Genomic DNA, 288358 nt, shown 5'->3' with positions numbered 1-288358 from the left:
TATGAAGAACTTAGGGAAAGGCCACTAAGGAACCCATACAGTTTAGAAACAGGCCCAGCTTTAGTAACTTAAAGCATTCAAATCTTACACTTAATATAAATCTTACAGTTCTTCTGTGGGTCAGAAATCCTACGAGTCTCAATGGGCTAAAGTCAAGATGTCAAATAACTTCTATGCAAAACAGTATGGGTGTTCCTCAAAAAATTCAAAATAGATCTACCATAGGATCTGGCAACTTCACGTCTGGGAATATATCCGAATGAAATGAAATCACTGTCCCACAGAAATATCTGCACCCCCATGTTCAATGCAGTATTATTTATATTAGTCAAGACATGGAAGCAGCCTACATATCTATGTATCCATTGACAGATGAACGGATCAAGAAAATATGATCAATGTCTGTATGTATTTGATATGTATACACACACACACACACAGGAATATTATTCAGTCACAAAAAGGAAGGAAATCTTGCCATTTGTGACAACACGGATGGACCTTAATGACATAAATGATGCTAAGGCAAATAAGTCAGGCAGCGAAAGATACTGTATGATCTCACTTGTATGTGGGGTCTAAGAAAACCGAGTTCATAGGTACAGAGATGGTGGTTGCCAAAAGTGGAGCTTAAAGAGTTGGAGAAATAGGTGAAGGTGGTCAGTAGTTACAAGCTTTCAGTTATAAAGTTAATCGGTTCTGGGATGCTAAGTACAATATGATGACTGTAATTGACAGTACTGTATATTTTGTAGTTGAATTTTCTAAGAGAACAGATCTTAAACATTCTCATCACAAGAAAAAAAATTGAAGGGATAAATGTCAACTACATTTATTGTGGCAATCATTTTGGAATATATACTTCTATCAAATTATCATGTTGTACACTGTAAATGCAGGCAGTGTTATATGTCAATTATATCTCACTAAAATGAAGAAAAATAAAATAAAATCAAGGTGTCAGCAGGGTTGTATTCCTTTCTGGAAAATCTAGGGAAGAATCTTTTCCTGCTCTTTTCTAAACGCTAGAGGCCCTCCACCATCGTCAATGCCAGCAATGGCAGCTTGAATCCTTCTCATTCTGGCATCTCTCTGATTTCTGACTGCCAGGAAAACTTCTCAAATTTTAAGTACTCAGGTGATTAGATTGGGCTCACCTGGATAACAGGTTAATCTCAGCATATCAAGGCCCTTCACTTCAATCACTTCTGCAAAGCCCTTTAGTCATGGAAGGTACCATATTCATAGGCAGTGAGGATTAGACACGGACATATTTGGGGGCCATTATTCTATGACCACAGTGGTGAGAGCCTTCTTGGACTAGGAGGTGACCCTGAGTACTAGCCATGAATGAGAAAAAAAATGCAAGAAAAAGTAAAAAGGAGTCTTGGGAATCTTGTAACTCTATGGATTTTCATACTACCCTGAGCTGCCTATGACCAGAATTCTTTTATAGTAGAAAATGTGTGTTTGGGGGCTTGATAGGTACAGCCAAAAACAATGTCTAACTAATCATATATAATTCTATAGATAATTTTACTTTGTATTTACTCAATTGGAAGCACTGTGCCAGGCACTGGAACTATATTCATTTCTTACCCTCATAAAACATCTGTATCCTAGGAACAACACACATTAAATGAACAATAACAAGAAAATAACAATAACAGCGTTATAATAATGAAGGGAGAAGAGCACGGAATCACAGAGCAGGAAATAAATAAATAAATAAAGTCTTCACCAGGATCCAAAGAGGTGTCCTAAGGAAGAAGGGATGGGGATTGGACACACTCAGTGAAAAACAGCATTACAAGTACTACTGAGCTGACCTTTCACAAACACAGACGCTGTTACTGACATACCATAGGTGAAAAACATGCTTTGAGTCTTAAAAATCTCCTGAAATGAATTTGCATCTATCCACCCACCCCCATCCTACACTCTTTTCTCAGACTCTCTTCTGGCCAGCAGATACTGGTGACACAATTCCATGGAATTATATGGATCAGAGTCAAGGTCACTCCCTGGGATCGAGCCCTGCATCATCGGGCTCTCTGCTCTCTGCTCTCTGCTCTCTGCTCAGCAGGGAGCCTGCTTCCCCCTCTCTCTCTGCCTGCCTCTCTGCCTACTTGTGATCTCTGTCTATCCAATCAATAAATAAAATCTAAAAAAAAAAAAAAAAAGTATTTCAAGGAAGGGTAAATATGCTTTTTGAAAAATCCCATGTATGCTCCTAAAAGAAAAATGGTATTAGGACACCCTTTCAGAACAAGCATTCTCCCCCCACATTTATTTTAGCAACAAAAATTCAATTTGGTTGAGCTGTCTGGGGAGTTGATTTGACCCTGTTTCCGGAACAAGGAACAATGGTTTGATGGCATCATTTCTAAACCGTCCATCTGATGTTTTAGTTTGTACATATAACTCATCATTTTTTCCCTGCCCTGTAATTATGGAATTAATAGAGAAAACACTTCCTCAGTATACTGGAAGTATAAAGGGGTATTAAGGCTATTTTAAGTATTAATGTGAGAAAATATTCTGTCCTGCTTCAGGACAGCATAGGAAGCAGAAATGCCAGTTGTGCAGAGAGTTGTGCTCACCATTAACTGAGATACTGAGACAAAGAGCGTTATCACTTCCTGTGTACAATTAATCTTAGATGTTGGGAGTGTGAATTTCTCTGCAGTATAAAAGGCAGGCAGGCTACGGTCCCTAATCAATGACAGTCAGAAGAGCCTAGACATTGGGTGATCTGATGAATAATTTAAGCCTGATTTGTTAACTGTGCAAAAGTGAAGTTAGCCGTGCAGGGGAGACACATTGTCAATTGCCAGCAATTTACTATGTTTTTGAAAACCACAGGCAGCAATTTACAGAAAAGATTAGGCCAGTTACTGTACACGTGTGACATTTTCTTGATTTAAGATGTCATCCTGAAAGCTGTTAACTGACAACTGGAGTTTGGAATGAGGTTATAAAGTTTAGTAAAGAACTGCTTTTATCTAAGAATCTCTAGGTTTCTGCTCTGGGAGACCCCTGAATCCACACCTCCTGCTGGGATTAACGGGTGTATGCAAATGAGCCCTGTCAGCGAGGTGTGATGCACCTTCTCTCAGAGCCATTAAGCACCTTTGCATGACTCAGTGCGCTAATGCACTGGCTCGTCCAGAAGAAAGCATGGTAATGGGCCGTTATTTCTTGGAGAAGAAATCGTTGTCCCTATATTTCTCTGGTCCTGTGCCGTCGAGGAGGTGTGATCACCTTCATCCTGTACCGGGAGCTTGCTTTACAGTTCTTCATAAGAAGCTGATTAAAGGAAAATCTTCTTTTTATTACTGTAATTTCTTTCCCCATTCTTTTCCCTTTGGGGATTAAGTCAGTAACAATAATTTCTTCATATTTGAACTTGTAAAAAAGTGAAATGAAGTAGTCTTTGCTTCCAGGGGAATTTGAAACTCTCAAGTGTACTGAGGGATGACTTCTATAGGAAGAATGCCATGAAGTAGTGTCTCATGGTTTAAACGTGATTAAGCATAACCCGTGACTGGTCATTTGGGGAGCTGAACAACAACAACAACAACATGGACTTTGGATGTATTTTGAAATTTATTCCCAGTGTTTACATTAATTTGTTAAATTCTCTAAGGGTTTCTAGCAAGCTTAAGCCTTGCAAATCAGAATTGTAATTGGAATTCCTATTCTAGAATCACATAGGTCACCAGTAACTTCCTTTTTTTTTTTTTTTTTAAGAATTTAGCTTTCCATATGAGAAGTAAGTCAAGACTTCCTATGTGTGTGATTATCAGCAATAACATCAATCTGAAAACTGAGATAAATTCCTTTTTTCTTCTTTCCGTGTTCTCTATTTGCCCATCTTGCTGGGTCTATAAACTCCTTTACAATCTGATTGCAGCTCCTGTGTGTTGCTTTAATAATTTTTTTTCCACATTATCTTTTTCCCAAAAGGAGTGAAAAAGTGATAAATTTATTTCTCTTTTCCATGTCCAATAGCAAAGGCAAAATATGAAATGCCAGAACATTACCATAACAGCCAAACATTCAACTACTTTATAGAGATTCATATTAAACTATAACTCTGACTTTCCCCGGAAGTTTTTTTTTTTAATATTAAAAAAAAATCAGTACAATGAAAGTCCACATGAATGGATTACTTTTAAAACATGACCTCAAGGACTGACAACTCCAAAGTGGCTCAGGAAATTTATTGTTTTGCCATCAAAGGCAGTAGGAAAGCACGTTAGGCAAACACGTGTTCTCTCTGTGATAGTTTTAGAAACATAGATTTGGAACAGCATGAGACAGTCACATTCAACTTTTCCAAAATATTCTCCTTTATGTATTATGAGCATCTATAATTAAGTCATATAAACTTGGACTCTAATTTCCTTAAACTTATCATAAAAGTAAAATCATATTCAAAAATATTATGGAAAGAAAGTTTTAAATGACTTCTATAATCTTGGCTTTGGGTGGGTCTAACCAATTAAATCATAGGTTTTATTATTCATTCTTTGTCTGTCGTGTTTTTAATGTAAGAAAAGGATGTGTTCCAGAAGGGAAAAAATGTTGACTTATTTAGAGGTAGCTGTGTTGTAGACAACAAAATCAGAATTGTGTCTGTTTGACTGAAAGATTAGTGGCATTCTAACAGAATGCCTTGAAGGTGGGAAGCTTTCACCTTTGTTCAAATCATCAGGAAGTGAGCTTCCTAGGTCTAATTCGTGATGAGTTTACATGCTAAGGTCCCTTGCTGCTTGGATGGGCCTATGATGATTTTGACTTGACCTATTTCTTTACATTTAGAAACTCTCTACTTTATTTTTCAGTAAATCATCAAAAGCCTTCTGTACTTTATTATGAGTACCCAACAGAGAGGTGGTTTATTATTAGTTTGCATTCTTATTATATTTGCCTTCCAGTAGCTCAAGGGGCTTTACAAAACACGACAACAGTCATCAAAACTGTCACATATGTAAAGCAAGAAGTAATGCCGGGGTACATGTGCCAAAGGCATAGAGCTCACTGGCAGCTGCTCATTTTCCACATATTTTTCAGAAATAATCTTTTTAGAGATTTTCTTTAAAATGAGGTCCAACTCTCTTAAACATTTTCTTTTCTCAGCCTTGGAATCTGACATTTTTGGTCAACAAATTCATTGAGCATCTGCTCTGTGCCAGATATTATTGTAGTTGCTGAGGATGTGTCCGGAAGATGAGAGAAACTTGCTCTCGCATAGTTTACATCCTAGTTTCAGAGCCAGGCTATATAAGCAAACAAATACATGACATAATAGCTTGTTGTGCTAAGTGCTATTAAGGGGGTGGGGGGGATGGGTAGGATAAGAGGATAGAGAGTACCTTCCTGGAAATGGATGGTGGGAGAAGCTGTAGAAACATATGGGGCAATGCCAGGTCCCCAAGATAGAAGTATGCTTGGCATGTACGAGAAGGAGCAGGATTCTGTGTTGTGTGACCAGCGTGCCATGAACAAGGTGAGGAGGTCAGGTCTTGTGTCTGAAGAGCAGGGCAGTGACAAGATCCCGTGGGAATCTCATCTGCCATGATAAGGATTTATATTTAGTCCAAAGGTAATGGGAACCCAGTAGAAGGATGAGCACCATAGAATCACAGAGTCAAAAATCACTGCGACTACTGTGCGGGAACAAGAGGGGAAGCAAGAGGACCCATGGAGAGATAATTGTGGTGGGCCAGGTCAGACATGAAGGGGCTTGGCCTAGGGTCATAACAGTGGCCACGGGGAGAGTAATCAGATGTGAAGTGCAATGAGAAAGCAGAGCTCACAGAATTTGCTAATGGGTCAGAAGTCAGGGTTATACAAGACCCTTAAATTCTGTCTCTGCTCCATGTGAAGTCTGGGAGTTGTAGTTTCTCAGCTGTAAGTTGGCAACACTGAGTAAATCAGAGTGTAGCTGAGGACTCTTATAAAACAGATCTCACCTTCCAAGCAAAGACTCCAACTCTCAGTGCAAAGGGCTTGAAGCCGGTCAGAAGAAACAGAGGCTAGTGTGAGAAGGTCTACTGCATACTAGGCAAGTTCACAGAGGTGGCTCTTTTTCCCCTGACATCAGTCTTCCAAACAAAGTGGCCTTTGCCCTGACATAGATAAGAAAGTGAAAGGATTATAGGCAATAAATAATTTACCCCTGGTCAGACAACTGAAATCTGGAAACTGTGTATTTTAATACTGGGATGCTGTCTCCAAGACTAAGATCATATCCATTATTGACAGTGACCTCTGTTAAGTAAGAGAAACTCAACATGGAAGGGGAAAACAAACAAACAAAAACAGAGCAAATTTATTACTCTTCTCATACTTTCTTTTCCTTCTCCACCACTAAGGAGTGGTCCGTCTTCTCGAAGCAGCCTGAAAGGCAGAGACAAGTGAGGTTTGTGAATAAACAAAACCCTGTCCCCATGGCTGTCAGCAAGGCTACCCAACACAAAATGATGAAAAGCCTTAGTGTTGTCATCTTGTGAATTCAGGCATCAAAGACTATAAATCAACATTCGTGTTTTCAGATTTCAGAAAGGCTTTGACTCTGAATTATCTGAAATTTCTATTTTCACAACCCTGTAATCAGCATTCGAAACGTCCACTGCCCCACTTGCTGTCTTCCTTGGTTATCCTCCTTGTAACATCTGCATGGAACTTCGTGATCTATGGCAGCTCCCCCCATGTGGCCCCAAGAGTCCTGCCCCGTGTCTCGCATCCCACTGGGCAAATGAGGAAATCGTATCTCTGAGAAGTTAAAATCGCTAGTGAGCACTACAAAACGAGTGGCTAGAGAGAGAGTCAAACTCAATGTATCAGCCACCAGTTCATGGATGCTTTCAGGGAAGTGACATAGACTTGGGGTTGGTGCCATCTAATTGACTTATCAGAATCTAGGAGCAGCCTTGGCCGTCAGCCCAACCAAAGCAAGGACAGGAGGGGTATTTTAATGAGGAGCCAGTTCAAAACTACTGTCCCATCCACATCCATCTAGCTGTGTCTGAGAGCAGGTGTAGTCTTAACGATTACCTCCCTTGCAATGAACAATTCGTTGTGGTGGCTTTTCGTTTTTCTTTTTCCCGTTATTTATTTAATTCACATTGCTTTCCCCTTCATTAAAAAAAAAGGGGGGGTAAGAAATAAAATAAATATCCTTACACCTTTTTCTACCATGTAGCTGTTGAGCTAATAAGCATTCTGATATAGTGCTAATGTTTTTGTTAGACCTCAGGTCCAAAATGGAGAAATCCTATATTGATTTAAGCCATAAAATGTAAGACATAAGATGTGAAGAGGATGCTGTCATGGACAGATAATTCAGACTCAGCCTTACCTCTTCGTTGTAGTGTAGTCATGGGACGCAAGTACTTCTTGACCTTAGCTGAATTCAACTTGGCAGTTCCCATCCTGGGCCACTTACATTATCCAGGGAATGGAAGCATTCAAGCCTGAAACAACCAATGGGTATTATAAGATTAAAGAAAGAACATGCCAGTGTTTTTAAGGGTCTCCCTAACTATTGGCAAGCTAGCAAAATTCTTGTTAAGATATGCGTAAGAACACAGTCAACAACATTCTTGAGAAAGAGGAGTGAATTAATTGAAGGCTAACTATGAAAAGAAAAGTGGCTAGCTTCCTAGCTAGAATGCTAGCTATGAAGTATGAAAAGTAACATGGCTGTGTTATACATTAAGTGTGTATTAGAAAGTTCCATTCTGGAGAATTTAGGGATGCCAGGAATAATATGCTAGACATTAGACTTGATTTTCACCTCTATGCTGCCTCTATAACCAGATCTCTCCAAAAGAGGCAACTGTATTCGCTTATAAGTGTCCATTTTAGAACCTGCTAGGAAAGAACTCCTCTTTCCTCCTAGGGGAAAAAAAAAAGTTTTATTCATCCCCTTCCACCTACAACCTCCTACCATTTTCTTTATGTATCAGGTCCTTTTCTCAGCAAAAGATGTAAATGATCTTATTAACATATTAAACAATGGCATAGAAAAGGCTGACATTTCCCAAAGCTTTTGGTCCATGATTAAAGTCATGAAAGTTGCCAGTTATTCAGGCCAAGCCTATAAAGGCCTTAAATTCACTCACTGCCTGAAAGGTCAGGTAAATTAAAGGGAAATATAGGGTTGGCCTTGAACAGTCCGCATGTGGTGATCCTGAGTGCTCTTAAAAGTGGCTGAAACGAGGAAGCCATGCATTAATTCCAGCCAGCTTCCTGGTATTGATTAAGAAGTAATGGCAAGTGCTCATTTGTGGGCAAATTAAGAGATAAGTCCTTTTCAGAAGGTCATTTACATGTCTCCTTTTTAATTAATATTACTAACTGAAAGATTTGCAGTTAAATTAGCCCATTAATTATAAAAGTCATCAGTTTGGAGAGTAGGAAAGGATAATTTATTTAATATCAGATCCAGGTTTGCAATAATTTACCATTTCTTCTGGCACCCTACTAGGAAAGGTCTGAAGTTGTGAAGTATGCGTGGGCTGGGTGGCCGTGACCTAAACTGTTTTGTTGTGTTGTTGTTGATTATAAAGGTAACGTAGGAATGTTTCTTAAAAACTCGGGACGCCTGGGTGGCTCAGTTGGTTAAGCAGCTGCCTTCGGCTCAGGTCATGATCCCAGCGTCCTGGGATCGAGTCCCACATCGGGCTCCTTGCTCTGCAGGGAGCCTGCTTCTCCCTCTGACTCTGCCTGCCACTCTGTCTGCTTGTGCTCGCACTCGCTCTACCTCTCTATCTCTGACAAATAAATAAATAAAAATAAAATCTTAAAAAAAAAAAAACTGAAAAGTACGTGGAAGGGAAAAATCTATCTTCTATTCTTCCCCCATCACTCATTGTATTTTAGTATTCCCATTTGTTGAGCTCAGCAATGTATATAGATTATGTGTGCGGGGTATGTGTCTGTATATATAGTATACACATGGGTCAGCATATAGGTAAATATATATACCCTTTAAATTTGTCTTTACTTAAAATACAGGTTCATATTTTGCTTTTTCACAGGTTATAAATGAGAGCATTTCCCTACATAATCAATCTCCTTTGAAAACCAAGTCTGAACTCAACTTTTTATTTGCCCATTTTTATCTGCAGATTCCCACAGGGTTGCAAGAAACAATGCAGAGTGTCAGTACACCTTTGGCCCAACTGCCACAATGGGCAATTTTGGCAAATTTGCATATGCAAAACCATATAGTACAATATCACAACCAGAATATTTACGTCGATACACTTCTACATTTCATCACGACAGGATCCCTTGTGTTACCTTTCTATAGACACATACTCGCCTCTAGTCCTTAACCTCTGAAAACCACTAATCTGTTCTCTATTTCTATAATTTTGTCACTTCAGAATGTTATATAAATGGAATCATACCATCCATAACCTGTAGGGATGAGCTTTTTTCACTCAGGATAACTCTCTAGAGATTCATCAGAGTTACTACGTGTATCAGTAGTTCATTCCTTTTTATTGCGGAGTATTTATTCTGCAGTATGGACATAGCACAGTTTGTTTAACTGGCCACCCTTTGAAGAAAATCTGGGTTTTTTCCAACTCTTGGCTATTATGAAGCTGCTGTGAACATTTGTGTACAGATTTTTTATAAATAGAAGTTTTCATTTTTCTGAGATAAATGACCAAGTATGTAATTGCTGGATCATTCGGTTATTGTGTGCTCAGTTTCACAGAAAAGTGCCAAACTGATTTCTACAGAGACTGTACCACCACCAACGTATGAATGATCCAGTTTCTCTGCATCCTTGTCAGCATTTGGTATTATCAGTTATTGACTTTAGCCATTCTGATAAGTACATAGTGATATCTCATTGTGATTTTAATTTGTATTTCCTTAATGGCTGAATGATGTTGAATATCTTTTCCTGTGATTATTTGACATTGGTAAAATATTTCTTCACACCTTTTGCCCGTGTTCTAATGAGATTTATTGATTTTTTTTAATGTTGAGTTTTTTTATGTAAGTTTTTTATGTAAGTTTTATATATACTTCTTTGTATAGTCTTGATACGAGTCCTTTGTCAGATGTGGTTTGGGGCATTTTCTCCCCATCTGCAGCTTGTCTTTCCTTCCCTCTTAGCAGACTCTGTAGCAGAGCAAACATTTTTAATTTGGTAATATCCAAATTGTCAGTAAATACTTTTGGAGTCAAAGCATTTTTAATTTGGTAATATCCAATTTGTCAGTAAATACTTTTGGAGTCAAGTCTAAGAACTCTTTGCCTAGCCCTAGATTCTGAAATTTTTCTTACTTTTTTAATCAGTTTTAGGTTTTATATTTAAGTCTGCAATCCATTTTGAATTAATTAATTTAGCTGTAATTTTATTCCTTATGTAGGATTGAATTAGTATATTCATAGTAGAACTTTTTTCTTTTTCTTTTTCTTTTTTAATGTTAAACCAAGAAATTCATGGGTGATGGGTAAAATAGATATATAATATAAAAATAATATTTTATATAAAATATGAAGACAAATATTATTATCTAATAATTAGATATTAACTAAGGGTAAACAATGTCCATTGTAACCGGCTTGAGACAAGGGAACTCAAACTGACCTCCCTTCCTGGCAGGTCCTTTCCTGCTTTTTCCTGTTCTCCAAAGGTCTAGTCCAGAGTGACATGCATCTCTTCACTCCTCACCCCGTAAATTCTTTGATCCACTAAACCCTCTCATCCTCTTCTTTCTTTACACTAATTATTCTTTCTTGTTGCAAAGGGTATCAACCTATTGCTACTGTTGGCGAGTGCATTCAACTACTATCAAACAACCCAAAATTAGGAAACTCTTTCCTGGAAATGAAATTTGTAAATATAACCACTACGACATTTTCCTCCTTAATTAAATATATAATAGCCTTGAATAAAACAGTATTCATATAACTGTTTATAATCCAGATACATCTAATGTAGATGTCTAGTTTAGGAGGCAGATCATAATCCCTAAAAATGCCATTTAGATTAGCAAACTATGAGGCATAATTAAAAGACTCAAGAGAGGACAGAAGGCTATCAAACAGAGACAGCCTGGTGAAGAAAAAGGGGGAAAATTCATGGATCTGGGAATTTATAAATACACTTTCTTTTTTTTAACCTGTCTCCCCTTATTGACCTCATAATTGTAATGATCAATATGTTTGGGAGCCAATGGAAATGTCTCAGGGTCAATATTTATTTTTTAAGTAGAGCATATATGACAGAGTGATGACGTCGAGGGAACATATTCTTGGCTACAAGCTCTTCAAGGGGCCTGAAGGCCCCAGAGGAGAGGGAAGAAAATCTCTAAAAAGATGTCTCTCTGAAGACACAGATATAGATAGGAAAAGAAAGTCTATTACAAAGCCTATTACATACAAAGTCTATTACATAGCTTTAGGGAAAGAAAAATCGCCATATTTCTGTTTGGGTAATAGCAATAGAATGTTTCTCAAAACCGCCAGCAATGAGGGAAACTTCTGGACAGGAGCCAGGTCATAAAGTGCTCCTTTTATCACAGGCCTGGAAGATGATTTCAGATGTTCTTTTCCCCTCTAAGATGAGTAATACCAGAAAAAAATTTCTCACCACTTTAAATTTATATGAACCAATCAACATATGCCAAGTAACAAGTAACAGAATACTTATTTAAGAAACAGTAGCCATAATAAAAATGTTATGGAGTATCAATGGTTGATGGTGAGATTTTTTAGTAACATAATAAATAGGTGTTTCTAGGCAATGTAATATGAGTACAAATGGGATATTCTTTTTTTTTTAATAAGTTTTTATTTTGGGGATATTCTGATTAGAAAAAAAAATCATGCATTTGTTCACTGTTTAAGTATCTAGAAATGTTAATCGATATAGCCATTTATAAAAATTATGACTATGTCTAACTTTTAAATTTGTATGATTTCTCCTACTTTCATTACTTTATGCATAAAATGTCCAGTAAGGAATATATTTGCATTAAATAACATTATTTGTATTAAAATAACTGATGTATAATATTGCTTTGATGTAGTATTTCAGAGCATAATTTTCTCAGTTCAACTTAATCCTTCATGTTTCATCCATCCATCCATCCATCCATCCATCCACCCATACATCCATCCATGCATCTATCCATACCTGTGACATGTTGAACACTGTGCTGGCAATACAAAGCTGGGAATAAGGTCTGGTCGTGGTAGATAATTCTAGTAAAAGCTTCAGCAAATTAAGTCCCTTCTCATTCTCCATAAATGCCATCTCACTTAATCCTCACTTGTCCCAAGAGGTAAACACCAATGTTCACATTGAACAGGTCAAGAAACTAGAGTTACCCAAGGTCATATAGATAATAAATGCTGAAACCTGGACTCCCGCTCAGATTTTTCTGACTCAAAAGCCAATTAAGCACTGGGCTACCCTGAGGTATCTAAATCCAATGATTATATTTTGACTCCATTTGAGTCTTGTCTCCATGGCTTAGCAGCTCTGTGAGAGAAACAGATTGCTGACATCAGACCTCAGGTTCCTCATCTGAAAATGGGGACAGTATTAGTTCCTGCCTTATCAGAGTGTGATGAATGTGAGAATTAATCTGATAGAGCAATAAATAAAGCCTTGGGACCTACAGGTGGAGGACCGTTTTGCCTGAGGAATTGAGAGGGGCTCCAAAGAAGAGGTAGCATGCAAAAAAGGAGTTGAAGAGCAAGAAGGAACTGGAAATTGTCATATCCTCCCTCATTCTCCTTTTATGGGTCTCTTTTGAGATAAAAATCACTGTTATCTCCCTTTTCCTATTATCTACTCAGGAGAGTCAGCAGCAAAGAGAAGTCACAGTTAAGGAACACTCACTAAACAAACGTCCAACACCGTTACAAACATTTTACACAAGTTAACACAGCATCACCCAAACAGCAACCCTATGATGAGGAGTTATAGGTGCTGAGAGCTTAAATAATTTGTAGAAGGACAACAGTTCATGAGTCCTATACTTTGTGTTGCTTAATTTTTGAGAAGGCCAACTTTCCAGCTCACTAAGCCCTTGAGATATCTCTGTGTTTATTAGCCCTCAGCCCTACCCTGTCTACTGGGATGTAGGCACCACCTGAAGGCTCATTCCTTCCACAATAAGTAGGAGGGGGCCACAGTGATTCTGCTATTAGCACATCTCAGGAAAGCTCTTTAGAGCCGCTCAACTTCCATTGATTTCCATGGAGAAAAGCCTCATTCAGATGGGAATGCAGAGATGGATCTATTTGCTCCTGACACGAACTCATGTTTTATGCTGGGTTCAATAATTCCCAAGAGTAGGGAGGTTGGGTTCAGATCAATGAAGATTCCAGAGATTGTTCTTACTGAGCAAACACATCAAGTGGCCTTTTGGGCACAGATGTTGGGAAAGCATCAGAAATACAAGATCATGGCTGTCTTGAGGCTATCTGAACATAGCTGTCCATGCCCTCACCAACACCAACCTCTGCAGCATTCCTCAGGAGAAAAGAGGAAGATCCGTGGGAGGCAGTGGGGCATCAGGGCTAAGGCAGGGACTCTGGGAACACACTCTTGGTTTTTGCACCCCAGCTTCATCTGCTAGCTCACACCTAGCTGTGCTGGCCTCAGTCTTCCCATCTATAACATGCCCATAGTAATAGCACTGTTTGTCCTGGGATGCCCATACATATCAAATGAGACAATGTATGCAAGGTGCCAAAATAGTACTCACCAAGCATGAAACGAAACAAGGAAAAAATAATGCACTTTTGTTGAAAACACAAGTTTCAGACAGTACGTCATCCTCTCTTGCCTCTCTGTTGCCAAATTTGGCAATGAATTCTGTTCAACAGGTCAGTGAAGGACAAGAGGATATTTAGCAAGTTTTTGAATGCATTTGCCAAATCACTAACTGCATGACTTGGACATGCCATGGCTCAAAGGAAGGGTGTGGTTGGTGGGCTGGTGGCCAGGACGAGGAAAGGGGCAAGGAAAAAGTTAATCCTCTGCCTCCTCCAGGAAAAAAAAAATTTAAAAAGCCAGTAGATGATGGGCAGAAGGTGAAATCATGAGTGAGAAATTCTGCATCTAAACTATGGCTCCGCTGCTTAACAGCGGAATGACTCTTGAGCTAATGATTCTCTCTCAAACTTAGGTTCCTTATTTGAAAAACATGGATAACAACACCTCACCAAATTAAATATGCTTATATAGCTTTGTGAGCAATAGCGCTCCATGCAATGCGAGTTATTAATTTTCCATTGTATATGTCCTAGGAGAGTTGGATTGCTCTAAGAGTCATTGTGGGCTACTGTGAATTCCTTCAAGAGGCAGTGAGGCTGCTTTCCTCTTAGACATGGCTGGGACCAGGGAGGCTGGACGGTGGAAGCACATCCTGGGTTGTGGATAGGATGATGGGGCAAGAAGTATTTCTTAGGGGCGCCTAGGTGACTCAGTTGGTTAAGCGTCTGCCTTTGGCTCAGGTCCTGATCCAAAGGTCCTGGGATGGAGCCCTGCCTCGGGCTCCCTGCTCAGCAGGGAGCGTGCTTCTCCCTCTCCCACTTCTGCTTATGTTCCCTCTCTTGCTATCTCTATCTCTATCAAATAGATGAATTTAAAAAAAAAAAATCTTTGAAAAAAAAAAAAAAGAAGAAGAAGAAGGATTTCTTAGAGCATAGAATACTCAGGAGTGGATGGGAAGGAGTCCGGAGAGAGAGATGGTAGGATCGGCTTGCCTCACATGCTGTTGATGCCAGCCCTGGTGTAACTGCTCATCAATAGCAAGACATGGTACTGATTGCAGCAATTCTAGAAACTTCCTTTTTCACAACTTTTCTGAAGTTTAAAAAACCCTTTTCATGTGAAATATGAACAATTTCTGAGGTAAAATAGAGCACTGGGGAGGGTGCCTCTTTGGTGGTCTTCAGATTGCTCGTTTTGTGGAGGTTTGAAGTTAGATCTTGTAGGCGGGAACAGGGCTCAGAGGACAGAAGGTGGCTGCTGGAGTCAGAAAGGTCATTCCCGGTTGTGCCCCTGACTAACAACACACATATACACGGGCTCCTGGATCCCATAAAGATGGAGTCTACTATTACCAGAGCAGCCTGTATCTGTAAGAGCATCTTGCTCTCAGAAACACTGCGGGATCTCTATAAATGCTAGTTACTGTTTTCTTCACTGTCAGTTAAATCCTTACCCTGCTTCATGGCTGAGGTCACTGAAGCCCACAGAGGACAAAGGGCATGATCAAGACTATCAAGCTATCTTACGCATCAGCTTTGGGAAATGTCTCACGAATCCCGGGGCCTGGAGATGTGACTGGGCCTCTATCCAGGCTTATGTCAGTGAGATGCTGAAGTGTCATTATCTCAATACAGAATTAAGTGCTTGTATATGTTGCTGCACAACAAAATACATTATTGATGTGCTAATGTTTCCCCCGCTGGGTTTATACGTGGTTTGCAAATTTTATACGTTTTATCATCACCTGTATTTGAAAATAGGATGTTTCTTGACAAATTATCCCATTATCTAACCAATTTTATCATTACCAGTTTTTTTTTCCCATTTCCAATCTAAATGTTTCATTTTGAGATTGTATAATGTTGTTTCTTATTATGCAACGCTCAATCACTTTAATTCTTCTAGCCGGTTCTGTTTTTTTTTTTTTTTTTTTTTGTTCCAGATATTACTAAATAGTTACCCTTTTCCTCTCAGTATTATGTATCTCCAATCTATACATTTGCTCTGTTCTTAATGTTTTTGCATAGGTCATGCCTTTAATCACTGTTACCACTTTAGTTTATGTTCTAGTTTATCAGAAGTTTTTATAGATTTCACATGCATAAGTCATGGTTTGGAGCATTTCCTATTCAAGACTATAAAAAAAGAAAGCATATATTGGTATCTCTCCCCCTCCCAAGACTGCAACTTCCATGAGGGCCGGGTCTGTCTTTTCTGTTTTTTGTCAACATTTTATTCCTTTTTTTTCTTTTTCTTTAAGATTTTATTCATTCATTTGAGAGAGAGAGAGAGAGCATGAGCAGGGGGGAGGGGTAGAGGAAAAAGGAGAAGCAGACTCCCTGCTGAACAGGAAGGCCTATGTGAGACTCAATCCCAGGACCCTGGGATCATGACCTGAGCCAAAGGCAGATGCTTAACCAACTGAATCACACAGGTACCCCTAACATTTTATTCCTAACACCCAGCAGAATACCTGGAATATGGTAATCCCTCATACATATTTGTTGAATGAATATTGAATAGATGACTTAAATTCATTTTACTTTTATTAAAACAATTGATTAAGCTCTCAGAAATATCTATTTGAAAACATTTTTTCACATATTTGTGAACTACCTAACGTATATAACACACTGGCCCCAGGGGTAGAAAAATAAATAAGGCTTTTCCCCCGATCATGAGAGAAAGACGCAGAAGTAAATAGATACGTCTGGTATTGCTGGCAGATTCCCCGGCCAGTGTTTAGTATGCTCCAGGCCCTATTCTGTCAACACAAATATGAATGTATTTCATCCTCACCACTCTCCTATTTGAAGTACTTATCTTATAGTTGCTCATTTAATTTGCACTATAAAACCTTAGGGGGAAAAATAAACCTTAGGGAGTAAGACCAGTTATTTAGTATCTCTGTGGCTCAGTTTTCTCATCTGTCAAATGGAGTTTTATTTATTGATTAAGTATGTTTTACATGCTTATTCTTCACCAGATTCTGTTGTAGATAGCAAACACAGTGGAAAATCATCCTCATCCTCATGATCTTACATTAATAATAATACCTACTTTGTAAAATTGCTAGGAACATTAAAATAGTAAAGTCACCTAAAACAATGCTGGCACATAGCACAATAAATGTTAGGCATTATTATTACACAACAATGTATTTAGACTCAGTAGCTTAATGCATGTTTCTCATTGATTAAAAAGGAATTGACAGAATAAATTGTTCAATAGTGATAAATTCATTATCACTCAGTAAAAAAAAAAAAAATCTAAAAGTTGGACTGTGATGGATCCAGGAATTTGGGGCAACATATGCTCCTTTCGACTAGAAAAAACTAATCAAAGCATTTTAAATTCACTCCTATTCATTAGATACATGAGTTTGAGTTTATGAAAATTATGTATGGATCTATATCCAGGAATTTGATTAATTTTGGAGTCCTTTTTTTTTTAAGGTTTTTTATTTATTTATTTGAAAGAGAGAGCTAGAGAGAAAACATGAGCAGGGGGAGGGGCAGAGGGAGAAGCAAACTCCCGATTGAGTAGGGAGCTCGATCCCCTCATTTTGGAATCTTAGGAAGGTACACACTAGGGACACCTGGGTGGCTCCCATTGGTTAAGTGTCTGTCATGGGCTTAGGACCCTGGGAGCATAGGGCTTCTTGCTTAGAGGGAAGCCTGCTTCTCCCTCTGCCTGCTGCTCCCCATGCTTGTGCTCTCTCTCTCTCTGACAAATAAATTAAAAAAATCTTAAAAAAAAAAAAGGTACGCATACTAGTAATCTAATGTAATTATATCAAGTAATTGTTTAAGCAAGAGGTAGAGTCTCACAGTAAAAACATACTATCGGTTGGAACCTTTCTTCCAGTTGAATATAAATGATGTTCTGCAGTGAAATGAGTTGTAACTGTACAGCAGACAGTTATAATGGGATTTAACCTAATTAGTGTTGGAGAGCTGAAACTCTTCATTAAAAGTAGCACTTCATAATCATGTAATAATGAAGCTTCAGTTCTTAAAGGCTGATGGATGATCTGACCCCAAAATAAAATAAAATAAAAATAAAAGGATGTCTCAGTTTTCCAAGTCACCAAAACTGTGACAAGGTGTATCTAGAACACCGTACATACGCCCCACCACAGCTCCATCTCCCTTACTCCGTTCCAGTCGCTGACCTGACCCTCCCGGTTCCCCAGCTGACACGGCTTATTATTTTGGAATTGTTTCCTGTTTGGAAATAGGAGCAAGCCGTCGTGACTTGCCTCAGCTTGCCTTCCCTCTGACTCAGAGGAAGAGATGCACAGCCGCCTAACACCTTCTATTGCCTCTAGAGATTGCTTCTTGCTTTCCTGTGTTTTTATTCTCCGCCCGCACCCCCCATGACACACTGCTGGGTGTTTCTTTTTATCACATAACAGGCCTCAAATCTCCTCTCCAATATTAAGAGCAAGGCACCTTGCCTCTAGAGCCTACTCTGTATCTCTCTTTGGTCAGCCAAGTTTCTAGAAGGACAAATCTATTGTTAGTCTCCACTTCCAACCCCCTTCAGTCCCCAGAAGGCGGGGTCCTTACCATTCTGAAGGAACGACTCTCTGAAGAGCCACAAATGACCTCTCTCTGCCAGTTCAAACCGGTACCTGTCCATCTCTACTAGATTTTTCTGTAGCATTGAAACTTCTGACCATACTCTTTTCCACTTCCTTTAGAACCCATGACCATCATTCCCAACCTCTACACAGATGTCTCAGCTGTGACTGGACATTTCCCCCTCCATGGCTGCTTCATGATGCCTCCCATGTCAGATGCTGACCAGCACCCTGCTCCTTCTCTGATATTCTGTACCTTAGTGGGGGATGCCATCCTTCATCCAAGACTTCACGCAGAAATATGGAAAATTGCTTGATACCCTCCCCTTAATCAATTGAGAACTTAATCAATTGTTTTAATAAAAGTAAAATGAATTTAAGTCAACTATTCAATATTCATTCAACAAACATGTATGAGGGAGTACCATATTCCAGATATTCTGCTGGGTGTTAGGAATAAAATGTTGAGGGTGACTGGGTGGCTCAGTTGGTTAAGCATCTGCATTTGGCTCAGGTCATGATCCCAGGGTCCTGGGATTGAGTCTCACATAGGCCTTCCTGCTCAGCAGGGAGTCTGCTTCTCCCTCTTCCTCTACCCCTCCCCCCTGCTCATGCTCTCTCTCTCTCTCTCTCTCAAATGAATGAATAAAATCTTAAAGAAAAAGAAAAAAGGTATAAAATGTTGACAAAAAAACAGAAAAGATGCCTACATCATCCATGCCTACAACATCCTGATGCTAGAATAATTTTCCAGAAGTAAAAATCTAATTATGTCACTCCTGTGTTTGTAACCTTTCAGTGGGTTTTTCACAGCTTTTAGAAGAAAGCCAAAACAATAAACAAGATACTCCAAATCCCTCACAAACTGATCTTGGCTGTATTTTCTACTTTCTTCTCTTGACCTTCCCTCACAGGTATTTTTCACTCCATCTGTTCCAAACTAATTTTAGTTTCCAGAGATTTCTCTGTACTCTCACCTGTCTGGAATACTCCTCCTCCCTCTGATGCCTAGCAAACCCCTTAGCTTCACAATCTGGGTCCAGCACCAGCTCCTCTGCCATCCTTTTTGCTGAAGATTAGTCTCTCGTGAGCTCCCTGGGCCCCTCTCCTTTCTGCTATCTTCACATCAGTGCAGCAAGTGTGCACACACTGTTGGTTTGAGAGTCTGTCTGCCTGGGTTTTAAGCCACAGAAAGGTGGGTACAATGTCTTATTGACATGTTAACCATGGCGCCTATCTCAATGTCTGGCACAGATTCAACATCAGAAACTATCGGATGTTATTACATTGTGTTGACATAACACAACATCAGTGGCTGAGTGAACCTGAAAAGATAAACCCAGTGCCACTTGTAGATGCTGAAATGTTGCTGATGTCACACCCATGGGGACTCTTATGCTTGCCTTCATGGTACGGTCTCTCAGTGGCTACCTTCTTTTTTCAGCTATGACATTCCTTTTCTTTCTTTTTTTCTTTCTTTCTCTTTAAAGATTTACTTATTTATTTTGAGAGAGAGAGAGTGAGCAAGCACAAGCAGGAAGGGCAGAGAGAGAAGGAGAGAGACTCTCATCTCATAACCAACTTCTCACTGAGTGCGGAGCCTGATGTGGGGCTCAGTCTTGCAACCCCGAGATCAGGCCCTGAGCCAAAACCAAAAGTTGTACACTTAACCGACTGTGCCACCCAGGCGCCCCTGACATTCCTTTACTTACACGTGCCTTATCGCTGAAGTAAGAGCCATGATTTGTACCAGTTTAGTAGTTTCATACATCTCTCTATTTTTCAATATAACATTTCTATATTTCTTTTTTTAAGATTTTCAAAGGTATTATTTATTTATTTGTGAGAGAGTGAGAGTGCCCAAAGGGAGAGAGGGAGAGAGAGAAGCAGGCTTCGCCTGAGCCAGATGCCCAATGCGGGGCTTAATACCAGGATCCCAAGATTGTGACCTGAGCCTGAAGGCAGATGCTTAACTGACTGAGCCACCCAGGCACCCCATAACATTTCTATATTTCTTTTTTTTTTTTTTTAAGATTTTATTTATTTATTTGACAGACAGAGATCACAAGTAAGCAGAGAGGCAAGTAGAGAGAGAGGGGGAAGCAGGCCTCCCATCAAGTAGAGAACCCGATGCGGGGCTCAATTCCAGGACCCTGGGATCATGACCTGAGCTGAAGGCAGAGGCTTTAACCCACTGAGCCTCCCAGGTGCCCCAACATTTCTATGTTTCTAATATATTCTTTTAACATGTTGTTTTTAAGGACCAAAAACTCAAGGACCATAGCCGAAAACTGCTGGGCCAGGGTATAAAATGAAAAAACCAAGGAAACTTTTACAAATGTTAACATAAACTTTATATTGTTTTCTCCTCTCGGTTCTGGGCAGGAAACTGAAGGGCTCTGTGGGGTTGAAGTAGAAAAGGGTTCTGTGGAGTTGAGTAAGCCTTTAAGATAGTTGATTTATAAATATGTTTAATGAGAAATTAGGTTTTAATGGTCCTGAAGGATTGTGCATTTCACAAAATGAGAGACTAAATTCATACCCAGATTCCAAGGAAAATTAATAAAAATGTGCCAGATTTTCCTACCATGGGGAAAATGTTTCACCCATACCCGATTCTGCAGTGTGTGCTCTAGGAACCGAGCCAGAATGGTCCTTGGCTGCAGGAGCAAGCGAGGCGACTCTGTGGTTCTTTGGGATGTGTGGGAGCTTCCAAAGGTAGGGTAAGAGCAAAGACCTGCAAACCTAATACTCCAGACTCCAAATCGTTTCTCAGCCTAATACCTGCATGACTGAGCTAGCTCCCTAACCTCTCCTGAGCCTCAGTTTCTGCATCTTATAAAATGGGAAAAGGGCAGTTCAAACCTCACAGGTTCTTAAGGGCATTATAATTTCAGAATATCTTGAAAGCATGAAAGTAAAAGTATTTCTCTTCCTCTGATTTTTCGTATGACCGTTTCCTCTGTGTGGCCTACTGCCCACCCCATCTCCTACCACAGCAGAGGCCTCAACTTCCAAATCCATGCAACCACTTACTGTGTCCATAGTCCTGTGAGCACGGATGAGGGTTTCATGTGTGCATCTACCACCTGTCTCGTGTCTTACGTCCCATGTTTCTTGCAGTGGGAAAGACCCATTGGGTGATAAGACAATAATAAGAAGAACAGTGGCCACTAACCAAATGTCAGGTCTTTGCATATGTTCTCTCTAATCTGCACAATAGCCTGACGAATGGGGTCGGTGACCCATAGTAGAGAGACGCATATGACTGAAGTCAGATGTGTCTGGCCCAGAATGGCAGGGGTGCCGGCAGGAACCCCATCTGGTAGAGCCCAGTCAGACCTGTGCTTGCTTGTTCTGAATGAGAGCGGATACACAGAGGGCGTGAGTCTCCTTACAGGGGGTGACTGTCATTCGTGGTTACTTTTCCACTTCTTTCTCACAACATCTTTAAGAGGGCAACTAATGCAGGCAATAAGGGGCAGGGGTACTGAGAATTTACTTATAGAGACGAGACTCTCCCACTTCCCTACTAAAAAGAAGAAGAAGGAGAAGGAGAAGAAGGTGGTGGATTGATGAAAGTATGTTCAACTTAACTGAAATGAAGGAATTAGAAATGTAATTACACAGCGAAGTGCTCTTCTTCTCTACAAATAATGTCCAAAGAAAGTAGGGACTGTACCTCTGAGAAATGAGAAGGGAAGAAGCGGTCCCTGGTGGGAATACGCCAGTTATGGTTGGGAGGGAAGGAATGAGTATTGTGAAAGAACAAGGATGTGTCAGCATAGACTCATGGTAAAAAAGTCTCTACAAGTGTCTTTAAAGAAAGAGCTTCCAGGGCGCCTGGGTGGCTCAGTGGGTTAAGCCGCTGCCTTCGGCTCAGGTCATGATCTCAGGATCCTGGGGTCGAGTCCCGCATCGGGCTCTCTGCTCAGTGGGGAGCCTGCTTCCTCCTCTCTCTCTCTCTGCCTGCCTCTTTGCCTACTTGTGATCTCTCTCTGTCAAATAAATAAATAAAATCTTAAATAAAAAAAAAAGAGCTTCTAAAAATTATAGAGACGGTTTAGCCTGTGAAGACACACACACACACACACACACACACCTGCACATGAATACATGCACACGTGTCATTTATAGCAAGAGCTCCTATTAGAATTTTCCTAGGATTCTTTGTTAACAATTGTTTGAAATGGACACTAATGTAAGTCTCTTTTTATACCCTTATACTCTCATAAGGTAAAATTTACCATGGTAAATAGCATATTTTTTAATAGTTTATTTTTTTAATTTTTTAAAGATTTTATTTATTTGTCAGAGAGAAAGACAGAGGGCACAAGAGAAGCAGGGTCCCCACTGAGCAAGGAGCCCAATATGGTTTTCAGTCATGGGACCCTGGGATCACGACTTGAGCCAAAGGCAGACGCTTAACCAACCAAGACACCTAGGCGTCCCTAAATAACACATTTTAAAATACAAATTTCCAGGGCACCAGGGTGGCTCAGGTGGTTAATTATCTGACTCTTGATTTCATGTCAGGTTATGATCTCAGGGTTGTGGGATCGAGCCTTGTGTCAGGCTCCTTTCTGAGCATGAAGCCTCTTTAAGATTCTCTCCCTTCCTCTCCCTATGGCCCTCAACCCACAATTTTTTTTTCTTTTTTTTACATTTTAAATACAAATTCCCAAACACTGTGGAACTTGAAAATTCATGTCCATTGCAAGTCACAACAACAACAAAAAGATCTCAATTTGAAGTTGAAGCTCTCTACTTTGAGACTAATCATTAGTTTGTGAAATGCAGGGGGCATACTTTCATTGGTGAAACTTTTATCTCTATTTAGGACTTTCCTCATAATTAGGGAGCCAAACTAATTATACTGATATCCTAAACAAAAGGAAATCATGTCACTGGTATAAATTTTGCTACAAAGGACCTCATTAGAGAACTCAGAAATCCCCATTAATCTTATGTTCATACTCTATAATGATAGTAATTAGTGATGATAAATTGATAGTTGAAAATACACAATAGTTAGCAATTCTCATTTCATCATGATAAACTCTATTCTCCCCAGCTTATAATTGTTTAAAAATTGAATTTTTTGTTCTTTATATTAAATGAAGTTCTCCATTTTACATAAAAATATAGATTTTTAAATTTTGTATGCATATCAACAGCTATCAGTATTCCCTAAGACATATGAAGTTAGTATATTGGGGGAAAGTATGGTTTTAAGTTTATGACTACAGTACAAAAACATTTTAAATAACAAGTTATTGACATAAGACATAACCAGGCATGAAACAAATGCTTTCCTCTAATTAATGAAGTTCAGTAGTTAACCAAAAGACCCTTTCTTCCTTTCCGTTGCCTGGAGTTTTTGAAGAGCACCCCTGAGGCTGCTCAGAATTCATAGCTATATTCCTTTGTTATATGGACCAAGCAATCTGTGGAAGAAACACAGCACCTGTGTGCATGCAAATGAGCTTCCCATCTTGGCAAATCCTGACGGACCAGGTGATTTCTGCTCTTTTCCTGCCCCACAGGAAAACTTCAGGAGGAAGACACTAATCACATTACTGCTGAGAAATGAGACGCTCTCTCAGCTTCGAGTTTCCTGTGCAGAAACAAAATTATGAAACCAAGCAATTAGCGGGCTTCTTAAGGGAATGTTCTTATCTGCATTTAGGGTTTCATCACAATGAATGTTCAGTCTTTTAGAGCCAATATTAGAAGACCCTAAATGAACTTCTAAGCTAACTTTGTCCTGCAAGGGGCAAATACTATAATTCCTGGGCATTTAGCATTAATTCATTGGGTAGAATCAAGATGCATAATGATGGTGTAAATAGTACAGCAGAAAGAGGCCTCTCACCTGTTGTCTTAACACCTCCAGTGCCAGGGATCTGAGGGCAGGGCCCTCTGTCTTGCATAAGATAGTGAGGCCAACAAGGGAAGAACACACAATAAGATGTAAGGGCCAGTTTTCCATGAAATATGCCATCCGTTTTAGGTTGATCCCTTCTGTCTATCACACGTTATAAACACCATCCTGGCAAAGCATAGAAAAATAATGATGGCAGTTCTTTACCCAGTCCAAAAGGAATAGCTAGTAGATTCACTAATTTGGGGAGGGGGAGGGCTTTAATTAGTATCCTCAATCCAGGAGTATTCTAATAATGCATTCTACTTTATGGAACTCCGTTAAAATCTTGGAAATAGGGCTTTGTCAAAATATGTATGCTTTTAGAGTGTTTGATTCCTAGTCAAAAACCTTACCAAAAAAAAAAAAAAAAAAAAATATATATATATATATATATATATAGAGAGAGAGAGAGAGAGAGAGAGAGAGAGATATCCCCATCCTAATAAGGCTGTAACCTCCTAATAAAATTTTTATAAAACCATAACAGTAGAAGGAAGATTGATTTTGAGTAAAAACCCAGCTCTAGTATTTTTCTCACCATTATTATTAAAGAAAACAAAAACAAAACAAAACCTGCTTTTCTCCATTCTTCCTACTAATCCTTGATCATAGACCAGGTTTTCCAAATATGAAAGTGATATACTATCAATCAGGGTCTGGTGGTAGGAAGCAGTAATGGGAAATGAGAGACACAGAGAGTTAAAGCTAGAGATAAAATAGGACATATGTCATCAACTTACATCCACTTTTCAAAATCTTCTATAGCCATATTGCCCATCGTCCACGTTGTCAAGATGGCCTTTTCACCTGTAGGTCTATGTGCTCCTTGGAGGAGATTTAATGAGCAAACTAACTATTACACAGGTACAGAACTATATAGTTCATTTGGGTTCTCCTACCCAAATACACCCAAATGCCAAAAATGGCAGCATATTAATATTGCCGATCTTGTTTCTTTTTCTCAAGGCTTAATTGATAGTCTTGCCCCAGTTTAGTGCTCAGAACAAAAGCCCATCAATTCCTAATGCTATTGATTCAAACCTGATCTCACAGCCATATGTCATCTTTTCCTTCCCTGAAACTTGATGTAGCTTCCCTGAAGAACTACCAGCATGGATAGTTCATGGAGTTCCGAAAGAGTGTGAAGGAGGTTGTGTGGTCCACAAACTTTGAGCTGCTCCCAAAGGAAACTTTTGCCTCATTCTTTGCTCTTACCAGTTAGCTCTTAATACTAAAGGCTAAGAAACCAGCTGAGGCTACCTTACCTCTGGGCTTCCCTGGAAAATGGCCCCAGAGAAGTGTGAAAGTTTGTTCTCTATATTGTATTATTTTGTCACATCTCAGAGTTACAGAAAAACATGTCAAAGCCTGACACTATGCCCTTTAAGTTGGCTTAAAATCATAGAACTCAGTGAGACTTAGTGCAGATAGAGAAAAGGAAAGAAGGTTTGGGCCTGAGAAATCTCTAAAATCTGAAGATTGCATCAGAAAGAAGCTTCCAGTAAGACACAGGGGAAACCAAGAAAATGTTGATATGGAGGTCAAGAGAAGAAGATGCTTCTAGAAGAAGAGAGATGATCAACCATGTCAGATGCTACCAGGAAGTCCAATGAGATAAGGACAGAAATTCAGCTACCAGATCTGGCAAAAACCCAAGTGGATGGGCTGAGAAGAAACGAAACTCACTTAGAAGGCTTGAAAGAAGGAATCCCAATCATAGGATAAAGTGTAAAGGTGAGGAGAAAGTGAAGAAGGAAAAACTCTCTTTGAAAAATAGTACTGAAAATGAGCTGAAAAATAAGGCAGTGACCAGAAGAAGATATAGAATCAATGGACCTTTTTTTTTTTCTCTTAAGTCTAGGCAATATTAAGGCATATTTGCAAGTGAATGGTAATGTTTCTAGCTGAAAATTCACTTGCAAAAGAAAGAGGGGAAATTGCAAAAGCCAGATTGTTGAGTGGACTAGAGGCAATAAAAGTAGACAGACTGGGCATAGGCAGGAGCATTGCAAAAAGAGGAAAGAAGAACATGGGCAGAGAGTGTAAGTTTCCACTAATTTGGTGGGAATGTAAATTGGTTCCTTTCAAATTAATTATCTTTTTTATCAATAAAGAATGGGGAAGGTCATAGCTGAGAATAAGGAAAGGGACTTTGGACATGGAGAGAAAACAAAGTCAATGATCATCTTAGAAAACAAGAACATGGATGTACTAGGAAACCATGGTAGGCATCACCTACTTTTCATTTGAAATTTGTAGTCCATAACTTTAGTCTTTATCTCTAATTTGGCATTTAGGCTATAAAGCATCGAGTTATTGATAACCAAGAAACTGTTTTGTATGTGCAAATCATATTTTCCCAAATCATTTGCAAGTTTCTCAGAAGTAGAATCCCAATGTTATATTACTTTTATCTCCTCCAGGGAATATGTTAGAGTCCTGGCAAATAGGTATCTCATAAGCATTTGTAGAATTTAAGACTGACTAATCAGAATGAAACACTTCAGTAAATATTTCTAATACTTCTTTCCTTTGCCCTGTGCCTAATTAACATAGATGTTTATATAAATGATTGTGCACACTCATCCTGGCAAACACGGGGTCTGGCTTAGCCCACATATCTCTAAGGGGTTCTGGTGGCACTCCGGTGAGCACCCCAGGATGAGTCTTAAGTTTCAAAGCCCATTAAATATGCCTTCTGTTCTTCCGTCTGGTCTGGAGCCAGAAAGAGCACCAGCGTGAGATGTCTGTTTTTAGTTTCTTTCTTTGCAGCTGGAAACAAGGGTCATTCCTTCTCAATCACATTTTGGTGCTCAAATTCTTTAATCTCAGTAATTTCTGGTGCTCACCATTATGGTAGTAAAAGTCACAGACTGTGCCCTAGAAATAGAAAAGAGATACTTCATTCACTTTATTTTTTTTCTTAGACCTTTGCTTTTCAATGAGTGGTCCTTGTGCCAGCTCGCAGCATTACCAGAGAGCCTATTAGAAATGCAGATCTTGGGCGCCTAGGTGGCTCAGTGGGTTAAGCCGCTGCCTTCGGCTCAGGTCATGATCTCAGGATCCTGGGATCAAGTTCCGCATTGGGCTCTCTGCTCAGCAGGGAGCCTGCTTCCTCCTCTCTCTCTCTCTGCCTGCCTCTCTGCCTACTTGTGATCTCTCTCTGTCAAATAAATAAAAAATATTTAAAAAAAAAAAAAAAAAGAAAGAAATGCAGATCTTGGGCCCACCTATGGAAGACCTGTTGAAACAGAATCTGCACTTTCAAGGTGCTCAGATGATTCCTAATTGCAAAAGCAAGATTGTTGAGTGGACTAGAGGCAATAAAGTTTGCCAAGTGCTGGTCTATGTGTTAAGAGATGCTTTCAAAGGGGCGCCTGGGTGGCTCAGTCAGTTAAGAATTGCCTTCAGCTCAGGTCATGATCTCAGGGTCCTGGGATCGAGCCCCACATCAGGCTCTCTGCTCGGCGGGGAGTCTGCTTCCCCCTCTCTCTCTGCCTGCCTCTCTGCCTAGTTGTGATCTCTCTCTCTGACAAATAAATAAATTTAAAAAAAAAATGCTTTCAAATAACGTTATGTAGTTGTGATGGAAAACTTTGCAAAACATAAAAATTTCAATTAATTGCTTTGATATTAATAAAAGCACTCTCTACTACTGTATTTCTGGGGAGGTAAATACAGACCTACATAGCAGAAAGGTTTTGTAATAATCGTCAGCAAACCTGAACTCTGTTTTTTATAGGCTGACTTCCACGTAAATTGCACTTAAGAAATTAAACAGGAAATCCCTACTCACAATAACAAAAATGCTCTCAGTAATGCAGTAATACTTTGTAGCACATTCAGTCTTTGTAGATTTTGGTAAGTTGGTGTGCAGGCCCCCTGGCTTTCAGGAAAACTGCAACAGTGTTATGCAAAAGCCTTGCAATTTTATTTCAAGTTGGATCAATGTGGGTAATGAACTCAGAGTTCCAGGTTCTCTAAGGACAAACTCATCTTCATGATTTGATTTCCTCTTTCTTGGTCTATTGCTACAATGCTAAACAATATAATGCACGATGTAAACAAAGTAAATAGTGAATTTACACACACACACACAGACACACACTCTCTCTCTCTCTCCCCCTCCCCCAAGCAAATATATCTTACTGAATTCACACCTAGTAATTATCTTAAAAAAAAAAAAAAGTTAATCGCTTTCCTTTAGTGCCTTTACACTTAATCCCTTTTCCTGCAGAGAAAGTAGGCAGTTTACTTTATTGAAAGTCATGTTAAATGTAAATCAAATAGTGATGAGCTTCTTATAAGCCCATCCCTCCCTCCTTTTTTATATTATCCCAACCTAGAGCTGACTTAGAATGTCTCCAACACCCGTTTTCCTCAATTAATGCATAAGCTCATATAGTGTAAGCACAAAGATCTGTTAGTGAATACAAAAAGAGGCTGATGGTCTATAATAAAAAGAATAAAATAAAAATACCCTGGTAGTATCTGAAATGTATACATTAGTAAGCACAGAATGGTCACCTTCAGGTTTTAAGAGTATACTTCTAGGTTCCAGAGGTCAATGGAGATGACAGAAGAATGCTAGTCTTTCTTTTATTATTTGAATTATTTTTTATTTGAATTATTTATATATTTATATATAAATTATTTTTATATTTATATATATATAATTTATACATAAATTATTCTATTATTTGAATTATCTGAAATCATCTTATTCAGCCCTTCTTCTTGATTTAAGGCAACCTAACACCAGGAAAATGAAATAACCAAGTTCATCCAATTAAAGTCAATAATGTGATTTAAATGCACCTTAAGATTTTTAAATCCTGGTATATCCAATATAGTTCTAAAAAGCTAAAATACTACTTTAAAACTTTGATATGGGGTTGCCTGGTTGGCTCAGTCGTTAAGTGTCTGCCTTCATTCCTTAGGCTTAGGTCATGATCCCAGGGTTCTGGGATCAAGCCCCTCATCAGGCTCCCTGCTCAGCAGGAGGCCTGCTTCTCCCTCTCCCACTCCCCCTACTTGTGTTCCCTCTTTCTGCTGTCTCTCTCTCTCTCTCTCTCTCTGTCAAATAAATAAAATCTTAGGGAAAAAAAGGATTAAAAGATCTAACAATGTATGTATAAAGGATACCTAAAGGATGAGCTCTTTCTTTCTCAGCAGACTGGAAGGCATGCTTAGCAATATTTGGAATGGTGACCAAAAAATCCCGTGGGTGGATGTTGAGTAACAAGTCAAATAATAACCCAACAGCACATGCAAGGGGCTTTCAGAAGCAGCATTTGGGGCCGGGGTGGGGGTAGGGGGCGTGGCAAGGGGGCATTGTGCAAATCTTGTTTGTTCACTGGATATGCCATCAGATTTGTGGAGGAGACCCTAGCCTTTGGTTTGGGTTTGGTTGTGAAAAAGCACAACTGAGAAGTGTTTTGTGCCAGTTTCAGGCTATCCATAGCAATGCTGTTGACTAGATATGCCTGGTTGGGGGGCACATGTACCTCCTCGAGCTTCCCACAAATATAGCCCTTTCCAAACCAGTGTTTGGACTGGACAGACCCTTGTGGTCTTACTGTGGTTGCAGGACACCCTTCAGCAACAGCCATCAGGACACTTTGAAAAAAATAAAGGTTTACTACTTACAGGACCTGGAAATTACACAGCATGCATGCCTGGGGTCTCTAGAAGACACCATGCCTAGGCTTGGGCTTCTCTTTTTATTGGGGCCCAGACTGGGGGCCTAGGGCTTCATGGGCCACTCTTTTTGGTGAATTTAAAAACACAGGAGAGAGAACTGAGAGTACAGGAGGAGAAATGACTCATTGTCCAAAGGGTCTGGAGATCACTGAGATCTCCAAAACAATGGTACCCCAGTGAGGGAGGTGGCTGGGCTCTTTACCTAGTTTGTGGCTGGCAGTGAGTTCCTCTTTGAACTGGATGCCTCACAATCAAAGCTTAAGGCAGGCACTCACGTTACAAAAAAAGGAAAAGAAAACCCAACTCTTTGGGCTTTATGCTACAGAAGTCAACTGCTGCTTTCCTAGCCTGATCAGGCAAGACTCTTGCAGCTCACGTGATAAGGGGGTCCTCGGTCCAATTCCCCAAGTCACCATCCCACCAGGATTGCAGACACTTAACGACTGAGCCACCCAGGTGCCCCCTCTTATTCCTTTAATGAATGAGTCACGGAGGTACAGGATTTCCTCCCATGTCATGCCTGATACCTTCCCAGTTCCACGTTTTACTCTTCCCCTTCATGTAATTGCCAAGACTACATTTCATACGGACTCTGAGGGTTCTGATTGTTTTTGGCAAATGAGGTCCTGTAGACAATGGGAGGGAGGGATTTTCATCTCTTGGGCTCCTCCCTGGGAGGCCATCTCAGGCTGGGGGCATCACTTTGCTTCCCACAGGCCCCTTTCCCTCTGGCTGACGTCTGGGTCCCATAGCATCTTCTGGGTTTGAGGGGGCAACACCTAGTCTTTTCTGGGCAGGGGCCCTGCTGCAGGTTCTTGCACTACTGCCTTTTGCAGTTCTCCTAGACCTCGTCATTGTCTCTGCAATTATTCCCTTGCAAATAGAGACCTTCTCAAAATACCCCGATGTAAGTGTGCCAACTCCTTCCTTTTGGGACCCTCATTGATACAAATGTCAGATGTTTCTATGCTTATCTCTAATAAGGAATCTTACTGCACATGAGGCACAATTTTCTGCTTAAGGAGCTTAGCTACTTTATTTTTTTTATTTTTTTTATTTTTTTTAGTATAGCCACATTACATTTTTCCTTTTCTAGCAAACTAAAAAATCCTTCAAAGTGACATTTTTAGAACATCAGAAGAATAAATCCCCAGCGAATATGTCTGTTTATCCTTTTATCTTTATTATACCTAGATCCCAAATTTCCTAGAAATTCAGAATTAGGACTTTTAGGAAGCTTTTTAAATTCAGTGAATCAGATGTCCATATCATGAAGTCTATGGAAAGGACAACTACACCTCAGTTATTTTGGTTTATGCCTGAAAGCTAAGTAGTGGTTGCGTATTGATCATCAGTATTGATTTTGGCATTTTATTTCTGAATGTTTTGGCTTTTTAAATGGTTCCTCAGCAATTAATGTGCATTTGGAAGGTCTTCCTTCTTTGTTGTCCACAGCATCAAACACAAAATGGATGAGTAATAACTGATCGCTGATTAATTTGTTTGCATAAGTAATTGTTCACGAAGTTACCCACAGCCAACCCCAGAGTTTTGTATAGAGACAGATCATCATGGCTCTATGGATTATAAAAATGTGGATTTTGTTGCATTTTCTCCTTAGGTAGGTTAAAGGAACACCCAGAAGGCAAACATAACAAATGTAACTTGCAGGAAAAAGGTCTTCAACTTTGGTTGATTAAGTTATCATTCCCCTAAGCCAAATCACAGTAGACTCTTTATGGCTGATTTCAATGCTAATTAGGAGCCTTGGGAAAGAGAAGACAAGGGGTGTGAGAATAAAGGTTGGGTGACAGCTGAACAGTGAGACACTCCTCAGTGGTTTCAGGTCACAGAAAATCTTCAGAGTATAAAAATAGGGACAATTCTGGGGTGAAGGGGAATCTGTGATTTTTTTAAGATACTGCATGTTCCCACTTTTGACAGATTTCAACCCAAATTTTCTACTTACCACCAATTTTTGCTCAAAAATTTTTGTTTGTTCGTTTGTTTTTAAGGAAAATCCTGCCAGCAAATATATGAATGAATGACAGTGTTTATTCATCCTCTTGTGATAAATGTAATAAAGTCGTGCTGCTTTGGGAAAGGGGTAAGAGTAGGGAGATACTTGGTTTTTCTGAGATTTTATTTAAATATGAATGAGGCTAAGTATCCTTAAAATAATCATGAAGTAAAGTGATTGCACAAGGGCAGAGGCCGGGTACTTTTAAAACCCACCCTCCTTAAATGAAACAAGATGGGATTGGGAGGGAGACAAACCATAAGTGACTCTTAGTCTCACAAAACAAACTGAGGGTTGATGGGGGGAGGGGGGTTGGGAGAAGGGGGGTGGGGTTATGGACATTGGGGAGGGTATGTGCTATGGTGAGTGCTGTGAAGTGTGTAAACCTGGCGATTCACAGACCTGTACCCCTGGGGATAAAAATATATTATATGTTTATAAAAAATAATTAATTAATTAATTAAAAAATAAAATAAAATAAATAAAACCCACCCTCCTTGGGGTGCCTGGGTGGCTCAGTGGGTTAAGCCTCTGCCTTTGGCTCAGGTCCTGATCCCAGGGTCCTGGGACTGAGCCCGGCATCAGGCTCTCTGCTCGGCAGGGAGCCTGCTTCCCTCTCTCTCTCCGCCTGCCTCTCTGCCTACTTGTGATCTCTCTCTGTCAAATAAATAAATAAAATCTTAAAAAAAAAAAAAAGAAAAGAAAAACCCACCCCCACTTTTCAATAAAAAGATTACATTGGATTGAAGATAAAAGAATTAACTGAATTTATACGAAGGGATGGCTTTCTGACAGCCCAAAGCCTGGCCTTCCTAAAGTAGAATTTTTCTGGGGTATTAGATGCAAAGGGCATCATTACTGCTGAGCACTAGCTTTGGTTTAGACAATTAAGGGCTTTCTGGGGTTTACAGTCTCAACCTTGGCTATGGTCATTAGGGCTTTTTTGTGATGCAAATCACCTGAGGCTCTGTTTCTCAATTGTTTAGCCCCAAAACAAATTTCAAAAACGACTTCCATAAGTAATTCCTGGTTAATCTGAAGACTCATTTACATGAAATTAATATTCTACTTTCCAAAAATAGTTCTTGTCCTTAATAGCTGTTCTCCATCTTACAATTAAATCTTGAAACTTACTGCTTTGAAATACATACCAAATACATCTGGGCTGGAGCATCTGAGGCGAAACACATAAATGGCAGTTGCAGAGGCGGAAATTTCAAAGGTATGTTTCCCTCATCTCATTAGGAAAGTGACACAGAGGTATTGACTGACGGACTAGACCTTGTTAGTCACACACCTACCAAACAGCTTTATCCTCACTAACCCCGTACTGCACTCAGTTCATGGTTTAAATAAAATAAGGCTTAGAAGGTGATTTTTTAGAGACCTAATCCACTCCTAGTAATAACGTTCGATTATTGTAAACACTTCTGCGTGCAAAACCGCGTAGCTGTGCACAGGGTTAGATTTTGAATCTGGACTTGTGGAACGTTTTATTCATCCACCCAACTCAAAACAAGTCATTTAAGACACTAAAAAAACTAGTGCACAAGATAGTATGCTTAGACATAAATGTCTTTATTGAACCAGTAATAGCTTGTTCCGAACATAAAGCCGAAATGTGGAGGTTAATTTATATGTTCCTAATGTTTATAATAAGCCATTGTATTTATCCATTTTCAACAGGCATAGCTTTTACATAAAGTTGATTTCTTTGGAAATCTATTCCATTTTAAAAGTCCCATTTATGATATGAGCCCATATTACATTTTATAACCTTAAAAATTGTCATCAGCAACTTCTATTCAACAGACAATAAGCCGTAAACAGAGCAAAAATATATAATGGAAATAGTGCACGTGATCATGTAAAGTAGCAGAGAAGAAAATAAAAATACACACGAGCAAAAATTATGATAATCAAAAAAATATTTCCAAGGGTACAATAGGTTAGGACTATCACTAAAGAAAAACTCCCACATAGCCACTTGGGAAAAACAGCAAAGCAAAAGCACAAATGAATAAAAAGAGGCTGAGCTCAAAAAGACAGAGATGAAGAAAAAGGTGACTCGGAGCCCCAGCTCCCTGTACTTGGTCCCTGGCAAGTGATGCTGGTGCGTGTGTAATTTACTCATTTGCCATGAAATCAGTTCTTAAAGACTGGGTTGTGTTTGTTGTTGTTGTTTTAACTCTGGAAGCCAGAGAGGAGACAAACTTGGAAAAACATAGTAACAATTGCATTCACATCTATGTGAAGTTTTACTCTTAGAACTAGTCAGTGGTAAGTTCTACCTTAGAACGTATGTGCAGGAATCTAGTCTTTCTGTCCCATCACTTGCGATTCTGCAAGGAAGGCTGTTCAAAGAGTCTGCCAAGGCAGGACTGCACACAACAGTGGTCTAAAACTTTGAGGGGAAAACTCTGGGTGTGCTGGCCCTTGACACAAAACAAAAAGCTAGGTGGCAAAACTACTTACAAAGGTGTTTAGACATTAGGAGAATTTTTAAACCAGTCACTGTGCCAGCTTCCGAGGAGAGCAGTTATGAGTAGAGCAGACAGAAGACCTGACCCCGTACAGAAAGCAGAACTAAGTGGTAAGTGCCATGAGAGCGAATGGGCAGGTGCAGGGGGAGCTTAGGCAGTAAGCGCCGAACTGGACTATGGCAAAGGGTGGCAACAAAGAAGGGCTTCCTGGAAAAAGTGCTAGGTAGGCTGAGATCTGAAGAATGAGGAGAGGTTAGCCGGATGAACAGGGGAAGGAAGGCAGTTTTGAAGCAGTCTTTCCGTGAAGACTCAGAGGTGAGATAGAACCTGGAGCCATGAGAAAATAAAAATTCAAAAGGGCTAAAGCCTAGGTCCCCTAGATGGCTGAGAGGCAAGAAATGGGCCTGGAGGAAAAGCTAGAGCATAGGGCATCAAGGTCGCAGGAAACCTCATTAAAGAAGTTTTGCCCGAAATAACAGAAAGCCTTTGAGATCGTTTTGTTCTTTTCTTTTTAAGATTTTATTTATTTATTTGACAGAGACACCACGAGAGAGGGAACACAAGCAGTGGGAGTGGGAGAGGGAGAAGCAGGCTTCCCGCTGAGCAGGGAGCCCGATGTAGGTCTTGATGCTGGGCTCAAAGCAGGGCTCGATCTCAGGACCCTGGGATCATGACCTGAGCCAAAGGCAGAGGCTTAACAACTGAGCCACCCAGGCATCCCTGAGATTGATGTTTTAAAGGATCTCAAAGACTGCTCTTACTCATAACTGGATTGTTTGTACTCTTGGATAATACCTCCCCATTCTCCCACACCACCCCCCAACTCCTGGTAACCATTTTGCAATACATAAATATATAGGATCAACATATTGTACACCTTAAACTCACACAGTGTGACATGCCAATTATATCTCAAGAAGCCTGGAAAAGATAAAAACAAATATAATGCTCCATATCACTCAGCATCAGGGAAATACAAATCAAAACCACCATGAGATATCACCTCACACCAGTCAGAATGGCTAAAATCAACAAGTCAGGAAATGACAGATGCTGGCAAGGATGCGGAGAAAGGGGAACCCTCCTACACTGTTGGTGGGAATGCAAGCTGGTGCAACCACTCTGGAAAACAGCATGGAGGTTCTTCAAAATGTTGAAAATAGAACTGCCCTATGACCCAGCAATTGCACTACTGGGTATTTACCGTAAAGATACAAACGTAGTGATCCAAAGGGGCACGTGCACCCAAATGTTTATAGCAGCAATGTCCACAATAGCCAAACTATGGAAAGAACCTAGATGTCCATCAACAGATGAATGGATAAAGAAGAGGTGGTATATATACACAATGGAATACTATGCAGCCATCAAAAGAAACGACATCTTGCCATTTGCGACAACATGGATGGAACTAGAGCGTATCATGCTTAGCGAAATAAGTCAAGCAGAGAAAGACAAATATCATATGATCTCCCTGATATGAGGAAGTGGTGATGCAACATGGCGGCTTAAGTGGGTAGGAGAAGAATCCATGAAACAAGATGGGACTGGGAGGGAGACAAACCATAAGTGACTCTTAATCTCACAAAACAAACTGAGGGTTGCTGGGGGGAGGGGGGTTGGGAGAAGGGGGGTGGGGTTATGGACATTGGGGAGGGTATGTGCTTTGGTGAGTGCTGTGAAGTGTGTAAACCTGGCGATTCACAGACCTGTACCCCTGGGGATAAAAATATATGTTTATAAAAAATGAAAAATTAAAAAAAACAAATATAAAGGGACTGCTTTATAGACGATGGACTGGAGGAATATAGGCAAGTAGGAAGATGACTTGGAGAAGTTGTGGAGAGAAGATGGAATGAAGCTGATGTGACTGAAATGATTTAGAAGATAGAATCGTCAGAGTGCTTGGGGAGCTCAGTCGGTTGTGTCTGAATCTTGATATCAACTCAGGTCTTAATCTCAGGGTCGTGAGTTTGGACCCCACATTGGGCTCTACGCTGGGCATGGAGCCCACTTCTAAAAAGTATTAGAAAAAGAAGAAGAAGATAGAATTGTCAAAGCCTGGTGAGAGACGATGTGACTCCTGAGGCAGAAAGGAGAGTGTGAGATCCAGGATGCCAGGTGTCTGATTTAGACAACTGGGTGCCTGAAGGTGCCATTCACTGAGTGAGGGAGCATCAAGGGAAGAGCTGGTTGGGTTTGGCACATACATGAGTTTAGGGCGTGTTGAGCTGGGATTCCTGTGAGCCTTCCACGGAGAGATATCCAGGAAAAAACTGTTTGTGGCGCTGGAGCTCAGAAGAGAAGCCCTGGATATAGTTGGAGGTCTGGGAGTCAGATGGCAATTGGTGATTGAAATCATGGGAGTGGGTGATGTCCCCCCAGAAAAATGTGTCCTTTGAGAAGTGACCTAGGAAGAAACCTAAGGAGGACCATAAATATGTGTTGATCTTAGAAGGATAGCCCTGTGTCTTAGGCAGGTTTTTTCCTAAGAACCAAAGCCCAAAGTAAGGCCACAGGGTACCATTTATTGGGTGAGAGTGTGCCATAGTGGGGCAGTTAGACCAAGAGAAGAAAGCGAGGTAGGAAAGGCAGGAAAGCAAACAGGTGGTGGCACATTACCTACTTGGCTTCACATGAAAACAGTCTGATGCTTAGTCAGGGGAGACAGCCCCAGGGAGACCCTATAGACTAGTCCCCTTGCTACCAGTCTGTAAGACTGCAAAACAACATGCAATTTATTTTCCAGTTCCTTCCATTTCTTGCTTCTCATTGATCAAAATGTGCCTTTTAAGATGTTAACTCCCTCAACCCTTCTAGACAGTCCCTGGGGAAGTTACAGCCTCCACAGTTTCAGTCCATTCAAGCCATAGTGCTGGAGCTTCTGGTAGCCTTAGTAACGGGCAGGATGGAGGTTTGGAGACAGCTGAGTCAGTACCTCTTCGAAACACTGAGACAGGAAGTGGTACCAAGAGACGAAGCCGTGTCATTAGTAGGTGGAATTTTGTAAATGATAGAATGGTGTGCATCTCAGTGGATTTTCTTCAGCGAGGAATCAGAGAAAGCAACTGATGGTCTGAAATAATTTGGGATACCACATAAACTGTGCCAGGGGTATCCTGTGGAGAAACCTGAGAAGGAGTTATAGGGGAAATGAGAGAAAAACAAATAATCCCGAAGATGGCAAGAAAATGCCATATTTAAAGAATGAGTCATCAGTGTCAAGCTCCTGTCAAGTCGAATAAAATAAATGCGGAAGTGGAAATACATGGATTCCCTGGGCTTCTGATAACATACTTCAGTGTTCCTGTGGGAACCATGTCTTTGCTACCTCTGATTTACTTGGTGTGGCTGAGTGAACCCCACGCCACGGTTCTCAGATGTAAACAATCAGTGTATGAACTCCCTGAACACAGGGATGACTTGGAGGAAAAAAGCCAGTGGGACTCCATGTCAGGAATTTCACTGGAATTACTGAGAAAGAGCTGGAAGCCTGGACTTTGAAATGTTGTAAAAAAGGAAATCTTTTTTCCCCCCTTAATTCGGTTTGAGTTACTTTTCTGCCATTCATAACCAAAATATATCCAATTACTACAGAAACGGGAAAATATTCATTAGATTTAATGACTAAGGTCGTGGATACCTTCAGTGAATACGGCTTCAGTGGGTAGAGGCCTGGGTAGAATTCAGGGACATTTTTATTGCATCTTCATTCATTCTCTTTATGCTTAAGACACAGTTTCAGGGACGCTTGGGCGGCAAGCAATTAAGAGTTTGACTCCTGATTTCAGCTCAGGTCATGATCTCATGGTCATGAGATCAAGCCCCACCTGGGGCTTCGTACTCAGCGTGGGGTCTGCTTGAGATTTTCTCTCCCTCTCCCTCTGCCCCTCCACCTGTGCTAGCTCACTCTCGCTCTAAAATAAATAAATAAAATCTTAAAAAAAAAAAAAGTTTCATTTCCTTGTGAAAGGATGGAGAATGTCAAACTGAATGTTCATAGACCCCATGGCAGAAAGCAGAAATGACGTCTACAATGAATCTTGGCATCTCGGCACTATGTTTTTCTGGATATCATCTAGGAAGCAGGTGCGCTGCATCATCCAGGGGTGGGGGTGGGGGACTCCTCAGTGTGGCTACAGGCCCATCTGTTTTAAACAATTATAAAGTCTCCATGATAATACATAGATTTGACTTGAGTTTTTTTTTATTTTCCCCAAGTACTTAAGATTGTTGCCAAGTACATAGTGGGTTTTTATTAAACACGGTGCCTTCAAGATGCCTGATCTACCTGAGCAAGGAGCAGCCCACAGGAGTCGCTCAGTCTAGAGTCTGACAGAAAACAGTGTCCCTCTCACCTTCTCATGGCCCAGTAAAATTACATTTTGATTCCAACTTCTGGTCATCCTAGTGACTGTGGAAGTAGAAATGTTTATATAAATTCTGTGTAGTTCTTCACTACATCACAACTCTTATATTTCTGTGGACTCATAACAGATCTATCTCTGCAGCCTCAATTTTCCTTCACAGCATTTCTCCCATGCACTCTTTTTTCCTGTTCAAAATAAATTACAAAATTTAGATGCTCACTACCTCTGGCTTGGAATAGAGTAACACCCCTGTAATTGATCACTGGGCCTCCAGACACGGTTTACTCCATCCATCATCTTATATCCTACTACCAGGTGAATAATCCCCAAATTACTTAAATACCCCAGCATCAGTTAAATCCTGCAATGTTAGATCAGATTCCTAAATATCTGTCAGAGAGTTTCACTATATGTCTGTTTGGTTTTGTTGTTGTTGTTGGTGGTGGTGGTGGTTTGTTTTTTGTTTTTGGGGGGGGGTTTTTTGCCTTTTTTACTGTTAGTTGAATATATTTGTCTCTTTATTTCTTATCTTTGTGATGTGGTTATGATCCATTTGAGGTTGGGATATGTTTCAGTGGGTCTCATCTCATGGGTAAGGCAAATTAAATGAAGAGATATTTTCCATAACTAATTTCACATCAATGTATGCATGTTGGTATTGAATTTCGTGCTTCTAATTATCACTAATAAAGGGCCAGAGTATGGTGTGGGCATTGATCATAGACTACGCTCAGATGACTGCCACTGCTTTGTTTATTCTCCTCCTTATTCCATGAAAGCCAGGGTCGGTCCCATTGCAACGTGTTTTTAATACATTTTTAGACATATAGTAAATATTAGATTGGTATAAGCACCACTGAGGATGTTATAGGAACATAATGCATCGTGATTTTATACTGGCCGAAGCAACATTTTTTTGTATGAAAAACCTTCATTGCCTTTCAAATGCAACAAGATTTTCCAGGAGGAATGCTTTTTTTTTTTTTTATTCCTTTTAACATCTTTGATATAGGTTCTCTTTTTTAGTTGAGGTTTAACTGGCATATAACGTTATGTTAGTTTCAGATGTACAGCATAATGTTTTAATATTTGTATACACTGCAAACTGATTACTACAATGTAAGTCTAGTTACCGTCTGTCACCATACATAGTGACAATTTTTTCTTAGAATAAGAACTTTTAGGATTTATTCTGTTAGCAACTTTAAAATATGCAATACAGTATTATCAACTATAGTCACCGTGCTGTACATGACACGCCCATGACTTATTTTATAGCTGGAAGTTTGTAGTTTCTGGTCACCTTCACCCATTCACCCACCCATCACCCCTTTCCTCTGGTAACCGCTAATCCATCCTCTATATCTACAGGCTTGGATTTTTATTCGATTTTGTTTTAGTGTTAGGGGTTTTAGTTCTTGGTGTGTGGTTTTTTGTTTTGTTTTTTTTTAGATTTCGCATACAAGTGAAATCATACGGTATTTATATTTCACTTATAATGCTCTCAGGGTCCATCCACGTTGTCAAAAATGGCAAGATTCCACTCTTTTTTTTTTTTATGGTTGAGTGATTATTCCGTTATACATCTGCTTTATCCATTCATACATCAATGGGCACTTCAGTTGTTTCCATATCTTGGCCATTGTAAATAATGCTGCAGTGAACATGGAAGCCCACGTATCTGTTTGAATTACTGTTTTCGTTTTCTTCAGATAGATGCCCTGAAATGGAATTGCTGGATCATATGGTTGTTCTGTTTTAATTTTTTGTGAATCTCTGTACTGTTTTCCACAGAAAACATGCCAATTCATGTTCTTATCAGCAATATACAAAGTTTCCCTTTTTTCCACATTCTCACCAACACTTGTCATTTCTTATGATTTTGATGATACCCATTCTAATAGATGTGAGGCGATATCTCATGGGGGTTTTGATTTGCATTTCCTTGATTATTATCAGTGATGTTGAGCATCTTTTCATGTATTTGTTGGCCATCTGTATGTCTCCTTTGGAAAAATGTTTATTTAGGTCCTCTGTTCATTTTTTAAATTCGCTTGGGTGTTTTGTTTTGTTTTTGTTTTTTAGGGTCTCATTTTGTTTTGTTTTCATTTTTGGTTTTGTTTGTTTTGCTCTTGACTTGTATAAGTTCTTTATATATTTTGGATATTAACCCCTTATTGGATATGTGATTTACAAATATTTTTTTCCCTCTGAGTAGTTTGCCATTTCATTTTTGTTGCTGGTTTCCCTTGTTGTGTGTTTGAAGTTATTCCATTGTTGATTTTTGCTTTTGTTGCCTTTGTTTTCGGAGTCAGATCTAACAAAAATTATTAATGATGTCAAGGAGCTAACACTTTACATTATCTTCTAGGAGTTTTATGGGTTCTTATCTTATATTCAAAGCTTTAATCTACTTTGAGTTAATTTTTGTCTATGGTATAAAAATAACAATCTAGATGCATTCTTTTGCATGTGGCTGTCTAGTTTTACCAGTACTATTTATTAATAAGCCTGGTCTTTCCCCAATATAAATTCTTGCTTCTTTTGTCAGATTAATTACCCATATATGTGTGGGTTTATCTCTGGGCTCTCTGTTATGTTCCAATGATCTGTGGGTCTGTTTTTATCCCAACACCATATTGTTTTGATTACTGTAGCTTTCTGTCATAATTTGAAATCAGGGAGAATGATGCCTCAGCTTTGTTCTTCTTTCTCAAGATTGCTTTGGCTATCTGGAGTCTTTTGTGATTTCATACAAGTTTTAGAATTGTTTGTTCTATTTCTGTGAAAAATGCCATTGGAATTTTGGTAGAGATCACATTGAATCTGTAGATTGCTTTGAGTAGTATATACATTCTAACAATATTAATTATTTCAACCCATTAGCATGAAATATCTTCATTTATTTTTGTCTTCTTCAATTTCTTTCAACAATGTCTTATAGTTTTCAGTGTACAAGTTTTTCACTTCCTTTGTTAAATGTATTCCTGGGTATTTCATACATTTTGATGCAATTGTAAATGGGATTGTTTTGTTAATTTCTCTTTCTGATAGCTTGTTTTGTTAATTTCTTTTTCTGATAGCTTGTTGTATGTAGAAACACAATAGGTTTTGTATTGATTTTGTATTTTGCAACTTTACTGAATTCCTTTATTACCTCTGACAATTTTTTTGGTGAAGTGTTTAGGGTTTTCTATATATAAAATCATGTTGCCCTCAAAGTAATGAGAGTTTCACTTCTTCCTTTTCAATTTGAATGACTTACTTCTTTTTCTTGCTTTAATGCTCTGGCTAGGTCTTCCAATACGATAAAGAAAAGTAGTGAAAATAGGTATCCTTGTCCTGTTCCTGACCTTAAAGGAAAAGTTTATAGCTTTTCATTATTGAGTATGATAATAGCTGTGAGCTTGTCATATATGGCCTCTATCACACTGAGTTACATTCCAACTATACCAACTTTCTTGAGGGTTTTTATTATAAACGGATGTTAAATTTTATCAAATACTTTCTGCATCTACTGAGATGACCGTATGGTTTTGACCCTTCATTTTGTTAATGTGATGTAGCACATTGATTGATTTGCAGATGTTGAACCCTCTCTGGGCTAGATCCCACATGTTCCAGTGTATGATCCTTTTAAGGTGTTGAATTTGGTTTGCTAAGATTTTTAAAGGATTTTTGCATCCATATTGATTAGGAATATTGACCTGTAATTTTCTTTTCCTGTGTCTCTCTCTGGTTTTGGCATTGGGTAATGCTGGCTTTGTAAAATGAGTTTGGGAGCATTCCCTCCTCTTAATGTTTTTTGGAAGAGTTTCAGAAGGATAGGTATTAATTATTTTTTGAATGTTTGTAGAATTTACCAGTGAAGCCATCTGGTCCTAACAGGAATGCTTTGTTTTACTCTTTCACGGGCTCTTAATTAAACCTTTCAAACTGTTTTAAGGATTCAGAGAATGCCTAAAAGATGTGTATTTTTAAATGAACTTTCATTTGAATATAATTCTCATTTCCTACCAGTACCTGCAAAAAGCAAAACATCTTTTTTGAAAGGGGAAGAGAATGCATTGCAAGATTCTTCCCTATTGGGAAAAGAGGATTTTTTTTTTTAAAGAATTACACTGATATATCTTTTTGTCTCCAACCTAAAATTTATAATTTAATTTTTACACATTTTGTATTCATATTTGCATGATAAAAAAGGTGCCACATCTTTTTCAAAATCACCTCTTTATGGTTGAATTGCTAGAGAGAGATACCCAAGGAATCAAAGAGGAATAACAATTTTCAAGTCTCATATTGGAGCAATTTGCATAACTCTCTAATATTCACCTCATTAAGTCTCATTAGCAAACGATTGTCTCCCTTGTGGAAGCTTTAGGAGAAATCTTAGTTGGCAATTTTCATGGAAGCTCAGTAATGTCACTCAATACTTTACATGGAATTATCTCCATCTAGAACTTTGGCCTTCAATATTAAATAAATGATCCAAACTATCTTTTAAGTGAACTTAGAATTTAGACCAGTTAATTTAGTACCCAAAGGCTGTCCTTATCCTAGTGAGCCATCCTGCAGCTTGGCGGAAGCAGCACCAGACCCGTGGAACCAATCATTTGTTCTCAGAAGAAACATACCATGTTCTAGAAGGGCGAGAAAAGTTTCACATTCTCAAAACATTAGAACAAAAACAAAGCATGAGAAATACCTATTGTCTTTTTCACAGAAACACTTAACAAAAATGTTTCTGAGGAGGTCTTAAGGAGGCAGATTATTTGGAGTCAATCTGAGATATGCCAATTCACTGATTTCACTACCTAGAAACCCTGTAGCATAATGGCGTTCATGGTTGAGCATCACAACTAGCGTTTTTTTTAGAAAATAGTTTCTGCCAGAACCCTTCTAAGCACTGTATGTTTAATCATTGAAACAACTCTTTTAAGTAGACAAGCTTATTTTTTTTTCCCTTTCACAGAGAAGGAAACAGTCATAAATAACTAATGAGTCTGCTCATTGTCCTACACTAGTAAGTTTCAGAGGCAGGTCAAAACTTGGGGCTGATACTGAAACCATGCTCTGAACGCCTATGCATTTATAAAGAGATGCTAAAAGGAACAGAACCCATGAAAGCGGGAATGTGATATTCTTTTTGGCACATTAAACTACATTCCCTGTTGCCATTATGAATTTGTATCCAGGGCAATAGTCCCATTTTGGCCTATTCGGGATTGTTATGGGATTCTTTTATATGTTAGGGGCTGTATTAGTTAGCTCAGGCTGCCATAACTAAATCCCATATACTGGGTATGTTAAAGAACAGAAATTGATTTTCTCACAGTTCTGGAGGCTAGAAGTCCAAGATCAGGGTGCCAGCATGGTTGGGTTCTGAAGGGAGCCCTCTTCATGGCTCCCTCATGGACAGCATCCGTGCTGTGTCCTCACATGACAAAGAGACAGCCTATTCTTGTAAGAACACTAATCCCATCATGAGACCTCAATCTCATGACCTCTTCTAATTCTCTAATTCTCTCCCAAATTCCTAAATTCTCTCCCAAATGCCCCATCTCAGAACACTCTCACATCGAGAGTTAGGGCTTTAGCATTTGAATTTCGGGAAGGGCAACAGTTCACTTCATAGTAAGTATTAATCCAGGTTTGGGGGATTAAAACTTGAAAAAGACCTGATTATTTACTGCAAGGAAATAAAAATTAAGGGGATATCTAAGCAAGTTATGGCAACATAATACGTTCTAAAATAAAGAAATAGGCAAGGTATCCTGAAAGCACCATGGAGTATGCAATTAATTTTGTCTGGGATTTAGGGACAGGATAGCTGGAAGCAGGTTTTACCAAAGAAGAAGCTGAACTAAATCTGGAAGTGTGCATGGTTGGCTAGCAACTACAGAGGGCTCCACCAGTCCTACTCTTCCAGTAGAGTAGGGTAGAGATTGATCTGTTGCCTATATGATCAAGATACAAAGTTCAGTCTTCTTTTATGAGAATTGTTACAATGCCCAGGTTGGGAACACATACAAACCAAATCACCCTTCAGAGAAGCTTGAAACTGACAAGCCTTCCCTATGGCTTCAACAGTTTTAATCACTGTTTTGATCTCTCACTCTTAATCATGATCAGACATCCAAGGGATTACAGATACCTAAAGAAAGTCTTTAAAATGAAAGATAGTGACCAAAGCAAAGCAGAAATAAAATAAACTTAGCAAACCGTAGACTGTGCCCCCCTCAAAAATAAAAACAAAAAAATAAACAAAAGGGAGAAAGCCCTATTTTTTAAAAAAAGATTTTATTTTTCTATTTGAGAAAGAGAGTGAGTAAGAGCACAGGGAGAAAGAGAAGCAGGCTCCCGGCTGAGCAGGGAGCAGGATGCAGAACTCCACCCCAGGACCCCTGGGATCCTGACCTGAGCCGAAGACAGACACTAAACTGACTAAGTCACCCAGGCACCCTGAGAAAAACCCTACTGTTAAAATTCTAAGAGAAATAAGAAAAGATTTTGCAACACCAAAATAAAAACAGAATGTTTAAAATATTGCAAAAAGCAAAACTGAGCTCTTAGAAATTAAAAAGTTCATAGTAGAAATAGAGAACCCAATAAGAATGGACAAAATTTCTTCCCTAGAAGGAAGAAGGGAGAGCAAAGAAAAGAATATAGAAAAGATACAATTAGAAGAAAAGTTAAAGCCCAACTCCAACGTCCAAATAATGGGGGCTTGGGAAAAGGGAAGGAGGGAAATGAATGAAACAATTCAAGAAAAAATCCTAGGGCAGTAGCACATTAGTCATCAGAATAGAAATCTACATGGCCAAAATGAATCCACAGGAAGGCGCACCACTGAAATTTCAGAGCAGCTGGGTACAATTTGTAGATGCCATAAGCTTCGAAAGAGGGGAAAAAAGGACACACCAAATATAAAAGATCAAAAATCTGGATGACTTTATATTTTTGTAGGCACAGTGAAAGCTAGAGCACAAGGGAGAAAAAGCTCCTGAAATGGTAGATTAGAGGGAAAATTCTTTCCTATTTAAAATACAGATCAAGCCAAATTACCAATCAAGCAAGAGTATAATGAAGACACTTTCAGACAAAAACTGATATCACACACACACACACATACACACACACACACACACACACACACACACACTTTTCCTCATAAAATACTGGAGGCTTTGTTCCACCCAACAAGAAAACAACAAAGGACAACCCAAACCAAAAATGCGAAAGAGTAACTTATAAGAAATAAGAAAATAGGATCTTTCCAACTAGAGAGAGGTAATGGGATGCCCTGAGTTATTAAGAGAAATGCCAGGATGATTGCTGCCTTCAGGCTTAGCTCACACCAAAGACAGGATGAGAGCACATGGCCACGGACAGCTACGTTCTATCCTATATTCACAGTCACTCTTTTCTTCGAAGTTCAGATGTGGCACAAATAAACTTGGAGATGCCGGTGCTGGTGGTAGGGAGAGATGGAAAGAATCAGTATGAGGAGGTAAAAAGAGGGACGGAAGGCTATGATGACAAGTCAGCGGTGATTGGAGAGGGAGGGGTAGGCGTCCAAGCCATAAAGGGCCTGGGGACTCACATCCTTTGTTTTGACCAGAATAAGTCCACTTCCACCTCTTGGATATGCTTTAAATATGGAAGAAGGAACTTTTTTTTTCCTGTCAAAAATATTGATAACCACTACTCCACGTCGTAGGTTGTCCTTGAAGTATTTTAGGCAGGAGGGTGAGTTTGAATTTTAGAAATAAAGTTTTGGCTTCAGGGTACAGAATACATTAGAGGGAAGAAACCCCATAAGGAGACCATTTAGGAGGTGGCAGTGTACAAGCAAGATATTTAAAAGAGTTACAATAGCGGCTCGTGTGGCTCAGTCGTTAAGCATCTGCCTTCGGCTCAGGTCATGATCCCAGGGTCCTGGGATCAAGCCCCACATTGGACCTGCTTCTCCTTCTTCTTCTCCCACTCTCCCTGCCTGTGCATTCTCTGCCTCTGTCAAATAAATGAATAAAATAAAATAAAATAGAATAGTTACAATAAGGATGTACAAAGAGGAAAGGACAAAATATATCCTCATTAAAAACAACAACAACAACGGGCAGAATCAATATAGAACTTGGGGAGACACGTTGTGAGAAAATGATACTCAGATTCCTAGTTTGGATGACTGTGTTGATGGTAATGTGTCTGCCAAAATATAGAAACAAAACAAAACATACAGGAGCAAAAGTAGCTCATAGAGGAAGAGACGATGTCCATTTTGGATGGGAAATATCCAGAGATACCTAGTAGGCAACAAGATTTAGCGTTTAAGACAGAAATAGGCATGTAGTGGCACCTGGGTGGCTCAGTGGGTTAATCCTCTGCCTTTGGCTCATAATCTCAGGGTCCTGGGATGGAGCCCCGCCATCAGGCTGTCTGCTCAGTGGGGAGCCTGCTTCCCTCCCACCCCCATCTGCCTCTCTGCCTACTTGTGATCTCTCTCTCTCTGTCAAATAAATAAAAATTTTTAAAAAAATCGGCGTGTATATCTTGGCATCCTAAATAATGGGATTATAACATGGGTATGAAAGTGCTCCCCTGTGAAGAGTATATAGAGTGAGAAAAATGGAGAGACATAAACTCATGGCAGATCATGAGTAAATACTGGGCACAGGAAATTAGGAACACTGAAATTGTTGCTCTCTTGGAAAAAATTGTGTCGGACGTAAAATCAGCCCCGTTTCCGTCAAACTTGCAAATAAAATGAAACAAGAATCATCAGCTCCGGTCAGCTCTCATGGACCATCTCCCAGAGAGCCCAGAGGGATGGCTCCAGGAGGCAGCCCTCAGAGAGCACGCGGCAGCTGGGAGAAGAGGGGACAGGCTGCCTTCCCAGCACAGTGGCCTCGCTGTCTGGAAAAGCAGCAGCTTCTGTCTGGAGCTGAGTTTGCTACCATTCTGAACCACGGCTACCATTGATTCCCCACTAGGCTCCCCATTTTCCAATTTAGAAAATCTGATTCAGCAACTTGTTTAGATCTCAGACTTCTTTTTTTTTTTTTTTTTTTTTTTTTTTGACAGAGAGAGTGAGAGAGCACAAGCAGGGGAACAATAGAAGGAGAGGGAGAAGCAGGCTCCCTGCTGAGCCAGGAGCCTGATGCGGGGTTCCATCCCAGAACCCTGGGATCATAACCTGAGCGGAAGGCAGCCGCTTAACCATCTGAGCCACCAGGCGCCCTTACATTGCAGACTTTCCAAACTGGCACAGATTTTTAAGCTTGAGAATATTTTTGTGGCTTGCAGATTTTCAGCAGCTATTATTTTATGCATCAGGAAACATTTAGCAAGCTAATAAAACGAAGTAAGTGAGGTGAGTAGAATTAGAGCATCCTAGGTTGGGGGTTCTTGTGTGGCTTAGGGCAACCAGCCTCATAACTCAGAACTCATAAATTAGATTACAAAACACTTTGTAAACTGTATTCATATTTAAAAATCATGCTTCCCCAGGACACAAGTTATTTTAGGCTTTGAATTTGTGAATTGGGATAACTGATCTTTAATTTTCATGGCTACCCTAAAATGTCTAATTCCAACCACGCCCCTTGATTCTCCAGCTAAATAAAGTTCTCATTATTCCTATCAGCTCTTTTGTAACCCTGGCCTTTACCAATGTTTTCCTTATTTTAAGGAGAAGCTTGTAACAGTGTCTGTTTTTCTGAGGTTGCTTCTGGTTGAGAGTCTTAAGGGCAGATAAAGAAACGTACAAGTAAGGAAAGACAAGGAAAGTGATTAGTAAATGAACATGTGACCATTACCAAAAACTGAAGGTTTTGTTAAAAATCCATTTGTGTAAATGAATCCTTTTTAAATAAGAGGGTTTTTGTTTTTTCTAAACTCAAGCATTAGAAAAGTCCATTTTCAGTATATGAAGCTATGGCTTTCATTGTTTTGGCTATTTTGTTCAGGCTAGAAACTGTATCTATGACATTTTAGCTTTCATACTGCTTAAAAGCACTGCTTATATATGGAATGCTATCTTTCGAAATAGCCATCTAAGCATGTCTGAAGTTGCCGTTATTTATCAGCTGCTCAGAACAGTTTTGTAAATATTTCATAGGTGTACAATGAAACCTCTTAAGATGTCAGAATCCATTTTAGAAACTGAAATAATATAGTATTACATGTACTGAATGACACTCACTTTAACAGACTGGTTGGTCAATATCCTACATTTAATTATATTCATTTGGGTCCATTTTACATATGCATTATACAAGAAGCAAAGCATATCCCACGGTGTGCCCACAGCCAATTCTCAATAACGGGAAAACAGGACTCTTCCACCTAAGCAAGTAATCCTTTCTTTCTCGTCGTTTGTGTTCCAAGCCCATCCCCTAATTGTTCATTGCTCCTCTTAGAAAGCTGAGAGACGAAAAAGAACAAGCCTTCGTGGTTTCCATGTTGCAGGGATCTTTCTGTTGCTGATCACTCTATCCGCAGTGCCTAAAATAGTACCCGCCACCCCCGCACAATGAGCTCCCAGCGTGTCCTTGCGGAATAAATGAACGGTGCCTGCGGCAGGTGTCTGATATACCATAGTCCAGGGAGATGCTACAGTAGGAAGAGGTCTGCATGAACTTACACAAGCACCAAAATCAATTCTGTTTTCTGCCCATTCTAGGGTGACCTTGGCCAAGTCTGTATCTCAGAGTTTGGGATTCCTCATATTAGGAATGGGGATAAAGCAATCTTACCCTCTCCCTCAGCGGGCATTCAGTGAAACAAATGGAGAAGGCTCTGTAAACATCCGAAAATCCAAAAGGACAAAAGAGATCAAAATGACTGACACTAAGGCAGATCTCTTGGTTTATCTCACCAGCCCATGTGCCTCTGTGTTTACAGTCCTCTTTTAATTATTTGCATTAATGAAGGGCAGCCAAAGCGTGAATAATCCCAAGCACTTCTGTTTGGCTTTGGAATATATTTGAATGTGCTCTGTGTACCTTTCCAGTGTGTCTTCTTATGAAATCATGAAATCACACTGTAAAGATCTTGTTCTGTGGCATTGGCTTGGGGGTCAACTTGTGACAATCTCTCTGTGTCCTGGTGTGAAAGGATGCTTTGCAGATCCCCAGCCCTGTGACAGTCATGAGATGAGCATCATAAATATATCGCACCATGCTTTGGGAAAACTGAACTTGGTCGTGGGGACGTTGTGCAAGCTTCTTCAGTAAACTTTGGAAACAGTTGTTTTGTTTATTTGTTTGTTTACCTGGGAAGAAATTAGTTGAGTTTCTCATTGGGGACTGAGGCAATAGATGTTCAGAGTTCTATCACTGCTTGGCACATTATATGTAAACGAGGCTTACCCATTCAGATAATTTGATGGTGCACTTTTGAATAAATGAATATATCACACCATAAAGATACTGAGTCTTTAAAATAAGTACAGTATTCATAACTTCCCTTCCACTCGATGATTTATCATCAATAAAACATGGGTTTTTGAAAGAGCGTTGAAATAATTTATTTGTTTTCTGGTCTATGCATTTGTTGATCTGGATAGTAATTTTATCCTCCCTTTGCAGCAATTGGCCGGTAAACTATTCCTTCCAACTTCAGGAAGTGAAGTATTACCTACTCATTTCTCTCCCTTATGCCTACAGGCCACACTGTAATTCTAACCTGTCCTACTTTGCGATGGACATATTTTTAAGTGTCAGAATGTTCGCATATTTATACTGGAGTATATATCTGGAATGCAAGGGTTATTCAAGGCTCTTAAAATGGAGCAGTGATAAGAAGAAAACAGTGATTAAAAACTGAGGTGCCCAACCCACTTGGAAGCCCCTTCTCCACATGGAATTCTTCATTTACCCTCCAAGTGTCCATCCAGACAGAAATCATGTATATCTCCATGGAATCATTTTGACACTGGGCTTGACTATGCCAAGGTCACAAAGTTAAATTAGCACCACAGCCAAGAGGTAACATGAGGGACACACATTCCGCTCCCTCTCCTGGTCCCTAGTGAGCCGGCTTCTGAGAGATCTAGCCCGGTTTGTCTCTCCTGTCCCCAGGAGCAGCACCGACCCACTCCGTAAGGACCGGCCTTCATGCTGTGTCTGCTCTGACAGTGGAAGATGCCCTGAGACTTGGGTTCAGATCCTGAACAGAGGACACGGGCTGGGTGTGAGGATAATTACATGTATCTTGTGAAGCTTTGGAAGGATTAAATGGGCTGCAACATGAGAAATACCTCAGAGTCCTGCATGTATTAAACTCTCAATTTTTCAGTAGATTAATGTGTCTGTCTGGAACACTGCACCTCTGTTTTTGCTGTCACCGTGACGATGAAGGGTTTATGAGACTGATGTGGCCCAGCACAGTCTGTCGCACTGAATGGAGATGGCAGACTGCTTCTTTGTCATTCCGTAATCCCTCTAGTCTGCGCTGCTTTCTGATGTAAGTGTTGGAAGTGATACAGCCTGGCACCCTCTCTGGCCAACCAGGCACCTCAGGGGAACATCTTAGCTGAACTGGAGCCAAGCCTGAGTCAGTGTCGTGGTTTGGGGGCAACAAGGTTTCCTGGATGGAACACGAGGGCAGGAATCATGGGACCTGGGCTGGGTCCCAGCACTGATTTGGCAAGTGACCTTGGGCAAACCACTTCCCTTGTCTTCTTTCTATTAAAGGAAGATAATTGATCTATGGCCACACCTCACAAAGATGTAGTGAAGATTAATGTAGGATATTGGGATCCGATTCGGAAGAAAACACCACAGAACACATAATTAGTTTTATAATCTATAATTAAGTATATGGATAGTGAGGAAGTAGCCACATGTGAATTATACATTTTAAAATTAAACCTGGTTAGTTTTTTTTTTTTTTTTCCCTTTCTATGAAAACTGAAGACCCCAGTTAGCTTGGTCTGACATTAGTAGAGACACTGACCTGAAGACTCCACTGGATGACATAATAGCTGTTTTAATGCATCAGGCAAATATGATACAAAACCTGCTAGTGAAATGATCAAAAGTAGACCAGATAGTCCAGAACAAAGGGAAAAATGATGATCGGCTGTCTTTGATTCACAAAGAAAAGAAATGTGTCACAGATAGTTAGAAACTAAAGGGTCAGTGTCTTAAAACAATGCTGGGTAGGGGCGTACCAAGGACAGTAGTAAATAGTCATTCCAACACTATGCAGAACCATCTCCTGAAGTCCTTCTCCATATCCTCTGTGTCCATGTGGCTTCCCAAAAGAAGAAGAAGGATGACTGACAGAGTGAGGCTCAGCCAGCTTGAGTGGACAGCTATCCACTGGGTGCCTGTGGGCATCAGGACACTGTCCTCTCCCTGGTGTCTGATGTCCGCCAAAGGGATATCCTCACTGAGCACGTCAGAACAGCATAGTTGGGGGCGCCTGGGTGGCTCAGTGGGTTAAAGCCTCTGCCTTCGGCTCAGGTCATGATCCCAGGGTCCTGGGATCGAGCCCCGCGTCGGGCTCTCTGCTCAGTGGGGAGCCTGCTTCCTCCTCTCTCTGCCTGCCTCTCTGCCTACCTGTGATCTCTGTCTGTTAAATAAATAAATGAAATCTTAAAAAAAAAAAAAAGAACAGCATAGTTGCCATGCATGAAGTATTTCCAACACCCTCCTAGCCCATCTCCAGTTACTCAGCCTAGGCAGTTTGGGACAGTTGGTGCTCCACAATGTAGAATCCTAACACAAACACACTTGCATTATTCAGTGCGTTGAAAGCAGATTCAAAGCACAGATACCCTCCTCCAGGCCCATCAGGTATATTCCCTGGGTCAACAAGCTCATGCTAATGGTCTGGACCTTTGGATGTTTTCTGCTGTTTTCTGTCTCCCCAGCCCTTCCCAGTCGGGCTCCACTCTCCTTGGGCAACCACGAATGCTGAGGACCGGGATGCCCTTTTCTGTCTGAGCCACAGGGCACCCCTTGGTTTCTGGATGAAGTTGCTCTTCTCACAGCCCCTGGAGCTCCAAGTTGACAGGTCACTGTTTAACACACTAGATTCATAAAAACAAACAAAAGAGCACCTTTTTATTTTTTCTGGCTGACCTACTCCTGCTTACCAACCTCTGCTTCCCAGGGCCGCGCCAAGAAGGTCGGGGAGATATAGATGATCAGTCCCCAGTTAATTTTGGTCTAGATCTAATTTTGGTCTAGATCACATCTGTTGGGTAAACCACTGTGGATGTGGTTCACTACAAACAAACCTGCTCTTCCCCACTCTCCCCTGTGCCTTCCCCACATGGTGGCTGACATACCGGAAGTGACAGTTTCCTGTCCTCCTGATGTCAGGATGAGGAGAGAGGTCCTGGCCCCTCATGAGGTCTTGGGCTGGTCCCCCTGCACCGGCTCTTTATTTCTGGCTATCTTCTGGCTGATCTCTGTGGAGACGAAATAGATTCAGTCTTAACTGTAGAGTCTGCCTGTGTCTCTCCTCAGCCTACTTGATGTATCTCAGTGCATTCATTCAGTTAGTCAGGGCATGCTCCTAGGGAGCCCAGCATCCTGCTGGGGAACTCTAGCCAAGTTCATTTCTGCATCCTGTATCCTGAGAGGCCTCTCCATCAGCACTGGGATTCAGGGTCACTTAGCAGTGCTAAAATGAATCCCTCTAAGTCTCCCAGTTCTCATGGTCATCCCTTACCCCACAGGAAACAGTCATTTCTGGTCTCTTGTCTTCTACACAAGAGCCCAGGCTGGCTGAGGAGAACTAACCCAGCCCCCTTCCTGCCCAGGTGCACTGAGCTATCACACTTACTTCCTGTGGTTACTACAAATCATAGCCTTGCCCAGAAGTCTCTCCAGACAGTCTGAAACTAGGAACAAAAACATCGCAACTCAGATTTGCTGTCAACATTCTCATCTTGCCTGTAACCCCCTCCTGGCCAGGAATGAAGGCCACAGGATCTTCCTCAGCTTTTTATGAAAGCGTATTTCTCTTGAACATCCCAATCATTGCTGATCCAGCTGTGACTGACTCCACAGTTCTACTGTTTTCCCCCTTTTGTTTAGAAGTTATTCTTGTTTTAATATGTCCCCCATAGGAGTCATCCTTTATCCTTGACCATCAGATGGGCCTGCTATACAGTGATCCTTAGAACCTTTTGAATTATCCATATGACCAATTTTCATTGAGTTGAGTTTTGTTCTTTGTGCTGGGAATAAAAAAGATAATAAAAGTCTCTGCCCTTGTAGCACTTACAATATGGTGAATGACCCAAAGTTTTGTTTTTGTTTTTGTTTTGTTTTTAATTTCACTTTTTATGAGATACTTAATAGATTAATTGGTTGATATATTCATGCACAATTCTTCGAACACCTACTATGTGCATAGCATTTTGAGAGATGTGTGAATGTGGTTGGGAGACGGTTCAGTGATGAGTGAATCCCGTCCCTCTCTGCAAGGAACTGATCATCGAGTATGGGAAAGGTGAGAAAGAAACATGAAAAAGCATGTATCTCCCACACAAGACATGAGTAAGTACTGCAGTGGCCGTACAAGCCAGCTTACAGGGAGATGTAGAATAAAGAGGAATGCATTAGAACTTGAAATATTTCAGAAGGCTTTGCCATGAATGTAGAATTAGTGATGAGTCCTTGCAATAATTTGAAGACCAAGATAAGTGTTCTATTTTAGATTCAGAAACCAGAATAAAAGATGTGAAGAGGGCATGAGAAAGGACATAAAGGCCAAGCAGCCTGTGTGGTTCAAGCAGAGAGTGATTTGATAAATGGAAGAAGGAATGAAGTTGAAAATGGCAGATCCAGAGGCTCCAAATGTCCCATTCCGTTTAGGCTTTCTTTTAAATGGCAGTTTCTGAGAAGGGTAGGTGGGCCTATGATTTAGAAGACGGAGTGAGGAGTTGTTTGAAGCAGCAGGGAGAGGACCAATTAGCTGGCTATCACAGGAGTTCAGGCAGTAAATTCTCAAGGGTCCAGATGCAGAAGTCGGCATAGACATGAAAATGAGGGGTCCAATATGAGAGACATTGGTAAACCTCAGCTGACAGCACGGAATGGGAGGAGATCATTTAGTAAGCAGCTGAAGGAGGAGTCAAGAGGTCCATGACTCCCCCCACCCTTTTTTTTAAACATTTTATTTAATTATGAGAGAGAGAGAGAGAAAGCAGAGGGAGGGGCTGAAGGAGAGGAAGAAGCAAGCTCCCCACCGAGCAGAGAGCAAGATGTGGGGCTCAGTCCCAAGATCCTGGGATCATGACCTGAGTAAAAGGCAGACGCTCAACCTACTAAGCCAACCCCAGGTGCCTCGTCCAAGACTTTCCCAACCAAAGTGTCCAGAAGTTAGAAGGTGCTGGCGCAGGGGGAGATTATGACCTATATAATTACTTCCAAATACCCCAATTACGAAGTGTCATACACTCCTCACAATTCTAGGCTGATCCTCGTACGCAGGGAAGGGTTCACCACATAATACCAGAACATGGGCTCCTGCATCTTAAGCATCTTGTGTTTTCTAATTTATTTTTTTAATTAACATATAATGTATTATTAACCCTACGGGTACGGGCGCATCTTGTGTTTTCTAGGTAATATTATGTACCTATTCTTTTCCAACCAGCTCACAAAATGGGCTCAGTGAGTGTGGTGAGACATTAATAGAGGAGAAGGGAAACAAGACTCTGCAGAAAAATCCTACCAACCGTAGGAAACAACAGTGACATGCAGATAGTCCTCCATGGGCATTTGCTGAATGAATCAATTGGAACAGTGCCGTCTTTGTGGTCGTCTGGAGCTGTGTACGTGACCCTACTCAGTGCCAAGTGGAACATTTAGGTCTTGGCCAAGATATCCACCCTCTGCTGATAATTTTCCTTACATCTCTTCAGATATTTGGGCCCTTAACTTGAGCCCGTATGTTCTACCTCCCATCCTGTTCCATGTTCTGTGCTCTTCTGTAAGGCCAATTCCTCCTTCTCCTGGTAGATTCTATTTCCTTTATCCTAGTAGAAGCTTTTACCACTAACATGGCCACTTTTCATTCAGAATCCTCTTTTTTTTTTCCTGTGCAGAGAACATTTTGATAGCGTACCAAGTGCCCCCCCAAGCGCCCATAAATGTGCTCAAGAGATTCTTGAACAAATTCCCCTTCTATAAATCTGAAACTCCTCTCCAGATTACCCCTTACTTAGTTATAATTTTTTCTCTCATCAAATTACCATGAAGGATATACCAAATTGTAACTCTGGACCAAAAGAGGATTTGCCAGAGACAAAATGAAGCTCAAGTTCCAGGGCCCCTCATTGCACAAACCCCTTCCAAGGTGCTGCAAGGGATCCTGGTATTGTGCTCACATAAAATTTTAACAAAAGTTGTCAAAGTAATTTGTTCAAACTGTTTAAGACAACTCTCTCTTGAGGCGCCTGGGTGCTCAGGTGGGTTAAAGCCTCTGCCTTCGGCTCAGGTCATGATCCCAGTGTCCTGGAATCGAGCCCCACATCGGGCTCTCTGTTTAGCAGGGAGCCTGCTTCCTCTTCTCTCTCTGTCTCCCTCTCTGCCTACTTGTGATTTCAAATAAATAAATTCTTTTAAACTAACTAACTAAATAAATAAATAAATTTAAAAATAAATAAATAAATTCTTTAAAAAAAAAAAAAGACAACTCTCTCATGGGATGCCTAGGTGGCTCAGTTGATTAAGCATCTGCCTTCAGCTCTGGTTTTGATCTCAGGGTCCTGGGATCAAGCCCCACTTCCTGCTGCTCCCTGCTCTGCGGGGAACCTGCTTTTCCCTCTTCCTCTGCCCCTCCCCCTGCTCCAGAGCTCTCTCTTTCTCTCTGTTAAATAAATAAATAAATAAATCTCTTTTTTAAGAAAGGCAATTCTCTCTTTTCCAATTTTGTCACGTTGCTGGTGATAGGATGGCATTGGAGTGGACATGGGCATTTTGGTCATTTGGTTACACAGAAGTTTAATTGAGAATATATTCAGTTTTAATTTAATAGAGTACATTTATAAGTTTCATAGATAATTCTCAGTGTAGTGTGGGAATGGCTTCCAGGAAAACTGACAGCCCACTGAGCCTTGTTCCCCAGCATCCTAACGCAAAGAGGGCAGGGATAGGTCTGTGCCGTGATGCAGAGTTATCTATGCCTGACATCGAATGTCCATGGGGAGAAGAGAAGAATCACGTTTGAACTACACAGAGTCCAAAGCTGGTCTTTCAAAATGGTTTCAATCATGAAAACGTAGGATATATTAAATAAAAATGATACACAATAGAATTAATCAGAATTCTGTCTTTGTAAGAAGTACTTCTCCAATCAGTGAATACATCTGTGTGAGAAGACATATTTTTATGGCATTTCCAACCATAAAATTTTTTTTTAAGTTTCATCAACCGTGCCAGAGTGAAACAGAATTTCTTTTCTCTGTCTTTAAAAATGATATAATTTTTGTTTTGTGCTAATGCAGTTTAAATATATGCAACCAAAAGTAGGGAAAATTATCAGAGTGGTGTCAGGCAATAATTTATTTAAAATATTGTGTTATTTGTGTATATAATGTGATGTCTATGATTTTATCAGCTTTAAATAGTTCTCTTTTTGAGATCCTTTCCTCGTATATATAATTTCTTATTCTGAGCTTCATATCTATAATTATTTGTTTCTTACCTTAAAGATCTAAGTTCTTCAAGCTTCAGGCCAGAAAAAAACTGATTGTGTCCCTGTCTAGTTTATGGTTCTGAAGGAAGTCCTGCTACCATTTCTGTCTGTCTTTACATTATATCAAATAGATGTAATAATGCTCCCAAATTCCCTACGAGAAAACCCTTATCTAAAAATTGTGTCAGCTTTTGCTTTCTTATTATACCAAAAAGCAGAAAAAGGATTTACTTCATTAAACCCACACAATGAAGTGTTGGATTTGATTCGGTATCATCACTGCCAATCATTTCTAATGTAAACAGGGTTGCAGGGAGGATTAGAAAGCCCCTCCTCTGATACAGATGCCCAATAATGGTCTAAATTCCCCCCTCCTTTTCACCTCCCCAAAAGAGGACCAATCAAGATATACAAAAATATCAATTCATGTAAGAGTCAACTCTTGTGTTGGTAGTGAATAGAGAATAAAGTAGGGAGTGAAAAATGAAGGACAGCATGACCTTTTCCACGACCTGAAATCCCCACTCACCACTTCTGTTAACAGAAACAACAATTAGGCTGGGCCCATAGAAGGCAATCCCTCCTGATTTTTACCAAGTGGTTAATAACAGATTTGGCTCCAATTTAGGCAGTGGAAGTCATTCTTGATCCCTCTCTTACCCTCATACCGTACATTCAATCCATCCGCAATTCCAGACAATGCTACCTTCAAAACACACTGGGAAGCAGACCAATGGCCACCTTTACTGTCTAAATCACCTCCATTGCTCACCCAGATTAATACCTAGCTTCTGGCTTTCCTTCCTGCCACCCTGCCGGTGTTTTCCCCACAGCAATCAGTCATCTTTCTAAAAGATAGCTCCTATCAGATCATCCTGACTAAAAACCTCAGGGACTTCCCTCCAGACCTCGAATGAACCTCAGACTCTTGGCCTGGACTTGACTTCCTGCAAGATCTGCCCTTTCTTACCCACCTCACTTCTGCAACCAGCCTCTTTTACAGTAATCCATCCACACATACCTTTATAGGGTTCCTCCAAAAAGCTCAGCTCTTCCTTACCCTAGAGTATTACCTTGCTGTTCTGTCTGGCTTTCCCTTACATATAATCTAGATTTCTGCCCCTGTGTACACCATCATATGGGCATTCTCTTTCTATTGGTGTGCCTTATCTCTCTTCATAGCACTTACATCTATGACAAATTGTAGTCATTTTTCTTTTTTCTCCCTCTAGAGCACAAAATCCAAGAGAACATGGATTTCACTTTGCATCTCGGATGCCTGGGACTGTGCCTTGCCTGGGTTCTGCACTCAGTGAATACTTACTGAATGAATGGAAGGATATCTCTAAAGACTTTTGAAAGCTTTTGGTGTTGTCTTCTATAATACTGATAAGATAAAATCCACAGTGGAATCATCAGTAGGAAAAAGTGATTTTTTTGAAATATAGAGCATAGATATCAAATGTCAGAAGAGAATTCAAGACCAGAACTGGTCTTCTCACTTCCTCCGAGTGTTATTTCCATTGCACTATGCATGGTGTCTTTCTAGATGATATGTTAGGTAATAATATGTTTATCCAAGATTCCCCCCCACTAGTCTACTAACTTTTAATAACACATCTGGAACAGAAATGACTAAGTCCATACTAGACAATGCTGACTGTAGATATACTTAAGCAATTTACTTAAAAATAGACCAGTGAAAGGAGCGGGGAGGAAAGGAGAGATTGTGAGTTGACAGCTTTAAATTTTTCTGTTTATCTGTAATTTCTTGATTTTCAAGATATTTTTGTTGTGGGCTAAATGTGTTGTCCCCACAATTCATAGGTTGAAGCCTAAATCCCCAGTGTGATGGTATTTCGAGATGAGGCCTTTGGGAGGTGAGTAGGTCATGATGAGTGGAGCAATCTTGATGGGAATAGTGTCCTTATAAGAAGAGACTGGAGATAGAGAGATGATCCCTTTCTGCCCTTGCCCATGGGAGGATATAACAAGAAATCGACCAACTACAAACCAGGGAGAATGCCCTCACCACACATAGGATCTCCTGGCATCTTGATCTTGTATTTCCCAGTGCCTAAAATCTTGAGAAATAGATGTTTGTTGCTTAAAGCTCCCAGTCTCTAATATTCTATAGTATAGAAGCCTGAACAAAGACAATGTTTTTGTAATTTTTAATTGGTTTATAGTAAATTATAAATGCTTTCCTTTAGTACAATGGTTGTTATAATTAATGGCTTACATTTTCACTCCCTCTGCCTACAAAGTTCGGACTGTGCTCCTCAATAGCGATCATGAAGATAACAAAGTCAGCATGTGACACTTACTCTGGAACTAAACTAGTATCTAATTCTAAAGGAAACATTTCCTGTTCTATGACAATTCGGAAGGCCCGCCATTCCAAATTCCCTTCAAGAAAGCACTTGTTATTTATTTGTAATGAATGCTCTAAGTTGGCAGTGTTCTGAAGGTTGGCTTATCTGTAGAGTGAAGGTGTCACTCACCCAGCAACCCCCTTAATGACTGAGAATGATTGGGATACAACTTTGGTCATTTCTGCACAACATGGAACTGTGGGCAATTCTTGCTTTAGATCTCCCTTGTTCAATTGGCTCAAATTTTATGAGGTCTGCATTTCAGTCTGAAGACTTACCCTGCTCAGTCCTGCTTCCTCCCTCTCTTCTATTCAGACATTAACCTTCAACAAACTTCTTCCATTTTGCACTTTGTTTGAGGATCTGGTTCCAAGAGGACCAAAATGATCCATTTTCCAAATTCCTTTTTTCTTCCATTTTAGGGAAGTGCAACTCATCAGATGAAGTTGTACATAGTAGATAATCATGCTACCAAGTACAATCATGACTACACAACAAAAGAAAATAGAGAGCAAAAGGCATACATTGCAAAGTTATGGACCAACAACACAAGTAGCTTAACGATCTATTCACCTTTCCTTTCCTTTGGCTCATGAGAATGGCGGTACTTTGGTGACCTGGTGCAAGTTGTATTGTGATGGATGGGACTGTCAGAAACTCACTTGAGTATTTAGATATTACATTAGTACATTACATTTACAAGTAGGTGCACTCAAGGAAAATGTGATTGCCTCTCCTTCTGTGATGTTTTCCTGCATGTTAAAGAAATCAGCTACTGGGGAGTCACTTGCTAAAAAACAATGATATTCTTTCCTCTTCTCTTCTTACCGCTAGTCTTGTGCTACTCAACTCTAATGGAAGCAAACTCTTAGTGCTTTTTGTCCAGTCTATGAATGAAATCTCTGGGGGTTTTGGCTAGCCTTAAATAATGTAAGCCAGCAAAACAACACACTATATACTAAAAAGTAAGCTATCTTTGCTGAAGGGAAACACAGAGAGTGAAAACTTGCAAAATTAATTCTACCCTATTTCTTGCTCAAGGATTAAAGAAGTCAACCCTTTCCTTTCAGAAGAGCCATTCTGTATTACATATGTGTGATTTTAGGGGTTCAATCTCTTTAAATGGCAGAACAACAGGTATTTTCCTCCATCTGCAGTAGAAAGAACATCTAACCAATAGACATTTCCACTAAAGAATTGCTTCTGTTCAATTTTTGTGCCTTGAAGAATGTTGGCATTTTACCCTTGAGATATATATTGCTAGACGCAGTACCATAGACTTCTGACACAAAGCACAAAGCAGTTACCATGCTGTTAACTCCTTTGGCACTGTGTCTATCTGAAGAGGCAGGAATTTGCCTCAGGATTCCTGAATCTATAGATACGATGATGAAAACGTGTGCTGCTTTGACTGGCCACGACTTCGTCCTCGATTTTTTTTTTTGGAAATGGAACTTCTGCCCTTAGATATGGTCCTGCCAAGAAGACGATTCACTACCCACTAGACAAGCTAAATAAACCAGATCCTCTCTTTCCTGAGCAAGCACATGACCAAAGGAATTCTCTTCTGGAACTTTAAAACAAGCAAGTGAAACCCTCACAGAAGGAATGATTGCAGATATTTTCATCCCAGGGGTGGGGGCCTGGACAGGTTAAAATTGGAGAACTATGGTTCCTACTCTCTGGGTTTTGTCCTTCTGTCGCTTCCTTAATTTCCACCTGTTTCTAAGAATAGTCTCTGTTCTCCCTCCGTTTCTGTGAAGTCCCACATCTGCTTAGGCACATACACTAATGCTCTTCCAAATAAATCTGCTTTACTCAAGAAGCTAGAATTGCTTTCTCTTGCTTATAACAAGAAAGCTTAATGACATCGATGCCATGATTCTGACTACATTTTTTAAAAGCAGATAAACAAAACCCTAGTGGGGTATGTATTTATCGCAGTCCTCAAACACTGAGCGTTAGCAATTATTTGTGTGAAGAAAGAGAGGAGTGATGGATGCTGTCATGTACAGAGGGAGATGTATCTAGTGACTTTCGATCAGTTCCTGCTGTGGTCTTCTACATCCTCCTCTTTTTTAGAATGTTTGAGTATGCGGCATTCATTCTCATAGACTTGAAACTTCTCAGTTTCTGTGGTAGAAGGGTCACCCAGGATGAGAACGGATGTGAATCCATGCTACATATATTGATGAGCTGAGCTTTTTGAGAATCTGCCTGACAAAAAATTCTTAAAAAAAAAAAATACTCATATCGAAGAACACTGTTTTATCCTTCAAGTGCACTTGACAGCAACTTAATATTTAGCTGCTTAATACTGAAGATTTAGTGTCCAGAATTTTATTGACTTGAGACTAAAGGTAAGGAAGCACCATAACCATCTTTTCCTAATGACATCAGAAAGGTGGTTAAGTGTGGGAGAATCATTTTGAAAGAATGAAAGTATGAATTGATCTGTAAAATATTCATACCAGGAAGCTCTTTGCCTTAGAGTTTTATGTATTCTTTTCAGGATTATTATTTTAAAAATTGAGAAAATAAAAATTATTCATGATGATGTTCTAGTTAGTGTACTTTTCTATATTAGGGCCCTTTGTTTTGCAAGTAATGTTGACTCAACTCAACTGACCTAAAGAAGAAGAAATACTTCCTTGGCTTATGTAACTGAGATGTCACACATGGGTCAGGCTTTCGGCCCAGTTTGATTCTTGGGATTATGATAATACTGCTGGAGTTCTGACTGGGCTTCTTTCAATTTTTCTTAGTTTTTCCCTGCTCCTATGGTGTTTTCTTCTGGACAGCTACCTTCCATATAGAAAAAGAATGGGTGTCACAGTCCCTGCCTGACAACCATATCCTCTAGATGAGAAAAAGGTCAAATACCTTAGTCTCCTAATTCCAAGAAGACCTGAGAGTCAGACTGACTAAACTAGATTAGTTCACATGCCCACCACAAACCAGTCATCGTAGCCAGAGGCATGTTTGGGTTGACCTATCTGAGTCATGCGCTTAGAATAATGATGGACTCAACTTCTCCGAAACTATATGAATAACCTATTGGAAAGGGGAAAGGGGGGAAAAGTCACAGTATAGGCAATGAGCAAGTGTCCAGGCATCCTCCCTTATATTGCCATTATAAATTGGGAACAGGAACTACATGTAGATACATGGCACAAGGCTGATCCACACCATTTTTCACTGTGTACTGAGGCTCTGAGATGTGAAGTGACACAAAGATGTTTCATAATAGGGTGGTCTCCTCAATGTGGCATGGACCTGAATGTCTTCGAATGTTGACCTTGTGAGTGTCTTAGAGATACTGGACTAAGAAACAGTGATCCACAGTGAAAGGACTCGTAAGATCACAAATTCAGAAAGCCAATTAATCCAATAAGATGAAAAAAAATCATTTTTTCAAAGTGACCAGGTACTTGTCTAAAGTAAGCTATAGGAAAAGCAAAATTATTATCAGGAGAATATCTGATGGAGACAGAAGAGGCATAGTTAGTATTATAATTCAGGTAGCTACGTCAACACCTACTGTTAGATGCCTACATCTCCTGGACCAGGTCAGAGTAGGCAAATCCTTGACAATGTACTAGGGCTTAGACAGACACTAATCAGGTTTGTCTCATGGTCTTCCCCTTGTCTGTGCTTTTTGGCTATCAATACCTTTTCTGAATGACACATTATTTCTTTAGATGAACATGAATCTTTAATTAAGTCTTTTTTTTTTTTTTAAATCCAGAAACTACTCTGTTTCTTTAAAATATATTCATGTATCTTGGATCATTATGTCTCGGTTTTAAAGTTGAATTCTATACGGGTATCTTGTTAGAAAAAAATCTGATTTTTGCTCCTATATACCAAGTAAATGACTCTTTACTCGTTTTTGGCAGAATTTATTAATTTAATAGATACAGATGGAGAGAATATTTGAGTATCTACTGTACACTGGTTACCACACGTGCCCCATGTTATACTATTTATACATTGTATACTCATGTTATCCAGGTGCCACAAGTCTAATTGTATAGAAAAAGACACTAAATTTCAAAAAGATCTAACAACATTCTTAAGGTCAAGCAACTAGTGAATAATGAGGTGGAATTCAACTTCGTATTTGCCAGATTCCAATATCTGTGGTCTCTCCACGTGTAACTGGTATGAGAAAATACTAAGATGAGTCTTGCATTTTCCCCAGATCATTTTTAACTTTATTGTTTGAACCATTAAAAAGCAAAATTCTTATACCTAGAAACAATGAAAATTCTTAATTCATTATTTCAAGTTTTATGACTATTTATTTATAAATGATTTATAAGTTGTTAATTTATTTTATTTATTCTATGCCTGGAGTGGACAAATCCTTATAGAGAAGAATATATAGTCATGTACACTGGTGACCAGGACACCACCTTTATTTGCAGTGAAGCAAATTATATACCAGCATTAATAACTGTTTGATCTGAGAGCATATTAGATGTTAGATGTTAGATGATAGTTACAGAGAAGATGTTAGAAGGTTATACACTTTTGTTGAAAGGATACTATGAAATTTGCAAGGAGGTTTGGCAATCAAGAGAGACTTCAAAGAAGAATTATCCTATGAGCCAAACTTAGAGAAGATATATGAGAGAAATTTTGGTAAACAAAGATTAGGGAAATGTCTTCTACTAAGAAAAGAAAGTAGTATGAGCAAAGCAAAAAGGTAAAGAGTATATTAAAGGAATAGAAAACAGTACCATTGAGCTGAGGTGAAGATTTCCACTGTCAGACTGAGAAGTTTATAAAATCAGTAAGCAATAGGGATCCATCGAAGGTTTCTGCACAGAGAAATGGTATGTTCAAATTTCCAAGTTTAGGAAGATTAATGTGGGTGTTTAGGAGAGATTTGACTTGACTAAAGAGAAAATACAGGGATTCACCTGCTAAGTATACTGAAATATATCAAGTAAAAAATCATGAAGTGCTGAACCAGGGCACAATCATGAAAACAGAAAATAAATAGAGATTTGGTTCAAGAAAGCCAGAGGCTCATTCTTAATGATTTGCCACGAATAAAAAAGGAGGGGGCCCACAAATTGGAAGAGCCAAAGTGAACCTCAGAACACTTAATAGGGTCTTGCCCTCCTTGAACAACCTCCACGGCAGCAAGGAAGCCAGTTATCGGAGTGTGTCATTCTCGTGCTTAAAACCTGGAAACCATCCGTGAATCACCTCTGGCACTACAAAGACAATTAATGCCAAGGCTTCATTGGCGGGATTACATCAATCTCTTGTGTGAGGGTGTGAAAGGATTTGGGCAGGGAACACTTGTTTTTGAAAAGCCCTCCGTGTGATTCTGTTGTGCAGCCTGCACTGGTCTGCAGGACTTCATCCATCCTACTTAGCAAGCGTATGCAGACCCCTACATGTCTCTCTGGCCTCGTCCAGACTTACCAAAGAACTAAAAACTCCCTCAAGGCACTAGGCTCTTTGAGGCCTGTGCCTCGGTTCATGTTCTTTCCTTACCCGGAATTCCCTCCCCCACCTAGTGAACACAGAGGCAAGAACCCGCTGAGCAGTCCCTCCTTTGGGAAGCCATTGGTTGTTCCATCAGAAGCAGAGGTACTTGCTACCTTGTTTACAGTGTTACTACTTTCTTATAGACATCGACCTCGCTCTTAATTTTGTCCATGTGTCGTCTCCCTCTATTAGGGAAACTCCTTGTGCCTAGCACTGCCTCAATTTAAATTCATGATATGAATGTCTCCAAGTAATTGTGGTTGGGTTAGAGGAAACAACAGTGGTGTCACTGCCATAAAAACAGAAAAGGTAGGGGCGCCTGGATGGCTCAGTCTGTTGAGCACATGACTCTTGGTTGGGCTTTGCGCTCAGTACAGAATCTGCTTCAGATTCTTTCTCCTCCCTCTGTCCCTCCCCACTCATGCCTGTTCTCTCACTCTGTCACAGTCAAATTAAAAAAAAAAAAGGAAACACAAAAGGTAACAGATGAAAAAGAAGCAACGAATTAACTATTTTAATTGCAATTAGTCTCGTGCCTTGCTATTAATTTAACGTGTAGAAGGGTAGAGTTTTGGTTTTTGTTTTTTAATTTATTTGTTTGACATACAGAGATCACAAGTAGGCAGAGAGGCAGGCAGAGAGAGAGGGGGAAGCAGGCTCCCCGCTGAGCAGAGAGCCCGATGTGGGGCTCGATCCCAGGACCCTGGGATCATGACCCGAGCCGAAGGCAGAGGCTTTAACCCACTGAGCCACCCAGGCGCCCTAGAAGGGTAGAGTTTGATGAGGATGATAACAAATTCCATTTGGACGTGACCATCTTTAAGCACCAGTCAGACATGCAGATGGAGGTGCCCAGCAGGCAGCTGGAAGTGGGAAGTGAGTACAGCTGTGGAAGATAACCCAATGAGAGAAGATGTGAGGGGAAGAGATGGTGGGATTGTTAGCGTCCTTCAGCACTGTTACTTCACAGAGGAGAACAAAGGTTCTTGCTGTACCTTTCATGAGAGTGTGACCAATTACAAAATGGGGGTGACAGGGCAGGGGGTTTGGCATCCAGTTGTCGGCTCCATACCCTCCTCCCCAAATCTTACTTCAGAATATGCAGGCTTGCACACACGGCTTCTATACAGGCTTCCTGGAAGTGCCAAGCAGTAATGTAGTCTTTGCCCAGCTTTTGTTTAGGAGTGGGGAAGTTAATCTTTATTTCATGTTAATGTTTCCGAGTTTCAATTTGTTCATCTCTGCAATGAGGTTAAGAATACATAGCCTACCCGTCTTAAACAATTATCATGAACATTAATATATGCAAAAATCTTTGTAACCTGTGTGGCACTGTAAAAATGAGAAGTGATTCTTTTTCTGTGTGTACCAAGATCTTTTTCTTGTGTCGATTCTATTCAATTTTCGGATGCCCTGTACACTGCCAAATATCATTAAATTAGGCTCTCTTTTTCATGATCAATATACCCATATTTCCAAATCACCTTGATACCTATTTACAAAAATATTTGAATTAGTTATTACAAATCAAATTTAATATTTTTTTCTCACAACCTTTCTATGTCGAGTATATGCATTTTTCTTTTCACTAAGCCCTGAGAATTGCATCCAAAATTCATGACGGGCCAGTTTATGCAGGCAATAGAAGAGATCGAGAGTGGGGCAGACTTTCCTTCCCGGGAGAGCAGCCAGTTTAAACCATCCTCCCCAGCGGTGTGCTAGGCACCTGTGGAAGGACTTGTGTGTACCTGAAGTTCAGGGATTCTTCAATTCCAACATAGGCTAGAAAGGAAGTGAACTTAGGCCATTGGCTATTGTCCCCTCTGTCACTCATCAAAAGCTGCTGAGTGTACCTCAGGACCACCAGGCAAAGGCATGCCAGGAATGAAGGTAGGAAACCCTGGTGGGACATTCCCATGGAAGCGGAGGGTCATGTCATCTCGGCCTCATCAGATCCCCCTGGTATCGTACATAGACCACAGTGAGGCCAACCACGCCTTCTAGTAATAGTATATGGATCCTGTGATTCTGAGTTTGTTTTTAAATTAGGAAAGGGAGGATTCACTTGGCATTGTTTTCCTATTACTCTGGATATTAGCTTTATTTATGTAAAGTATCCACCCACAAAGATGCGTATCCTGCTCTTTTATTGCAATTATTCTCTCGAGAAGACTATAAGCATGAGAGGTTTTCAGATACCCTCACGGGAGCTGGAAGAGGAACTAACATTCATAAATTGCCTCTTCCATGCCAGGTGGAGTGCTGGTGTTATGCAGAGAGGATAGGAAACTTAACATTCACGAGTCTTCTGAAGTAACGAGGCGACATTGATCCCCGCTTTACAGAACCTCAGAGAGACTAAGTCACTTGTGCAAGGATATATAGTTAGTAAGTGGAAGGATAGGAATTTGTAGCCATATCTCCAAAGAACATGTTTGTTAGATTAGAACAGAATAGATATTTAAAAGTGTACACTCTTGTGGATCCAGCTAAATTTAAATTAATGTAATTATAAATTAACTTAAATAAAATTTAAATAAATTTAAAACCAAAATGCTTTAAAAACTAGAAGTAACTTTAACTTTACAGCTGATTTGGCCATGGTTTATGAATCTGTAACCCAATTTTGGGGTAGTTCCTTGTAAAATAGCCTTTAAATAGGGTGCACATCTGGACAAATCCTGGATTTTTGTATTTTTGCTTGTTTGTTTGTTTGATTGTTTTTCAAATATCTGGTAAGTAGGAGTCTGCAGGAAACAGACCCTGAGATGGACATTACCTGCTGCAGGACCACTGAGGTGTGCTCTTGAGACCCGTAAGAAAGGGACGGAAGCAGGATTAGCAGATACACTTCTGGTAGAGACCTCGCACTGTTCTGGGGTGAGCTCTGAAGCTGGGGTAAACCCTCCCAGTAGCCCATCCAGGCAAGAAGGCTTGGCCTTTGTACTCCTGCATGGAGCACTGGATATGAAAAGGACCATAACCCTGGTGTACGCTACTTCTTTCTAGAGAAGGTAATTCCTGGGAATGGCCTGAACTGAGAACCATCTGGTCTAGGGGAGATAACAAGGGTACACTGGTCATTAGGGGTAGAATTGCTACATGCATTACAGTCCTCTTCTGTGTCTTGTCTTTTTTTTTTTTTTTTTGTAAGATTTCTTTATTTATTTTAGAAAGGGAAAGAGAGAGAGCATGGGTGAGCAGGAGGAAGGGCAGAGGGAAAGGAGAGAGCGAATCCTCAAACAGACCACCTGACCCAGTGCTTGACGCAGGGCTCAATCCCAGGACCCTGAGATCATGATCTGAGCTGAGTCAAATGCTGGCTGCTCAGCTGACTGAGCCTCCCAGGTGCTCGCCCCCTCCTTTGTCTTTAGGGTGCTTTGATTCTTTTAAGTTTACCTGATATAAGGCCAAGTCCTCCAGGATTCTGAATGTTCTCTTTTCCTGGGATGAGCAGAAGAGATGCTAATTACTTTCCATTATAAATCACTCACACTTCTCTAGGGCTTATCTGTTAGAGTGCCCAGACATGGCCAAGCTTGAGGCAGTCAGGATGCCCTTCTCTTTCTGTGTGGTGGATTTTTTCTGAATTGTATCTATGCTGAAGATATAGTCCTTGTCTGCATTTTATGTTAGAGGGTCTCCTAGTGGACTGCCTATGTTGGGTATTTTGCCCACTCTCGGTACATAGAATAATAGAGTGTAACAACCAATGGATTAATGTATTCAGTCAATAGTCCCCACATTAGAGGGTGGTCCCACAGATGCCAGGGGTAATCCCCGGAATTTTAAGATTTTTATTTATTTATTTGACAGAGAGCGAGAGCGCACGTGCGCGCACGCGCAAGAGAGAGAGAGAGAGGGAGGAAGAGAATCAATAGGGGGAACAGCAGGCATGGAGAGAGGGAGAAGCAGACTCCCCGGCGAACAGGGAGCCTGATGCTTGATCCTAGGACCTCATGACCTGAGTCAAAGGAAGGTGCTTAACCAACTGAACCACCCAGGAGCCCCAATCCCTGGAATTTTTGAGTGTTACCTTATATGGTAAGGTCTTTGCCGGTGTGATTAAGGGTTTGGAGTTGAGACATTGTCCTGGATTACCCAAGCCCTTACTGCCATCACACGTGTCTTTAAAAGAGACAGAAGGAGATTAGACACACACAGAGAAGAAGGTAGGGTAAAGACAGAGCAGAAAGAAATTTGAAGACATTGGTCCTGAAGATTGTAGTGAAGCAGCCACAAGCCTTGGAATGTCAACAGCCACCAGAAACCACGACTGGCAAGGAATGGATTATCATCCTGGCCTCTGGGGTGAACACAAACTTGCCAACACCTTGATCTCAGACATCTGCCTCCTGGAACTGTGAAGGAAGTAATTCCAGTTGTTTCAAGCTACCTACGCCCTGGTGATTTGTTACAGCCCTAGGAAACTAACATACCCACACGACTCTTCTTAAGATCCTGTTCTCTCCTTTCATGTTTTTATATGAAACTTCTAGAGATGTGAGGAGATAGGCTGGAGGCTATGTCATGAGGGCAGCCTTCTCACACCAGCTCTGGAATCGGAGAAGGCTGGGTTTATATATTGACTCTACTGGTTTCCAGCTTTGTGACCTCGGACATATGGCTTAACCTTCTTAAGCCTCAGTTTCTCCACCTGCAAAGCGAGGAGGAGTATCGCATCACATAGGCAGACTGTGAGGATTAAATTAGTTGGCCACTGAAGTATATACAAAGCATCGGGTACAATGCAATGCTCATTAAGCATTTGTTATTACATGTCCCGTAAATTTTAATCAAATGATATGTACCAAAAATAGATCATTTTATTAAAATAGTTTGATTAAATATATGCTGATAGTATGTATCAATCAATGCAAATAAACATATTAGCTATATATTTATGAAGGATTTACTATGTTATTATTTACTATTTACTACTCTTCGTGCCTCAGTTTATCGATCCGGAAAATAAGGATAATAATAGTACTGATTCTAACAGGCTAGTGTGAGGATTGAGTGCGGGCAATTTACATTGAGGACTTAGCACACTTCAGGGCATGTAAGAAATGCACATTCCATTAGGACCTCTACATAGCACTTAATCCCCACCACAGCCTTCTAAAATTGGTACCATTGTTAACCCATTGTACAGACGAGAGTTGGAATAAATTGTTCAAGTTCACACAGCTAGTATTGTATGAACCAGAAATCAAGCCCAAGTCTGTCTGAGATTAGAGTCTAAGAACTGTACTACACCTACCAATGAAAAGTAACTTTTCCTCATTGGATGGACTTTCTGAGTCTAAATATATCAAGATTCAAATCAAATGAAAAGCTCAAGACATTCAATATTTACTAAATGTCTAACCTGGATTAGGTACTAGATATGTTTCCTCTCTTCTTGATTTCTTTTCCTTTTTTTTTTTTTTTTTAAATATTTTATTTATTTATTTGACAGAAATCACAAGTAGGTGGAGAGGCAGGCAGAGAGAGAAAGAGAGCAGGAAGCAGGCTCCCCGCTGAGCAGAGAGCCCGATGTGGGGCTCGATCCCAGAACTCTGGGATCATGACCTGAGCCGAAGGCAGAGGCTTTAACCCGCTGAGCCACCCAGGCGCCCCTCTTTTCCTTTTTTTAAAAAAAATTATTATTATGTTCAGTTAGCCGCTGTTTAGTGTATCATTAGTTTTTGATATAGTGTTCACGATTCATTAGTTGCATATAACACCCAGCGCTCATCACAACACGTGACTTCCTTAATACCCATCACCCTGTTACCCCCTCCCCCGAACCTTATAGTCTCTCATGTTCATCTCCCTCTCTGATTTCTCCCCCTTCAGATTTCTCCCTTCCCCTGTGGTCCTCCATGCTATTGCGTATGTTCTCTTATGTGCCTTTGGTAGGACACTCATTACTTTTTACCTTGAATTCCAGATATTGAGTACCTGCTAACCTCCTCTAATGGGCTGTGAGTGTCTTACGGGAAGAATCCGTGTCTGTCTCATTTGCACTGCAGTGCATTGCACGCAATAGACAGAAAATAAATATCTGTAATTTGAGCTTATGCAGTCACATAATATTTGAAATAGCCCACTCAGAATTTTGATAATAACTGCTCAATTCCATTCAATACCCACGGTTAGCTTCTGGTTGCCTAATAACCAATTACCAAGTAGCTTATTAGTTTACTACAATATTAATACAGTTCATTTATTAAAATGACTCAGATTACCAAGATGAATATTTTACAGCTCATTCATTTCAGGCACTAACAATAGTATGTGTGTAATTATATCATAATTCAATAATTTATCATAAATTCCAGCAAATAGTTGATCCAGGAAGTAAAAATGTTTTTTTCTATTAACCTAGTCACATAGGTTTTGAAAGATAACTTTGAGTTTTTGAAAGATAATTTTGATTTATCATATAACACATAGATACTAGTTTAAGCCAGAGCTAATAAACATATTTCTAGTGAATAAATGCTAGAACACAGAGAGGACATTTTAGTAACATCAGACCTAGTGATAGCTTTTAATACATACTAAAAATAAGAGCAACAATTCCTCATGGCCCTGATGGGCCAGAACCAGAGAAACCATGGAAAGACTTGAGATCCTCCAAAAAGACATGGAGATCCCAGGTTGGGATTGACAAGTTTAGAAACAATGCTGATAAACCAGGACAGGACAGAAGACAGAGAAAATCAGATATTCCAACATCCAGGCAGGTGATAGGGAAAAGCTCATCTGTCAGAATTGAAGGGGCAGCATAAAACTGACAGAGGAATTGAATCGAAAATTCACCAAGAATAGAGGCCTTGGAAACATGCTATTTCTGGAAAGAGTCATTGTAGGCTTCCCAGACAGAAACAAGCAAAAGCTAAGGGACACATACAGAGTCTGCAGGTGGAGGTTAGAAGACATATCTGGTCGGGGTAAGACCCAATAGGACAGAAATATAACCAACTCTGAACAGCATAGTAAGCAGAATAGTCGCAAAGGTGGACATGGTCTGATCCCCAGAACCTGTGAATATACCACATTCCATGGCAAAAGGGACTTTGCAGATGTGATGAAGGTTAGGGACTTTGAAATAGGCACATTATGATGGTGGGCCCTGGTTAATGACATGAGCCTTTAATAACAGGGAACTGGAATGCCTGGGTGGCTCAGCTGGTTAATGTCTGCCTTGGGCTCAGGTCATGATCCCAGGGTCCTGGCACTGAGCCCTGCTTTGGCCTCCAACAACCAACAAGGGAATCTATCTGGACCTTAGTCCTACAGCAGTGTGGAACTGAATTCTGCCACCAAGCTGAATGAGTTTGGAGTGGATTTTTTTCCGAGCCTCCCATAAGGAGCACAACCCTGCTGATAACTTGATTTTGAGCCTTGTGAGTCTCTTAGCAGTTTGCTGCCCAGCCCCTCTGGTCTTTTTGGACTACAGAACTGTATGATGATAAATTTCTATTGTTTTAAGGCACTCGAATTGTGGTCATATGTTATGTCAGGCGTAGCAAACCGATATAGATATTAAAAGACCCCGGTAATTGTCAAGAGGCATGGATGGCTTAGAAAGGATTTTGGCTATTGCCCGTTCTTTCACTTTTCTTTCCTTCTTAGCCCCACCACCACCACCAAAAAAAAAAAAAAAAAGAAAGAAAGAAAGAAAGAAAAAAAATGCTGGTGGAATTCAGCATACTGATACCAGATGTAGGACTAAAGTGAATTCATTATTTCGTTGGGCAAATTCTGAAGAATTCAGATGTTTTGTGGTAAGACATTTCAACCTCTTAAACCCGGAAATTCAGTAAAGTAACACATAATGTGTGATTAGAACTAAATCTTTTGATGGTTGACTTTCTTATATGTCTTATTGTCCCTTTACAAAAATGCTTCACCATATATCTATATTCAGTTATTCCAGATAGATAATTAGCCATTTAATTATATAAATTTTCCTTGCTGATTTTATTCAATTATGACCAATCTTGTCTCAGATTATAGTAATTGGGACTTTTTAAAAAGATTTTATATATTTATTTGACAGAGAGAGACACAGCGAGAGAGGGAAAACAAGCAGGGGGAGTAGGAGAGGGAGAAGCAGGCTCCCCACTGAGCAAGGAGCCTGACTCAGTCCCAGGACCCTGGGGACCATGACCTGACCTGAGCCAAAGGTGCCCTAGTAATTGGGAATTTATTTTTTTTAAAGATTTTATTTATTTATTTGACAGACAGAGATCACAGTAGGCAGAGAGAGAGGAGCAGCAGGCTCCCCGCTGAGCGGAGAGCCTGATGTGGGGCTCGATCTCAGGACCTTGAAATCATGATCTGAGCCGAAGGCAGAGGCTTTAACCCACTGAGCCCCCAGGTGCCCCGTAATTGGGATTTTAAAGTAAAGTTAGAAATACAAGTAAATATTTTTAATAAGTTAAATAACATCATATATATTGTAGAGAAGTACCAAACTGTTTTGAGACAGTAGCAACTGAATACAGACTTATCAAATTTGAGTTAGAATTAGAATGATTTCAGCAAAGGAGAAAAGCTTTTTCTGGTGACTATTTAGTCTCTTGATCTTGAAACATGACATATCATATCTAAATCATCATACTTGGTAAGAACAACCAGTTAAGATACTCAATGTGGACCCTTTCCCAATAAACCATACTCTGCCCACTTTAGAAGTGATAAAATGCTGCTACTTTCAAAATTGCATATGTAATTGCAGGATTACTACATGATGCCTCAATTATATCAGCTTTGTTTTAAGAAGAACTTTGAGATTATCTGAATGAGATTTCAGCCCATAAAACTTACACATTCCCCTTCCCTTCCTAAGGAAAAGGTCTCAATGTCATGTAATTGATCTTCCATCAGGGTTTACAGTCTCCTCTAGAACATTTTAGGTGCAGAGTTGATACTCAATTAATTTATCTGTTATTGTCATAACCATAGACTTTTTATTTTAATTTCCTTTACCTTTCCCATTGTAGCTTGTCATTAAAACTATTTTGTAATACAGTAAGAAAATCACATCATATGGACATTTTTTTTTCTTTTCCACTGGAAGTGATAAGGGGATTTGAAGTTGGGGGATGGGCTCTCAAATAATATGAGAACATGTATCTTTATGTATTTGTTCTACAAATAAGTTTACTCATATAAGCTACTTAAAGAAAAGTTGAAGATTCTTCTGTATCATTGGAATATGACTTTAAATCACCTCCCAGATGACATGCTTAAATTATAAATTTAAGCTATCCAGTTTAATAATTGGGTGATCTTGAAAGGTTACTTAAACCTATCTTCATATGGGGATTATCACACCACCTTTGTTGTGAGAATTAAGTGAAATGAGATGATGCTGGTAAAGTGCTTAAGAAGAATATCTGGAACGTAGTCAGCTCCCCAAATATTAGCAATTCTTATTAAAAATGGCAATTAACAGGGAGGGGAAAAAATAAAATAAAGACTAGGCAGCCACATAAAAAAATGTGGATGTGTAGAGAGGAGGTTGGGGAGAAGAAGGGAGAATTACTGCCCCGTTAGGAATGATGGTGGACCATACGCAGTCATTTGATTCTTCAAGGATACTCTAAAGACATGGATAGTGGTGCTTACAGACATTCTCCCAGTCATTTTTTCATGGCTGCCATTTTTTCCCAAGTACTTTTATACATAAATAACATCCGTGGAGAGCCTTCTTGGGCTCAACTAAACACTGAGACTCCAGACCATTATAGACCGCACTGGGCACCAGCACTCAGAAGGATACAGGCAGGAACCACAGACTGCCACTGGGGAATGTCAGATATTCCTGTCCCTTGAGTCTCCTTGAAACATCAAACACATCTAGGACCCACACTAGTTTTCAAAGTCTCATCCATCAGGATACCCCACATCTTTTGTAGCACCCCCATACTTACAGCTCCTAGAGTCTCCATTAGGGTCATGGCCCTGATTTGGGAAAGCCAAAAATTATGGCTTTTCACCAGCATTCCTAATTGATAATCCCAGTCCAGATGTAATTTGTTGATAATGGGTCACTTTTTATCACACGTTATACGGCTTCCTAACATATGTGGCATGTACCATTTTTACCAAGAACAGAGTAGAGACTTGCCAAAGGTCAAATTCTCACACAGCAAGAGAATAGGTATTATTAACCCCATAAAGGGTAAATAACAATCATGAGCAACTGGTTTACTGAGAAATGATATGTTAGGGTATAAAAATAAAACTCTGCTCTCTGTCAATAATTCACTCCACCAGGGTGCTCCTTGTCAGCCTCTATCAGAGCCTGTGTCTGCAGTCCAAAGACCTTCCCCTCCAAGCCTCCTCTTTTCCTCTCTCCCTTCCAAGGTGTCACACTGGCATTGTGGACTGAAATTCCCCTGCTGATTTCTCTCTGCACCTTACCCTTCACAGGCATTTCCCCTCATTAAATCTCTCAAAACTTCTGGTGTCTGTTTCACAAAGGACCCTGACCGACAAACCCTGACAGACAAACTCTGCACAACCTGCAGGAAAAGCATGTTATTGGAGAAAGGAAGAGAAAGATGGTTATCGACCACGTCTCCCACTTCACCAAACCATTTCCTCTGGGGGAAACAGAAGTGTGTAATGTTATATAAGGCTCTAAACTCGAGGAAGTTTGGTTTTTTTTTCTTGCTGTCTTTCTTTTTTAAGACTAGGAGAATTGATGCAAAATGGATAAAGACAGGCTCTCAAAAGACACAAGTCAACCCCATTAAAGTGTGAATTTCATCACAAGATCACATTTGGATGATTCAGAATACACACATTAAACTATCCTCATTGGAAGAGTATGTATGTTTTCAACTCTCTAAAAGCAGCGGGAAAACAAAGGAATGATAAGTAAGGGATTAAAAATATATCTTCAACCTTTGGTTCATTAGTCTTCAGAATAAATCCTCAAGGCCCCTATTCTACTGCCCTTGTTCCTTACGCTCCCCAGACTGGTGTCTGAGCTCAGAGAGGTTCCTGAATGCCCAGGCTCTGGGTCAGAGTGTGTTCCTTTAATCGTGGGGTCACCTGGTACTCTCTTCCGCTCTGTATGCCTAGATTCTCCTTCCAGACAACATTTTGCTGGATCCACAGGGTTTACGTGAAAATAGGCATGCTCCCTTGTATTCTCAAGCCCCTCCAACCCTTTCTGGGTTAATTCTACAACCACATGGCTCTACCCAGGAAGGACACTAAAGAGCAGCTCTTTTGGGGCTCCTGGTTGCTCAGTTGGTTAAGTGTCTGCCTTGGGCTAGGGTCATGATCCCAGAGTCCTGGGATCAAGCCCCACATCAGGTTCCCTGCTCAGGAGGGAGCCTACTTCTCCCTCTCTCCCTCTGCCTGTTGCTCCCCCTACTTGTGCTCTCTCTCTCTCTCTCTCTGTCATATAAATTTTAAAAATCTTGAAAAAAAAAAAAAAAAAAGAGCAATCTCTTCCTATGAAGCATCTCACTTACCATTAACTCCTCTGTCCTTCATTCACCAATTCCTTTATTTATTTATTTATTTATTTATTTATTTTTCCAATTTATTTATTTTCAGAAAAACAGTATTCATTATTTTTTCACCACACCCAGTGCTCCATGCAAGCTGTGCCCTCTATAATACCCACCACCTGGTACCCCAACCTCCCACCCCCCCCGCCACTTCAAACCCCTCAGATTGTTTTTCAGAGTCCATAGTCTCTCATGGTTCATCTCCCGTTCCAATTTACCCAAAAGCACATACCCTCCCCAATGTCATAACCCTACCCCCCTTCTCGAACCCCCCTCCCCCCAGCAACCCACAGTTTGTTTTGTGAGATTAAGAGTCACTTATGGTTTGTCTCCTTCCCTATCCGATCTTGTTTCATGGATTCTTCTCCTACCCACTTAAGCCTCCATGTTGCATCACCACTTCCTCATATCAGGGAGATCATATGATATTTGTCTTTCTCCGCTTGACTTATTTCGCTAAGCATGATACGCTCTAGTTCCATCCATGTTGTCGCAAATGGCAAGATTTCGTTTCTTTTGATGGCTGCATAGTATTCCATTGTGTATATATACCACATCTTCTTGATCCATTCATCTGTTGATGGACATCTAGGTTCTTTCCATAGTTTGGCTATTGTGGACATTGCTGCTATAAACATTCGGGTGCACGTGCCCCTTTGGATCACTACGTTTGTATCTTTAGGGTAAATTCCCAGTAGTGCAATTGCTGGGTCATAGGGCAGTTCTATTTTCAACATTTTAAGGAACCTCCAAGTTGTTTTCCAGAGTGGTTGCACCAGCTTGCATTCCCACCAACAGTGTAGGAGGGTTCCCCTTTCTCCGCATCCTCGCCAGCATCTGTCATTTCCTGACTTGTTGATTTTAGCCATTCTGACTGGTGTGAGGTGATATCTCATTGTGGTTTTGATTTGTATTTCCCTGATGCCAAGTGATATGGAGCACTTTTTCATGTGTCTGTTGGCCATCTGGATGTCTTCTTTGCAGAAATGTCTGTTCATGTCTTCTGCCCATTTCTTGATTGGATTATTTGTTCTTTGGGTGTTGAGTTTGCTAAGTTCTTTATAGATTTTGGACACTAGTCCTTTATCTGATATGTCGTTTGCAAATATCTTCTCCCATTCTGTCAGTTGTCTTTTGTGTTTGTTAACTGTTTCCTTTGCTGTGCAAAAGCTTTTGATTTTGATGAAATCCCAAAAGTTCATTTTTGCCTTTGCTTCCCTTGCCTTTGGCGATGTTCCTAGGAAGATGTTGCTGCGGCTGAGGTCGAAGAGGTTGCTGCCTGTGTTCTCCTCAAGGATTTTGATGGATTCCTTTCTCACATTGAGGTCCTTAATCCATTTTGAATCTATTTTTGTGTGTGGTGTAAGGAAATGGTCCAATTTCATTTTTCTGCACGTGGCTGTCCAATTTTCCCAACACCATTTATTGAAGAGGCTGTCTTTTTTCCATTGGACATTCTTTCCTGCTTTGTTGAAGATTAGTTGACCATAGAGTTGAGGGTCTATTTCTGGGCTCTCTATTCTGTTCCATTGGTCTATGTGTCTGTTTTTGTGCCAGTACCATGCTGTCTTGATGATGACAGCTTTGTAATAAAGCTTGAAGTCCGGAATTGTGATGCCACCAACTTTGGCTTTCTTTTTCAATATCCCTTTGGCTATTCGAGGTCTTGTCTGGTTCCATATAAATTTTAAAATTATTTGTTCCATTTCTTTGAAAAAGATGGATGGTACTTTGATAGGAATTGCATTAAATCATTCACCAATTCCTATTCACAGGTCCAGATTATCTTTTTCAAACTGGTGGGGAAGCCCTGCTTTCTGTTTTGATCTTTCTCTTTAAAATTTTGTCTGTGCCCCTGACCCTCCAGCTTCCCCTGAAGGCATAGACTTCTAAAACAGAGAAGCAAAAAGACAGCAGACCTTCTGACTGTTGTTCTATATATGCTCCTCCTGGGGCAAGAAGCACAATAGCAACCATCTGCTTTAAAAGGAAGAGCAAAAGGGGGAAATACCGAGAGAGGGGAAGAACCATATTATTCTGCCACTTCAGCATATGGCCACACAGTAAATTAAAGTTTGAGCACTGAGAGGAACACTAAAGGTTTCTAATTCTATCTCCTTTTGCATCTTGTCTATTATGTGCTCCTGACAGATGGTCACACAGACCCCATAATTCCACTGACGGATAATTCAGCTCCTCATAAGAGAGCATTCCAGAATTGTCAGACTTCTTAGCGAGTCCATCCTTATATTGAGTTGGCATCTGTTTCCATTATGTCCATCATGGTCCAAAGAACATTGGTCTTGGACCTAAACAGAGAGAGAGAGAGAGAGAGTTCAGATAGTCTCTGTAAGCTTCCGTTTCTTCATCTGCAAAATAGAGTTGATAATACCTAACTTTGGAATCCTGGGGAAGATTAAATGATATAAATATATAAATATAAATATATATATATATATATATATATATATATATATATATATATATCTGGTATAGCGTTTGTTTTGTCATTGTAAGTGTTTGCTAAATATTATTCCTGTCCAGTAATTGTCCAGAATCACTCATTCATTCACTCATAAAATACTGACTTAGCATTTTCCTTGTTGCTGACCCTAGAATAGATCCTGATAATAGAGCAGAGAATAAAACACATATATACTTTGTCTAAAGGAAATATAGTGTATCCAAAGTAATTACAAATTTCAAATGTTTAGAAGTGCTTTGAAAGGGGCGCCTGGGTGGCTCAGTCCATTAAGTATCTGCCTTCAACTCAGATCATGATCCCAGGTCCTGAGATCGAGCCCCACAGTGGGCTCCCTGCTTGGCAGAGTGCCTGCTTCTCCCTCTCCCACTGCCCACTCCCCTGCTTGTGATCTCTCTCTCTCTCTCAAATAAATAAATAAAATCTTAACAAAAATAGAAGTGCTATGAAGGAAAATACCCGGGTACTAAGAGGGCACATACAAAGGAAACATAAAGAATAGGTTCGCCTTCTGTTACACACCTGTTTGTATACATGTGCACACACCACACACACACACACACATAAATAAGCATAATGTATCATCTCTCCCTACAAGGTCTTTTTACCTCAAGAATAAACATTCCAATGTTTTCACCCCCTCCAGATAGTGTGGTTACAGACTGGCTTATATTTTCCTTCAAAATATGGAGCATTGAATGATCGTCTCTTAAATTACAATCTTGGGCCGAATAATAAAGTTTTTAAGTCTCTTTTGACATGTAAAACAATGATGGAAAACACGGGCCTTTTATAGCCTGCACATTCTAAGACCAATTTTTATTTGTTATTATATTTGCTTCTATAATGTTGAGGGAGAGACAAATTTTAACAGAAACTATGAACTGTTTCCTTTGGGTAACTTATTTTATTTTATTTTATTTTTTTAAGATTTTATTTATTTATTTGACAGAGAGAGATCACAAATAGGCAGAGAGGCAGGCAGAGAGAGAGGGGAAGCAGGCTCCCTGCTGAGCAGAGAGCCCGAGGTGGGACTCGATCCCAGGACCCTGAGACCATGACCTGAGCCGAAGGTAGTGGCTTTAACCCACTGAGCCACCCAGGCGCCCTGGGTAACTCATTTTAAAGTTATAAGTTATCTAGCTAGAGTTCCTAAATACTCCTCATCACCGAACCCACTGCTGTTAACTAAAATGTGGCTAAACATGTTTGTGTATCATACCTTCTAAGTAGATGCCTGAAATCTATGTCTCTAGTCTCATGCATTTTTTGTTCGTCTGCCTAGATACGTGCTTTCATCGATCACAGCACCCACAGACCATGTCCCTTCTCTGCCCCCTCCTGCACATTCCAGCATGGAAGTCATCAATTTGACTCCATCTCACATGGTTCATTTCCTTTTGCTTTTAAGAGCTTAGGCTTGCCTACTGCCTGTATATTTTGCCTTTTAGGCAGGCATGGATTTAACCCCATCAGAATTTCCCAAACAATTCATCTAGACCTTTTAGCCCATTAATATACCTTCCACAATCACCATCATTCTGGTAAACCTGCTTTTAAAACCTTTTGTGTTTTATTATGTGTTATTCTTATAACATTATGTGTTATTCTTAAAGGATTCTCTTCTTTATAAAATAGAACTCGTTGGAACTCCCTACAGTTTTCCGTCAGAATACATTTTAAAGAGTGTTCAGATATTCTTACTAATCCTACCCAGGTGCCCAGAATTCCTAGGCCCTCATCAGAATTTCCTCTTCCATATCTTTGTCTCTCAGACCCTGAAATTATGTAAGTTTGCATATGAATATGAGATTTCATCTTGGAGTAGGATGATCATTCCGGTGAAGAGGTTTATGAAGTACCAGTTTGGACCTGTGGGCTCGCTAAGGAAAATTATGAAACTCTGAACCTCTGTTTCCTCAGGTGTTATCAAAAGAGGCTCATTGGCCTCTAGCCATGTGACTAGCATGGTGCAAAACAAACAAACAAACAGAAACAGAAAGAAAAAACAGGTAACTACAAGTTGGTGAGAAGGATCAGAGCACCAAAGGATCTCAGGCCTTGTTGTATGCACACTTTCGCGTCCTTCTTGGTGCGACCCACCCACCCTAAGTGGCTTCCTTTGCATAAGCCGGCTGGGCTGGGCACCAATCACAGGGCTCATCCCAGTGGGGCCGGTGTGCCAAGTGGGCACTTCCTGACTACACACATTCACCAGCAGCTACAACAAATGGGGGCAGAGCGTAACAAGGCAGGCACTTGTCCCTGAAAGAAGGAAGGAATGTCTCCCTCCCCCTGTGAATGGATGTGGTTGTTCTCACTGTCTCCCTTGAAAGCCTCATTCTCTGAAGTACAAGATATTATGCCAAGGCAGATGTACAATCTGGGAAGTTTTCCAAATTCATCACTGAAAAGCCCAAGGTATTCAGCATCGACGTCTCCGTGGAAGTTTCTGTCTCTGTGTCAGTCTGCCTGGCTGGCAGGGCCAACAAGTAGACAGTTGTCCAGAAGCTGGGTAGGTAGCAACCCAAGCACTGTGACAGAGATACTTCCCGCCAGTGTCTCAGTTTGCAGAGCCTATCAGGTTTTCCCTGACAGATGCACACATTTCACACAAGCAAAATGTTCCACGGACGAGGCAGCAGCTTGAGCTGGTCTGAATAATTTACACTGTGGGAAAGGGCAAAGTCGCGAGCTTCACTGCACAGGGTCTCCAAGGGGAGGTGGAAGGCGACGCTATGGTTGTTAACCACTTTCCCAGTTTCTGCGGCGTCCCCTAATACGCGGGATCCTAACTAGAAGCTGTGGACTAAATTACGAAGGTAACGGTTTGTTCCCTGCATGAGGGTATCAGACTCACAATCCTTGCCACCTAGAATACAGGCTCAAGTTGTCCAACTTTCGGAGACCTTTAAAAACCTTCACAGGTCTTAGAGATCCACAGTTTCAAGTACGTAGTCCAATATTTTTATAAGTACTTGAAGCTAAGTAGCAACCTGTGCTGCTTTATCAGGCGTTACCCATTATCCCCTCCGTGGAAATGCTTTCAGCACTGAAGCAGGTGTTCTGGGAGAGAGGCTGACTCAAATGAACCTTGGAGGATCTTAAGTGCCTCCTCTCTGGAATATAACGTAAGAAAGGGGGTGAGATGTGCTTATTCCATTGTCTCTGATTCTAAGTGCTGTTGCAGATGTATGGCTTAGGCAGTAAGCAGGGGGCAGCAGGAGGAGGTGGGAGCTAAGGCTCAGCCTCCATGGTGGGGGATCACACTGCACGTTGACCCAAGTTCAAGGAAACGTAGGGCTCTTGCATGTTTTCACATAGATTTCCCATCGTCCCCAGATTTCCAAAATTTTTAACTTTAAACATAATTTAAGATTTTTGTTGCTGATGGTGGCTTTTCAGTTTTTAATCCAAGGGAGAAGGAAAAAAATTTTGTATATTTGATAGCATTAAATTTTGAAATTCTTAACAAGGCCCATCGAGTGCTGTATGTTCTGGGTTCTGTCTTCCTCTGTTGCCTTGTCTCAGGTCACGTGCCTCTGTGAAAGGAAAGAGGCTGCTCTGTTTTTGTTTTTTATCTTGTTTTACTGACACGCTTTATCAAGGCATGGTTCATGGAGTTGACGAGATACAAACCAGACCGTTCTGTCAGTTACCTAGTGCTGCATAACAAACCATATTAAAACACAGGGGCTTACAATAATAAAAATTTGTTACTGTTCATGAGGCTTAAGGTCAGATCTTCTGGCACAGTTAGAACTATCCACGTACCCGGGCGCCTGGGTGGCTCAGTCGGTTAGATGAATGACTCTTGATTTCAGCTCAGGTCATGATCTCAGGATGAACCCCTCCATCAGGCTCTGCACTCATCACAGAGTCTGCTAATTCCTCTCCCTCTGCTCCCCCCTGACTTGCATGTGCATTTTCTCACACATAAATCATTTAAAAAGAGAGAGAGGAAGAAAAAGAAATGCTCACGCAACTTTGATCAGCTCTGAGTCAGGCAGGCAGCTCCGCTCATCTTAGCTGAGTCCCTTCTATGTTCCAGCACTGCACTGCTGATGGCTGGCCTGTCATAAATTTGACTCTTCTCCACATGATCTGACAGTGTGAGGAGGACCATCCTAGACTTACTTCTCAAGTCCATAGCAGGGCTTTAAGAGAGAGAGAATGAAGGTTCTCAAGACCACTTAAAACCTAGGTTCAGCACTGATATGCTTTATGTGCTGATCGATTGGCCAGAGCAAGTCTAGAAGCTAGCCCAGATTGACAGCTGCAGAAATAAACTCCACCTCCTTTTTAAAAAATGATATACTTTTTTTATTTTTGAGAGAGAGGGGTGGGAGCAGGAAGAAAGGGAGAGAGAGAATCTCAAGCAGACTCTGTACTGAATATACACCTAGACATGGGGCTTAATCTCACAACTCTGAACGCTTGACCTGAGATCTCACAACCCTGAGATCTTGAAACCAAGACTCAGGAGCTCAACCTAGGGAGCCACCCAGGTACCCCAGCTCCACCTCTTGAAAGAAGGATCTGCAAAGTCATATTAAAAGGGGCATAGAGACAGCGGCCATTTTTGCAATCAAGTCACCTCAAACTTCAAGGATAAGTTGGATAAGTGGCACGGGTAACAGGTAAGAATGCTTCCAAGTGTAAGGAGCAGTAGGAGAAAAGCACAAAGCATATTACAGAAAGTGCAAAGAGAACTGCCATTAGAACAAAGACTTTGTGTTTGCAAGCACTGAAAACCCCTGGGGTTTTGTGGGAAAGAAGACTAGAAATGAGGTTTGGGAGGGATTTCCATTCCACACCAAGAAGTACAACTTTGTATTATGATCAGTTGAAGGCGCAAAGAATTAATTATGGCAGAGTATTGCTTGTTTGCAGTTTAACACTGATCACCATTTCCTTATTCTTAAAACTCTCTCCCTCTGTAAATTTAATGAGAGCTACTCTTTCCTGGCTTACTGACTCATCTAATGTGCATTCCTCCATTTTATTTATTAGCTCTCTTTCCCTGTCATCCCCTAATTTTGGGCCACCTAACATTCCATCCTTGGCCTTGTCTTCTCTTTCAAAATTTGTCCCTCAGCAAGTTCATCCCTTCATTAAGTTTCAGAAATGCCATATTGATGATTCTCAGATCTATACCCCTTCCAGACTCTCTCTTGAGATCTGGAGTCATTTATCCAACTACATCCTGGATACTCCTCATGCATTTCCAGTTCATCTTTTTTCAGAGTGAATCTTACTGTCTCCCCTTTTATGCTTCATATTCTCTTGTGTATTCTTTTACTAAGGGCCACTATTATCCATTCATACGCATGAGCCGGAAGCTCAGGAAAGACCTAAATATCCTCTCTCTGTCTCTCTCTCTCTTTCTCTCTCTCTCTCTGTCTCTCTCTTTTCACATTGAGTCTTAGGACCTGTCAGTTACATTTCCTCCTATGTTGTTAGTACTAAAACACTCCACTTATTAGCAGTGGCTGTGGTTCCTTGGGTTCTCCAAGTTATGTAAAAAAGACATAGATAATTCAGCTCACCTTATTTAAGTGGGAAGATGATTTCAGTGATGTTGTCACTTATCTTGACCAAGTGATATTTAAGTTAAACATCTTATCTCCCTGAAGCATTCCATAATTGTCTCCCTACAATGTGAGAATTTGCTCCATTACAAGAGGCAAGTATGTTATCTAGAAATTTTGAAAAGAACAAGCTTTCCAATGTGACTTTTGACCTTCATGTACACTTGGCCCCAGAAATGTCATCTTCATGTGACTTACAGCCCTGTGGTATATAGCACTTCTCCATAGTTTTAGCAAAAGTTCAGGACAAGCTTTGTGTATTTGTGTATATTGCAGCACAAAATGGACTAGGCTATTCCTCCAAGTCTTATGTCATTACTAAGTGAATACTAAAATCACTACCTTGAGGTAAAGTTGTTTAAACAGCCTTCTTCAAACAAAATCTTAGGGGGAAACTCACACATAAAATAAATACGAGAAGATCTGGCTTTGTTGAAGTGAGAGGTAGAAGCATGAGACCTATGGCCGTCAGTCTCCTACCCAGCCCTTCTAAGCACCCCTGCAGGACTTGGGAAGCAACTCTAACTCAGCCTAAGGCCCCGAAGAACCCAATTTAAAAATTATGGTCCTCGGGGAAACAGGAGATCAGTATACTCTAGGAAGCACAATGACTTGTGCAGTATCTGACCAATGCTAGGAAACAGAAAGAAAAAAGTTGCATTAATTGGAAGAGATTGAATTAGGAATCTTGACCAGACAAATTAAGAGACAGAATGACTCCACTGAAAACCTTCTCTTTTACAGACTCTAGAATGGGGCCTTTTCTTTTCAAACCCCTGCCATGGCTTCCTTTACCTGAACCCTAAACCTCTTTTCCCTGGACTCATGCAAAAAAAATGAATGGATCTCCTTGCTGCCAGTTCCTGATCCTCCCAGGAAATTAGTAGAATACTTTCCAGAGCCATCTTTCTAAAACCAAATATTACCTCCTTACTTCCATTATCTATAAACCATGAAATAAAGTCTAAATTGCATACCTGCCATGTGAAACCCGCCCCAGAGAGGTTTCCATCCCAATTCTGCTGTCAATTATCCTGCCTTTCTTAACACACATACTATGCTCTCGCAAGACTGAAAGACAGAGATTTTCAAACTTGCCATATTTCATATCATCCCTGTCCCTGCAAATATTGTTCTCTCTGCCTCCAATTAGCTTTTCCCTAGAGTCTGCCTCATGTAAGCCCCCCTACCCCTCAACACACAGATTTCATATCACCATCTCCTATCTGAAGACTTTCCTCATCCCTCTCCCTTCAGACAGCCTCGCTCCCTTTCTCTTATTTCCGTAGCACTTTGTACATGCTCACAATGTTTCGTTCATCATACTGTATTCAGATTACTTAATTGCACGTCTCTCTGCCAAACTTAATTGCAGTTTCCACAAGTGAAAGGACCAGGTCTTACCTTCACATCACTAGCACTTAATACAATAAATGGCTCTGGCAATAGTTCAGTGATACTGGATGAACAGGTAATAAGAGGAAAGCTTTAGGAAAGTAAGTACAGGTGGGAACAGCATGGAGAATGAATTAGAGAGGAAGCCATGTGCAGGGGACCAGTTAGGAGATATTGAGAAAATCCAGGCTGGTGATAACAGTAATTAGGTGAAACCGGAAATCACCAACGGACATAGAGCAAAGAAGAATATCGGACATCTCTGAAAATGGAATCCACAGTGATCAATGAGGCTTGAAGGGGAAGAAGGAATAATTGGCAATAAATACAAAATTGAGCCTGGAGCTAAGAAGGAATATTTTAATAAGAAGCCTTGGGAAAGAAGGAGGGAAGCTGAAGAACTCCATTCCAGATGTGGTCTGCCTGGACTCTATGCTTGGCAGAATAATGGCTCATGCTTCTGTATTCTTGCCTTAGACTTGAAAGCAGAACTCAGAGGACAGTGGGGGCTCAGAATTGCTGACTGCATGACCCTGTCCAAAAGTCACAAAGGAATCACAGTCAATGTTGCAGTTTTTGCCATTGCTCTTCTCCAATGGAGACCACATGGAGACCACATGATACTCAAGTTTTTAAAAATCAAGTGTTTTGTTTCTTAGCACCTTAAAAGAACGGTTCCAAGTAAAAGGAATACTAAATATTATATATGTAAATGTATATATATTGATGTACATATTTGTATGAAATATGTGTGTATACAAATACATACAAACACATATGCACATATAAAGGGTTTAAATGGAAAACCTGAGCTATTGATTTTTAGTGTTTATCTAGTTTATTTTTTAATTTTTTTGTTTTGACACTGTTGTTTTTAATTATTTTGTTTCAGTCTAGTTAACAGACAATGTCACATTAGTTTCAGGTATTGTACAACATGACTCTTAATTTTTGATAGTCTTCTGGTGAATTTTCACTCAGTCACGTATCTAATCCAGTGCTTTAACACCTATGATGTTCATGGAAATCTATGTTCGTTATTTTGAACTGTTCTGTTACACTTTTTAAATTACTGTCAGAATTTTTTCCTTAAAGGTCACTCATCGTAATAGAGTAAGAATGGATCTAAATCTGGATTAAAAGCTTTTGGTGAATCCAGAGCACCCCCTCCCCCAACTCAGGATTAATGACTTAAGGCTCCCTGTAGATTTCATATCTATAGTCAACATACACCATCTTGCCGAGTTAAAATCCTAGTAAGGGACTGGATTAATTCTCCATTTCTGATGAGAAGAGAATAATACCAACAATGATTCTAATTATATCTTGGATTTATAGAGCTCATTTCTTCCTGGGAGCTAAAGGAAGGTCTACATCTGTTAATTTAAATATAGAGAGACAAAGTGATCTGACAAAGGTTATACTGCATGGCAGTGTGATTAGAATCCTGTGTGATTAGAAATCTGGATTTTTTTTATTTGACATTTAGTACTCTTTGTTCAAAGTTCCATTTAGAAAGGAAGGAAGGAAAGAAGAAAGGAAGGAAGGAAGGGGGGGAGGGAGGAAATTGTAATTTATAAAACAATTCTATTTGACATAGGGAAGGAATTTTCAAAAGAGACATCTGTGAAGCTTTGGAGTGTGGATTATATGGAGCTGTGAAATTTCTTTCACTAGAGGTGTTTTAACATAAAGCAGATTCATATATGTCTGAAGTCATTTATAGGAATACTATCTGATTGAGGCAAGGTCTAACAGATTTTTCTTCAAGGTTTCTTCCAGTCATATAATTCAATAATTTTTCTGTGATATGCTCTATTACATTTTTCCTAGTAAAACTAAAAAAAAAAGTATATAATAAATGCAAAATGACACTTCTAAATTGCTTCCTTTTTTACTCTACTAGGAAATAAATGGAAGAGACTTGGCCTGAATCTCTTCATGCTGGCCCCTCTACGGTCTATTTTCAAAACTATAGGCAGAGGGATCATTTTAAAACATAGGTCAGATAATGGCAACCCATTGCTCAGTACACTGCATGGCTCCTTATTCTACTTAGAATAAGAGCCAAGACCTTACAGGCTTATAGAAACACCCCCCCCCCACCTCTAGCCTCCCCATTGTCTCTATATCCCATCCTCTGGCCTACTTCTTGCCCAGTCTCCTCCAGCTACACTTACCACCTTATAATCCTGCTGGAAAGATGCCTGCCTCAGGGCCCTTGCCCCTGCTATTTCCTCTACCTGGTATCTTTTTCATTAATTGTTCTCATGGCTCTCTACCTCCCCTTAAATTTTTTCTCAGGTGTCACTTTCTCAAGGAGATACCCTCATCACTCCTTATTTAAAAATGCAAACATCCTCCACCCCCAGTGAACTATCTTTTCACCACTTTCCAACATACTTAGTGCTTTTCTTACATATTTTATTTTTTTGTTGTTGTTTGTCTTTCTCTTCCTCCTATCCTCTAGCATCTACCCCACGCTAGAATATACGGTCCTGAAGGGCAGGGATCTTTGTCTATTCTGTTCCCTGATTTACCTCAAACACCCAAAATAATGTAGTAATATAGTTAGATCTAAAATTACACATTAAATCAATGTAAACTGGGAAATGGAAAGAAAGTAGAAAGGATGAATTAAAACTGAAAAAAAAAGTTTCCATTTTTCACAAATGGAGTCCATAGAATATGTATTGTGTGATCATGTCCATTAGAGGGAAAAAGTTTAAGCACTTCTCTTAAACTTTGCTTCTAAGAAACAGGACTTCAAATATTTGAAGAGAATTTTCATGTTCCACCAAGTGCTTAGTCTATTCTGAAGCAGGGTAGTTATTGAACTATTCCACAACTGACTGAAGTTCAAGTTTGTCCAATATCTGAGTTCGTTCTTCCATTTCCCCTTGAAGACAGATGCCCAGAATTAAGTGCTCCCAGCACACAGGGCAGAGAACAATATCCTCTTGCTCTTAGATGTTTCTGCTGTTATTAATTCAGCCTCCGAACATGTTTGCTTTTTCTGAGGCTATGTTAATGACTCCTATGGAGTGCCTATTAAATTTAATCCCTAAAACTCTTAGGCTGCATATTTCCCACTGTGTACAACCAAGTGCAGAATCTTCTCCTTTTCCAATTAAATCACAATTTGGTAGATTTCAGCCCATGGCTATATCATGTCAAGACAATTTTGGCTCAGTATATTTACTAACCATAAAGTGAACTTCAACTACTAGTTAGGGATCTTATGCCCTCTATTTCTTTACCTAAGAAATGTAAGTAATTAGAAAAATACTGAAGGGAACAGAGGAAGAAGTGGAACCCTGCAGCGGTCCCCTGGAAACCTCCCTTGTGATTTACATCAATTTATTAACAAGCACTGTTGAGGTACTATGATGTAAGTGGTTTGTAAGCCACTTCACGGCTGTTCAAATTTCTCTCTACCTTAAGAAACAATATGGGTGCTTAAGATTTTGCCAACTTAAGAACAAGTTTTACACAACTGCTTCTTTGCCCGGGCCCTCTACTACCCCTATCAAGGAAAGAAATCCTGATGTTATTGTCTTTACACGCGTGCTGGATTCCTGTGGCCTGCCTCATGATATTTGCCCATCATTTCTTAATAATGTATCCTAAAATATTTTTCTAGATACACATCAGTAATTTGCATAATTTCACTTCCGGCTTTTTGAAAATTAGAAAATTAATTTGATATAGCCCCACAAAACCTGTTCAAAAAAGGTCAAACAAGTTCAAGAAAATTAGTATGATATGCTGCATTATTATAAAGCGCTTTGCCAGATTTCTCTATAATTATACTTTTCATCCAAATCAATTACATTGAGAATCTATATTAAACCATGAATGATGATCAATTAAAAACATCTTTAATTGGCAGTGCCCTTCAAAATGGAATTAATGCTAATGAAATAAACTGCTTTTGATACTATAGAAACTCTGATTAAATGATCATTTCTGTAACTAATTGGAAAACCCTGCATATCAAATGATTCTAAATATCTGCTTCTCTTCCACTTACTTTTCTACCTTTTGTGGGGGGGTGGTGTCTCTTTTTTGAACTTAAGATCTTCAAAAACCTTAACCTTTTTCATCCATTGCTTATTCATCCTGTCCAGTCATTTTGTATTGTTAAAGGAAGATCTTAACTGTTGTTTGGCTGTTACTAACATTCCTGAAATTGTGAGTACTTAGTGAGGAACTGTGGTTTTTGTGGTAGAATACCACAAAAAGGTAAATTCATAGCATGTTATGCTACTCGAAGCTATCCACTATGCAAAGTGGAAAAACAGGTAGCCTATGAATTATGACTTAGAATCCTGATATTTTTAGAGAATATATATATTTTTTAACTTGGTTATTTAATTGCTTCGTGGTGACTTTGAAATTCAGAACACTAAATAGTTTAGGCTGCTTCTCCTCTGTGCTAATGCAGTCAGCTGGTGGGAGTGCTTGTTGAGGGAGAGAGGGGAAGAAATCTCCGGGGGCAGTTTTTTTGGTTGGAATTTGCTTGATAATTCAGAGAAACCACACAGAGTAAAAGGATCCCAGGTCTGCAGTGCTTTGGGGCTGGTTGTTACAACTCTGCATCGTAGTTTCCTTAGCTAAAAAATGGAGAAACAGTATTTTCCAGAACTGCCTCAGGATAATTTCACTCAAATGTGGAAGTGTTTTATGAACTATGAAATACTGTGAAGACTCCCAGAAATATAATCTCTTTTGCCATTCATCCCCTAATTCAATCAGAATGGTCAATTTGGTAGACATGTATTATTTAAACCTTGAATTGCGTATTAATCATCACCTTTGGTGAAGAAAATGGAGATGCAAAAATAACAGGTCTGTGTGAAAAAGCTCCAGCACAGGGGCACCTGGGTGGCTCAGTCGGTTAAGCATCTGACTCTTGATTTCAGCTCAGGTCATGATGTCAGTATTGTAGGATCGAGCCCCATTTGGGCTCCATACTGGGTGTGGAGCTTGCTTGGGATTCTCTCTCGCTTCTCAAAAAGGAAGAAAGGAAAGAAGGGAGGGAAGGAAAGAAAGAAGGAAGAAAAGAAAAGAAGCTCCAATACAGGATCTGAATTACATGTTGTGTTTACCGAGTTTTTTTTTTTTTAAAGAGTTTTATCTTAGCACCTTTTTTTAAGAATAATCAATTAACTGTTTCGTTGTTTTCTGTGGTATTGATCGAGTCTGCCACAGACATAGTTTGAAGATGCTAAACTTTCTGTTCCAGGCAAAATAAAATAAATCATCATCCGACCATATTTTCCAAACTGAAAAATATTATATTTTTATACAATTGTCTTCCATCTGTTTACTTTATGGACCCTAACTGCTCCATGGTGCTCTTGGCCAGAAACAAATTATTTCTAAATATTATGTTTGCATTTTGATCCTTTATCTTCACTGTAAAATTATACATAGCTAGTCTTTTCTCCTGTAAACCCATCTGTGGTTGCTAAAAAGTAAATTATTTTGTTGAAGGTCAGCATTAAATCCAGCCAGATTTACCTTTTATTAATCCCTGTGTGTTGCTTAGGTTGTAAGCTTTTTATCACTGTGCTATAACCACTTTTTGGCCCCAGAATCTTCTCTCTCATTTTGATTCATAATCCTGCTCTAATGCAATAGATGTTAGGATTTGGCCATCTGGGCATTTCAAAACATGGCATCAGACCAATGGCATCTACGTTTGGATGCATTGTATGATGTTCACCTCTTTACTACACATAACTAACCATTTGCCAAAAACGCACAGCCTGTATCCAACAGTTTACTGCCGCTACATATCCTTTAGTCATGCTTTCTAACTCTCAATTAGAAAAATCTCAAATTTAGTCATTACATGTTTTATAGGTTGTGGAAACACAGGGGGTCCCTCAAACGGACGGACAGCTGAAAAATTTGGCAGCCAGCTAAACGTGAATCCAGTGAGACTCCCCTCAGATCAGATCGGTGATTTACTAGCACTCCTACGCTCGGACTACGTTGAAATAAAAATCCAGTCCTGTTTTGAGCCTTGAGCAAACCAGGGCCACTACACTTGCAGGGGAATATGCAGCAGGGTCCTAAGTGGGAAACTCATGTGAAGGGTATAATCATCTCAGCTATTCAAATTAGCTTTCTTCAAAATGAGTCTCTGGTACCCTGTTGGCATCATTTGGAGACGGGCCAGAGTGAGAAACAGACTGTGCTTTCTAGGCTTCTCTGCTCATTGAGATGGGGCTCATCTTTCCAAATCCAAATGCCGCCTCTTCCTGGAAGTCTCTCCATGCGTGTCCATTTGGAATTGATGTTTCTGTTGCTGTTCCAAAGCACTGGCTTACCTAGCGGTGAATGCAGCCGTCTCTGCGTGCCCCCGCGTGCATGGGAGGCCCAGAGCGGCCTCCCTCCACAGGTGCACGTTTTCCTTCAAATTCCACTCGTGCGCCCAATGGGCTGACAGCTGCCACTTAACGCCTACTTGACCTACAGAGCTTTTTCTGTTCTTCTTGGAGGATTTAATTCTCTGCCTGCTCGTCTTCATGTCTAGATTACAAACATCTTTAGGTCAAGGGCCATAACTTGTTCCTCTGCATAATCCACACAAGTCTTTGCACTTGAAGGCCAAAGAAGGGTAGAGCTTGAGTCAATGTAGAATATCAAATAAAACTATGCAGTTTTCAGTTCTGCCGTGGCTGTGTATGCTCATTTTCGAATTTGAATGTATCAGCTGTCTGTTATATTTGCTATAAAATTACAGTTTCTAAACCAATATTATTAGCATCATTCCACTCAGAAATCATGCAGTTTAAGACAGGAGAGCATACAGCTACAATGTTTATAAAAGGGTGGGTGTCAAATGCGTTAGGAAAATATTTTAAATTGGAAATTGGAGACATTTTAGAAGCAAATGTTTGGTTATTATGATCTTGAAAGCTAGATTCTTAGGGAGATAGTATGAATACAAAGACAAAATCCCTGTGGAAAAATCATTTTCTGATCAAAGTGATAATTATTTTATTTGTAATATCAAAGATGAACACTGATGACTGAGCCAAACACGGTTTTTAGAGTTTTCTAGACGGTTTACATTTTGCAGTTTAGAGGTTAGGGACCAGCACTTTCCCCATGTTCTGTCATTACTCACAGATCCATTTTAAAAAATTTTAGATGGTTTGATTTTCTATTTGTCTTGTAAATAGTTCTGTCACTGTAGAACCCACTTAACAATATTTAAAGTTTTGTGTCCGGAATTTTGTTCTGGGAAATTTGGGCTGATTGTTTCATTTTTTTTTTATTTCTGACTCAAGTTTAACAGCTATTAAGACACCACAACATATCAATGTAAACTTCAATGAAGCCACATAATAACAGAAGAATTAAAAATAAAACCACAGGGAATTACGCTGCACTGAATCAAATTGTCAGCATTGATTGCCTCCATTTGCACCAATATTTCATTCCTTTCATTCTGTAACATCATGAGAATGAGTACCATTAGGATAATATATTCCAAAGGAGCTCATTATTTTGGGAGCTTGGGGGACAGGGGTATTGTTCCATGACAGAGCTACTAAATTTAATTGCTTCTACCTTGCAAGCGGTACGTTCATTCATTACTTTAATTTATTACAAATATATTACCTAAAACCACACTTAACTAAGTCCTACAGTTGCTTAATTTCCCAATATCCACCATTTTGGTCATCTTGTGCACATGTTATGCTCTGAAGCAAATTCCCACTTTTGTTTTAACAATATCATTCTCTAATTTGGATTTTTAGGATCCACAGACCATTTCAGCAAGATAATCACTAATTAAATACAGGTTTCCACATCTACTCTTAATGAATTCACAAAGTAAATTTTGTTACATCTTGTTTTATCTTATCTTATTGTTTCTATTATTCAATGTTTATTTTATTATGACTCTAAAAATGGTATTCAGAGAAGAGACATGTGGTAAAGTACAGATGCTTTTAATTTAAACTTTCCAGTTTCTGAAGAACTTCTTTGATTTTATTTTTGAGCATTTCTAAATGAAATTTTTGTTTATACCGTAGTATTTTATTGTATTTTTTATTTTTTACACCGTAGTTTTTTAAGTGCCCAAAAGATGATTTCCCCCCAAATTCTCCCTTTCCTACAAAATCTTAATTTTATTTCATAGTTTTACCATTTCCTCTCTGCTTTCTGTGAATATAAATGATAGTCTTTTCTGGAGAAAGAGAGCTATCTTTGCCATTAGGGTGTTTGTTTCTTCCAGTTACTTCATTTTCCCCTTGTTTACTACAGTCTCTGTCCCCTATCTTAGGGGCTTTATTCAACTGTCTAATAATCCTTATTTTTAAAAGTTGGCAGAGGGATTGCTTCAAAACTTTCAACACATGCTGTGAGTCTTCTTGGCTGTCTCCTTCATTTAGCACAACAGATTTCATCTGACTCTCCAGCTGATCAGATATCCCAGAAGAGTCTTCTAGGCTACCTGGAAGGTAGAGCCTAACTTCATCCTTGTATGCCTATCCACTTTTCTTAAAACTACTGAAATTTTAATGAAGTTTGAAGAGGGAACTAAAGAATATATATGTGTTCAAACCACCGTCTTGACCAAGAATTGTCATTGATTTCTGTATCGTGTTAGCACCTAGAGCATAACCTGCAAGCGTAGGGATGAAGTAAGGAATTGATGAGTGAATCGATGATGAGTAGAAGAAATCTAAGAAGTTGTACAGTGATTATCCTTGCTACTCTTGTTTTAGTGCTTTGTTTATGAAAAGTTTCATTTTGAACTCAAACTGAAAAGGTCTGAAAGTTCTAGAGAACATAGGGATTATTTGTTGCTGAGAACAATGATCTGGTCAGCTGGAATGAAAGACTGTAAGAATCATCCATTTTTCATTGACACCAATTGGCACAATTCGGAGCAATGAAATACCTTTTTTATGGAAGTTAATAGTCCAGAAGTTACATCACAGTTTTACATGGATAATGAATGTGCTAAAAAGCTGTGTAAATATGATATTATGGAGAAATGCCTCCCCCCATTTATTTTTAACATGCATATTTAACATATGATACCATCCAGGGATTTTTCTTATAGTGCTTTATTATTTTTTAATAATTCAGGGTTCCAGCATTTAGTGTTTTGTAATTCAGGGCACTGAGAGATTTAAATCATGGTCTGGCTTGTGGGATTCTGAAAGCCCTTTACGGCTTCACCAGAACTAGTCATGGTTGAATTCTGGGAAAGGAGAAGCTCTTCACAAATGAGGCATCTCATGCTGAACACTTAGAAGATCCTCTCTTTCTGGAAATGACCTACATTTTATGGAAATATTCTCAAATCATTTGTTGATAATTTTCTCCCCTCCATGTTCTGTGTCCTAATTTCTCATGGGCGTTTGCGTCACTCAGACGTTGGCTATTCTGGGCTCGTCTGCCAACTTTCTTGATTTTCTCTATTTTCCATCTCTTCATCCTTTCACGCTACTTTGAGGGAGAATCCTTAAAATGTTATCTTCTAGTCCTTCCATCGAATTTTCATGGCACTGTTATGTTTCTTGCTTCAAATGCTCTTCTTAAATTTGCATGTTCTGCCTTAACAGCATCTTAATTTTGGCTTGTACATGTTCCTAATAGTTTGGTTTTTTGTTTGTTTGTTTGTTTTAAGTATTTTTTTTTCTACCACATAATCTGTTTCTTCAACATTTTTTAAAATTTTTTCAGGTTGGTTCCCCCATTCCTCACCCCCACCCCGTTTGTTAGTTTGAGTCTTTATCTTTGAAAGTTTTTCCTCAGGTTTTTCTTATCCTTAGCTTTCTGGGCACAATTGAAGGAGGGCTTTAACGCCTAACTGGCCACATGAAGCCTATCATGGGGGTCCTCAATTCTGAGCCACTCTGTAAATTGACTTGTGTGGGCTATTGGTTGGGGGATTCCAGGTATCGGTGTTTTTGTAGTTCTGCTTTGGAATAGATAAATTCGTCAGGGAGGAATTTTCCAGTTTGTATCTAGAGGGAAGGGATCTGGGAGCCAGAATCTTGCTAGCCAATCAGGACAGGGGCCAGGGGTCTTTGCATTCATTTTGTAGGCCTCTGGTCCTTAATCTCACATGGTCCACATGGCATGATGTGGTGCAAATGCCCTCAACTGTGTGTAGCATGTGCTTGCTCCGTGTTCCCTCTCTAGGGAATACATCTCCCAACTTTAGGGGAGGGAGGACACATAGCAGTGGGGAACAGAAGACATAAGAGGTCTAACTAGTTCTCAGACAGATTGGCGCCCAACTTGCCTGACTTCAGAATCATCCCCGTTGGCCGCCTTTCCTGGAATAATGGGTGCTTGTTATGGTTCTGCGAGTGTAAATTGAGTCTGTCCCTATCTTTCCTACAGCTTTTGGTTCCCACTCATCCACTGACTTCCTTCCACCTTTCAAAACTGTGTGCCCTTGCCTCCTCTCATGTTTCCCCATCCTTATGGAGTGTGTCTTTAAAATATATCTCTTTACTATTTTTTTCAAGATTTTATTTTAAATATTTGAGGTCGTGAAGGGGAAGAGGAAAGAAAATCCTCAAGCAGACTCCCTGCTGAGTGTGGAGCCCAACACAGGATTCGATCCCAGGACACTGAGATCATGACCTGAACTGAAGTTAGCCACTTAACTGACTGAGCCACCCAGGCACCCTTTTACTATTGTTTTTGTAGGTGTGTTTTTAGTCCCCTATCTTAAAAAGAGACGAAGATAGTATCACTTTTATTTTTAGTTTCTCGTAGCATGTACCAATGTCTTACACACCCTAGACACTAAACCGGTATTCGTATACTTCGAACATATCCAAAACATAATACTACAGCACTTTCACATACTAGAGATTGATATATTTGACAAATTAATAAAACTAAGTACAGTAATGCAACATGTAGATAGCTCATAAGTTTTTTTAAAAATCTGTGTTGGAAAAAGTTAACAACATTGTAAATGGGCACTTTATCTACTCCTGTGTTCTTATCTGTTCAACATATATTTATTGAGAAAGCACAATGTCACTAATAATCACTGAGATTAATGTTTGCATTTTGTTACACAGCGTGTCTATTATAAATTGGATATCATTCAATTACTAGGAGTGTCCCCCAAATGAATTTTATAGGTTAAGATTTGTTAGCTCCCAAATCAAAAACAGATTGAAGTGAACAGTTCTATGATTTGTATGTGTCACTAAATATGACTTTGATATATAGAATCCCTCATTCTGCTACTAAATTTAATAATGCAAATGGAGTTTTAGTTTATTGCCTCTGTGTAAAGCTTCATCAGTTTCTGAGAGGGCTAGAAAGTTAATTGTAATGTATTTGGAATCCTTTTAGAATCAGGTTGCTATTATTAATATGTCTTGCAACCTGAATTAAGCCACTAGATTTTGATAAATCGGGGTTTTGGTTTATCCAGATAGTATAATATTTCCTTAGGGATTCAGTGTTAGATATTTAATTTCTGTACTTGGTTATTTGATCTATACAACTTTATGGATCAGCAAGCAATATAATTTTCCAGACATGTCTCCATTTTTCATTTTAGAAAGAGACCAATTGCTTATATAATAGCATGGCATTTCTTATGTAACAGCTTGCACAGGCTGTAATTGGTTTTCATTTATAAAATAAAAAGTCTGAAGTTTGTATATTCAGACTGGTTTATTGAAGGAGTAAATCTTTACACAAAAGATGACAGTATTATTTTTTAATGTACATGATTTTGTTAGGAAAAATAACATGTTTTGATAGATTTAACTCCTAAAATATAAAGGATGATTTTTTCCATTATAAGACATTAACATTTAATGTTTTATCTTTTACATCATATGTACACTATGTTGATTAAAATAAAAAATTAGTTGGAGAGAAAAATACTGAAAATTTGTTGGACATCTTCCAGATGTCAGATATTCTGCTGAACACTATATATGAGTTTTTCATTGTATCTCCTAACAGCCCTATAAATTTATTGTTATTTGTGTTTTATAGATTAGAAAAATGTCAAGGCTTAATAACAAAATGTAATAAAATAACAATAATACAATAACATTTTAAATCACTAATATTCACTACATGTTAGTGAATACAAACTCCAGTTTGGGGCACTGTTAAAAGTGCTTTATATATATTATATCTCTTGAGCCTTACCACACAGATGAAATAATGCTGTTATCATTTCCCCCCCTTTTTAAAAGATTTTATTTATTTGAGAGAGAGAATGAGAGGGAGCACCAGAATGGGGTGAGGGCCAGAGGGAGACGCAGACTCCCCTCTGAGCAGGAAGCCCTACACCAGACTGGATCCCAGGATCCCGGGATCATGGCCTGAGCCAAAGGCAGACACTTAACTGACCCAACCACCCAGGCATCCCTATCATTTCCTATTTACAAATGAAAAAAGGAAAGGATGCTTTCCCTCAGAGGAAAAAAAAAATAACTGACCCCAAATCCCAAGGTCAAAACTCAGACACAAGTAACGGCGTCTGTAATTGGTGCTAAGGTAGGACTCTTGGATCACTCGGGAAAGTTTATGCCAGAAGTAACAGAAACTCTGACTCAAGCCCTAGAGACGTGAAAGGCACATCTAGCATCTCGCCCGCCGACACCTAGAAGTAGAAGACGCTTCAAAGCTGGTTGACGCAGTGACATCATCAAGCACCCAGGTTATTACCATATCTTGGTATTGCCACGTCAGTCCACCTTCCAAAATCCCAGGTCTGCCCTTTAATGGTTATCAATTAAAGCAAGTTATTTGCTCATCTAAAATATACACAAGTATATTCAAATGTATCTGAGAATGACAAGGTTGCAATGTTGGTTGAAGACTGGAAGCCGTCCAGGCTTCATAACCCTGTGCCTGTTTGCTCATCTACAAGGTCAGCAGCATGACAGCCTCTACTCCCAGGTTATTGCAAGGATTAAGGCGGTTACAATATGTAAAGGGCTGAGAACCGAGGCTGGCACCTTGTTAAGCGCTACCTATGTATTGCTCCCTGTTATTGCCGTGGCTGGTTTTTGTTCTTGTTATTGTTGTTATGCTTTATGACAATGTCCAGAAAAAGAAATGGTGTGCTCTCTTACATATGCAGAAAATTCTCAGTCCTCCTGATTTTCTCCCACATCTTGCCAGTGGAAGTTGGGTTTCAAACCCTTTCCTGAAAGAGTCACCAGAAATGGTAAAATATTCACCCTTCGCCCAACAGCCAGGGCACCTCAGAGTGGAGGGTAGAGTCAAAAACCCTGAGGCAGGAGCCCTGCAGTGACAGGTACGAGGGAAGGGCTCTCAGCGACCTTTCTTACCTCCTGTGAATATGATACGGAAGCTGTTAGCCTTGGTGCACTGAACGACTTGACCTAAGGTGTAAGAGAATGAGCAAGGAGTAGTTCAGCAACTGAGTATGCCTTTCTCCTCTGTCGTGTGACTGCTGTTTGGTTGGAACACTGACTCCTAATTCAACAATCAGGAGTAGGTCACCGAGGGTCGACTGGCCTCCGACGTCCTCGTCCTCCCTTGCTGTGACCCTCCGGAAGCTGCAGGCCGCCAGCCAGTGACCTTACGAGTAAGAAACCCCTCCCACAGTCCTCTCTTGGTCAAAGGCACTCAGGAGGCCGAGCTTCCCTGCCAGGTTCTTCAAACAAATGAGAGGAATAATGCACTAACCTCCTGACTTCAGAGGATGGTTTTAAGAACCAAATGCGATAGGATGTGAAAATGCTTTGTAAATCTGTCAGACACAGCGGTAAAGGATGGGGGTTAATTTACCCCTACAGGACTTCTGATCCATCTGCTAGGGCGATAGATCAGTCCTTTTCTGATAATGGATTAATGGCAGATGTACAACATTAGAAGCTTTGTGGCTCATTAACCCATGACTCTAGAATCTTAGTTATAAAAGTGAGCAACTTTATAGAACATGTATTAGTGAGGACATTAAGAAAATGATCACGATTTAATGTTTCCTAATGGGCCATTATATCCTTTTCGTTCTTGAAGCAGATTAAAAAATACATGGATCTGTGGCATAGAGATTAATATCATTCTAAAGACCTAGCATCAGAACACTGATAGACACATGCGGAGCTGCTCCTTTTGGCCTGGAGACTGGAATTCTCTGGGAAGAAAACAAAAAACAAAACCCAGAGAATAGGAACTATTAGGAATCATTTCTAGAAGCCCATCCAAACTTACCTAGAAATTAACCTGTGCTGATGGTGTATCTAATACCCAAAATTAGTAAGGAGACTATGGCCACATTTAAATGACTAGAGCTTCAATTCTACTTGAAAAATTGGTGGAGCAAAAGAACATTTCAGGAGGTAGTACTGAATTTTACTACAAATGGTGGTTTGACTTTGGCTAAAAATAATTCCACACCCAGAATATGAAAGGTGAAGAGACCACAGTTCAGTAGGTTATAGGATTATGATCATTGCCAAGTAGTCTAACTTATCTATAGAAAGAATATTCAGTTCCTATCTAAAGTACTTTATTATATTTTTAACCTACCTCACTGAGTAATTTTCCTGGAAACATTGGAATATTCCCTTTAACACATTAACTTCTCAAACTTGAGAAGTGATTATTTTTGGCATGCCTACAGTTTACTCTTTGCTTAATCAATTAGTGATTTCTGCCTAATAGGATTAATATCAAATACAAGTCTTTAAGAAAAGTTGTGTGCTTTATTGTATGTTAAATGCTTTATTATAATTAAAGTTGTATCTTTATGATACCAAATCATGATAATTGTTATCTAGCTGATTTGATCAAGTGTTAATTTTGAATTCTAAATTAGTCAAGTAAACTTTGAAAATGTCCAATATTTATATTCACAGATTAAATGCCTTATTAAATATTTCATTTTGTAATGTTCTCATAAACGTATTTCTGTATGAATATGGAAATAGGCTTTGTAAATAAAAGTTCAGAACTTTTTTTTTTCAGAACTTTTGATTTTACTAGACAAACAATAATTTACCCCCCAAAATCATTGTGATGGTGAATCAGGTGGCAAAAAATTAAAGTTATAATACCGAAGTTTTTAATTTATTCAGAGCGTGACTTTTTCTCAATTATTGCTTAGGATCCTTAACATATAATTGTGGATTTTCTTGGTTAGTATCGTGCACCACTTGTAAAACAGTCTGAGCAAAAAAGGCCATGGTAAATAGATCATTTCTTGTTACATCCTTGTGGACCTGTGAAACTGTACATATCTTCTAATTAAGTAATTCCCTAGTACTTTAATCCTGGGGCCACACCTAAGGGACCCCAGGTTAATGGACTAAACTCTGAAAAAAATACAGTCAAACCAATTATTTGTTGGTAAGTTTTTAAAAGATGTTTTAATGCATCTTGTTTAATTCATGTAGCACTTTTCCTTAATGCATTAAGCCAATTTATCTGTGTAAACATAGTGTTGTTTACAGGAATATTGTTCCTTTTAAACAATGCGGTTGAAAAGACTCAATTGTGGCAAAACTGTTTTTCAAAGAAGCGTAGCAAAACACAGGTGGGAGTAGTCAGCTCTCAATTCCGGGCCCAATTCTTCTCATGAGCTGGCATCGAAGGCAAATTTTTCCTATCTCTGCTTCATCATTTTCTTTCTTTGCTAGTTTTGTTTGTATAGTCATTCCTCACCCTAAGATAAATGTTTGTTTTCTCTCAGGCCTTTATATTTTATGTTTAACTCTTTAATACATAAGAAATTGACCACTTAATTTTAAAGCATGTCTCTTTTTTATTTTAAGTACCAATAATTCATCAATAAGCATTTATTATATACCCACTGTATGTTTGGCCCTGGTGTTAGGTACTGTGTATAAAAGTGAATCCATGTTTCTATTGAGAAACATAAAATCAGTGGGCAAGACAAGCATAAAAAGATAAACAGACTACAGTGTGCAGAGGACCAAAGGGCAAGATGGAGGCACACAGATACGCCACTTGGGGCAGTTTTTCCACTGACAAGGGACCTGCTTCTTAGTGCAGCTAGGATGCTGAGTTCATAGGGTGCTCTCATTACAAAGCCAGACTCACTCTAGCAGAAAAGAGTAAGTGTACTCTTGGCTGTAGACTGGCTATGTCCAAAACTGGACAAAAACAATAGAAAACGTCATTGGGTAGTCACTGCTGAGCTACTCCCAATCTCAGAAGACCAGAAAGACCACTACAGTATGTTTGCTTTTCAAGTAAATGTCCTCAGAATTTCTGCAATGCTGTGGTTAACCTGTGTATGCTATGGAAACAGATTACAGAAGACCTATTTGGAATTTCTCTTTCCTCCTTCTCTCCTGTTTAACTTGAGCTCCCTAGAGTCTTCTCCATGCCGTTCTGCTTTTCCTACTTGTGAGGGAAGAGGTGTGTGTAGAAGGGTGGGGAGCTGGGAGCAGGGGTGAAGAAGAAAGCCAGGGAGCATCTGCTATCACTTCATTAAAAATCTAAGAACTATCAGAAGCAACTAGCCTACAGAAATGTTCTCCGATTCTGTTCACCAGCGACTCCGTGTTGATTAGGAGCCATGGTAGATTTTCTTTGGAATGAGCCGTTGAGACTCTAGTCTACAGCAAGAAACCTTGTAGAGTTCTGGGATGAGCTAGTCTTAGGAATCAATGTCCTAGTCAGCTGCGATCTTGTTTGTTCGTTCGTTCGTTTTTTACTCTGGGCATCTGACTTTGTTCTCATCTTAGCAAAATATTCACAGATAATCCATTTATCTTATGCTTTGCCTGACAGATAAGTTTTGACCCTCACCAAGCACTAATGCTGTGCATTGTCGACATCTTTAATCCCCTGTGTACATTTTTATTAAATGCCACAACTGACCCAGCAAAGACTTACTATAATTCACACACAAACACTAAGCCAAAGCCTTCATGTTATGTGTAGTTATGACCAAATTAAGTATTTATCAAACTAAGAAACTGTAATTTATATATTTTCAAAGTAGAACCTTCTTTATTCAATACTGAGACTCATTATATAAATGGCCCAGAATGTTTTCAATAACACTTCCTGGTATCTTGTGATGAGATGATGGCTCTAATACTTTTATACATTCACATTAAATGACAGGAACATCGTTATTTCTAAATGTTAATAAATAAATATGCATTGTAGTGTATTCTATTATAAGCTATCTGAATTTGAGAGTAGTATTCATGGCCATGAGTAAAACAAATAACCAAAGAATACTATGAATCATTAAATAGCTACACGGATTCTCAATGGAATTGTTTATTATCTTGTAATTTAAATTCTGTCTTTCACTAATTTTATCTAAAGCATGGCTCTGACCTGTTGATTCCAGATTTATGGAAGATCCCCATAAAATTCTCTTTTCTCCTGGGCCCAACCAGTTCGTCTTTTTCTGACAATAACGGCATTTCTTCCCTCTCCCCTTTTCATTCTAGTTGTTTTTCCACACGCTGTTCCCCAAAGCCAGCATTGCCAACACCATCAACATACGTGGCTTCCTATAGCAAATGGGTCCTATCTGGTGATTGTCTAGAAGAGAAGCTACTGTTTAGATTCTGGATAAAATGGAGAAGAGGAAAGAAGTTGTTCTTCCCCGTGTTACCATGCCCACCAGGAAATGTGGCTGCTGGGGTGCCTGGGTGGTTCAGTTGGTTTAGCATCTGGCTCTTGATTTCTGCTCAGATCATGACTTCAGGGTCATGAGAGCAAGCCCCGCATCAGGCTCTAAGGGGGAAGGTCTTCTTCAGGATTCTCTTTCTCTCCCTCTGCTCTTCCCACCCTTCTGTCTTAAATAAGTAATTTAAAAAAAAAAAAAAGAAAAGAAAAGAAAAAAGAAAGAAAAGAAAAGATGGCTGCTATCTTTTTAGCAAACTTTTATTTAACTGCACTTCCTCTCAGTTAATGTGATACTGGTCCATCCTTACCTAAGATGCCTCTGCATCTGCCCTTTCCCTTCGTGGATCTTTACCGGGGGCCACACGATAGCTCGTACTGCTCTCTGATATGACATGACTTCATGGAGAGAGGACTGTTGGGAAGATTTTTGTCCTTTCAGCCCTTAAGTCACACTTGCTCACCAATTCCAGTGCCCTTCTTCAGGGGCCGTTCTGCACTGGGATGATAGATACCTTAACAAAGTCACATCTGGAAATCAGATATTTAAGTGTAAACATTCCCCAAACAGAGGCAGATGGACCGGCTAGCATAATTCTTTGCTGAAGTCCGCCTCGATTTTAAAACAAACGGGAACTACCCGGGCTTTTAAGTTGAAATTGAAGTTCTATATAACTTGCCTGAAGTGTTACAGGCTACTCAGCACATGGCCTGAAATTAGAGTACGTCAAACATATCAATGAAAATTAAACTCTGGAGGGATAGAGAGAGAATGCAAGTCGTCCTTTCTATTTCAATTCTCTGATTAAAGGTTTAAAAAAAAAAAAATAGTCAGCTGATTGCCTGCTACCCAAACAGAGATTTTGTTTTCTTTTTCTTACGGGCGAGGCTGATGAGAACGCCAGGAGAATTGTGCTATACCAGCATCCCTGACCGGGTCCACGGTGCAAATGCTGCTTCCAACAGTGCACATTCTCCTTCCTCCCCCAAACACGGGCCTTAGAAACAGTGCCCTTCACCAAGGAAACAGACTTTTAAAGGAATGATGGCTGTGATAGTAGAAAGATCTGTTTGATCTGTTTCTAGAAAGCCTCCAAACTAACTTTTAAAGGGCTAGACTCCCTCAAAAAACCGTATATCTTTTTTTTTTAAGATTTTATTTATTTATTTGACAGAGATCACAAGTAGGCAGAGAATTAGGCAGAAAGAGAGGAGGAAGCAGGCTCCTGGCTGAGCAGGGGACTTGGGATCATAACCTGAGCCGGGACCTGAGATCATAACCTGAGCCGGAGGCAGAGGCTTAACCCACTGAGCCACCAGGTCCCCCAAAACCGTATATCTTATTCCCAGACTCTGATAAAGAGTTGGACCCTTGGTCGATGATTGTTTTTTGTTTTTTGTTTTTCCCCCAGCCTCAGGGATAGTGCAGGCAGGTTCCAATTACTGACTGAATCAGCCTCCACTTCTCCAAACCTTGGCCTTTCTGTGCACATAGAGCTCCTGATACACAGTCCTTATCCTTAAATAACAAAGAAGATGCCATCAGGCCTTACCATTGGTTGACAAGATACTCGAGGCATTGTTCTTACAGGAAAAATATAGCAGACTGTGTGAGTCACATAATGGCTGCATAAAGGACTCTGAATTAAAATAGTTCTAAATAACTTTGTGGTGCAATATAATACAATTAATATAGACAAGAGATTTTAGATTATAAAGTGTTAATTAAGAAAGTATGAAATTTTTTGCCATATAATGGGTAGAGAACAATGATTGTAAACAGACTTTCTGTTAAAGAGCTGAGCAAGAAAAAATTTATGCATTCATTCTCAGAGAAAATCTCATGACCTAATAAGATTTTTAAATTATAATGTTCCCTAAGTATATTGAAATTACTGTGTTTGTAGGAGAAAACCTATGCAGTTTGACAGCTCTTTGTGTTTAGACAGAAAATAGGCACTTGTGGCCTCATTCTGTTACACCTTGCAAAGGAAGGAGCAACAGCAACTACCCAGCATTCCTGAAGATGCTAACTGGCAAGACACCGCCACCCCCAACCCAACCTCCAGAAGTAATCCCAGCTCATAGGAGGAGGATTGTTTGGTGGGAGTAGGCGGAAGTGTGAAGGAGAGGAGGTTTCCTACTTTGGAAAATAGTACATGTATTCATCTAGGTACACAGAGAAAAGGTAGCTAAGTATGCTTTCGGAGAAATTAGATGTTTTGATTTAAAAGTAGCGGCTATCTGTAAAGAAAAACAAAAACGTATATAAAAAAACGTATATAAAACGCTGGTTAACAGTATAAACAGTTTAAAATGTATACAAAACGTATATAAAACGTATACAAAAACGCTGATTAACAAATTGAAAACAATGAAATATTCCCTGGAAAACTTCAAATTCAACTTTAAGGAGAGCTAAAAATGCTTTTTACTTCATTTAGGGTAATTAAAATTATTGGGCTTAATCACTGTTAATAAGAATTCACTTTCTAATATGAATTAATTAATGTTTTAGAAGCACCCTGAGCTCCTTAGAGCCTCAGGATAGAGACTTCCATGACTCAGCCATGGGGTTAAAAATAAAAAAAATTAAGAAATGATCTTAAGTAGCATTATTCCCAAAAGAATTAAACAGTGATAAAATGCAACAATGTCCATTATTTAGGTAACGTCTTTGTGGTCACTGGACTTTATACCCTGTGGAATATCTGGCTGGTGATGACTTCATCCTGTTTAGATGAAGGGCATAGAACTGTTGTTGACATGAGGCATGTCCGCACTTGGTATGACATGTAGTCATATCAAAGGATCTAGGGAGACATGAAGGGAAACAATACCAAAATGAAACAGCAGCAAGTGGGCAGAGGTGGGCTTTTGTTCTCAGTTCAGGCCCTCCCCACAGTACGGTTCCTAACACTCCCCCACACATAGACACACCAGAATCTGTATAGAACTCCGAAGACCCTAATGAGGAGTCAAGCAATAAGAATGGGTTAACAAACATCCCTCTGCGGCAGTGAATATCCACCCAGAGTCTGATTTAAGTCACTGTCTCCAAAACTTCCATATCCCGAGAGGCAGCCTCTTACAAGCTATCCTAGATGGTTACTGAGCAACTTGAGATTGATGGTGATAGATAAGAACCTGCCAGCGAGGTTTTTACCACATCCAACTTTGTCAATTAATCAGACCTCTTTCCAGCCTTCACAATTATTTCAGCAAAGGAAGCAATTAAGGAAAACTGTCTTCTTTTGTAAAGGGGTTTAAACCACACCAGCAGCCACATTCATGGGTCAGAAATACCAATATTGTTCTCTTTATCCAGATACCTTTCAGAAAGGGAACAACTAAAAGGACTACATGACTTTTCCTTCTATTTTTTTCAAAAAGAATTCTATCACATTAAAACAAATATCTATTTTTTTCTCAAATGAGGAACTTTTCCTACCACAGTTGAAAAATGAATGAGTATTCTTTTCAGGTGGTAAACTTTGCAGGGAAAAAAAGAACGAAAGAGAGAGACAAAGAAAGAAAAAACAGATTGAAAAGAAAATTTTCTATTACGCAAATGAAGTAAAATGTGTGCATACACGCATACAAGTGCATGAATTATGAATACACTACACTATAAATAAAACACATTAGTGCCAGCATGAAGCACAAAGGTAGCACATTTTTATGGTCTCAAAATCCTGATTAGCATAAAAGGCATAACATTGTGATCAAATAATTATTGATTAACACAAAGACAGAGAAGCCAGATGTGTTGAATGAGCTTAGTAATTAACTAAGTAAACTACAGGTGTTTAAAATTCATGGATTACAAATGCAAGGTATACTGATTTTTTAAAAATCATCTGTTAGCAAATCTTAGTGTGTAGTCAGGTGCAGCAATTACATACCAGAAATGTCAGTATCTATGAATGTACATTATACCTTCACACATTTGTGTTTGAAATGTTTTCAGTGTTGAAGTCCTTTGAAACTTTTGGGGGGCTGTTTTACAGGGACATCCCTGGTTCTACCCAATGGACCTGATGTACATCGAAAGCATACAAACCAATATACAGGAATATACAGCTAATAAACGGACAACTAAAAATCAAATACAAATAATGTTAGGGGAGCTTGACATTCAAAAGAAAAATGAAAGATCTCTTGCGAATTGCAGATTTTTTGTCAACTTCTCACCATATTTCCCCCACTCCCATTCAGGGTGGCCCTGTGGTAAAAAGTGGCTTCATTTACATCATCTCTTCTAATGGGACTAATGATTTCTTCAGTCATTATTAGGAAACTGCAAGTTTTTGTTTGATTCCTTCTAATAGCATCAAAGGGCACCCACAGACTAATTTCAGGAAGGAAATTAAGTCTTTGGCTTTTTTTTTTTTTTAAGATTTTTATTTATTTTAGGGAGAGAGCCAGAGAGAGAGAGAGAGCAGAGAGCACAACTGAGGAGGGGGAGGAGGGGCAGAAGGAGAGGGAGAAGCAGATTCCCCTCTGAGCAGGGAGCCCAATGCCAGTCTCTATCCAAGGACCCAGAGATCATGACCCGAGCAGAAGACAGATGCTTAACTGACAGAGCCACCCAGGAGCCCTGGGCCATGGTTCTTTTCCTCCTACTTTTGCAGAGTGTCTCAATTATTTTAATTACACATGAGAAAGACTGCTATTCCTTTGCACACTTACCTTTGTTCAGAAATGAATCTGGGGGGTGCCTGGATGTTCGCCTCTTGATTTCGGCTCACGTCCTGATCCCAGGGTCTTGCGATCAAACCCCACATGGTGCTCTGTGCTCAGCAGGGAGTCTGCTTGACATTCTTTCCCTCTGCCTCTCCCTCCACTTTGTGGCACAATCTTGCTCTTTCTCTCTCTCTCTTTCAAGTAAATACGTCTTTAAAAAAGAAAGAAATGCATTTGCTAAGATGTCAACTCTAAAATGAATGAAACAGGGAACTATAAATTTGAAAACCCCTGCAACTCCAATGTTCTTATATAGAAAACAAAAGGTGGTGAAGCTTTTGAAGAAATTGTAGGGTTTTCGAACACCACGTAATTGCCAGCTTTAGACACAGCCCTCCTTCCTGTCATTGTACCCATGCTCACTATTCCAACCTCCATCACGACAGTTCAGTCACACCTCTCTTAGGATCTCATAGAAATGGAATCATGTGGTATATACCCTATCGAGCCTGATCTCCTTCAGTCAACGTCATGTCCGTGAGATTTAACCATGTTCCTTCTTTTTTCTTGTGTAGCTTCCAGCATACGACCATACCACATTTATTTAACAGTTCTACTGATGATGGACATTTGGGGCACTTTCAGACTTTGGCTATAAAAAGATGCTAAGATTCGTGTACAGGTCTCTGGTGGGTGTATCCATTCTTCTCTCCTGGCTACATACTAGGGAGTGGGAACACCGGATCGTAAGGCATGCACATACCTGGTTTCAGTGGGAAAACGAAACTATCCACAGTGGCTGCACAAATTCACACTCCCACAAGCAACATAAGAGGAACTTCAATGGATGGGTAGTTGCTTTCTGGGTGTTTTTTGTTTTTGTTTTTGTTTTTTACTCTCAACTGAAATTGTGACTCAAAAACCTAGTAACTAAGTTTGTTCATTATATATATATATATATATATATATATATATATATACACTGTGTGTGTGTGTGTGTGTGTCTGTGTGTGTAGCCATTATTGGAAGCTTGGCATGGGAAAACAGTGCTGATTATAGATGGTTTATAATCTTGTAGGTGAGTCAGAAAACTGATTATAAAAAAGGAATGAGTCTTCGCTACCCAAAGATATAAAAGTAGGTGGCAGAACTGGGCACTTGGGAGCACAGAGAAGAGTTATATCGCCCAGACTTTTCAGGGCTCAGGGATGACTTTCCAGAGGATGTGAGGTTGCCGCTAAAACATAAAAATAAATGGGAGTTGGTCAGGTACCCAGGTTGGGAATGGCTGATTATAAGGACAAGAAAGCAGATGGAAGGTGAGAGTGAAACTGATATTCTATGAAAAAGGAACAGGTGTGTGAAGACCAACAGGTTAGACAGAACGGTTCAGCGGGGGAATGGGAAACAGGTCAACGTGGCTAGAGCACGATGGTGAAGGGAAGGACAAGAGTCTGCAGAAGTGATAAGAGGCGGGGGAGGTAGGACCTCTCGAGCTCTCCCACGGAGTTAATCTTTTATCTTTGGGCAGTGGGAAAGCCTTGAGGTGTTTTAAAGCAATTAGTGACGTCTATGTGTTTGGGTTCAAAAAAAATATCATTCTGGCTGTAATAAAGAAAACATATCTGAGGAAAACAAGAGATGCCAAGAGTTGTATTTAAAAGTCATTGCAGGGGCGCCTGGGTGCCTAGTGGGTTAAGCCTCTGCCTTTGGCTCGGGGTCCTGGGATTGAGCCCAGGGTCAATGATCTCAAGGTCCTGCGACTGAGCCCAGCATCAGGCTGTCTTCTCAGCAGGGAGCCTGCTTCCCCCTCCCTCTCTCTGCCTGCCTCTCTGCCTACTTGTGATCTCTCTCCGTCAAATAAATAAAATCTAAAAAAAAAGTCATTGCAGTTGTCCTGGAGAAACAGTGGCTGACCAGTCTAGGATAGTGGCAACTGGAATGGAAGGACATTTTTAAAATTTTTATCTGCAAGCAGTATGTAATACTTAATAAAGAGTAATGAAATAGTCAACAAATACTCATGTTGTCATCAATGAAATAAAGACAAATCTTTCCCAACACAGCTAAACCCTTCTTTTTTACTGCTTCCTGGTCCCCTTTTTCACTCTATATTCTGCATTTATTTGTTATATTTGCATATTTATTTCAAGTGTTACTATATATATGTGCATTCCTAAAAATTTAGTATTAGTACAACTTTTTAAACTTTATATTACTCAGGTCATACAATATTCTGTTCACAACTTGATTCTTTTTGTCAACATTATGTTCAAGAGATCCATCATTTTTAATATACATAAGCTTACTTAATTTATTTCCACTTCACATAGACTGTGATTGCATGAATATCAATTTATTAATTTCTGACAGACTAGGTGGTTCTCAACTTTTAGCTGTTGCAAACAACGCTGCTAAGAACACCCATATAGAGAGGTAGATACGTGAGCTACGATAAAGGCAGAGAGGTAAGTTGCAGAATGGAGAGGCATTACCTTGTTACACTTCTCAGTGTTGCCACATAATTCTGTCAAAGGCGGGTGGTTATCCTGCTCGTGAGTGGCCACCAAGCCACATCTGGACAAGGGGGAGTCATACCAAGCTTGATCACTCTTCCCAGGATGCTGTTAATTTTACTACAGATTTTTAAAGAATCTAATTTGTGCTTTGTTGCTCCTTTCTATTGGATCTTTGATTTCTTTTTAATTACCTTCTACTATTAGATAGTTCTGTGTGCTTATTCTACTCTTTTTAAATATCAGTCATCTTCAAACATGAAATGTACTTTATTTTTTGTTACATTTACGGTCTGTCTTCCCATACATGAATGTTAGTTAGCGCCAATGGAGCAGGAATTTTTGTCTATTTTTTTCACGGATTAATCCAGATCCCAGAATAGCATAGGCACATAACAAATGTTTGTTAATTAAATCTATATTTGTTCATCTTTTCTTCTAACATTTTAACTTGTTATTCTTTTAAAACTATTAATCTGAATGCTTAGCTCATGTATTTTCAACCTCTCTTCTCTTCTATCATAAACATTTAATGCTATAAATTTTTCCCTAAATATCATTTTATGTACATTTCATAAGTTCTGAAATGTGATGTATTTATTGTTATTATTGTTCTGTAAGTGTTGCTTGACACTAAAAAGAAACCTGTATTATCTTCTTAGGCACTACATGGATTAACTCTGTACTTAATTTTTAAAATAACCCTTTGCTAATCCTTATAAGAATCACTTTCATTAAAATTGGCAAAAAGTCGGGGGGGACAAGATGGCGGGGTAGTAGGAAGAGGCATCTTTTCAGCTGGTACCCCAAAGTGAGCTGATTACCTACCAAAGAACTCCGATCACCCATGAAATCAGCCTGAGATCAGAATTATACACGTCTGGATCTCTACAGGGGCAGAAGACGCTAGTGAGCAGGTAAAGCGGAATGGGAACGGCGGACTGATATCGGAAGATAAACAAAAGGGGGAGGGAGCCACCAGAGGCGACCGGTGGGAGAGTAATACCCCAGTACGAGCGAGAGTGCCCTGCGTCTGGGGACCAGCATTAACTTGGAGACTGGTTGAAAGCACTCCAAAAGAGCAAAGGATTGCGGGGGGAAATTGTGGGAATCGGGGCGGCTAGGGACAGGGGCTTAAGTCCCCGGTCCCAGACGGCCTCCCCGGCAAGGAGGCAGAGAGAGTGCGGCGGAGAAACCAGCTCCTGGTCCCTAAGCCACCAGCGCGCCCCAGAGTGCGTGTGTTCCGGCTCCTGTGAGGGGATGGGAGCTGCGCCGGTCTGCAGAACGCGCGCTAGCCCTACCACAAAGCTTGAGATGCACGCGCACATCCCTCGAGCTCTCCTGGGTTACTAAGGCCCGGCGGGCGCTCCTTGACCCGGGCCATTGTTTCAAAGCCTAAGCCGTGCGCGCGTGAAACTCTTCCCCGACAGAAGCACGCAAAAGCCCAGCCTGCGGCTTACGGACCAGCGCCCCGTTCTCAGTGCCCCAGACGCGCGCCCGACCCACAGCTGCCTCTGAAAAGAGGTGCGCGCAAGCCGGGCACTCCCAGCCCCGGCCGGTGGCAAAATCTCAGTGTGCGATCGCTGCTTGGAACCTCTCTGGCGGTCGGGAGCTCCAGACAGCCGCCACTGCCTTGGCTTTGGGTACAAGCAAAAGATCCTGCGCCCCCAGGGTCTGCAACTTGGAACCTGCGCTGCCAGCGTCCAAGGGGGAATTTATTCAGCTTCTGCACCCAGACTGAGGCTTCTCTCTGAGACGGAGATCAGGGTACGGTTTGATTTCTTCTAATACTACAAAAACCATCAAAGGCGGTCAAGGTGAGAGGGAAAAAAGTGAACAAGCAAAAAAACTGCCAGAGAACAAAAGCCTGAAAAAAACCAGTTTCCCCAGATCCCACCCCCTTGAGGGGGGCGGGGGGGGGGGACTCAACTCCGGAAACATCATTGACTGACAACCCACGTGGCAGGCCCCTCCCCCAGAAAACAAACCAAGAAAGAAAAAAAAAAAAAGGACTACAAGAGAACCACCATTACTTCATAGGAAAACTTGTATTATTCACTCGTTTCCACTATTCCGGTTCATATATATATATATATATATATATATATATATATATTTTACACATAGGTAATTTTTTTAACCTATTTACCACCACAGCGAGCTGCACAGTACATCAAATTCCATAATACCTTTCTAACTGAACTTTTTGATACATACACCTATGTTTTTCTTTTGCATTTTTAATTTTTGAAATCCTTTTTTTAAAATTTTAGTTTAGTTTAGTCTAGTATATTCCTTTTTACTTTTATCCTCTAATATTCATATAGAGTTAACTTCAAAGTAATCCCCTTTCCCAATCAATACTACCCCTATAGGTAAACCAATTTTTAATCCCCTTTATCTTAGGAAAGTTGAGTCCTTTAAAAAAGATATCAAGATACATCCAGGAAGAATCAAAACAACCTTCCTCGCACACACTGAGAATTTAGAAGAACTCTCCCATCTTCTTCCACCAGTGTTTCTGTGTTTTTTGAGTTTGTCCTGATAGCATATAAATTTTACACTTGTGGTTCTTTTTGACGAGGTTCTTTCTTTATTTGCATATATATATATATATATATTTTCTTCTTTCTCTTGCCATATAATTGTATCAGTCTTTTTATCTCTTTTTGTTTGTCTACTTCATAAATCTTACCTTGGGGCCCATCTGGGCTGAACCTTCTCTTTCATCTTCCCTTTCTTTCCTTTCTCTCTCTCTCTCTTTTATCTTTTTTTCTTCTTCTTTTTCTTCTTTTCCTTTTATTCTTTTTCTTTTTCTTTTCTTTTGTCTCTCGTTTGGGTGGGGAATCCTGATTGCTCAGAAGTGTTCCACGGTGCACCTTGACTGCACCAGAGTTGAGACATCCAGCTACATCAGTTCAGTCTTCTCCCACCAAAATGACTAGGAGGAGGAATGCCCAACAGAAGAAAAATACAGAGGATGGACCTTCTGCAACAGAGCTACCGGCTATCAACATAGACTATATGTCGGAAAGAGAATTCAGGCTAACAATTATCCAGGCAATAGCTAGGTTGGAGAAAGCCATGGATGACCAAACAGAATTGATTAGGGCCGAACTGAAAGCGACCAGACAGGATGTTCACAATGTTAGGGCGGAGCTTAAAGCTACCAGGGAGGAGGTCCACAATGCTCTCAATGAGTTCCAATCCAATCTAAACTCTCTCAAAGCTAGGGTAACTGAGACAGAAGATAGAATTAGTGATCTGGAAGACAAACAGATAGAGAGAAAGGATCAGGAGGAAGCCTGGAACAAACAGCTTAGATCCCACGAAAGCAGAATCAGGGAAATAAATGATGCCATGAAGCGTTCCAACGTCAGAATTATTGGAATTCCTGAAGGGGAGGAGAAAGAAAGAAGTCTAGAAGATATCGTGGAACAAGTCCTCCATGAAAATTTTCCAAATCTCGCGAATGAAACCAGCGTTCATGTACTAGAGGCTGAACGGTCTCCACCCAAGATTATACACGCCAAAAAAACATCACGACACCTGATAGTCAAATTGAGAAATTATAATTGTAGGTATAATCTCTTGAAAGCCGCCAGGGCAAAGAGGCTCCTTACTTACAGAGGGAAGCCCATCAGAATAACGTCAGACCTGTCCACAGAGACCTGGCAAGCCAGAAGAGGCTGGCAAGATATATTCAGGGCACTAAATGAGAAGAACATGCATCCAAGAATACTTTATCCAGCAAGACTGACATTCAAAATGGATGGAGAGATAAAGAGTTTCCAAGACCGGCAAGGCTTAAAAGACTATGCAACCACCAAGCCGACGCTGCAGGAAATATTAAGGGGGGTTCTATAAAAGAGGAAAAATCCCAAGAATAGCATTGAACAGAAATATAGAGACAGTCTACAGAAAGAAAGACTTCAAAGGTAACTCGATGTCAATAAAAACATATCTATCAATAATCACTCTCAATGTGAATGGCCTAAATGCACCCATAAAACGGCACAGGGTTGCAGATTGGATAAAACGACAGGACCCATCCATATGCTGTCTACAAGAGACCCATTTTGAACCTAAAGACACACACAGACTGAAAGTGAAGGGGTGGAGAAGCATCTTTCATGCCAATGGGACTCAAAAGAAGGCTGGGGTAGCGATTCTCATATCAGATAAATTAGACCTGAACAAAAAAAGGACTACAAGAGAACCACCACTACTTCATAGGAAAACTTTCAAGCCACTGGCTACACTAATCCAAAGAAAAGAGAGAAATCCCAAATTCATAAAATTATGAATGAAAAGGGAGAGATCACAACTAACGCCAAGGAAGTAGAAACAATCATCAGAAGTTATTACGAACAGTTATATGCCAATAAGCTTAGCAACCTAGATGAAATGGATGCATTCCTGGAAAAATATAAACTACCAAAATTGAACCAGGAAGAAATCGACAACCTGAATAGACCGATATCTAATAACGAGATTGAATCAGTGATCAAAAACCTCCCAAAAAACAAGAGCCCAGGACCTGACGGATTCCCTGGGGAATTCTACCAAACCTTCCAAGAAGAAATAACACCTATTCTCCTGAAGCTGTTTCAAAAAATTGAAGCAGAAGGAAAACTTCCAGACTCTTTCTATGAAGCCAGCATTACCCTGATCCCCAAACCAGGCAAGGACCCTACCAAAAAGGAGAATTTCAGACCAATATCACTGATGAATATGGATGCTAAGATTCTCAACAAGATCCTAGCCAACAGGATCCAACAGCACATTAAAAAGATTATCCACCATGATCAGGTGGGATTCATCCCTGGGCTACAAGGATGGTTCAACATTCGCAAATCAATCAATGTGATACAACAAATTAATATGAGAAGAGAGAAGAACCACATGGTCCTCTCAATTGATGCAGAAAAAGCATTTGACAAAATCCAACATCCGTTCCTGATTCAAATGCTTCAAAGTATAGGGATAGAGGGAACATTCATGAACCTCATCAAATCTATCTATGAAAGACCCACAGCAAATATCATCCTCAATGGGAAAAAGCTTGCAGCCTTCCCATTGAGATCAGGAACAAGACAAGGATGCCCACTTTCACCACTCTTGTTCAACATAGTATTAGAAGTCCTAGCAACAGCAATCAGACAACAGAGAGAAATAAAAGGTATCCAAATTGGTAATGAAGAAGTCAAACTCTCTCTCTTCGCAGATGACATGATTCTTTATATGGAAAACCCAAAAGACTCCACCCCCAAACTACTAGAACTCATACAGCATTTCGGCAATGTGGCAGGATACAAAGTCAATGTGCAGAAATCAGTGGCTTTCTTATACACTAACAAGGAAAATACAGAAAGGGAAATTAGAGAATCGATTCCATTTACTATAGCACCAAGAACCATAAGATACCTGGGAATAAACCTAACTAAAGAGGTAAAGGATCTGTACTTGAGGAACTACAGAACACTCATGAAAGAAATTGAAGAAGACACAAATAGATAGAAGACCATTCCATGCTCTTGGATCGGAAGAATAAACATGGTTAAAATGTCTATACGGCCTAGAGCAATCTATACTTTTAATGCCATTCCGATCAAAATTCCACCGGCATTCTTCAAAGAGCTGGAGCAAATAATCCTAAAATTTGTATGGAATCAGAAGAGACCCCGAATCGCTAAGGAAATGTTGAAAAACAAAAATAAAGCTGGTGGCATCACCTTACCTGATTTCAAGATTTATTACAAAGCTGTGATCACCAAGACAACATGGTACTGGCATAAAAACAGACACATAGACCAGTGGAACAGAGTAGAGAGCCCAGATATGGACCTCAACTCTATGGTCAATTAATCTTTGACAAAACAGGAAAAAATATACAGTGGAAAAAAGACAGTCTCTTCAATAAATGGTGCTGGGAAAACTGGACAGCTATATGTAGAAGGATGAAACTCGACCATTCTCTTACACCGTACACAAAGATCAACTCAAAATGGATAAAAGACCTCAACGTGAGACAGGAATCCATCAGAATCTTAGAGGAGAACATAGGCAGTAATCTCTTTGATATCAGCCACAGCAACTTCTTTCAAGATACGTCTCCAAAGGCAAAGGAAACAAAAGCGAAAATAAACTTCTGGGACTTCATCAAAATCAAAAGCTTCTGCACAGCAAAGGAAACAGTCAAAAAAACAAAGAGGCAACCCACGGAATGGGAGAAGATATTTGCAAATGACAGTACAGACAAAAGGTTGATATCCAGGATCTATAATGAACTCCTCAAACTCAACCCACACGAAACAGACAAACACATCAAAAAATGGGCAGAAGATATGAACAGACACTTCTCCAATCAAGACATACAAATGGCTATCAGACACATGAAAAAAATGCTCATCATCATTAGCCCTCAGGGAGATTCAAATTAAAACCACATTGAGATATCACCTTACACCAGTTAGAATGGCCAAAATTAACAAAACAGGAAACAACATGTGTTGGAGAGGATGTGGAGAAAGGGGAACCCTCTTACACTGTTGGTGGGAATGCAAGTTGGTACAGCCTCTTTGGAGAACAGTGTGGAGATGCCTCAAGAAATTAAAAATAGAGCTTCCCTACGACCCTGCAATTGCACTCCTGGGTATTTACACCAAAGATACAGATGTCGTGAAAAGAAGGGCCATCTGTACCCCAATGTTTATAGCAGCAATGGCCACAGTCGCCAAACTATGGAAAGAACCAAGATGCCCTTCAACGGACGAATGGATAAGGAAGATATGGTCCATATACACTATGGAGTATTATGTCTCCATCAGAAAGGATGAATACCCAACTTTTGTAGCAACATGGACGGGACTGGAAGAGATTATGCTAAGTGAAATAAGTCAAGCAGAGAGAGTCAATTATCATATGGTTTCACTTATTTGTGGAGCATAACAAATAGCATGGAGGACAAGGGGCGTTAGAGAGGAGTAGGGAATTTGGGTAAATTGGAAGGGGAGGTGAACCATGAGAGACTATGGACTCTGAAAAACAGTCTGAGGGGTTTGAAGTGGCGGGGGGGGTGGGAGGTTGGGGTACCAGGTGGTGGGTATTATAGAGGGCACGGCTTGCATGGAGCACTGGGTGTGGTGAAAAAATAATGAATAATGTTTTTCTGAAAATAAATAAATTGGTAAAAAAAAATTGGCAAAAAGTCTTTAAATTACTTTATTTCTCCTATATTTATTGCCTCACAGTCATCAGTAATGTAAAGCTTTATTTCATCAACTTGGTTAACTTGATATAGAATTCCTACTGGAAAAAGGCAAAATAAATGCTTAATTCTTTCTCTGTAATTACTCATTTTTCAAGTACGATTTTTTTTATAATTAACAAAACATTTTTTCACAGCACTTAACAGCAAAAGTGAGCAGAAAGAAGAAGAGGTCTTGTTTAAGTAGCCACTTTAAATATTAACAATGAGTTTTTCTGCTTTCCTTTTTGATCATTATGGAGTCATAGATTTTCATTGATTCGTTGTGTTTGGTGGGCCTCCGTCTTGGTTCTTTCTAGTGCTCAAATCATTACAACTTCAGCCAGACAGACTCATTATATTGGTTCCTACATCCTTTTAACATGACTTATCAATTTTTGGAAAACTGTCTTGCTTTCTTAGCGCAAAATACATTTCACACTCTCCTTGTTCCTTCCTTGAACCAACACTGGATTTAGCATTTCTCCAGAGGACAAGCTTAGTTCTTATTACAGGGGAGTGTGAACCAGAGGTGTTTGTTGCTACTGGAGTGACACTGTGTCTAGGCCATTTCAGTGGACAGAGATCACTCTCTCTCTCTTCTCTTTCTCTCTGTCACACACACACACACACACACACACACACACACACACACACTACATACCACTTCTATCCTCAGCTCAGCTTCCCTCTAGCTGTAGGATCCTTCAGTCAGCACCTGGAGTTCTGAAACTATTTTGCCATCACGTGATCTTTGCAAGACTCCTCTAATATGTCTGAGCCCAAATATCCACTATCAAAGAAGCTTTCTCTGACCGTCTTGTTTTTGTTTTTTGTTTTTGTTTTTATTGTGTTATGTTAGTCACCATACAATACATCATTAGTTTTTGATACAGTGTTCCAGGATTCATTGTTTATGTATAACATCTAGTTTTCCATGCAATATGTGCCCTCCTTAATACCCACCACCAGGCTCACCCATCCTCCTACCTCCATCCCCTCCAAAACCCTGTTTGTTTCTCAGAGTCCATCGTCTCTCATAATTCATCTCCCCCTCCAATTTCCCCCCTTCACTTTTCTTTTCCTTCTCCTAATGTCCTACATGTTATTCCTTATGCTTCATAAGTAAGTGAAACCATATGATAATTGACTTTCTCTGCTTGACCTATTTCACTCAGCATAATCTCCTCCAGTCCTATCCATGTTGACACAAAAGTTAAATATTCATTCTTTCTGATGGAGAAAGTGGCTGCACCAGCTTGCATTCCTACCAAGAGTGCAAAAGGGTTCCCTTTTCTCCACATCCTCTCTAACATTTGTTGTTTCCTGTGCTGTTAATTTTGGCCATTCTAACTGGTGTAAGGTGGTATCTCAGTGTGGTTTTGATTTGAATTTCCCTGATGGCTAACGATGATGAACATTTTTCCATGAGTCTGTTAGCCATTTGCATGTCTTCACTGGAAAAGTATCTGTTCATGTCTTCTGTCTCTGGCCATCTAGTATTAAGTAACTCCATTCCACAGCCCAGCCACTCTCCAGCACATCATCTCCTTCATACTGGTTTTTAAAATGTATACTTATTTTTGCCTACTGATTTGTTTACTTTATTATCTAGCTTCTCCACTAGCATGTATGTTCCATGAGGGCAGGATAAGATCGCCTTTCTTCAGTCTTACATCCTAACGCGTAACTCATCGTAGCAACTCCGGAGATATCTGTTGACTGGATAGAGGAGACTTCATTGCTTCCTGTAATGGTTCAATCCAGAGAATTAAGCCCCAGAACGAGTACAAATGGCTTAATTACTTTTTGTTCAGTCTTTGGCCTGTGACCAATGATAGAGAATTGAAAAATCTTAGCAATACCTACTTATAGAGATGGGAAACAGGAAGGCAAAGTGATCAATGGCTACTTACTTGGAAGACTGCTTTTTTCTCTTAGTTTTTAATTGGATGAATGAGTTGCTTCATTGCTACCTTATTTCAGGTGCACAACATAGTGATTAGACAAATTTATACATTATGCTGTGCTCACCGCAAGTATAGCTACTAGTTGTCACCATACAATACTATTACAATATCACTGACTGTATTTCTTATATTATGTCTTTTATTCCTGTGGCTTAATTCATTTCATAACTGGAAGCCTGTACCTCCCACCTCCCTTCACCCATTTTTCCCACCCCCCCACCCCCACCCCCACCCTCTGGCAACCACCACTTTGTTCTCTGCATTTATAGGTGCAGACTGCTCTTTATCTCCAGAACCAGTGGCATAAACCTAAGTGATTATGACTTGTTCATGGATTGCACAAGGATTCTCTAAGAAAGCAGCAGCAAATGACGAATGCTTCCCAATGGAAGCCTGAATACCTTTTAAACCTTTCTCTAAAGAAAATAAAATATAATTGTTGATATGTTTGAACTGGTTCCAAATCTTTGTATGATGTGCTCTAAACACTTATACCTCGCTACCAAGCACTGTGTTTATTCTGTGGATCTACAGTACCCTCTGAAATGTTTAGTGCTTTAGTGAAAAGAAAATTAAAAGTGTGAGAAAGCTGTTTTAACTTGTCTAATTCATATTCTAAGATGAACAAGTATTTCAAAAGAAGTTTCAACTGACATGAATTCTGTTATATAAATATAAACCCATGCTAACTCTTTAAAATTGAGCAAGATCTATTTCATTAAATATGTGTTCACTTTCAGAGGGGCTGGCTTAGGATAAGAGAGAATAAAGAGACAAAGAAAATAGAATACTGCGAAAACGTGGATTCGATGGCTCTTTGAGCCACAACTAAGGAAACAGGGGGAAAAAAAAGAATACTAGAAGTCAAGAATCCATTTCTAGAAGTAGAAAGGATTAGCTAAAGTTGAATTAGACACATACCCACCCCCGTCCCCCCGCAAAGCAGATGATTGAAAGTACATTGAAGAAAAGACAAAGACTAGCTCCTTGATTAGTAAGAAATTATATAGCGGTATACTATAAAAGAAGTGACTATTGACCTGAGTGTGGTACGGTGGGTACACTTCTTGTGAATGGGATGTAAGCAAGTATGTCCACCTACACAGTTCATGAACAACATTTCAAAGAATTCTAGAAATTCCTTCTTGTTTAATTCAAGAAGAAAATGGAAACAAGTTCGGAATTCACACTAGAGAGAGGAAAGAACTTTTAAACATTTAATATTTGCTTAAATAGATATTAGGGGAAAGCAGCTATTCTGGAATCATTTTCTTCTAAGTCACAGCTTTGTGAGTGTGAGCAGACAGAGCTAACCAGTGGTTGTCCGTACATTGACTCACGTTCTCCTTGCTCACCCTTGAAGCTACCGTCCTATGTTCTCACTACCTTTACTTGCACACTTCAGGAAAAAATACACCAAATTCTCTCTTCTCAGTCCCCTCTATTCCTTGTAATCCAGTTTTTCACTCCTAATACTCTTGTGGTATTGCACTTTATTAAAAACTACCCTCCCACCCCTGCCCCACCAGTCATCAAATTCATTGGTCCTTTTTTACCGGGCTTTGAGTTTATGGCCTTACCACCTTCCCTGATTCTCCCTTCTGTTGGCTTGACATGCTGTCTCTCTCCAGGCTGTCCTCATGCCTTGCATGCCCTTCTGCTTTGATTTCATGTTTTTCTTCCCCCTCCTTGCTTTCTTCTTCTTTGTTCCCCAAAACAGTCCTTTGGTAATCACTTACACTTGCATAAAAACAGATATCATTGTTTATATCTTTTAAATTATCAAGAAAATGACAAAGATACCAGTGGCCAATTTTCTTAACCACGATGTGTTTATATCATCACATAATATTCTAACTCCAAGAACTGAAAGAGAAGTGATATTTGAGCTACTTAAAATTATTTTAAAGATTCCTTTGTTGATCAGCCGTTTAGCATTAACCCATGTATTTCAAAACTACAGGTTTTGGTGTGGTAACAAAAAGCTTCAACAAACTAAGTGATCTTCTGTATTTATTTATTTTTCTTTATAAAGAACACTATTATAGTTTTCTGTGCTGCATTTCCTCTGATGTGCCTCATATAGGAAACTGACTAATCAAGTGTTAAGGGTTTTTTTCAAATGTTTGAAATCTAGCCACTGAAGGGGCTTGAAATCAGACACAAACTTGCAATACAATTTTATACCAAATCGAAGTTAGAAGTTTGAACTTTCAGTATACTTTGATACTACTGATGTTCTCATTCTAATTTTAATACAGCCATTGCAAAAAATAGTACAGTTTATAAATATTTATAGTGCCAACAAATTAAGTGAGAACTACACAGAGAGATTTTATGAGTGTAACAAATATGTATCATGAGTTCATAAATTCACTTTTGTTTTATTTGTGTAATATAAATTTTAGTCCAAGTCATATTGAAAGGAATTTAGAGTCCAGTAATAGAAAAGGCCACTGGTTAAGAATGCTTAAAGAGTAGAAATTGCTATGACTTTTGAGATCACGCCAGTTCATCCTGAACCTAATGAATTCTATTAAAACGGAAATAATAGTTTTTCGGTTGTGATCAGGACTAACTGTAAGAGATTAAATCTGATGGTCAGGAAAGGGAGCAGTCAGTGTGCAGTTTTGCTGCAGGTAAATTGCCTTGTATTAAAACGAATTCACTAGCTAAAGCAATTATTTTTCTATAATATTTTCCCTTTGGACGGCACCGCAAATGATACATGTAGCAAACTGAGAACCAAGGGGGAAAAAAAAAGATGTAAAATGTTTTATTATCAATAAAGTGCTGTAACTGTGAAGGTAACTGAATGATAAGTGTAACAAACCAACAACCCAAAAAAGGAAAAAAAAAGATGTAAAATGTTTTAATAGCGATCTAATCAGAGGCATACTTACAATAGTAGTTTTTTTTTTTTTAACCTACCAGGGTCCTAGGGTTCTCCAAGCAATAGAAATTGACTGAAGCCATGCAGAAGTTCCAGAAAAGGCTTTTTATTGGGCCTTATGCCCCAGCACAAGGGAGGTAGCAGAAAGGAAAGGGTCTTTCGGACTGGATTTCAGAACAAAGGCCCGCAAACTTTGTAAAGGAGCTGAGGCAGGAAAGGACTGATGTTCAAGCATGTAGAGATGGGAATTTCTTGGCACCTGCGCACTTGCATGCCATGCTTCTTCATGTGTCTTGTGTCTAATTAGCATGTTTATAGCATTATAAAGGGGGAGGGAGGGGAAAGTAGGTGAAAGGTCAGCCTGGGGTCTGCCTTGGCACAGACTGGTTTGGTTTGGTCTTCACCAGTCTTCACAGTGGAGTCCCTCTTTCGGTGAGCATCCTGCTTCCTCATTCCTGCAAGATATGCTACTCAAGAGGTATTGAGGGGCCCTGGTGGCTCAGTCCTTAAGGATCTGCCTTCAGCTCAGGTCATGATCCCAGCGTCCTGGGATTCAGCCCCACAATAGGCTCCTTGCTCAGCGGGAAGCCTGCTTCTCCCTCTCTCACTCCCCTTGCTTGTGTTCCCTCTCTCATTGTCTGTCCCTCCGTCAAATAAATAAATTAAAGGAAAAAAAGAAGAGGCATAGAGTTTCCGCTACCAAGGAATGTTGGATTTTGTGGTCAGGGTTCAGGGAACCTGTGTTGGGTCCCCTGCCTTGTCTCCATTTGAATTGAGGGAAATCTAAAATTGCAGAGTAACTTTACCTACTCGCATGGACTGAGCATATATCTTACCTCATGATTCATGTTCACAGACAGCGGGGAATAACAGGGAGTCCTTGCTCGGGGAGGTATCATACTGTTTGCTTCCAGCCCCCACCACATATAAGTTCAAGGGCTTTCCATTTCACACTTGTTCCAAAATCAATTTCTGGCCCTTAGAATTGTCCTATGCCATTGAGGTCGGGACTGTCCTTATCCCACTGAGGTAGGGATGAGCATCGTTTGTGTTGTGCAGTCATCGGGCAGCCCCTGGGCTTCTGAGCAAAGACCATCATGTCCCCGCGGCACTAGTGAGTTCCGGAGCTTCCTCGTGGTGGTGGTTGGGAGATCAACAAAAGCTGACACCCTCCTGCTCCTGGGGCTTCCCTGCAGGTGCAGTGTCCTGATCCTGAGTGTTGGGGGCGGGGCGGGTTGCTCCCCATCATCATGCTTGCTCCTTCTGGCTCCACCGTCCAGCTGTAACTTTTAGGTTATTTGAAAGTCGAGATCCTGGCTCCTCCTGTATTTTTTCTAATCTCTTGTTATGACAAAAACTGTATGCTCTTAGTTGTTCAAGGCTGACATTCCCCCAAAATACTAAAAAGCATCCTTTGAGGATTAAACACCTGGGCTGTTGTCTCTGCTAAAAGCTTAGAAAGCTTATTTTGATATGTAAATGTCAAAGATTGCCTTCTTTGTTCTTTCACTCTGGCTGTCAGTGGTATTTTCTGGAAAAAATGGAAGAGGAAGCACCCAGCTCTCTTTTTAGGGTTTGAGGAATTGTAGGGATTTGAGGGAGAACAGAATAGGTAAAGGGATAGCACAAACTTCATAGCTGACAGTACAGACTGCTTAGGATCAGGTTTGGGGGTCTCTCATTAAATAAGCAATTTATTTAATTTATTCATTAAATTGGGCAATCTATTGCCCAATCTGTCTTAGTTTCTCATGGCTGGTCTATAACAAGATACTACAAACAGAAACTTACTCGCACGGTTCTGGAGGCCAGAATTCTGAAATCAGTTTCGCGGATCTGAATTCAAGGTGCCGACAAGGGGCCGTGTTCCTTCTGGAGCTCTAGAAGAGAATCCTTCCTTATCTCTTCCACCTTTCCTGGGCTTGTGCCCATGTTACTCCTCCTTCTGCCTGCATGCTCACACTGCCTTCTCCTTTTCTTCCTCGTGTCTGATCTCCCTCGGACTCCCTCTTACAAGGATACAAGTGATTACATTTAGGGCCTACTCAGATCATCCAAAAGAAGGTAAAATTCACAGGTTCCAGGGAGTAGGATATGAATGTCTTTTGGGAGGACTGTTATTCAGCTTATTATAAACTGGGTGGTAATAGTACCTGCATGAATATTAAAGGAGATACAAGTATGAAAAATGCTTAGAACAATGTCTAGCATGCAAAAAAGCACTCATTAAATGTTAGCCCACAATGGTGATACTGACGATGAAGAACAAGAAAATGCAGAAAGGTTTCAAACTGAACAGAATAATTTTTAAAAATGAACAAATGGATGGGTCTTGTCTCTGGATTTTTGTGTGGGCTAACCTTAAAATGTTACTTTTCGAAGGACTGTATCTCTATATTAAACAATTGTAATCCAATAGTTTGGGCATATGGCATACACGGTCATTTGTGGTTCTGTCTTTTGATATTTTTCACTTGAAATTTAAACAATTTTGTTCATCTGGAATTCTTCCTCTTCTTCTTTTTTTTTTTTTTTACCTTTTCTTCTTTTATTTAAATTCAATTAGCTGGCATACAGAACATCATTAGTTTCAGATGTCATGTTCAATAATTCATCAGTTGCATACAACACCCAGTGTTCACGTGCCCTCCCTCATGCCCATCACCCAGTTATCCCTGATTTCTTCCTAAGGTTGAAAATCAAAGATGTGATATAATGGCATTGTCTCCTTTTGCTCTTCTGTCTTTTGCCCACCCAGGATACAGATCTGATGACATTCAACATTTCTGTACACCGGTCATGGTGGCGGGAACATGGGCCCGGCTGTGTCCGAAGAGTGCTGCCTCCATCGGCCCACGGCATGATGGACGACTACACGTACGTCTCCGTCACAGGCTGCATTGTTGATTTCCAGTACCTAGAGGTCATCCACAGTGCTGTCCAGATACTCCTCTCGGTAAGTAACATATTTGTATCATCTGATCTAGACTCTCTTTCATTGGCATTTTGTAAGTAAACCTCTGCTCACAACCATCTGGTAGATAAAGGCTTAAATAAGCACATGGAGAGCATCCTTTAAACAATGGAAATAACAGCGAGTATGCTAACATCAGCTCTACTTAATGAGGCTACACCTTTTCCTCCTGGTATCCACTTGGTTTTAGAACTAGTTAGTTGCTGTAGTTCTAACCATACATACCATTGAAGGAAATAGCATCGCTGTCCCCCAGAAGTAGCCTTGTACATTCTCTACTTACACTTCTGCTACTACTTCTACGTCGAAAGCATTCTTTAACTAATAGTTCCGGAGGAAGAAGGATGCAAACATACTCAATGGCTTGCTCACTCTGATAAGCCTCATATTTCAAATAATAAATCCTTAAGAAAACAAATCCCTCCAAAGAGTTTTCTACATTGTAGTGCCTAACATTTGGTGTCTTGATATAATTCCATAGAAAGGAGCAGAGAGAAGAAATGGCTTGAATGGACCGCACAAGGTGTATGTGCCGGGAATCTGTTTGTTTCTTCTACCAGATTGTCCCACCTACAGTTTGATTCCATGTGGACTGACATTAACTTAAGATATATACCATCATCAAGAATGGTGTTCTTTTGAGATCCAGCAAGGACTTGGCATGTTGAGTCGATGTGTAATAAAGCCATTCTCAATCACACTTTTTATACAAACCAACTATCCATCTCAGTCCTTCTGTCCAACTGGTTAGAGGTAGAGTCAGAAAAAAAAGATACAGGCTCAATAGTGAATAAATAGACAACAGAAATAGAAGAGGTGTATGTCAGTGAAGAACGTACCTTGGAATTATTTCTAGAAAGAAAGTTGAAAAATCCTTACTCTCCCTTATCTACTGCTGCATAACAGACCACTTCAGAATGGAATGACTGAGCAGTATAAATGTATTGCTTAGAGTTCTGTGGGTCAGGAGCTTGGGCAGGGTTTAGCTGAGGAGTTCTTCTGGTCCACATCACATGCTACAGGTTCATTCCTATGATCCTTTCAACCAGGAGCTCTGCTGGGCCTAGAATATGCAAGAAAGCCTCATGCATATGTCTGGTGCTGGCTGTTGGACCACAGTCTCCTCCACAGCCTCTTCCTCCTCTTCCATCTTGTCTTTTTGCAGAAACTTCACAGGCTTTCTTATAGCAAAGCACCGAGGTTCCAAGAGAAACCCAACATGTAGGCATTTATCAGGCATCTACTTGAGTAATGCTGACTATAGCAAGTCATAGGACCAAGCCCAAGCTGAGTGAAGGGGAGCGGCTATAAAAAAGTGACAATACCAGGAGCCATGGCTCATTTGGGGCCACCAATGTAGCGGTCTCACCTCACTTGTACAATGTATGAATTATTGTTCTTTGATCTGCATCTGTAAGTCCTAAAAAAGTGTTTTAGAGCACATTTAAAATACAATTTTCTAGAAAGATGAAACACTAGAATAAAAAAATTCAAAGCTTGTTTAGGGTTCTAGTTCAATTAAAGGTGAATTCTGTACTGGATAAAAAATAGAAAAAGGTTGGGCCTCAATATTTAGGAATTTTTTTTTTTTTTGGCAGATATAGCAGGGAATCTGATTATTCTTGGTTTCTATATATTGCCAAATGTCAATAGATGCTTATCAGTCTTTTCCTATTTTCTGGTCATTCTTTAATCTCCTAGAGGTTACATATGAAGCTGTGGCAGATATACATGTTTAAATGATTGTTTTAAAAAAATGTAGAGGTAAATTATCTTAAAAATTTTCAATCTATTTTAAGGTACACAACTACTTTATTATTATACACTAGATTCTAAACTATTATACACTAAATTCCTGTTCTTTTTTTTTTAATTCTGAAGCATTTTTCTAGAATTTTTAATATCTGGACAGATCTCCCTCCTTTTAAAAATTATTCATAGTAAATTGCTAAACCATTTTGTGGAATGATAGCATAATATTCAAACTTTTTATAATGCAGCAGAATACCATGGAATCAAAAAGTCATTTCTCCGTATCAAATGAATGACAAGGTTACAGTATTTATTCAATAAGGGCCTGAATTGGCACCTAAAAACATACACTAAGGAGAAATATAAAATAAATAAAATAGATGTTGCCACCTAAAAGTACTCATCAGTTATAAATTAATTCCTTGACATATTCAAAACTGTCCACCAGCATGTATGGTCCTGATTATAGAAGTCAGCCTTCCAGCAATAAAAGGATTAGTTGCTCATCTCTGACTTTTCTTGGGTAATACACCTGTGAGATAAGATTTCCAATATTTTACCTTTTTTATATTAAAATGGAATACACCCTGAAATTGTTTCACAGCTGTGAAATTATTTATTATTGTGTGGTTATATGGGCTTTCTATATTTTCCACTTATTTCATATAAATGTGTTTACAATTATTAGAATTGCAATTTTTAATGTGGTGACATGGGAGCAACTGCTGTAACAGTCGCCTAGCATGTGCTGAGACGTCCGTCTTATTCCTGAAAAGGAGGGTGATGGTTGCAGTATTTAACAGCCCGTGTTGTATGGGCAACAACTTGGCAAAGGGATAAAGCGGTTTGAGATGGGGCAATGCCCTGGAGGCCTGTTGAACCAGGGGTTGCGGGGGGAAGGGGGAAGGCCCCTGTCATCGCGCTGGAGGTGCAGAAAGATCTAGAAGGATGCAGAAGAGGACAATGGAAGTGGGCAGGATTATGGAGGGAAGTCCTGGGATTCGAAGGCAGCAGCTCTCTGGCAAAGGGAGAGGAAAAGTATTTGAATGATTAACCCATGGATACAGCTCTGCTTTACTGATGAATCCTACCTGTATTGTCCCACCTGAGAGTAGAGCTTGGAACTAGAAAACATGAAATCCCAGTCGTAAACATCTACAGGGACTACATACAAGCCTGACAGAAAGAAATCACCACCAACAACAACAACAACAAAAATAGCAGAATTTGGCAAGAAGGTAACCGCCTGGGATTCCCTGTGGGACCACGTGCCACAACTGTCCCCAGTACCGGAGCTCCAGCTTCCACCCTGGGTGAGTGCTGCTGTCTCTGCACAGCAGCTTCTTGTCTTGGGCTTCCCTCACTGGCCCCCTGGATGAGCAGGAAAGGGAGTGTGGAAGGCAAAGAGGGGGTTCCTGTGGCCCTGATCTCTCCAAAGCTCCTAGCGGGGCTCTTGCAAATTGTCAGAAAATCAACTTAAACTTCAGGGTAGAATCCAAAGAGAAACTGTGAACAGTATGAGGAGAGGAACAAAATCGAATTTGTGGAGGAGATGACGTGTCAAGAGCGGTAGCCAAGATCAAGCCCTTCCCCTGGGGGGAAGATTACTAAGTGCCAGTCTGATCACTCACTTGCTTTCTGATCACCAGCCAAAGATTCCCATAGGAATATTTTGCTATTACTGATGTTCCTACTATAATTGCTCTGTGCCTCTCCCTGTCCTATCCCAGTTGGTCCTTCAGAGGCCAAGCTCTCTATCCTGGTGGGCTATTGAACTCTTAGGTCTTTAATCCCATACCTGACATCCATTTCCTGAATGAAAAATGTTTTTTCCACCATCTTCATAAGACACTCAATCATGAATTTTTATTCTGAGGACTAAATGTTTATTTAATATGTATTTATTTTCCTCATTCTGGTTCCCTCGAATTCGTTCCTACTCATGCCTCTTGAGAGCATTTGGCTGACTGAATAAATTTCATATTTTCATGAAAAATTTCAGAATTATCAGAGTGAAACAATGATTGAAGGAGCAAGTGAAAGGCCAGTAGCATGCTCCTGAACGCTGTGGCTTTGACTCCTTCTTTACCTCATATCCCTAATGCCTATGGCTCTACCTAACGCAGAGAAGCTATTCATTCAGTTGTTGAGTAAACCGTATATATTTTCTCGACTTTAGTTTTACAAAACACAAAGTGCATAATTTTTAAACCTTGAATATAATTTACTGAGGCTAGGTCTTAATTTTGTTTCATACCATTTGGTAAAGAAAACCTATCCAAACAACATGTTTCCATGTGGTTTCTGATGCAGATGTTATTTGTTTGGAGTTGGGGAGAGTACCAAGGTGCAGGGAAAGGGAAATTCAGTCTGCTCCAAGACCATAAGACTCCCTGTGAATTCATTCTTCTGCTTCTATGTGTTATTTGAGAGGGCCTTTACTAGCTTAGTTACTTTACTCTTATTAAGGAGAACAGCAAAACAGTTTCTGGTGAAAATGTAAAATTATATCCAGTTAAATTCCAAACCCTACCCTGTACATATTTTTAAATCGGATTTCCATTCTGGAAATGTAACACCACAGATTTAAAGAAGAAACATATATATGAAATTAAATGCTACAACCTAAAATACAGCACTTCCTTTTTCCACTGGAGAATATAGATAAAATATTTTTGATTGAAAGAATCTCTATAACCAGTTAATCTCATTCTACAGTATTATATTTTATTTATTTAATTACCAAACATCTGAACATGAAATCTTACAAAAGTTGAAATGAAACAAGTAACTAAAAGTCATATTCATATCACGTATGATAAGCAAAGGCTCATTATCAATAATATATGGTGAAGTCATTTAAATAAATAATAAAAACAATGAAATTGAATCATTAAGTTAAGGAAGAATACAAACAAATGTAATCACAAAGGAGAAAATCCAAATGGTACACAAAGGTGTAAAATGTGATTATTTTCAATAGTAACTTGATATGTGCAAATTAAACTTACACTAGTTTAACAACTTTTAAAAAAATTAACACATAACATTGAAGTAAATTTTTATCAACTTACTGGTAAAGACATTCTTTATTGCAAAGCTCATTAAAATGTCTGTACCTTTGGCCCTGTAAGCTCACTCAGTGGAATTTCTCCTGAGAAAATAATTCAATAGAAACAAAGAGCTGTCTGCATGATACTCTTTTTGCTGTTATGTATAATAGCAAAACTAGGTATGTCTACACATATCCTGTTCAAGATAGTATAACAATTTACAGTACATCAACATGATCAGTAGATAGATAGCAATAACTATGATAATTTTATATAAAGTTTTATATTAAAACATGGAAAAGAATTTGTGATTTAAATAAGCAGTCAAGGATAAGATGTAAGAGGCAAAAAACAGATGTGGAATTATGTGTTTTCTCCCAGAATGTTTTTAGGTATTGTGTCACGTTTTTAGCATACTGTTAAATCGTCACATGATTTGCATAGAAGACTGGATGGGATGTTATAGATGTTTTTCTTGGATCATTAAACATTCCTCAATCTCATAATATTTACATGACTATTTGGAGGCACTCTTAAATCTATAGTTACTACAAGTTATTTCGTTTTAGTGGATTCCTCAGTTCTGAGGTTAATAATAATGAATATGCAACTTAAGGTTCTTTTTCAATTTTTGGCATTAGTTATTTGCTGGCCAATAGATCCATATGCTCATGATAACTATTAAATAATAGGTAGATAGATATATACATACATTATACATACATGCATAGAGATAGATTTTTTTTTAAGAGCTTCTTTTTTAAAACTGGTAGACAAATTCTAATCTCTAAACCTGAAGAGATCTTTAAAACTCACCTTACCTATCTCTCTTTGGAGATATTTTTACACATATGCTGTCTTTTTTTTTTTTTTTTTAGATTTTATTTATTTGTTTTTGACAGAGAGAGAGAACAAGAAGGGGGAGTGGCAGGCAGAGGGAGACAGAGAAGCAGTTTCCCACTGAGCAAGGAGCCCAATGCGGGGCTCGATCTCAGGACCCTGGAATCACGACCAGGGCCAAAGGCAGCCGCTTAACCAAATGAGCCACTCAGGCGCCACACACGTATTGTCTTGAATCCTCACTGTCAACATATTCTCCTTCATATCTGATAGGTGACGAGTCCCACGCTTTAACGTCTTTGGAGGTTGTTCCCATGGTCAGACCTGGGGCCCAGAACACTTCAAGAATGGCTTTTCCATCATCCCCATTCTGTTCGCATTTCAATCTATCCGGTCATGTCAGTGTTCGTCACTGTTTTCTGCCTTCATATCAAATACATTCAGCTTAAAGATAAAACTCAATAAGGTGAAAAGTAACATGAGACCACAAGGTATTCTGCAGAATCTTTATCCTCAAAAGGCTGTGTAGATATCCGTTCCATCTGCTTAGAGTAAATGCCTCAGTGACAGGAGCAGATAATACTATTGCTAAGTCAGTAACATATGCTCACACAGTGTAAGAATGCAAGTCGAAAGACAAGCTTTGAAATAAGTTCCAATTGCTATCAATTATACGCCTCCAAACATGTAATAGAGTGAAATGTGGCTTTTTTGTTGTTGTTTTATTTCTGTGCTAACATTTACATTTATTTAACAAGCTCCCAATATGTTTGGAGCTCCTCTGAGTGCTTTGCAAATATGAACTCATTTAATCTTTAAAACGACCCAAGAAGATAGTATTATTTTATTCATTTTTCAAGTTTGAGAGCCGAGATGTACAGAGAAATTAATTTTCCCAAGGTCACACAGCTTATAATGAGCGAAGCTGACCTCACACCCAGGCAGATGGAATCCAGAGTGCATGGTCTTAACCACTCTGTCGTGCTTCTTTAGGACATTGGAAAGAGCGCTTCCCATTTCCTTATAGCTCTTTGCTGAGGTCAGTGATAATATCTTTCAGAGCTGTTAAGGCCCTGAATCTCTTCTGTGTTGGTGAGTTTACTGACAGCTCCAGTATTTTTAAAGTAAAAGAGAGCAATGAATAATTATCCAATAGTTATATGACTTATAAAAGGAATAGTTCAAAATGTTTCCTTTACCCTTGAAAATATCTTTTTTAAAGATTTAATTTGTTTATTTATTTGAGAGAGAGAGTGCACACGTGAGGGGAGGAGGAGGAGAGGGAGAGGGAGAGACTCTCAAGCAGACTCTGGAAGCACAGAGCCCAACCAGAGGCTCGATCTCAGGATCCTGAGATCATGACCTAAGCTGAAACCAAAAGTAGGATGCCTAACCAACTGAGCCACCCAAATATCTTCCCAAATATCTTTTAACCACATTTTTGTTGTTAAAAAAAAAAAAAGGAAGATTTCAGCACTTACTGAATGCTAAGTATATCAAATTCCTTTTTTTGTTGATGCTTGCTGTGGCTTTCTAGGTGCTGCTAACAGGAAAAAAATCATAGTCAATTTTCCTGCCCTAAACTCTTCTGAGAATCACTCTTTCCCAGGAAATCTATTTTTATATGAAATAGATGGTTTCTACCTGTGCCAAAATGTGAGCAATTTCTAACTGCTACCTGAAATTATTAGTATTTAGATTAGTTATTCCCTGTCCAGCATATTTGGTCTCTATGTATTCATTTCTAGCCTCAGAAAACTGAGTCAACAGTCCATGCAGAGTTCCATAAAGGAATCAGTTATTGTACCATCAAAATACTGGGAAGGGTTTACGGTTGTGGGGGAAGAATTGCCATGTTAACAACACCAAAAGGGTTTTGGCTGAGACATTTGTGTTCAGGAACAAGGAGTATGCCTGGTCAGTAAAAGTGCTTGTGTTTGAAAGTGTTTGTCTGAACTCTAATTTTAAGTAACATCTTTCTTGTTATTCATGTCTTAGCAGTGTACTCACTCTTTCTTTGAAAGGGGCATACATTTTTTAAAGGGTTTACTGAAATATAATTCACATGTCATACAAACCACTCATTTAAAGCATACAGTTCAGTCGTTTTCAGTTTATTCACAGATAGGGCAACCAACACCATTGTCAATTTCAGAACATATTCATCACCTTCAAATGAAACCTTGACCTGTTAGCTATTACCACCTATCCTTTCTTCCTCCCCAATCCTAAGCAACAACTACTCTACCTTCTGTCTTTATGGATTTGCCTATTCTGATCATTCCATATAAATGAAATCATTTATTATGTGTTTTTTGTGTGTGTGTCTGGCTTCTTTCATTCTGAATATTTTCAAGGTTCACTCATGTTGTATGTAGAAGAACTATATTCCTTTTTATGGATGAAAAATACTCTATCATATATTTACTTCTAGTATTTTTGTCTGTCATAATACAAGTACAATATTAAGCAAAATTTTCAGAAACGCAACTTAAATCCATAAATCCCTTACCTGCTCACTGATGGAATTTGGCTCAATCTACCATATATTTTGTCTATATATATATATCCGTGTTTTGGAAGCCTCCAGATTACAGATAGCAATTCTCAGCTCTTATAGACATTTGGTCTTACATAAATCTAATACTAATATCACAGCATCTGGGGTTTTAACAACCTAAAACATGTATTCATTTAAAGTTCATATTCTTCTTATGCCATGGCATTCTCCTTAATGGTATATGTATGATTGGATTTTATTCAGTATGTTAATCAGTTATCACAGACATTTATATCTCAAACAACAAATTCCATACCATTTCCAAACAACCAAATTAATCTCACAAAGGACCAGATAGATACTCATGATTATCCCAGACATGTTTGCAGGTTTCCATAAATTATTACTGCCCTACTTGTTTCAAATAATCTGCTAAACATTGATTATTAAATGCAAAAGTGAGTTATGACATTTGGTAGACTTAAATACAATTTCATCAGAGAAATGCAAAGCTTAATTAGAAATCATATCTAGCACAAAAACCATTATATAGAAAATCTGAGATATGTTTAATAATTAATCAAAGCAAACATTGTGACTTGGGCTTATGGAGATATTAGAAGCAAGAAAGCTAATTTTATTGATGCTTTGCTTAGGGTAATTTAATGTCGTTCAGCTGTTGGCAGACATTTCATCTTTAGCCCTAGGTAGGATTAATTATTAGGTAAAAAGAAAAATAGCTTTCATAATAATAAGGATTATTTCAAAAAGGTTTACATTCTCCTTTTAGAAAGATCAAATTTTGTACAAATTCCATAAAGAACATCTTTTGTCATTTCTCATGTTCTTTCTAAATGAAAATAAGCAGTATATCACTCATTCAGCAATACATACTCAGTAAGTCCCCTCTTCTACACAAAGCACTGTGCTAGGAGGCTTGGGGAGGAAAGGATGGAGATAAACCAAACAAGCAGACTCTGACATGATCCTCCCCATGGTATCATTCAGTCTACTAGGGAAGATTGGTACACAAGCAAAATGTCAGCGTTCAGATGCCCAAAGGGATAGAGAGCCAGGACTTTGAACTTGCAGGACAAGTTTTGTAACTGGCTTTGTGTTATTTGCTAAGAAATATGGTCGCAACATTTATACTGAGACTCGCTTGCTCAGCAAGGTTGTGGAGAGAAAAACTCTGGCCCTTGACTTCCTCTAAATATCTATCCAAAAAGGACTTAATGATTATAAATGGCCAAATTGGTTTAGTCAATACTTATCAGAGTAGCCAGAGAAGATGTCTTTTAGGAAGCGGCATTTGAGCTGAGATACAAATGAAGTCAATTGGCATGGGGCTAGGAATAGTCCAGAGGATATTCTACCGAATAGGTACACAGAATAGGTACACAACAGAAACGTACACATGGCCAGAGCCTAGAGAGCAAGCAAGTGAGAGACGAGATGAAATGAGAGAAGAAGGTAGGCGTTAGAGAAGGCATGGTACAGAATTCAAGTTAGATTGCAAGACACTGGCAAGGTACTATTGTGTTTCAACCAGGACAGTGGTATGATCTATGTTTAGGAAAGCAGCTTTGGAGCTGTTTGAGTAATGGATTGGAGAATAAGAATGGAAGAAAACAAATCAGTTTGTCGGCTATTCCAATAGACCACCAGAGAGAGGATGGTGACTTGAACTTGAGTAGAAATGCTTAGACAAGAGTCCTTGTAGGACAAGCGCAAGTGACATGTGAGGAAAAGGAAGAAGTAAGGATGGAACTTAGGGTTTGTATTTGAACAATAGGGTAGATAATGCTGCTAGTTCCTGAGCTGAGTCTGGGAATCTTGCTCTGCCGGTAGCTTTTATCTCTGCTCGACATGTAAAATAATAGTAATCAAACACAGATCATTTTTTGAAATAGTTTTAATAATTAAAGGAATATTCCAAATCTACTGTGAAACTTAAAACACAGTCTGCCTAAAAGAAGCACCATCTAGAAGTATAAGGTATACCTTCTCAGGCTGAAAAATCATGCCATTCTAATTGTTAAAAATTATCATTTCATAATGGCTTAAAGCAATTAGTGCAGTACTGCCCTTTCACATTTAACTAAAAGTAAAACTGATAGCAAAAAAATCTATGAGGAAGGTGATGCTCTTTATTTAATCTGATCAGTGTAAATAGCTTTTTCATTTAAAATTGATTCATATAAAATTTGAGCAAATATTTGTAATGCATAATTATTACTTGGTAGCAAAGATAATCAGGAAGCCCTGTAGACAATGAAACATGAACAATTAAAATCTTTAGAATACACAAAGTTTTCAGTAATAAGCTAAACTAACCCAAATAAATAGAAAAGTGTGTTATAATGCTTGGCTATAAAGGATTCTAAAGCCAGTGTTAGTAATAAAAAAAATCACAAGTATCATGGCTGGGTGTGGAACATGTGTCTTAGTATCTACTTTTGTAGTGTTATCTTGCATAATTTTCTCAAGAATAATGAAAAGTAGGCTTTCTTATCTCTAGTTATATATGAAGAAACTGACATAAAATAAATATCTTGTCCAAGGTCCTGTGATCAGTGACTGGGGAGGGGACATCAAACCTGGTTCTTATAGATCCCAAAACTAATATTCTTATTGAAGATACTTCCTTAATACATAAAACAAAAGGTAACATAGATCTAAATATATCTTTTCATATATGCTTTGGAAAGATACTAAAGTTCTGAAGTATCAACTTGCAAATCTTGTTCATGTATTTCACAATTTTGTGTAAGTCCAAATCTTCAAACTGTGAGGTTTTGTTGTCTTACACAAAATGTGCTGGACAGAGGAAACATGTACTGGACAGAGGAAGCAAGTTCTATCCAATTATTATTAATATCCAATTATTCTTGTTAAAGGAGTAAATCATCAGATCAAAACCAAAACTACCAGGTAATTCTTTCAAGTGGGGCTTTGGAAGATCTTTCTATACCTATGTGTGAATAGGAAACCATTCTGAGTTCTGAGACTGCGTGAAAAACAAAGAGGAAAATCAGTGGAGATTCAATTTATAAACGGATTTCAGTTTCTTAACCTAGAACACCTTTTCAACCTGTCAACACTTTCTTCACTTTCAGACTGATGGAATGACTATGCTTAAGCAAAATTCACCTGCTTCTAATCCAGAAGTGCATTCTCCTTTAACTCCTTCTTTTCTGGAGCAGATACAGTATATTCAACTTTGATTTTCTTTCCTGATCATTTAGTCAATTTATATTTGTATAGGAGCTACACTGTAAGAAAGGAGTTAATAAATGTATATGACCAGAGGTTAATAAAATTGTTAATATGCAACTATATATATTTAATTCTAATTAAGTGAAACTTTTTCATCTCTTATATTAAAGTCAGTATTTTGTATTTCATTTCAGCACATGATTTACTTTTATAAGATTAGTGCTTATATTCAACTGATAATATATCCTACTTTTAGAATACATTTGGGGGCACCTGGGTGATTCAGTGGGTTAAGCCTCTGCCTTTGGCTCAGGCCATGGTCTCAGGGTCCTGGGACGGAGCCCTGCATCAGGCGCTCAGCTTGGCGGGGAGCCCACTTCCCCCCCTCTCTCTGCCTGCCTCTCTGCCTCCTTGTGATCTCTCTCTCTCTCTGTCAAAAAAATAAATAAAATCTTTAAAAAAAAAGAATATGTTTGGAAATGCAGTTAAAATTCCACTAATGCTATGGTCTGAATGTTTGTGTGCTCCCCCCCACCACCAACCACTAATTTTTATGTTGAAATTCTAACCTGCAAAGATGATGGTATCAGGAGGTGAGGAATTTGGGAGATCCTTAAAGCCATATGAATGGGGCCCACATAAATAGGATTAGTGTGTTATAAAAGAGGCTCCAGAAAGATCTTTAGCCCCTTCTACTATGTGAGGACATAGTGAAGTGTTGGGAATGAACCAGGAAGAGGGCCCTCACTCAACAACACTAACACCTTGATCTTGAACTTTCCAATATCTAGAAATGTAAGGAATCAAACCTTTGTTGTTGGCTACCCCATCTGTGGTATTTTATTATAGCAGCTTGATTGGACTAAGACAACAGAGTCAGGCCAAAAGATTTATTTCTAAACTGTTCAGTACTACTTTGGAAGTCACTTGAATCTTCATTGTTTGTTTTATTGCCGTAATAATTATCAGCAGCAAATATTAATTGATGATATAATTTTGGCCTAACACTTAACTCGGTAGATTCTCTATTTCAGTATAACAGGTGTAAGACATGTTGACACAGTCTTACACTGATGGTTGTCGATGATTAGAAAGAATAACAGAAAAAAAAGAGTGGATAATTATGTGATAACTATTATGTATAAGCTTTGTTCTACATGCTTTATAAATATATAATCTTCTTAGCAATTCTATTATTATCCCCATTTTTCAAATAAGGAAAGTAAGGGGAAAAATGCTATATGCCATTGCCCAGAGTCAACGAGATAACACTCGGTAGAACTGAGATTTGAAACAAGGTACTCTGGCTCCAAAAGATACATGGCTGACAGCCTCTGGTCTTTATTTTGTAACAGAGATTGCCTTTAGAAATGGCTTCCAGTTAGATGTAACAGACATTTCAAATCCTCTTTGAAATTCAGACGTGGGAGATGATCTAAGTTCCCTGAAGTGAAACAAGACCTTCAATGCAGATAGTTGATTTAGGAGGTGATCCTAAGGAAGCACAAGGAGAAGGGAATGCAAAAGGCCAGTGAAGAATGGGTTGTTGAACAAGTTATTACTATGAGCTCAGGGCTCAGGTTCCTAGGGATCCACTTTCTTTGTTCTGTGTGTGTGTCTCCATCCTCCCAAGTTGAGTGCCACTCTAAGAATGTTAAATCCCTGGTATTCTGGGATGCCCAGCCCAGGATGTGAGCAAGTTGTCTTGGGGCCAGAGAAACCTCTCAAGCCAAGAATCATGGAAGTCAGTACGCAGGGGAACTGCCCACTGAAGTTTCAGGGTAACTCACAGGTGGGCCGAGGGACTAGGGAGTAGGGGATAACAGCACACACTATAGTAAGGAAGAGCAGGTATCTATGGTCTTTGTCTGCCAACTTCCAGGTCCCTAACTTTAGATGACAGCACCTCAGTTGCCTTGTAGTTAGACAGCCGCACATGTAGTTAGACAGCCGCACATGTAGTTAGGCAGCTACACTCTTTCCTTCTGCATGATGACGGTGCGCTCTGGAGAGGGCAGGGCTGGCTCCACTGCCCTCCAGCTCAAGGGTAAAATAGGAATCCCAAGAATTTTCAATCAGCATAGTCCTTGCCCTGGACCCAGTGACTGGTTCACAGATAGTCATGTAAGCTTATTTCTGACACTCAGCTATGTAATTCTCAACTTTTAGGAAACATAAATTTTTCCTTTCTGAGCCTACTGAATTGGGAGGGCTTGGATGCAAGTCACCATTGTTTGGGTAGGGCCTATCTGAGAGAAAAAGAGATCTGTAAGAAAGGAAAGAAATACAGACACAGAGGAGCACAGGCAGACATCTAGTTCTGATTGAGCCCTAATCCAAACCAGCCCTACCAATGGACTTTTCAGTTACATGAATCAATAAATTCTCTTTTTTGCTTAAGTTATTTTCGGAAGAATTTCTCCGGCCTATACCACTTTTTTATAACACTTTTGAATGTCTGAACAGTATCTTAACTTCTGAGGGTTTACTGCCTCATTATTTAAAACCTCAGAATTTTTCATTGAAAGGAGTCTTTGAAGCCATGTAAGCCAGTCTTCCTCATGGTCTACAGCTGTGCTATGCCATGTGGTAGGCAGTTATCACAAGGCAGAGGAAAGGTGGCAGGTCCGAACTGATATATACTCTAAGTGTAATTAATATACACACTGGATTTTGAAGACTTTGTACATAAAAAAATATAAAATATCCCATTGTTAATTTTTCTGTATTGATTATGCATTGAAATAAAAGTATTTGAGATATATTGGCCTAAATAGAATATATAATTAAGATGAACTTGATTCTTATCTTTTTATGTGGCCACTAGACAATTTAAAATCATACATGCAGCTCACATTATATTTCTATTGGACAGTACTGGTCTGTGGCTTCTCTGACAAATGGTGTTGCAGCCTTCTCTTGAACATGCAGCTCATTACCCCTCTAGGCGGCCCCATCCATTATTGGGCTGTGCTAAGTGTTAAAAATGATTGCCTGTAGATCCAAGATCCATCACCGTGAAACTTCCATCTATCGGCACTAGTTCTGCCTCCTGAGTATGACAGAGTATCTACCCCTCATTCGCATCCAGCTCTTCTGGTTTGTTACTGGAAGGTTACCACCCAGTGTATCTTTCACCGTCTGATCTCATAGGACATCACATTTTGACTGGTGCTTTGCTGACAGGACCCTGTATTTGCATTAGCAACTGTTGCAGATTTATTAGCTATGATCTTTTTATATCTCATGCAAACCCTGGCTCTGTGCCCTTCTGTGAAACTACAGGCAAGGGATAGATTTCTGTTTGGGACCCAGAAAGCTCTCTCTACCTTACATAAGTGTGACCTGGAGAGAAGAAGTTGAGGTCATCTAGCAAGGATGTTTTCTCTTGCCCTGAGTTCAGTCTTGGGAACATGGACATGGACTTCAGGCTGAGAAGAGGACAGTTGTCAAAAAGGAATGGCTGTTCTAGTCCACTTTTGGCAAACAGCAGAGACTATTCCAATATTATCTGCTCCAACCCAGGCTTTGTGAAGGCAGACTGGTTGTTTAACAGTAGGGGAAATAGCTTCTTTGTCATTAGTATTCTTTAAAAAGTACCAAGAAATTTCATGTCCCCTTTAAATTCAAAAATAAAATAAGTAGAATGCGCAAATTGCTACAAAAATATGTCCTGAAGATGTCAAGTTTCAAGTGCTTGATGCTTGCTTTTATGATCAAATAGAATTCACATCTTTCCAGATAGAGTCATAGTTTAAAACACTATTACTGTCTGTGGTTCTAACGTATTCATTGCAAAGTTGTGAGCATGCATAGTAAGTTAAGTTTTTTTAATTGGGATTCCTTACATTTCAGGATATGGACATTCTTGAAAACAGAAACACCTGTGTCTGCCCCAAACTGACTCTTTTTTCATTTCATGTTATTTCAGCGTAGATTTCATCACTGACCCCTCAAATCCACGTGTTAGTCTAGTGATCAGATAGATTATTTTTCTTTTTATTGCAAATAAGTTTCCTAAAGAAGTTGTTAAATAAGATAAGTTCATGCCAGGCACTAATTAAACACCCAGGTCTTGTAGACATAATAATATGCCCTGATTATCCAAACAAGTATCTTAAGAAGTAATAAACTGTGGGGTAATGACTCTAATTCAAAACATTAGGGCTAAAGCATTTCAGTGTCTTTTCAACATCCATATTTGCACAATTTCAGTTTATATCAACATCCGATAAAAATGCTTTCTCTATAATGTCCAAAACATTCAGTTAATTCAATTCATTCATTTCAGTTAATTCAATATGAAAAAAAACATATCCACCAACAATTTGGCAAGCTGATTTTTCTAAAAGAGGTGAGCAAAACGGTCTCAGCCTAAGGTTTTAGAGAGACAATCTTAAAAAGCCAGAGCTTTGATCTTATCTCATTTTCTTCCTTCAGTAAGTCATTGTACTGCTTCCTCCCACTTAAAAGATAATCACCTTCAACATTCTCTAGTTTCTTTTTTCCCCTAGTGCAGTGAGCATTCTCTATGCCAGCAAATCCAAAATTTCTAAAATCTCATTGTCAATAGCCTACGGTATTGGAACAGTTAAAGTGGTTTTTTTAAAACAGATTAGAGATTCGGTCATCCTCTGAAAATCCTCCTAATTTGTACCTTTCCAGCATCTCACCACAGAATAGGTAATCTCTGAGGTCCCCAGTGACTTTCCTCTATGTGATAGGTGGATCCTAAGGTGACTCTCAATAACTTTTTCCTTTTAGGGTTAATGCCTCTCCTTGAGTACTGGCAGAGCCTGGGACTCGTTTCTAACCAACAGAATGTGGCAAGATGATGTCCATCCCATGATGCATTACATGATATGGCAAAAGTGATGAGATGTCACCCCCTTGATTATTTTATTCTATAAAACTAGGAGGCCATACATGTGGAGGATAGAAACAAGCAAGCAAGCAAGCACAAAGCTCTCCAAGCATGACTGGCTTGACTGGGTGATTGAACACAAATGAAAGAAAGACCAGAAGAGTATGAAAGTAAATAAAAGCCAGGGAAGATTTGAAAGTTGCCTAAATTTTGAGTGTACTCTGTAATCTACACATAGATGCATCAGCAAAGGGTAGAAGATTTACTAGTATAAGGCACTGAGGCAAACCTCTCATCAATCATTGATCAACTAGTAGGCTATTGCAGACATAGCAGTGACCTCTAGGATCCCACAATTAAAAAAATGTAACAGGACTTTTTTTTTTTTTTAACTAAGTGGAAAAAAACTTAGCAGTTTTATACCAAGTCATATACAAACAAGATTAAACCCAGACAAGCTATTTTAAAATAAAACAAAATAAACTAACAACCCACGGGGATAAAACAGTATCCAGAGTTGCTATAATTTATTATATAAAATGTTCATCTTTCAACAACAACAACAACAAAAAAAAAAATGAGATGTGCAGAGAAACAAGAAAATGTGACCCATACCTCATGGGGGAAAAAAATAGTCAATAGAAATTGTCTGTAAATGGACTCAGCTATTATATTAGGAGACAAATATTTCAAAGCACCAATTATAAAAATGTTTAAAATTAGAGGAAATCATGTTTAAATTATTGAATGAAAATATGATGGCAATGAATCAACTAAGGAGTCCCAATAAGGAAATAGAAATTATGAAAAGAAACAAATGTATATTCAATAATTGTAAGTTACAGTAGCTGAAAAGAGAAATTCACTAAATGAATTCAATCACAAATTTGCACATGGAAGAGTCATTAAACTTGAAGAAATAGAAATTATCTCATCTGATGAACAGAGGGGAAAACTGAAGAAAAGTGTGGACTTCTGAGATCTGGAGACAACAAAACAACATAAATGTAATTTGGATCCTAGAAGGATATGACAGAAATAGTGACAAACATTTTTTTGAAGAAATAATAACACACAGATTTTCAAATTTAATGAAAAAATAAATCTAGAAATCCAAGAAGCTGAATGAATCCCAAATTAGGACAAACAGTAAATATAAGGAATTCCATGCCTAGATGCATCATAACCAGACTGTTGAAAATCAAAGTCTGGAAAGCAATAAAAGAAAAATAACTCATTACATACAGAGAAACCATGATAAAAATCAACAGCTGACTTCTCATCAGAGAAACAATGAAGGCCAGAAGACCATGAAATGATGCATTTAAAAGTAAAAAACGGTCAACCAAAAATTCTATTTTCATCAAAATGAAAGTGGCAAGTGAAAATAAAATGTACTCCCAGATAAACAAAAACGCACAAAATTTGTGGCAGAGACTTGTCTTACAAGACATACTAAAGAAAATGTTTTAGGCTGGAAGGAAAAAACCACCAGAGTATAAATTGAATTAAAAGGAAGAAATGAAGAACAGCAGAAATGGTAAATATGTGGATACGTATAAAAAGTGGCCAAAATATAGTTCCCCTCTTTTCTTCCCACAGTATATTTAAAAGACAAAAGGTTTTGCAAAACAATAATAGACTGTATTGTTAGGTCTCTAATATACATACATGTAATATATAACAATAGCAGAAAACAAGAAAAGGAAATAAAAGTATATCAGAGCAAAGTTTCTATAGTTTACCAGATTTCAGCCAATATTATCCTGAAGATTAATTACACTATGATAAACAAAGATGCATCCTGTAATGCTTTATGAAAAGAAAAATTACTTTTAAAGTGTAGTAAAGAGTCAATAGAGAAATTTAGATGATAAAATAAGAAGACATACAAATAAAATATATCTTTAATACAAAAGAAGGTCTTGAGGAAAAAAGAAAAAACAAAAAACCTATGAAATGTATTGAAAAGCAATGGAAAAAATCCAGATGTAAATCCAAGTATGTGGATAATTATAATAAATGTGAATGTCAGAGAAAAGGCAGAGATTGTCAGAATAGATTTTTTTTTTAAAGAGCAACATCCAACTGTATGCTGTCTACAAAGGACACACTTCAGATTAAGACAAAAATTAGTTGAAAGTAATAAGATAGAAAAAGATATTCCATCCAATAAGAATAGTAATAGGACATAATAAATATCAGAAAAAAATAGACTTTGAGTAAAGAGATATAATTATAGATGAGTGCATTCATAATGATAAAAATATCATACAACGAGATAATGTGTACACACCTAACAACAGAACCCAAAAGACATATGTGAAAACCAAAAGAATTGAAAGGATACATAAGAAATTTACAAATATAGTTGGGTATTTCAATACCCTATTCAGAAATTATTACATAAATAGAGAATCAGCAAGAATCTGGAAGACCTGCACAACACTAGCAACTAATTTGACCTACCTGATATTTATAGAACACTTTGCCTAACAACAGAATACACATTCTTTTTAAGAGCACATGGAACATTCTTCAAGGTAGACCATATGCTAAGCCATAAAACAAGCCTCAATAAATTTAAGAGAATTGAAGTTATTCAAAGAATGTTCTCTGACGATAAGAAAATTGAACTGAATAGAAACAAAAACAACATAATAAAATTTATGGAACACAGCCAACGGTTATTAGAGGGAAATTTATACCTATAACTGAGCACATCAGAAACGACGAATATTTTCAAGTAAATAATCTTAGTGATCAACTTGGGCTTGAAAAGGAAGAACAAAGTACACTAAAACAAACAAAAATAAGGCAATAACAAAGAGCAAAGCATAAATAATAAAATAAATATAGAAAAATAATAGAGAAAATCAAAATAACCAAAGGTTGGCACTCTCAAAAGATCTATAAAACTGATGAACATTTAGCTAGATTGACCAGGAAAAAAATGAAAGAAAACATCAATGACCAAAATGAGAAATGAAAGAAGGGACTCTCCTATTGACCCTATAGAAAGTGGAAGGATTATAAGAGCATACCATGAACAACTTTATGGAAACAATTTAGATAACTTACATAAAATAGATCAAGTACCAAAACTGACTCACGAAGAGTTTATAAAACCGAATAGGCCAACCACAAGGAAATAAAGAAAATGAATTAGTAATTAAAAATTGCCCAGGAGCATCTGGGTGACTCAGTCGGTGAGGCATTCAACTCTTGATTTCAGTTCAGGTCATGATCTCAGGGTTGTGTGATTGAGCCCCGGATCAGGCTCCACAGTGGGCATGGAGCCTGCTTAAGATTCTCTCTCTCCCTCTCCCTCTGCTCATACGCCCCCTCTCTCCCTCCCTCTTAAAAGGAAAAAAAAAAAAGAAAGAAAGAAAGAAAAAAAAAAAAAAAGAAAATTTTGCCCAAAAAAGAAAGGTTGAAGCCTGAATAGTTTCATTGGTAAATTCTGTAAAAATACTTCAAAAATATATAATGGAAATCTTTCACAAAATTTTCAGAAAATAGAACATGAAGGGACACTTCTCAACTCCTTCTCTTAGTCTACTCTTTAGACACCAAAACCACAGAAAAACCTCACCAAAAAACTATAAACCAATATTTTATATAGACACACAAATCCTTCATCAGAGACTGGCATGCTGAATCTAGCAAAATATAAAAAGTATTATTTTTAAATGGAAACCACAATGAGATCATCATTTGTGCCTAGTGATATGGCAATAATAAAAAAAGATGGGCAGTAATGAACACTGGTAAAGATTTAGAGAAACTGGAACCTTTATACAGTGCTGGGAGGGCTACAAAATGTCCAGCTGCTTTGGAAAATAGTCTAATAGCTCCTTATAAGATTAAATAGCAAGTTTCCATATAGACCAACAATTTCCCTCCTAGGTACAAACCCAAGAAAAATGAAAACATTCATCCACACAAAAACTTGGACACAAAGGTTCATAGCAGTCTTACTTAATAATAATCAAAAAAAAAAAAAATAGAAGCAACCATAATATCCATCCGGGATATGAAGTACTGATACATGCTACAACATGGATTAACCTCAAAAACATTATGCTAAGTGAAAGAAGCCGGTCACAAAAGACCACCTTATTATATGATTCCATTTACAAGAAATGTACATACCAGGCAAATCTATAGAGACATAAAGTTGATTAGTGGTGACCTGAGGCTGGCAGAGTGGGAGGAAGGGGAGGAATGGGAGGTGACTGCTAATGGGTATGAGTTTCTTTTTGGAATAATGTGAGTGTTCTAAAATTAGATCATGGTGATCGTTGCACAGCTATATAAATATAATAAAAGTCACTGGATTGTACATTTTAAATGGGTGAATTCTATGCTATGTGAATTCTATCTCAACAAAGGCATTTTTTCTTTTTTTACAAAAGTATCAGTACTCCAAGGGGGCATTATCCCAGAAATGCAAAATTAGTTAACCTCTAAATTCCACTCTTTTCTTACTCTTTTTCTGCTAGAAATAATAATGCAGTGAATAGAGACGTCTGGGTGGCTCAGTCGGTAAAGTGTCTGCCTTCGGCTCAGGTCATGATCTCAGGGTTCTATGATCAATCCCCTGTGTTGAGCTCCCTGCTCAGTGGGGAGTCTGCTTCTCCTTCTCCCTCTGCCCTTCCACCCTCTTGTGCTCTCTCTCTCTCTCATTCTCTCTTAAATAAATAAATAAAATCTTTATTTAAAAATAATGCAGTGAACAGAGGTATTATCATCTTTTTAGAGAACTTTTAAGAGACAAGACATCACTCCTCTCTTTTTGAATTTAAAATCAAGCAGGGAAAAAAACAACAAACATAAACAAAAAATAAAATTAAGTAGGAAAAGGTTTAGGAAACAGATAAATGAAAATCAGGATATGAGCTTTATTCTTCATAAATCCAATTTAAGAGCATGGCTTTTTTAGATAGGCAACCAATGGGCTTTCTAATCCCTGTTCCCCAAGTTAGGTACCCTCACGGCTGGGCAACCAGAGGCCAGTATTGAAATAAGTGGCAGAGAGGACACAATGTATTCTTCCTGCAAACAGGCTGTCTCTCTCAATCCCACCCCTAAACCGCCCCCACCAAAAAACAAAATGGCTGAATTCAAATGCTTCAAACTCACTAGAGAAACTTTAGTCTCTCCAAATGTATACACAGGGAATAGAGATAGATGCTATAAAAGTCAAGTACTTTTGCAGAGCTGCTTATACTAGACATGAAAATCATAATCAAAACTTCCTGTTATTATAAATAAATGTTTTTGGAATAAATAAATGAGGCATAATTTAATAGTGTAGTACTGAATTGTTTTTATCCCACCAGCATAATTATTTTAAATACCGTCCAGTTGTGTATCTGGGGGGAGCAGTAGCTAGGATGTGATTAGAATTTTGCAGTAAAACCCTGGCTTATCCTGATACTCCCAGGAGGTTGCCACCTACTTCCCAGGACAGGTGGTGTCAAATACAATTACAGGGAACGGCTGAGTCCTGCTTTACTATTCACGTTCTCATATAGAAGAATGCATATGGAGTTACTTATTTCAAGGTACATAGTCTTGGCTTCTGGATCCTATGAGAATCAATTCAATCCTCATTACATCAGTTTTTCATCTGTGGTAGAGAGACACCTACTTGGATTGAAATTCTAGTACTATCATAGTCTGGGTAAACGTAGAAGTTCTACTCCTCTATCTGTAAACTAAAGATGTAATGGTGTCTTTTTCTTTTTTATTGGGTTATTGCAAGGCTTGGAGGTTATACCTGTGAGGAGCTAAGCACAGTGTTCGGCACATAATATGCATTCAATAAGTTTTAGCTGGTAATGATGTCACAAGAGCAGCATGCTCATAAAAATAAATTCGCTCAAGATTCACAAGATGTATAGAACTCCTATGAGCAACGTGTCATCAATGGTAAGTATTACATGAAATATCATTGTACATAGATCATCGAAGGTACTGGAAACAAAGCCATAATTAGCTGTAGATGATTTGAAGTGAGATTTTCTGTTAGCAAAAGAAAAAAAAAATCATTTCTATATCAGGACATTAGCAGAATGTTTAATCCCAGTACTTAGAGGGATAGCTGACATATCTAGCCTTGTTAACAGAGAATGCTTGGAAAAGTTACAAAAAATAGCTACCGAGGGTCTACCATTGGTGATCCAGGGAGCAGTAACAGAAGGGCACAAAAAAGAGAATTGGTTGTGTAATTGCATTCTGTCAAACAGCTAGATAAGCAGCCAGGAGCTTTGCATTAGAATGCATTTGGTTATCCCATTTACAATGGGCTAGTAATCCTATAAATATTTATTGCTGAACTAAAGAAAGCAGCATAAGCTTTTACCCTTTGAAAAGGGTTCGCAACCTGCGCAGTGCCAGTGAAGTATGAAACCCTGATGATTTGGTTACTCCTTAATATGTTGGAGGCTAGGCTGAGCATGGCACATGGGAACACGGCGGTTACAGTTGTCGGAGGCGTGCTCCTGGGGGGCACTTGTGAGCATCTGCTTCAGTGGGGGAGCGATCAAACCCACAGCTGCTCTCTACTCTGACCTGAAGCAGGACAATAACAGAACTCATGGATTAACAGACTTAACCTTGAATGGCTGGGAATAAGGCTCAATTCTTTCTGAATAGACTAACCAGAAGAACAAAAGAAGAAAGAACAGGGGGAGAAAACACGCTTTCCTTGAGATGATTCTGTATCTGTGTGTGATATGTACTGTTATTCTTCCACTGTGGCTTGGAAGAAAGAAACTGATTCTTTCTTCAAAAGGTGTGGCATCACTTAAGTAATGAATCTATTCTGTTTCCAGTTCTGTATGCCGTGTGCGTCCAATAACCAAAAATAAAAATATATCACTTATCATTTTATAGACCTTTTCATATCCTGTCTACTCCCTGAAAGAGTTAGGTAGTAAATAATAAAAGCCCCAAAATAAAAAGACCAAAACAGCTATTGATAAAACAAAGAACATTATCAAAAATAAGAGAGGAAAGGAGAGGAAGAGCTCAAAATCCGCTCGCTGAGAAAATCTACAATAAGTAGGATGCTTAATTGCGAACTTTCTTTGTGACTAAAACAAAAAGGAAACCTCAATGCATAAATACTACCATCCTCTTCTTTTAAAAAAAAAAAAGGTATAAATCTGTAATAACTAAATATGATAATTAATTATGAACTTTGCAGCCAGGAAAAAGAGGAAAACGATGAATAAATACTACCATCTTCTTTTTCAAAAAAGTTATGATACCTTCTCAAAACTGCACATCAATACAACACCTGCTTCTCTTGCTGTGTTGGTGTTATAATGAGCACCAGAAGGGGTGTCTGGATGGTTCAGTTGGTTAATCTTAAGCGTCTGACTTTGGCTCAGATCATGATCTCAGGGTCTTGGGATTAAGCCCCACCTTGAGCCCTGCACTGGGCTATACGCTCAACAGGGAGTTTGCTTCTCCTTCTGGTCCTCCCCCTGCTCATGTTTGCTCTCTCTCTCTGTCTTTCTCTCAAATAAATAAATAAATAAAATCTTAAAAAAAAAATGACTGCTAGTAGGCACTGAGGGATGGGTTCATTGCCTCTGAGGTGTGGGGGGGTGGAGGTGGGGGTAGTACATTACATTTTTATTGACAGTTGAAGGGGAAACTCAAGCTCTACTTATGAATTTGAAGATTCAGAATTCTAATGAAGGAATTCTAGAAGGGAAATAGTATTTTCCCCTCTTAAACACCTGTTGTGTCTGATACCCTTCTGGAGATAGAGAGCAAGACAGACATGGTCCTGCTCTCATTATGCTTACAAACTAATAAGAAAGAAATACTTTTGAACAAGTAATTGCAAGTCTGACAGTGTTACCCAAAATGATGGGTGCATACTCCTCTTGTCATCAATAGCAAGAAGATTCTACCTGTCCCTGGTTAACCAGACCAGTTATCTCTGCCTATGTGTGTGGTGGCTAAGAGCGTAAGTTCTAGAGTCAGAATGCCTGGATTTGAATCCTACACAATGATGAGCTTATATTACCAATAATTAATTCTACAATCTCAGCCAAATTACTTAGCCTCTGTATGCTCCCCGTTCCTCAACTTTACAGTGGGGATACATTGCTGGGATACACCTACTATTACATAATTATAATTATATTATTATGTTACTTTGAGGGTTAAATGGGATGTCTTTTCCAGGAATCACATGGCTCTAAGACCATGCTAGCAAAAGCTGAATGGTCTCTTGAGCCCCAGTTCTGGAGTTCCTCAAACCTCACTTCTGCAGGATTCTGTTAGTCAACGTGAGTCACAAAACCCATTTAGATCCAAGGAATGGTGAAATAGACTTCCACCTCTTAATGAAAGGAGCTGTGAAGTGTGGTAGCTATTTTTATACTCTTCCACACTGCAGTGGGGATGGAAAGACCACATAGAGTGTAGGATGAATAGATCTTAATGTTTGTTTGGATGTAGGGGAGAAAAAAGAAAGGAATCAATCATGATAGCAAATTTTCTATGCTGAGCAAGTGGGTGGGTAATTTTGCAAATCACTTAGTACTGAATTGAGAATCAGTCCACAATTTGAACAAAAATTTAAAATTGTGTCATTATGAGGGTTTCTCAAACATACTAACCAACAACTTAGGATGTTTTGAGAATCATAATCCTCCATGTTACTTAAATATTGTTGAATTTGCTTTGACTCTCTACCTCAAGGGCTAGAAGAAAAAATTCTTCAGTGTGTGGACTGATATATTACATGTCATGGGTCCCTTAGAATGAACTCTACATGTACCTTGATTTATTCTAGTTATGTTGTTTATGAGCCAAACATGAATGTCTAACTTTCTACGAAATAGAGAAAACTTTATCCAAAGGAATAATTCTTTGTACGCTCTGTATATCCCCAGTTCCCTAGAAACTGCAGTGGAAATTATGACATCTTCCTTAATGGAGTACTCCCAACAGTGTAAATGGCCGTTCCTCATGTGTGAGAATTAGCTCATTCTACTTAGATGTTTCACCTTTCATTCATACAATCATGGTCATGAGAAAACTGTTGTCCATATTTAGAACACAGATTCCAGAAAAATTCATAGCATTATCTTACCAAAAGGCTTTGCAAGTAAGTATCATTGGCTATATTGATGTATGTATATGAAAATTTAGTGGCATTACTATGAATACTCCTAAATATCTCTCCCTCTTTTTCCTTCTTCATCTCTACAGCCACTAACTTAATTTTGACTCTGACTCATTCCTCAACTGGTCTTCCTGCATATAGTTTCTTCCTCTTTAGGCTATTCTTCATGTTTCTAAATGCAAGTCTGATTATTAACTTCTCTACTTAATTAAAAAAAAATTATGTCTCTGCTTTACCCAAACAATTCATCCAAACCAATATTTTCAATAGATTTCAGCATAAATTAACAGGTTAATTTAAATTATTTTCAAACTCCTGATGAAAGAAGGATATATTACAGGGAAACTGAGTTGTTATTCCAAAAGCCAGATAATTTATTTTCTTGCTTATAATTGAAGTAGCATGTTTAATAATTACTTGGGTGGAAATATTGGATAAATGTATCTAGAGCCTAAAATATTGGTATTTGGTTCTTTTTTCCAAGCTTATTTCATTCTGCATATAAGTGGTAGAGTATGATACATGTGAGGTTAGACATGATGAGTTCCTTTTGATTTTTGGATTTTTTAGATGTTTAGAATCAGCTTTCAAAATTCCAGTTGTCTTAGAGTAAAAAATTAAAATGACACATTTACCAAGTATTGGATTGTGTCAGAGATGGAAAGAAAAAAAGGTGGTCCTTGCTTTAAAGGACCTCATGGCCTTTGAGGTAGCTTTTTAGACAGACTTTTAGCAGGTAAGAAGAGTGTAGTGTGGTACTTGCTTTTATAAAGTACCAGGTATGAAGGAAGAGTGGAATGAAGAAGGGATCTATTGAATCTGGTGAAATCAAGGAAAGTTTCACAGATGAACTAGCATTTAAAATGTCTAAAAGATGAACAGATGTCTGCACCCCTATGTTTATTGCAGCATTCTTTATAATAGCTAAGCTATGGAAGCAATCCAACCGCCCATCAAAAGATGAACGATAAAGAAGATGTGGTGTGTATACACACACACACACACACACACACACACACACTGGAATATTACTTAGCCATAAAAAGAAAGAAATCTCGCCATTTACAACAACATGAATGGAGCTAGAGGGTATAATGCTAAGTGAAATAAGTTAGTCAGAGAAACACAAATACCATATGAGCTCATTCATATGTGGAGTTTAAGGAACAAAACAAACAAAGAAAAAGAGACAAACAAAAAACCAGACTCTTTAAGGAGAACAAAATGGTGGTTGCCACCAGAAAGGAGGTGGGTGGGGGGGTAGATGAAAGAGGTGAAGGGGATGAAAAGTACACTTACCTTGATGAGTTCTGAGTAATGTATAGAGTTGTTGAATCACTATATTGTACAGCTGAAACTAATAGCTCATCTTCTGGTGTTAGGCTGTAGGTCACAGGTGTTATTAGCCAGCTGTCACTTTGTGAATCCACAACCCTCTCCAAGTCAATTATCTGTGACCACAGGAAGTACATGCTGCTCAGTGGAAGGAGGTGTGGGTGGGGATACTTCCCCAGAGGAGGGTACTGACCTCATCCAGGGGGGTTGGGGTGAGAACCCCTGACTCGGCTCCTGAGGTCCAAGAAGACCAACTCTCTGTCACATTTTGCCTTCAACTTCAAGAATATCTAAGAGTGCACCCTAAGATTAGCCAGAATATCCATCATCCTCATCATTCTTGAGATTTGGGTGTTAAATAACTACCTGTCATTACTAGAGTTTAGGCCCAAGGGAGGGGAAAAAATTCACTAATTAAGAAGCAGCAGCATGATGCCCTGTTATATTAACTAAATCCTTTTGAGTGTATAAGCGATGGCTGACAGCCATCCCTTTTCTACTTCCCCGTATTAGCCATACTTGAATATCCGCTTTCTGGTTTTTTAGAATAAAACGCCTTTCCGACAATGCCAGTAGCTACTAGGAAAACAAGTGGACTGCAGTGCTGGCAACACTTTAGTCCCTTCTCATCATCCCTTATGTCTTTTTTTTTTTTTTTTTTTTTTTTGCCACCATTAGTAGCCTTCATGCACATAGCACAGTATTTCTCCACAGAAAGTAAGGTGGCTTGACTGGCAATAAATGGCCTCATAATGAGGTGATTATTTTTAACATGTGTAGATTCTAGTCTGGCTCCAATAAATATCAAATAGAGCATGAGACAAATGTCATAGAAAATTCCTTTTTCACTTCCTATGTGGTATATAAGTACAAAAAAAATCCATTCAACTGTCACTAATAAATGCTCTTCATAAATAAAATGCCATCAGGCAAAAATGGAGCTCAGGAATGGTACTTAGAACAGAGTCCTCAAGCTACTCTCCAGGAAAATCCATAGCCTTCCTCCCTCACCAAATCTACCTAAAATGCTGTTCACTCTGTTAAGGTATTTGTTGAGGTGAGGCATTGGGAAGGGAAATTGAAAGGTGGTGAGCAGGACAACTGGAGGGCTGTTTTGTTTTTTTGTTTTTTAATATTAGGCTTGGCTTCTTTCCCCTACATGTCTTACTTTTTTTTTTTTTTTGAGGAGAGTGACCAGTGATGGGAGACCCCAGACCCAGCCTATCTTGTACCGGGCAGAGGAACAAGTATATCCAAGTTCCTGAGCACTGTGCCATTGCATTTAGTAGAAAGGAAGTATAATTTTTACGATAAGAGAAAACTGGTTTTTATTTCAAACACACACAAACATGCGCGCGCGCGCGCACACACACACACACACACACAGACACACTGACCCTAACAAGAATTGAAAACCATTGTGGTGAAGAGGCTGTCATTCTGGAAGCACGCCATTAACACTTCTGTGGGATTTTACTGTCACACACTGGTCTCCCAGCAAAGGAAGAGTTTCTAAGGTCACTTGGGGTTGTTCAAGGAGAGCATGGAGTGCTCTCCAGAGCAATTTTTAGAGACTGAAAGTGCCTCTGTGATGTAGAAGAACTTGGAGGAAAATATCCTCTGCCTGTTGTTTCTTCTGTGTTTTCATTGACTCGCTCTTTAATGGATTCTCTGGAAAAGGCAGAATGTTTTGTTTCAGACAAAGATCCCTCTTCAGGAAGCTGAATACTCTTTTCTCATGATTTCTTTCTTTCTTTCTTTCTTTCTTTCTTTCTTTCTTTCTTTCTTTCTTTCTTTCTAGATTTTATTTATTCACTTGAGAGAGATAAATGGTGAGAGAGAGAACATAAGCCAGGTAGGGGCTGAGGGAGAGGGAGAAGCAGGCTTCCTGCTGAGCAGGGAGTCGATGCAGGCCTCCATCCCAGAACCGTGGGATCAGGACAGGATCAGACCGAAGGCAGACACTTAAAGACTAAGCCACCCAGGCACCCCACACGTTTTGTTTTGTTTTGTTTTGTTTCTGTATCAAAAATCACTTTCATAGCTAAGTAATAGCACAGTCATGTGATTTGCCAGACCCTGTACCTTAAATACAGAATCCTCTTGTCTACCCAAAGTTCAGGAAAATGCAGTTTACAAATAACAAATGTTGAGAATCAAGTAATAGACATCTTGGTCATAGGTAAATTTGATAACAGGCACTTTAAAGAAATTTGGATACATGTTACTTAGACCAAGGATTTTATCAAAATCTGGCGGATGGTGACCAGTTTAACAAGAAAAAAACAGTCTTGGGGAAAATGGGTCATCCTTTTTAAACTTTTAATGAAGGATCTCTTCCATTGTACACGGGTGTCTCCTGACTGTGATCTCCTTCGCTCTCTTTCCTTGTTTCTTCTAATGCCTGACAGAATGTCTGCCTCCCGTTTGTTGAGCTTTCAACAAATATCAGTTAAATGAAAAAATGAACAAAGGAATGAACAAAGAAATTTCAAAATGACCAACGGTGTCTCCTTAAGTTCTAAAAACCATAGTGTTATGGGTTGAATTGTGTCCTCCAAAACTTCATGCTTTGAAGTCTTAACCAGCGGTACCTCAGAATATGGCCTTATTTGGGAAACAGGGTCATGCAGTGTAATTAGATGAGGAGATCAAACTGGAATGGTGTGGGCCTCTAGTCCATGTCACTGGAGCTATTATAAAAGGGGAGAACTTGGAGACAGAGCTGTACACAGGAAAACATCATGTGAAAAATGGAGTTAAAAGGCCTCAAGGCAAAGAAACACAGAAGACAGGAGGAGAAAGGCCTGGAACAGAACCTTCCCTAGTGACTTCAAAGGGAATATGGTCCTACAGATGCCTTTTCTTTTGTTCCAAGATTTTATTTATTTACTTATGTGATTTGCCAGACCCTGTAACTTAAATACAGAATCCTCTTGTCTACCCAAAGTTCAGGAACATACAGTTTACAAATAACAAACGGTGAGAATCAATGTAATAGACATCTTGGTCATAGGTAAATTTAGTAACAGGCACTTTGAAGAAATTTGGAGACATGTTAATTAGACCAAGGGTTCCATCAAAATCTATTTATTTGTATGGAGAATGGAGGGAATGGTGCAGAATGGAGGATAGTTGACAAGCAAATGGCACACTGATTACCTTATCCAAAACCATCACTAGAACTTTCCCCAAATCACATATTATGCTTTCACTGTATTATAAACTGGTATTTTGTTTATTAAACTTTTTTTTATAACAAAGGATAGATTTTCTTTGGTTGACCTGTCCACATATGCCCATGTGAACAGATATAATTTATAGATTTTTTATTGCCCTATATTTCAAATTAATAGAAAATAATATAACAGATATTCTTGTATCCAAATTGAACAAATATTAACATTTGCCATTTTTGTTTCACACATTTTTTAACAGAGAATAATGGACATACAATATTGTATTCATTTCAGGTACACAACATAGTGATTCAGTATTTATATACAGTATGAAGTCATCACCTCAGGAAGTCAGATAACACTTTATGGCTATCACTAAAACAACAGCCTTCTCCATCCTTCCTCAGAGGTAGCCATTACCCTAAAGTTGATGAATATCTTACCTCTCATATTCTTATCTAACTAATGGATATGAAATTACTTAATGTATAGATTATAAATTTTTTTATATTTCTTATTTTGTTTCTTCTGTTTACCATGCTTTGTCCTTGCTTCTTATCTTCTTTCCTTTTTCCGTGAGATTCATCAATATCCTCTATTCTCTTCATTTCTCTTCTGCCAGTTACAGTTGTACATCGATTTCTGGTCTTTCCATGGTTATCCTTACTTCTCTATGAAGTGGGTGTGTGATACATTATATTATAACTTATATTACCATCTTCCTTTTGAAGACACTAAGGACATAAATTCCTGCACATTTTGATTTCCATCATCCTTCTCTCATTTGGTCTCGTGTTTTGGGTCTGCCTTATTTCTAAGGACCACAACTAGTATTACTCTTACATTCTTACAGCAGCCGTTTGATGTTTCCACAGGCTTATCTATTTCTTTGGTCACTGTTGCCCCTCACATATCACTCCCTTTGCTGGCTTCATTCACCCTATTCAGGAAGTGTGGTGAACAGTAAATCTGGCTTTGTTGGTTTGTATGTCTTTATCGGAGCTTCATTCTACTTCTTCTTTTTTTTTTTTTTTCAGTATTACTTCATTTGTTCTGCTTATCTTCTTCTTTTAAAATTTAATTTTATTTTTTCAGTGTTCCAAGATTCATTATTTATGCACCACACCCAGTGATCCATGCAGTATGTACCCCTCTTAATACCTACCATTTAGGCTCACCCACCCCCCCACCGCTCCAAAATTTTGTTTGTTTCTCAGAGTCCTCAGTCTTTCATGGTTCCTCTCCCCTTCTGATTTCCCCCAATTCACTTTTCCTTTCTTTCTCCTAATCCTCCATGTTATTCCTTATGCTCCACAAGTAAGTGAAACCATATGATAATTGATTTTCTCTGCTTGACTTATTTCACTCAGCATAATCTCCTCCAGACCTGTCCATGTTGATACAAAAGTTGGGTATTCATCCTTTCTGATGGAGGCATAATATTTCATTGTAAATATGGACCACATCTTCTTTATCCATTCATCTGTTGAAGGGCATCTTGGTTCTTTCCACCGTTTGGCAATTGTGGACTTGCTGCTATGAACATTGGGGTATATATGGCCCTTCTTTTCACTACATCAGTATATTCGGGGTAAATAACCAATAGTGCAATTGCAGGGTCAAAAGGTAGCTCTATTTTTAATTTTTTGAGGAATCTCCACACTGTTTTCCAAAGTGGCTGTACCAGCTTGCATTCCCACCAACAGTGTAAGAGGGTTCCTCTTTCTCCCCATCCTCTTCAACACTTGTTGTTTCCTGTCCTATTAATTTTGGCCATTCTAACTGGTGTAAGGTGGTATCTCAATGTGGTTTTGATTTGAATCTCCCTCATGGCTAATGATGATGAACATTTTTTCATGTGTCTGCTAGCCATTGGTAGGTCTTCTTTGGAGACCTCTCAGCTTCATTCTGTTTAGTGGTTTGGCTGAACACTTACTCTGACTCGGCAGCTATTATCTCAGTACTTTGTCTTCTGGCCTCTACTGTAACTGTCTGATGTTAGTAATCACACTAGTTGGGGAAGCATTCCCAGAAACATGGATGTGTGAAGAAAATACTTGAGATTTTCAGGGAAAAACAATTTTAGAGTAATTAAATAGTTCCAGCCCTGCTATATTTAAGTCTTTTCAAAATAATTCAAATTCTTTTAAATTCAAATTTAAATCACCTTTGAAGACCAGAGGCTTTCTCATCTCACTGAGGCTCATAATCAGGAAATTTTAATAGCTCCACATTTTATAGATGAAGAAACCAAAGTCTATGTGGCCAAATAATTTACTCTTGATTTACACAACTAAGAGATGGCATTGGTGAATGCAAACATCTTCTCATTCAAAACTGGTATAGTTGCCTCTGGAATTAATAATATTACTTTGTATCCTTGCACTTATTTTTATGATGGTGAAAAGAAATGGAATAATATGAATTAAGATACAGAGCCCTTGGTCACTCTCATTTAACAATCACATAATTTATGATTTTGTCTTCCTCATGGGGCCCAAGGTGGAAGTCAGCCACCTAAACTCAAGGATCAAAAACCCCCAACCTGGTCCTAAGGGAGGAGGAAGCAAATCTGTTTTCGAGAGCTAAAAGGCAGGAACTCAGCTGCTTGCTTGAGTAATCATGCTCACGAGTTTTAGATTCAGGGTAGGTTCCCTGAGCCACATGTTGAGAAATTGAAAAATGGCAAAATTGAAAAATAAATGACCTTTGAAACACAGAAGAGTCTTCACTCTGGAGAAAAATGTAATTCAGTTTTCAGGCACATTTCACTTCTTTTATGATTTGAGGATATCACAAGGCACACCAGCAAGTCTAATGGGATATATTTGGTGGAGTAGGTCATTTCTGGGGTAAAATTTTTTTTATTTATAGCATGCAAGCATGGGAATTAGGGGGACAGGGTTTCACTCTGGCTCTGGTATCCAATTTGCTCTGAGAACATCCACAAGTCATTTAGGCTCCATGGGCTTCAGTTTTCTCATTTATAAAATGTTAAACCTGAAGGATATGTCTGTCTTTTAACATGTGAGTTCAATACATTCTTATTTATTAGACAAACTTTGATCTTTTTATTTTATGTTTTTATTCACCACAGTATGTGTGTATGCACATAGGCATATATGTATGTAAGTAGATAGGTCGATACTTATTTTTGCTTTCTTTTTTCTCCTTTCTTAACTTCTGTTCAATTGATCATTTCAAATATTCTTGTTCTTATGTATGTGTGCACATACATATGTATGTAGGTATGTATTTGCTGCTCACTTGGAAATAACAAATATTTTCTTCCATTAACGATTAGCCTTGGGGTTTTTGTTGTTGCTGTTGTTTTTACTTTTTTAAAAATTAGACTTTGGGGTCTCAGAGGGTTAAGCCTCTGCCTTCAGCTCAGGTCATGGTCTCAGGGTCCTGGGATCTAGCCCCACGTCAGGCTCTCTGCTCAGCGGGGAGCCGGCTTTCCCTTCTCTCTCTGTCTGCCTCTCTGCCTACTTGTGATCTCTCTCTCTCTGTGTCAAATAAATTTTTTAAAAATTAGACCTTTTATTTTAAATATTTTATTTATTATATAACATATGTAGTTAATACAGATATTTATTAAATATTTTAAATATAGATTATGCACAGTTGTAAGAATTTTCTCTCTTTGTGAGGAAGCCTGTATAACCTTACCTAGTTTCCCCCAACGGTAAACATATCTTGAAAACCTATAATACGATATATCACAACCTGGCTATTGACGTTGTTAAAGTCAAGGTACAGAACAACTTCAGCACAAGGATTCTTTCTGGTACAACTCACACTCCTTCCCTCTTCTCCTATCTATCTCCTTCACCTCATCCCTGATCTCTGGTTGTCACTACTCTATTCTCTATTGTTATTCTAAAAATGTTCTGTAAACGAGTACGTAAAAGTTTGTTATTGGCTCTTTTTCACAGGGGATAATTTCCTCTAAATTCATCCAAGTGATTGGTTATAACAATCATTCTGATAGTGTTCTTTGATAAGGGTATACCACAGTTTATTTAACCACTTGCCTGTGGGAAGATGTCTGAACTGTTTGTGGTTTGGGACTATTACAAATAAAGTGGTTATGAACATTTGTGTACAGGGTTTTTTTTTTTAATATTTCATTAATTTGTTTGACAGAGAGAGTGAGATCACAAGCAGGCAGAGAGGCAGGCAGAGAGAGAGGAAGAAGCAGGCTCTGTGCAGAGCAGAGAGCCTGATACAGGGCTCGATCCCAGGACCCTGAGATCATGACCTGAGCCGAAGGCAGAGGCTTAACCCACTGAGCCACCCAGGCGCCCCTGTACAGGTTTTTATATAAACATGTTTTCATTTCTCTGGGATAAATGCTCAAGGGTATAATTGTTAGTTTGCATACATCATTTTAAATGGAACTACCAAACTTTTCCAGAGTGGCTGTATCATTGTGCACTCCCATCAACAATGTCTATGGAATCTAGTTTCTCTATATCCTCACCAGCATTTAGAGTTGTCACTATTTTTATGCTAGCCATTCTTACAGATATGTAATGAAATCTCACCTGTAATTTTATTTCATTATATATACATATATAATAACTAATGATGTTGACTAATCTTGCATGTGCATATTTGCCATCCATATATCTTAAGTAAATTGTCTGTTCATGTCTTTTGCTCCTTTTTAATCAGATTGTTTGCTTTTTTACTGTTGAAGTTCGACAGTTCTTTATATATTATAATATTGTTTCTTTGTGGAATATATGGCTTGCAAATATTTTCTGCCACTCTGGAACATTATCATTTCACAGAGCAGAGCTTTTAATGTTCATGAGGTCCAATTTATCAATTTTCCTTTCATGGATTATACATTTAGTGTCAAGTCTAAGAAGTTCTTGCCTATCCACAGACCCCAAAGCCTTTTTCCCTGATTTTTTTCTAAAAGTTATAGTTGTATATTATATTAGAGTCTATAATCCATGTTGAGTTAATTTTTGGATAAAGTAGATTCTCTTCCTATGTCCAATAGCTCCAGCACCATCTGAACAAAGGCTGTCTTCCTCTATTGAACCGCTTTAGCATCTTTGTGAAAAAATCAGTTGGGTATAGTTGTGTGGCTCTTTTTCTGGATTTTCTACCCTGTTCCACTAACTTCTGTATCAATCTCTCCATCAATACTACACTGTCTTAACTATTATAGTTACACAGAAGAACTTAATATAAGGTAGAATGATTTTTCCCACCTTATTCTTTTCTAGGATTATTTTACTTATTCTGGGGCCTATGCATTTCTGTATAATTTTTAGAGTAGGTTTGTCTATGTCTGCAGAATCATTGGTAGGATTTTGGTAGGAATAGCCTTAAATCTATAGATCAATTTACAGAGAAATTATATCTTTCTTTGCTGGGTCTTCCAGTGGCATGTCTGTATGAACATAATTTGTCTCATCACTTATTTAGAGCTGCTTTGATTTCTTTTCTCAGCATTGTATAATTTGCAGCATACAGATCCCTATGCATGTTATAAGTTTATATTTAAGTGTTAATTTTCTTTTGGAGTAAAGGCATTATATCTTCAAATTTTGATTTCTATGTGTTCATTATTATTACATGCAATTATGTAATATGCAAGAGAACAGTCTTAATTTTTTTCCTTTCCAATCCACATGCCTTTTGTTACCATCAATTTTTAACATATATATCGAAGATTTTTTTTAACAGTCTAAATTTATTCATTATGTATATTCTCCTCCTTGAATAAGACCATGCCACAACTTTAACCACACAATGAGTGTCCTCCAACTTGTTATTATTTCCAAGAGTTTTTGTTTTACCTGTTTCAGTTATACACGTGAGTTTTGGTTGGCCTTTTTTTTTTTTTTTCAAGAGAGAGCAAGAAAGCAAGTGAGCACTGTGCATGTGTGTACAGTGCAGGGAAAGGGGCAGAGGGAGAGGGTGAGAGAGAATTTTAAGCAGTCTCCATGCCCAATATGGAGTAGATTCAGGACCCTGAGATCCTGACCTGAGCTGAAATCAAGAGCCTGATACTTAACTGACTGAACCACCCAGGGCCCCTTGGTTGGTCTCTTTGACATTATTAATAATTGTTTAAAATTATTGACATATCCTTTCTGTGTTCATAACCTTTCCTTGAAAGTTACCTCTTCTCTCCAAGTTCATTTCTTTTGTTGCTGAAGCACTGCCTTTAATAGTTGTTTTGTATATGAGGTGAGGGTCTTGTGTGGTAAATTTCCTTGGTCCTTCAATGTTCAAAAATATTTTTCTTCATGCTCATTTTTATTTGCCTGTTTAGCTGAATACACAATTTTAGATTGATTCTACTTTGGATATGCTCAAAATATTTAAATATAAAGTTTTAAAGATCTGGTCTGCAAATTTTTTTTCTAAATTTTAAGCTATTTTTCACTGGCTCTGCTCTCAATATTTGGTAATAAGAGATCTCCTGTAAGTGTAATTACTTTGTAGGTAATTTTTCACTTTCCTTCTGATAGCTGTTAAGATTCTTTATCTTCAGTGTGTGGGAGTCTTTATTTATTTTTATTTACTTTGGTCAATACTTACAGTAGAATTTTGATGTGACAACTCATTTTTCTTCAGTTCTGTAAGTATTCCTTATATCTCTTAAAAATTACTTATTTCTTATTCACTTTAATCTCTTTTTCTAGAACCACAACCAGATGATTTTTGGAGCCTTTGTTCTATCCTATATGTGTCTAAATTTTCTTTCGCTCTCTCTTCCTTTCTCTTTTCTTCCTTCCTTTTTGCCTTCTTCCAACGTAGAAATGATCTCATGTATTGATAGTTATTTCAATGGCTAGTTTCTTTTAAATTTTTAAAATCTTTTTTTTAAATCCCTAATCTAGCTATTCTTCCTTTTATCTCTGAATAATTATTTTTTATAAATTTTTCTTCTTTTTCAATTGATCTTTTTTCTTTTTTTATATATCCGTTTGTTTGCAAGAGAGAACACAGGGGTGGGAGGTGGTGGTGAGGGGCAAAGGGAAAGGGAAAAGCAGGTTCTTAGCTGAGTAGGGAGCCCAACACGGGGCTTGATCCCAGGACCTCAGGATCATGATCTGAGCCAAAGGCAGATGCTTAACCAACTGAGCCACCCAGGTGAGCCTCAATGGATGTTTTTTCAATTACCTTTTTGAGTATCTTTAAAGTACATGGTTTGAAGCTTTTGTTAGGCTCATAGTTTTTTTAAGAATATGAAATAAATCACATTCTTATTTATTGTTGTCCATCTTTCTTAGATAAAGTTATCCACATATTCTAGAATTTTCATTGGTGAATTCATTTTGAGTGGGAAGTTTTTGTTTTTCTCTCTTTCTTCTCCTAGATTCTCCCTCTCCATGTCCAGCCTTTGGTCAGCCATCTTTGTCCCTACCTCCATCACTTATCCTAGGCTTTCAGTTGAAGATCAGGTCTTAGAATGAATGTCAGCTCTCTCCCTCTCTGAGGGTGAGGATCCCATAGATCAAGCATCTTGGTTAGTTCCTATTATGAAGATGAATGTTTTTTCTCTCACCTCCCGAGAGCATCTGGGAGCTTCCTGTGAAGCTACATCTTCAGGCAACAAGCCCTCAGCCACACATGTAAAAAAGGGAAACTTCAGTGAGCTCGTCTTTGGTAGTTTGTGGCAAGCTTTTATCCACATTTATCTCCAGTCAGCCACTTCTTGCTCCCACACCAGAGACTAGCAAGCCTGAGGTTTCATCTTCATCCATCATTGTTGTTTCTTTCTTATTGCTGATTTTATACATACTTAACTCATTTTTGGAACCCGTAACTTTTTTGATTCTCTCTTTTTATATTTTATTGTTAAATATTTGAAACAGAGGAGGTATACCAGAAGTTGAACTGCACCAATTGCAGCAAAATCTGAACTAGAACTAGTACTATTTTTTCTGTGTGACTTTATGACTCAAATAATTTTAAACTTGGAGGTGAATCTTTCATCAAAACTAGGGTTCTACCAAATTACATAGATTTATACACACACACACACCAATATGACAAGTTCATTAAAAATTGGAGAAAACTAAAAAAAAAAAAAAACTGGAGAAAACTGAATATGGTCTATAATAATTAACAGTGTTTCTTATTTTGATATTTACAGCAGTTCCATATGATGTCACAGGGAAGGAACTGGATGTAGAGCTCCTTGGACTCAGTGTGCTATTTTTGCATTTCCTGTATGAATATAATTATTTCAAAATAAAAATTAAAAAAGAAAAAAGATAAAGAAAACCTCCCAGGATTATAAAGTCTTACAAATGGTAGATTTTTTTTAATCATTTTTATGCAAGAATTAGGCAGTCTGGTGTAAAAACAAATGATACGTCCTAACAAGGAATGGACAGGAGTAACTAAATTTTACCTTTATCTCCTTTTCTTATGTTCATATTTCCATGCCAATTTCTTTCTCCAAGTATGACCTATCTTCTTTCTTCTTTATTCATTTCCTCATTCACTTAGAAAAAAGTTATGAAGCACCATTTGTGTGTCATGTTTGATTTTAAGCTGTGGAAATAAAAGATGAATAAAATAATGCTTTTGTGCTAGGGTCTTATAGTCTATTGGGAAAGAAAGACATGTAAACGCTAGTACAACAACCTGATGATTCCATGCACTTAGTACTACAGGAGCTCAGAGGTTGAAAAATCTGTCTTTCAGAGTCAGTGACAGCATCCCAGATCAAACATATGAGTTCAGTTTTAAAGAATAAGTAGTTTTCAGAATATGACAAATTTTATGGGCTAAATGGCCTATCACTTCAAGAAATAGGTGATATAAACAAAAAGGGGATTGGGTGAATTGTTATAGATTAAAAGATGCTGAAGAAACATACTAACAGGAGAAGAGGGGGCACCTGGGTGGCTCAGTCAGTTAAGCGGCTGACTTCTGATCTCAGCTCAGGTCTTGATTTCAGGATTATGAATTCAAGCTTCACATTGGACTCCACACTGGGTGCAGAGCCTACTTTAAAAAAAAAAAAAAGAAGAAACATGCCAACTAAATAAAATATGAAATATGAAAAGAGATAAGATGGGATAGTTAGGAATTGTTAAATGTTTAATAGTAAATTGATATGGATAAAATATAATGTCTTAGTAATGATAGTAGTTAAGGAATTATTACTCATTTTGTTAGATAATCTAATGAATTGTTATTGAGTTTATAATAGTCTTTTATTTCAGAGTTACAAACTGAAGCATTCACAAATAAAAGGTAATAATGACTGCAATTTACCTTAAAATACTACAGAAAATAAAATTGTAGATGATAAATGACACAAAACTGACAAAGTTGTCAACTGTTGAAGCTGGTTGATCGTGAATGGAAATTCATTTATACTATTCTTCTTATGCTAATTCTATGTTTAGGAATTTCCATAATAAAAATTAAAATATATTCTTTAATCATCAACATTTTTCAAAACAGCTTCAGGACATTTAACACCTGATCTTCACTTTAATTTATTCTGAATCATAGACAGCATTGATTAGTATTTCAGTCACGGTGGTAATATTTTTTTCTGGTCATGGTCTTTTGTATTCCAAATAGGTTCTGGCCATGGCATCAGGCAGAATAACAATTTATTGGACCTATTTGTGTTTCCTCTGTGGATTGGATGAAGGTGACATATTTTTTTCAGAGAGAAATACTTGGGGAAAGATCTCTTTGTCTTCATTGCTACTAGACTTATGAATGATTTTTTTTTTATCAGCTCTGAAACTGTAAGCCCATACTTTTGACTCTGAGGATAAACTGATAAGATTTTTAAAACTTTCTACCCAAAGGTTTGCAAAAAAATGAAAAACAATTTTAAAAATGACTTCAAATAGTCTCAGGTAAACAAATTTTATTTTTTAAAAATCTGCTAGATGATGGAACACCTGGGTACTTCAGTCAGTTGTGTCTGACTCTTGATTTCAGCTCAGTTTATGATTTCAGGGTTGTGGGATTCCCCCCCATGTTGGGCTCGCTTTAAATTCTCTCTCTCTATTTCCCTGTCTCCTTCTTTGCCCCCACTTAAAAAAAAAACTGGGGCGCCTGGATGGCTCAGTGGGTTAAAGCCTCTGCCTTTGGCTCAGGTCATGATCTCAGGGTCCTGGGGTCGATCCCCGCATTGGGCTCTCTGCTCAGGGGGAGCCTGCTTCCCTTCCTCTCTTTCTGCCTGCCTCTCTGCCTACTTGTGATCTCTGTCTGTCAAATAAATTTTAAAAAGCTCTTTAAAAAAAAACAAAACCAGCTAGATGAAGGAAAAAAGAAGGGGATGGTCATTCCAGGTAAAAAAAATAATATTGGGCATTTTCTAACTAATAAATTTTTCTGAACTTACAAATTTGTATTTAATGTATAAACAAAAGAAAATGAATGCAGGTTTGAAATAGGGGAATAACAGAGTTGTGTTTGTTTTTTAAGTATCTCAGATAATGTGGAGTGTGCAATAATGGGAGAATAATCTGGCAATAGATACATCAAAAAGAGGAAGCTTCGGAAATGAAATAGTCCCGACAAAAGTTAATGAGAGCCAGAACTATACCATGGCATTAGGAATGGAAGCAAACGCTTTGTCTGAGACAGATTTGATTAAGATTTGGATGCTCAGTGGAAGAAGAGACAGGAGGAAGAGTAGCCCAGTAATGACATCACTAGCCGAAACTGGAATATGGATCTTAGAGCAGGTTTGGGGAAGGGAGACATGAATACTATGTTAGATATGTTCACCCGAAATGTCTACAGGACATCCAGGCAAAGCTGAGGATGACAGCTTAGGACTAGATGTTAGTTTTCTTTTATTGTGGTAAAAGATATGCCCAGGGAAATAAAGGTAGAAGAAGACAAGATCAAAGGCAGAACCCTGGTGAACCCACAAGGAAAATGTGGGAATGAAGGAGTTGCAGGTTAAAAAAGGATTGGGCAGAGATGAAGAGAACAGTAGGAAAATGTTACCAGTCTCAGTAAAGCTTCATGGGATCGGTGAGATTTGAGGAAAGGCTTGATTATGGAAGAATACCATGTTAGGGGGCTGTAATAATCCATGAAGAAGAAATGCTGAGTAAACACACATGAACATGAATGTGCGTATTTAGCTAAATGAATTGAAGCAATTCGAGTCTACAGAGCCTTTATTTTTAGTTATTTTTGCAGTATTTGTTTTATGGTAGTCTTTGTTCTCTTGAACCTAGCAGAGGCATAATTATAAGCAGGAGCATTTTAATTAATGCTGATTGCATTTTACCCTGAAACACCTGCAAAATTCAAAGCCTAAATTATCTTTTGTAATAATGAGCTACAGAATTTGAGCTTTTGGCTTCTATAAAATGACAGTTGAGCTCAGAATTATACCAATTATTGCCCAGTAGAATGTCTTTCCTCTCTTTATTGATAGTAAATGTTTCCTTTTATTTTTTACCTCCAGAGTCCATTCTCAAATATCTAACTGCCAAACAGGTGATAAGCTGTGGCAAATTTTTACACTTCACACGAGAAAGACAGGGAAGTAGCGGATTTCATTTTCTCTTTTGTTTATTCTTTTTATTTCCTCTTTCACTAGATTGAAATCTTGTCTCCCTACCCAAGTTCAGCTTTACTGCTCAAACACTTAACGTCTTTCTCATCACTAGAAAAAGTTTCTGTCCAAAAAAACCTGCAATCTTAGAAGGAAGAAAAGGAGTTGATGCCTGGTTGATGTTTTCCGTCATTGTAAGAACAGAGAGGACTTTTTGAGCCAGAAACAGAATTGAAGGAGATAAGACTGCTTCCTTTGACATTTTGAAACATGTCATTATTTTTGAAGTTGTCGTGAATTTCTAAATCATATATTAAAGGATATATACCTGTATGTTCTAATCCACATCTTCATCATGTAAATTTAAGTATTAGTTGAGATTATAAATAATATATACACATACTAAAAATATCCTTCCTGAGGTTCTGTATTCATCTCATTTGGAGGATACAGTGGGTGGGAGATTCCAGAGTAATCCGTGATGCCAGGTCTTTGTGTTCATGTCATTCAAAAGGGAAAGTTAGGATAATAATAAATTTCTTATTTACTGCACACTAGAAAAGGAACCCCACCAAGGCTGTACCTTCGGAATGCATCTATAGCCTGGGTATCGAAAAGCCAGTATACAGAGGCTGATGACCAAAGCTTCAGATTAGGGCTGGGAAAAAATTCCCTCCAGGATACAACTGTGAAAAGCCAGTTTCTCATTACTAGTGTACGACCTTGTGTGAAGTTTAAATTGGGTTGAGCAAGGTGGCCAAATCCTTCTGTTATCAAAATGAAGCATATTGTCAAAAGAAAAAGGTACCAGCTGATCCGTAGGGGTTGTTCTATTACTGATTTTATCTTCTTGATGGTAGGGCATAATTTATTTCCGTTCATGGGAATGGGATGGACTATTTGAAGGATTCTGAGTAAAAGGCATTAAAAGGAAAATTCTATTGCTAAAAATACAAAAAATAGACAGCAGTTGGAAGATTTTTTAGTATGACAAGAGCGTTTCAATGAAGTGCTTTCAATGAAAGCATTAATATGAGGTAAATTCTATGCTAATGGATCTTTAAAGCATCCGACTTTAACAATTTGATTTGTCGATAACATACATGCTAGCTCTGTGAGGCTTAGCACTATAAGGAAAGTATTGTAGAATACACTTATGCCTAAATTAACGAAACTAGGTGAATTTAAAGAAGACTTACACTGGAACCAAGTTTGGGAAATGTTTCTCAGCTCTCATTTTCTTTTTTTTTTTAATATTTTATTTATGTATTTGACAGACAGAGATCACAACTAGGCAGAGAGGCAGGCAGAGAGAGAGGAAGGGAAGCAGGTTCTGCACTGAGCAGAGAGCCCGATGCGGGGCTCAATCCCAGGACCCTGAGATCATGACCTGAGCCGAAGGCGGAGGCTTTAACCCACTGAGCCACCCAGGTGCCCCATCTCAGCTCTTATTTTCTGCACAGACATGGAAGGGAGGATGCGTTCGGTGCTGGTATTGTATTATATTTGCCACTTGTAGGTCAAGTGTTCAACTGTGTCATATTTAGCCTGAGAAGTCTCAGGGATCACATTTGGGAGACCTTCCCTTCTGTTGAAGATGTTCCCCAGTGAACAACTGGGGAACACAAGAATGAATACACAGTGAATACACAAGAAACCATAGATCATTTCTCTCTTGACACTACAATGCTAAATACAGGTAAATTGCCCATTATACTGAACAGGGAAACTCACCAGGTTCTATTTCAAGGATGTTATGGAGTTAGAGGCTGAAAGCCTCTAACACATAGCATCTATGAAAAGAATCATTGCTTAAATTTGGTTTAAAAGCTAGGAAGGTACTGGAATGTCGGCAAAATGAGAAGGTAGTATTGAGAAGATAAAATCCACAGATTAAGAAAGCCATTCATAATTTGATACAAACCTATCCTTCCATTTCAAGGCTGCCAATTTCCATTGTGTTGCTCAATTGTAAAGCATTGATTAACTGTGGGAGTACCTTCCACCTTTACAATCACTGTAGGCGTTATATATTTAGGACAACAATTTCTGACAGATGAGTAAGGGCAGCTCCTAATTCTCATAAAGGTGTCATTTGGGGTCAAAGAAGGGTTGTTCCAAACTCATCCTCTACAGTATCCAAAATTAAACTCCCACACCAGCTGTCTTAGATTGAATTCTGTGAGAAACAGACTCTGAGATGGAAATTTGCATGCCAGAAATTTAAGGGAGTGTGTCCTTAGGATGAACACCAGGAGGAGGTGAAGGAAGCAAGGCTGAACAGATAGGAGAATTGAACTGTGGTGCAGACTCAACAAAGACATCAAGCAATCCCACAGGGAGCTCCTGGGCTGTGACAGCCCTTCAGAATTGTTCGCTTTGAGGGAAGGAGACTTGGGTTATATGGTCCTGCATAGACCAGCCATTGGATATGGATCCTTTGTGGAGAGGGAACCTGATCTAGGGTGAGACAGACCTAGAACCTGACCTTCAACTGAGACCAACTTCCAGAAAGTGATTGAGTGGACAGCCATCAACACTCCTAACAGTTGAGGGATGAGTACATGGTCCCTCATGGGGAGCCTGAGGAATGTGCCAAGACATTCACCACACCAGCCTTATCTCCCAGTGTTCTTATTGTTTCCCCTGTCCATTAATGTAACAGATCTATACCAGATACTCAATCAATTGACCATAAGATGTCTGCTGGGTTTTGGTATTTAAAGGTGAATGGAAAATGATCCTGTATTCTAAGGGGGAAAAACACAGGAAAAAATAGTTATAAAAAGACAAAAATAGACTAGACTATAAATAGACTATAATCATGGTCATTGCAACGAGCTTTAGGAAGGCAGAAGAGGGAGTTTTACTTCATGGGGAGGTTCAGTCTGTCTTTCATGGGAGAGGGAAAGCTTGAGCTCAGCACAAGTATATTCCTATTTCCATGCTTCCCATGTGACCTGGAATGCCCTCTCCACTCTTTTTTGCCTACTTAAATCCTCTTCTTTCTGGTCCTGAGCCAGTTCTAACTACTACAACAAGCCTTCCTTAATCAACCCACCATTTGCCCTTGAAGAGGCTCAACACAATCACAGTTACTTCTTATGCTACATGTCGCTTATCCTTTCATACAGGTGTCATGTCACCCTGCCTAAATGGTAAACACCAAGACAATAGTGGTTGAAACCACACTAGCAATGGCTTAATAAATGGTTCTCACCACAGAATATAGAGCCCCAAAAGACATTAGAGATGATCCCAAATGGGGGGAGGGTTGAGATTCAAGAAAGGAGATCATGACCTTCTAAGGTCTCCCAGGTGACAAAATAAAGATTTTAAGTTTAGGACCAAGTTCATCGATACCCACCCCCTGCCTTACACTCTGTCTTCCAATGAATGAAACAATGCATAAGTCTCAGTGTTAGCAAATTTAAGGAAACATTGGAGAACACATTAGGAATTAGATCCTCCCCAATAATGGATAATTTTTTTATCAACTCATCAAATGACTTTGCTTACAACTGCCATACATTGCTCAGTGTTAGGTGTTAGGCTAGATATATGTTAGGTGTATGTTTAGGTTTAGATATTTGTTTAGGTAAAGATCACAAGTGTCTCTTATTACAGATTCAACAGAGGTTGGGGAAAATCCATAATATAATGTGTGTTTCCAATTGAGCTATTACGGAGAAACTGGAATATTTTTGTTATCTCTGTAATCTCCACAGTCTGCCTCCAAAAGTGCCCAGGTACTACCATGAGATATAATGAAGGAGTGGTTTAATTAGTCATGACAACATGTATTTTTGTGTGTGTCTGTGCTTGCACACACACACTTGTTCCCTTGATACATACGTCTATTTGAACCAGCTGCAGTTGAACAAACTGAGTGAAACCAGGGTCCCTCCACAGACTGACAATCAGATTTACTCAGAGATGTTTTAAAAGAGTCTCGTGTCCCACTACCTGGAGATCTTCATTAACTGAGTATGAAGTGAGGTCCAGCAGGCTACGTATGATGAGTTCCCCAGGTAATCTTCATAGGTAGCCCGGTTGAGAAGTCATATTGCTATAAAGTGTAAGGTGACAGAGCTTGGTCTCTTCTTAGTATTACCCCAGAGGGTGATGTGGCCGCACCACCAATTTACGGCCCCTGTCTGCCAGTCAGTTTCGGGCAGCGCCATCAGTCACAGAGAGGTGTGGAGGGAGAGATGAAGGACACAGCTGCAGCCATGCCATGAAAAACAATGCAAACTATCTCTTATGTGCCATATCAAGAACATCCTTGAGGGTGGTTTAAAACAAATGCTTCTCTCAGTATTGAAATGCATGCTCCTGGTTCAGGCCTCTCCCTCGCAGGTCCTCTCCGTGCTACCAATTCTAACCCCCTGTGTGTTTATCTCTAATCATCATGCTGGAATTCCCAAAGAGATACTGCACTTCAATGATCTGTGGTACTTGAGCCGCACTTCCTAATGTAAGAGGACAATAGATGATTGGAAAGAATTTGAGAGCTCTTCGTGGCCTTAAGGGCATAAATAAAATAGGTCTTTGCAATAAGAGTTTATTTAATCTCCAACAAGTGGGTGCATGTGGGTGTGGGCACTTAAAAATGTAGTCCAAAAAATAAAGTGAAGAAACTTAGATTCATTTAAATTGCTTAACAACACTAAGTATTTATAATGATAGCAGACAGAACCATACTCAAAAATATGATCAGAGGGGTGCCTGGATGGCTCAGTGGGTTAAACCTCTGCCTTCAGCTCAGGTCATGATCTCAGGGTTCTGGGATTGAGCCCCACATCGGGCTCTCTGCTCAGTAGGGAGCCTGCTTCCCCCTCTCCCCTGCCTGCCTCTCTGCCTACTTGTGATCTCTCTCTCTCTCTGTCAAATAAATGAATAAAATCTTTTAAAAAATATGATCAGAAGGCTTTACTGACTTCTCTGTTCTTTTTAGTTCAGAAGAATTGTTTTTAAGTGCTGTAGGCTATTAGTCTGCTCATTTGACTAAATTCTTAAGAAAAATCTTTTTTGCTAAAGTATGACGGATATACATTTTAATAGTCTCAGGGCTGTAATACGATTCAACATTTGTATATGCTGCAAATGATCACCACTGTAAGTCTAGATACCATCCACTACCATACAGAGTTACAAAAAAACTCTCTTGTGATGGGAACTTTAAGATATGCTTTCTTGGCATCTTTCAAATTTGTAATAGAATATTATTGACAACAGTCACTATGCTGTACATTACATCCCCGTGACTTATTTTGTAACTCGAAGATTGTACCTCTTGACCCCTTCTTCACCCATTTTGCCCACCTCCCAACCCCCCTCCTTTCTAGCAACTACCAGTCTGTCTTTATGAGTTTTATTTTACTTTAGGAGTTTCATTTTTCATTTGTTTGTTTTGTCTTTGGATTTCACATATAAGTGAAACCATATGGTATTTGTCTTTCTGTCTGACTTATTTCACTTACCCTCAAGGTCCATCCATGTTGTTACAAATGGCAAGATTTTGTTCTTTTTTTGTGGCCAAGTAATATTCTACAGTATATACCAAAACTTCTTTATCCATTCAGCCAAGAAGTGTCCACACTCTGTCACCTCACCCTTTACAACCATATGATTTCCAAACCTGGCTACCTGTGAGAATTAGCTGGGGAGCTCTTCATATGACGCTTCTGGACTCAGTTTTTCTGGGTTCATCCATTCAAAATCAACCTTGTTACAATGGAAAGGATAGAATTCTTCTAGATGGGAAGTCTTATTTAGCAAAGTTAGAGAAAAAGGACACTTATCCCAAGGGAATTTTCATATGTACCACTTCAAAGAATGTAATAATTCTGCATTCTTTTGACCCCTGTCCCTGAAGAGTGTCCTAACAGGCCCCTGTCTTCTTGTAGATGCTTTAGGGTTAACAAATGAATCTTCACATATGGTCAAGGCTCTTTTCAAATTGCTGCTTTTGTGCTGAGTCCCAGACAAGTGAGTCTGTGTGGGAGTACTTGAAGAGTAGCATTTCCATTCCCTAGCCCTATGGTTCTCCTAGGCCAACGTCCCATTGGCCTTAAAGCCAGACATTTTGGAGGCTCATTGCTATGGTTCAGTTCCCAAGAGTTGAAGTGCCTGATGTGGGGCACAAACCCCTCATTTCTCAGGGAGAAACTCTGGATTTGTGAGATTCTTCCCAATTGTAGGTCATTGCACCAGGGGACGGGGGAGGGTTGTGAGACCATGTCTCTGCCTCTTCTCCGCTTGATGTGGTTCTTTTCTGCTTTATTGTAAGGAGCTGTTCAGCTATTTTTCGGGTCCCTTTCAGAGAGAACTATTTCATATGTAGCTGTGGATTTTTGTGTTATGGGAGGAAGTGAGTTCAAGATCTTCCTATTCCAGCATCTTGAGCAGCCTCTCTAATTCAGAATTATTAATTTCTCTAAGGTGGTACGTATTAAAATTTCCTTAGTGCATGTGTTCTTTTTTCTCTAACTTTGTTAAATAAGATTTCCCATCTAGAAGAATTCTATCCTTTTCATTGTAGCAAAGTTGATTTTAAATGGATGAACCCAGAAAAACTGAGTTCCATTCCCTAAGCACTCCGTAATTGCCAAATAACAGGAACTGATTGCTCCAAGACAAAAACATGATCTCATTAGTACCTGCTGTTTTGGTAGAAGGAAGACAATTATATGTGAGGGGTACTATGCTTTTGGAAATGCTAATTAACTATACAATATTTATTGGAAATGCAATGCTCTCCATATACTGCAGTTAAGAAAACAGAGGAAGTGAGGACTTAAATAGCTGAGACATTCTGAATTGTAACAAATCATAGTCACTTGTTCCAAATCTGGGTTTCTAGGCTGGTTTGAAATCAACTTTATATCCCTGGTGTTTCTTTTCCCTTTACATCTGATGGCCCATCAAGGTCTAAGAGTATGGGATAGAAAGAACTCTATCATCTGTCAGGTTTTAGCCAAGCTAAGCCAGACTGGGTAATTTAATTTTCTTTTTACAGAAGAAAATAATTGATGCATGCATAACAATGATAGTAAATTAAAATTCTCCCAGCCCAAACCAAAGGGCCAATGACAATTAAGAGGTAGCAGCAAGGCCCATGCTGGTTTCTGACAAATTAAATTTCTTTGTGTCAGTGTTGCAAAATTGTACAACCCCGCTAAAGTTTTTATACATTGTTTTTCTACTGCTGGCTGACATTAGTAACAAATGGCTGAGAAGAAATGGGATATCTTTACACACCAGGCAGAGAGAGGGTGAGGACTTTCAGTTCTCACAGCCTAGTAATTTGCTTTCTCTGCAATACACATGTCTAGTGTTCCAGGGGAAAATAAAAGAACAAAGATGAAACAACAACAGCATTGCTGACCTTGATTTGTTCTCATAATGTGTTCTTTAAATGTATCCATCTATTCTTTCAAATATGTGGTTACCAAATGCTAGAATATGGGAATATGCATAGTTCACTTAAAATCTTTATGTCATTTGCCACTTCACCTAAATCAGCTTCAGGACACATTGGAAAGAGGCAGAACAGCTGGGTGTGTCTCTGACATTTGCTCCTATGTCCAGTAACACCCTCAAGACTCAGCTCTCCTCCTGTTAACCTTAGTGGCGGGGAGGGCTCAGATAGAAGTCTACAGACCCTTTAAAAATTTATATTATGCAAATTTTAAAACAGATTAAAGTAGAAGCACAGTATAATAAAGTTTATGTATTTATCACACAGCTTCAATCATCAGCAACAGTTTCCAAACTTTTTGATCACATATTCTTATCACTGAGTTAACAAGAATTCATACACAAGTTCTGTATAAGTTAAGAACACGCATTACTGTATCACCGTATCATTCACAACTTAAAACACACTTCACAGGTATCTGTTTTTAAAGTATGAGTTTAAACATAATGAAGTTTTTTTTTTTTTTTAAAGATTTTATTTATTTATTTGACAGGCAGAGATCACAAGTAGGCAGAGAGAGAGAGGAAAGCAGGCTCTCCGCTCAGCAGAGAGCCCAATGCGGGACTCGATCCCAGGACCCTGGGATCATGACCTGAGCCGAAGGCAGCGGCTTAACACACTGAGCCACACAGGCGCCCCATAATGAAGTTTTGTATGAGAATGTTCATAGCAGCTTTATTTGTGAGAGCTAAAAACTGGAACCAATCCAAATGTCCTTCAGCGGGTGAATAGGTAAGCCAACCTGTCTAGTCACAATGCAACGCTACTTGGTAATGAAAAAGAACAAAGTAGTGATAAATGCAACAACATAAATGAATCTCAAAAAAATTCTGAGAAGCCAGTCTCAAAAGGTAACATACTCTGTACCATTAATTTGACATTCTTGAAAGGACAAAACTGTTGTCATCAAAAATTAATCAGTGTTTGCCACCAGTTATAGGCAGGGTAAGTATGTGATTATGCAGAGATAACATAAGAGAGTTTTTTGAAGTGATGAAACTGTTCTACATCCTGGTTACACTGGTGGCTATCCAAATCTATACAGGTATTAAAATTCAAAAACTATATACCAAAAGCAAAAAAAAAAAAAGTCCATTTTATTATAAGATAAATACCAAAATAAGTAAAGAGAAAAATATAATAAAATTCTAATATTTTCTCTTTGTACTCCATTGCCTCATCTTCCATCTTTAACTTGGAAGCCAGTAAACTAAATTGCCTCTAAATTCCCTTTTAGTGATCATAATCTGAAATTATGACATTACTATAACACATTTTAAAACCAGTCATAAATCCTTTCACACTTATCCCATTGAGAGGTAAGGTCTATGTCCCCTCCCTTCAAATCTGAGAGAGCTGTCTCACTGCTTTGACAAATGCAATACAGAGGAAATTATTGTGTCCATTTCTGGCGCCAGATATGAAGAGAATGAAAGCTTCTACTTACTTCCTCTTGGAACACTCAATCTCAGAAACAAATCACCACGCTAGGAGGAAGGAGAAGCAGCACAACAGACAATTCCATGTAGAAAGAAACCAAGGCTCTTAACTAACAGCCTTCTGGCTGACCTCCCAGCCAACAACCAGCCACAACTGGCCAAACCTATGAGTGAGCCATGTTGGAAGTGGATACCCAGTCCAAGTAAATCACGTCAGCTGACATCATGTAGACAGATGAAGGTATTACCACCAATCCCTGCCCAACTGGCAGATTCAGGAGCAAAATTAATTACTATGATTGTTTTAAGCTGCTAAGTGTTGGGTTGTTTCTTATATAATAATAGGTAACTGAAAGACTTCCTCAGAAAAAGTAGCCCTCAGAGTCAGGAGTATTAGTGTGTCAACCTCAACAACCTGCATTAAAATGGTCTGAAGTTTTGTGAGAAAACCACCCCCCTCCATCTCTCATCAACCCTACTGAAAAAGAAATTTCTTGAAATGGGGATTCAAGTAAACCCACATTTTTAACAAGCTGCCCATGTGATTCTAATGCATGCTAATGTCTGACCCCCAGCATTTCAGACACCCTGAAAAGATTAATTGGAAATAGCTGAACCTAGGAGGTGATGTCACATGTCACTACCAGAAAAGATAAAGAAATTCAATAAAGAAAGTAAAATTACTACAAGCAAATCAGGTAGAGAGGTCCTTGAGGTAAACTCCTACTATCAGACAAAAAACAGAACTCAGCAGAGCATAGATTCTACATGGATATGAAAGTAACAAATAGACCAGGTGTATTGCAAAGAAGGGGTAGGAACACTGATGTTCATTAAGTAGCCACATTATATTCATAGGATGTGTAAGTCCTGTGATTTTTATGACTTTTGACAAATTAAGTAAGAATGACTTACTATGAAGGCTAACGAGCTAATTTTTTACATCTTTCCTCTGTAGCTTAATGTAGTGCTTTTCATAAATAAATAAATAAATATTTATTTATTTATGAAAATCACTCTCTCTATATATATATATACATACATATATATGTATAAATATACAAAAAAACATTTTACAAACTATAATCATCTTTTTTTTAGCTACAAATTTTTTGTTTATTAAAACTATTTGTGCCTAAATAGACACCTGGAAGATATGTTTCCCACCTTCCACCACAAAATAAAAGATATTTTTTTTATTGCCACATCCCCTTCAAGTTTACTTTGAAATGAAGTAGAAAATGAGTAAACTGCAAGAAATCATCACTGTGTTATAATCAGTAAAAACAAATGCGATCAAAAGAAGAGTCAGGATATATATTTGAACTTCAAGGTGTTCAGAGTAGGCTCCAAAACACAGAAATGGAAAAGGCCTAAGGGGCGCCTGGGTGGCTCAGTGGGTTAAGCCGCTGCCTTCGGCTCAGGTCATGATCTCAAGGTCCTGGGATCAAGTCCCGCATCGGGCTTTCTGCTCAGCAGGGAGCCTGCTTCCTCCTCTCTCTCTGTCTGCCTCTCTGCCTACTTGTAATCTCTCTCTGTCAAATAAATAAATAAAATCTTTAAAAAAAAAAAAAAAAAAAGAAAAGGCCTAAGATTTACAAGGAAACATAGAAGATTTCTAGCTATACCTTCACAAACCAGTATTTTTCTTGTTTTTGGTTTTTGTTTTGCCATGGCTATAAATCATCTAGAACATAGTTAGATGTTCTTTGAGTACTTTTGCTGATTACTTATCAAGTAGTGTCTAAGATTTATATTTAATTATTACTGATTTCTCCCTCTAAGAAATAAATACAAAAATTTTTCCTCTGTACTCAAGAAAGTAAAGCAAATGAACTAGAATTAAATCTGAGTTTTAATATTAAAACTCAAGGGTTGACGTAAACAGTAAATAGCATTAACTTGGGAATTAAATAATCAAATAATAAACGGGAACACACCACATACAGGTCCCCACAGGTAACAAGAACTTGGTTAAGTTTATTTACCTTAAACCCTTCTAAAGTTAAATTAATTCCTTTTCTTCTTAGGGTCTCTGTTACAACTTTTTTTTTCTGATTTTTTTTAACATATGCTCACTTTCATACCTTGATACAACTATAAAATTAGCTGTACATATGAGTATAAGAGTAGTTGTATTACTAAAAACATTGTGCTAGGAAATAAAATACAAAATTTCCACTCAATCCCCATGTCTGGAATAAATGTTTTAATACAAAACACCTTTCTGTTTTAGATTTCTAATATAATACATAATGCCCTATAACAGTAAATTATAAGATAATTCAGCAAATTTATTAAGTATAATCTTATCTTTTATCCACAAGTTTTAAGACTTTGACTTGCATAATGCTAGACTGGTCTTCTCTGACCATCTTCAAGATTCCCTTTTAGATGGAGGGAGGAGGAATTGGAGGAGGGTGGTCAAGAGGTACCAACTTCAAGTGGTCAGATAAATGAGAAGTAGGGATGTAATGTACAACATGAGGACTATAACTAACACCGCTGTGTAACATATATGGAAGTTGTTAAGAGAGTAAAACCTAAGAGTTACCACAAGGAGAAATTTTTTTTTCTTTCTATTTTTATCTATATAGATGATGGACATCAACTGAATGTATTAAGGTAATCATTGCAGAATATACGTAAATCACACCATCATGCTGTCCACCTTAAACTTCTATGGTGATATATTTGTTTCTTAATAAAACTAGAAATTATAATTTCTTAAAAAAGAAACAAGATCCAGAGCACCTGGGTGGCTCAGTCGTTTGAGCCTCCAGCTGTTGGTTTGATGTCACAGTCATGATCTCAGAGTCTTGTGGGACTGAGCCCCACGTCAGGCTCTGTGCTCACTGCAGAGTCTGCTTCAGATTCTCTCTCCCTCCAATTGCTCTCTCTCTCAAGTAAATAAATAGATAAAATTCTTAAAAATAATTTAAAAAATTTTTTTAAAATTTAAAAACTCCCTTTTGGTAAAACCACAAGACAAAGTAATAGCTACTCTATTTAATATTGTAAGGAATTGGGGCACCCGAGTGGCTCAGTGGGTTAAAGTGTATGCCTTTGACTCAGGTCATGATCTCAGGGTCATGGGATTGAACCCTACATTGGGCTCCCTCGTCAATGGGGAGCCTGCCTCTCCCTCTCTCTCTGCCTTGCTCCCCAGCTTATGCTCTCCATCCCTCTCTTTTTGTCAAATAAACAAATAAATCTTAAAAAAAAAAAAATTATAAGGAATTCTCTGACGGCAGTGAAATTGGAAAAGGAACAAAGTCGCCAGTGTGGAGCAGGGGCTGGGAAATGGGCGGATCCAGCTCACCAGTGAGCTTGGGTGAAGGCTCCTCTCTGGGTCTACCTCATACGCTTTGGCTTCAGGGGCTTCCACATTTCTGTCAGAAGGTCCGTGGTGAGAAGACTCTTGCAGGAGGCAGTGTCTAGAGATAAGTAAGAAATAAGACTCAGGAGCCGACATGATCACTTATGCAGCATTTAGTCAATTCCGGGAGCTGAAGACACAAATATCTGAGGAGTCAAGCAGGGAGTGAAACCTAAACCTTTTAATAAACAAAAAACAAGCTTGCCTGGAAAGTTGATAGGTACATTTATTACTAAAGGGAGTAAATGCAATTTCTGCTAAATTCACTCACAGAAAAGACTCGACTCCTAGCCTCGCCTCTGTTTGACATTCCTGTGAGATTCCATTATTTGTTTTCTCAGAAAATATTAGCAAGGAGTAGCCGCTTCCCAGTGTTAGGACCTTGTAAATGACATTGTGTATAATGAACTGGCATTTATTTTTAATGAATGGTATCTTCTTTTTATCTTCACAAACTTGCAATTTATTTAAGATGTGTGAAGTTGACTGATTCTGTGATGCACATGAAATAGGAAGGGTGATGCCATCTCCATTTCTGGTTAAAACGTTACTTTATGATATTTTAAAATCAGTGACTAATGACTTAGCAATGATCACAACCCTTGAACTGAGCTGTGTGTATTTGGTAATCCAGATACGTAGGAGAGACTCCCACAATCATTGTCAGGCAACTGAAAGATTTCCCTCCCCATGTCTGAAAACCACAGTAAAATTTTAAAGTTACCTTGAAGAGATTTTTAATTATTGAGTGGAAAATTTTTTATTCTGAATATGAAGACAACGTGTATAGCATTGCCTTATAGTCCTCAAACAGATGGCATTTTTGTTGACAAGAGAATGGTCTTTCTATTTGAACTCTGTAGCTCAGGATTTATCTTTTCCCTCTGTCTACTGCTTTAGAATAACTGTCACAGTAGCTAGATTTGATGAACTATGATGTACTATCAAATAATACCCGTATTATTTTTTTTTAAGATTTCATTTATTTATTTGAGAAAGAGAGTGAGTGAGAGAGACCATGAATGGGAAGATCAGCAGAGGGAGAGGGAGAAGCAGACTCTCCACAGAGCAGGGAACCCAACGCGGGGCTCGATCCCGGGACTCCGGAATCTTGACCCGAGCCAAAGGCAGATGCCTAACCGATGAAGCCACCCAGGCACCCCTCACATTACTTTTCTAAATTCAACATGCTTTGGAGTTAATGAGAAACAGAAGACACTGAGCTAATTTACTTTGTCTCTTGTGCCAAAAACAATTTGAGTTACCAAAGCAATTTACCTTGAACATGACCCAATATGTCCCCCCATCCGAAGGGAATCCTTGAACCTAATCTTTAAAGTTCTTTGGCTGTGTAGTTTGTAAGTGTTTATCAAAGGTCTATTATACACAGAGTACATCTGAAGAGCTAATGAGAGCAATAAAAGTAAAGATAAGCCCTCTTCACTCTTGAAAACTTGTTAGGAAAATAAAATGGAGATGGAGGAAGCAGTTGAATCCTAGGACTTAGAAGTGTGTGATGGTATAGAAATGTATGGGGAAGGCACCATTTGGAGTGCTTCTCTGAACCCCATTGGAGACAGCTGAGACATTTAGAAAGAGATTTGTGGATTTGGAGGAAACTTAAGAAATGGAAGATACAAACAAGTAAAATCACATAGCTAGGAGAATTCAAATTATTTCATCATTGTCATCGTCTTAGATGTGTAAATGTCATTCTGCTCTCAGGTATGGGCTCCATAAGTTTTTTAGACAGAGAAGGTCCCTTTTTTAGGACTAGCAGAAGGCGGTAGTGATTGCTGGGGGAGCTATTGACTATACATAGGGAAGATTTTGCATGTATATGATGCAATGCTTAGGTATAAGAATAGAAAAACTGTCACATGTTTCAGTTTGCACAAATGATAAAAATATTACACTGTAATTATATCCAAGGAAATAAACTCCTTAGCATTTGAGACACTAATTTCTAGTCATTCCAGGAAAATATAAATATGTGTCAAAGTCCTTCAGCTTGAACCAGACAATGATGTTTATATTCCTGGGGTCACCAGGAATACTTGGACTCTTCTTAGGGAAAGAAAATGAGTGATTTTTATTAACATTCTTAGCTTTGGAAAACTAAGGAAGACATTTCGATGTGCACTGGGGGCTTTTCCTTGCTCCTTAGTGCAAAGGTTGTAAAGATTTGGTTCCAACACTTAAACAACACTGAGTGTAGGTATTTCTGATATAATCTCATCTGCCTTCTGAAACATATCTGCTCCCATCTCGCTAACAGGCAGAAATACAACAGAGAAGCAAGCTATATATCATACTGTTTTTGTCTCTACTTCTTTCCTTCTTCCAAAGGCTTAATAACAAGAATTATTTGTCTTTCATTAATTTTAGCTCCCTTATTCATGCACACTCTCAATTTCTCAATTTCCTTTTTTTTTTTTTTTTTAGCCAACCTAAAATATACTAAGCCTGACAGACTATCCTATTTAAAGGTTTTAGAGTTCTTTGCCTATGTTAACAAAATAGACTTGACACCACCACAGAACATTCTTGATCTTGTGGCTCTATCATATGGTTTTGAGTTTCTTAAAAAGGCTCTTGCAAATGAGTGGGAAAAACAAAAGATTTTCGTATCTGAAGTAGTGATGTTTTAGGCCTTTAAAATTATAAATAAAAGGATCTACATCTCTTTTTCTTTTTTTTTTTTTTTGTAGAGACCTCTTTTGGATGACTTGGTAAGAATTAGATAAATGAAATCAGATGTGGGTTTCAAATTGTAGAAAATTTAAAACATTCATAAAATGTCTCCACTGCACCCAGGAATCACACACAAGTTACAGTATTTTCTCTTTAGATTATAAACTATACAGGGTGGGGCGCCTGGGTGGCTCAGTGGGTTAAAGCCTCTGCCTTCAGCTCAGGTCATGACCACAGGGTCCTGGGATCGAGCCCCGCATCAGGTTCTCTGCTCAGTGGGAAGCCTGCTTCCTCCTCTCTCTCTCTCTCTCTCTGCCTACTTGTGATCTTTGCCTGTCAAATAAACAAATAAAATATTTAAAAATAAATAAATAAATAAACTATACAGGGACTGGGGCTGGATTTTACTTTCATGCTTAAATAGTCACTTCCACATATATTCCTCCCTCCATAGCATTGCTCTTAGTAAGCATTCAAGAAGTATTTTTGAATGAATGAATGAATGAATGAATGAGTGGCTTTTGTAAATAAAAACCAAGCTTACTGTTAACCACTAGGGGGAACATGTTTCTGCCATACATCTTCCCCAACCCACATTATCTTTCAGTTGCTGATTTCACATGGAAAAACAACAACAACAACAAAAAAAAAACCAAAAAACTCAAAGGGATGTTGATTTATTTAGTGACCTAGTTATATACTGAGAGTCTATAATGCATATACCATCGTTTAACATAATTTGCTTAGTTCTGCCATAGACAGTTCCACCAGGCTTTCTAACAAATTAATTTTTCACTGTAAAAAATGGTTTTTACCTCTTCTCTAGGGTGTGCTTTATTTAAATCTGGACGGTCTGAAAACACAGTGGAAGGGAAAGTAAGACTTTCTTTCTTCTGGCTCCTGTCCTTTTACCCCAATTTCTCCATTTTTTACTGTTAAAAAATGTTTCTGGGAGGAGACCTCCAGAGGGCCAGATTGCCTAAGAGAGTCAGATTGATGATAGCTGTGCTGTCCCGATGCTGACTGACCTTCCAGGATGAAAGAAGTTCCACAAATAAATTTTATAATTCCAAGCAAGGCAAATACTACGGGGATGATTTCTCCAACCATTTTAACAGTAGTACACACCATTTTCAGTCCCGGTTCCTATGTTAAAAAGTTGGCAACTCAACCCACATAAACGAAAAAGATACAACGATGACAAAGAAAGGAAAGTCTGTGTTGAATATATGACTTAGTGAAAGCAATCACCTGAGCAGGTGTGAATAGCAGCTCATCATTATAGCACCTCAGGGACTGCTGTGCATTTCTTCCTTGTGTTACTTCTCACATGTCCCGGGGTGACTTTCCAACTGAAGAGGTAACTAGAGAGTTCTCACGTCTACTGCAGCCAGGCGGTCACAGTCAGCAGCCCAATAGCCCCCCAAAGATGGGCACATCCGAATCTCCGGAACTTGTTAGAATGTTACCTGATGTGCCAGGAGGGACTTTGAAGATGTGAATAAGATGAAGGACCTTGAGATGCGGACATTGTCCTAGATTCTGCAAACGAGCCCGGTAGAATCATGGAGGTGTTTAAAAATGGAAGAGGGGAGCCGGAAAGTGAGTCAGAAACAGGAGACAGGAGAATTGAGCTGCCTTTACTGGCCTTGAAGATGGAAGGGGGCCCGAGGCGAGGAACACAGGTTGCATCTAGAAGCTGGAACAAGCAGGAATGGGATTCTCCTGTAGGGTCCCCAGAAAGAAAGGGACGTGGGCACTTTTGACTTCCAGGACTGTAAGATAACACATTTGTGTGGCTTTAGGTGCCTATATTTCTGGTGATTTTCTAAAGCAGCAAAAGGAAATGAATAGAGTGTTTTTTCAGGATTTGTTTCTGACCTATGTCTCCTGCAAGGACCTTGCCTGTAAGAGGGGGCATTCAGCGCCCAGCCTCCCCCTCTCCCCTCTGCAGCCGTTTACACTAACGCTGGACCTCTCCTCTCCAAGCCAACGAGAGGCCATTCGAGAAGTGAGAGAGCTCCAGGATGATCTCTTTGGTCATCAGGGGTCCAAAACTTTATGGGAAAGGTCCTAAAACCTGTAACTACTAAGCGGTTCAAGGCACTTTGCAACTTCATGATAAAAAGCTATTTGTATGCTATGACAAAGAAAGGAAAGCCTGTGTTGAGTGTAGTAACAAGGTGTCAGAGTGTAGTAACAGTAACTGCAGGGCAGGAACCAAAATACGATTTTAAGTGCCCCAAACACGCAGATCATTGGCCTGGCTGATATGACTGGGCAATTGGGGCCTGGAAGATTTTTTTCTGCAGCTCAACTTATTTGCATCTCTGCCTTGAGCTTTTAAAAGAAAGGATTCCATTATTTATAGAAGGCATAATGGGGGAGCTCTCCAGGGTTACTGTATGTAAATCTGTGTAGAAAGGGACTGCATCCCCAGAATAAACTAACTCTGTAGCAACAGTCTGTTTTTATGTCCAAGGATGATTTATGTCTGGGGACAGTAGGGATTCCAAATCCCTTTCAGAAAACTTCAGATTAACTTCATGCATTCAGGAGACTTACTTACGCTTTAGGTCAGCATTTACAACAAAATGTGGCATCAGGCTAAAAAGGAAATGTTTATTTTTAATCCAAGAAGGGGATGGAGGATGTTTTTGTTTCATAAGAAGATCCTCACTTCATTGTCCTTGCCAGATCCCATTGTAATTTCCTCTGGCCTCAGTCTGAGCCAGTGTCCCCAACCTGGCCTGAATGCAAACACGAACTCGTCGTTCTCTTGTTCTGCACTTGTTTCATCACTACTAAACGTTGATGCAGTAGAACTGAATGTGATCTTCTTGAAGGGGGTGGGGAGTGTTGGGGCAAAAGATAAGAATGACAGAGAATTGGGGCACCTGGGTGGCTCAGTAGGTTAAGCCTCTACCTTCAGCTCAGGTCATGATCCCAGGGTCCTGGGATCGAGTCCCGCATCGGGCTCTCTGCTTGGCAGGGAGCCTGCTTCCTCCTCTCTTTCTGCCTGCCTCTCTGCCTACTTGTGATCTCTGTCTGTCAAATCAATAAAATCTTAAAAAAAAAAAAAAAAAAAAAGAATGACAGAGAATTACTGGTGAAAGGAGCAAGTTCCTCCTTGGTGACTGGCCCCAATTTGGCCTTCCCGCAGACATGGGTCACTGCGTGTGTGTCCGGGGACAGGAGTATTGGGCCTGGGCAATTGAGGAATCATGGTGGCCCCAAAAGTCTATGAATTACCCTGTCATTACCCAGCAAGAAAACACTATCTCTGCCGTTTTTACAGTCGTCTAAGGCCTCCAGTGCCACTTAACCTTCATGTCCCACATATGAAAGGAAATTTAGATGAAATAAGGCCTGTTTCACCCACCAAGTACATTGTACACAGTCATAAGTCATTGAGGAATAGCTGCCCAGACACAGAACATATTTGGATATGATTCAAAATGAAAGGGAGTATTTTGTCATGTGCTTGGTTTTTTTTTGGGGGGGGGGTTGTTTTTGTTTTAGTTTTGTTTTGTTTTTAGTTAATATAAAAGCAGATATCCAGCATTAGGGGTGCCTTCAGAAATGACATATTCTCAATTCTGTCTTTCCCACACTGGTTCCATGTTTCATAAATCTTCTTCATAATATAAATTTTTTACAGACCTGCTGCTTAAATGATAAAAAAAAATTCCTCTACCTAACAGAGTGGACTCCTTGACCTGTGTCTGTTCCCCCTGCCCCAGCCCCCCGCACACCTTCCCCAAACAAGACATTCCACAAAAGAGATGAGGGGCTTTTGCAGGCAAAATCCTCAGGGACCTGAGTCTGAGTCCTGTACAGAAGAAGTACTGGATAGGGACAGAATGAATGATAAAAGAGCATCGGGTCAGGATTGTACACTTCCTAAGTAAATAAGGAATATTTATATTTATTACCTTTGCTTATCATGGTTATCCCAGAAGATGCGACATAAAACCAGAGAAAAGAAAGTTTTAAGCAGACAGTCACATAATAGGCTACAAAGACACTGAAACAGGTGTTATTCAGGCACAATATTCTAGCAAGCAGTCCTGTGAGTAAGAGTAAATGGGCATTATTTAAGCAGGGATTGTACAGAATTTTTTTTTTTAAGATAAAAAAGAGTCACCTAGGGAAAAGGTTTCATTCACCATGACCACAATATGCTACTATATGTTTGATTTAATTTTCTAACTGTAACATTCACCCTGTTTTCTGTACTCTGTTATTTTATTTAAGTAAAATACGTCTGCTTTATGATTCTTATCAACACACAAAGGACCAGAGTCTCCCATCTTTTTAGCAGATACAGGGTGAATTCAGGGTGTCAGATTTCCAAGACTTGATTGTAACCCAGAAGACGGGAAAATCTCACTCAGTACTTGAGTTTTTAAAAATCCATACCTGATCACACAGCTATCAAAGAGGAAGAAAGATCAAAAACACTAAAGTGGTGTGTAAAGGGCAAGGAGAGAAAGCCTGTGTGCTTTCAGTCCAGGAAATGATGAATGTGTAACAGGGAGGCTTGAACTAAAAGAGGTTTGACAGATGAATTTTCTTGGAAATCAATGACTAGACAACCAGGGTAAGATTTATCCAGAGCATAAGAAATGTGACAAGTGGTTCAGCTTTTCCATTTTTAAAGATGAAGAGTTGGTTTGCGTCACATATTTAAATTCAAAAATTTTAAAAACTGTATCAGTCTTTTGCTATGTTTTGAACATAAATTAAATCGTTAATCATTGGTAGGATTTAATTAAGTTTCCATATGCATCGTTTATGAAACGACGCTGCCAATGATGACATGTCAAAGTTCCACAAGAAAGCATAATTTTCTTGCTGTCTTTTTTCCAAGTTAAAGGGAAGTTTAGTTCCTTTTAAATAGCAAGACTTTCTTACTCCAGGTAAGAAAGTACAATAATACTTAATGGGAGGACTCTTGATATATAAGCAAAATCAAATAAGTGTACATATAAATTTAAATTCCTTTAAAGATAATGAGCTCCTTTTTTCCCTGTTTCTTCAGCCTTTATAAGTAATAATGCAGGATTTACTAGATCTTTCTTACCACTTACCACTCCCAAACGAACTATTTGTGGGTCTTATTCCACTCAGAGTCACATTTGCAGAAACAGCGCTATGTCCCAGGCAGTGGTGCTGGCCATTCCTTCCAAGGGTGCTGATTTTAGTAACATAGAGAATGCAGCCCAGTAAACGGAAGGGCAGAGAGAATGAAATTTTTAATAGCTTTGCTCTCTTGGTGCTTTGTCTGAAAGAATCACTGTTACACTTGACATTTGTTGCCATTTTGCTTTTTCATTTTGAATCGTGGAGCCAGACCAGTCTGTGTGTTGAGGGGAGAAAGAGAGATGACCTCAGAAATGTCAAGAGTAATACGAACGGCCGACTGTAAGTTTGGAGAGGAGGACGATGGTGTTTCACCCATCTGTTTAAATGCTGGCTGTGGTGTAGGCACCTGAAACAATAGTAAGAAGCTTTTTAATTTTGCAAGAAGCACAATAATAGGATATGAGAGATGTGGCTTCTTTCCTGGCATAGGTCAGTGGTGTGTTTGAAGCAGGTGCCACAAGGAGCAAAGGGGAGCTCTGGGCAGATCTAAAGTTGTCTCACTTCTGCTGCTTCCTACTTGTGACCTCAGGAGGGTACACAGTCCCCGAGCTTCACTTTCCTTATTGGTAAAATGCAATAAAACTACCTACTTTATGAGGCTATTGAGATTAATAAGATAGTGTCTGCAAAGTGCCAGACCCCATCAGTGCCATTTTGCCTTTCCTCCCTTGTTTCTGTCTTATGGTTGCAGATAATTTATACTCCCAGGTGATCAAGAACTTGACCTACATTCCTTTTAAGAACCTGGCCCAGCTACACAGGGCAAAGAGATCTAGCAGAGGAAGTTCCTAACTCACTGTGGTGGGTTCACTCCTGCTTCTTCCTGCTGGTCAGATCCTAAGGGTGTTTGAGCAAGTACTGGGGACAGTCAGTGCTGTTTGCCCACATTTACTTGCCTATGGATTTCAGGTCAAGAGTCTACCAGTTGACAACTCAGAACTGTCAGGTGAATTTCTTTGTCTGATACAGAGTGATCTGAGGCCAAATGCTTGACTTTGAGTTGCAGGTGGTGACTAGGAGTGGTTGAATGTCCACGACAGATGATTTTTCCCTTGTGCAGACATTAGAGCTGTCCTAGAACAGGGCCACTAGTCTGGCTTCATTTTAGGACCAGCAGTAAGCATTATGCCAAATGCCTAATCAAGGCCTAATATAGGCAAGGCAAATATGTTTCACCTTGCACAGCAACACATTTCTTGGTAGTGAATGCCTAAAGAGCTGTGTGTAGAAGAATTTTAAGACCTCTTCTGGGCTCAGAACAAATGTGTGCCTTGGCCAGTGATGATGTCTGCTGTGGGTACTGGAGAGGATAATTGGGGCAGACACGACAGGTTCGAAAACTCATTCCCTGGGTATTCACAAAGTGCTGCTTTACTTCAGTAGGGACATAGACCATTATTCAACAGATGTCCATATTCATACACATAGAGCACTGTGTAATCACTGAGTTATTCCTTTTGGGGGGGTGGTGATGACAACACCACAGACCCAACATCCAAAGATAATCTCAGTCTCTGTTAAGTGCTACAAGAGTTTCTGGGCCCCCTGATAATTTTGAATGTCATCAAAGATATTCATTCCTGGATATTGCCTGGTTTCTCATGACCTCATAATTCCAGGGGTTCAGGGGCTTGTCCAGAATGACTTGAAGTCAACTAAAGCCAAGGCCAAGGCTAGCTTCTGCTGCTTTCATTATCTCTTCCAGTGGCGAGCATACATACTAGGGTATAAAATAACACAAAATGTGCCACTTCTAACACAGAAATCCTAGAACTCTAAAATATATTTAGACTCTTTAAACCAAAACCCTGTCTGCTTCCTACCCCTCTGCCTGAGTTATTGATCTTCTGCCAGGAACATGTATTCATGATCAGTCAAAGATGGCATCCCATGGAGAATTTAATGAAAGAAATCTACAGTAGGGCCCCATCTGCCCATCAGCTGTCTCTCCTCCTTGTCAAGAAGAGAAGCAAGGATGCACATCTGTGCAATGAGTACCAGGTGTTAAATAAAATCGTTATCCCAAATCAATACCTTCCCACTGACTCCTGGCTTGCTGTATTAGCACAGGTGAACGACAGTTTATACCAAACAGGGATTCCTGAGAACACATAACTAGTCATAGTCATGACAAAAAGACAAAAGACCCTATTTTGAACTTCTTATGATCATTGTGAATGTTTGTTAAGGCCGCTCAGCCTCCTCTGATCATGATTATATTAGGCTGTTGCATAACCTGTTTGAGACATTTTTATTTTTCTTCTCCTGACATTTCCAAACTATACAATACAAGACCCACTATGAAAACACCAATTAGGGGCGCCTGGGTGGCTCAGTGGGTTAAGCCGCTGCCTTCGGCTCAGGTCATGATCTCAGGGTCCTGGGATGGAGCCCCGCATCGGGCTCTCTGCTCAGCAGGGAGCCTGCTTCCTTCTCTCTCTCTGCCTGCCTCTCTGCCTGCTTGTGATCTCTCTCTGTCAAATAAATAAATAAAATCTTAAAAAAAAAAAAAAGAAAGAAAACACCAATTAAATATCCATGTCAGGAAGTATGCCTTTAATGCCTTTCTTCAGTGGAATCTTGGCACTCAGATCTCCTGTCCTTTGAATGGTATGACTGTATTGGAAGTGTCCACAGTTCTCTACTTGGCCCATTTTCTAACTCAGTCTAACTCAGTCATTTTCAAATAATTTTAACCTGAGAACTCTTTGTGTTTTGTTTTTGTTTTTGTTTGTTTATTTATTTTACAAATAAAGTTTCACCAAGTATCCTGTATTAGTTTCCTAAGGCTCCTGTAACATAGTACCATAAAACGGGTAGCTTCTACAACCAAAATTTATTATCTCACAGTTCAGGAGGCTAAGTTTTCAAAATCAAGATGTCAGCAGGGTTGTTTCCTGCTGAAGGCTGTGAGGGGGAATCCATTATGTGCCTCTCTGCCGGCTTCTGGTATTAGCTATCTTTGGCATACCTTGACTTGGAGAAGTACCCTCCTCTACCAGGAAGGATGAGATCCTCCCTGTGTGCATCCAAATTTCCCCTTTTTATAAATGCACCAGTCAGGGGCACCTGGGTAGCTCTGTCGGTTAAGCGTCAACCTTCAGCTCAGGTCATGAATCCAGGGTCCTGGAATCGAGCCCCACATTGGGCTCTCTGCTCAAGGGGAGCCTGCTTCTCCCCCTCACTCTCTTTCTGTGCTCTTTCTCTCTGGGAAAAAAAAAAAATCACCCATCACATTGGATTAAGCATCATTCTAAGGATTAACTTTAATCATCTGCAAAGACCCTATTTCCAAATAAGATCACATTTACAGACATTAAGGATTAGGACTTTCACATCTCTTGGGGGAATATAATTCAACAAGTAACAAATCTCAGTGGTAAAACAGAAAATGTGAATCTGCTTACCTTGGATGGGGGGAGGGGCATAAAGTGCCTGACACCTTCTTCTTCCTTGCATTCCTCCCTCTTCTCTCTTGACATACCTCCAAATCACCCTGAGCTATGCAAAACACAGTTTGAGAAATCACTGTTCCAACACAATGGGTGTACAACAGCCAGATATTTCAGTATTTCAGTAGCTGTCAGAAGACTAGCAAGAGCTAACCTTTGCCATCATCACAGTGTACACCTTAAACCTACACAGTATTATATGTTGATTATATCTCCATAAAGCTAGAAAAAAATCCAAGGTAAAAGATACTAGTGTAACATTAAGTCAGTCCTAACTCAGACCTTTGACTCGTTTTTGCTATAAAGAATAACTCCTGGGAGGGAGCATGGGAAGGCTATGAAGTCCATAGGGAAGATTGTAATGGAACAGTCTCCTGTCTGAATATCATTTCTGGGAGTCTCACTGCATCACTTTGGAGAGCAAGGTATTTTCCATCAAACCCTCACTACCAATTCACAAAATGATTGTGTCACTTCCTTATGGGAGCCAAACCTCCCATTAGCCATTAGCACAAACCTGCAGAACCTCAATGACATGCACGAGTCAGCCAAGAACAGATTTATTTACTGGCCCTCTTCTTCCCTCTCGCTGCCAGATCTGGGACCTTCCCAAATCACAGAGCCAGAAAGCCAATTCTAAGCCCTCTGCATTTTAATTTCCAAAGGCCTCCTGCTATTCAATTGCCTGCTATACAGGCAGAATTTGTCCATCTTGCAGCCCTGGCCAGAGCGTCTCTCGTTCACCTTGGAACAGCAAAAAGTAGATAGGAGCACCTGCTAGCCCTTCAGTGGGGGCCCCACACCTCAGATCATCACCATTCATTCCCTCCATCTTGTGTCTGCATTGTTTTTCAGGCACATTGGTTTCTATCAAGTTCCTTGGGATAGAGCTAGGAAAATACTCTCATTCCATGGCTCCTGAGAAATCGGTATTTACGCCTTCAAGAAGAATGGTGGCCTGGAAGGAATATTCTACCAGAATCCCAGGATGCAATCACAAATATCTCTTCCAAACCTTCATAATCCATCTCCATCATACTAGTGGATAAACCAAACGTCCCATCAGTTCTGCTCTAAATGGACATAGGAGTCCCTTAAAAGTCATGCGAGAAAACCCACAAGGTTTATGGAGAAAATGGGGTCAGGGAAGAACTCAGAAACTTTATCAGTGACATAAAAAAACAGGAAGCTAGTAAAAGGGGTAGCACAGTTTTGCATATACGAAATGGTTAAGAAATGTATACATACTCTAGTAATATGTTGTTTTTCCTTGAAAAAGATGTGCAGTTTACTTGCTGAAGTGGATGTCAGAAAGGCTGCTGCTTCTGAGTTCTTGTGAAGAGGTGGAAGAAAACTTGTCTGAAACTCAGTGGGAAATTGTAACTCTACCAGGGGATGAGCTTGGCTTATAATGCACGTGGGAAACCAAGGTACCGGTAGATTTTGAGGCACATTCATGTGTGCATTTCATATATTCCTGCACAACTCAATCCAACAGGATGCAGTTTTCGGCATTCACCTGTCATTTCTCATGGACAAAGTCATACACAGACAAAAGCCAGACCTGCCCTCATGTTCAAATTTTTCCCTCATGTAGCAATCACACTGGGACAAATCCACATTTTCAAAGCAAGTATTAGAGATTTCAGAATGCATTGTGCTTGGGGCCACACCTTCCATTTTTACCCTCCATCAGAGAAAATCAGAAGAGCCTCTTCCAATGCACCCATCTTCTGCCCCAGCATATCCTTTAACACATTAATTGCCGATTTTATCCTCATTACTTTTCAGCACCTACTGCCCTCTGCCCCAGGCCATTCTAAGGCAAGAGAGCAAACATGTCTGGATGAGGCATTTTGGCTAACAAAAATTCCAGGAAAGTCCTAGAGATAAGAAACCAGGTGTCCATTGCATGCCTACATTGGACTGCCTGGCTGCAAAGCTGGTAGGAAGCCAACTTCACCAGACTTTTGTCGGAGGTGGGGGGGATCCAAAAATTGTCCTGAGGATACAAAATTCAGCTTGCAGTAGCAGCTTGTGATAACATCGTTATTCATCTTAGGTTTCCTTTCTTTTTTTTCTTCTTTTGGTTGAAAATTTTATTTATTTGTCAGGGAGAACAGCAGGCAGAGGCAGAAACAGGCTCCCTGCTGAGCAAGGAGCCCAATGTGAGACTCGATCCCAGGACCCTGGGATCATGACCTGAGCCAAAGGCAGACACTTAATGACTGAGCCACCCAGGCATCCTTCCCTTCTCTTCTTGTATGGCACTGAATCACATATAGAGCTTCCCACTCAATATTTTAATCCACAGAAATAGCCCAGAGAAAGCAGGTTATTTGGGGTCCCTGAGGAATGGCAGAGATAGTTATACTATCCAGGATGACACCTCACCCCCACTGTGGGAGGCCTAAATTTGGTCAGACACGACCTGGCCACACATGTAGACACAGAGGTCTCCTGAGCAGATGATAGCATATTCCTGATATGGGGGAACAAGAGCAACTTTGACATATGCTAGGGTAGGTTTGATTGGGCCAATCTTTGGGCTGCCTCCAAAGAGAAGAAACTTGCTTCAGACCTTATCTGAGCTTCTCTTTCTCTGAAAGCTATCTGGGATGCTTACCTTGGAATTCAGCCTTCTTGCAACCTGATTCCCCTCCCCCACCCCCCGCCCGTCATTCTTGCTTGGACCAAAACTGAAGTCTCAGTTTCTTCCTTGCTGGACTTTTGTACTCTGCAATGACTCCTGACAGTGTAGATGGTTCCTTTGCCTCTTGCCTTGCCAGGAACCTTGATGTGCACTCCCCACTCCTCACTATTTTCTGTTGGCCATCTGAGCTCCATTTTCACAATTAATCTGTTGGGACTGAAGTTCCCCTCACCTCCCAACTCAAATCTCTTGCCCTTCTTTTTTACCTTTTTTAAAGATTTATGTATTTATGTGAGAGAGAGAGTGCAAGTGGGGAGAATGGTAGAGGGAGAGGGAGAGAGAAATTCCTCAAGCAGACTCCCCGCTGAGCCCAAGGCGGAGTTCGACCCCAGGACCCTGAGATCATGACCTGAGTTGAAATCAAGAGTTGGCCATTTACCCCACTGAGCCTTCCAGGTGCTACAAAAATCCCTTTTCCTTCTAACTCTGTCTCAAACTGCGTCTTCCTAGATGAGCCAACAGTAAGGGACATTTCCCCAGGTTATGACCCACAAGGAACTCATGGGTGTCTATTACACCAGTATGAGAACAACCTCATACATGTTTTCACTTTGCGTCATTTTCGAAGCACCGTGAGAACTCATTGTATTATTTAAGGGAATCAATTTAGTGACTACCTTGCAAAAGAAATGCCACATTCATTCTTTCCATATAGTATAACTTCAAGGCTCTTTTGTAATTTGTGATTATACTAGGATAGTTGCATATTTGTTACTAATAAACTGCATTACTGTTTTGATTAACAGTTTGTCAGTTAATCAATGTTTGATGTTGTGAATCATTTTAGGATGAATCCATGGGCAGGTTTGAAACAGCAGCCTTTTGTCTGTTTTACATGAATGAAAGACTCAAGAAGGTAGATTGATCTCAATGTGAAATGAAGGTGCTGACATGGAAGCTTCCTTCACTTACTCTCTGGTGCTGCACATGAAGCAAATGAACTCTCTCTTGATGTCCACCTGATGTGTTTAGGGCCCCCCTTGTTTCCATGCATTATAAAGTTGTGCTTGTCCTAACTAAATTTCTACAGGCCATACTATATCTACTACAATCCGTTTGATCTGCGGTTCAGTTTGGTTATCAACACGGATATCCAGAAACTGAATTTACAAACAGGAATCCAAATACAGAAGCAATATTAATAAAACTAGACAACTGCCCCTTCTGTATTTTAATTGCCCCTTCTGCAATTTAAAAAAATGCTTTGACTTTCTGTTTGTATGAGAAATCCAATGCATCATATAAAATATAGTCAAAAGGAAGAAAAAATGTTCATGAAAGTAACAGAGGGCAGAAACCCCTGGGTGGCTCCGTCCTTTGAGGGACCAACTCTTAATTTCAGCTCAGGTCATGCTCTCAGGGTCCTGGGATCAGGCCCTGCATTGAGCCTTACGCTCAGCATGGAGTCTGCATTAGACACTCTCTCTCCCTTTGCCCCTCTCCCTACTCACGCAAGCGTGCTCTCTCTAAATAAGTAAATAAATAAATCTTTTTAATAAGAAAGTAATAAAGTGCAAAGCAGTTTAGTTTTAAAAAGAAGGTGGCAAATAATTTAAATGTATAAACATACACACACACTTTGGAAACCAATGGATGAGAACATAACAAAGTCACATAGGAAATAACAATTCCTCGTAGTTAAGACAAAGTAAAAATTAAAATACTTCAAAATTGAAAACCAAAGAGATTCAAGAAAGCTGACTTATTGAAAACATGAACAAATAATTAAAACTTGACATACAGGGTACAATTTAAAAATAATTTAAGATGGTTTCAGAGAAGAAAAAAGAAAGATATTTAGCATTTATTATAATATCTGAGTTTCCTCTTCAGCTAAAAATTATGAAAAATTCCTAATTGTAAATAAAATACACTCAAGAGTCTCTGAAATCATCTGAAAATCATTTTGGAATCCCCGAAAATCGTTTTGGAACTGGAAGATATATTGAGTGACATATGATTTTTGCAAGAGATAGGATACAAGTCAGAGACCTGAAGAAATGGAAAGAATAAAGACACAAGAAATAACACAGACACCGAAAAAAAAAACAAGAATATTTCGCAGAGAAGGTAGATAATACAAGCAGAGTGTGGGGTCTCAGATGAGGAAGAAGAGCAGTAGGACTGATTCTTTTCATAAACTAAAAAGAGCTTAAAAGTGGTTTACTTGTTCATCCCACAATGCAGGAGTGGTAGGTCCTAGATTTAAGTGTCTGTGCTTGTGCATATGTATGTGTGTATATGTGTGTGCATGTGTTTTGCATCTGTGCGTGTTTGTATGTGTATCCACGGGTCTGCATGCCAGTGTATGCATGTGTATGTGTGTGAAGACCATGGAGAATCTAGATAATTTAGTCCTTCATCTCACACATCCCTAAAACTGTATTGCTCTTTTGATTAGTAGTTTGGCATTTAATCAATATTTGATACTGTGAATCATTTTAGGATGAATCCATGGACAGGTTTGAATCAGCAGGCTTATCTCCAAGTTCCAAAATAAATTTAAGTGAACGAAAGCATAAGAAGGTAGAGTCATCTCAATGTGAAATGAAGGAAGGTATAAAGCAAAGAAAAGAGTATTTATAGGGCTTCTTCTTCTTTTTCTTCATTTTTTTTTAATTGGGGGAAGGAAGCAGAATAGTCTAATGGTTAACTCATGGTTTTTACTCAGACATCTCTGAGTTCAAACTCTGATATGTCACTTCTACGCCATGTCCCATTGGCCAATTTAATTAGTCTCCCCATAGTTCGGTTTCTTAATTACATAATGAGGATGGCAGTAGTTTCTTCACAAAGCAATTTTAAGAACTGAGTTAGAGGGGTGCCTGGGTGGCTCAGTCATTAAGCGTCTGCCTTCAGCTCAGGTCATGATCCCAGGGTCCTGAGATCGAGTCCCACATCAAGCTCCCTGCTCAATGGAAAGCCTGCTTCTCCCGCACCCACTCCCCCTACTTGTGTTCCCTCTCTCATTGTGTCTCTCTCTGTCCCCCCCCCCACTTGTGTTCCCTCTCTCATTGTGTCTCTCTCTGTCCAATAAGCAAATAAATAAACAAACAAACTGAGTGAGATAACGTATAAAGACCTCAACATAATGCTTGGCACAAAGTGTGTAATCCATATATGATAGTCATTGTGATCATTATTTACTGATAAACACATCAAGTCCTTAAACAAAATAAGACACACACACCAGAAAGTCCAACAAGAAAAGCAGGAGATAAGAGAGTAGTGGGAATGGGCCTCACTAGAACCAGTCCTAGCTCCAAGCCTTGCTCACAGGGGAACCTGCAGCCTCAGCTACGATAGACCCCACATCCCTGCCTGTTCTCCTCTGACTGACCACACAATCACCCTAGGAAGGAAACCCTTACAGACCAGGGATAGTGAGTTGCTGCAATAAATGTCATAGTAAATTACTCCGCCTCGTAGTAAAAAATATTAGTTAATGATGACAAATCTAATGCCCTGTTGTTTAATTTAGATATTTAAAGAAACATATTTCCTATTTTTAATCGCTATCCTTCACTAATGGTCTAAGAACATAGAATGAAAAGCTTTCCTGCAAGCCATTTCCCAGAATGCAATAGGTCACCTGGTTGTATACGTATATTTATGCTGAAAATATGTACTTACCTTCACAAACATATGCACAGAGAAATGTAGCACACCCAGCTGTGTAAGTAGGAAATGGCTTGAAGACATATCAGCAAATCAGCAACCGACTCATTAAACTGACAGGAAACCTTGTCTCACATTATTCGAAAATAATATACTGGGTCTGACTAAAATGCATTCAGAGACCAGTTTGAAAAACATCTTTAAAGGAAACAGTAAGGAAGTGTGGCTGGTAGAAAAAGGAAACAGATGCTCTCACTAGAATAAAAAGCCAAATTACAAATGCTTGAGCTTTACAACAGTTTTGAATAACCCTGTATGGTGCAGCGTAAGAACTTTCAGCTTTCATGAATGCAAAAGTCATTTTATCCTACCAGTGTTAGAGCTTTTTTTTTTTTCCTTTTCATGTTTCCTTTTCATTCATTCTTGGTTCATTTCATTTTTTTTCCTCATGACCTGGCACTTTCTTCCATTACAATCTAGGACTATACTAGCAAAGGGAAATGGACCAAAGAGACATTTATCTCAATAATTCAGGCAGAAATAACTGATACCTGAAGCAGCAAGATGTTTTAGACAAAAGAGAATTTTTGCTTGGATTAACCCCAGACCTGGTTTGGTTTCAGACATAAACGAAGGTTTTGAGATCCCACAGTGCTGGGATTCTGATCCCTCTAGTGCACTACCCAAGCTTTGGGACCCTTTGGTGAAAATGGCACTGTTATCATGTACGTGAATATTTACTTCTGGACACCACTACTCACCTCTCATATTCTGAAAAACCACAGTGATGGAAAACTGCACGCATCCAGCATTTATAAAGCCCCACAGACTCAGCTTCTGAATACTCAAGGGTTCAGGAGGAGGGCTGTCCTCAGGTGCCCTGCCTTATGAGGGCATCTCGTGTAGCATTTCCAGAACCTGCCAATAGACATCAAGGGGCGGAGCTACGGCTGGAGAAGACATCTCCCCAATCGGGATTCAGACTGTTCCCACCGCTGCTCTCAGTGGAGACTGGGGAGGAAAGTACACGGATTGAAGCAAAAAGTAAAACGATCTAAAAGGTGCTCTCTGAACATGGCTCTGTTGATGGGGATGGAGGGCAAGAGAAATACAAGCCCAATCATGGAAATGATAGGCTGGGAAAGTGGTCTAAATGTCCTCTGAAATGGCCTTGGCCAAGAACGTTTGGAAAAGAGATGCCTGTTCTAAAGAGAAGATATTTTTAATGTTTCTGAAAAATATTTTTAAGAAAGGAAATTTAAGTTACTGTGTGTTGGTGGTGTGTTTTCAATGGGCAAATTATTTTAGGAGAAAAATGAGTGATATCTAATGAGGAATAAACTAAATAGAATTCACCCAGGAAACTGAAATCAAGCAGAATTCATCACATTTAAAAGGGATAAAAGGAAGGATAGACTTATTTTAAGATAACAAGGTAAAAAAAATGATCAGAATTTAAAGAGGATCTTTAAAAGAATAGACATTCATTTGAGATTAGAAAGAATGGAAATCACTGAACAAAACCATCTGCTATTCCCGTTCAGCTTTGGGAAAGTGGTTACAGGGAGAGGTTTCTTTTTCAGTTGGTCTTCTTTGGCCCAACAAAAATTCGTATTGAAAATAGTGGAATCAAAGACTGGCTTTTGTTTTTAACACATTTCCTCAGAGGGCATTTTTTCGGTATGGAAAAATGGTATGGAAATTTTTTTTCGGTATGGAAAAATTCTAGATGTTAAAGGCAACAGAAGACTCGCTTTACCCTAATGCTTAATATTTACACTTTTTTTTTCTTTCAAGCAGTGGTCAGAGAGAGCTCAACAAATAAGCATAATGAGATGAAGACAATGTTGTTTCCCAGACTTCACGGTGGAGGGAAAGCCCACGTTTGGGGCGGCTGCAGCTCTGAGCTGTCCTTCCCAGAACCAAGCCCTAGAGAGGACCCCCAGGAAGAGAAGAGCAGGGGGCTGGGGAAGTGGGTGGGGTACAGGAGCAGCTGGAAGGTGCAGGACAGGGGTCCCTCCCATAACCGTCCATGTCCTTAGTAAAATGACCATTCTCACCAGTTTTCTGGTGGAAAATCATGAGAAACCAAGGATCTGTACCACATCTAGAGTACCTCAGTTGTGCTTTCTCCAGGGGGCAAATGAATTGAGAAGGGAATTAATAATATCCAAGCTTACAAACAGAAACAGATCCACTTAGGATCTTGACATACAGCAAAATTGGTGCCTGCAAACCCACAACAGAGAGCTCTGGCAGTGGGATGGAGGGAAAGGAATTGGCTGGGGCGGCGGGAGGACTTGGGGTTCACCTCAGTTTGGACCCAGGCATCTTCCACATCTGAGAGGCCGGGAGACTGCAGTGGCATCTACGGTATAGAAGGTCCATGCGCAGTGCATGGGTCTCCTCACAATGGCGCAGCTACAAAAGCAAACACAGGAACATCCACGTTGACAGTGGTGTCCACGTCCCCTTCCCGCCCAAGCATGAGGGAGCAGAACAGACTGCTATGTTGGGACATGGTTGTACCATTGTGGACATTTGTTTTTTAAATGAGTAAGAAAGGGATCCCCTGCCCAATGGCATGGTGGACAGAAGGCATATTTCTCAGAGGGGGAGGAGTGAAAACCATGAGGTCCTGTGTACTCCCAGTCAAGAGTGCTGAACTGGGCTGATACCCCTTCAAGTGGTCAGTTAGAAAGTAACAGTCAGGCTTTCATTCACTTACTGTGATGGTCGAAGCAAGAGGCAGGAAAGAGGGTACTGGCTTCCCCAAGGTTCCATTTTTCCCCACGGAATGGGACCAGCATGAAGGTCAGTTGTATTTAGTGTAAGTGGGATGTGAGAAATCATCTCACTGCCAAGAGAACCCCAGATTAAAGACTTCTGTCCTTTTATGGACCTGGGGGCCAGGCGGGAGGAAGAAGTAGGGAGTAGGATGAAAAGTACTGATTTTTTTTTTTAAGTAGTGAATATTGAATGAGAGGAGAGAAAAATATCTTCAAACCCCCTCTTCCCCATAATGTGGTAACAACAGAAGTCGCTGAGAAAGGCCTCCACTGAGAGCTGCCTAATCATAAGGTCTCCGAAGGGGAGGGCCCCTAAAGTAGGAATACAGATATGCTAGACACTGTGTGTGTGTGTGTGTGTGTGTGTGAGAGAGAGAGAGAGAGAGAGAGATATCTCAAGACTGGGTCCTTGACTAAAGCCCCCTTCAGAGACAAGCAAGCAGTGAAGTGCACAAAGTCTGGTGTGGGAGGGCCACTTTCCCATGAGACCTGCCAAGTACGGACTCTGCAGTTGCCTGTGGTCAGGCTTGAAGTAGCACACATTGGATTCGGACCTAGAACCAGCATCCTCACTCTCTAGTTAAAATTTCTAATCTGAAAATAATAAGTTATTTGTTCCTACCAAAATCTGATTCTTTTATACACACAATACAATATCCTTCATTTTCTCAATAATTAGAAGGAGGCTTCTTTTTCTGATAAATGGCAGTATCAACATACAGAAAGATACAAAGAAATCTAATAGAATACTTTGCATTTCAGCCAAGGATCAGATATGTGCAACAACTTACTTTGTATTCAGCTTCCCTTTTTTTTTTTTTTTTCCCCTGATTTTTCCCATGTTCTAGAATGTTCGGAGGATTTTTTAGTAAGGCAGTAAACATACCAGACGTTTGAAGAGAAGAATATGCTGCTTTGTTAGTTTTACATTTCTTTCTGTGAAAGAAGTCATCCCACAAAATTCCAACTGAGATAACTGCTTCGTTAATCAAATCATTCTTTTCTTATCAGTTATTTTATCCTCTCAGAAAAAGCAAAACCTCCATGTGTAGTTTGGCTGCTCTGACATGAGAGTTTTGTGCGTAGCCGTTAGCATATGCATTAACCACTGAAGAAACTCAAGTTACCAGATCCTCAAGGAATACTTCTCCGTAAGGGAACTTTATCTCTGCCGTTGCAGTTGCCCTTGAACAGGAGGCATCAAGGAAAGAATTGTCTCCAGAGGACAAATAAGAGCGTTCAGCGCTTGGCAGGCCCCCATGAACTCTCCCACCTTGCCTGCTTAGGTTATGGTTCCACCGAAGAGAGAGAATGGTTTCCTGCAGAGGTCTGGCTTCAGGTTCAATCTAGCCCCCAGAGAACCTTACCCACAAGTAGAGGTCACACAATTTCCTTCCACTCTGGAGACTTCTCATGGGCCTGGACCCCCAGTCCCTACCTTAGCACGCATATGTAAGGCTTACAGCCTGCCCAACACTACCTAATCACTTTGCTAATGAAAATCCATTTAATCCAAACAGAAATTCCATTCATGGGCTAGATGTTATTTACTCTCATTTTGTAGAAGAGCATCCAGATATAGAGAGAGGGAGACATGGGCCAAAGATGACACATCTAATAAGTGCCAAAGCTGGGTTAGGGCACCCAATGGTCTGGACCTTTTACCACCATGCTAATCCTCTCTGCATGAAACAGAGGGACCACATGGTTCCCACGGTTCCTTGTGATCTTGCAGTGCCTCCAACCAGATTGTCTAAGACCTCAGTAGATGGAGGTCCTTTCTCAAAAGCCCCACAATCAGCTCCACAACAAAAATAGTATTTATTTAAAATCCCGCATCCCATCCTCCAGCCATCTGAGCCCAGAAATTAGCATGGAGTGAAGGGACTAGTTATTTTATAACAGAGTTTTGGGGTAAAAGGAGGTAAAGGAACACAATTAAAGATAGAGTCCTTCAGTAAGCGCACTTAGATTTAAATACACTGAACTATTTTCCTTCAACTCGGGAATTTTTAAAGATGTAATTATGGTTTAATCCACCTACGCCCCATTCCCCAGATTCCTCTGTTTTATGATGAAGACAAAGCAAGTAACTGGTGTAGGGATCCTTTCTATAGGGCCTTCTGATTGGAGACTCCTGTTTCTAGCTGCCTTGTCCTACTTATCACCCGACAGAGCCCCAGGTCTACTGAATACTGGAAAGAAGGGGGCATGGCTATGTGTACAGGTCCTGGGACTGTTCATTTAAATTCAATAGAAGCTTCACATTGAAAGTCATTACTATATTTGATTTAATCTGTATGTTTAATTTATGTAACATACTGACCTTTTTAAAAATAGACTATTTTTTCTCTTTCAGTTTTATTGAGATATAATTAATTGACTGACAAACAGCACTTTGTAGTTTTAACGTATGTGACAAAATAACTTGATTTTTATATAGTGTGAAATGATGGCCATAATAAATAAGAATTAACATCCATTATCTCATAGAAATGAAAAAATTGCTTTCCTTGTGATGAGAACTTTTAGGATCTACTCTTTTAGCAACTTTCAGCTCTATCGTAGAGCAGTGTTAACTCTAATCACCATGCTGCACATTACATGCCCAGTATGTACTTACTTTATAAGCCAAAGTTTGTACCTTTTGACCACCTTCCTCCAATATTCTCCCCACCCCACCCACATTGCCTCTAGTAATCACAAATCTCATCTCTTTTTCTATGAGGTTTTTTTTTTTTTTTTTTAAATAGACCTTTAGAGCTTGTTTATGTTCACAGGAAAATTGAATGGAAGGTACAGATATTTTCAGTATAATCCCTGCCCCTCATAGGCAAAGCCTCGTTATAGGCAAACCCCCGACTGGTGGGGTACCTGGGGGGCTCAGTCATTAAGTGCCTTCCTTCGGCTCAGGTCATGATTCCAGGGTCCTGGGATCGAGCCCCACATTGGGCTCTCTGCTCAGCAGGAAACCTGTTTCTCCTTCTCCCTCTCTCTCTGCTCCTATTCTTGCTCTTGCTGTCTCTGCCAAATAAATAAATAAAATCTTTAAAAAAAGAAGTTCCACAATGGCAGTATATGAGAATTCTCTGTCCTGTTTTCTCAACATTGCTGTGAACCTTAAAATGCTCTAAAAATTAATTTATTAATTAAAAAAAGAAAACTCACACCAGAGTGGTACATTTGTATCAATCAGTGAGGTTCATCATGGCTCATCATGATCACAGACGTTCATCATGTGCATTAAAGCTCATTCCTGGTGCCCGTACATTCTGTGAATTTTAACAAATGTATAATGACATGCGTCCATCTTTAGAGTATCATGCCGAATAGTTTCACTGCCCTAAAACCCTTCTGTGTTCCATCTATTCATCCTTCCTTCCCCAACTAATCCCCAGCAACTACTGATGCTTTTATGTTTCAAAATGTTTTGCATTTTCCAGAGTGTCATATTGTTGGAATTATATGGTGTATAGCCTTTTAGATTGGTTTCCTTCATCCAGTAATACACATTTAAGCTTCCTTCATATCTTTTTGTGGCTTTCGTAACATTTATTTTTAGCACTGAATACTCTTCCATTGTCTGGATGTACCACAGTTTATTTATCCTTTCATCTACTGAAGGACCTTTTGGTTGCTTCCAGGTTTTGACAAGTATTGATAAAGCTACTATAAACATCCACGTATAGGTTTTTATGTGGACATACGTTATCAGCTCCTTTGAGTAAATGCCAATGAGTATGACTGCTGAGTCAAATATTGAGAGTAACTTTAGGTTTGTCAAAAATTGCCAGACTGTTTCCAAAGTGTATCATTTTGCATTTTCCCTGTCAACGAATGAGAATTCCTGTTGCTCCATATCCGTCCAAGTATCTGGTGTTGTCAGTGTTCAGGACTTTGGCCATTCTAGTAGGTGTGTAGCGCTATCTCATTGTTACTTTAACTTAAAATTCCCTTATGACAGGCTGTCGACCATCTTTGCATATGCTTATTTGCCATCTGAGTATCTTCTCTTATGAGATGTCTCTTCAGGTCTTTGGCCCACTTGTTCATTTTCTTTTTATTATTATTATTATTTTTAAGATTTTATTTATTTATTTGACAGAGAGAGAAAGAGCACAAGAAATGGGAGTGGCAGGCAGAGGGAGACAGAGAAGCAGGCTCCTCACAGAGCAGGGAGCCCAGTTTGGGCTCCATCCCAGGACCCTGGGATCATGACCTGAGCCGAAGGCAGACACTTAACCGACTGAGCCACCCAGGCGCCCCATCACTTGTGCATTTTCTTATTGCTAAGTTTTAAGAGGTTTTTTTTTATACTTTGGATAATAGTCCTTTATCGGACATGTCTTTTGCAAATATTTTCTCCACTGGTCTGAGGAAATCTGAAGAAATATTTTCTTCACAAGTCAGTGACTTGTTTACTCACTCTCTTTACAGTGTCTTTGCAGAGCAGAAGTTTTTAATTTTAATGAAGTTCATCTTATCAATTATTTCTCTAATGGACTGTGCCTTTGTATTGTATCAAAAAAGACATCACCATATCCAAGGTTACCCAGACTTTCTCCTCTATTATCTTCTGGTAATTTTATAGCTTTATGTCTTACGCTTAGGTCTATGATCTATCTTGAGTCAATTTGGGGGAATGGTTTTTCAGTGTTTTTGTATGTGGATGTCCAGTTGTTCCAGCACCATTTGTTAAAAACACTATATTTACTCTCCACTATCCCAAGCCCATAAGTCAAATGGGCAGCAGGATGCTCCCAATTGTAAAAGATACTGAAAAGCTGTCCAGTGGTTTCCCAGAGGGGTAGACCTCCTGAGGCTGAGAATTTACTATATTCCATTGTCTTATCTTAGGTCAGCTAATCATACTTATATGGGTCTACTTCTGGCCTCTCTATTCTGTACCACTGAAGTGTTTGTTTTCTTTTATTCCTTCCCCAACAGGCAAGTTTTGAATGGGCCCCTTTTACCTTTGTTGTCCTTATTTGGGAGGTTCCAAAAAACTATATTTAATATTTAAGCATGAGTTTATTAGACAAATGCTGTGTTCCAGGAATGGACTAGGCCTGAAGAACAATAATATAAAGTGAATGCAAGGTAAAAATTTAAAATTCTGTTGAATACCAGAAGCAGTCCTTCTAAACGCCACCAATAAAGCCCTATGTGACTATAACAACTAAAGATGCCAAGAGTAAATCCTGTGGCTCTATCTAGGAGAGAGCCATCACTTCCTACTGGTAAAATCTAACCATTATGGAATTCTGATACTCACCTTTGTTTAAATCTCATTTTTATTAAACTATAATTGATATATAATGTTAGTTTCCCATGTACAGTATACTGGTTCAACAATTCTATATATTGTTCAGTGCTCACCACAGTACGTGTAGTCACCATACAACATTATTACGAGATTATTTACTGTATTCCCTATGCTGTACTTTTCATCTTTGTGACTTACATATTTTATAATTCCAAGTTGGTACCCCTTAATCTCATTCATCTATTTTGCCCATCTTCTCATCCACTTCCCCTCCGGCAACTATCAGTTTGTTCTCTGTATAAATATCTTTTTTAACTATTAAAATACACCCAAGGAGAAGGGGAATTTGTTCTGGTTCTTGAAAAGCAAGAAAAACATGTACAGTAGTACATCATTTAGAGATTGCAATACTGTGATTTATAATAAGAAAAATAGATTAAGTATATTTAGTCTTTATCCTATTTCTGGCATAGAGATCCTAAAAACTCTTGAAATTTCCTAGGTGAGAAGAGACATAAAAGTGTCTTTTATTGTATTAATAAGGTGACTCCAGGACCACACTAGTGGTAAGTTCTGGTTGCCAGGACAACCAATCATGTGATTAGAGGGTGGGAACTTTCAGTCCCCTCTCCCTGGCCTCTGGGCTGGGAAGAGGGGCTGGAGGTTGAATCAATGTCAATGATCATGATTTCGTCAATTATGCCTATGTAGTAAAGCCTCCATAAATCCCCAAAAGGATAAGGTTCACAAAACTCCCAGGTTTTCGCACACATGGAGCTGAGGAGAGAATTGCTCACTCAAAGAGGGCCTGGAAGTTCCACAGCCCCTCCCCACCTACCTTGCCCTCGCATCTCTTCCAACTGGCAGTTCCTGAGTTATACCTTTTATAACAAATCAATAATCGAGTACATAAAATGTTACACTGGGTTCTGTGACCCACTCTAGCCAATTAATCAAACCTTCCCAATTTAAGCGTGGTATATTGCAGTGGCTGTAAGCCCAATTTATTTCATCCATGCTCTTCAGTTGAACAGGTCTTCAGCTCCATGGGCAGTTCTGACTGTTGGAAGCCACAGTCCCCTTCATGAATCAGTTGATCTGAAGCAGCATTAAAATGTTTTAATAAGCCCCTTGAAAAGATAGCAGGCCAATTTACTAAAATTTGAAAAACACTGTCCTTCCAAGGGGATTATTGAAACATTTTTATGTTCTAACAGCAAATAAGGATACTGACCACCAAAGAGATCTTTGGCAAATGAGCATTGATAGTTCTGTCTTGGTTTCTGATTTTCCTTTTGTTAGGTCACTTGAACAATGATGAAAGGGTATGTCATGTAGGTAATTTCCTCATTCAAGCCCACCTCCTACATGCAGGATGCAGGTAAACACTTGAGCTATTCAGGCTAGTTTTTCCTTTCAACTGGTTTATGTTCCAGGAGCTGTTTTCTGATTTATTGGAAGGTAATTTGTCTGTCCCCAATTAAAGTGCTTAATTTCCCCTGTGTCCTTTAGGCAGTAGTGTAGAAGAAGCAACCGACTATGACATGTGTTCAAACATAAAGAATTATCACTCCAAACTTGTGAGTTGAGTTTTCTTCTGCTGCTGTCACCAGAGCACACCCTGGGTGTCTGTGCTCTTGACACGTGCAAGCTTGCACACTCACCTGGGGCCCCCTGGGTCACAAGGGAGACCGGATTTCGGGGCCCCTCCCCACAGGGCTGGCCTGTTCACCCAGAAGGGAAGTGGGTGTCCCCTTCTCTGGGTGCCATGTCTGTCACACACACGGCCTCTCTCCCCATTAGAGAAAGCCCTTCTCCACCCACTGGCTAAGGTGCCATTTCACAGCTTTTGTCCCTTTAAGATGGTTCAATGGATCCATGCCTTTAATATTTTATCCTTTGGAAGACTAAAAGATGGCTGTGGTTTTCCTTTCAGGTCAGTGCAACGTCTGAGGATATCTGAAAGGGAAAAGGTGAAGGGTGACACAGGGCCCCTCCAGAGGCCAGAGAGTAGAGAAGGGGGTGGAATTCAGAGGCAGATAGAGCCAGCCGGACTTCGCTATTAATTGCTGAAATACTATTCTTATTTAACCTTTCAAGCAGCAGCAAAACGCTTTCCTTAATTTAGCGATTTACATGGAGATTTCACTATTTCTAAAATGTAAATAAATTCTTGCTAAGAATGAAGACTGGGACTTCCTCTCTCTCTCCTTCCCTCGCTCTCTCTCTGCATGTCACTCGTGCTCCTCGTGCTCCTCGTGCTCCTCCTTCTTCTCCTTCTTCCTCTTCCTTCTCTCCCCGTTCTCCCTCCCACCCTCACACAACAAATATTCTAGTTGGATGAGAGGAGCAGAGAAGGGATGTCCGAGAAACCCCTGCTGAAAATTATTTGGGAATCCCTCATAAGTGGAATAAAGCTTAAATTCCTTTTATTCACAGGATTAAAACGGCTAGTAAAAGCAAAGATAGCAAGAGTGGGACTGATGAATATGTGTGAGGTAGAGAGTACAATAGATTCCTGTGTTGCTTTTGTCCATTTTAGCGAGGATTAAACATATTTTAATAGTTCTTTGCTGCACAATTGTTTAATTACTCTTCTGAGCGGCGACATCTGTAAGTATCACATAAAGCAAAATCCCTCAGAATTTAAAAACAAAACAAAATCAAAGGAAAGGATGCAGCATGATAGTCAAAATAACATTATTCTCTAGTCATAGGCTAACGTAGAAAGGTTAGCACTTCACATGACAGCTGGAAAATCCTTTCTAAATCTGCTCTCATACTCGTCTTCACTAAACATTAGCACCATGGGGGTAAGAAGGCAGACATTTTAAAAACTATCGTCCTATTAACTGATGTGAGATAATGTTTCTTGATCTAATGAAGTGTGAATAAGATTTATCTTTATACTTTCCAGGCTGTGGTTATTAGCCCCCTAGTGAAATGCTCAAATCATATACTTGAAATTATAGATACAAATATACTGCCAAAGGAAATAAATAACCAAAGCTGGGTTTGTCACTATTTCAAGTGAAATAAAATGTAAAGAAAAGAAAACCTCAAATAGGAAGATTGAGAAGAAAGGTGCTCTTGTGACAAAACTGCCATGGTTTGATTTGGTAAAATGTTAATTAGGTACTCACTTATACATTCTTCTGTTTACTTCCAGGGAAAAAAAAATGATACTCTTTCCTCCAGGAGCTTGTCAATAACTTGGAAAAGTCAGACATAGAGGCAAAAAATACTAAAGAAATGGTAATGAGATGTGTCAGGTGGTGATAACTAGCTCTTTGGGCCACTCTCCTGACCTACAAAATAAAGTCGGGGAGAACCCTAATACTCAGTAGACTCCATTCCGTCTTAAAAGTGTACATGAGGGGGACTCGTGAGTGGCTCAGTCAGTTAAGCTTCAGACTCTTGACTTTGGTTCAAGTCATGACCACAGGGTCCTGGGATAGAGCCCTGCGACGGGAGTCGGCTTGAGATTCTCTCCCTCTCCCTCTGCACCTCCCCTCACTCGCACGCTTTCTCTCTCTCAAATAAATAAGTAAATCTTTTTTTTAAAGTTTACATTAGTTTAAATAGTTGACTGAATAAGAGGACAAAAAACTGTGGGATTATTTCACACACCTATAGACAGTCAGTGTGGGATTCTGTATATAAGCAGTTCATTGTTCTCAACATGCTTGAGGCAATGAGCTCTTTCTCCAGACAAATGCAGAGACTCGCAAATGTTTGCATAGAATTTGGTGCTCAGGTCAACTTCTTCACCTCACCTCCCCACTCGTGCTTCCATGCCCCACGTTATGTATCCGTGTGCCCATATAATAAGAGGAAAGACTCGAATGGCCAAGAGGCCAGGCATTAGGGTAAGAAGACTCCAGAAAACTTGAGACTTCTCTTTTTTTTTAAAGAGCAGCAACTGTTCATTTTGGACTGACTATTAATATGCAGGACTTCACATCTAGTTTTTTTTTTCCAGTTTTTTTATGGGAAACTTAATTTGACATTTTTTGTGACATCTTCTAATGTGATCTCCCAAAATGATGTTTTATTTTTAGCAACAATCTTAACATTTTAAGGAAATGGTATATGAACCAAATGGAGTCTATTTGTGGCCTGGGCATAGACAAAGGACACCAGCTTGTGATGTTCACTCTAGTGACTCAGTGTATATTGAAGAAGCCTGTGGCATTTAGTGGCATGATCTGAATTACTCCCTTCATGTGGCTGTATGCACTCATGTTTACACACAAATAAACACACAGCTGGAAAGGTAAAAAGGGAGGGGGTCTTGCAGACACTGAAATGATCCATGATCAAAGAGTAGGAATGATGAGGAAGTATGGGATGTTTGGGTGAAAGAAGAAATATTTTTCCTAGCTAAAGGAAAAAGAAGATTGACTTCACAGTAAAACAAGTCTTGAAAAGCAAATGGAGATGTTTGTGTGAGCAGAAGATTCTTGAATGATCTTGACTAAATGGATTCTGATCACACAGAAAGATGTGTGTCTCCTCTGATATTTGCCGTAAAATGACACTACCAACGAACATTTACCACGCCATTAAATAGATTAACTCAGTTATATGACGACCCAACAAAGACACAAACTCCTAAAACACATTTTCCCCAGCTGTTGATTCGCTTGTTATCAATCATAAATATGAATTCAAAATCTTGGAGATCTTATTTCAGTGGCAAAAATGCTGGAGCTTTCATGATTTGCATAGTGACCCTGACGTAAAATTCTGCAGAAAGCAAAAAAGAAAATCTGAGTTGAGCTGAATGTCAACGTGCATGCCAATTTCCATTCATGTACAAATATCTGATTAAATTCATATAATACAGCTGGGTCCACTTTCATCTTTAATGAAAAGAAAATTTCACCCAAAGGATGTGAAAACAGGCATTGGAAATTCAAAGTGTGTTTTTCTTGAACACGCACAAGAACTCAAGATTCTCATATTACTCGTTTCACTCTTTTGCTTTCTTGTTTGTGTTTTGTTGTTGTTATTTATTGTTTGTGTTTATTATCTGTGACTGTCTCTTATGACTATGTTCTTGGAATAAAAACTCCAAAAGGACAGAGGGGGTGCCATAAAATTTAAATTTCCCTCCCAGCCCCTAACCCAGGGTATTGTCCGTTTCCCTCCCAAGAGGCAATAGCAGATATCCATTCTCAGGTAACCTTCTGAGAAATACTATGTGCACACAGTACCAGTGAGTAATTGAATTAAGCTACACATTTTTAAAAAGCCCAAATAACAGTTATTTAGAAGTAGGGATTTGTTTTTCTCTCATCCAAGAGGAATCTGGAGGTAGGCACAGCAGGCCAATACTGCTGGCTCCATGGACATCCGAGACTCGGGCTCTTTATCTTTCTTCCTCATTATTCTTGGGACACAATTTTCACCCTGAAAGGCAGTTCATGATCACAATATGGTGGCTACAGTGAAATCAATCACAACATTCCAGCCAAAAAGAAGGAAGAACAAAAGGGCATGCCTCCCGGCAGCTAGCTCCTTTTAAAGAGATTTAAAAGTCCCATACCACATCTAATTGACTAGCCCTCTGAGGGGATAGATTTTAAGCTGGGCATTTTGCCACTCCCAAACATTGGAGTTCTGTTGGTAAAGAATAAAGGGAGAATAAACATGGAAGAGGCAACTAGCAATCTACTACAACATACAAACCAATAAGAATATATATTCTCTTCTTCCACATTTTTTAAACAAATGGTGGCATATTATAAATGTCCACATTGTTTTTTATTCTAGCCACTGCATTTATTAAATTTTAGTAGGACCAAAGCCAAAGGACTGAACCTGGACCTGATTCCTCCGAGAGACAGGTTCTGCCTGACCCCAGCTGCTCATAATAACAGTTGCTTTTTCCACTCCTTATTGCTCAAACAGCAGTCTTCAAACCACCAGGATCTTGCTAGAAATGCAATTATTTAAGCCTCTACCTTAAATCTACCGGATTCAGAATTTGCAGTTTAACAAAATCCCATAAAATGTGTATGTGCATTTGAGTTAGAGAAGTAGTGAGTACCTTCCCCTCTTCTACCACCCAGTTTAGAGAGAACCAAGATTGGTAGTATGTTAAGAGCCCTCTCCCAAATAGCTCTTAGGGTCTGGAAGCAATTCCATGTTCTAAGATGGATAGCTGATAAGAGCTGATGGCCAGTGTGTCAACTGTGTATACTTACTAATCTATTCCTAACTATGCTGTCAGTCTCAGTTCTGGTTCCTCTCTAATCCCTACCCCTTCTCTCCTAAACTAGAAGGAAGGTGGCTTCCAATCCCAGTTGCCTCTCTCCCTCGTTTCTAGACTCCCTTTTCTCATGGAGCTGTTCTTGCTTCTAGTCTCCTTAACTCTTCTTAAATCTGTCCCACTGGTTTTTAATCCCTTGAGTCAAGAGCTCTTAGATGGCATCACCACCCCAAAGCCTGAATCCTGCCTTTCATTGCTTTCTTGAATGAGGACAACCTCGGCGAGTGACAATAGTCAGGATCAGAGATGACTTTGATCCTCTCCTGAAGTTTGTTTTGGTTCTTCCTCCCCAGATCCCAGGCAGATTTTTCTCTTCCTAAGTTTGTGCCAAGCCTGGACTGTCCCTGCTTGCTCTCTTTTACCCAAGGAGATATCAACATAACACCAATAAGGACCATGCTGCTAATGTCAAAGAGTGACTTGTTGCTGAGTCCTACCATTGACCTAGAGTCTTTCGATCCTCTGCTGCCACAATAAGAACTGCTTGTGGATGCTGTGGCCAGGCTGAGAAACAGTGGTGGATTAACTGGGCCCAGCAGGGATGGAGATGTGGGAGCCTGGCAGAACCTAACACTTACAGTCAACTTGGAACGTAGTGCCAATACTATGTGAATTTGGATGGATAAAAAGGCCATTAGATTTGACAAAATGTAGGCTGCTAACCTTTAAAAGAGCAGTCTCAGCAGAAAAGTAGGGCCAGAAGCCAAATTGCAGTGAATTAAGGAAGAAATGCAAAGCAAAGGAAAGGCAGCAGCTGATAAAAACATTCATTTCAGAAATTTGTGGGTGGAAGGAAGAAGCTGTAAGACATAACAGAATCAAGTGACATTTTTGTAAGATAAGGGGAAACTAAACGTTTTTGAAGGCATAAGGGAGAGTCTGTGAAAAGAAGATATCGCAGACAAACTCCAAAGAGCAAAAGAAAGATCTTTGAAAATCAAGATAAGAAAACAACATTAGTGAAGGGGGTTGGTTATCATAAAGAGGAAAGATTCCTTACCCTCAGACACATCAAAAAGGCATAATGGAAAAAAGTAGGAAGAAAATACAATGAATTGTGTCTTTGGATAGATTATTCGGTTTACTTTAACTGTCCTACACTCAACAAAGTAATAGGAAATATTAAGGAATATATTGAGTTAAATGTGGAACTTTCATAAAACCAAAGATTTTTATTGTAGGAAAAACGTGTGGAACAATCTATTAATGTACTCTCTTCATCTGAAGAGATGGGAACCCGTGAATGAGTAAGATAAACCTATTTGCCAAAATGGATTTAAAGGAGTCTAGTGGCTGTCAGGATTTGATACTGTCTAGAAGAATCCCTAAAGATCGTGTGCTAGAGATGAAGACAGAATTTGCCAAGTATATGAAGCCAAAGCTAAGGCTGAAGCCAAGGGTAACTTGAGAATGGAGATGAAAGCCAAAGTTGCAGCTGAAGCAGTTCAATGTAATTTATTTGTAGGACCTGAGCATTATAGTTCTACTTTACTTTGTGACCCAAGAGCAGGGGCAAGAAAATGAGAAGCAAAAGTGATACCGGGTTGGGGCTTAGTGTGGTCTGTTGCTGAACAAGAAGGAAGGAGGGCCTATGGCTGTAGGAGCGCAGTATGAATGACTTGCTCAGTCAGTGGGGAACCTCTAATAAAATGAGCATCTTCATTTCAGATCTTGCCCGGTGAGTCAAGATCTTGCCCAGTTTGAACCGTGTCAAAAGCATAGATCTTTGCAGACTGAAGATCTGTGGTTGATTCCTGACTCTACTAGTAGCTCGCTATGTAACCAGAAGCAAGTTATTCAGATTTTTGGGCTCCTCATTCACAGAAGAGTGATAATAATACTCACCTCACGAATATGTTGTGAAAATTAAGTTACCAAGAAATTACCACTAAGTACTAGCCCTGGTAAATACTCAAAATGTGGCTACAAATTGTTCCATTGGTCTCTTCTTCTAATGAGATGTAAATATGCATGATATGGAAGTGGATGTAATCGGTCTTGAAGTATTAGATCATTACTATAAAAATAGCAGTATAATATGTGCCATCTAGATATTCTCTAGAATTCTCTGTAATGAATGAAATCATTCTCTCAGCTTACCCTCACACCATGTAAAAAAGTAGAGAGCTATTCAAACTTAGTAGGGAACATATACTTTCTGTAATGATTCTGAAGGAGATAGCCTTGGGGGACCTTGAATGCCATCTTAAGATGCCATATATTTTTTAAAGTTTTACTTGTTTATTTGACAGAGAGATATCACAAGTAGGCAGAGAGGCGGGCAGGCAGGGGCAGGGGTGGGGAGCAGACTCCCCGCTGAGCAGAAAGCCAGATGGGGGGCTCGATCCCAGGACCCTGGGATTATGACCTGAGCCGAAGGCAGAGGCTTAACCCACTGAGCCACCCAGGCACCCCAAGATGCCATATTTTTTTTTCTTTTTCCAATTTATTTATTTTCAGAAAAACAGTATTCATTATTTTTTCACCACACCCAGTGCTCCATGCAAGCCGTGCCCTCTATAATACCCACCACCTGGTACCCCAACCTCCCACCCCTCCGCCACTTCAAACCCCTCAGATTGTTTTTCAGAGTCCATAGTCTCTCATGGTTCACCACCCCTTCCAATTTACCCAAAAGCACATACCCTCCCCAATGTCCATAACCCTACCCCCCTTCTCCCAACCCCCCTCCCCCCAGCAACCCACAGTTTGTTTCGTGAGATTAAGAGTCACTTATGGTTTGTCTCCCTCCCTATCCCATCTTGTTTCATGGATTCTTCTCCTACCCACTTAAGCCCCCATGTTGCATCACTACTTCCTCATATCAGGGAGATCATATGATAGTTGTCTTTCTCCGCTTGACATATTTCGCTAAGCATGATACGCTCTAGTTCCATCCATGTTGTCGCAAATGGCAAGATTTCGTTTCTTTTGATGGCTGCATAGTATTCCATTATGTATATATACCACATCTTCTTTATCCATTCATCTGTTGATGGACATCTAGGTTCTTTCCATAGTTTGGCTATTGTGGACATTGCTGCTATAAACATTCGGGTGCACGTGCCCCTTTGGATTACTACGTTTGTATCTTTAGGGTAAATACCCAGTAGTGCAATTGCTGGGTCATAGGGCAGTTCTATTTTCAACATTTTGAGGAACCTCCATGCTGTTTTCCAGAGTAGTTGCACCAACTTGCATTCCTACCAACAGTGTAGGAGGGTTCCCCTTTCTCCGCATCCTCGCCAGCATCTGTCATTTCCTGACTCGTTGATTTTAGCCATTCTGACTGGTGTGAGGTGATATCTCATTGTGGTTTTGATTTGTATTTCCCTGATGCCAAGTGATATGGAGCACTTTTTCATGTGTCTGTTGGCCATCTGGATGTCTTCTTTGCAGAAACGTCTGTTCATGTCCTCTGCCCATTTCTTGATTGGATTATTTGTTCTTTGGGTGTTGAGTTGGCTAAGTTCTTTATAGATTTTGGACACTAGTCCTTTATCCGATATGTCGTTTGCAAATATCTTCTCCCATTCTGTCAGTTGTCTTTTGATTTTGTTAACTGTTTCCTTTGCTGTGCAAAAGCTTTTGATCTTGATGAAATCCCAACAGTTCATTTTTGCCTTTGCTTCCCTTGCCTTTGGCGATGTTCCTAGGAAGATGTTGCTGCGGCTGAGGTCGAAGAGGTTGCTGCCTGTGTTCTCCTCAAGGATTTTGATGGATTCCTTTCTCACATAGAGGTTCTTAATCCATTTTGAGTCTATTTTTGTGTGTGGTGTAAGGAAATGGTCCAATTTCATTTTTCTGCATGTGGCTGTCCAATTTTCCCAGCACCATTTATTGAAGAGGCTGTCTTTTTTCCATTGGACATTCTTTCCTGCTTTGTCGAAGATTAGTTGACCATAGAGTTGAGGGTCTATTTCTGGGCTCTCTATTCTGTTCCATTGATCTATGTGTCTGTTTTTGTGCCAATACCATGCTGTCTTGATGATGACAGCTTTGTAATAGAGCTTGAAGTCCGGAATTGTGATGCCACCAACTTTGGGTTCCTTTTTCAATATCCCTTTGGCTATTCGAGGTCTTTTCTGGTTCCATATAAATTTTAAAATTATTTGTTCCATTTCTTTGAAAAAGATGGATGGTACTTTGATAGGAATTGCATTAAATGTGTAGATTGCTTTAGGTAGCATAGACATTTTCACAATATTTATTCTTCCAATCCAGGACCATGGAACATTTTTCCATTTCTTTGTGTCTTCCTCAATTTAGATGCTGAAAAAGCATTTGACAAAGTACAGCATCCCTTCCTGATCAAAACTCTTCAAAGTGTAGGGATAGAGGGCACATACCTCAATATCATCAAAGCCATCTATGAAAAACCCACTGCAAATATCATTCTCAATGGAGAAAAACTGAAAGCTTTCCCACTAAGGTCAGGAACACGGCAGGGATGTCCATTATCACCACTGCTATTCAACATAGTACTAGAAGTCCTAGCCTCAGCAATCAGACAACAAAAGGAAATTAAAGGCATCCAAATTGGCAAAGAAGAAGTCAAATTATCACTCTTCGCAGATGATATGATACTCTATGTGGAAAACCCAAAAGACTCCACTCCAAAACTGCTAGAACTTGTACAGGAATTCAGTAAAGTGTCAGGATATAAGATCAATGCACAGAAATCAGTTGCATTTCTCTACACCAACAACAAGACAGAAGAAAGAGAAATTAAGGAGTCAATCCCATTTACAATTGCACCCCAAACCATAAGATACCTAGGAATAAACCTAACCAAAGAGGCTAAGAATCTATACTCAGAAAACTATAAAGTAATCATGAAAGATGCCATATTTTTAAAGCTTATTGAACACCATTCGCTCCCACTGAGTGTATATGGCACCAGAGCTTCCTCCCACACACTTGCTACCTTTCAGGGCAGAGTAGGGAGACCCAGCTCGAACTACCATTGAACCAATGCCTTCCTCCTGGGTTGTCCATACAGCAGAACAGTTTCAGTCTGATTACTGATGAAGCAGAACTAAAACAGGAATCAGTAGTCCAACATAATGCCAACTATTCTCATCCTTAAATACCTGAAAAAGAAGCAGAAGTGCCATTTCATTTCACTCACAACTACATAAATAATATAATCTATTTTTAAGGATATTTATGAGTATAGTATATCTACAGAGATTTTTTAATTAAAGTATAAATTAGATCTTTAAGCATCTAGAAATCTCACTGGCTCCTAAAGTAAAATATTTTAAACCAAACAACAACAACAACAACAAAGATGGAAAAAATTGTTTTTAAACTATCTTCTTTCAGTCTTACCCTCCTTATCCAGCCCAAATATCTTTTCTGAGTAACACTCCAACCGCCAAATTCCTTCTGGAGTCCCTTTCTGGAATTTAGTTAGGTGGGACCATTTTTCAGTGGGGGTTGGCAATTAAACCTGAGATGTCTAACCTGAAAGGACCAACTTGGGACAATGAAGGTTACTGAGAGCAAGCGCCAGCATTATGGAAACGCAACTGCTCCCATGAAAACCCACAGCCAGTTTGCACTGCCCCGCACTGGTAGGTCATGGCTCTATTTGAGATATTGAGGTTGTAATACCTTGGGTGTGGCTTGTATAACCCAGAGCTCTCCCTGTCTTCCAGAAATCACATGACTGGTTTTCATTAATGATAGAGGAGAACCAAGATTGTTACCAGGTGTTTCTTTATGTTTTTCTTCTTTGACTTACTGTCCCACTTTAGCAAAATATGAATGCCACCAATTATGGAGCAGAAAACTTAATACCATCCCTCCACCACCTTAAAATAGAATATATTACTAAAAATATTATTTAGTTACTGGAAATAATAAAAATGATAGAACCCTTGGAGGTCAACATAGACACTCTAAGAATAAGTCAGCGTGAATTAACCTTCCTTTCTTTTGGGTCATGATTTCTAGGCTGTGCCTGGCCTCAAATACATGATGCATCTGAATTTCAACAGAGCATTTAGTAATCAACTAAAATACAATAATAATGAATTTGTCTGACCACATATATAGGCACTAGTATTTGAAAGAAAATATCACCAACATATAGTTCTGGGATCATTCCAAAGCCATACTAGAAAAGGAACTCTCGGTTTGAGCAATAAGAAAACGGGTGTCATTATTGGAAAAACTCCTCCTTTCCACTGATTTTTGACATATGCTTTTGAAAGTTGAAACCATCATTTTAAAAAGTACATAGTGTATAGTGAATAATGTGTTAAGTAGATAGGTGAATAGCGCTTAATTCTATGTAAGAATTACTATGAAAAACAATACTTTCTTCTTGGGAATTATGCTTATAAAAGAGTCTGTAACTGTTTTGCTAAATAAATGCAGCTTTGAGCTGTAGAAGAACTACAGGAGAAGTGTCAACATCATGGGCTAAAGAGCCAGACTGTCACTTCCCACCTAAGTGATTTGGAGACAAGTTAATTAACCACTATGCCTCAATTTCCTCAACTATAGAATGGGGTTAATAAAGAACTTAGTTCATAGAGATGTAAGGATTTAATGAATTAATGAACATATAGTGCCCAGAAGAGTGTCCAGCTAAGCCTTGCACTAAGCAGTGGATATCCATTATCTTATTAATCCTTACACGTGATAATCAATGAAGTAATATGATCATTAGCCCCACTTTACACATGAGGAAACTAGGCTCAGGGAATTTAAATACCTTGCCCAAGATCACTGAGGTAGAAAGGTCAAAGCCAAAATTGAACTGAGATCTCTCCAACCGGAAGCTGCATTCTTAACACCATAACCATAAGGTAAGGTAAGCACTGGCTCCCAGGAACAAGGCTGGAACCCATCCTAAGACCTGGATGCATCAGAGCAAGAATACCAGCAAGAGTGGCCTCATTGATTCCTCCAAGTTTTAGATGGAACTCCTTGAATCCCTGCTGTTAAGAGCATCATTAGTCCCAGGACCAAAGTGAAGTTGTTCCAGCAATCAGGAGAGAAGAGATACAGAGGCAGAGAACCAGGGAGGGTGCAGGAACACCACACAGGCAAAGTGGTAGACCTCAGCATTCATTTAAAATAGACCATCAGGGGCACCTGGGTGGCTTGGTTGTTAAGGGGCTGCCTTTGGCTCAGGTCATGATCCCGGAGTCCTGGGATCGAGCCCCACATTAGGCTCCCTGCTCGGCAGGAAAACTGCTTCTCCCTCTCCCACTCCCCATGCTTGTGTTCCCTCTCTCGCTGTGTCTCTTTCTGTCAAATAAATAAATAAAATCTTAAAAAAAAGAGAGAGAGAGAGACAAACTCAAATATCCATTAGTTACAAAGGCTGCTATTCCTCGACACTGTGGCCAGTTTCTTCCATAAAACTCCTGGGACCATCTCAGATCTGGGCCACAGCATCATCAGCCTCATTCTGAGTATGTCCCTCAAACAAAAACCCTGTTTAATTATAGAGAAGCAGGGTTCCAGTTTTCGGAATTTCTCCCCTCAATTCCACAGTCACATATGAGCAGAAAAAGGACTGCCCTAAGATCCATAAACTCTGTATACCCACACGAAACTCCATTTGCAACAGTGGGCTAAGCAGTCTGTTGAGGTTACCTATGGGCTGCTGGATGGCAGGAGCAGTGTCCACAATAGACAGGGATCCAGACATTGCCATCTATCAATGTCCCCTCAATAGCTTCATTGTTGGCTGGCCCAGCCCCTCACTGAGAAGCAGATAAGCAGTGGCTAGACATATAGACCTGGATGCCTATTGGGCAGTGCCTGACTACCACCATTGCTCTGCCATCTGCTGCCTTCCAGTGAGTGCTGTGGGGGGTCTCCATTCTCAACACATATCTATTTGGAGGCAGACACCCCCCTGTTGCACTATGTGGTCCAGTGGCAAGTTGGATCTGAGGGTGTATTTGTAGAAATGTCTCTCCGGAGACACTGAAGGTACATGAAAGGGGTACAAAAAGACTCAATATGCTCTAGTAAGCTAGACAGAAGATTCAAAACAAGTCCTAAGGAAAGAGGTTTGAGTTGTCAGAGAGTGAATTCAGTAGCTCAAGATGAGAAAAGGGAACAGAAGGTCCAACAGGCAAGTCTGAGGTCAGTCTGGGTAGATGCAGGAGGAGGGGAAGGCTCCTGCTCAAGCCCAGCTTTTACTCCAATTTCCTGAACCTGATTCCCATTTGAAAGGTCAGGTGAAAGGAAGAGGCAGAGCTCCGTGTACCCTGGCTTATTTAGGACTCCGCAGAGCCAGGAAGACATGTAGGCTCACCCGAGACTTCACCTGTCACATTCTGACCCTGTCACAAAAACAACTCTTTATCTTCTCCACTTTATCTTAACTCTTTATTCTTCTCCACTTAGAAGAATCTTTACATATTCAAAAATTCTGAGTTTACATTTAGGATTGTAAAGCAGCTAAAAGCCAGGTGAAGTTTTCCTTAATAGAAACATTTTTCTTCAGATTACCTCATGACACTCGGGTACTGTAACCTTACCCAACTATTCACACGATATCATTGAAGAATTACTGAAATTGACAGTGGACATTTGGAAAAGTCCTAGGTAAAATGATCTACCTGAAAAGGTACATTTGTTTATTTGTTTGTTGTTTGTTTGTTGTTTAAACAATGCTCTTATTCTTCAAATAACTTGCCACCAGAAATGCACAGTCTGACAACTACGCTCTGCGAATCAGAGTAACATTTGTGTCCTCTACGATATTGCTGAGCTGGCTTGTGCAAAGGGTCTGCATCACAAAAGCATGTCATTAAAAGGCTTATCTTCCTTGGTAGAAGCCAGCAACCCATTTGTTTTCCATTTTGACTGTCTATACAAGTGCTTCCCATACACGTAAGGGCAATAAATCCCCAAAGCCCGAATAAATGCGGTGCTGTTGCTGTTGTGCATTTTTATGGTCATCGTGGAGAAAACAACTTATTTCCATATTCATTGATTCATTTGGAGCCCAGCGTGCCAGTGGGACTCTTAGGAGATTGAACCAAATGTCTTCAAATAATTTCAGGCTTCAGTTGGCATAGGGCACTTCCATAAACAGACATAACTCTAATTCTGGATTCCTGAAGGAAAAGTAGGGACAGCTTGACTAAAAACAAATAAGTTAGGACTCACTAGGATTCACAGCCTCCCCAGAGTGACCCACATAAATAAAAAACCAGTTCCTCCTCTGACTTCTTCCCCTGAAGATCCCAAGATCCTAGACTTCTATTCTGCTGGGCATGCAAAAGAAAGCAGATGGGCGTGGGTGACAGTTGCACAAAAAGGCCCTCCCGGGAGTCATAGAGAAAGAAATGTGTCCACACAGCACTGTGAGATGAGACTGTCCACCAGCTGCCTGTTCTTCAGTCCCAGGGTTTCTTTGATCACTCCCTAGGAAGGAAGGATATGCCTGCTGTCCAGTCCAAAACTCAGGGTGAGCCATGGCACAGAGCTGAACCCCTACCCCTTCTAGAAGAGAAAGTCAGAAGATTCTCTACTACACCCGACTAGGAAACAACCCCGTGTTGTGTGTCTGGACTCTGACATACCTCCAGGGCACGCTGAAGTCAGGCTTGCTGTGAGAGTTGAAGCATTACCATCCATCATGACAACCCTTGTATCACTTCAATCAGGTGGCTGAAAAATTCTTACTCCATTGTATTATTTCTCCTTTCTTCATTGAAGGAAGTAGTGTGCATTTGGGAACACATTAGCTACCTTCAATATACTTGAACTGTTTGGTTTCATATAAACCCAACCAAGAGTTAAGCCATCAGTGAAAAGAGCTTAATATCCCATTTCTTTCTACATGTTTATGTTCCATCCATCTTCCCAAGATGGTACAATCATTGGCTTGTTCTTGTGTTTATTACATGACCCAGAAATTATCACAGCAAAGCAGAAAAATCTATGGAACCTATCAAACCAGGATAACAGGTGCTGATGCACACAGGCAGAGCTGGTTTTACGTCAGCTGAGTGACAGGGTAACTGGTGTGGAAAGTCCAGGGCTGCTAATGTGCTGGAATTCTGAAATTCATCTCCTTCATTCTAGCCATACTGGTTTCCTTCCCATACTTTGCTTTGACATCCATGCCTCCCATCATTGCCTTGCTCAAAACCATTTAAAAAGTACCTTCTTTGTACGAGGCAAAATACTAAGTTTCAGAACTTAGTCAAGCGAAGTTAAGTTGAGAAAAAGTTCTCACGTTGAAAGAGCCTGGCAGTTGAGACAAACATGCAAATCGATAAAACGGGCCTCCATGAAAGTACCCGAGGATGTGCCAAAGAAGTAGAAGGAGTAGATCTTCTCCCTGAAGGAACCAGGGCAGGACTCTGGGGATGTGGACTTGGCATCAGCTCCCAGAGGAGTCCTGCCTTCGAAAACCTACTGGGAAGAGAACAAATGGATGCATAGCTCTGACACAAAGTGATACTGGGAACTGCCATTAGAGATACAAAAACAAAGTACTGAGAAGGTTCAGACTAGAGGTGTATTCATGGGAGAGATCAAAGAAAGTGACGTTTACAACAGGGCTTAAAGGTTGAGAGTGTCTGTGCCAGCAGACATGTGAGGCTGGGTTAGGGGGGTGTGAGCAAGCGAAGAATGGGATATGCCTGGGGGCTGGAGCACAGCTCATGCCAGAGAATAGTGGGGAATAAGCCTTGAAAGCCAAGTTGAGGCAGGACTATAGAGGGCTTGGAAGCAGGTAAAAGTGATGTGTGCTTGCATAGACAAATAATCTTTGTTTTCTGTTACCCCAAATTGTGAATCATGATTTAAAGAAAAACGTATTCCTCTTGGAAAACAAACGTGCTGTATTAATGTCCCTCTTTAAAAACAAACAAAAACAAAACCAAACAAACTAAAAACACTAAACGAAAGCTAAGACAAATGAACAAAAAAACTACATTGACCTTACATCTTTTTCCAGCTACTATTCCTTTCTCTATTCTCCTTTTCCAAAACTCCTTGAAAGAATTGTTGACATCCTATTTTCTCTTGAACCCACTCTGGTCACACTTTTGCCCCATTTTCCACCTGAACAACTCCCATCAAGGTCATCCATGTGCTCCACACTACCAGTCTACTGGTCAAGGCTCACTGTTCACTGTCCTTAACCTACCAGAGACCTTTGGCATGGTTGATTGCCCTTGGTTTTGGGGGTGGGGGGGGCAGAGGGAGAGGGAAAGAGACAGAATCTTAAGTAGACTTCACATCCAGTGTGGAGCCCAATGCAGGGCTCAATCTCCTGACCATGAGATCATGACCTGAGCCAAAATCAAGAATTGGACGCTTAACTGAGTCACCCAGGCACCCCACCCTTGCTTTCTTATGTCATTGTACTGAATTCTTAAGTCACTGAAAAGGTCAAGACTGTTCAGTCTCTTTACGGATTCTTGGTTTCTCCCCAAACCCTAAATGTCAAAATGTTCCAGAACTTCATCCTTTAACCCGTTTCTCTAACTTTACTCATTTTCTTATTGTGATATAGCTTTAAATACCATCTATAGATACATTGACAACTCCCACATTTATAATCAGTCTACCTGATCAGTTTCTCAGGATTGTGTTTTCAGCAAACAACCTTTAGGGATGAGGTCACTGCTCCCCCATCCTACCCCAACAAGGAGTAGGCTTGCTTCCCTTTGCTGTAAAAGTAGCTCAACGCTCCTCTCCTGTAACGGAACCCATTATATGTGCAGGGGTCCATCAAGGCCCAAGGAGAACGCCTCAGAGATATAAAGTTGATGCTGGCTGCTGAGCTCTGAGTAATAAAGTCCTTTGTCTCTGACCCAGCATCCATGAAACAGTAACAGGCTAACTTGCTAGCTTATAGAGTCAATCCCAAATGCTGCACAGTTCTTAATATTAAGTACTTATGCTTCCTTTTATAAGTTTAACACTTTAACCCAAATAAATGACATATAGAAGGGTTTACTCGCAAATGTTCAAGTTTATGACTTTCATAAGGATAAAGCTCTACACAGAATGAAGTGTTTGACAGAAATGTTTCTCCCTCCTCCTATGGATGGCTTTGGCCAAGACCTTTACAGAATTATTTTGGATTTGAGGAAAAATTGACTAACAAAGAACATTTTAGAGCCTGGTACTGTGTAGAGAAACTTCTGGCATTCCTTAAGGAATCTCTTAAACTTTAATGCTTAAATGTTGATGTGAATGCTGAGAAATTTAGGAAGGTAGTTGGGAAGTTATTTTTGATCAAGGATCCTTTTAGCTTCCCTCAAATCCACCGATTCGTTCACCCTAAGCCAGGGCCTGTACAAGCTCTTCTGAGTTCCTTAGATGAGATTTTTCATCCATCTGCTGCATCTGAAAGTGATCCCTTAAGACAGTCATACTTCTAGAGACGACTCATTTCTCTGATTCATTCTTAACGAAGATCCACAACTAGCAGGACACACAGCCAGTGGCTCTCATCCTAATTTCTACATGTGTGAAACCAAATCCTGCCAACCCTTATGTAAGGCCTGCAGGCCAAAACAAATCAATCTCATAGACAAATCCTACTTGCAAAAACGACTCAGTCTCTTACACAAGAAGTGGTGTTGGAATCTAGTCTTAATGTCATTTGCATTCATTTACTATGTCAAAAAAGATGGGATCTATGCAGTCAGAATTCGCAGTACTTGGAGAAAATCATTTAAATGTTCTAACTATAGAGAATGAATGGCTTTAGTGAGAGAGAAGTGTCTTTAAAATTACTGACTCCTTCAAAACCGTATTAAAAGCAGACATAATCGGGACTATCCTGGTATTATTTACTTTATGTGTCTTTGCTGTTGGCAAGAATGCACGTTATTCCATTTCTTGGAGATAAGCAGAAAGCCACAGGGACTATTTCAACTCATATTCTGGGAAACCAAGAACTATACAACAGTCAGCCATCAACAAATTGGTGATTAACATGATGTCTAGACAGGTTCTCATGAGAATAACATTATTAATTAAGCAGCAGTTTGGTTAATCATGATAGCAAGAGTAATTTTTGGAATAAATATTTTATTAGTGTGCCCATCAATAAAGCAAAAGTAAAAGAATATATGTTAATTAATTCATTTGTTGTAACATTGAGATTAAGGCTGGCAATTTCTGTTTGAAGGCCCAGAGAATGAGCTAATATTTTTAGTGTGGCATGTCTTTATCTTACTGCTTCCAGCTAATGGTACTGTATATTTCAATTACCTAGCCAAAATTCCTTTCTTGTCATCTATCAAGATATTATTAAGCTCCATTAGTGAATAACTGAATTTGACAAATTTTCTGTTGCTATACATTTATCTGTTCTTTTAAAACCGGGTGTCTCCTGTTTCATCAGTAACTAAAACTTCACTGAATGAGGAAAGATAGTGAGCTGTAGCTATAATTAAGACCCCTATCTTACTTTCCATCAGTCAAAAGACTCATTTGGAAAAGAAGTAAATATACTGGCCACTTCTCTTCAGTACACAGACAATAAATCTTTCCAGAAAATACAGTTTACCTGGTATTTTTGATATAACTCATAGCACTAAAACTACAAGGAAGAAATATAAGACAATAAGAATTAAGTAAAAAAATTTTTTTCTTAAAAAATTATTCAGGAGAATAATTCAGGTGCTCTCTTTTATCTCTATAAAAGAACATCTGTGGAAGCGTCCAGGTTGGTGAACACTTAGGGGTTTGTGGTGCACTCAAGAGAGCATGCGAGCTCTGCACTTTTCCCCCACACCTTGCCCCATGCATTGCTTTCACCTAGCTATTCCTGAATTATATCCTTTTCTAATAAACCAGTAATTAACAGGAGACCACAAGTTATATAAGGACCTGAAGAACATCCTGAGTGCAGTGGAAGTGGTGATGAAAGTTCAAAGGGAACTTCAGAAAGCCTACAGGAGATCAACAGCAGTGAGTGGGACAGTCATGAGAACCCCATGACCACTGCAGGGAATAATGACCTCGTTTAGGAAAACTACGAAGAGAAATGAACTGACCAGGCTTTGAGAATCATGGAAAACTATGTAGTTCCATTCAGCGAGATGAAGAAAAGAATTGCTAAGTGGATTGGAAACTCATGGACGGAGACCGTGCCCAGCACCACCTGGAAGTGATGCATTATGCAAGAAGAAAGAGGAGGGCAGTGTGGCCAGGCTGAAGAAGAGCTCATCAAAGCCCAGACTGTGTTTAAAGCTAACTGCAGGGCGCCTGGGTGGCTCAGTGGGTTAAGCCTCTGCCTTCAGCTCATATCGTGATCTCAGGGTCCTGGGATCGAGTCCTGTACTGGGCTCTCTGCTCAGCAGGGAGCCTGCTTCCCTTTCTCTCTCTTTGCCTGCCTCTCTGCCTACCTGTGATCTCTCTCTGTCAAATAAATAAATAAAATCTTAAAAAAAAAAAAAAAGCTAACTGCAGTTGTTGCAGTCTGAACCAGGAACCACTAAAGGAGCTGCCTATTCTTTATAATATAATATAGTATAACATAGTATAATAAATATAATATAATATTATAATATAATATAATATATAATATAGCTTGTGACCATCTTCCAAAACATTTCTAAGTTGAGGGACATCTTCTACAGGGAAATGAACAAACTCAACCACAATTTCTGTGAGGTGATGAACAAGCTGGAGAAGCAACATTCCAAGAGTCTCGCTGGTGAAGGGACCATCAACCAGCAACATATGCTCTTTGGTCGTCTCTTCCTTGGTTCCAACACCTACAGTTCTAGCCCTCTTAGCTCACCAGTCCCTCTGCATTTTCCTGAAAGAGTGAGATGAAATCCACCTCAGCAAGTGAAGAAGAACTAGCACCTGAGCCTGCCCTGTGTAGAGAGTCTGGAGGTGAATTCCAGATTCAGGTTCTTCATCTGCAGGCTGGTCACAAACCCTAGCTAGATTGTTCTCTGTATTGAGAACTTCAGTCTTTGACACAGGGACTATCGGAAACATTTCCTTTCCGAATGTTATTTTATAAGGGGGCGGTGGGGATAGACTTCAACAAGAGAGAGAAGTAAGAACACAGACTGTATGGCCACTAATTAGGTATGTATTTGTTATCAAAGTACTCAAGAGTAATTTTAGACTCGACAAGATGGATTCATAATTCTGTCCTCCAGGAACTGCAATGTCTCCAGCTCCACAAAGTAAGAACTGCCTTCTCAGTATGATAAGTACAGAAAACAACATGAAAAGGTAGAAAGCCTACACTTTGGCACCTGCATTTATTTAACCACTAGTAGCCAAAGTACAAATTATCTCTTCAATGTCATTGTATGATTAATGACCTCAAAGTTAATGCATTTTCTTATGGTATAATTAACAAAACAATTTAGTATTTAAATAGAATTTATAGTCTCAGAGCATTTCAAATAATTAAGTAGATGATTGGTATTTAATTTACAATTAACATATTTTGATTCCTTTTATAGCCATAAAATTGTCTAGTAAATAGTAAATAAATAAATAAATAAATGGCTACTAGATATTAAAATAGTTGTAGTAATAATGAGTGCTACTACAAATTGTTCTCTAAATAGTCCAAACTTAAAAATAGATGTTCTGAATAATTTGAGGTCACTTTAAAAGTATGAGAACTGGAAATCCCAAGTCAAAAGCTAAGTCAAATATCTAGAAAATATTTCCCATTCCTGTGTACTGTTTTAGAAAGTTATTGCAGCTAAGCAGTAATAGAAAAGCTCTTTAAAATCACAGCTATTTTGGGGGCACCTGGATGCCTCAGTGGGTTAAGCCTCTGCCTTCAGCTCAGATCATGATCTCAGAGTCCTGGGATGGAGCCCCGAATCGGACTCTCTGCTCAGTGGGGAGCCTGCTTTTCCCCTTTCTCTTCCTGCCTCTCTGCCTGCTTGTTCTCTCTCTCTCTGTCAAATAAATAAATAAAATCTTTTAAAAATAAAATAAAATCACAGCTATTTTTTAAAAACAAGATTTTTTTCCTATTAAGATTCACAGACATCATTACTATATACTCTTTATCTTTATTTTATTGGATTATATAGGCTCTTCAGTTCTGGATATTTGACATTGATTCTTAAAGTTTTTTTTTTTTCTCTTTTGCAGTTGGTTGGTTTTGTGTATGCCTGTTATGTGATCAGTATTTTCATGGAAGAAGAGGACACCTGTAAGTACTATTCTAGCTACTTGTGGGTTTATTTTGGGTAAGCTATAGCTTCTAAAGTGAATCATTGGAGGACTATGAAAGCTTTCACAGCTGGAATTTAAAATGACTGAATGAAGCCCAGTAAAGTCACAATCAAACGTTTGCAAACAGAACTGCTCACAAAGAAGGTGGCACTAAGGTTTGAAACTCTCAATCCCCGCTGTATGTGTAGCTGCCCAGAGTCGTGGAGATCTACAGATTGTTGTCATACCATGTCTTAGTAACTTCTCTCCAAAGATCTAAATGTAACGTGGAATAGAAAATTGGGGATTATTTTATCCATGATCCATCTTAGGTATGCTACCGGAGAATTTTGACATCTGACTAATAACAATAACATCAATACAGTACATCACAGCAAGAATTCTAGCAATGCAAATTGTATAAAATACTCCACAAAACTAAAAATGACAACCTTCAAGGTGAGATGTAAAAAAAATTTTTTTAAAGAAATGCCATAAAATAACTAATAGGATGCTAAAAAGCTAAGTATTCATGTTTCAGCAGAATACTACCAATGAAATAAAAGACAGAGAGGACCTGACATGACCTGGGCAGAGGTTTAGCAACATATGCCAAAAGCCCGCTGATGCATAAGGCACATTTCGGTGCAACTGTTACGAGCTCATGTGATACCAAGGAAAATTTTACTTTATTTGTAAAAAATAAGTCATTATTAGATAAACAAATCACACCCACCTATCTCAAAGGTTCAGTTATATCATTGCAGTTACTGTCTGGGTTATAAAGTTGACCTTTTAAAAAAAACAAGGATGAGTGTCCTGCTAGCCATGGTGACCTCTTTCTAGAGCATAACTCCAAAGGGGTCTGATGAATGCTTCCCACCAAATAGATGCAGTCACAGTACATGAGCTGGAATCCATGTGAGGATTTATTTAACCAACTGGAAGAAATATGGGACCCTGAGATTAAATTCTCAGGTAGTGAAAATGTGTGAACATACTGCATTCTATCTTTTACACTGGCTTAGGGGTATTTTTTTTTTAAATACTAGATGAACCAGAAAGTTTTTGACATTTCAGAAGTGCTGTTGTAATGACAGCACTTCCCACTCTGAGGTTAACGTCAGAACGTATATTTTCAGGAGTTCCATTAGTAGCTTTCCAATCTGACAGAGTTAACCCACAGAAAATCAGCAGCAGGTTTCCAACCTACAGCTGAGACAGGCTGTATCTCCAAAAACATGAGACCTAAAGGAAATTATTAGAATAAACACTTCAAAAACAAAAACAAAAACACTGCCTGATAAATCCCAACTGAATCCCTTATAAAGTAAGTTTGAATCAGTACCAAAAGTGCCTGTTTCTTGTTCTCCTCACTGAACTCAGAGGCTCTCATTCTCCAGATTACTGTATTGTGCGAGAAGAGGCAGATTCATCAATAATGTTTTCTCCATTAGAATAAATATATACAGGACTTTTCCTTGAGGCTTGTGATTTTAAGCAAACCTTGGAAATCCAAAATGACATGCAAAAGAAAAGGCTCATCTACACTGGGTAAAGGATTTATTTTGACCTTCTGTCAGTCTTCTTTCAAAGTAATAATGTCGGTGGCTATGGATTGTATTGCTACTGGCAGATATTATAGTGCCGTTGACTTTGATGTCTTTAATTAGCTTACATTTTTCTGTAGAAATCTCTGAATCAGCTATTAGAATGCTCCTCAAACTGGCATTCAAGCAGCTGCTGGAAGCCCATGCTCTTAATGGTTTAATTCCAGTGTTTGTTAGGAGGGCCATGCATTAAGTTACCAGGCGACATCTGGATATAGTAGTCGTGTTACCATCAATTCAAACAAAACATAGAGCCAGAAAAAGTGTGGGTGGGCGCGCAAGACAAAATAAATATGCCCTACACTGACTTGACATGATGATCTACTGGAAGGAAGACGACAGGGAGAAAGCAATCACAAACCTTTTAGTCTAATAGTTCTCAAGTGAGTGTAATTTTACATTTTTTATTGAAAGAAGTCGAAATCAAAGTGCAGTTGTAATTAAATTGTCCCAGAGTCTTCAGAAGGCAGATGTGAGCAAAGAGAAATGTCTGGAAACCAATTGCAATGATCTCATAGACCAGTCCAATCTGTGCCAACACTTAGCTTTCAGGTGCAATAATGAACCACCCTTTGGATGTGACATTACCGACCCAGAGTCAAAAAGAGGTGTATTTTGATTGTTTTTTTTCAAAATGTAAACCTACAGTGAGAAAGCAGTACTGGTAGCTTTCCAATTTGCCTAAGTATACTTCTGGAAAGCCAATTCTGAAAGGTAACTGCAAATATATAATGTAATGTCACAGTATTTTGGCAGACAATGTATCATTTATCATTTCGATTCCTATTCTAACTAATGAAAATCTCTGCATTATTCAGAATGCAAAGTTAAGCCTTGTTCTTGGACTGAAAGCTGTCTGCCAGCCTTAAAAATTAATAACAGCTACCCACTCTCTCCTCTGCACCGCCTAAGTGGTTCTATGGGACTAACATTTCAGCTGATGGACATGTCTGAAGGGTAATAAATGCTTGAGGAAACATTTATTTCCAGGCACCCATCTTTTTACTTACCTTTTGGCCTCTTCTGCTAACTATATCTCTTCTAAAGACTCGGATTGCAGGTCAAAGACAATGAAATAAAAAGCTCAAACAGGGAAGGATGCTGTTCGATGGGGTCAGAACTTCCCATCACTCATTCCAACAAAGAAACCTATTTATAGCTCTTGTTTCATTTTTATTTCTTTTTTTAATATCTATCAATCTCTACGAACACTTTTGTGAGACCAGGGTATTTGGAATCTGTAATCACAAAAACCTGTCGACGTCTTGTTTGTGAATCATCTGCTGCTGAAAATGAACTTGTAGGCTTGTTACTATCTTGTCACACTTACGAAAAAGAATGTTTTTAATTCAGGGAAGTGTGTAGGCAAGGCAAAAGATGTTGAAAAATAGTATTAACGTATATAAATACTACTTCTTCTACCGAGGATCTGTTGTGAGCATGACTGCTTCTGATACCAGTTTGTAAATTGCACCTGGGACATCGGTTTGGTCTCACAAAGCCAGTCTGGGTTGCATACGTTGAATAGTCACAGAAAAGTATATTGACAATCCTAAGAGTTAGTTTTTGAGAAGGAAATAAATCCCCCCCCAGATGCAGGTTTGATAATTTACATTGAAATTCTCGAAATGACTCTTTATGCCACTATTTGACCCTTGCTAATACACTTTTGGGGAACTTCTCATTGGAAGGAAGCATGACTCTTGGAAAAATATTCCATACTCTACTGTCCTTGAGGCTTCCTGCAGGCTGGTGTTCATGTATTTTCCTCTCTGCCCATAAATTCCTTTTAAGAGTATAAGATGATATTACCATAGCAGTGATGTGACTTGGAAATAAATAACCCTGTCTACCTTAAAAATAAAATAGTCATCAGCAAAATTCATTTCTTTGGTAACAGCAGAGGAATCGTAATTTGGGACAAGCAAATGATGGGGAACCACAGGCAAGTCCCAAGAGACAAAGGGAAAGTCGGCTGTTATTGGGTTGTAGGAGGAAATAGGGAAGGATATTTTAAACAAAAGTTGGCTGGAGAAGAACAAGAAATTGTACAAAGTTGCGGCGTTCCTCATTAGTTTAAGTGTGGTTAGTGCATTGCTGGAACAGGGAGGGATCTTCCTTCTTTTTCTTAAAAATGGAAGATGAAATTCCTATGTGAAAAATGTCTTCCCTTGTCAAGATAATTCTTACCTTCCTTCTTCCTGCTGATTCCACAGCCTGGTACACGCGTGAGAAGTGCCCCTTCAGCGTTTCCCTGTTCCAATTTAAAGATCTATTGATTTCTTTATTTTGAGAGAGGGGTTGGTGGGGCAGCACGGAGGGAGAGAAAGTCTGAAGCAGACTCCCTGCTGAGCATGGAGCCCGATTCCATTTTAACGGAGATTTCCTTCATTTATTTTCACAACCCTTATCTCCTCCTAAGAATTTACCAAAGCAGTTAATGGGAGGACAATTGGGTGGTTTGGATGTTAACTTCCCCGTATCCCTTCCTGGCTCTGTAATGTTTGGAGAAGCCTTAGGGAAGGAGAGTGACCCAAAAGTGGGGCACCAAGGGAAGGAGAGAAATCAGCCGGGGATGGAGGATCCTCAGAATAGAAAACTGTCCATTGTCTCATGAGCTTTGCAACACACAGGCATTTGAAGTGGAGGGACAGGAGAATTTGCTCAGTCAGAAACAAAAATGCCGGTGTGATCCTTTAGTCACAGCCAATGTTTCAAATGAGTCAGAACATTTGTTCAATAAGCCATCGAGAATCTACTGATTCGCAGAGAGGATAATTTCTTTGGGTAACTACACAGTGGGGTTGCACCCAACTAACCTCACCACAGTTTAGTCTTAGAGCCTGAAGCATCTCCCCTAATTTGATGAGAAGTCTTTATCAAATAGCTACAGAATTACTAGCTAATCTTCCTACCAGAATAGATCATTGGTGAGGTCAGGATCTTTATTTTGTTCCTGATTTAATCCTAGAGCCTAGAAAAGGCCTTGCACATAGCGATAAAGAAATGATTGCTGAATTTATAGGGCTAAATTCTCTTGGGCTAGCAACTCATTTTTAAAAAATGGATTTCAAAACCCCAAGATTCTCAAATTTAATGAAATGATACTGCCTTACATTTAAGAACTGAGTGAGATGCCTGATGCACGTACAAATATTTATGTTTGGCAAATGGCATTCCTGCATCTCTTTAATAAAATTGGATGAGTTTTAGTAATTTTGAAGGTCAAGATTCAGGGAAATGGATTAAACTTCTACTAGACCACATCAGAGCAAGAGCTTGGGTTTGTCAGTTCATGGACAAGATATCACAGAGGGAACAGGGACCTGGAAGGTAGATGCACTCACAGAATGAATTCAGTTACAAAATCTGGCCGAGGGAAGAGATTCACTATCCAGAAGTTGGACCCAGCAGGGTGGTGACCTCACCCTGCACCACACAGGGAAAGGTCAGGCAGCACAGAATAGGATCCCAGCTACAGTGCTGTGGTTCAGAGACAGACTTCCAGTCCTCGGGTAGGTTATCACAACAGTCTCTCTCCATAATGGATGCGTTAATTAACTCAACAGTGAGAATGCGTTAATTAACTCAACAGTGAGAATCCTTTCCTAGTGTATGTATACATCAAATCACCATGTATTAAACTTCAAATATATCACAATTTTATTAGTCAATTATACCTCAATAAAGAGAAAGAAAAAAAGAAAAGGAAGGAAGAAAGGAAGGAAGGAAATTTTCCTCTCAAAAAGAATATCATAAATGCCCAAATACCCAAACCAGTCAATCAAGTAGGAACTCTCCACAGGGACCAGAGAGAGAAGCCCTTTTACTAGAACCAGCTCCAAAGTCAGTGCTAAACTCACCATGAAGTAGAGTCTACAGTTGCCCATTTCACTGAACCAGGACTCGTCTGAGTCAGCCTAACTGGGGACAGTCCACAGCCATCTTCTCTAATCTCCTCACCTCCAGCCGCATCTGTTTCCTCAATCCACCAAACTCTTTCAGAGAGACCTCTTCCCTCTGTTGACTCACTAACCTGCATACATCCTGCTCATCTCCGCTTAATTGTCTCTCCCAAAATTTAGCCACTTTCTCTCACTCTTCCCAGGCTGGGTGAGGGCACCCATGATCTATTGTGAGACGCTTACATTGCACCTCTTCCTTGGAGACATTTAACATAACTGGAATTTTTCCATCATGATGTCCCCAGGACCAGCCCATTTCCTGACATAACGGACACCCTGTACAATAGATAATGAGTGTTGAATGAGTAAGTATGAATAAATGGACTCAGAGGATGTTTGGGGTTTCCAGTGGCAGAGATGAGGGAGAAAGCGTTTCCTTCCCTAATCTCTGTTTCCACGCGTGTGAATGACACTCCTGCCACAAGCTAGAAACTTGGGCGAACTCCTTCATGCTTCTTCACCTCCCCCAAGCAGTCAGTCACCAAATGAGACATTGTCACCTCTCTTCAAGTAACCAACAGCCCCACATGTTTGTTCGTTTTTAAAGATATATTTGAGCCAGAGAGAGAGTACTGGGGAGGGGCAGGGGGAGACAGAAACTCAAGCAGACTGCCCACTCAACTCAGAGCCCAGTGTGGGGCTCGATCTCACAACCCTGAGACCACGACCTGAGCCGAAACTGAGAGTCAGATGTTCAACCAGCTGCACCACTCAGGCGCCCCCCTACACACACACACACACACACACACGTTTTTTAACATTCTTCCCAGGGATACCTTCTTCTCCATGCCTCAGTACACCCTAAGCCTATCTCTGAATCTGTGCTCAAGTTACGTTTTAATTAACTGCATCTCCTACTTGTAGCCGGGGATGGTGTCTTACTTACCCTAGGATCCCAGGACCTGGTTCAATATCTGGAACATCATAGGAAACGAGCGTGTGTTTGTCATACATTTATTTTGTTGTACACACCCCCAGGTCTTTATGTTATCTTTCGTATCTCTTTCCTCCCACCTTACAAGAATTGAAATTACCCATTCCCTTCATGACAGGGAAAAAAAAAACCAACTCATTAATTCACAGTAAGGTATAAATTGGTTTGAGTACTTCTATTCCCTGGAGATTTTCATCGGCTGCTTGTCCGAAAGTTGATACCAGTAAGCAAAGAACACCTACTACCCCAGCGTAGGTGTTAATGTGCTGTGTTTCTACCTGAAATGGGATGGTGGAAATTAAATGAAGGCGGTCCTAATACTGCCAGTATCTAGCTCTTTTTACCTCAACTACTCGAATCACCTCCGAGGAGATCCCAAAGGCCCTCTGGGCTCTAACACTGCGGCTCTGTGGAAGATGTCCGAGCTGGGTGTTATCTCAAGGCACAATCAAATGCATCACATTTTTTACATTCGTTTACAAATGGTAAACACCAGTAGCTGTTGAAAACATCCTGATCTCTCTGCCTCAGACTGATAGTCGATGGAGTGTGACGCCCCTTAGAGCAAGCCCTCTACACAAATGCCTGTCACGCTCAGGGAGGCACAATCACAACTCTCTACAGGCCTGCTCCGGACAGGCTGGAGCTTCCTGGTGCTCACCGTTACCCAGCGGCCTACGGTGTGTGGCCTGCCCTTAGGTCAAGAAGGAAGAATGTGGGATCTGCCATCCAGATGGCATGGGATGGAAGATGAGGGATTTGGGAACCAGGTGTGATTATGGAGGAGCAGAGTCAGAAGAAAAACAAACAAACAAACAAAAAAAAACAACACCCTCCTGGCACCCTAAGTGCACAGTGAGGGGGGAAAAATGGGCTATAAAAATTATATATGGATCCTATGCATTGGTTTTATTCTGGATTATTAGTTGGAAAATTTAGGAGCCTGGGGGAAGAGCAACAGAGAGCTTTCTGACAGGACTTCCAGTCTCCATTTTAATTCTAAATTCAGTATCCTCACCCCAGCACTTCTCAGGGAATACATTGATCTCTCTTTGTTCCATCTGTTCCTAAGCAATCCCGATGCTGCAGAGAACAACATGGCCACACCCACTGTCCCTGGTGCATCTTCACCATGTCCCCCGTGAGTACGCCTCTCACTCATTCTCAGTCAGCGCTTTCTTAACTTCCCTTAAAACTACAGTCTTTGAGTTCCCTATCCTCACTTCAGGGAGGAGGAAGTGGACCCCAGAGAGGTGAGGTGATTCCCACCACCCTTGTCCTCCTCTGCCCCACACTCTCGGCCCCAAGACTCTACCACTAAGATTCTGTCACAAAGAAAATGGAAGCCAAGTAGGCAGGAGTCCGTAGAAATTCCTGGAGTCTCTCACATCAGGACTGTCTATATTTACCCACGATTATTTTCTTCGTGACAGAAAAAGAGGGCTTCATTCCCTCCCACATAGTCAGGCACTCTTTCCATTAATTATTCCTTCTCTCTCTCTCTCCCTCTCTCCCTCTCTCTCTCTCTCTCTTTCTTCCTCTCTCACTCTCTCATTCTCCCCACCCCCCTCATCTATAACTCTCTCTTTTTCCTCCCCTCTCCCTGCCCAGTTTCTTCCTCTTGATGGATCTTTTTCCTTAGCTTATGAATAAGGTCACAAAATTAAAAAACAAAAAAAACAGTTATTACCCTGACTCCTCCATCCCCCACACCTGGACAGAGAGCTTTCCCATCCCTCGTGCTTCTTCCCTCCATGTTCAGAGTTTTCCACAAAGTAGTCCAGACTCACGGTGCTCACTCTCTCACCTCCTCCTCACTGTCAGGCTGCTGCTGCCAGGCCTTCTGTTCTACATTATTACTGAAAATGCTCACTCAGAGGCCGGCAATGACCTCTTAATTGTCAAATTCACTTAGATCTCATCCACCTTCATTATAATTGATGACTTTGGTCACTGCTGACTGCTCCCTCCTTGAAAATTTTCTCTTCTGGCTCTCCCATCTCTGGAGTTCTGCCAGGCAATTCCATCTCTTGAACAGCACTTATCCTACCAATTAAAAATTACTTTTAGGGGCACCTGGGTGGCTCAGTAGGTTGAGTGTCTGTCTTCTGCTCAGATCATGATCCCAGGGTTCTGGAACAGAGCCCTGCTTCGGGCTCCGTGCTCAGTGGGGCTCCTGCTTCTCCCTCTCCCTCTGCTGCTCCCCTTGCTTGTGCTTTCTCTCACTCTCTGTCCTGCTCTCTGTCAAATAAATAAATAAAATCTTTTAAAAAGATTACTTCTAATATCCATAGGCACATTAAGCAGATTTCTGATGCAGGCACAGGTAACAAATTTTGTTTGTTATGCCGGTAAAAAATTTTGAGTTAGTACTACTTACCCTGCCTAGTTTGGGAGGGATGACTTATCACTAAGTCCTTAAAACGTTAACTTGCCATCCTTAGTAAATAGCTTATATTCCCACTGTTACTCTGAAGCATTTTAAGTAAGATCAGACAATACAAAGAAGCATTTTAAAGTAAAACCAAACAATAAAACAGATGTTTATCCCTTTTAGATAACAAAATGGCACATAATATTCTCAAGAGCTACATTCTTGGACCAAATATTTAATGGAAATCTGATTTTATAATTCCTTTAAAGAAATGTCATACAAGGAACCAACAATAAAGGGCACGTAAGGAACACTCATCTTCATGTGCTTTTACTAAGTACTTTATTGACTAAGAAAAAAGGAATTTAGTGTTCCTTCTGGGAACAATATTTGGGACTGGAAACTAAGTGAGGTATTTGGGAGTATTCCTATAACTTGGATGCCAGCATGAAAACAAAGTAGGAGAGCAGTAAGAGAATTTGTTTCTTCTCCTGAGTTGTGTGCAGTGCAAAGTAAATTAATTCTAAATTGTACCTAACCAGGCTTTTAGTTATGTCCACATTTTTTTTCCCATAGAAGGAAACAGGAGCACTCTCTCTCTCTATCTCTCTTTTTCTCAAACTCTCTTTCTCCTTCTCTGTCTCTCTCTTATTTGCACTTGCTCTCTCTCTCTTTGATTGTAAGAACAGAAACTCTAGATTAGACTTAATAATCAAGAGAACCACTTTCTTTGCCACATGTAGTTCAACCAACTGAAAAGCTTGTAATATTTCCCAGCCCTTACTGATTGAGTACCACCTTCACAAATTTTGTTATACCTACGTACACACTTGTGCCAAAGACTGGCCAGCTACTCACTAGACTCATTTGTTTCTTTTCCTGGCACATAGCTGGACTGCATTTTCCACCTTCCTATAGTCAGGGGTCCCATGAGGTTGAATTCTAGTTCATGGAAAGTGAGCAGAAGGGATATGCCCCCTTCTAGGCCTGGCCCCTAGACAACTTCTACATATGGTTCTCCATACTCCTCCCCTTTCTACCTGTTAGATACAGGCAAGCACATACTCTTTGGAGGCCACGTGTTTAAAATGGTGCAGCTACAGTATTGAAGGGACACGGGTCAGGGTCATTGCTTGGAGGAAGAGAGTTGACCACACAAATTGAGAAGAGGGTGATGAATTCCTTTGAGGCATGAGGCTCTGAGAAGCAGCCCAGAGGGCATGGTCAGGGAAAGGGTCTCCCAGGCTTGGAGACCCTGAAGAAGTAGGCAAAAGTTCTACCACCGATGGGGGGTTGGAACATTCCAAGTATTCCACAAAATGCCAGTGCCTCCTGTGTGCCCAGAAAGGTCTCATGGAGGACATGGTTCCAAAGCTGAGACCTAAAGTATAAAAAGGAAGGGGCAGAAGGAGGAGCAAGTGCAGAGGGACTCCCTTCTGGGAAGAGGCTTCCAACCAAACCAAAGGCTTGACTCCGGGACTAGTTTCATATCGGCTGCTTTCAAAGGTCAAAAAGCTATCTGGAATACTGTTTATCTGAAAATAAATAAATTGGAAAAAAAAATAAATAAAAATTAAAAAATAAAATAAAATAAATAAAATAAAAGGCTATCTGGACTCCCCTGGCCGGCCCACTATGACAAGACTAGTGAATTAAAAGGCAGATTACATCAGGGGAACCTAGTTTTAAACCCTTGTTGAGTGGGAAGATTACAGGAAAAATGATGAAAAGCATACCATTTTTTTACATGTAGGGGGACAAAAGAACACACGGCTTGGACTTCGGTTTTGTTTTCTTTTCCTTTGTTCTATAAATGCCCCATTTTCTGTTTATTCAGCTACATGTTTATTTGGGAAAGTAAATTAAGTCTGGTTTTTTTTTTTTCTTATTTAAGGAAAACAAAGACTTTTAGTTATTGGTCCTGAAGTTAAAGCCAAGGCTCATACTTTTATATTTTATATTATATTTTCCTTCTGAGATAGCAAAGATGCAAGAAAACAGGTGAAGTCCAAAGTTTCTTTAGGACTTCGTCACTGTGCGTTTTCTGATGGCCACAAGGGAAGATTTTCTGTACAGGAAATTCTATCTATATCGATTCAGGGTTTAAAATCACTGTGCAATTTATTAAAGTGACAACATTTTGGGGATGCCTGGGTGGCTCAGTCAGTTAAGCATCTGTCTTTGGCTCAGGTCATGATCCTGGGGTGCTGGGATTGAGTACTGCTCAGCAGGGAGTCTGCTTTGGGGAGTCTACTTCTCCCTCTGCCTGCTGCTCCCCCTGCTTGTGTGCTGTCTCCCTCTCTCTCTCTGACAAATAAATAAATAAAATCCTTAAAGCAACAACGTTTCTAAAAACCTGGTGTTTTCTAAACTGTAGATGCTACCTAGAACGTTTACTATTCCATTTATAAAATCTAGTAAATTTTAATAATGACTTTTGGGGGGAATTTTTTTTCTCTCTATAGTCGTAGAATATACATAATACAAAATTAACCATTTGAACATATTTATGAGTATAATTAAGTGGCAGTAAATACATTCATAATGTTCTATGACTATCCCCAATATCCACTTCCAGAACTTTTTCATCATATCAAGAGAAGCTCTGTCCCTATAAATAATGATTCCTTATCTCCCTCTCCCCCCAGCCTCTGGTAACCTCTATTCTGTCTCTCTGTGTGTATCTATTTACTTTCCGTCTCTGTGTATTTACCTATTCTAGGTACCTCATATAGATGGAATCTTATAGTATTTGTCTTTTTGTGTCTGATTTATTTCATTTGCCATAATGTTTTCAAGGTTTATCCATATTGTAGGATGTATGAGAATTTCATTCGTGTGTAAGGTTAAATAATCTTCCATTGAACTTTCAATCACTATATGATCTACTTAAATTCAGTAGTCTAAATTTCTTTAAATAATCTGTTCCATTTACAGTTTAAACGAAAGCCCTTTAAACATTTAACCTGCATTCATGAATTCATTATAATTATCCTTCTTCTGAAGCCCTTCAAAAATTCACCCTGATAAACAAAACACTCACTAGTTTTTAAACTACCCCAACAAATCTAATAAATCTAATAAAATAAGCCTATACATCTATTGACTCTCAAATTTTCTTAATTATAACACAAATCTAATGAAGTTTTCCCATTTCTTTCAACTTAAAATCACAGGTGTAAGATTAATTACCCAATTCAAAATTTGAATTGATTTTCTAGGGTGAATCTGCCAGAGCTAACATAATCTGTCTGACTCTGTTAAGAATCACAAAGACTGTACCTACCAAGTAAACACAGATTGTCCCAGTGATTACAAAATCCTAATATGTACTTCATAAAAGAGTTTTAAAACTGCAGAATTGGCTTCCTTTCTCCCTCTGTAGTCAATTCCTAGTGTTAGAAATGCATTTCTCCCATAAATAAGCATCGCAAACATTTGAGCTTGCTAACTGCTGAGGGATTTTCAGCTGGCAAGCAGAACCTAAATTCCACTAATGGATTTATGGGTTGTTGTTGTTTTTTCTAATAGTTGGTAGAACAAGAGGAGATCTTATTCCATACCCTTCAAATATGATTAGTTTAGCAGCCCACAATACCAGGACTTGGATGACATTAGATTTCAGTATGCAGAAGACTTTGCTCATATGAAGAGGTTTTTTTTGGTTGGTTTTATACATGCTAATTCTTTAAAACATTTTAACGTCTTTCCGTGCGACTTCATAGACATTCGTGTACCTCTCCATGTACTGACATCCACGTACTTCTTCCAGCCTATCAGGTGATAACCTGATAGAATTCTGTGTTCATTCTATATTCTAGGTAAGTTATCAATTTTTGTAGATATTTAAATACCTTTAATTGGATTCTGCAATTCTCTCATATCTCTTCTTGTTGCATGCTCACTGACCTGTTAAGATCCAGAAGTATTTATAGTCCAGACTCAGCACATTATTGTTTAATTTTAAAGCTTAATCAAGGTTAAATAGCTAACTCTTTATTGATTCATTTCTTCAAGAAACAGTTATTGAAAGACTTCTGTGTGTTAGGCCACAAGAGTACATAGATGAATAAGACTTGGTCCCTTTCCCAAGAGATTTTATGTTCTAATAAGTGAGCCAAACATGTAAATAATTACAGAACAGCCAAATGCAGATAATCTCTTTAAAGTAAATCACATGTACAGAAAAAGTAAGCAGAAGCTAATTGGGTCTCAAAACACCAAGCATGGCTACTCAGAGCACGTGAACATGGTCTTAAATGAAGAATATTGCATCACGAGGAAGGAAACAAAGAAAATACATCTTAAATACTGGGCAAGATATGTCAAAAAGGCTTGGGAAAACCATAAAATAGTCAAGAAGGCCTAAGGAAAACCTGCATTACACAAAATGTGATGAGTAATTGGTTATGTTCAGTTCACCAGGTGAATGGTGGGGGTCAGCTTTGAGGGACCTTGAATTCTGTCTTACACCAGTGATTCTGAACCTATTTCATATTTCAGCACTCATAGAGAAAGCTAATACTTCTAGGCCACTCTGTGGTAAATAAATCACTTTTCTCCCAGCAAGAAATGACTGGTCCAGAGGGCTTGCTACCCCAGGCTAAACACACACACACACACACACACACACACTCACACACATGCACACCGGGGAATGAGGGAATTGATATCTTATCACATCCATACCTACTCAGGTCACACTAGTTGGGATGTTCTGCTAGATGATGTAGGGTCAATAAATGGGTTTAATCCTGGGAAGAATAGGATCTGATTCAATTTTCTTTGAACAGAAAGAGGAAAGGACTTGCAAAAAAAGATCTCAGAGGAAATGGCACTTTTTTTTTTTTTTTGGATAGAGATTGTCCTAGGACAAGGAGAACTAAAAGCAATAATAGAGGCCACTAAATAAATAATAGTATTCAAGGGGAAATGTCCAGAATTATAGAAGAAGATAATAAAAGGAATTACAGACAGACTTCAAAGTCAACAGGTATTTGTGACTTGATTGACCGGATTCAAATGAAAATGATAAAAATATATTGGGGGAAAACTGGATAACTAAGAAAAATTATTTAGGGAAAAAATTATAACTGTTTAGACAAATTCTTTTTTTTTTAATATTTTATTTATTTATTTGACAGACAGAGATCACAAGTTGGCAGAGAGGCAGGCAGAGAGAGAGGAAGGGAAGCAGGCTCCTTGCTGAGCAGAGAGCCTGATGTGGGACTCGATCCCAGGACCCTGAGATCATGACCTGAGCCGAAGGCAGCGGCTTAACCCACTGAGCCACCCAGGCACCCCCAAAAATTCTTTTTTTTTTTTAAGATTTTATTTATTTATTTGGCAGACAGAGATCACAAGTTGGCAGAGAGGCAGGCAGAGAGAGAGGGGAAAGCAGGCTCCCTGCTGAGCAGAGAGCCCAATGTGGGACCCGATCCCGGACCCGATCCCAGGACCCAGTCCCAGGACCCTGAGATCATGATCTGAGCTAAAGGCAGAGGCTTAATCCCCTGAGCCAACCAGATTCCCTGTTTAGACAAATTCTTAGGACTGTTTTTAACCCTTACCTTTTTGAGCATTAGTTGCCCTCTCAGCCATTCCATGCTACTTTATTGACCTCAGAGTGATTTTAGAAATTCATTATTCCATTATTTAGAAACTATATTAAAGTGGGACACAACTGTCAGCACTGATTTGGGGAACATCTGATTCCAGAAATCTAGACCCAGGAGGGCAACAGAAGTGAGAAATGCAGCCAAATACAAATGAAAAACGGATGAGTTTTCAGGATTTTCTTTTTTTATCTTGTTTTCTTTAAAGTAAAACATTCCTCCAAATGAGCCCCCAATAGGGACATGGAGGCCTTCAGCCACCAATGATTCTGTACAGATAGTGACTGAAAATTACAAAACTTTGGAAGGGCTTTCAGTAGAACTAAATAGTGACTGAGAACAGTGAGCAGCCATTCCATCCAACTAAGATTAACTGAAGGGTTAAGAGTGTATCTACTCAGATGCCTGCGTGGGTCAGTCCATTAAAAGTCTGCCTTCACCTCAGGTCATGATCCCAGTGAACCAGGATCAAGTCCCACATAGGCTCCTTGCTTAGAGAGGAGGCTGCTGCTCCCCTTGTTTGTGCTCTCTCTCCCTCTCACCTATTCAAATGAATAAATAAGATCTTTTTTTAATTTTTTTATTCTTTTTTAATTTTTTTATTAATAGATAATGTATTATTAGCCCCAGGGGTACAGGTCTGTGAATCGCCAGGTTTACACACTTCATAGCACTCACCATAGCACATACCCTCCCCAATGTCCATAACCCAACCACCCTCTCCCTAGTCCCCCTGCTCCCTAACCCTCAGTATGTTTTGTGAGATTAAGAGTCTTTTATGATTTGTCTCCCTCCCGATCCCATCTAATTTCATTTATTCCTTTCCTACCCCCCCAAACCCCACACGTTGCCTCTCAACTTCCTCATATCAGAGAGATCTTTAAAAAAAGAAAAAGAAAAGAGTGTATCTACTCTAGCACAACAGAGTACAGTTTTTGTGGCTTTTGAAAGAGGTGAGTCACTTTAAAGAGAATAGAAAATATACTCTTAAAGATGAAGCCAAAAGGAAGAAAGAAAAAAAAAGTATCTACTGTCTGTCAAAATATGAGAGAAACAAAACTCAAATGTGTGTGCGGCGTGTTGAGGGGGTAGGAGAGAGGACGCAGATGTGTCACTGGCATCTTTACAAAGTTGGCACAACTCTTGCAACTTAGAGCGAGGCAAGAAGCCGCAGTAACAGATGATTATTATCAGAGCATCCTGCACGGACACTGCCCCTAAGTTCCCCTGCAGAAGAATCAAAGATAAAATACTAAAGTCGGGCCATGGGATCGTTACAGAATGACTAGAATAAGCCTGTCACTGGATCTAAAGGAGTAACGCCGAGCACGTTATGAAGAAGTCGCTTTGAGGACTTTGCACCAAGGGGATATATTATCTACAAAGAATCCCACGGAGCGATTTAAAATACCAAGGAAAAAGATCTCCCCTCGGGCTTTGTGCTACGCGATGTGGGCATGGGGCGAGGTGCGGCAGGGGCGCCGGAGGGGTGGGGTGGTGGGTGGTGGGTGGGGGGTGGGAGGGCAAGGGAGTAAAGAATAAAAGCAATGCCAGTCAAACGCTAAACAAACTGTGATGGAGATGGTCACATGTGCCCTGGACGGGCCCGGGGCCTTGGTCCAGACTCGGAGACTACTTAGCACCAGTCTTGGTGAGAGGGAGGGCTATACTCCCTGATGACGCTCAGCTCCACGAATTCTACTTCCACTGAGCTTTACTTCCACTGAGCTTTATTTCCTTTCTTGCACCAGGTCTTTATATAGGGAACCATACCTTTCCAGGATAAACCTCAGGCTACAAAGTGTGGCAGGCTAACTGTGTTGCCCTTTTCCAAACTAGCTGCTCTTTCCAAACAAGAGAAAATCAAACAAGACGCAAATTCAGTGTAAGTTCTCAAGGTCAGACACTCTTTGGGAGACCAGGGGGAAAAGAATGTTGGAATTCTAATGAATCATGGTTATGCTAACCTAAAGGAAGCTTCTGGAATTTCAGAAATCAATACTTGATGGGAATGTGCCATCAGAATAAGATAAATGGGCCGATAATACCAATAACAACCTGTCATTTGCTGTATGCCTTCTGAGTGTAGCCCTCCATGGCCACTGCCCCATCTAGGACAACCACACTGGGAGTTAGTCACTGTTCTTATTTTATAGATGAGTACACTGAGGCTTTCCCAACTCACATAACCTATAGGAAGTAGAACTAATACCTGACCTAGATACTTCAAGTACCAAAGTCCATATGCTATCCAACACCCAATTATGCTTTTCTTTCCAACAAGGATAACAACCAAATTCTTCCTGAACAGGTAAAGAAATAGACATTGGTCACTCACTAGATTAAAACCAGAACATTCATGTTTAAATATTGAGTAAGAATATAAATTAGTTGCACACTGTGGAGAAAAATAATGGGCTAGCCTATTAAAATTTAAGTGGAAACAGGGAGTCATATATAATGTAATACATCCAATGATCTTGCTCCAAATCCATTGTCTTGTTTTATTTAGCTCCGAACACTAAATATGCAAAACTTATCATTAGAATAACAGAATCTGAAGATCCGATTCAAATACTACAAAACTGTGAAAACAAACTTCTTCCCTAATGCGCTCTCCCCCCCTCGAACGATGTGACAAAAATGTAACTTTCCTTATTTTCACAAAAACAGATTTTTCTTTCCCATGGTAGGCACATCCCAGAAAACTTAGCCATTTCAGTAATTTTCAGCCACCTCAGAGAGGAGCTCAAGGAGGGCTGTCCTCTCAGCCCTGATTCTGAGGTGAAGGTTGACATGGTGGTGTCAGATGTGAGGGGGCAGGGCTGAGCATCCACTGAATTGTGTGCAGCGATCCCACCATTATCTCACTGTCAACCAGGTCTTACTCTTGGCTGTTAGAACTCTGCATATAAGCCATAGTGGAGTCTGGGACCCTAGATCAACTTCCTGAGTTGACCCTAGATCAACTGCTTCTTCTCTTACACCCTCCATATCTCACACAAAGGGCTCTTGTAGTCAACCCTAACTCAGAACCATAAAGTGAGGGGAATTCAGGAAATTCCATCTTAGATAAATTGACACATTACAAATCACAACATTTAATGAGGCATTACCTGGGTAGCGTAGTTGGTTAAGAACCTGACTCTGAATTTTGGACCAGCTCATGATCTCAGGGTAGTGAGATCACCCCACATTGGGCTCCATGGAGTCTATGGAGCCTTCTTAAGGTTCTCTTTCTCCCTCTCCCTCTGCCCTTCCCTCTCTAAAAAAATTTTTTAGAGTTAAAAAAATTAAATTAAATTAGGGGCACCTGGGTGGCTCAGTGGGTTTAAAGCCTCCACCTTCTTCTCAGGTCATGATCCCAGGGTCCTGGGATTGAGCCCCGCATTGGGCTCTCTACTTAGCCGGAAACCTGCTTCCTCCTCCTCTCTCTCTGCCTGCCTCTCTGCCTGCTTGTGATCTCTGTCTGTCAAATAAATAAATAAATAATCTTTAAAAATGTTTAAATTAAATTTAAAATACCTCAATAAGCTTTAATTAAGTTGAAATTTTAAATTGTTCCAGTCCCTTTTGGAACTTGTACCTCCATTCCACTTGATCCATAGAATTGTGTCCTAATTTAATGTTTATCCTTAAAATTTTTTCTTATCCCATCATACATCTCTGCAATGAAAAATTGTTTATAAATTGAAATCTTAGTTTCAAGAAATGTTATTTTTTCATGAATAAAAGTTCTTAATTTGTATAGCCCCATTATCAGTTTTAATTCTTAAATTAGGAAATTTCATAGTTTATTTCAGATTGTCTTAACTAATCTTGAGTTGAGTCTTTCCTTTTTCATATATCTTTTAGGATCAGCATTTTGGTTAAACTGCTGAAAGTTTTACTGGGATTGCTTTGAATCCATTGATTAACTGAGCCACAAATCAAATTATATCTTTATAGCATTGAGTTTCACAATCCACGAATGTTTTCTATTCTTCCAATTGTTTAAGACACTTTTAATTTCTTTCAATATGTTTTGTGTAAAGGACTTGCAGATTTTTTGGATTTATTCCTGTAAATAAAAATTTAAGGGGCGCCTGGGTGGCTCAGATGTTTAAAACCTTTGTCTTCGGCTCAGGTCATGATCCCAAGGTTCTGGGATCGAGCCCCAAGCATCAGAGAGCCTGCTTCCCTTCTCCTCTCTCTGCCTGCCTCTCTGCCTACTTGTGATCTCTTTCAGTCAAATAAATAAATAAAATCTTTAAAAAAGTTTTTTTAAGATTTTATTTATTTATTTGACAGAAAGAGAGAAAAAAACTTTTTTTAAAGATTTTATTTATTTATTTGACAGAAAGAGAGAGAGATCACAAGTAGGCAGAGAGGCAGGCAGAGAGAGGGGGAAGCAGGCTCACTGCTGAGCAGAGAGCTCGATGCGGGGCTCGATCCAGGACCCTGAGATCATGACCCGAGCCAACGGCAGAGGCCTAACCCACTGAGCCACCCAGGTGCCCCTTAAAAAATGTTTTTAAGTTTTTCCTGTGACCAGATTTGAAGTGTTAAAGTTTGTCTTTGGATGGGGCTATACTTACAGTTATTGGCTACCAACATGATTGAGCAACATAAAACTATTCATCAATATGTGTAATACGTTTCCATTTCCTCAGTCAAGTCGATAAACAATAATTGCAATTATAACTGTATCCAAAGAAAACTTAAACATAAAATGAAACATTTAGTGGAAGAGTACCTCTTAATGAAAGGGAGTGTTTCTTTTTTTCGACTGGTCCATGTACTTGTGGGTGAATATTAGTTAATGCTAGGATGAAAGAGCCTACCTCATATAATTTCAGTATGTGGTGCTAGTGTTGTATATATAGAAACTTTGCACACAGAAAAAATATAGGAATGGAAAGACTTTGGTTATAGTGAAGTCATTCAATTATTTTAGTCCCTTGCTTTTGAGGAATTTTGCCAATAGTTTTGAGGTCCTACCTTGTACCAGGCAGTGTTCTAGGTACTGAGTATATAGTAAGGAACAAAATCAGACAAGATCAGACAAAAATACTTATTGCATAAAACTTAATTTGTAGTCAGGGAGTCAGAAAACGAATAATATTTTTTAAAGGAAAATAAATAATACAGCATGGCAAATAGTGATAAGCACACAAGAGAAAAGAAAGCAGGGGAGAAGGAAGGACAGGTGGGGAGGAGTGAAATTACAGGTAGAGTGGCTGAAGATATATGTGAAAAAGTACACAGTGATCTAGTATCAAAACAAATTTATTACAAAATTGGTTTTGAAAGAAAAAAAAAAAGGAGCCACCTACCTGGTCATGAGTAGCTATTATTTTATCATCATGTGAAATTGAAACAGCTGTGTTGTTTAGTGACCTGGAGCATGATAGTAGGGCACCAACATAAGATTCCAGATGGCTGAGATTAATACCTTTCATGGTCAAGTGGAAAGAAGACAGTTGTGGAGGAGGCTGGAGAAACCAAGAACCAGAACGGCATCAGGTACTTTCTCAGGACACATACATTGGAAATCGGGCTCTTCGAACAAGCACCTGAAACTGCACCCCATTTGCAAAGTCTGTCCATCTGGGCATGCATTCCCCAGCTGAAGACTACTGGTCTTTTAATGCTTCCCCTCCCCTCTCCCTAGGACAAGGAGAGGCTGGATATTCTGGACAGACCTGGGGTTCCTCCCAGACTCTCCAGAATCTCCCAGTGACCGCTCCCAGTGTTTTCCAGACGAAACTGCCGGTAACGGCAATGACAGTGATATCGGGTCTCCATGTCTGAGACAGAGGGGGACAAGACAGAAATGAGAAGAGCCCATTTCGCATGGCTGTTACCAGGCAAGAAGAGGTAAAAATGTTGAAACACTCTGATCTGGACAGCCCAACCTCTAGGACTGAGGACTCTGCTCTCCTGGCCTGGAGCTGATTTATCCTTGAACATCACAATGGGTGGAGGTGCTTCCCTTTTTGAGTTACACGCACTTTCTGAAAGGTGGGAGCCATTTTAAACTCCCCGCACCATGAAGAGAAGAACAAGCAACAGCCATTAAGGTTGCATTTAGGTGTCGTGTGTCTGCCGGAAGGGCTCTTCGGGTTCCTAAAGCCATTTGGAACAGGCAGCACAAGAACCCCGGCCACCCTCTCTGGGCACCCACAGTGCTTCAGGGCACTGGCCCGTCACTGTGCCCACCACACACCTATCATGGCGCCAGGCACAGCCCGACCACAGCCTGCAATTTGGCCCAGCACAGCATGCCCTCTGAAGACTCCAATTCTGCAGACAGCAGATGACAGCAGATCAGTGATGCTGCAAAGTAGCTCATTCCCTAGTAGCGCAGGCAGAGTTTAGTTGCCAGCTACCTCCGAAATCACTGGTCTTTCCTAAAAGCCCTCATTATCTGCAGGGTGCTGCAGAATCCTATCTGTGTGAACTCAGTTGGTGGCAAAGCCTCTACCTCGGCTTTTCTCTTATGAATTCATATCACAGAACAAGTAAATCACAAGGCAACAGTCCCAATATTTGAGTTCTTGATGCCCTGAGCAATGCCTCCTTCAGACTTCCTGGCAACTAGTACAATCAGTGTGTATTAGAACTGTCTCCTATCCAAATAGCAGGAACAGTGATAGACCAGGAAGCAATTCGGAATAGATATGTTGATTGGGTCTCATCTTCCTGAGTCTTTACACTGCTCTGAGTTAAAGGAATGTTCCAGGTCCTCGGTGTTTCTTAATTCAGTGACATGCAACACGCAGCTTAAGTTGGATCAGAAACAAAATACCTATATTCCAGTAATTATTTGCTGACTATAGTTAAACCTGGGGCATAGATGATAGCTTGTGCTCTCACTGGAAATGGCACTGCTTCAGGTCCCTGTTTAAACAAACAAGTTTGCTGCTTCAGGTGTACACAATCAATCGGGTTTGCAATGTCTGAGTGAGGAACCAAGTCAGTAGCCCTGAGTTGCGTATTAGAAACTTCATTTATGACAGAAAGTTTCCTGTAGTCAAATAGAAAAGTTGCAATTGGTTGTGTACCTTTCACAAGGGGAAAACAACCCCCAAACTGTACAGTGAGCTGTTGCTTTAAATCTAGAGGAGATTTGTAATTCCTTCAGGTCAGGGAGAATCCTCATCAGGGATATGGAATGCCTAAAGTAACCACAAAGATATTTGGTTACAAGTAATATGATTGCTTCCAAGAAGTTGCTTGGCTGTGCTGTTGGAAGTTGGCACAGGAAATACATTTGAAAGGACGGCAAACAATGAGGTTTCCTGGCTGCCGGCTGTCCCTGTGGGATCTTTTATAGTAACACCTCAGTTTCCGAGAATGGATAAAGAGAACAAGGCTTTGCTTTTCTGGACAGCTGAGGCCAACTATTCAAGACTTTAATACAAAGTATACAGAGTGTACAGAATTCAACTTCATTGTCCTTCAGGTCTCCCAGCAAACTATTCCCCCCACACCCACTCCCTTGCCTCCTCCCCCACCCCGCGTCCTTCTGCCTTTCCCACCTCTTCCGTGGCCTGTCACCCTTCTGCCAAAGGTCCCCATATGCTGTTCTCACTGTAATAATTAGATTTCGTGGGAGTTTCCTTTCCATTCCTCTTCTTCCAGTACCTCTGAAAACTTGTCTATGCCTTTTTGGTTCCTTCTCGTGTTTTGTTGAAATGTATCTTAGTTCTACTGGAAAAATTCCTTAATTCAGTATCTTCTTACATCTTTCCCATGAAAATGAATTTTAGAATGCATAGTAGCTTTACTTTCTTAATCATATAATATAATTCCCTTATGGAAAACTTAAAGGCAAAAAAGTCTTGCCTATTGACTTGTTTTCAAGTCTTTTGTTAAGTTATCTTTTAAAAAAATTCATTTTTAAAAGCATTTGACATCATTAGGGAAAAAAGAAAGCTTTCAGAATCAGCACACTCACCCTCCATTTAGGCTCCAATTTACTGCTTTTCTTGAACAATCTTCCCATTCTGGTAAATGGCAAGTGTTGGTATACATATAAAAAACTAATTTTTATACAGGAGCATCATCATCTCATGGCTTGTAGGTTTCTGTTGCCAAAAAAACCACATTGCCTTCCATCCATAAAGAATTCTTGATATTTTCAGTTTCTTAAGTATCTACCTCTTTTTTAAAATTACCTACTTTTCAGGGGCGCGTGGGTGGCTCAGTGGGTTAAGCCTCTGCCTTCGGCTCAGGTCATGATCTCAGGGTCCTAGGACTGAGCCCCACATCAGGCTCTCTGCTCAGCAGGGACCCTGCTTTCCCTTCTCTCTCTCTCCCCTCCTGCCCGTCTGCCTACTTGTGATCTCTATCAAATAAATAAATAAAATTACCTACTTTTCAATAATTTTTCCTTAATAGTTACCGTTTTGGAGATTTTGTCTAGTTCTAGAAGCTTGATATTTTAAATTTTACCAATATGCGCTATTTAATTTTAATGATTTGAAAATTTTACCTCACACTAGAATTCTGATATGTGGAGAAAGTGTAGCTCATTTATCGTACCACCCACTGGGATGACCATGTGTCCTTGTTGGGTTAAGACAGTCCCTGTTTACACAGGTTGTCCTGGCATCCTGTCTAGTTTAGGTTTTGTCCTAGATTTTTTTGGTTTTCAAATGAAATATTACCATTAATAATTGTATTAGGGTAATTTAGGTTGGGTAAACTGATAGCACACCAAGCTCAAATTCTCCTCAAGATGTGTGAGAAGCAAGTGCAATGAGTAGAAATCTCCTTTTAGCACATGGTTAAATATGTAAGAAAACCAACACCACCACCCCCCATCCCGTCTTCTCCCCAAATCTTTAAGGATACAGTGGAACTAGGACTTTTCTTTCAAGGAGAGCATGTAGGTCAATCAATGATTAAAAGTAGGTGTTTGGACAGGAGCAGCAGAGACAGCTAACTCCTTTCAGTGCCAGGCAGAGGTACACCAGCTCATAGCTGCAAAGTGGGGTTAGTAGAGGGCACTCAGAACTGTAACTGCCTCCCAATGAAGCTGCAATGTTTTACTGACAAAAATAGAAACTCTCGTTTTCAAAATGTGTATGTATATATAAATGTATATATAATACCTATAATATATAATATATACCTAATATTATAACATACATTACATATATTATAAGTGTTTACATACACACAGTAGCATAAATAAGCTATAGTATTTTTTCTTCATTCAGATTTTATGAATAATGCTGTCATAAACATCTATGTACAAATTTTTGCGAGGACATAATGTTTCCATTTCTCTTGGGTCTCTACCTAGGAGTGGAACTACTGGGTCATATGGTAACTTTGTTTAACCATTTTAGAAACGATTTCCAAAGTGCCTGCACCATTTTACATTCCCTCCAGCTGTGTTTGAGGGTGCTAATTTCTCTACATCCTCACTAACATTTGTTATTATCTGATTTTGATTTGCATTTACCTGAAAACATTTTGGTAATGAACTTGATGTTGAAAACAAACAAAGAACTTGAGGAGAGAGGAATACATTATCTGTCTTTGCTTCTTTTCATCCATCAGAGTTAGGAACATTTGAGCCTTTAAAGAAATATTTTGAAAATCAGTCTAATTTTCCTCCAATAGTTGTGAGCATTTTTAGAAATGAAACTTCGACATTTTAGTTGGATTGCATTCAAGGTCAGTTGAAAATTTAAATTGAATCATTCAACAGATGAAACACCCCAAAATCATCCTTTGCACCTTTTAGTAAATGGCAGTAATTAAGAATTTATAAAAAGGAGAACATTGAAATTAATGCAGACCGAAGAGAACCAGGCAAATTAAATAATGAGAACTCAAATGTTAGGCAAGATTTAATTTTTCAATTTTATAATTTCCTCTTGAAATATCTCGACTTGAGAAAAGACTTTTTTGATAGAGCTCCTGTTTTTATTTGGACGAATTTATATTCTGCACCAAAATGAAAACAAGCTGATTTATGAGAAGGCCTAAAAATGTTGCAGCATTTATATTTGATTTTTAAAAATCATAAAGAGATAACAATTTATTTTGTTGTCTTATACAAATCTTGGCAAAGATACACTAAATGAAGGTTAAAAATAACAGTATCTGGGAGAGTATTTGGACTAAATAACATTACACATATCCACTCTTCAGCAGACTTGCTTGGAGATTACCAGCACCTTATATGGAGAGTATTTCCATAGTTAAAAATATTATGATTTACATAGTTGATTAAGATATCAACAGTTTCGGGGCACCTGGGTAGCTCAGTGGGTTAAGCCCCTGCCTTCAGCTCAGGTCATGATCCCAGAGTCCTGGGATCGAGCCCCGCATCAGGCTCTCTACTCAGCAGGGAGCCTGCCTCCCCTCTCTCCCTGCCTGCCTCTCTGCCTATTTGTGATCTCTGTCTGTCAAATAAATAAATAAAATCTTTAAAAGATATCAACAATTTCATCTTTACAAACCATAAAAAAAATTTTTAATAAGATTATAAATTAATCTATAAAAATAATAAAACCATGTTGAAAAAATATGTATTGCAGGAATATTCTGCTGATCTGGTATATTAGAGATAGAGATGGCAAAGGAGCAGATTCATATAGTCCATGAATTTATACCAAAAATGATTCTGTTAATGTTACATTTTAATGTTCAAATGATCAATATAAAAAAGTTTTCTTTTTGTTTGGCTTTAAAGCATACAGATATCAGAGCGCCTGGGTGGTTCAGTCAGTTAAGCATCTTGGCTTCTGCTCAGGTCATGATCTCGGGGTCCTGGTCTCAAGCCCTGCACTGGGCTCTGTGCTCAAGAGGGAGTCTGGTTGAGATTCTCTCCCTCTTCTTCTGCTCCTCCCCCTGCTCCCTCTCTCTCTCTCAAAAATAAATAAATAAGTCTTTGAAAAAACTGTAAAGCATACAGATATATGCTATCTTTATTTTTATAAAAGATTTTACTTTGAATATGATTTTTCAATTGAATGATTTTATTCACAAATGTATATATTTATAATTTTGTTTACTTACAAAACCCTCTTTAACTTTGGAAAGTGCCTTGTAATCACATGCTCATTCAACTTTTAATTGGTGTGATTTTCCTTCTAATTTCCCACCCATTGGTCAGCAAGATGGAGTTGATGTTTGATTAGATATCTAATCTGATAAAAATTTTATCCAATCCAACCACTTAAATGGTCCCTAAGCACTGCTTATTCTCAGTGGGAAGATCTTTTCAGTGTCACAGAATGACTCCTCTTTCACTGTTTCTTTCCCTAACATAGTGTCAGGGTAACTTATGTGACCTGGTAGGAAAAGGATGGGCTTCAGGTTCCTCTAGTCTCCAAGGGGATTGCCTGGAAATGGTTCTTGCCACCTGGTTGTTGTGTACCCTACGGGACTCCAAAGCTCATGTCTACACAGTGATCTGGTGAAGCTTTGATTGACCCAGCCTTATCTCAGCTTCTTCACTGATAAGAACAGATACTACACTTGATCTTAGCCAAAAGCTTCTTCAATTGAGGTAAAAGGATACAGCAGGCCAGGAATTGATCGACTACACCCAGATTAAGTCAAGGCTTCAGTAGAACTTCTGGTAACCTCAGACAGGAGCTCCTCAAGGCCAACACAGTCATCCCTCTCTAAATCACAGGTCACTGACATGCCTGTCTTGAGCTAAGGATATGACACAATATTACATACCTAAACACATGCTCCCTCATGGAGAGTTCAGTGTCCCTCTATGCCTACATGTATGCTCATGTTATAGTGCCATAATATAACCAAAGTTTGATGTAAAGTAACCAATACTTTTAATGGATTACCCTCCCCCAAAAGAACAAAAAGATGTAAACTAAGATTAGCCGTGGACATTGTGATTGGAAAAGAAAGACAGAAGCTGTGATCAAAACGGAAAGAAATTAGAATGAATGTCATCAGCATAGTGGTTCTATACAGACTGTGGGACCAGTACCGTGAAACCAGAGATGAAAACTTCTTTGCAAAAGATGCCTATTTGTCAAGGATGGCTTGAGGACAAAAGGCATGGACACAGATTGTGTGACTTCTCAAAGGTCTTTCTAATGATGTCATAAATATTCTTAAGAACAAAAAGTGGATTCTGGCAACAAGACGAGAAGGTCTATCTTCTGATAGATAGGGGGAAAGGGCATATCCGTATGCCCAAACACATTATTTAAAATCTAATGTTATTTAATGTTACTTCATTTTTCACTAAAGTCAATAACAACTTTGATTTTGTAGTCCATAAGAGCCCAAGTTCTTAATGTGTTTCTTAAAAGTTCCCTGTTTTTTGACAATTGCTAATATTTTTAGCAGCCTTTTATATTGAGTACACATTTTTCCATTTGTGGTAGACAGATTTTTTGTTGATATTATTTTCCCGTGTTCTATTTTAAACACCTAGTATTATGTGTGTTTTTATATACACAATTATTCACATGGGGCTATGTTATATTTTCAGTTGATTTCATAGGCGGACTTGATGCACACTCCTACTACCAGGATCATGTTGAGTTAAAGCCTGTTAACCTGTAAGTAAAGGTGTGATGAGATGGAAAATATTAATCCTTCTAACTTGGTCAAAACTAACCAAACCTGAAATAATTTGGACCTGCTACTACTAATCATTGGTTTAATTTTCCACTCATATTTAAACCACACCTTTTACATGTAACCCAACATCATCATTATTATTGTTCATTCCAAGAATAATTTGAAATAGGTAACATGGTTTATGTTTCTAAAATGGTATTTTTGTTTACTTTTTTTCTTGTCAGAGGTTGATTGCCAAATTGGAAAAAAAATGATAATGTAGTCTGTGAGAAGAGAAACTAAATATGTAACTTGGGGGCTACATTACAGAGGGAAAAGGGGGAGAAAGATTAGGTTAGAAGCCAGGCTCCATGTGTGTCATGTCAGGGCCTTCCTGGACAGCCCTGAGACTTGGTTCTCCCACCTGTAATATGGTTTCATGGGCAGAAGAGGGAGGATGGATTCAATGGGATGATGTAAGTATAGCATAGGTAAAATACCTATGGCTGTGCCTCATTCTCAAATATTTGACTAACTCTTCCCAGAGGACATGAAAGCAAGTCAACAGCTGCAACAAAAAACACCTTTACCTGAACAGATGTCAGTTGAGTTTAAGGAAAGAGCTGTGGCCACCTGATTGGTAAAATACCAGAAAGCAAGAAAATAGATACAGTGACTCCATTCCTAGAAAACTCTAAGTAACAAATAGCTGCTGAAAATAACATCTATCCTGTGCTACGCATTCAGCATGGATTGTCTCTCTTAACCCTCATGGAAATACTGTATTAATGAATAGTCCCACTGCATTAAAAACAAAACAAAGGGGGCGCCTGGGTGGCTCAGTGGGTTGAGGCCTCTGCCTTCGGCTCAGGTCATGGTCCCAGGGTCCTGGGATCGAGCCCCTCATCGGGCTCTCTGCTCGGCGGGGAGCCTGCTTCCTCCTCTCTCTCTGCCTGCCTCTCTGCCTGCTTGTGATCTCTGTCTATCAAATAAATAAATTAAAAAATCTTAAAAAAACAAAAAACAGAGGTGCGTAGAGATTAGACAAATTTTCCAAAGAGCTGGGATCTCTTCTGATTGATAAGCTAAGACCACCCCTGAGGCTGTGGACTTGCTCAGATGACCTTCCTGTTCTTTCAGCCCAATGTTCTACAATTCCATGGTGATAAAGAAAATGATGTAAAACAGGTTCTTCTGTGAGAAACACACAAGGAAGTCTTTATCTGCCACCTCTTTGCCATCGTGATTCCTGCCCACCTCTGCAGCTCCACCTCCACCCCCCACCCCCAGCCTGGAGAAGCCTGCCCTGGCTCCTCTAGCCTCTCCAGGTTGAATTAGTTTTATTCTGGCAGAATGATCTAAAGGAAACATAGCTCACAAGCTACACAAATCAGCACTGTGCCTGTCACATGATAGATGTTTAAATAAATGTTGGTTTCTTAAAGCAAATCCAATTTGGAAAATCATTCACCTAATATAACACTCTGGGACTAAGCAGTCACCACCTCATTACTCATGCTACTGAGTGCTTGTAAATGATGTGCTCCAAAAGTTGATATTTGTGGATCTGGGGAACTTGGCAGAGATTGTGACAGTAATAAAGATGATGAGTGCATTGGAAGTGAGGAAAGAAGGGAAACAACGCCTAGCAGTGGCTAGGAGAGTCTAATGTGCATTTGTTATTTAATAAAGAAGGTGATGAATGAATTCTTTCATCTCCACTGTGAAAAAAAAAATAACCCAGCAGAGGAAATTGCAATATGAAAAATGCAGGTCAGATGTAAGAAACATCTTTCTATTAAGGAAGGTTATTAAAATTGCAATTGATTAATGTTGTTAATAGAATCTCCTTTTTTGAATGGCGTGTGTATCCATGTACCTGACAGTTTTCTGGCATGACCCAGGGGCAAGTGACTGCCGTCTATGCTCCCTCCACTCTCTCCTTTCTCTGTGAATCAAGAGTACATGAACTGTTCCCATGAGACTACCTGAAAGGCTTTGATCAACTCTACTGCCTCCTCAAAGGGTTTTCTCAACTACCCTGTTCTCTGACGAACTCACACACCTTTTTAGCTGAATGCAGCATCAACTACAGGCTGCAGAAAGCGATAGAACAAGTTCCTGCTTTGCCAGATTATGTGTATGTCTGTCAGATGAATATGGAAAGCCTTTCAACCATGAAGAGAGTAGGAATCTGAAAGATCAAACTAAACCTAAATTAAAATCCTTGCGCATGAAACAATTGAAGAGGCCAGTACGTGGGCTCCCCGCTGGTATGCAAATAGTGCTATTTCTCCAGTTGGCATCAGTCAGCCTGCTTGCTTTCTTCTAATAAGGCCGTTATCTTGGATTCTGTAGTGCCCAGCTCAGTGATGTCATATCACCACCCAGCAACAGGTTGGAGAAAAAGCCAGGCTTCTGTAGGACTTGTCAGACAGGGAAGGGAATGTTGGTGTTTTACTTTCATTAAGTCCCTTTAATCTCCATAGAGTGCAAAGCCAGGTTTTACGAGGAAGCCACTTTAGTAGTGGAATCGTGAAAATCCTGAGCACACACTCCCAAGTCCACATATGTGGAAGGGTAGCTTTTGACTCTCAAGGGTAGTTACAAGCAGACAGTCCATTGCCGATTTGTATAGGAAGCCTTCGTTCTCATGTTTGATTGTGTCATTGCTCCTAATCATAAATTCCCCATTTGTGTTCCCACAGTCACATCGTGGGTGAATGTGCGTGTTGGGGGTGATGCGATAGGAGAAGGCAGTTTACATATGGAGTTGGTCTGTCACTTCTCACTTGCAGGGGCGCGACATGGACTAGGGGTTGATACCTGAGCTGACTTAGGAAAGATGATAAGGAGTTAATCGAAAGCAGAAAGAATGGGTGTCCCCTGCATGGAGGCGAATTTGCTTGGCCATTCTACAGAGGGTGAAGCTGAAATTCATGATTATCCAATCTAGAGTTTGTCCTAGGGGTCACAGAACCTGAGCAAGCCTAGGAGGAAGCAGATGTTTAAGCAGAGCAGGAACCTTGATGACTCCCGGCTGGGATGGCCCCGGAGCCTCAGCAGCCATGGCTCCACCATTTAACAACATCACTCTTTATACCTAAAGCTGTGGAGATGCCAGCCATAAAAAAGAGTGAGATTTTCCCATTTGCAACCACATGGATGGACCTAGAGGGTGTAATGCTAAGTGAAATAAGTGAGACAGAGAAAGACAAATACCATATGCTCTGATTCATATGTGGAATTTAAGGAAAAGCAAATGAACGAAGAAAAAAAAGACCAAAAAAAAAAAAAAAAAAGAGAGACTCAAATGCAGAGAACAAAGTGATGGTTATCCGAGGGAGGTGGGGGGAGGGATGGGTGAAGTAGACGAAGGGAAGACGAACACTTGTGATAAGCACTGAGAAATGTATGGAATTGTTGAATCACTATATTGTATACCTGAAACCAATGTAACATTAGATGTTAATTATACTTGAATTAAAAAAAAAAATGTGTATAGGTAAACAAGATTCCCACTATCCCTACCTACTACCCAGCAAAACCACAGCCAAGGGACCAGGCTTGGCAGAATCAGTGGGGAAAGAAGATCCTGTGAGTTTGACTCTAGTCTGGCATGGGGAAGAGACATGAGAGGTGTAGAATGGGGGAAGATCTTGGGTGTCCCCCACACCACCCCCAAACACACACTATGAGGAGATAGGGCAGGGTCCCTCAGCCTTACACTGGTGAAATACCACACACACACACACACACACACACGCACACACGCACACACACAAAATAAAGGGGCATCTGGCTGGCTCCGTCAAGTGGCTGCTTTTCGCTCAGGTCATGATCCCGGGGTCCTGGGTTCCAGCCCTACATCACTGTCCCTGTTCAGTGGCGAGCTTGCTTCTCCCTCTCCATCTGCACCCCAACGTGTGCTCTCTCTCAAATACATAAATAGAATCTAAAAAAAAAAAAAAAAATATATATATATATATATATAGAAAGTGCAAACATGCTATAGAGATGATTTCAGTGGATGTTGTCTGGGTCTGGCTTTGGGATATGTGACCCACCAGTCAGGGACAGCCTGTGTTGGAGTCAGTCCATCTCCTGGCACAGCCATCCGTGAGGGTGTTGTAACTCTCAAATAAGATCCTGGGTCTCTGCCGGGGCCTCCTCCATCCTGCCACCACACGCCGACACCATCTTTCATGAGGGGAAACAGCAAGCATGGCTCTTGTCATTGGAGCCGTGAAACACGTGGTCAGTGGGGGCTTTGAACAGGACACCTACCAAGCCGCTGATTATGGAGGCTGCAGTAATACCAAGGGGAGAGGGCTAATAAAAGCAGATTTACTTCTCAGAAAGAAAAATCACTTTGGCAAAAAAAAAAAACAAAAAACAAAAACCCATGCAGCTATGAAAGAGACATGGAATTTCAGTGAACGTCCTAGTGAGCAGCTAAATTAAAGTGTGTCAAAATCAAGATGGTTAGCAACTGGGTAGTGGGAAAATCACACTCTATGTGGCAGTAATTCTTCAGATAGAAATAATTAGACCAAGGTACTTCATCAAAAAAAAAAAAAAAAAGCAGCAGTGGAATTCCAGAACTGGTTCTTTTTTTTAAAAAATATATTTATTTATTTGACAGAGAGAGGGATCACGAGTAGGCACAGTGGCAGGCAGAGAGAGGGGGAAAGCAGGCTCCCCGCTGGGCAGGGAGCCCGATGTGGGACTCGATCCCAGGACCCTGAGATCATGACCTGAGCTGAAGGCAGAGGCTTAACCCATTGAGGCACCCAGGTGCCCTCAAAAACTGTGTTCTACAATAGAGATAGAGAGATTGGATGACGTTAGACATTTCTATGAAGAAGATGCCCCACGACTGCCATTGAGAGAGACTTTATAGAAAAACTTATTCCCCCACGTTCAGCCAATCTGTTTCTAAGGTTTCCAAATGAGAACTTTTCTCTCGCATCTACACTTGTCTGATTGCCTTGGCTGGAGACTCATTTTTTGTCACCTGCTAGGTGGCTGCTGCTGATTGAGTGTCGGCTCTTGCAACGCAATACGAGGACAGATGAGGTAAATTCCCATTTTAGGTGGGCTCTACCATCAGCGCTCACTTGCACCTTCCTTCACTGCCTGGTCTCTCTCTGCCTCTAATGGTCCAAGGCCAGAGGAAATTGGCCTCTAATGACTGGCTGCTGGACAGAGTGGAGACGGTCACACCCACTTGCTCTTCCCTGAGAAAAACTCCTTCATATCAGTGTCCCTGTGAGTTGGTGCAAGACCACTTTGCATTCACAGCACCTAGATTAAGAACCATCGAAGAGAACCAAACAGAGGTGCATGTGTGCAGGTGTATAGGAAATGGGGAGGTCAGAACAATGTGCTTTCAAACATTAATTTAAAAACCAGCAACCATCAGGGAAACCTGGGTGGCTCAGCTGGGGTTAAGCCTCCAGCCCTTGATTTCATCTCAGGTCATGATCTTGGGGGTCCTGAGATCTAGCTCCGAGTGGAGCCCCATGGAGCCTACTTAAGATTATCTCTCTCTCTCCCTCTGCTCCTCTCCCACCCTCCCCAACCCTCCACCCCCCACCCCCACTGCAAGCAAGATCTCGCTAAATAAATAAATAAATAAGCCAGTAACCACGGAGGAACCTGGAGTCTACAACCTACATTCTCTCCATCACCCCTCTTTCTCGATCAAGCCCCTAAAGATTAATAAAAGATAACTCTTTGTCTTTATCCTGTTTTCATTTGCCCTTAATTGTCTTTCGCACTCCCACATTTCTCTATCTATTCTTTCTGTCCCCTGTGGCACACAGCTCAAGGTGTCTGTAATCTGCTCGAAACGAGGGCTGCCTGCCCTTCGCATTGCTGAGTGTAGTGTCGGCGTTGGAGGAGAGCTGCCTTCCATTGCTGAGTGTAGCGGAGTTCTGCTGCCTAAGGACTTCCATCAGTCCCTGGAAATGGTGGGCGCTGACAACAGGCATTAACTTTCCCCCCCACAGCCTCAGGAATGGAGAGCGCAACAACCTGTACCGCACCCAGCCCCTTCTTGGTTGTCCCAGAGGAGAGCCAGGCTTCCCTGCGTGCCTGCCTTACTTAACTCCAAGGGCCATGCGTTGGGCTTCGTGCTCCTCCTCTCTTCTGAGCACTTTCCCTCTGTCACTGATATTAATAACTCTGTGATCCATCCTAGGAAATGACTAATTCATTTTAGGAGCTATGTAAGAACATACTCTAATGTGTGGCCATCCGACAATGTAGTGGTGAAAAGGCCATGTCTATATGGCTCAGACTCGTCACTAGGCTAGTCCGTTCTCACACCACTGTTCTCGCCGGGAAGGACTGATGCCACCAACAGCGCAGCCAGCAACACGCAAATAGGGTCTGCCATGACCGTGACCGATGGTCCGTCTCTGCCCCATGCCTCACTGGGATCACTGAGAACTTCTCATTTGACATGTGGCCTGACTCACTGCCCCCAGACCCTTGTGGAACCTGGTTCTCACATTGCCTTGTAAAGCATGTGAAGCCTTTTCCAAAATGAGAAAACTCGCATCTGCTTGGCACCCTCCAGGGAAACTGTCAATTCCCGTCTTTCTGAGAACTCTCGGGAATCTTCTCAGAACTTGTCATAGATATTAACAGCAAGAAAATAGATTTACCCAGTGATAAGGAGACACGGAGCCCTCTCCCCCTCCCTCATTAATTGACCTAAGAAAAATAACTTCATTTTGCCTGTTTCCAAAAGAAAATATCCTCTGACTTTAAAATTAAATGCAATGAACATAAACCAGATTTTATGTTGGAAACATATTTTGTTTGATTTTATATTCACAGCAAGAAATACTTATAATCCCACATTATGACAGGTTCTGGGAAGAAACAAGACATAGGAAAGAAAATAGAGTACACAGATATCTTACACACACACACACACACACACACACACACACCCCAGAAGTAATATAGAGATACTTAGAAAAGCAATAGAAAAAAGACAATGACAGGCCTCTCAGAAGACACACTTTGAAATAACATCACTATGTTATTATTCAATTTTATTCTGACTTAAGGGTAGGTATCCTCAGGTAACTACTAACATACCTATGAACTTCTGAAGAAAAAAAATAGAGATATGATCTTATGGTTCCCAAAAGTCAAACTGTTCTACCCAGATTCATTAATCAATCATAGCCCCATTAAAAGAGAGACGACTAGATATTATATGTCTCCAGATGTGACACAATGAGAAGACACAACACCACATATGAAGTATCTTGCCACAAGGTCAAGCTTGGACTGAAAGTGTAGAAAAAAGAAGAATAGAACAAGTTCAATCTCACCACAAAAGATTAACGTGATGGGTAAACCTAGAAGTTCCCCCAGATTCCCATTAGTACTACCACTAATGAAAGAACCTCCCCTACGGTCTTATCCTCATTCTAGAAGAGATTCACTTGTAAGACGGATGGACAAGCTTTAAGACCTTGAATCTCCTTCCTAACTAAAACACTGTATAAAACTATAAAAATTCTGCCATTATAATCTCATCTCTTTATCTTTCTGTTTCAATCTCTGTCAAATTACAATGGGGTAGGCGCACCTAGGTGGCTTAGTCAGTTAAGCATCTGCCTTTGGCTCAGGTCATGATCTCAGGGTCCTGGGATCAAGACCCAAATCAGACTCCTTGCTCAGTGGGGAGTCCGTTTCTCCCTTTCCCTCTCCCTCTGTCATTCCCCTTCTTGTGCTCTTTGACTCTCTCTCTCTGTCACATAAATAAATAAAATAAAATAAATTACAATGAGGGAAAATGGTAGACATGTGAGCTATAAGTCTTCCAGAACATAGGAAATAGAGGAGCAGAGACAATGTGATAGGGAGAAGGGGAGAGAACTAAAGAACTCCAACTCTTTTTTTTTTTTTAAAGATTTTGTTTATTGGACAGAGATCACAAGTAGGCAGAGAGGCAGGCAGAGAGAGGGGGAAGCAGGCTCCCCATTGAGCAAAGAGCCTGATGTGGGGTCAATCCCAGGACCCTGGGATCACCACCCAGGTGCCCCAAGGACTCCAACTCTTGAGGCCTGCAGGAGGGAACAAAACTTACACGGAGGAGAGTGGTTACCAAAAAGTAAAACTGGAAAGTTGGAGGTTTTTTTTCAGCTATTTCAAATGATGACCCAAAAGGTCTACTCTGGGCTATAGGAAGAGTCATTGAACTGAGTTAACAGAAGAGACTTGCTAGATGGGGCTATAAAATAAATGCGAAACACAGCCTCTACCGGCAGGATACTTATAATGTTGTCGGAGGGAGGAAACTTACATACCTGAGTGAAACAATCAGAGCCAAATTAAATGTGAAATTGAACACCATTAGCTCCACAGGGGGTACAGCAGACAAGGTAGGAGTTGCTACCAGCAGGGGGAGAAAGCAGTATGGCTGACAAGGGACTACAAGTCTGCTGGGGACAAGAAACATCAACCGAACCCTATGGATGAATAGGCCTTGGAGCCCCTAAGACTTTTTTCATGAGAGAAACAGAGAGAGCAAAAGTATTCAACAAATACTAAGTGCCAGCAATGCGGTGGACAGTGCACTGGGGTTGATCTTGTGGGAAGATGCGTAAGCCCGAACCGCCACTTCCAAAGGCTCGCTCCCTAGTCAGAATCGATAGACAAGACTAACTAGATGGGAGTGTGTATTCCAGAGAAACAGAACCAATAGTGTGTGCGTGTGTGTGTGTGTGTGTGTGTGTGTGTGTGTGTGTGTGGAGAGAGAGAGAGATTTTAGAGATTTTAAGCATTTGGCTCATGGGATAATGGGGCCAGGCAAATCCAACAAGTGTAGGGGCAGACTGGACACCCGGGGAATGGTTGATGTTACAGTCTTGAGTCCAAAGGCAGTCCAGAGGCAGAATTCCTTCTTCCTGAGGTCACCTCAGTCTTTGTTTTTCCGTCCTTTTAAGGGACTGAATAAGACCTACCCACGACAAGGAGGATAATCTGCTTTATTTAAAGTCTACTGATTTTAATGTGAATTTCACCTTTAAAAAAAATACCTTCATAGCCACCTTAGGTTGGTGTTTGACCAAGTATCTGGGTGCCCTGGCCTACCCAAGTTGATGCATAAAATTAACCATCACAGGAGGGGATGTACGTAGGGACATAGATCAGCGTATGAAAGCCAGATAAAGATGATTCTTGAGCTGTCAACCAAGAGGATGCTGTAGGCTAAGGATGTACCTAGCAGGAGACGTGCTACTACCCTGTCATCTTTACCCCAAGGCAACCAAAGGCCATACCTTTGCATCGGTCCTCCATCCCCTCTCTCCCAGGAAGGCGATCCTATATTACAATTTTTATACCTGATTGCACACCTAATCTGAAGACTGGGGTTTTTTGGCTTTCTTATTGCTACAATTATATACACAGACCGCATGGGCAACACCCAGAAGCTACTTTGTCTTTTGAGAAGCCTGGATGACTAGAAAGGAAATTCAGTTTTCAATTTTGAAGTTCCTTAAAGCAATCCATATTTTCTGTTTTAGGTCGAAATAAGTAATGACACTGACTCTGAAACACGGCTGCTGAACTTGACTGAGGAATTCAGGCACCACTGAGAGCACCTCTCTGCATTGACACGTCTCACCTCCTCCCAGAGGATGGACTGCGTCTCCCTCCTTCCCCGCGAGTCACCGAGTTCTTTGGTCACAGCCTATGTGTTATTAGCATTGTGCGCTAGAGGTGTAGGTGATTGGGTGGGTATTTTTTAAGTCATTTTCTTCTTACATGAATACTTGTAAATTATTTAAAAATTGTTTTTTCATTTTTTAACAGCATTTAATGTGAGGCATGCAAAATGAAAAAAAAATTTCATGAAAGCCTTCTACAGTCTATTCTAAAAGAAATACTGGTTCTTGTATTGAGGTGTCCAGTCAATGTTGCTGATGACCGCAGTTACCCTATGCCCGATAGACTTTGCATTAACAGATATTACGGGGGGCTATTCACCATGAACTTAGAGCTGTGACAGCTGGTGAATAGGTGCAAACAGCGGATCTGGGTTTCAGACTGACCATGGGGCATTTTCTCGACACCACACGACAAAACATGAAGTCCTCCTTCGTTCTCAATTTTCCAGAATGCAGAATAACATCACACCATCTAAATTTTCAGATTCGTGCATGTTATCTTGTTCTTCCTGTGTTCTGGAAATTATATCATGGGGGTATAGAAGAGTAACATGATTAGCAGACATCTTTCTACTTTTGGAGGGTACATGGGTATCTCTGGCATTCATATTTTCTATTCTTTATCCCAGTTCTGACACTGGTGTCCAGTCAAAACATACTGGGCTTGGGAGACAGAAATCACAACCATAAATCTGCAATCAGGAATGTTGCTCTTAAGATAACCAAAAGGAGCTTTAAAATGGTGTGGAATCTCTATAAAGGCTTCTTAAAAAGATACTTATATTTGTTCAACATCAATTTTTCTTTCTCTGACCCCATCCCAATAATCAAGAAACTAATACGGGAATCATAATTTTCCATAGAAAAAAAGAACTGCTTTGAAAGCACATCATAGTTTTTCCTTTTGTATCTTTCAATTATTATTTCCCATATCAAAATAAATTTTGCTCACTTTGTACAGCAACCAACATAAGGTCACCCATAGATCATAAAATTGTGTACGTGTGCACTCCTTCCATCCAAAAGTTGTTAACTTAGCCCATACATCTCTAAGAAGGCAATCTATAAAACATCTAAAATCACATGAAAATTTTTGTATGTGTATAGAGATTCTTGTTTTCTTTTGGGAGTCTATATATTTTATGAGACTCTGTTAAGAATCAGAACCAATACAAAAGTCTACCCTGGTTCCTCCCAGTTCACGACTACCACTGTGGCATTCTAAAGGCTCCTTTTAGTCACTAGAGTTTGGATTGTGCCCCCTCGGTCAGGAGAATCACTCTGAATCCCATCATTTTTCATTCTACTGAATAAACCCAACTTCAAAATGAAGAGGAGTTCATCTGAAGGGACCTCGGAAATGATCAAATCCAAGCCGCTATTGCATGGTTGAGGGATCTGAAGACTAGAGGATTTGGTGGCCTGGTCCAGAGTCCTGCCTGTATACAGAGGGGCAAGAGCTATGGCCAAAGGAAGGGGAACTGGAAGGCAAACAGTAAGGTTTGGGTCCAGGCCCACCACTCTGGCCTTGGACAGTGCTGGACATCTTGGCCTTGGAATTTTCCTCATCTGTAAGACTGAACTATAATTGCTACCTCCCGAGGATGAGGTGAGAATCAGATGAAATGTAAAAAGTGTCCTGGAATCTCTGACACCCCATATTTGAAAGAGACAGTTAGTATTGTAATATCAAAACAAGTTGGACCCTGTCTGCAGTTCTTGCCATACAACCACGTGCAATGAAAGGCCCATGAAAACACCAAACTCTTCGAAGTTTTCTAAAAAGTAGCTTGAAAATATTGCCCTGTTTGAACAACTGGAAACACTGAAGACTAAAAATTGCATTTCCTAATTAAAAATAACTTCTATATTTTGAGATTAATCCATATGATTTTTATGGGTCAAGCTAATAGAATATCAAGAATGTAGAAAGTAAGACAGGAGAATAAAAGTAATATGTCAGTATTTTAAACTGTCATTTCATTATCCCACACACACACATGCACAAATAAAACATAATTAACATTTCACAAATTAGCACCATACTAACTTTTGTTGCTGTTCTAACTTCATGTAAGTGTGTACGTACTGGTAAGGTGCCCTGGAGAGTCCTACACCCTGTGTCACTGCAGGTGACAGATTTGAGGAGGAAATCCTTACACTAGTGATTTTTTTTCTATGGATTTTCAATATAGGTGACTACTTAATATGGTATCCCAGCAATTTGTAATGACAGTTCTAAAGTTCCAGAGAATTCACCTCTCATCAGAGACAAGTTAGATCGATCCCCTCTCCTCCCCCCTTTGCTTCTCCCTACCTCCCCTCTCCTGGCTGCTCCTTCGAGGTTCTGCTTCCCTACGACAAAGGAATGAAAAGAAGTGCTGAGCTTTGCATTAATGCTCAGCGGTCATCCTTGATCTGGGTCTTTCCATTGCAGGGCTGTCACGGTCGCTGCTCCTTGGGAGGGAATGCCTCCAGTTCTTGCAATTCTTGCCTCTTGTTTTAGGGAATCCATCCAGCACTGAGCATTCTGTGGGGCTTTCAATAGACATGTTCACTATGTCTCTATTTGTGCCAGATCTTGGCTTCTCCATATGCAATGTGTGTGTGAGCAGAGTAAAGGAAAATGGATGTTCTCTGAGCCTGCAATCATTTGCCTGAATCTCAGTATCCTGAGAGATAGTGCAGCTCTGGGTTCAAGAGTCCTCCTCAGAGGCGGTCCTGGTAAGGCTGAAGCTACAATGTCCACTGCCCCATGAGCCCCCTGTGCTGACTGGAATGCAGAAGGGGAAAGTTAAAACCAATGTCTTTTTTTTTTTCATCTTTGTATCACTTTGGTATCGTGTCTTATAAAACCTTGATGAATCCTGCCCCATCTTCCAGCTTGTGTCAACAATGGCTTCTTGTGTCAGAACGGCTTCTTCTACCTTGTGTCAACACTATCTTGTGTCTTAAGAGTCTTCTGCTGGCATTGTGTGGAGCCACAGGCAATTGGGATTCTTTCCAGTCTACCTTCTATTTCCTTCCTCTTCCACTCGTATTTCATGACTTCCAGAGTTGAGCAGGGTAGTCACAGGGCGTGGAAGGCTGTTCCAGAATTCCCAGGAGACAGAACACATCTTTGGGTCTAGAACAGTCTACATCAGAGAAATCTCAAACATCTCTTTGGAAAAGCTCTAACACCACCACCTCCCCACCCCCAAGTATCTTAAAAGTTTCTCATGCCATATAACATAAGGGTATGTGTCCCTGAGCAAAACATGTTCACACCACTCAAAAACTGAATGGCTTTTGACTTACTTGTTTTGAAGATAACTTGACATGTTGCCCCAGCAAAATATTGACTTCTTTCTTTTTTTCCTTCAGAAAAATAAGCCCCGCTCTTTCCTATAGACCTAACTAAGGAAGGTAGCCAGCTTTAAGAGGCCGAGATCTAATAAAATATAGCAAGGCTGCCATTTGTCTCATTTGATGAATGAGGCACTCATGATTGGGAGGAATTTGTGTTCACTAGAACCAGCTAAAATGTCTGTTGCAAAGCTGAAGAAAACCACCATGATGCCTCTAAATTGAAAAGCAAATAAAAACCAAAATTGCTCTTTTCAGTCCTTGCAAATTAGGAAGGAATCTTGCCAAAAATAAACATCTTCATTTCAGACCTAATTTAAAAATGTATGCTATCCCAAAATGTGGGCTCACTATGGAGTGAATATTCTGGGTTATCATTTCTAAGTGACTTGAGTATGTAACTAGGAAAACTTCTACAGTTCATGAGAATCCAAACCTTCTAACTTGACATTTTAGCTCAAGGTAGTAACTGCTTTCAAGGAATAACTGAATTAAGTAGGAAAAAATACAAATAATTGATATTTGTAAAATTAAAACCTTGAATGTCTGTATTTGTTGCTTCCTTCCCATTTAAGAGTAATCTGTAACCTTTGCCGGATAGGTTTGTGAAAGTGTCTGTGAACCCCGTTCAAATATTCGTGATAAACAGGCCCACAACCCAAGGATGTTATGTCCAAAAGCAGAACTGAAAAAAGAAATCATTGCTCATACAACTGCATAGTGTGCAATGCAGAAAGGGGCAGAGATATTTTAATTGTGAGAAGATGTATTTACTAATAAAGAATTCTCCAAAAAACAAAATTCTCAAAAAATTTAAAATTTGTAGATAGTTTTCCTCTTTTCATCCTAAAGAAGCTTAATTTCTTTATTGAGGGCTAAAGGGGAAAAAACATTTGTAGAAAATGGATAAACTTTCTTTCTTTCTTTTTTTGTTTAAATTTATTTGACACAGAGAGATCACAAGTAGGAAGAGAGGCAGGCGGGGGTGGGGGGTGGGGGGAGTGGAAGCAGGCTCCCTGCTGAGCAGAGAGCCCAATGCCTTGGCTTGATCCCAGGACCCCAAGACCATGACCTTAGCCTAAGGCAGAGGCTTAACCCACTGAGCCACCCAGGCACCCCAAGTATAAACTTTCTTAAATATCAATATTTCTAGGGGAAAAAATGGTGTCAGATGAAAAATGAATCATCTTCCTTGGACCTGCAGATATATAAAAGGCAAGAATCATGTTAAATGCTAAACATTTTTAAAATATGAAATATTCAAAGAATCTAAAAATAGGCTTTGGTTCGAACTTGAGAGCTAAATTAAGTAAAAAGAAAAAAACAAAATGGGGTGCGAAAAAGAAAATGGAAGGAGGAAAGGGGGAAAGAGAAAGAAAGGGAGGGTGAAAGGAAAGAAGGAAGAATCCAAAACTGAAACTCTACCTAATTTGGATTGGGACATATCAGTCCTTCACACAGAGTTGTTATGCTTGTTTCTTTGAGTGACTAAAAACAGTGAACTATTTCCATTGAGGGTATGCTTTTTGTTTCCTCTTCAGAGTTAGGTTTTTTAAAACACACACACATACACATACACACACACACACACACCCCACACAGAAAACAGTTTGATGAAACCAATGATCTGCCTAGTTATTCTCATAGAACTTGCTTTGGCAGATGACCTTATCAGTTTATAATAGTTAAGATTATATTTACCTACAAGTGAGAAGAAGAAAGAAAGAAAGAGAGGGAGGGAGGAAGGGAGGAAAGGGAGAGAGAGGTAGTGAGCTAGAGGGAGGGAGGGAAAGAAGAAGGAAGGAATGAAAGAAGGAAGGATCTACAGGTGAAAAGAAAAGAAAGAATGAACAGTGGCTTAAACAAGATAGAGCCTATGTCTCTTCATATTTCAAAATTCTGGAAATAGTCAGCAAAGAGCTGCACTTGGATTCCCAACAAACAAGGACCCAGGTTCATTACTGCATCTTCATTATGTGTCCTGCCATTCTCAAGCTCTAACATAACTCAATATGGCTGCCAAAGTGCCAGCCATTGCTTCTGTATTCCAGCCAAAAAGGAGGAAAAAGGGGGCAAAGAAAGGTGCTTCCTCACTTAAAGACATGTCTCAGAAGTTGCACATACTACTTAACTGCTTACATCTCATTAACCAAAACTTGGTCCAGCCTAAGTTAACTGCAAGGAAAACTGGGAATTATAGTCTTTTTTCTCTGTAGCCTTGTGCCCAAATAAAAATGAGGGGCTTCTCTCTTAGCAAGGAAGAGAAACATATATTGAAGAGTGCTTAGCAGTCTCTGCCACACAATTCAAACTAGTTCTTTCTCTTGATTTTTTGAAATAATGTTTTCATTTACTTTAATTATAATACGTACATACTTCAATACTGTGAGAAAGTAATCACTGACTCTGTGAAATGAGAATTTCTACCTCATCTTTCTGCCTTTCTTCCTAGAAAAAAAAAAATCCGTGACTCAAGATCCTTTTATGCTTCCATAATTCTGCAGAGTATATTTTAGCTTTCCTCTTCTGGAAATTAAATTTAAAATTCAAGAGCCAATCCAATGTTTTGCTTGGTCCTTGCTATTGTACTGTAAAAATAAATTTTTTCTTCTATGGCCATAACTTTTCAACTCTTTTATGTTAGCAACATCTTTTCCTCTGGATTGATTAATAGTATCATTATTTTCTTTTTATTCAATTCAACAACTATATATGGACTTCGATACATAGGAAGTGGGCAGGATATATGGGTGAAAAGTATATAGTCCTTCCTTGTTATTTTTTCTCCATAAAGTTGGGCCTGTGTTTCCCTTCATCAGTTTTCCAAGAGCATATTGGCTAGAGTGGCAGGAGTATTTTAAACTACTTGATAGTCTTTTTCCCTAAGAAAAAAATAAAATTGAAGGGAATCATAAAAATTTTGTAATTACATTTTATCATACATCTCTCCTAGGCTGGGTTGTGGGAGGGGGCAGAAAAAGACAGAGAGAAAAACAGAGACAGAGGAATCCTCCAGATACTACTTACTCAACCACGTCCTATGAAGTGATTTCCGTCACTGGAAAGTGTTATAATTGCCTAATACCCAGTGCCTACAAATTTGGCAGCCATTACTAACAATTGAAAGATTAGTTGACTTACTCATTTTGTACACATGTATCTACCCACACACTTCAACACTTGAGTATACCCTTTTCTAAACAATCACATCGCTAAAATGTGAAGAGCATAAGGTTATTTTAAGGAATGAACGTTAAAAGAAATAAGATGCCTAGAGCCAGAAACAAGATGTCTGGTACAGTATCGAGTTGTAGAGTAGAAAGGACCTCAGTGATTCAGTTCACAGAAGAAGAGACAGGCTGGTAGCTGCAGTGACTTTTCCCATGTCCCATTGGGTCTGCTCTACAAGGTCTCAGTCCAGTCTTCTTTACTCGTTCATTGGTGGCCACCTGCTGTCCCAAGTCCTGAGGGAACTAGGGTTTGGCTATTGATTGCAGTCTGGTGATTTTTTTTTTCACCTTGTCTTCAAAGCTCAGAATAGCTAAGGAAGACACCTGCTGTCGGCTCTTCCCACATCACCTTCCCTCTGCTTGGATCTGAGCATCAGAAACGCCCCCGAGGGGCTTTCATCTCATCATTTTGCCTTCTCAGGACAAATAAAAATTCCCAGACCTCAGATCCCTGCTCATTGCTTCCCAAAAGACAGAATAGCTCAGTCCGGCCTGCCTTCTTCTTTCTTTACTTATGGTTTAAACATAGTTCCCTCTGATCTTATCAAGACTTCTCACACTTTATTGTCAACCAATGAAACTACTGGCATCAGTGTCTTCCAAAGACTTTTTTGTTCACGAGGAAGTGATTTCACAAATCATTTCTTGAAGTTGCTTTTTAACTGCCTCGTGTAGTTTCACTTCTGTTAAGCCTCTTTCTTAAAAGGGAAGTACTCTCTGCCCCTTCTGGCTTCTTCAATTTATTTCAAACCTAAAGTAGCAGTCATTGAATGCGGTTTTACAAAATAGTTGGTTTGGGCCACCCATGTAATATGAAACCAACAGCTGAATCGTTGTGTTGATTCCTAGTGCATCGCGATAACAATAATCCAAATGGAATATTACAACTGTGAATATTAATCAGCATTCCCATTTCTTCATCAGAACTTGCCTTGTGCTTTGCAGCCTTCTCTTTGCACTCACATTTTTATTATTATAAACTGTCACATTTAACCCATTTATTCAACCAGCACCTAGAAATATTTATTTAGGTTCTTCATGGCTTTTCACTTTTGCCATCGCTCTAGATAACAAAAAGAGTTTTCTCTGCAAGACACTTTTAGGCAAAATATAATGTATGGAGCACCACGTTCAATAACTTGAGAGGATGAAATTTGGGACAATTCGTGTGGCCTGCCTTACTTTGTTTTTATAGGCCAGGCAACGCTTATTAATTCCATTCTGTTTATTATTATTTTTTTTCTGTTTATTATTTTTAAACCCCTTGGTTAGTGTGGTGAATTTTTTAAAAAACCAATTGACTGATTTTGGAATTCTTAAGATCACATAGGGTTTTCGTTATATAACTCAGATTCTGAAGTTCACCCAGAAATCAAAATCTCATGGCCCTTTGTGAAGTATTTTTGTGCTCCTAGGCTTGCAAAGGCTTTGCTCTAAAATCTCTGAGTTTGAGTCACATTGGTCCCATTAATCTTTGTCAAGAAGGAAGTTGCGGGGGAGGGTCGAAAAGGCCAAGTCCAGATTCTGTTTTATTCTTTTCTCATTTGTTTCAGGGCCCATGGCCATCAACCCTCTTTGATTTTAGTCTGCCTGGACTTCACATTTCCACAGGGATAAATATGGGGCCGCATGATAATTACTACCCCCTTAAAAAAAAAAAAAAAATGGAGAGTTTTCATTAAAGCTTCCTGGCCCATCTATGAGGTCATGTGATAAATGCGAGCAGCTCAGAGTATCATCAGCACCAGTATCTGCTGGAGGAAGACAATGTCACGTTTTCTTTTAAAGACATAGCTATTTCAATTTCATCCTGTCAGACTCAAAGGGAATTTAGGTGTTAACACTTCACAACACTTCTAAGTCCTTTGGGAGAAAATCCAAAGTGAAAAGTATTAATTTCCAATTCTGTTCCTAAAGCAAAACGCCCTGCCTCAGAATAACAAAGTTATTTCTTATCCTGTGACAGAAATGTATAGGTGAGAATTCCCACTGAGACCTTCTGAAACACACTAAGGAATTTTCTGCCACTGTAGGTAAAAAGACAGAAAATTTTTAAAAACAACAACAACAAAACAAAAACAAAAACAAAACACAAAAAACCTGTATTCTCACTTGTGCTTACCTTTCAAATTTTTCTGAGACTCCCTTTGTGTGACAAGAACTCTGCCACTTGGCAACCTCATCTGTCCTCAACAGAACAGAGAACCAAGAGACAAATAAAAAGGCTTTCTGACTATCCCGGTAAATTTTATAAAATCCACACTCTGTAACTCCTGCCTTTCTTCCATAGAAAAGCTCTAAGCTCTTCAACCATTTATTTAAATCCTAGTTACTCTTAATTTGTACTATACTTAATGTATACGATTCTAATTACCTTAATGGCTTACTTTTCAATCACATATCCTATCAGAAAATCAGAAAGGGAGCTTGGTATAAAATAAGCAGAAATACCAAAAGTCAAGTAACATACTCTCTCTGAAAGAACAGACACAGAACACTAATATAAAAATCTGTATAACACAGTTGTCTGGGGACATCTAAGGTGAGAATGAATATACTTGACAGAGTCTGTGGGCAACATTGCCATGATTCAGGGAGCCCCTTTTTTATTCATATGATGATCCACATGATATTTTTATTTTTTAGTTTTTTTGATATTTTTATTTTATCAATAAAAATATTTACTGAGAATTCAGAACAGGAACCCCTTACTCAAGATACTTCCTTTCATCTGTCCAAAAATTATATTATACACTTTTATTTAAGTATGATATTTTACTCTCATCTCCTGAAAAAATTTTCAGATAATTATATGGGTCTTCAGTGTCTATGGTTTGAATAGAAGCCCTTTAATGTGGCACTGCTCTGCCTAATCTTACATTACATGTTGACCTCCTGGTCAACACAGTCTTTCCTAAAAATTAGGTATGTAAATTTCACTTTGGAAAACCACGATTCAAATGGTTAAAGTGAAGATGCTTGGGTCTTTGAAAGGTTAAGGTATCTGTAATACCAAAGACATTCCCTGAATGTCCTACGTAGGAGCCACATGCTAGTGAGAAGACGTCTCTGGAAACAAATGAATAGATTTTCAATATGGCAGCCCTTGGTATTACTTCTCTGGAATTTTCCCCTTTGATAAATGTCCTCCACCTCACAGTCAGCAAATTGTCTCTTCTGGTAGAATGCCTTGATTTTTTTTCAGTGGCAAAGATATCAAAGTCCTAGGATACTTCACAGAAAAGGGAAGCCTTAGAGGAGAGCATGAACACTGAGCCCTTCTTCCTTTCTCCTGCCCACATTCACCAAAACAAACGTATTTCCTGATGCATTCTTGGCCTATCAGCATTCTAATATAGGAAATCTCTGCCTTGAGAGTGGCAGCACATATCAAACTGGGGCGTGCACATTCTTTTTCCCTTACGGATCATTCCGATTTGCTCCTCGGTGTGTAAAACCGACTGTACTCAGAGGATACTAATGGTCTTGAAGTTTCTCTGCAGGTAGTTGCCATACTGGCATTGGGTACAGCAGCCGCATGGGTGAGACAGGGTTAGGTGAGCCCGTTCAGACTATATCCCGTGCCAGTATCCACTGAGGGCAACATAAGGTTGCTGGTCTTTTTTTTCAACACCCCCCTGCCCCCCCCCAGCAGAATGCTTTCAAGGTGTGATGTGTACAGGCACCAAGAAAATCATAACCGAGTTTTCTGGCAAGAAGCTTACAATCCAGTTGTCAAGAGGAGTATTAACCTCACACTCCTCTTTAGATTTTATTTATTTTATTTATTTGTCTGTTTGTTTTTGTGAGAGAGAGCGAGCCTGTGCACATGAGCAGGGGGAGGGGCAGAGGGAGACGTGGACTCCTCGCTGAACAACCCAAGCCAAGACTCGATCCCAGGACCCTGGGACCATGACCTGAGCTGAAGGCAGACGCTTAAAAGACGATGCCACCCAAGCCCCCCTAACTTCACATTCCTACGAAAGCAATGCCTGCTAGGATGCTGCACAGCCAGGTCCTCCTGGGAGATGCTGGGGCTTTCCTTCTTCTGAATGGAGAGTCCCCACAATCTCAGGAGGAAGGAGAGACTGTTTGCAACCTTCCTCTCTCTCTTTGTGACTCAACAATCACTTAGCTAGCATCTACTTTGCGCAAGAAGCTGGGAGTGACCAAAACAAATCAAATATACAACTTTGCCTTGAGAAATTTACAAAAGAAATCGGAACCGCTTTCAGGTGATCAGAGAATTGTCTTCTTTGAATTCAGGTTCTGGAAAGGACACCTGTTCACTCTGTGATCTTGAGGTCTCATGAGGCCACACATGGCCCCATTCGTTTGGGCCAGCATGTGCCGCACTTTTTCTTGTGATTTTATGAAAGAGCACATTGGCAAAATGAGCCCCTGATTGCTCAGGGCGTGAACAGCACATGCCAGAACTGCAGTCACTCATTTCGGACAAACCAAAACAAGTCTGAGGGACCTCGGAATTTGTAGGAAAGGCAACAAGTCGACAGGTCCTAGCAATCAAAAGCAATCATGGCCACCACTTGCCTGAGTGATAGCAAGAGACATTTTCCTGCTACATCGGGGGTGATCTGAGAGTGGTGGCCTGGGGCCTTTTTAGATGGGTCAGTGCTCAAATAAAAACCAGACCAAACAGGCATGGGGACTCACTAAAGGAGCAAAAACAATGCTAAATGCAGTCCCCGTGCAACTATGGCATAATCACAGAGATTATGCAACACATGATTGTTTCTTTAATATCGTTTCTAACAAACTGGATGTTTTTATTATTTTACAACAACTGCCAGTACTACTACTACTACTACTACTACTACTGAAAGCACGATAGCAGGATTTAATGGGCAAGAATGCCTCTAAGTCTCTTGGTCGCTGTTTAAGAAAGTCTGCTCTCACATCTGTAATAGTAGCTCTGCCATCTTGTGGAAAATATTGGAAGTACCAAAAGCATTTCCTTCTATTTTTAAAGGCGAGGAACTGCTGGTTAAGGAAACAGGAAGACAAGGACAGCGCACCTCCTGTCTATTTCTACATATTTTTAACATTTTTACCAGCAGAAGTCATTTAAGAAAAAAAAGTTTCAGTCTCGAACAATTCTTAGATCGCTTGCCAACCTAGATGTGTCACAATCTTGACACTTGCAACTTAATGTAAAAATCTTGAATGATATTTTGTACCAAGATGAATTTCTACTGCTCCCAACACTGTGTAGTGACTTCACTGTAAATTAACATCTTTTCTACAGATTTTTGAGCCACCAGGTGAATTAACTGAACAAGTCGAATCCTGTTAGGAACCGTCATAGATGATGTTGGTAGCCCATGAAAAAATGAATGTCTTTTTTCTTATATAAACTGGTAATGAGACTTGTTTTCACAATTCCTTTTTACATTTTTGTGCATATAATACCTGTATATTATACTCATATTCTAAAGTGACCAGAAAGTGTTATTTAATAGAAACTACATACATTTTTTATGTCTCTATAGACCTTTTGATTCTGGGTACATTTACAATAAGTTAGCAGTAAAATAGACTATTCTTTTCAAGTATGAATAAAAATGTACATTGAAGTAAAAGATGACTACTGTTTTTAATCGCTTTTCCCCCATTACAGTGTGTATTTATTCTAGTAAAATCGAGAAAGGAATGCATCTTGAGTGTCCCTTCATTCTGATTTCACGGAAAAGTTGTCATGAGCCACGTGACGATAGGAAACCCAGTCTTTGACCCCAAGAATTTCCAGGCAACCCTTCAAGGGTTCAGATGCTCTGCAAATCCAGCAGCATGTAGGCTCACCGCAGACAGCTGCCCTGGGCTCCTCTGTCGATGACTCGAATTTCCTGCAGCCTACTCCCAGCAATCTCCTCCCACACAGGAACATGGGTTCTCTTTTTATTTCCCAAGGAAAGCTAACACAAACCTTTACATTTCATTAAACCGAATATATTTTATTAAGGTTGATGATCAATAAAAGGGTCAGATCCCAGGAAAGAAAAAGCTGAAAAGTGCATCTCAGATACCAGTGAGCCTCGAGTCATTCTTAGATCACCCTCACAGGGCTCTCTTCTTAACTTCCTGCCTTTTAGCTCCTCGCTCCCAGGGACACCTGAGCACTGTTGATTTCGGCCCTGCTTCCAGGTCAGGTTGCTGGAAATACCCTCCATCAGGTGCCAACCAGGGAGCGAAATCTCCTTAACATCAGTGTCGCCTCCATGGAGTTTAAGAGAATACTGCGATTTCTACTACTTAGCAGAATAGTTAACGTCGGACCCGACAAGCGCACACTGGATCACAACAGTGAGAGATTTTGTCTTGAACCCAGTGACTAGCACCCCACAGTGGGTTCATCCCAGAAAAGAGGGAGAGGGATGGTTGCATTATGTAACAACTCTACTTGCACAATTAATTTTTTTCGGAATTCTAAAACAGAGCATATTTCCTTTTTAAAAAGGCAACTGGGGGAGATGCTGGTTTCAGTAGTAGAGTCTAGATTCTACCCTTAGTGATGCAAGCACAACAACACAAAAACTTACAAATGTATCAAAAAGACTGAAACATCGTCTCAGAGCATCCATGTGCTTACAAGCTAAATAAAGAAAAATGGTAATTATGACTCTTATTGCCTTTTCCTTCAAATGGGCTTTTGAGTGCCTATGTCCTGCTGGGCAAATGGAAATTTTATTAGATATTTCTAATATGTTCCATAAACTAATCATGGCTATGAATTTAAACACCAGACTAGCATATATTCTTTCCTTAGTCTAAGTATATATCAATTTTTTTTTTCCATTTTTTTACTTATGTCAGAATACCTGAGTATTATCTCTTGGCTCCTCCTCTCCAGTCCCAGTGCCCCTGCCTTAGTCCTGGCCCTCATCATTTCTTAATTAAATAGGATCCTACTGAGGTTGAGAACCTCCATATTTCCCTAAAAACTCTGCTTTCAATAGATTTCTAAAATGACAACTCTGAGATTTGTTTTATCACCCTGCTTAAAATCTTGAAACAAGATCAGGCATCAGATACAAAATCCTTAGCTTGGTATATAAGATCTTCCATTATCTGACCCCATGTATATTGCCAACCTTGCCGCTTTACTACTGTTCTCTTTTTCACACCCTGTATGTTAAGTCTTTCTCATGCTTTCATCCAAACATTCCTCCTGCTTTTCCATGCCCTATTATTTGGGAGCCCTTTTTTTTCTGTGTGTAGAATTATCATCTTTAATCTTATCATCTTTAATCTTAGATATATTTATTCAATCTTTAAGATGTAAGTCAAACATTGTCCCATTAAAACCCAATCAACATATAATTATGGGGCCCTTACTAGGTAGAAGATTCTGAATGAAAGAGGAGAGATCACAACTAACACCAAAGAAATACAAACTATTATAAGAACATACTATGAGCAACTCTACGCCAACAAATTTGACAATCTGGAAGAAATGGATGCATTCCTAGAAACATATAAACTACCACAACTGAACCAGGAAGAAATAGAAAGCCTGAACAGACCCATAACCAGTAAGGAGATTGAAACAGTCATTAAAAATCTCCAAACAAACAAAAGCCCAGGGCCAGATGGCTTCCCGGGGGAATTCTACCAAACATTTAAAGAAGAACTAATTCCTATTCTCCTGAAACTGTTCCAAAAAATAGAAATAGAAGGAAAACTTCCAAACTCATTTTATGAGGCCAGCATCATCTTGATCCCAAAACCAGACAAGGATCCCATCAAAAAAGAGAGCTATAGACCAATATCCTTGATGAACACAGATGCGAAAATTCTCACCAAAATACTAGCCAATAGGATTCAACAGTACATTAAAAGGATTATTCACCACGACCAAGTGGGATTTATTCCAGGGCTGCAAGGTTGGTTCAACATCCGCAAATCAGTCAATGTGATACAACACATCAATAAAAGAAAGAACAAGAACCATATGATACTCTCAATAGATGCTGAAAAAGCATTTGACAAAGTACAGCATCCCTTCCTGATCAAAACCCTTCAAAGTGTAGGGATAGAGGGCACATACCTCAATATCATCAAAGCCATCTATGAAAAACCCACCACAAATATCATTCTCAATGGAGAAAAACTGAAAGCTTTTCCACTAAGGTCAGGAACACGGCAGGGATGTCCATTATCACCACTGCTATTCAACATAGTACTAGAAGTCCTAGCCTCAGCAATCAGACAACAAAAGGAAATTAAAGGCATCCAAATCGGCAAAGAAGAAGTCAAACTATCACTCTTCGCAGATGATATGATACTATATGTGGAAAACCCAAAAGACTCCACTCCAAAACTGCTAGAACTTGTACAGGAATTCAGTAAAGTGTCAGGATATAAAATCAATGCACAGAAATCAGTTGCATTTCTCTACACCAACAAGAAGACAGAAGAAAGAGAAATTAAGGAGTCAATCCCATTTACAATTGCACCCCAAACCATAAGATACCTAGGAATAAATCTAACCAAAGAGGCTAAGAATCTATACTCAGAAAACTATAAAGTACTCATGAAAGAAATTGAGGAAGACACAAAGAAATGGAAAAGTGTTCCATGCTCCTGGATTGGAAGAATAAATATTGTGAAAATGTCTATGCTACCTAAAGAAATCTACACATTTAATGCAATTCCTATCAAAGTACCATCCATCTTTTTCAAAGAAATGGAATAAATAATCCTAAAATTTATATGGAACCAGAAAAGACCTCGAATAGCCAAAGGAATATTGAAAAAGAAAGCCAAAGTTGGTGGCATCACAATTCCGGACTTCAAGCTCTATTACAAAGCTGTCATCATCAAGACAGCATGGTATTGGCACAAAAACAGACACATAGATCAATGGAACAGAATAGAGAGCCCAGAAATAGACCCTCAACTCTATGGTCAACTAAACTTTGACAAAGCAGGAAAGAATGTCCAATGGAAAAAAGACAGCCTCTTCAATAAATGGTGCTGGGAAAATTGAAAAATGAAAATTGCAGAAAAATGAAATTGGACCATTTCCTTACACCACACACAAAAATAGACTCAAAATGGATGAAGGACCTCAATGTGAGAAAGGAATCCATCAAAATCCTTGAGGAGAACACAGGCAGCAACCTCTTCGACCTCAGCCGCAGCAACATCTTCCTAGGAACATCGCCAAAGGAAAGGGAAGCAAAGGCAAAAATGAACTATTGGGATTTCATCAAGATCAAAAGCTTTTGCACAGCAAGGGAAACAGTTAACAAAATCAAAAGACAACTGACAGAATGGGAGAAGATATTTGCAAACGACATATCGGATAAAGGACTAGTGTCCAAAATCTATAAAGAACTTAGCCAACTCAACACCCAAAGAACAAATAATCCAATCAAGAAATGGGCAGAGGACATGAACAGACGTTTCTGCAAAGAAGACATCCAGATGGCCAACAGACACATGAAAAAGTGCGCCATATCACTCGGCATCAGGGAAATACAAATCAAAACCACAATGAGATATCACCTCACACCAGTCAGAATGGCTAAAATCAACAAGTCAGGAAATGACAGATGCTGGCGAGGATGCGGAGAAAGGGGAACCCTCCTACACTGTTGGTGGGAATGCAAGCTGGTGCAACCACTCTGGAAAACAGCATGGAGGTTCCTCAAAATGTTGAAAATAGAACTGCCCTATGACCCAGCAATTGCACTACTGGGAATTTACCCTAAAGATACAAATGTAGTGATCCAAAGGGGCATGTGCACCCGAATGTTTATAGCAGCAATGTCCACAATAGCCAAACTATGGAAATAACCTAGATTTCCATCAACAGATGAATGGATAAAGAAGATGTAGTATATATACACGATGGAATACTATGCAGCCATCAAAAGAAATGAAATCTTGCCATTTGCGACAACATGGGTGGAACTAGAGCGTATCATGCTCAGCGAAATAAGTCAAGCGGAGAAAGACAACTATCATATGATCTCCCTGCTATGAGGAAGTGGTGATGCAACATGGGGGCTTAATTGGATAGGAGAAGAATAAATGAAATAAGATGGGATTGGGAGGGAGACAAACCATAAGTGACGCTTAATCTCACAAAACAAACTGAGGGTTGCTGGGGGGAGGGGGGTTGGGAGAAGGGGGGTGGGGTTATGGACATTGGGGAGGGTATGTGCTTTAGTGAGTGCTGTGAAGTGTGTAAACCTGGCGATTCACAGACCTGTACCCCTGGGAATAAAAATATATGTTTATAAAAAATTTAAAAATTTATTAAAAAAAAAGAAGATTCTGAATCCATTAAGCAGGGCTGACCTCTCTATACACTAAGAACTTTGGTCCCGCTTCAATAATTATACATCAAACCCTAACTACAGTTACCATGTTGTGAGTTTTCTAAGTGTTTTATAAATATGAATCACATTAGATTTTTGGCAGTCATATTGCCTGTTCATTTCCATTCATTCTTCCATCACCTAGAGCCATAAGATTGGGGTTTCCCCACGTGTGCTACTACTGTTAAGTGAAAACTCCCCACCCAGCATCTGTGCAATGGGTTTATTAGACACAATTTTAGGTACATACAGTGAATTCTTTCAAAGTTAATTTTGTTAGATTCAGCCAATCATTTCAGTATAATGATATGATTTTGAATTCTGATTTTTTTAAACCAAACTATTGGTTATTATTCTCAGATTCATGTGACCTATGTATATTCAAACATCTTTTTATTCAGGAACCGCAAATTGTTAAGTAAGATGAGTTAGAAAGTGATTATAGCCAAATTACCTCATTATTCTCCTCAGTCAGCACTCAGGTGCCTCCTTAGACTCTGGGATGAAGTTCTACTTTAGGCAGAACACCATTCTGAAATCCAGAGTCATCATTTCCCTAATCTGTCTAGTGTAGTCTAATATACTAATTTTATGAAAAGGAAATAGTATGTCTGTCCTGAGGTGTTCTTTGAGAATTAGTTCCTAAAGACGACAGGCTGTTTTTGTCAGATATTATAAGTCAAGTCTTATTTGGGATTTCCACTAAATTCATCACTTTACGACTTTTGAAATCTACCTTCTCCCACTTTTTGAAAATTCTCACACTGATTGCCCATTTTCAGCATTCTGGCACTTCTCTCATCCTCTTAGATCCTCCAAGTTTACCAAGAAGAGTGATCTTACCTGCAGTTTTATTTATTCAATTTTTCAACAAATAGTTATTAAATGTCTGCCATGCCCCAAACACTGTGCTGGACCCGGGGGCTCACCTTGAACTAAACAGATGCAACTTTTCCATTCAAAGCTTTCACATTTTGATTGTTTGTGTCTTGAAAGGTTACAGTTTGGAGAACCAGACAGACCATTATTTTATATGAGACTTCAGTTAATTATTACCAGTGTTTTGTCTAGTAAGTTATACTTCTTAGCAGAGATGGTAAAGAAATGCTAACCATTAGCATCTGCAATTATAAAATTTCCCAAGGACTAAAGAAAATTCCCAGGAACGTGGCCTCTAAGAGCTGTCATGGAGCTAACCTCATCTCAGTGAGCAAAGACAAGTCCAATAATCACATGATGTGTATACTTGAGTAAACCAAAAAACAGATTACAAATAAATTCAGATTGTGCTTACATACCACGAAAACATAAACAGAATGTTGTGATAGAAAGTAAATCAATGTGGAATGAGGTCCTACCTTCAATAGAGTGAACAGGTAGCACTTCAGATTTCAATGCAAGTGCAAAGGTCATGAGATGGGAAAGCGGTGGACACAATGAAACCTTCATGGTTGGAATACAAGAAGTGTGGATGGGAGGTACGAGAAACGTTTGGGAAGTGGGAGGTAAGAACTAGTAACCAGACAGAGCCTGTACATCAATGAATGTTGAAATTTTATTCCATGGGAAACCACTAGGGGGCCTTAGGCCCTGATTGACCATCCATAAATCAAATTACCTCCAATGGTACCTCTTTGGGTAACAAATACCAGCAAACTAGAAAGAGCACGCACCTTTGGAAACCAAAATTGTTGGCAAAGAACATGGATATTGCACTATTCCTCTTACTTAAGCAGAAGCTTAATTTAATTTCATCCCTCCCTGTCTTTGCCATTTTAATCCTTTGAGAATACACCTATGCCAACTCAGAGCGAAGTATATGCCTGTTCAGCTCACTGTGACGTGTAATAATCCCGACATTAGTCAATATGTTGGAAGTAAAAATTCGATCATAAAAGACATTTCTGTTTCCAGATTATGTGGAAATTACTTCATTAAGGTTGCTTTCAAAAAGTATTTTCTCCCCAAAGCTGATGTCTTCTTAAATGGTGATGTTTAAGGTCTCTAATGAACACCTGTGTGGACTGAAACATCAGAACTAATGGAACCTGGTTCTGTCGTTGTCATTTTGGTGATGAGAAATAAAAAAGACTGGGTAACTTCAGTGAATGCAGTCTTCTCAAAGCTCTTTGATTGAACATGTTCCTTAAGAGCCAAAGTGTCCTGGAGAATAAAAACAGCTAAAACAGCCTTGCTGGCCTTGTTCCCAAGCAAACATTTTCAGGGAACCGGGGTGGGTCCGCAGAGGGGAGGTGCTCCTTCTCTGACTTTCCTGCCTCCCGCCTCTAGCCTTTCTGCATTTCTGATACTTGGGACCCTCCCTGCACGTGTTCTTTGGGTCTCCACTTCCACCGATCAATAATTTCATGTCATCTGGTCAGTGAAGTTTCTCAGAGTCTGAGCTTTCTATAAAAGGAGACTACCCCATTTGGTTGTTAAGGGAGAAAATACATTTAATGCAGATAACACAGGTGCAGGTGTATTAACAAGTGCCCTACGAATGTTGGCCTTCCCTAACTCTCTCTTCTCCTCTCTTCCCCTGTCCATGCCAAAGGCCAACAAGTTGTTCTTATAGCCAGGACTCACTTTGGCTATATCCCTTAGGGTCCCAGGGCTGAAGGCTAAATGGCATAGAGTTTAGTACCCCCAGAAGTACATTCTAGCACGTGGAATAAATTTCTATTTTTTTTTATTTCAAGAGGTTTCACAAAGAATTATCTGACCTCTTCTGCTAATTAAGGGAAGGTTTTTATTTAAAATTGGGGGAAATTATAGAATGAAGTCAAATCCTACACCTGCTCCTATGCCTTCTTTCTTGGAAGCTTATGAAGACCTAGAAGTATCTAGACAGGACAGTAACCTTGTCAGCAGATTGCCACCAATCCAAAGAAAGAACTAATATCTAGTTATCGAGGGCACAAAATTTAGGCTCTCCTGATTGATCTCATAAGCAGAATTCAGGACCCCAAGTTCATCCTGTGTTCTAGCTTTATTAAAGGCTGACATGGTCTAAGGCTTTGGAGACCTTCATTTCCAGTTGTACAAGAAGGAGGAAAAGGGGGGTGCCTGGATAGTGCAGTTGGTTAAATGTCTGAGTCTTGGTTTTGACTCAGGTCCTGATCTCAGGCTCATGAGATGAAGCCCCACTCTGGGCTCTGTGCTGAGTCTGTGAGGAGTCTGCTTGAGATTCTCTCTCCCTCTCCCTCTGCCCCTCCTCCCTGCATTCTCATTCTCTTTCTCTCTCTAAGATTAAATAAGTAAATCTCTTTTTAAAAAGGGGGCTGACAAAAAGTGTAGAAGTGATTTCATGGGGTTAGAGGAGAAGGGTGTTAGGCACCATGCCTGGAAATGGTGCTTATCACTTCTGCCCAAGTTCCTCAGACCAGAACATAGTCATAAGACCCCAGTAAATAGTAAGGAAAGCAGAAAAATGGAATCTAGCTCTGGCCCAGAAAGAAAATGGAATAGAATATGGTGAGGATACAGCAAACTCTGCCACACCAATCTTGTATTACAAATAGTTTGGTTTAGTATTTTTTTCATTGCAATGGGAATTTCTGTTAGAACTTTAGCAATATTTAAGGAAATTAGAAGATTGAGAGCAAAACAAATTGTCCTTGGCCTTTAAGCTCCCATAGAATAATATCACCTGTCTTAATCTGAATCTTTCCATACATCCTACAAAAAACATAGAGAGCAAAGGCTGCCACCCATAGCATTCTCTAGAAGCACCATAAAGCCTCCACTCCTGGGAGAAGTCTCTCTCCTTTGTCCCTTCTCTCTTTTCTGCCTTCTTGACCCCTTGGTTTCTCAATCTTTCTGCTACCCACCTGTTCGTCATGCTTAGTCTCCAGCTCAGTTCTAGTTGATTTCCAGTTGAGCCAGATGTTGGTACTGGGGAGATAGAGCTTGCTGTTTACAACCCCGTCAGGAGCTTCCCAGGTGCAATTTAAAACCAGCACCCATACCAGAGGGCAGGGAGCAACTGAAGAAAGAGGCAGACCACTCCAGGTTGGTGGTGGCAAGTTTAATAAACTAAAGGAACTTACATATGAGGCTTGTCATAGATGCCGGCAAGATGAATGGAACCCAGTACCTGCCTGCCAAATCATAAGTTTCTAAGGAGACCCTAAGTGGGCTCAGTCATGAACACCACGAAGGTGTTTTCAACACCACATCACCATCTCAAGGCCATGTCCTTGGAGCAGACTCTCAGAATGGGAAAGGCAAGAGAACCCACATTCCAAGGACAGGAAAGGGGGTGAGGTCGGTGGACCTCAGGTGGTGGGTCCAGCCCAGGAGTCAATAGGCAGTCATGTCCTTTCAATGACTTTGCTCAGTAGAGGTGAGAAAAATACCATGTGTTCTATTCCCTGAGTTGCATACCTAAAGCTTCTGTGTTCCCTTCTGGCTCAGTGAGATGAGAGGATGTGAGGCAGGTGAGGGAGGAGAAGACAAGTCCCCCATCTCACTGAGAGTTTCTTCTCTGTCCAGCAGGTTGAGAGCTAGGAAGCAAAGCATTCCTTCAATGGATCACAATCTAAAGATGAAAAAGCCATATCTCATAAACCCTATTATCTAACTTCAGGCCACTAGGTTTATTTCCTTTACATTATTCCCAAGCCTTTTTTAAACTCTTGTTAACTATATACATTACTTGTGTGTATGTGTGTGTGGGGGCAATACATTGGAATACTATTAGTGTAAATTTGACATTACATATTACCATTAAGGCTGGACCTGCTCTTTGACCCAAGAGTTTCTAAAAAGTTATCCTACAGATTTCACCTATGTGCAAAGAAGTTACTCATCGTTTTTTTATTGAAGCATTTTGGGAGTAAAATAAAGATAAGAAGCAACCCAAATGGCTACCAGTAGGAAAGTGGCTAAATAAATTAAGGTGTAACCATACAGTGGGTCATTATGGATCCATCAGAAAAGAATAGGGAATTCTGTGCTGGAGAATTTCCAAGAAAGCAAGGGAGATGGCCACGTGTAGAAGCCTATGCAGTGTGTTACCGTGTCTAGAGGGGAAAAGGGGGAGTCATGTTAGTATTTGTCTAAGAATATCTCTGAGAGGTTATGAAGAAATCAGTTACCCTGGTCCTCTCTGGGTAACTGAGATGTGCTAGTAGGTCCCTGGTGACATAGACCAAGGAAAATATCTTTTTAGACTTCCCTTCTAGAATCTTTTCAGGAAAATTTGAGTTGAAAGTAAAGAAACAAAAAAAAAAAAAAAAGAAAGAAAGAAAGAAAGTAAAGAAACAACATGTTTTGATCTTACACCATAAGTGTCACAACTCCTCATCAACTAGAACAGTCAAAGGCAGAAGCATGTCCTTGGATCCAGTGTGAGGAAGGCATGGTCAGGGGAGTGCAGAAGCATAGAAGCCTCCCCCACCCCCACGTGCAGAGTCCCTTTCAGGTACCAGTGTACGTATATCCAGGTTTCCTTTCTACTGAGGAAGGTGGCGTTTTCTTTCATGGGCAACCGGATTCTGTTTTCACACCGTTTCTTCGGCTTGGCTGAAGCTCAGGAAAGTAAACAGCAAGAACAGGTGAACCGTAAAATTAAGCCTACATCATCGGAGTGTTAACGAAGGCCATTGAATCTGTCATTTGGGATCCAAATATTGGAGTAGGACTCTGACGATCCTATAAAGTGGTACCTAAAGTAGAATAATCTGGAATCATAATACCACAAACAGCATGATGGAAACATTGGAAAAATGACTCAAGCTTTCCGACTGGTATTTACATTAGCACATCCCCATCCTTAATGACATGAAGGGAAATAGCACTACAGATGCTTCATGGACCAGGGTGCAGGGTATCTGGAGGAAAAGCAGATGGCCTATGTGGATCGAGAGCATTTTAATATTCAGCAAATAAACCACGATTAGGTGGGCATGGCGGAGGCATCACCTGTGGTATGTGTAATCGTGGAAAGTAGACATTTCCGATGCTTGTCCTCTACGCCCCTCAGGAGTTCATGCAAGTGGGGCGGACTGCAGACAGGAGCGGGGGGACGGGACACAGCTAAGAGGCCAGACAGCACAGGAGTGGGAGCTCACAGGGGGATGCAGACAGTATCAGCACGGACCGGGGCTGCCCAGCCCGCGCCGTGTCCCAGCAGGTAGGGAAGACCCTCGCTCACACTCCCCCGTCATTCGTGGGGCTGGGTGTGGAAGGAGGCTGGGTGCTGGGAAAAACGAAAGCAGAGATGAAAGCTACACTGATCTATGTTAGAAACATCATGGAGACACGTGGGAAAAAGGAGACTGGGGACAAGGCAGAGAGAAGGAGGGGAAGGCAAGGTGGGTGAGAGCCTCGTGAGGCAGGAGGAGATGAGGACGACTCTGTTCCTTTCAGAACCAATGATGTCCACAGGCGTCGGCAGGAAATCTTGGCGAATTTGTGGCGCGAGGCCCTTGCCCCCCTCCTCCGCAGCCTCATAAAAAAATAAAATGAAAACTCCGACTGAAGACGTGTGTGACTCTGCAGTGCTTTACAGAATGAGATTTACAGTTTTTT

The 288358-nt window shown here is 39.6% G+C and overlaps 1 protein-coding gene across 2 annotated transcripts; it reads left to right on the top strand.

Annotated features, from left to right (window-relative positions):
* The first annotated feature begins 126077 nt into the window (after window positions 1-126077).
* On the top strand, window positions 126078-266865 carry NKAIN3 (sodium/potassium transporting ATPase interacting 3). Of its 2 annotated transcripts, XM_044245538.1 has the most exons (4): window positions 126078-126295; window positions 228093-228153; window positions 255129-255198; window positions 264757-266865. In XM_044245538.1, exons 1-4 carry the CDS (start codon window positions 126110-126112, stop codon window positions 264764-264766), a joined length of 327 nt encoding a protein of 108 aa, XP_044101473.1. In that variant the 5' UTR covers window positions 126078-126109; the 3' UTR covers window positions 264767-266865. The 2 variants fall into 2 exon arrangements, with proteins under 2 accessions (XP_044101473.1, XP_044101474.1); XM_044245539.1 differs by lacking the exon at window positions 255129-255198.
* The last annotated feature ends 21493 nt before the right edge of the window (window positions 266866-288358 follow it).

This window comes from Neovison vison, chromosome 4 (genome assembly GCF_020171115.1).
Source record: "Neovison vison isolate M4711 chromosome 4, ASM_NN_V1, whole genome shotgun sequence".
NCBI classification, from domain to species: Eukaryota; Metazoa; Chordata; class Mammalia; order Carnivora; family Mustelidae; genus Neogale; species Neogale vison.
This window is presented reverse-complemented; position numbering and strand designations above follow the sequence as displayed.

Bases quoted from the DNA above. Each gene is read 5' to 3' on its own strand.
- NKAIN3 (XM_044245538.1), top strand. From the start codon at position 126,110: ATGACATTCAACATTTCTGTACACCGGTCATGGTGGCGGGAACATGGG. The intron at 126,296-228,092 runs GTAAGTAACATA...TCTCTTTTGCAG, and splicing joins CTGTCCAGATACTCCTCTCG to TTGGTTGGTTTTGTGTATGC. The intron at 228,154-255,128 runs GTAAGTACTATT...TTATATTTTCAG, and splicing joins CATGGAAGAAGAGGACACCT to TTGATTTCATAGGCGGACTT.